This window comes from Felis catus, chromosome C1 (genome assembly GCF_018350175.1).
Source record: "Felis catus isolate Fca126 chromosome C1, F.catus_Fca126_mat1.0, whole genome shotgun sequence".
In the NCBI taxonomy this organism is placed as follows: domain Eukaryota; kingdom Metazoa; phylum Chordata; class Mammalia; order Carnivora; family Felidae; genus Felis; species Felis catus.
This window is the reverse complement of record NC_058375.1, coordinates 205,025,953-205,314,310: the sequence shown is the minus strand read 5'-3', so window position 1 is coordinate 205,314,310 and position 288,358 is coordinate 205,025,953. Positions and strand designations below refer to the sequence as shown.

The window sequence follows — 288,358 nt, the reverse complement described above, 5'->3', positions numbered from 1 at the left end:
AGACCCCTGTCTTCCCAGAATCCCTTGCCTCCTCCTGAATTTAGTTTGATGTTAAGTCATTTCTCTTCTCTGGAATCAATACCTCAACCCATTAATATTTTCATAAGCTTATTGGTCTGAGGGCAGTTGTCTTGTGTAAAGGTGACTACAATTAAAAGCATTGTCAGCATTATGAAAGGACAGTAAAGCAAATAAAATATGCTTGACCGTCAGTTGAACCTCTGTTTGGGAGAACAGTTACCAAAGTAATTTTTTTTTTTTTGGAGGGGAGAGAGAGGAGGAGGAGGAAGGAGGGAAAAGGAGAACGAGGGACATTGTAATGACTCCTGATGTCCAGATGAAAAGCGCTTTGTGAATCTTTAAAATTATTTAACAACAGGCCCCTTATGCCCCTTTCCCTTACTTAACAAAATACTTCTAAAATTCATAAAGTAAGGGAAAAAAGAAAAATCCTGGATTTCTTTCCATACTTACACATACATTAATGCCTTTTTAAAAATATTCATGGGGGTGGTGCCTGGGTGGCTAAGTCAGTTAAGCGTCCAACGCTTGATCTCGGCTCAGGTCATGATCTCACGGTTTGTGACATCGAGCCCTACGTGGGGCCCTGTGCAGATACTGAAGAGCCCATTGGGATTCTCTCTCTCCCTCTCTCTCTGGCCTCCCCCCCTCCCCGTGCTCTTTCTCTCAAAATGAATAAATAAACTTAACAAACGAAATAAAATTTCTTTTCGAAGTGGGAAAGTTTGGCTGTAAGTGGTGAAAACAGAATAAACCCAAACGAAATTTTCTACTTCTATCTGATGGGTTAGAAAGAGGCACTAAAGTGGTAAATATATATTTTATGGTTCATCATTTTAGCTAGAAACATGAGCAGGTGCTTCCTGTATTAGTTTTCCGTTGCTGTGTAACAGATTAGCACAAATTTAAAGGCTTAGAACAACATGCATGTATTATCTCAAAGTTTTTATAGGTCAGGAGTCTGGGTGCAGCTTAGCTGGGTGTTCTGCAAGCAGCAGTTGAAATGTTGGCTGGGGCTTTGTCTCATTCAAGGCTTGTCTGGGGAAGAATCCACTTCTCCACTCGTAATTTTGTTGGCAGCACTCAGTTCCTCGTGGCTGTAGGAAGGAGAGCTTCAGTTTTTTGCTGGCTATTGACTGGAGGTCACTCTCAACTTCTAGAGGCCACCCATAGTTCTGTGCCACGTGACCCTCTCCATAGGGAGTTCACAACATGGCAACTTGCTCCTTCAGAGCCACCAAAGGAGAAAATCTATCAGAACCAATCTGTTAGTGAACGTGATCGTGAGAGTAGCAACCCTTCACTTTTGGCATATACCATTCATTAAGAGCAGGGCATGGGTCCTGCCCAAACTCAAGGAGAGAGGCTTATACAAACCTAGGAGCATCAGGAACCCAGGAACCAGGAATCACAAAGAGCGGGGAGAGTTAGCTCACCGTCTGTCTATGATACCTCCTATATTATAAGGATTGATTTATTTGTATGCTTACTTCTTTTGGATTCTATAACTATACTAATATTGCCTAGTAAGTGGTTAAGAGGTTAACTCATGTCTGGGTTCAAGTTTCAGGTTAAATATCTCCAACTTTATATGAACTCAGGTCATTTTCATAAACCTTTGTGTCTCAGTTCCCTCATCATTAAAATCAATTATCTTAAGAATACCTACCTCATAGAGTTGCTGTAAGAATTAAATAATACTAATAATTTTAAAGCACTTAGTGCCTTAAATATGTTCCTGGCACATATTAACTGCTTGTAATACTTAATGAATATAAAACATAAATATATAATAGGACACCTTTAAAGGTAATTTTTTTTAATTTTTTTTTTCAACGTTTATTTATTTTTGGGACAGAGAGAGAGACAGAGCATGAACGGGGGAGGGGCAGAGAGAGAGGGAGACACAGAATCGGAAACAGGCTCCAGGCTCTGAGCCATCAGCCCAGAGCCCGACGCGGGGCCTGAACTCACGGACCGCGAGATCTTGACCTGGCTGAAGCCGGACGCCCAACCGACTGCGCCACCCAGGCGCCCCTTTAAAGGTAATTTTAAAATAAATGCAAATAAATAAAGTTCTAATGAGTTCTTCCCATATGCTGGAAATGGTTTTATATGCCTCCTATGGTCCACAGACTCCACTTTGAAACCGCTGTATAAACTACCATGTAGACTATGGAATTCTGACAATGATCCCATTCATGAAGTAGACTAGACATCCATTTACATAAAATCACAGAATTCTAAAGCTGGAAGAAAGTTTTGGAACCATTTTCCCCAGCCTCTCCTGTTTTACAGATAAAGAATCAAAAATCCAGAGAGATTAAATGCTGTGCCAGAGGTTAACATGGCTCCAGAGTACTGGAAGAAATAAAAGAAAGGCTCTCCCTTGGATCTCAAAGAAAGGAGCCATGAGATAAAAGACAGTCATGCTTTATCCAGCCGAGAGTAAAACAATCTATATACAATTCAACATTATCAGTATGTACCAGTATGTTCCTGAAAGTATCTTGCCAGTTTGGGGGATAGCCATTTCAGATACGCCGATGTCTGACTTTTGTATTAGATTTAAAAAATCTTCCTTAGAAAACGCAGAAAACAAGTTGTGTTGAGTTGGTAGTTATGAGACATATTTGCTGGGGCTAATCCCCATAAAAAAGAAGAATTAAATACTACTTAATCATAGTGGGATGATAGATAACATACTAATATTATGTGAGTCCAATGGGCATTGTCAGATGATTGGAGTCCCCCATTTAGGGTCCTACTTAATTATACTTTCTATCATGGCAGAGGCTTTGGTGCCTTTTGTTAATCAGTATCACTCTAAACCACTATGGGACATTCAGCCAATCAGACCGCTCAATTACTGTGGTTGAATGTCCTGACCTCATGAATATGAATAGTGGATGTACACAATAGCGTAGTACTTTTAATGACAATGAAACTGCCAGGAGGGATGAAAGAAAGTGTGGATTTAAAAAAAATAATTAAAATTGCAAAGAGAAAAATCATAATTAGCCGTGAGGATTACATATATTTGTTAAAATGTTTCTCACTTGCCTTTTGGACAAAGAGCCAGAGTGAGTCATTTTATACTTCATTTCCTCTCGATATGGATGTCCCAATTGCTGACAGCTGGACCGATCTGGCATTTCAATAATATAAAGATCCATGTAAATATTTGGAAAACGGAAGCAGAAGGACGAGGGTTCACACAAGCCCTTAAACCAAGTGTCATAAGGTTCAACTGTGGATATGCAACTTGAATGGTGCCTCCTCATAGGTTGAAGTTCAAAGGCAGCACAATGCAAAGGGTGTCGGTCAAATCCTAGGAAACCAAACAACATTGTGAAGGAAGAGACCGTAGAAAACGTGTAACATTTAGTTGCCCAGTCCTCTTATTCCACGCGCGCTCCATCCAAAAAGTGCTCTGCTTTTGTTTACGGAGAGACACAATATAGAGCAAAACGACACAGATTCAAATCATTTTAGAAAGGTAAAACAAAAGGAAATACAGGAAGACACGGATAAAGTCAATGTGCACACGTACACGCCGTGACATTTTCCTTGGAGGGGGCTGGTGTGATCTGAATTCATTTGCAGAGTCCCAGAAGTTACAAGGACCGCGGAAGACAGGCAAAGGCTTCAGGAAGACATTCCCTGATGACTCTGAAAATGATTTCTCTTAGCCGTGGCACCCATCCCCACCAATGAGTCTTCTATCCATCTCTCCCCGATTGTTGCACTTGTACGATGGAAAATAGGGCGTTGTACGCTGAACTTGCGCATCTTGAAAAAGATGCCGGGCGTGGGGGAAGTAGGTGCGAGTCAGGTGGAAACTGCCTGAGGCACAAGCCCTTGGCAAATGAGGATCTGGCAGTCAGGTTAGGTAACAACTAAATAAGGGAAAATGGATGAGGAAGATGCCATTGGTACATACTTCAAAAGCGAAAGATTTCAATATCAAAGGCTTAAGAAAACCCCTTGGGAGAATCAATGAAGCTCTTGAATATTTCTGCAGAAATGACCTTCTATATCTCACTATGAAAGTCAAATGTGAAAGATGTCTTACTGAGCCATTATATAATTTTATCAGAATAAAAGCACCAAATAATCAACATAAGGGCATGTTTTCTATTTGGCAGAAAGTATGTCAAATATTTGAGAAAATAAACTTTTAAAACTAAGTGTAATGTCACTGTTTTGAGATAAGATTTCTGTAATCCTCTCTACGCCTGCCAATCTTCCACCCCCACCACGACTCATCCCCCACCATGATCCTTTACTAGAGAATTCTGCTCTTTGATCTAAACACTTCTTTTTTAGCATTAATTATTGCTAATAATAAGTGCCATATATGTGCTTCTAAGAGTGGAGCCCTATCTTCCAGTAGCAAAATCCAGGCGCAAAGCGCAATCAGTTGTATGATTCATAGTGTGCCTGAGATTTTAAAAAGAGTCAGCTGCTCAGGTTTGAAAATAGACATTTACTCCTGTTACCAAGCCTGGACCCACACAAGCAGGATACCGTGAGGTGTTAAAACAAAAACAAAAACAAAAACAAAAACAAAAACAAAAACAAAAACAAAAAAAACAATTCTTTTTCTTGTAACAAGCACGACTATGATCTCCATGGGGTTATGTTTTCACTGTAGCTCATGAGATAAGTGAATGGTTTCTCACCAGAGCCGAATTATTATGTAAGCAAGTTGTGTACCAGACTGATGTAGTTTTTGCTTCAATGACCAGCATTTATATTTACATTTTTAAAATTTTTTAAAAAATATATCTTATTGTCGAGTGAGCTAACATATAGTGTATACGTTGTGCTCTTGGCTTCAGGAGTAGATTCCCATGATTCCCCCGCTCACATACCACACCCAGTGCTCATAAGGAAACCATCCAAACCTTAGAGGAGGAAACAGACAACAACCTCTTTGACCGCAGCCACAGCAACTTCTTACTTGACACGTCTCTGAAGGCAAGGGAAATAAAAGCAAAAATGAACCATTGGGACCTCAATGACCAACATTTAGATAATCTTGTTTAATCCCAGAATGGAATTTAAGAGTTTGTAAAGCAGTGTTTCCCAGAATGCGTTCCAGGAGCATTACTCCCAAAAGCTTCTCTGGGACAGAATGGGGGTGGGGGAAACGGTCCATAATCAAATGAGTCTGAAAAGAACAGATGGTATTCTTAGAGATTCCCTGAGCATGTGACACTGCTAGGAATTTGGGTAAATGGCTATAGCATGGTTTCAACACCCCAGACTCTAGAGCTCAAGTGTCTGGGCTTTCCACTGGCTTTTCCACTTACCAGCTGTGAAGCATACTCTCCCCACCTCGGTCCTCATCTGCAAAATGGGAATAAAAATAACAGTACCTTCTTCATGGGGTTGCTATTTGGCTTAATTTTTTCATGCAAGATGCCTGACACCAACAGCTGCTGCATAAGTAACAACTATAGATTTGTCCTGAAGAGTAGCTAGCTCAACATTATTGAATTCTGTATTCCATGGCATATTTGATCACAGGAGCCTCCTTTCGTCCTTATAAAAAGCTATTAACGACTTATAACAGCTACTAACATGCTGAAAATTCCCGACTCAAGTTTTCAAATAGATGTGCATATCGCAATCACTTGTAAAACTTTTTTAAAAAGAAAAGACCCACCCTCCACCACCTCAAACCGAGATGCTGATTCAATAATGTGCGATGGACATAATTATCTGAATTGGAGAAAGTTTCCTAGGTGAGCCTGAAATGGTTCTTAACCACTGTCGGGAGCAGTGGTTTTCAAGGTGTTCTTGCATCAGCATTACTGGGACTTGTTACAAATGCAAACTCATGGTCCATGCTCCAGACCTAACAAGATTAGAAACTCTGTCGTGGGGACTGACGATCACCTCTGAGTGGTTCTCTTTAAGAGCCAATGATAAGGGGGGAATGAGTAGAACTGACTGCCTTCAATCATTTTTCCATATGTTGAACTTCTTTCTGCTGATTTCAGAAAGATGTGATAAATTTCAGGTAGATTTCAGTGAGTCCTAATAGTATCCCCCTGAAAAGAAGGGTAGTTTTTCCATCTTGCCGATTAAATTCAGAGCCAATGGTTTTAGAACTCAGTTGAGCTTGGATCAAAATTAGCATCGTCCCTACAAGGAGCTGCGTCTAAACAGAAGGTCACCTGGGGTGGTTTTGCATATTGTCAGCTTAGCCAGACTGGAACCCGTTCCTGGTATGGCTCTGGGTCAGGGCAGGCCACAAGAAAAACATGCATAAGGTTGAGAAAATAGATGTGAAGTAGCAGCCATCACTCTCTGAAGGTCCACGTAGGGTGTCAGGTGCTGTTAAAGCCCCTGGATGTTGTAACGTATGTTGGCCCACCTTGCTGGCAGAGGCCAGGAGCTAGTCTCATAGCTGTTGTGTCCCAGAATCTCCTCCTAAGCTTCTCCAGGCCTGGGCCAGTCGTGTGTGTAGCTCCTTGGTGAAGGTCTCAAGCTTCTTTTACAGGTCATCCACATTGCTGGGGTTAAAGATGGAGGTTCCAGTTTATTTCCACTCTCCTCTGCTTGATGGTCACTCTTTTTCCTCTTTGCCTGCCCTGCTGACCTGTGGTCACCTGAGCCCCCTCTAATTCAATTCAGAGACGGTTGCCATTCATATACCCCTTGAGCCGTCCCTTCATGGTTGTTGGTTAGCGTCTTGTCCTTGATCCCCCAACAGCCCCATTCCAGAAAGTGTGCTTCCTGCCTGACATCAGAACTGCGATGCAGAAGTGTGTGCTGTGTGTGTACTGGTGTCCATTCTCTTGTGTAGAAGGTCCACACAACTCTAAGCAAAGAACTGTGTATCCTAAAAAGAGTTGCAACGAGATGAGCTATCTATAAACTTCCCTAAAGGCAGAAAGTTTATTCCTCCCTAGAGCAGGAGGGATAAATGGCTTCTGGCCCTATTGGTGGACTTGACAGTAACCCTGAGCTACGGTGCGTGTTTACAATATGCCAGGGCTTACGCTAAATGCTTTGCAAGGATCGCCATTTAATCCCCACAATACTATCAGACTGACACATTCATCCCCCTCATTTCACAGGTGCCGAAACTGAGGCTCAGGAAGCTTCCATTGCTGACCAGCCTCTTGCATTTTTAAGAAGTTTTTGTGAGGTTTTGTCCCAACCAGATGAGCAGAGAAGAGTTCTGACTCACAGGAAACCACACTGCCTCAACTCCGTGTTCATTAAATAAACTTACCATGATTTGCCCATTCTTAGACTTTTTTTTCCTTATGACAATAGTAAAATATTTATTGGAAGGAAATTGGACAATTCAGACAAGTGTAAAGAAGTAAATAAAATCACCCAGAGTCCCATCAATTAGGTAATTTATGTAAAAATGGCTTCCTACTTCTTCTACTTCTATGAAGATAAAATCCATTTTTATAGGTTTTCTGCTCCTACCACTTTTCATTTTAAATACATGTCTGTTCCTATTAAACATAAGATGATTTCAGCTTAAGTTTTATGTAAGAATGGACTCTGGTGTGAATAGAACTAACATTTGAAATGCAGTCGTTTTGTTAATGGTTAACATGCCGAGAAAAGAGCTTAAGACACAATAAAAAAAATGGCGGTGGTGGAATTTGCCTTTAATGGCCTCTGATCAGTTTTTACTTGCCTTCTGAAAAAAAAAATCTTTTATACTCTTTTATGGAGATGCCACGAAGTCACTGCGATCAAGATTTACTGTTGTTAATATGCCCTTCAGTAATGCTAAATTCAAGTATGAAAGGCTTATGAGGCTCCTTCTGACATAAAACTCCGTGGGTTCCTGGACTCACCATCATAAATGGTTCCTTTATGGGAGGAACTAACCAACAGGTCAGAGAGTGGCAACAAAGGGCAGGAAAAGATTTTTTTTTTTTTGGCACTTCTTTGTGTTTCCAAGTGATATAAAGATAAGTGGGTTCTAAGGGTATAGATCATCATTCATTGTGAGTTTCCACCTCTTAATATATAATCTTGCGAATGATGAACTCTGCGGTGTCATGTGGCACTGTGCAATTATCTAATAGAAAAGTGAGAGCCGTTCTGCATGTTTTGAGTAGCACTCATCGGGTCAATTAATTAAATGAGTGCAGTGCCTTCGAGTGAGAGATTCAGGTCCAAGCCAGGCTGTCTCATGACATCAGACTATAAGAAGCTAAAAAATGAAAGGAGACTGGGGGAAAGAAAAGGGAGGCCATTTTAAAGAAACTATTAAGATTATTCCACTTACATGAGGCACCTACAATTGCCAAACTCATAGAAGCAGAGAATATGATGATGGTCGCCAGGAGATGCGAGGAGGGGGAAATGGGGAGTTGTTCAATGGGTATAAAGCTATAGTTACAAAGATCAGGATGTTCTAGAGCTAAGGTCTCCAACATAAAGCCTATAGTGAACAATATGGTGCTGTGCACTTAAAAACTTAAGAGAGTAGATCTCATGCCAAATGGCCTTAACACACACACACACACACACACACACACTCACACACACACAGCAAAAGGACACCAGAAAGTTTTTTTTTTGGGGGGGGTGATGGATATGCCTATTACCTTGTTTGTGAAGATGGGATCACAGGTGTATGCATGTCCAAACTTATCAAAATATATGCATTAAATATGTGCAACTTTTTGTATATTAAGTATACCTCAATAAAGTTGAAAAAAAGACCGAGAATTCTTATTCTCTGCACCCAGAGATAAGAGTCATGTTAAGCCCGTATCGGTTTGGCCGGTATGAATCCTTGAAACCCCTTCCTCACTACCATGTAGTTACTTTTTGAGCATCTCTCCGTTCAAGCTGACTTGGATCGTAGCGTCTGTCTACAGTTGACCCTTGCACAACCCAGGGATTGGGGGTGCCGACTCCTGTACAGCCAACAATCTGCTGTAACTTTCAACTCCCCATAATCTGAACTACTGCTAATAGTCTACTGTCGACAGGAAGCCTTACCAGTAACATAAACAGTCAACTAACATACTTTGAATGTTATACGTCTTCCGTGTGGTATTCTTACCATAAAGCAAACCAGAGAAGAGAAAATGTCATTTAAAATACCATAAGAAGCAGCAAATACTACTTCAGTACTGTTCTGCACTTATTGAAAAAAGCCTGAGTATAAGTGGACCCGCACAGCTCAAACCCATGTTGTTCAAGGGTCAACTGGTACTCTGAAAATAGAGCACTGTGAATGTATATACAGTCTTCTTACCGATTTGGATTTCATGACACTGAAAGAGATACCTAGTTTTTTCTAGGTACTTCGCTCTTAGTGTAAGCTTCCTGTTTATAGGAAGTTCATCTGTGGCTATGATATTTGATGCTATAACAGGGAATCGATTTAGAGAATCCAATGCACACGTAATCTTCACCAAGCCAAGAAGCAGGAAGAGAAAACCCTGTATTAAAACAATGGGGCAAAACCCTTAAAGAGCATAATTTCAGGCCAAACACAAGAAAATATGATTCAAAGAAATTAGAAAAGCCAGATACAATTAGACATCACATATTATTAACCCACATCCACTCGGGAGGCCTTCGTACCACACGAGACCCATCAATTGAACGGACCCTAAGAGTCGGAAACCCGTACTGGTTCTGCACGTATTTGCTCCTCACCACCTCTGCCTCCAAGACTGTTTTCTTCTTGAGCTCTTCGTCTTTCTCATTATACCTTCCTCGAAGTAACATCTCGTCCCACAACCAACAGCAATAACAAAATCATTCGCGAAGACTGTTCTGTTTAGGAACTTTTACTAAACATTCGAAAGGGTAGCATGAAGGCGTTATATTTTCTGCCCCTAAACTCTGAACCTTGTTTCTTGTTCCACCTCTCCTCTTTGTCCCCTCCCCTCCCCTCCCCTCCTCCCTTCCCTTCCCTTCCCTTCCCTTCCCTTCCCTTCCCTTCCCTTCCCTTCCCTTTTCTTCCCTTCCCTTCCCTTCCCTTCCCTTCCCTTCCCTTCCCTTCCCTTTTCTTCCTTTCTCTTCTCTTCTCTTCTCTTCTCTTCTCTTCTTCCCTTCCCTTTCCTTTCCTTCCCTTCCCTTCTCTTCTTTTCTCTTCTTCTCTTCTCTTCTCTTCTCTTCTCTTCTCTTCTCTTCTCTTCTCCCCCCTTGGATGCTCAGTCTATTATGGGGAACACTTTTCCTGTCCTTTCAGAAACCTTGGCACACTGACACCAATGCCTCACATAGGGCAGCAAGTGGAAGGTAGAATAAAAGGGAAGGAAAGAGGCCCACCTTCTACCTTGTGTCCCGATCAACGCATTTTTCAAATGGGCCAGTTTTCTCTTAAAGATCATTTTTTATCGAGGCATATTTTATAGGCTATAAAATGCATCCATCTTAAGTAAACAGTGCGATGAATTTTGACGACTTTATCTGATGGTGCTTGAGTAACCATCACACGGTCACTCAGCATGTATCAGTAGCTTGTTCCTTTTTATTATTAAATAGAATTCCACGGGGTGGATATGTTATCCATTCTGCACTTGGACATTCAGGTTGTTTCCAGGGTTTTGTTCTGACGAAAAAGCTGATCTGAACCTTCTTGAACAACCCCTTTTATAGACGTGGTTTTACTTCTCTTGGGTCAACAAAGGGTGTAATTGTTAGGTTATGGGGTCAGTATAAACTTAACTTTATAAGAAACTGCCCAGCAAGGTTTTCAGAATAGTTTCAGCACTTTATGCTCACACCAGCAATCTAAGAGAGGCTAAGTGTTGCATATCCTCACGGGCACTTGGCATCACAGTCTTTTTGATTCTGGTTATTTTAGTGGTGGGTGTATAGTTGTTGCCCACTGTGGTTAGTGGAGAAATTTTGATGCTAGCTCTTCAGGTAGTCAAAATTTCTCCACCTTGTTACAAAAACCATACCTGAAGTGTTGCTAATCACTGCTTGATGTAATCCCATTATCTCCAGTTTTGTAAGCAAGTAATTCACCCCGGAATTTGCTTTTTCTCTGGAGTACATCAGTGTTTTTGTTCATGGTTCTGCAGTCACTAGTTACTTTTGAAACCAAAAGCCCCACCTATACTTTTCCCTTCATCCAACAATGTTCAGCAGCTTATTTAAAAATATATATATATATTTTTATAAAATCATTCTCTTGTAGAGACGTGTACGAAAATATTTATCAGGGACGCCTGGGTGGCGCAGTCGGTTAAGCGTCTGACTTCAGCCAGGTCACGATCTCGCGGTCCGGGAGTTCGAGCCCCGCATCAGGCTCTGGGCTGATGGCTCAGAGCCTGGAGCCTGTTTCGGATTCTGTGTCTCCCTCTCTCTCTGCCCCTCCCCCGTTCATGCTCTGTCTCTCTCTGTCCCAAAAGTAAATAAACGTTCAAAAAAAGAAAATTAAAAAAAAAAAAGAAAATATTTATCAATGAAATTGGATGATAAACGGAATTTGTTTCAAAAATAACGTAAAGTGGGAGAATGCTGTCTAGTGGTTAGGATATAGACAAAACAAAAGAAAACATAAATTCCTAATTGTGAATATGGGTTTGGGTACACGAGGTTCTCCTTTTATATATATTTGAATATGACTTCATGAAAGTTAAAACATGTCTTGAATTTTTTGTTGATCTCTGCTCCACCTTATTTCATCAGTAATTTGTGGTGGCTAATAAGCTATTGTCATAAGATGGGAAACTACAAGCAGATAAAAACCATGGATCACTAAAAACAAATAGAAGGGCAAACACAGAATTGACTGGACAACTGTGGCTGGAAGTGGCAGGAAGATGCAGTGAGGGACGATGGGCTACGTTACAAAGTAAATGAGCAAGAGGGGATACAGGTGAATAGCTTTCACAGGCTCTCTCCAGCCAGCAGGTGGGGGACATTGTCTTGGGACTTGGGAGAGAGCCCTGGAAGAGGAGGATTGAAATTGGGGTAAGGAAGGGCAGCGGGGCGTGGAATTGGAATCAGAATGCAGAAACGCAGAACCTAGAGTCTTACATCATGGATGTCGGGACACAACACGGGCTCCTATCTTCCTGGTGGATAAAGCCCAGGACGAAATATGATCAGTCACATAATTTTCCATTTCACATGAGGGAAAAATCTATCTGGTCTCTAGAGAAAGCACAGTTTTTCCTAACACACAGTACTGAATATATATATATATATATATATATATATATATATATATAGTTTTTTAACATGGGAATTGGCCTCAGGGATGCTGAGAGCTAGTTTAGCCAATGTGGAAAAACATTTTGAGCCCTCCAGCAAGGGCAGATGGAGAAAAGACAAAAACAAAACCCAGAGCTTCCCACAGCATATGCGTGCCTCTGAAACACCAGGGGCCTGGCTCCCCCAGGCCTCTGGCCAGTAATGTACCCAGGTCTCTTCACTACCCACTTGGGGTCCTGACTGGCTCTCAGTGATTAAGAAGGAGCACTTTTTCTTCTCATTACCCCTGTTCTCTCTGCAACTCTTTATTCTTATATTCTTGTCTGTGAAAACTCAAAAGAAGAAAAATAGCTGATAATTTTGTGCCTGGCTGAAAGGAATGTCTGCTCTCTCTTTGATTAATTGATCAGGCTCCTCTCCCATTAAGAATATACCTTCCCGGGGCGCCTGGGTGGCTCAGTTGGTTAAGCGTCCGACTTCGGCTCAGGTCATGATCTCAAAGCTTGTAAGTTTGAGCCCCACATCGGGCTCTGTGCTGACAGCTCAGAGCCTGGAGCCTCTTCAGATTCTGTGTCTCCTTCTCTGCTCCTCCCCTGCTCACGCTCTGTCTCTCTTTCTTTCTCAAAAAGAAATAAACCTTGAAAAACATTAAAAAAAAAAAAGAATATACCTTCCTCAGTGGCCTTTAATGATTAATTTGAGTGAATAGAGAATTTAGATCTTTCTGGGTCTTTAGAAACCTCCTGTTTAATTTCTTCACTTTGCAGATGAGGAAACTGAGGCCCAGAGAGGTTGAGTGATTTTGCCCAAAGCTTCTAGCTGGCTACGGCTGACCCAGTCTCCTGGGTCCCAGGCTCAGGCTTGTCCCTGTGAAGAGACAAGCAGCCCCTCATCATTGCTTGCGGGTTCCCTGCAGGTTTAACCCCCTTGGTCACGCAATACAGATGTTCTTTTTTTGTTGTTTTTAATTTTTTTCAACATGTATTTATTTTTGAGAGGCAGAGAGAGGCAGAGCATGAGCAGGGGAGGGGGAGAGACAGAGAGAGAGAGAGACAGAATCTGAAGCAGGCTCCAGGCTCGGAGCTGTTTGTTAGCACAGAGCCCAATGCGGGGCTCGAACTCACAAACTGCGAGACCCTGACCCCAGCCGAAGTCGGACGCTCAACCGACTGAGCCACCAGGCGCCCCCAGATGCTCTTCTTTTTAAAGAGACTTGCTGTCTTTTCACAGACCTTTACTTGCGTAAACACTTTCAAAGAGTTTGCAAAGCTCGGTAGAAAAACGATTGTAGCTCAAGCTTTGGCAGAAGCATTTGCTGTTTTCCATCTCTCCTCGGCGATTCCAGGGGCGAATTTCTTCACACAACACGTGTCTCGGACTCTCTCACCTTTTTACAAAACAAGGACACCCATCAAATTCACTGAATGGTGATGCCAAAACAGCTGGTCCCATCACAGCGTCCCAGGCTTGCGGCCCTCATCAGGACATCACCCGGGAGAGGAGAGCATCTGCCAGGAGCAGAGAGAAGGGTGGCCGTGTTCTGTGTGCTGTGTGGAAGCTGCTGCATCCAGAAGGCCTGTGTATGGACTGAAATGTCCACAGGGTCCAGCCGGAAGCTTGGTGCTCATGCAGATTTCCAGCCCCCTGCCGTAGACTTTCTAACCAAGGTGGGGAGACGCAAAGGAAGGGTTCTGGGGAGAAGTCTCTGAATTTGCGTTTCCGGGAGGCATAGGAGGAGACCCCGTTCCGGGCGTAAACCTGGCTTCACTATTCCATCTATAGAAACAGGGAGGATGAGAGTACTTTCCTCACAGGAAATAATGTGAACCTGCCCTAGTATTTCTACATCAGGCACTCTTCCAGGGGCTTTGCATGGCTTAATCAACAATCCAACGGGCTCCATATCATCTCTGCTTTACAGACAAGGAAACCGAGGCACAGAAAAGCTTTTTTAAGAAAGCTTGCTCGAGGCCATGCAGCTAGAAAGCCGCCTGGGTGGAACTGAGGGTAAGTAGTTTGAGCTGAGTCCTAGATTTAACCACCACTTTAAACCTTATCTTAATGTGTTACCAGCTATAGTTGGGTCCTGCTTTCTGCGCAAAAATGTGTGCAAAACAAAATTCAGACTCACAAATACATAGAGCTGGGTTTATTTCTTTTACTGACACAGTTTTTATGATAATCTGGAAAGGGTCAACGCAAATATTAGCAGTAAAATAACAGTCTTATTTTTATTTACTCTGATGAAGAATATATCAAATATTCATTGCTGAAATACTATAGTTAGGCTTTCACAAAAGAAATACATGGAATCGATCCCTAATAGAGGAATGACTCTTTTTTCCTCACCGGAAATTCTCACCCTAGATATTTAAAACATTCATTCGGAATCCCGTAACTTAAGATATAATCGCCAGTCACGTTATGGATAGTCCTGGGAAGCTGAATGGGTGGCCATCAACCCTTTGTATGTATAGACTTAATACCCTCTTGGTTTGGGTAATTTGGAAGACGGGTCAGAGGCCTGGAGAACTTGTCAGTTTGCTATGATAAAAATAATAGGCTTATTTAGAATAAAAATTAAAATTACAGTTGGGCGTATTTAGAACAGTGCCTCACTATTTCAACACACACTGATTGACCTACATTGTGCCAGGCCCGGAGGGTATAGCAGAGACCAAAGCAGACATAGCCTCTGCCCTCTTGGGATTTACATTTAGGGCCAGGGATTAGCATTAAACAAATAATCACAGAAATGACTCTGAATGTGGAAGTGTTAGCAAGGCAAAGTAGATGGTGCTAGAAGGTCATATGGCAGAAGCTAGTTTAAGTTGAGAAGGGATCATCATGGAAGAGGTAAGTGTTTACCAGGAGTTGCCAAGGTCAATGTTTTGTGATGTAAGGAAGGCGTGGGACACGGGAGACCCTTACTGGAAGAGTGACTCAGAAGCAAGTCCCAAAGTCCCGCAGGAAATTCTACACTTGCAAAGGTAGGGATTCAACAAGGTCTCCCGAGCATACCCTCGCGAGAAAAGGCATGTGTCTACCATATATAACCAAGTATGCACTGCGATATCAAGAACAGTCACCTGGCTTTGTGAGAAACGAATGAAGGACTGCAATTTCACTCTTTGAAGCACCTTAGGACCTGCGGTGAAGGAGCCAAATACATTTCAAAACAAATGAAGCCCGGACGCTTGAATTGAGCAGAATACCGCCCTCCAATAGCTTCAGAATTAAGACGTCCATATTCCTTCAAAGCCTCCCCCAAATGTCCCCCTTCCGATTATCATGGGAAAAAATAGCAAAATGATTTGGGGTTGGCAAGTACGCTTTCTTAGAACCGTCTGGCGTGCTCTCCTGTCCTGCTGCTTCCACCTGTCCAGGTATTACTGCTATTGACGTGTGTGGGTCCTTTCAGAATTCCTAGGTGTATGCAAGAAAATACGGAGATATTCCCGCTCACGTGTACCCACAAGAGATCCTGTTATACAAACGGTCCTGCACGTTGCTTTTTTGGCTCTTCTCAGTCTGTTTTGGAGATCGATTTCATTCTTTACCTATTTGCCCTCTTCTCCACAGCCTCAAACCAGTCCATTTTATGAATCTGTCTAATGTATTTTATCAGTACTCTCTTGATGGGCGTTCATATCGTTTCAGTTCTTTGGCTATTGCAACCATGGCACATGAATTACCTTAAAACTATCCATTAGTCTGCAGGAGTGTATCTAGAGCATAAACCCTGTGAGGCTTAGGCACTGTCTCCTTTTTCTAGATATTGCCAAATATCTCTGTGGTTCCGTTTGTTCGCCCGCAATTTTCCAACCAAGTGTTCCTTTAAACTTTTGCAATTTTGTTACCGTGATGGGTGAAAAAAAAAAAAATGGTATCCAGTATAGGTTTGCTTCGTTTTTATTTTATCTTTAGTGAATTCAGGCAACCATTCGCATGTTTAAGAACCTTTTTTATTTTTATTTTACTTTATTTTTTGGGCCAGGTCATAGAATATTCCATGTTGAATGAAATCACTGGTCTTTTTTTATAAAATCAAGGTTTTGTTTTGTAACATCTGCAAAATTAAGCAGCCTCTATGTTGTTGTTCTTATCCTTCCATAACTCTAAGCAACTGGGCTAACTTGCCTAAGCAAACTGCTTAAAATAACTCAAACTAAAAACAAGACCATTATGGAAATGAAGATAAACAATTCTCCAACTTGACATAAAATTCTTTTCGAGTTTTTAAATCAATTTGAACCGTGCCTCCTCTTTTGTGGTCACGGGCTTTTTAGAGCACAGCTTGAAGAGAGAAAAACGTATTTAACGCATTTAAAGATTTTTTTTTTTAAAACCGGAAAACTAGAAAAAGAAAGAGAGGCACTTTTGTACTCAATCTCTATTGTATAACTTGGATAACAATTGATCGTCTGAGTGTAATCAACACGTCATTTCCATCCCAGTTATGCTCAATGAAGGATTTGTTAAATGAATATGAAGTTCACACAGGATTAAATGAGTGACTGATCTTTACGGGGGTGATTATGTTGTGTACGTATCTGGACATTTGTCTATTTATTCTCTTGACTTTAATCTAGCCAGGAGTACGGATTCTTAAAGTCAATGCACTATAAAAACCAGTTAGTCCTCATTTAATATGTGATAAAAGTACAGACTTGTTCTCTTTCTTTACAGGCATGACTACTTTTTGTCTGTGATACATAAGACTTTGTTAGCAAAGTCAAGATTCTCCAGCTATTGAAAGGCTGATTTCAGCACCCCCTGGAAAGCATTCTTATTATCTCCTAACAGATTCCTCCTTTAGCCACTTTGACTTTCCCAGACATCCAATGCAAGTGCTCACAGTCTAACTTGGAAGCCCCAACTAATGGATAGATGTGTCCGTGGGGAAGCTTGGTTAACTCCCATCCATTGCCATCGACCTTGCCCGGCACAGCCCCCTGTATACACTGGAAGCACAATGGCTTTGCTTATCAGATTAATCAACAGATACTCTATCTTCAATCTTGATGCTTACAACTTTTCAGTTGTTTTATAGAATAGGTTTTCAGACTGTGGAGATTTTAGAGACAGCTATTGTAAAAATTGCTGCTACATCTGCCCTTTACCTCTCTTTAGGCTTTTCACCAGCCATCCATGAATTCTCAGAGATAATGAACTGTGGTTCTGTGCGTTCAATTCCTTAAGTGCCCCATGACGTATCGTCAAGGCTCATAGAGATGATGGCTACATCCAATTTACTTACAGAATCTCCCTATTTTATGGTGGCTTTTGATTCTCCAATCACAAGTGCCTTTTATTTTATATCATATGTGACCCTCTTTATTAAAAAAAAAAAAGTCTATTAAAAAAAGCCTCCTAAATTATTGAGAATAGTCTGTCTTCTCAATGTTGTTGATTTAGAGACATTTAAAATGGGTAAACCACACAGTCATAAATACCCTCTGATTTGTTATACAAAGATAATAGAGGACGTTAAAAAGTTCAGTTGAACCCAAGCAGCTCATTACCATGTGTTGATGATAATGTCTATGTCTATGAAGAGATCTTGGGTTTTGAAAGCACAATGACCACCAGGAAAAAGCAGTCTGCCCCCTCCCGGTCCCCTATACTCCCTTCTTTTCTTTTTATCTATTTTACACCCTATACCCAGAGAGCCCACTGCTGTTTCATTTACAGGGCCACTATAATTTTTCTTGACATGGCAATTACTTTTTAATCTGGTTAGCATAGACTGTAATGGAACCAAGTTGTAAAACATCCTTTCTTGTTATTCTTTTGTTTTGCTTTTAATTTATTGCCTTGATTTCAATCCCTTTTATAAACCCATTAAAACTCAATTACTCACTTTGAAGTCAATCACTAATCAATTCCATTTATTTTGGTATTAAGGGGAGTAGGGAGAGTAGTTACCCAGTATGTCTCAATTTCAATAAATTTTGTGATAAAAATCAGATTATTTTAGGGTTTGCTATCGAGGCAGAGGGAGAATTCTGCGCAAATAAAGAGAGAAGAGGCAAAATCCATAACCTGGTTGATGTTGTAGGAGGTAGAAAAAATGAGGTATGTGCGGTATCTGAAACGGACACTGACTTCATGAATTTAAATTGATTAGTGAAGATAAATGAGGAACTGTCACTCTCTTACTGGCTGGGGTCTCCTTTATGAAACTGAATCTAGGAGCTCAAAGCTAGGAAGAAGAACATATTTTAATAACAGTTCACAATTTTAAAAATGCTTATGCACACATGAATTTCTTCATTTTTTCTTCAGTGTGACTTTTGAGATACGTAAGGGAAGGCGTTAGTTTTTCCACTGTGTAGGTGATGGTATGAAGGCCCAGAAGAGATTCAAGCAATTTGCTTAACGTCTCATAGCTTGCAAATGGAAGACTGAGGAAAGTCCTAGATTTTGGTGCTTTGGTATATTTTACGCCATGCCATTCTGAACAGTGAAGTTTCCAGGGCTTGGAGCTATGTGTTTTACTTACAAACGGTGGCTCTCAAGATTGCTAAATGTATTTTTCCTATTAGATCGGATTCTAGGAAGGCCCATGGGAATTCTATGACTATTCGGTTGTTGACAGTGGTGTACTAGTAAATCATTCTCAAAAAACAAAACAAAAAAAGACAAAAAACAAAACAAAACCCAAACCCTGACTTGTAATATTTGCTGAGGGCACCTGCGTGGCTCAGTTGGTTAAATATCCAACTCTTGATTTCAGCTCGGGTCATCGCAGGGTTGTGGGATCGAGCCTTATGTCAGGGTTTGAACTGAGTGTGGAGCCTGCTTGAGATCTCCCCCCACCCTCCCTCACTCTGCCCCTCTACCCTGCTCATGCGCATGTGTGCGCGTGCTCTCTCGCTCTCTCTCTCTCATAAATAAATAAGTGTAATATTTGCTAGTCTCTGTGGTGTGAATACTATCACTGTGATTGGTTTCAAGCTTACCCAAAAGATGTCACTGAACTCAAAGGTGGGGAACACACCCATACCCACGTGGTTTTTCTAAACCTGTATAAGCTAGCTCAACACGACACCTTGCCATTTCACCGTTACAAACGACGCTACTCTGTCCCATAACGGCAGGTTCTACTGCTCTCAGGACAAGATGCATTATTTCACAAAATGTGGCACATATACGCAAAGTGTCAAATTTGGTCATTCGGCAAATATTTAAAGACTATCTATGACGTACAAGCTTCTATGTTGAGCACTGTGGTTGGAAAAAGGAGTAAGTAGGAACTGGTCTGCTTCCAAGAGTTGCACAGTCTAGTGAAGGTAAGAGGGATGTACACAATCAGCAGTCATTCAGGAAAAAGTCTACCACACGGGATGACGGAGTGCATCACAATAGTGCGTCAATGCCTTCTTCGGAGGAGAATTGGTGAAGAGAGAATCTATAGAAAAGTTAGTAGTTGCACTGAGAATTTAAAAATAAGCAGTTTCGCAACAAAGTTGAGAGAGTAAAGAGAATTTCCTGGCTTGAAGGGCGCGTAAAAGCAAAGGACAAGTTCTAAACATGTTCAGTTTGTACAAACGGTGGGTTAGACAAAACCACGAACAAGGAAATTAGCCTCAAGGGACCATCTTAGGATGGCGTTTCTCAGATTGTGGTCTGAGCCAACTAGCATGTCAATCACCTAGCAAATTTGTTAAACGTGTATATATCTCAGGAACACATCCCAGGTCACACTCAGAACCTCTCTGGTTCACTCTACATAGAAAAGTTTGAGGACCAGTGTATCCAGAATAAAAAAAAAAAACACAGTCAAAAGAATTTGAGTAAGAAAATGTTGCTTTAGAGAAAACAGATTCTGTGAGTGTATGGAATCTAGGTAGATGAAAGAACATACTGGAATCCGGAGGACAGGCTGGATTAGGCAAGAGGTAAAGAGGGTTGAAACTAGCATGGAGGCCAGAGAAATAAAAGGAATCATTTAGATTGGAAAACTATTTCAGAGTTGGGTTCTCAACTTGAGTCCCTAGACACCTAGAAAGTACCCATATGGGACTTATGGGGTCCGTTTATCCTAAAAATGTCCTATGAAATTTTGTACACTTGGGTGCATTATCCTATGGAGAGGGTTCATGCTTTCACAAATTCCCAAAAGGGTCTATAAATGACAGAAAGGTGGAAATCATTGTTTTAAAGGAAAAAAAAAACAGGCAGTGAAAGAGGTTTGATTAACTGGGTTGGAGGATAGGGAGGCTAAAGGATTGGGGGAAAAAAACAATAAAAAGTCCAATACGTCTCATTTTTCAGTTGGGAGATTTCAGCTGAGAGATTGATGATATTATTAATCAAAATAAGGGCAATGAGAAGAGTGAGCTTTGTTGAAAAATAAAGCAAGTTCTCTTTTATACAGAACAAACTTGGATATTTGCACTTCATCGATATAAAGATGCCCTTCAGGCTCGTAGAGATATCATAGGACACAGTGACAAATAATAATATTTTATTCAGTGCTAAATATTTATTGGGTGCTAAATATTTTATCAGGTGCTTGCCAAGCCCTTTATATACATTCTTATTTAATTCTTACAACAACCAATTAGTTATTATTATTCTAATTTTATAGAAGAATCACGGTTCAGAATATTAAGTGAATTTGCTAAGGTCATAAATCTGGTAAAAACCTTGATGGTCTCTTCCCAACTGGCTCCAGAGATGACATTCTGAGCTCTTCTCCTATGGCTGCCACCTGGGTATTCAGTAGGTGAAAATCAGGTCTATTTGAGCAAAGGGATAGTACATTTGTATGGGGATGAAGCTTAGCTACACTGTCTACAGACTGGATTGTGTCCACACATTTAAGAACACGTTTCTCCATGACTAAATAAGAAAGAGACCATTGCTATGGCAAGAGATGCTGGTGAGAATATCATTAATCTACATGGGAATTATCCTAATTCTCCCAATTCTCTTGGAATCAATCTCTGCACCAAACCCAATACTCTTTCTCTACACTATTCACTTCTGCTCATATTTTTGTTACTATTAGGAAAGTCATTAATTTGATTTGAAAGTCCATAAATTAAAACTCAACTGCAGTCAACGTATTCCTTTAAAAGGTTCTATATGAGATTGTTTGAGCCATGTGATAGACATGCGATTTGAGCATAACATTCAAAATAAGAAATTAGTAGAAGCATGTAAATATGTAAATGACCTGTGATATGTGTAAGGCAATATTTAATGCCAAAGTAATTTTTCACTGCTTTCTGTGGCGTTAGAGGTCAGAGAAGGGTGGTTCCAAGCATTTTATTCCCACTTCTTTAGTTAGATGGATTCCTTGGCTTAGAGTGAAAAGAATCAAGATAAAGCACAGTAGGACTCTGATTGTATGTTAACTTACTTTCTGGTTACCTAGCTCTGTCCTGTTGGGGTTGAGGGCAGAGAAAAGTTCTTGGTAGGAAAGGGGAGAGCTGAGAGCAGTCATTGGAAAGGAAGAGGAAGCCTGTCTGAGTTGCAGGGCACAATGCAAAAGAGTATTTCATATTAGTGGTTAGGAATGAGAAATATGTAGAAGGTGGAAGAAGGCTGTGTCAGGACAGAGCAAGGGAGAGGTCTGGGGTCCCTATACCATCAACAGTGTTATAAGAACACAGAGCAACAGGCACGGAGTTCTACATTTTCCTCTTCATTGATTTTATTTCTCAAAAAATATATACACTGACATTGCTGTGATAAAACAAAAAATGCAATAAATCAGGCCCTTTGTCAAATCAATAACTTTTCATATTTGAAAGGACTTCTTCAGAAATACCATTTAGTCTCCTACCCAGCTTGGACAGAGTGAGAGCTAGTTTTTGTTTTTGATGTTGTTTTTCCAGTCCAGATTCTCTTTAGGGAAAACCTACAGGGAGTGTCTTCTGGGGAAAAAGACAGGAGGTCCTTCCTAAATCTTTGGAAGACTTCCTTCTATGGGTTATAACTGTCCCACTTCCGGCCTTGGAATCACCTTCAACAATGCCTGCTCCCCAAATCCTCAGTCACCACGCCTTTTAAAGGGCTCCCCAAGTTGGCTTTGTCTTCCTCCCTCCTCTTCAATGACGATGAATGCAAGTCCCTGTTGCTGAGTACCTATTTCTCTAACTTTCCCCCAAACTGTGCCCTGCCTAATCAGTTTTGCACACCGAGGCTGCTTCCGTCGTGAACTCACCTCCCAAGACCCTACAAGAAACTCTATGGCTTGTGGCCGCAAGCCCAAATTCTTCTGTTGAGTTGTCAAGGTCCTTCATTCTGTTCCCATGACACTTCACCCATCTTATTTTTGACTCCCCTCTACGAACAACCTATGTTTTGTCAGAAAGACTTTCTGTCTATTCTGCCACATTCCTATCCTAATCCTACTGCGTCATGCCAACTGTTTATTTATTTGTGCTGCTCCCCACATTTAAAATTTCATCGCCTCATCGTGACACATTCACATGCTGAGGCTCAAAGTCCAGTTCAACTGTTATCTCCTCAACTGTATTCTCTGAGCGTGCCAACCTTCATTTTTCTCCTCTGAATTCTGAGAGTGCGCTTAACATCCACACCCCAGGACTCCTCTGGCTTGATCAGATGCTATTGGTTTTTCTCTCTGTCGTTGCTTTGAGTAAGTTAGCACCGCTGTCCAAACGCCCCCTTAAGCTCTTCAATTACAGTAAAACTGCACACCACACTTCAGTATAATTTTCACAGGAAAGGACACTTAACAGGAACTCAGAAAGTTCTTAATGCTTGACATACAATCCACAGATCCATAATTTAGACCTAATATAATTGATTCTCCTCAGTATGCAAAATCTGTCCTCATAGGAGGCTTTCTGAAATTTTGTATTAGAACAGAAAGAACGTTTTTCTGGAGAGAAGCCCTCATGGACAGGAATTCGGCTGTCTAGTGTTCTGGAACGTTCTTCTGATATGTGCACAAAAGCATACCTTACCTAGGGAATTTTCTCCCCACCGCAGCAATATTGAAGAACAAGTATAGGAGAGCTGAGATCTTCTGTAACTCAATGGTGATGATATTCATTGATGAACATCATCTCTTTTGCCTGTGATTATTTCCAGTTCTACCCTAAGTACTACAGAGCCAGAGCAGTGATACATGGGGTCAATACTTGCTCAATTATTAATAGATTTGGGGGAAAAAATCCTCACGAAGCCACTAACTACGCTGTGCTATGAAAACGGCCAAAGGCCTGGAAGGTCAGAGTGGCTCTGCCCCGCATTCAAGTTTTCTGGCCACTTTGCTGGAGATTCTCCCTTTGATGAGATTTTTACAGAATATCTGTGTACAGCTCTCAAAATAGCGATCCCAGGGGCAAAAGGAATATTTGGTTGGAAATGAGAGGCTAAACCTCTTGGTAGCTTTTCTGCTTTCTTTTGGAAACTTTTTCATTTAAATAAACAAATTAGACATTCCGAAATTCAAAGGCCCATACAATGAAAGCAGTCTCTGTTCATGATGGATGAGTCTGATGTTTAAAAAGAAGGCAAAAAAATGCAAAACAAGCTGCCACCCCTAGTTACAGAAGAAATAGATCACAGGTGACACTGGCTTCCCTTCCATCTGTGGGAGTTAAGGAATGCATTCAGAAAAGAATACATTTCACTCCAGGTGTAACTGGTGGGAAGCTTCTGGGCTATGTTTTGTATTATTCTTTTGAGAACATGTATACACCCCCTGAAATTCTAGCTCTTTAGAATATTTTTCAGCCCCAAACTCAAAACCAAGCTTGGATTTATTTATTACCACTAACTACCACATTTGTAATGTGTTTTCTAAATCCCCAGGCCCTAAAAGACAATGGTGGGTCACTTTGTTGGTAAAGACTCAAGTGTTTTAGGGGGAAAGAAGTCTTGCCACATTGCTTTTGAGTTCTGGAAATGGGTTAATTGTTTATTTGCCGCATGTGAGGAATGGGAAGGGGCACCTGGGTGGCTCAGTCAGTTAAGTGTCTGACTCTGGATTTCTGCTCGGGTCATGAGCTCACAGGTTTGTGAGTTGGAGCCCTGTGTTGGGCTCTGCGCTGGCCGTGCACAGCCTACTAGTGATTCTCTCTCTCTCTCCCTCTCTTTCTGCTCCTCCCCTGCTCCTCTCTCTCAAAATAAATAAATTAAAAAAAAAAAGAATATGTAGGTCTGTAGGCTGCATATGTCTAGGTTACTGGTCTGAGATAGCGGTATTTGTGGCTAGTTCAGGGTGGGGTAGCACAGACACAGAATGTATACAAAGACCTCCCTAGGGTAGTTGTTTACCCTCCCAAATACTCTGACATTATCTCAGGTGGACTGTGGCAGCTTCTAGCAAATTCTGAGTTGATGTCTTCACTTCCGGTCATCTACCCCTAGTGGTTGCAAGTAGGGCCTGGAGAACTGCCGCCATCCTTTAAATAATCTTTACTTCTCCAGCCAGCCCATCTACTGCCAGATTGAACCTTCTAAAGACAATTTCTAACCAGCTGCTGCAAGATCAACCCCCAGCCCTCCACTTCTATTAAATCTATATTGCCTACAAAAGCATTCGGGAGCCTCAACCATCTGACCCCGAGCCAATTTCACTTTGACTAGCTTAAGGGGAAATTACATTAGCATCACCTTACCACTGGCTGGCTTTCTAGATGCCCTGGGTTTTTATGTTCTTCTGTCTCTACTCTTTTTTTTTCCTGGCTATTGTGCTGGAAGTTTTAGATTCAAATTCTGCTGCCAATCTCTTAGGTACGTGAAAAACAGCATATTTGAAGGGAGACACGTGGATTTATTCGGGGATGGGAGTTTGTTCTGTTAGCAAGGGATTTCAACCTCAGCACTAATGATATTTCAGGCTGGATACTTCTTTGTGATGGAAAATTACCCTGGGCATAGTAGGGCATTTAGCAGTATCCCTGGCTTCTGCCGACTAAATGCTAGAAGCTACCCCTTCCCACAGTGTTGACAACTAAAAATGTTTCCAGACACAGCCCAGTGCTACCCCTATTTTATTTCCAAGGCAGGGAAAAAAAAATCAACCTACTAAGAATCACTATTAGAAATTTCAGAGATATGTTATGTCTGCATAACTGTCCTAATACCTTGAACACAATTTTCTAAAAGGACATAGTTCCTGCCTCAAGGGCCTTATGAACTAGGGGGCAGACAGATATGTAAGGAACTCCCTGTAAAACATGTCCAAACCAAATGAATGTTGTGAAAGAAGCATACACTCAAGGTTTGAGCCGTTAGAGGCACAGAAAGAAGGAGCCATCCAGATTTGGAGAGTGGAGGTTGCAATACATGGAAAGGACAAAGAGACATTGGCCTCAGCCATCTGTCTGGAGATCAGAAAGGCAGCCTTTGGCTCCTGGGTAGCTCACCATTGAAAGTCAATTTCAATACAGTTGTTGCTAAGGGAAGATTTTCCAGAGACCGAACAGGTGAAAGTTTTTGCAGAGGAATTGAACTCTAAAAGAAGCAAGGGCAGAGAGGAAGAATGGAAATGGAAGGGTCCAGGAGAAATGTCAGACTTTGTAGAATCGTCATATTTTAAATTCCTTAACTCGTGCGTGAAAGCAATCATCCCTGCCCATTCTGGTAGTCCCTTTTGCTTTGCTTTCCTTTTCACTATTCCTCCTTCCTACAAAATGGTTTTTATATGCTCACAGTTCAGGTTCCTGAAGCCATTGATACAATCACGCCTTCCCCCAACACGCACGTGCACACACACACACACACACACACCCCTTGATGGTATCAGAGTGAATCTAAATTACTGAAACCTTCAGGTGAGCCATAGCGGTGAACTTTCCTATTTTGTCACAGGCAAGGAGACAATCAACACTGAGTGTGCAGAGTGAGGACAGTTGGAAACTCAGTTTTAATGTGACTCCTCTATCCTTATCTATAAGAAATTAGAAAGGTAGTCAGTTTAACAATGGGGGCTAAAATACACTTGCGAGTGCATAGCAATATATCCGGTTGTCACGGTGGGGATTAAAAAACTGGAAGCTGGAGAACGTGCCATAATTGACAGGGCCCAGCCCAGGGTTTTTGAGGTCATGGCTACATGATACCAGCCTTTTATCCCACCCTGCTCAGAGAATGCAGAAAAAGCCAGGAAGGATGGAGCTAGCGTGATGCAAAACACAATCACTGTAAATATCTCAGCATGCGTCTTGCTGACAGTGGGAAGTCCAGCTCTGGAAGAAACACTGTCAGCAGTAGTATCTATTTATGTGAAGGATTAAGCTAGAAAATGCTTATTCTTGTTGATATTTTTAGTAGTTCTCTGAGAAATTTGAAACTGTTTTCTATATGCTTTTTTGCTTGTTTGGACTTTCATACTTATAACTGATTCTATCGAATGCATCCATAAGGTTTAGATTGACCAACAGACTTTTAATATCTAAATTAAATAGCAGTTGGGTGGTTAGAAATATTGGGGGGGGGCTGGAATCCTGCATCAAATGTTAGGAAACCTGAGTTTGAAACGCAGATATATCAACTATTAGGTACTTGACCTTGACAAAGTCACGAGTCTTATTTGTAATACTCAAGGATCATTCTCGTGGTCGTACTTCCTAGGATTTCTATGAAGGTAAGATAAATCGATATATGTGAAAACATTTGGGAACTTTATGGCTAGAAAGGAAGGAGCCCACACGGTTCAATATTCTATTTTAAAGGCTTGACCACCTCAAAACACTCTTTTTTTTCAGTTTTATTGAAGAATAATCAACAAATAAAGCTACAATATATTTGAAGTGTACAATGTGATGATGCAATATATCCATTGTGAAAAGGTCCTCCCCATCAAGTTAATTAACACATTGACCCATCCATCACCTACCTCACATATTTGCTTTTTTTTTTTTCTTGGTGAGAAATTTAAATTCCACTTTCTTAGCAGAATTCAATTATAAAATACGGTATTGTCAACCGTAGCCACCATGTTATACATTGGAGCCTCAGACTTTATTCATATTATAACTGGAAGTTTGTGCCCTTTTACCAGCCTCTCCCCATTCCCCCACCCCCCACCTGCCAAACACTTTTTCGTCTTTGTATCTGTGAATTCAAGTTTCTAAAAACATTCCACATTTAAGTCATAGCATGCAATATTTATCTTTCTCTATCTGGCTTATTTCACTTAGCATAATGTTCTCCAGGTTCATCCACATTGCCATAAATGACAGGATTTTCTTCTTTTTTTTAAGGCTAAATAATATTCCATTACACATATATCACATCCCCTTGACCCCGTTCATTTACTGGTGGACACTTAAATTGTTTCCATACCCTGGCTATTGTGAATAATACAGCGATGAACAGAAGAGTGCAGATACCTCTTCAGATAATGTCCACGTCAAACTAAAAATCTCCTCAGCAAAGGAAACCGTTAACAAAATGAACAGACAACCTATGGATTGGGAGAAAATATTTGTAGACCCAATATCTGATAAGGGGTTAATCTCCAAAATATATAAGGAACTCACAGCAATTGAAAGCAAAAGCAAAACAAAACAGAATCCAGTTCATAAATGGGTAAACAACTTGAATAAACATTTTTCCAAAGAAGACATACAGATGGCCAACAAGTACATAAAAAGGTGCTCAACAGCATTAATCGTCATCAAAACCACTATGAGATACCACCTCACACCTCTTGAGATGGCGGTTATCAAAAAGGCAAGCGATAACAAGTGTTCATGACGATGTGGATTAAAGGGATCCTTGTGCAGGTGGGATTGCAAATGGGTGCAGCCAATGTGGAAATCAATATGGAGGACCCTCAAGAAATTAAAAAGAGAGCTATCGTGTGAATCAGCAGTACCACTGCTGGGTATGCATCCAAAAGAATCAAAACTCTCTATAGTGAGATGAGAAGTATTTCTGACAGAGAAACTCTATCCGGGTCAATGGCCATCCCGTTACACACTGTGCATGTATTTTTAGGTTGTGGTTTTTATTCACCTTACTCTATTGTCTTCACCATATTTCTTGGAGAGAAGAGGGGGGTAAGCAACTCCCCTTTCATGTGCGAAAAGCCTGGTTAATAGCAAAAGTGTCACCTCCAACGTAGATCTACAACTTGGCTGATGGATCTTCACCGATGGGTGAAGCCAGTCTACCTAAGTGAGACCCTTTGGGGAGACTTATTGTTAGTAGATGCTCATGTTTCATGTGTTTCCTTTAAAGGGTAAACAGTAGCTACAGAGCTAGGGTAGTAACCTCATTTAATATGACTGAAAGGGTCAGTTCTGACACAGTTTTGTTAAACTGTTTGCACCCCAACTGTTTTTGAGGGTAATCTCGTAGAAAGAGCATTTAAATTTTGAATAAGCAAACTTAAAAATTATATATTATTTACTCATAATAATAGGGGGAGGAGGCACAGAGTGACAAAACTGGTTTGTAACACTTTAACAACAGATGGGTTTTTTTTTGTTTCTTTGCCTGATTGATCAAGTGTTTATATTTTCTTATGATAAGTGACTGAGGACATTTTTTTTTTTCCATTTTACTTTCCCATCAAAGGAGATTCCTACCATCAACCAACCAGATCCAGATGTAATTTCACTGATGAGCAAGACATCTCTGCCAACTGAATTCCTATTGATTAGCATCTGATTTTGTTTGTCAGCAAAAAGAAAACCTTATTCTTTAATGGCATGTTTCAGTACATAACCAGCGGGTGTACGTCAGGGGGAGGGTGCAGACGGAGGGGTGTCTTTCAAAAGCTGATGAAAATATATTAGTGTGTATAATCATTTTTGCTCGCAACCATATAAATAACATCCATAATCTTAAAGCAGCCAACATCTTGCCCTGAAAATGAAAAGAATAGTTGGCTTGATGTTCTTTGGAATTGGAAGCTATCATGGGTTGGGATGGAGGAGACACTTTGCTGGCTCTGGGATCAGTGTCACTGTCCACACACCTCATGGGTTCTGCCTCCCTGGAGGGCTCAGAGGGGTCACACACAAGCCAGTCATTCTCTCCAGATGGGAAGAATGACAACTTCTAATGACCGAGTGTATAGCTGTTTTGGGAGATAGGTTTCTCACCAGAATAGTCTGAATGGGATTTTTTTTTTTTTTTTTTTGCAAACAGAGTAGACCTAAAGTATTATAAGCACACACCAAGACAGATTACAGTTGCAGAATACTTCAGCATCTACCAAGAAGATTTTCACACGTTATTTCCTTTGATCATGACTACAATCCCATGAAGTAATTATTATTATCTGTACTTGAAAACTGGAGAAAGAAATCAAGACCTGGAGTGACTCAATGACTCATCCAATATTCTACAACTTGTAAATACAACTTGTTATAGACTTAAGGTTTGAGCCCATGCTTATGGCCCTAAGTTCAGTGTTCTGTCCAATACAACAGGCTTTCTATCTGGTTTTACTAAGGGAATATATATATATATATATATATATATATATATATATTTACTAAGGGAATATATATATATATATATTTTTTTCTTTTGGAGAGAGAGCACGCAAGCTGGGGAGAGGGGCAGAGAAAGAGAGAGAGAGAGAGAGAGAGAGAGAGAGATCTTTAGTCAGGCTCTGCACTCAGCACAGAGCCCAACAAGGGGTTGGATCCCATGACCCTAGGATCATGACCTGAGCTGAAATCAAAAGTTGGCTACTCAACTGACTGAGCCACTCAGGCACCCCAAGGGAATATATTTTCTACACTTTTCAGGAAAAACCTTAATTTCCCATGGGTAAGATTTTTTTCTCTTAATGAGGATGTTTTATCACTCATATAAAATTTCAATAATTTATGAATGCAAATAATATATTACTTAAGCATCATAAGGAAAAAGCATAAGGAATCATTGTTAATATTACAACTAACCCATACACAGCTGTTACTTAAAAAGCTTGATTTCTTTGTCAAATGGATATGCTTCTCTCATATTAACCTGTGTGTCCTTACGTGAGAGGGAAGCAAAAAGGTGCACAAAATACTTAAGTAATAGAAAAAAAATTCCAGGAGTGACTTCAACGAAATAGATGTTCTTTTTTTTTTTTAATTTTTTTTTTAACGTTTATTTAGTTTACTAGTCACGTTTATTTACCCCACTAGTCACGTGCCTAGTTTATACTTTTTCATTTTTTGACTCCTTCTTTTCATATCATTGCGTCTGCATCTAATGTTTTCTCCCTCTACTTTGCCCCTGAAGTTGATGTCTTGCTGGCTTTAAGGCAGCATAAACTTGGTGGCAAAGCACCTGTGGCAGTTTCAAAGAGGTGGCTAATTAAAATTTTCAAATGTCTTCTCTTGAGTTAAAGAATCAGCTAAGGTTCTGGGTGTAATATTGATAGCAGGGAAGTTCTTCCTAATTAGAAAACCAAGAAGTTATATATATGTATATGTTACTATATGTATGTATTTGTATAAATATAAAAATAAAAATAAATATGAAACAAAAAATATATATATACTTCTGTGTATAATTGTAATGTATACATATAATAAAGTTAGAGTGGGATACAGAGAAGGGAAAAGGGAGAGATAGAGAGAGCTACATTAGGTACCTAGGAAGGTATTAAAAAACAGAGTATAAAAAAGATCTTTCCCTAAAAGATCACTCAGTCTTACTGACTTGCACTTCAGTATTATGTTTTGAACTTTTTTCCATATAAATTTCATGTTTGTATTTCTGTGAAGCCCTCATTGAAAATGTTATTATACACCTCAAATATGTCTCCTACTAATACAATATGAAAAATATTTTTGGCATGGAGTCTTGGGAATAAAAACAAAATAAAATACAAATTTTCTTTTTTTTCTTTTTTTTTAATTTTTAATGTTTATTTTTTCGGGGGGGGGGAGGGGTAGAGAGAGAGGGAGACACAGAATCCGAAGCAGGCTCCGGGCTCTGAGCTGTCAGCACAGAGCCCGACGTGGGGCTCGAACTCACAAACTGTGAGATCATGACCTGAGCTGAAGTTGGATGCTCAACTGGCTGAGCCACCCAGGCGCCTCTAAAATAAAAATTTTCTAAAGACAACCGCCAATTTATGTAACCTGTCACGTCTCCATTTTCAACTTGGCTGTTAGGATGCATAGACCCAAATATTGTGATTAATTACAACACATATTTACACTATGGTTAGCATATGTGTGTCCTCTTTTTCACAACTGTGTTTTCCTCTTTTTTTTATTTATTTGTTTATTTTGAGAGAGAGAGAGCACGTGCACGTGCACAGCATGAGTGTGGGAGGGCAGAGAGAGAGGGGGAGAAAGAGAATTCCAAGCAGGCTCCCTGCTGTCAGCATACAGAACCCCGACTCTACTCGGGGCTCAATCTCACAAATCACGAGATCATGACTTTAGCCGAAATCAAGAACTCAGATGCTTAACCATCGGTGCTACCCAGGCACTCCTGTCTTTTTCTTTATTTCGAGCAGCTTAAAATCACTTTCAGAGGAATCGAAGTATAACTAAATTGAATAAATGGATTGAAAGTGTGCTTTCAAGGAGAAGAAAAATATCAATTAAGGGAAAGCATTTATTACAGGATGAGTATGTATATATTGAGAAAATGTAGATATAGTACATTATAAAAATGGGAGGAGAACAGAGAGAAGCAAAGCTTTTAATTGTTAACAATAATTATATTGGTGGTGATAGTATGAACATTATTACTTAGAGACCATGTATGTGACGTGGAATAAAGGTAATGAATAATTACGGAATGTTCTCTTTCTATAACCTTCAGTGTCTAAGGGAACCAGGTCGTTTGGTGTGGAAGAAGAAAAACATATATGAAGAGGTTAAGTGAAAAAATCTCTGTAGTTTTCCATTTGAACTGGAATTGAATTCAATAGAATTCCAATCCAAAATCCCGGCAGAATTTTTTTTGAGGAAATTGATAAGCTAATTCTAATGCATTTCCATTTGAACTGGAATTGAATTCAATAGAATTCCAATCCAAAATCCCAGCACAATTTTTTTTGAGGAAATTGATAAGCTAATTCTTAAATGCATATGGTAATACAAAGGAACAAAAATAGAACAATTTTGAAAAAGAGTAAAGTTGGACAACTTACATTACTTGATTTCAAGACTTACTCTGAGCTATAGTAACCAAGCCAGTGCAGTAATAGCAAAAGGAGAAAGGTGTTATATCAGAGGAGTGGAATAGAATCCAGAAATAGGCACACATATATATGGATTAATTGATCCTTTTCAAAGTTGAAAAGGTAATTCAGTGCAGAAAGGATAGTTTTTTTCAGCAGACGTTCTCAGAACAATTGGATACCCATGTACAAATACAAACCGTGATCCGTATCTTACTCCATATATAAAAAATTTACTCGTGGGCACTTCGGCAGCACATACACTAATATTGGAACGATACAGAGAAGATTAGCATGGCCTCTGTGCAAGGATGACATGCAGATTTGTGAAGCTTCCATATTTTTACAAATAATCCAGCGAAGAAATGGGCAGAAGACATGAATAGACACTTCTCCAAAGAAGACATCCAGATGGCCAACAGGTGCATGAAAAGATGCTCAACATCGCTCTTCATCAGGGAAATACAAGTCAAAACCACACTCAGATATCACCTCACGCTGGTCAGAGTGGCTAAAATGAACAAATCAGGAGACTATAGATGCTGGCGAGGATGTGGAGAAACGGGAACCCCCTTGCACTGTTGGTGGGAAAGCAAACTGGTGCAGCTGCTCTGGAAAACAGTGTGGAGGTTCCTCAAAAAATTAAAAATAGACCTACCCTATGACCCAGCAATAGCACTGCTAGGAATTGACCCAAGGGATACAGGAGTGCTGATGCAGAGGGGCACTTGTACCCCAATGTTCATAGCAGCACTTTCAACAATAGCCAAATTATGGAAAGAGCTTAAATGTCCATCAACCTGATGAATGGATAAAGAAATTGTGGTTTATATACACAAAGGAATACTACTTGGCAATGAGAAAGAATGAAATATGGCCTTTTGAAGCAACGCGGATGGGACTGGAGAGTGTTATGCTAAGTGAAATAAGTCATACAGAGAAAGACAGATACCATATGGTTTCACTCTTATGTGGATCCTGAGAAACTTAACAGAAGACCATGGGGGAGGGGAAGGGGGAAAAAAGTTACAGAGATGGAAGGAGGCAAACCATAAGAGACTCTTAAAAACTGAGAAGTAAACTGAGGGTTGATGAGGGGTGGGGGAGAGGGGAAAGTGGGTGACGGGCATTGAGGAGGGCACCCGTTGGGATGAGCCCTGGGTGTTGTATGGAAACCAATTTGACAATACATTTCATATTAAAAAAATTTACTCAAAACAGATCATAGACTCCATGTGAAATCTAAAACTGTAAAAGTTCTAGAAGGAAGCAAAGGAGAAAAATCTTGGTTCTGCGGTGTCTTTATGTCCCCTCCAGAAATGAGGGAGATTTTAGTCTATTTGTATCGTCTCCTGAAATTCGCTGGATGTCGGATCCACAGGTAGGAGGAAATGGTGTTTCTGGGGGGGACCTTGTGACTGTGGGGACCCTGTGGTCTAAAAGAGTTCCAGAGTGCTCCAGCTTTTATGACCCAGCTGCGGCAGGTGTAATATAGCCATTGATTTGGCACAGTGGAGAACATCATATATTCTCTAGCTTTTCCCATTTGTGCAAATGGCCCTACTGGGCCTAAACGGCCATTTGGATGGAGCCAGCCTACTTTTTGTCCTGTGAGTGAGAGGGAAGAGCTCCTCTTGCCCAATGGTGGAAGAAACGTGTGGCGTTCCTCGCTCCCTTTCTCGCCGATGATTTGTTTTGCAGCCTCTCCCCTGGTAGCGCCCTGCAGCATCTGTTCCTTTTCTTTGCTGTGTATATGTCTCCTTTTTATCTTGGCAGACAAGGCAATTTCTTTGAAATAAAGGCCCCTTCTCTGCAGCAAGTGACCTTGAGACATTCGGCGCTATCATTTCCCAGCTGTATTAGTGACTCCAAATTCAATTTCAAGGTTCTTGAAAGCTTTCCCGTGTCCACCTTGTGCTCACTTGCCTTCGTTTAAGTGTCCTCCAAGGCAATTGCTTTGGGATCCTTGTATCCATTTTAGCATGTGTCTAACTTAGCCAAAGAGAATGGCAGCAAGCGTGGCTTCAGTGCCTGGGGCCTGGCAGCGATCAGGGCATCACAGTTGGGGCCTCTGTCATGTCTTTGGGTGCTGTGAATAGCCAGTAATGAGAAAAGAGGGAAATGTCAGGCTAGGACCTCAGGGTCCAGATCATGCAAATCACTTAACAATATATAGTTGAGACTCAATTACTCACAGTATATGGGACTATGAGTGCTTTTCCAACAGTCAACTTGAATAATAAGCAATTATAAGCATATTTTAAAATGCAGATGCTTGCTTCTGATTGATGGGTGGGATGGTGTACATGGTGAGGCCATTGAAACATGCTATTTATGGTTGTCATCAATTATGTTGGTGTTCGTCAAGGAACAGCCTCCTGAAACTTAGCTTCCTCATTTGTAAAATTTATGTCTAAGGCATTTTTCAAATCAGGCCTGCTAGGCCACCTGCTTAGTGAGTATTCAGAAATCTATTTGATTCAGTTGTCCATGATTTCTCATCTTTTGTCCCATAAATCCTATCCAAAAACAAAAAAACAAAAAAAAACAGAGAAATGTGTTTCATCTCTAGTGCTCACGATCGTTGAGTGGTTTTGGCTGCCTGAGTTGTGAAGGATTCTGAAACTGCACTTGGGATCACCTAGGCACAGGATGGAGGTGATCCCAATTATATTCTCACTTCCCATGTCTGGTCCATTTTACTCCTCTCCTCCATCTTTCTCCCTCTTGGTAGAGTTCAGATTTCCTGAATGAAAGCTATCCCCCCACCTCCCCTCTGGTAACCAGCAGTTTGCTCTCCAAAGTTAAGAGTCTGTTTCTTGGCTTTCCTCTCTCTTCTTTTTCCTCTTTGCTCCTTTGTTTTGTTTCTTAAATTCCACACATGAGTGACATCATATGGTATTTGTCTTTCTCTGACTGACCTAAGCAGAATACTCTCTATCTCCATCCATGTCATTGCAAATGGAAGGATTTTATTTTTTAGGGCTGAATAATATCCCATTGTGTGTGTGTGTGTGTGTGTGTGTGTGTGTATGCGTACATACATACATACATACATACACCACATCTTCTTTATCCATTCACCAATCAACGGACACTTGGTCGGTTTCCATGATTTGGCTATTGTAAATAATGTTGCTATAAACATCGAGATGCATATATCCCTTTAAGTTAGTGATTTTTTATTCTTTGGGGAAAGGTCTAGTAGTGCAATTGCTGGATTGTAGGGTGGGTCTGTTTTTAACTTTTTGAGGACACTCCATACCATTTTCCACCGTGGCTGCACCAGTTTGCATTCCCATCAACCGTGCAGGAGGGTTCCTCTTTCACCACATCCTCGCCAACACCTGTTGCTTCTCGTGTTTTTGACTTTAGCCACTCTGACAGGTGTGAAGGGATACCTTATTGTGATTTTGAGTTGCATTTCCCTGACGATGAGTGATACTGAGCATCTTTTCATGTGTCTATTGGCCATCTCTGTCTTCTTTGGAAAAAGTCTGTTCATTTCGTCTGTTAGAGGGGAGGGTTTCAGTATTCCCTAGACAAATACACAGAGTGAGTGTTGGGAGGATGAAGGTGAAATGGAGCAGTGAGTCCTAATGCATCCCAGGCTGGTATAGGCTTGGCCCTACACTTCTCCGTCCCTTTGCCTTCCAGGGTTTATTCTATCCCATTCTAGTAGCTCTGCTAGAAAGGGTGGGGAAGAAACTTATTTCCATATGTCAAGATACCTCAGGGTTACGGGTAAGTTCCTAAACTTTCCTTTAAATATGGAGATGATTAAAAAATAAGGCAGACCCCATTATGAGGTTCTTTAAAGAGTCTTGTGAAACATTGATATGTGTCATGAGAAAGTATCTATATGTATTTTCACACCTAAATAAGCAATTCCCTTTAGCTGTGGCTCCAGTGCCTGAAATTAAGCAAAGTGCAGAGCAGATGGTCAATAAATGCCACTGAATGGATGCAATTATTCGATATTGGTGATATTTTTAAATGTTATTTTCTTAGAGTCATAGAATTTCAGAAATTCAAGAGGGCTTAGGGTTTATCCCGCCCAGAGCCTTTATTTTTAAGTAAAAACACTCAGAGAGCGAATCTTGTTTGTAGGTCTTGATAGCATAACACGAATTTACTGTTGACTCTGAACAACACAAGGGTTTAGGGGTGCCAATACCGTGTGCGGTCAAAAATCCATAAAAATGACTGCTTGAAGGGATATCCTAAGTATAACAATCCTATCACTTCAATATATTTGGTATATAAAAGTCAGAAGCACTGGAATGAAGGCATTAGTGAGTTATTTTTGTTTAAACTCTCTGCATTTTCCCTAGAGATTCTGCCTTCTGTCAAGATTAAGTTGCCCAGGCCTTAATATTTGTTGTGAAATAAATGGCTTTGATCTCGCAGATGCCATGGAGACAGAGGGTGGAAGAGCCCCATTACTCAGGAAGAAAACAAATTTCATGGGCTGTAGGCATACATTCTGCATGTCAAGCCAGATACAGTAGTCATTCTCAAAACAGAAATGAAGGACCTGCAGAGAAATGGCTTCCCTAAGAGGCAGTTCATCACGGAAAGCATGACAGATCAACCTCCACATGGTCAAACTGGGCTTTACTGATTCGAGGCCAATCTGTCCGGGGAACAGTTAGACGTTCATGTGTACCACCAACTTTCTTCTTAGACACATTTCTGTGCGTCAACGAGACACAGCTATCTAAGGCCAGAACCAGATTTTTCCTTTCCCCCCCCAGCCTGGGATATAGTGAGTATTTAACAGAAGAGTTCAGAATGAACCGATTTCTAACAAATAGAACCAGAGTCTCGGCCGGTGGTTCTCAACCAAGGCCCATTTGACAAGGTCTGGAGATATTTTTTCGTTGTTGCAACTCAGAGCAAGGAGGTTATGGGCTACTAGTGTCCAGTGAGAGGGGTCCGAGGATGCCACTAATATCCCACAATGTGCAGGACAGTGCCACAGCAAAAACGTATCTGGTCCAAATTGCCAGTAGGGCTGAGGTTGGGAAACTCTGGCGGGGGCCATTAGAAGGACAAAGTTGTTTCTCACCTTCTTAGCTTTTCTCTCCACTGAAGGTAGCTTCACGTGCTTAACACCCATGGCCTCGCTCCAGTTCCGCACAGAGGCGAGTGGGTGATTTCTCAGGCTGGTGAGACCTGGCTGAGGACCTGGGAATGAGAAGACCAGCCCTTCCTTACCCCTTTTGAGGATGATCAGCCCACAGGCTCCTGCTCTGTTTCTCCACACCACAAGCTTCCTAGTTCAGACCCCAAGAAAGCCTGCCCAGCCTGGGCCTGAGGGAACGAGTCTAACTTGGCATTTCAGTATTAGGGGGCCCATTGTCCTTCCTGACTTAACACACGTCATAAACCTCGCACTTGATTCAGAATTCAGACGGGAAAAAAAACCAGTGCTATTTATGGCCATCCCAGTTTCCCCACTAAGTCATGTTCGCTACTCATTAAGACGTGCGAGTTGTTCCATTAGGAATATCCGGTGCTATGCCATCCTGGAAAATTGTGGGTATTGTCTCAGCGGGCACTCCCTTCCAGGTGCAGGCCCTGCTCAGACAGGTGCAGTGAAGCACTCTCACTACCAGGAAAAGGCCCTTAAATTATTAGGAAGCACAGGGCTCAAAGGTATGTTTGAAGTCATTGCCCAGCCAGCCCTGCTGTGACGTTGTCCTCACGGACATAAGCCACAGGGAAGTGAAGGTTTCTGATTAATGACTGGATGGCTTGGGCGAAGTAGAGAGTATGGCCCTCAGGGATAAGGTGGTGATATTCTCTCAGGCTACACAGATACAGAGGCAGAGAACCAACCTTTTCTAGGACGTGGCCGCGCACGTCCTCGCTGTACTGACAGCAGAGGGTGTAACTTTTCAGGGCACAATCTAGGCCTGAGAGATTTCGTTCACGTTATCACTCTTCTATAATAATGAGACTTACCAAAAAAAAAAAAAAAAGCGTCTGAAAATGCTCTCACCAAAAAGGGCAGAGAAAAACGACTCTAGTGATTTTGAGTTCTCACAGCTCGGTTCCCCGAAGACACATTTGTTTTTGTTTTTAGTGCTTTCCCTATAGCATCATTGATTATATCTGATTCATAATTAACTTAGAAAATATGAGGGAGGCTTGCAATTTCCATTTAACACTTAGATTGAGGAAAGAGAATACCGATGATTTTGTTCGCTTATGTGAGTATATCTCAGTGAACTTGGAGCAGACATCAGTTTCACGTTACCCTTTCTACCATATGGAATGAAAACAGACGTTCGACGTGGAGCAAAACCAATTTATTCTGTAGGAAGTCTTCCCCCCAGTCATTACTATTAATTTGTTTTGCAGCTTCCATTCTTTCTTTCAGTTGGTAAGACTAAGCTAGGATTGGGGCGCCTGGGTGGCTCAGTCGGTTAAGCGTCCGACTTCGGCTCAGGTCACGATCTCGTGGTCCGCGAGTTCAAGCCCCGCGTCGGGCTCTGTGCTGATGGCTCAGAGCCTGGAGCCTGTTTCGGATTCTGTGTCTCCCTCTTTCTCTGACCTTCCCCTGTTCATGCTCTCTCTCTCTCTCTCTCTCTCTCTGTCTCAAAAATAAATAAATGTTAAAAAAAATTAAAAAAAAAGATAAAGCTAGCATCATCAACGTCCCCAGCATCATCAGGACCACGGTCACAGCTCTTATTACTTGAGCACCTACTTTGTATCCCACATTGTGTTGGGTTCTTTACATAGCATCTCTTCGAAACCTTACAGTAATCCCATGCAATGGGCATTTTATTCTAGATTTTACAGATAAGGAAATGGAATCCCAGAGACGTGGCGTTACGTAGTTCGCTCAAGGTCACATTACTATGAGGGACGGAGTCAGATTCAACTGAGGTTTGTCTGACGCTTGTATCGGGAATCCAGGCACAGGATCATCTCAGTCAGGCACAGAGGGATTCAACCAGTATCAGTTTTCGAATGCCCTGTGCCAGCCACAGCAAGGAATAATCAGATGGCAACTGCAAAGTAGCCTGGCCTCAAGGAATGCCATGAACAAGGAGGTGGAGGATGGCAGGTATGGCAGTCACTAGCGGTGTTTCTCGAAGTTTTTACCAATGGGGCAGAAAAGATGACTGAAGTACTGTGTTAAGTTCGACAACATGTATCACATTCTTCTCCGCAGTATATCCATGCTGTATTAACATAAAAATACATTTAAGAACTGCTTACCATTGACTAGGGGTGCCTTGGTGGCTCGGTCGGTTAAGCGTCTGACTTCCGCCTAGGTCATGATCCCTCGAGTTCAACCCCCACTGCGGACTGTGTGCTGACAGCTCAGAGCCTAGAGCCTGTTTCAGATTCTGTGTCTCCCTCCTTCCCTCTCTCTCTCTCTCTCTCTCTCTGCCCCTCCCCTACTTGCACCCTGTCTCTCTCTCTCTCAAATATAAATAAACACTAAAAAAAAAGTTTTTAATTACTTACCATTGACTAGAAAGGGTGGTCCCAGGAGACGGAGAATTTTCTCCTTGTGATTTCAGGTACCCTTGGCACATCGCACAGCGGTCAAGTTCTATACGGTGAGTCATCAAAATAGACACCCAGGAGAACAGATCATTTTGAAGACAGGCAGGCTTGCGACTGATATTTCAGTTCAAAGGCAGTCAGGCAGGAGTTTTCTCTCAGCATTTTTATTCTATCCCAGGTCAACTGATTAGACGAGGCCCACCCACGTTACAGAGAGCAATCTACTTTACTCAAATTTATCTTTTTTAAACGTTTATTTATTTTTGAGAGAAAGAGACAGAGCATGACTGGGAGAGGGGCAGAGAAAGAGGGAGACACAGAATTGGAAGCAGGCGCCAGGCTTTGAGCTGTCAGCACAGAGTCCAACGCGGGGCTCGAACTCATGAGCAGTGAGATCATGACCTGAGCTGAAGTCTGACATTCAACTGACTTGAGCCACCCAGGCGCCCCTGCTTTCCTCAAAATTAAATGTTAACCTCATCCAGAAACACCCTCTAGGATAAAACACCCAGAATAATATTTGACCAAATATCTGTCCACCTCATGGTCTAATCAAGTTGACACATAAAACTAACAATAACAGAGCAAAAAAAAAAAAAAAAAAAAAGCAAATTGACAATCACAAAGCAAAACAAAAAAAATGAAAATAAAAAAATGAAAAATATCTCAAAATGAAAGCCAATTAACAATCACAAAGCAAAACAAAAAAATGAAAATAAAAAATGAAAAATATCAAGATATCTTAAAATAATAAAAGCTTTCATTTTTTTTAAAGTGAAAAAAAATATCTGTAGATTAAGAGAAAGTAAATCTGGACCTGATATAGATAATAAGATCCTGGACTCGGAGCTTGATGCTATGACTGGATAAGAGTTTGGAGGTCTTGGGATGGGGGGTGGGTGTATTTTTCAAGGAGAAGGGACGTGAATAATCGTGACCATGAGTGTGGACAGTACTAGGTTAAATGATTAGCTTCAGCTTTTCACTCCGTTCTGCATCCATATTGTCATATGACTTTGTAGCTCTTTCAAGTAGACTCAAAGGACCCCCTCTGCTCCCTGTCTTTGGCCTTGACCATCGGCCTTTTCTTTAGCAATGGGATATTCACAAATATGACACAAACAGAGGCCTGAAATCTGTTCTTGCTGATGACCGGCATGCTGCCCGTACCTTGACACCAGCCCCAGCTGAACCCAGCGTCAGTCACTTGACTCAACTGATCTTCAAGGATACGAATGAGAATCATACAGAGATAGTGTCATGTCTTCAAGGCATAAGACCGAGTGCTTCTGTGGTGTGCCCTGTGCTAGCTACTGCCACGAGTAATGGCAGCTACAGCGTTCCTTCCAGATTGTTGTTAGCCATTGAATTTTGGGCCACCTAGTTTCGCAGAAAGCAAACTGATCCTACTAAGTTAAAATACTGTTCTTTTATTCCATAAATATAGGAGTACATACTCCATACCAGGAACATCTGGGAAAATGGTTGTAAATAAGATGGACATGTTACCTGCTCTCCAAGAGCTTATAGTCATGAATCTGTCGTTCTTTGTGTGAAAGAGAAAAAGAATTCTTCCACGTTGGAAATAATCGCCGTGCACTATCTACTGCTTTTAAAATTCAACTCAGGTCTTGGAAGTATTCATGGTCATAACGATTCGGGAAAAGGCTACGGTTCCAGAAACTAGACAATGTGCAGAGTTTTGGCGTTTTGGTTTTGTTTTCATTTTCTGCAAATCAGAGCAGTATAATCAGGAAATACGTTGGCTGAACGCGATAAATAGCACGGTGGGTTTCTGAGCGTATAAACCTGAGTGTGTGTGAGTGTGTGTGAGTGTGTGTGAGTGTGTGTGTGTGTGTGTGTGTGTGTGTGCATATGCATATAGAGAATCTCAGTAAGTGGCATCGTCTACTAATTTATTCAACTGGAAAACCTGTGTTACCTCTGACTCGTCTTTTCCCCCAATGTTCCTAAATGTTCCTGGAATATGTGAATGTCTCTCTCGTAGTGTCATCCTAACCAAGTCATTACCATCTGCTCCTGGATTATGAGACAATAGTGTATTACCAGGTCTCTCTGTCTTTGCTCAGTCTGCTGTCCTTGTTCATTCTGCACCAGAGAAATTTATTAAAACTGTGAATGAAACCGGCCTTTCGCTCCCTTGCATTGATGCCTTTTGATGTTTTCCTATTCCTGGAGAACGAGGTCCAAGTTTTCTAAGACACAAAACAAGACCTTTCCTTATCTCACCTTTGCTACCTCACTTCCTACTACTCTCCCCTTCAGACCCATCCACCAGGAAGTAGACACATCGTTAGGATGGGAATTGGTTGGTGCTGCCTCTTGGCATCCTGTGAGGACACGTCCGCAAATGCTGTGCCTTAGGAATCTCAGGTGCCTCACTTCCTCGAGGGATCTCCACCTTGCCCTGCATGCTGTGTGACGTGTTCTACTCCTTGGCTCCTACTATTTCCTTTGCCAGAATATCATTCTCACCTTCCTTTTCCCTTCAACACGCATTCGTATATTTTAGACTTGCCTTCACCTGGCATTTTGGGGGAAGCATTCCTTGACTCCCAGGTAGTGGGAGATTACTCATAGCCTCTATGCTCCCATAGGGGGTTTACTTCTATTTTAGCTCTTAGCTTTATTAGGTCACAACTGGTTATTTACCCCGCTCCTTGACTCGAAAATCTCTTAAGATGGAATATTTTGTCCCTCATCTTTGTAGCATAGAATGCTAGGCCAGTCATTCTTCAAACTCTCCCTCTCCCTAGTCTCCCATACGTAACCCATCACTAAATTATGTGGCTGTTACCCCCAAACATTTTTCAAGTCCAGCTACGTTTGTTCATCTCCATCCAAACCACAAAGCTAATATCATGTCTTACCTGCACCGTTATAGTAGCTTCTTACTGGCCTTCCTGTGTGCCGTAGCACACCCTTACCCCCACCGCACCCCCCTCATTCATTTTTTCATCGTAGCCAAGGTAATCATCTTTGCAAAATGCGAACGCGATCTTATGCCTCCAAACTTTAAAGGCTTCTTATTATTCTTAGGACAAGACTCATATCCTCAGATTGCCCTAAAGCCCCCCCTGCATGGTCTGGCCATGTTTGACCTCGACAGCTAATCGCACGGAACTTGTGCCATTGTTTTTTATAGTCCAGCTTTCTTTCGGTTCTAAAACATTCCGTGCAGTCCTCTAACGAATGGTCTGGACACAGGTAGGTCTCACTGCTTGGAATGTTTTACCCGCCCCATTATTTCACCAAATTAGCAGTTCCTCTTCCTCAGGTGAGTCCAGGAGTCACTAATCCAAGCCTTCTTGATGACTCAATCTAGGTCAAGCTCTCTGCTATTCATTTTCCTAGTTCTATGTTCCATTCCTTCAAAATACTCCTCTCAGTTCATATGTTTCATGTTTCCAGGCAATTGTTTTTGTTTAACGGCATCTAATTTTCTTGGTGCTCAGAAAAAAAAAAAAACATTTTATTATGGAAATTTTCAAGCACGCGCAAAGTAGAGAAAATATAATGCACCGCATTTCCTCCTCCTGCTTTAACAATTAACAACCTATGCATCTTTTATCTTTTCTGTCTTTTATACTGCCCTACTTCCTCCCCAAATATCATATCTTACCCTTAAATCCCTTAGTCTATATCTCTGGACAATAAAAAACCATTTTTTAAAAAATCCACAAAACACTTTCACACTCTCACACTGCCAAAAATTAACGAGTGTCCTACAATCATCAGCTAGCCTGTCAGTGTTCAAATACTGTATAAGATTTTGATTTAAGTTTTGACTTCCCATCATATCGGAGACAGAAACAATCAGTCTGCCACACTGCTTGCCACAGAGCAGACAGTCAAAATATAGCTGAGCAAGTGACTGACTGAATGAATTATTACTTAATGAACTGGACACCGGAGTTCAAGGAGACCTGAGGAGCAAGACCGGAAAATGGCCGGTTAAATACGATTCTACCACTTTCCTTATGGGCCAGACCTCCTCTTCAGGTGGCATTCTTGGGTCTTGGGGCAAGATGGTACACTGTCACGAGGGGTTTTCCTTTTTTCCTTCCCCTTGTTCCCTTTCCCAGTCCCAAAGAGCACTGGACATCTACAAGTGCCCACTAGTCAACGGGGCTGAACTGGGCATTGCAGGGGTTGGTGTTTGATCAGGAGGCTCTGCGTTTCTGCGCAGACACTTGATCACTGGCTGAGTGTGCTATTAAGGACCCCAAGGTTTATGTGATCTCACCACTGGGGAAGAGAGCTGTTATAGTCAGATTTGATCAAAGGGAAAGCAAACCTTTGATGCTTGTTACTTCTATTATTTTCTTTTTCTTTTTCAAATACGCAGTTGATACGGTATTTTTATACAAATAGTACTTAACCCTAGCTGCAATTTTTCACTCTTTTGTGAGAAGTTTTCTATGTTATTATAAACCCTTTGCATTATCTTTTACTCCATAATATTCCATGAAGTGAAATTTCCAAACTTGATTCAGCGAATATTTCAGTTGCTTCCAATTCTGAACTATTACAAATAATGCTTTGATAAACAACTTTGTACGCAAAGCTTTTTCTGTATCAAATTTTCTTAGGGTAGATTCCCAGAAGTAGAATGACTAGGTCAAAGAATACAAACAATTTAAAAGTTTACGTATGCACATTACCAAATTGCTTAGAAAGCATGTTGTTTGCTTATAACATTAGTTTGCCTTTAAATTTAATTTAATTTTGAAGTAACTTTTATTATTTTTCTATTGCCTGGATGGTGCATACTCATTATAGAAAAACTAGACAACACAGATATGTAGCAAGAAGGAAGCAAAGAGCATGAACCACTCCAGTACTCAGAGTTAACCGCAGTGTCTTACTGCATAGACTTCCAGATCTTTCTTTATGCATCGAAACAATGAGATTATGTTTTGCATATATATCATTCGGCTCTATAAAGTCTCAAGGAAGAAACATCATAGATGACTGTTGATAACGAGGATATGTTTCAGGGGTAACACAGGGTCCTGGATGGTGAGGGAAGTCAAATCGAGAAGCAGACCAGGGCTTTCTCTTTGTACATCTAATCCCAGTTCAGTAAATGCTTTTAGCATTTTTACTTCCTGAAAAAGAGATTCAGTTGGGCTTTTTGGTGTCCTCCAGATAGAACACTCGTTTTTCTTTCCCCAAAACTTTATTATTATTTTTTTTAAATAGACCACCCAGTGCTCACCCCAACAAGCATCTTCCTTAATGCCGTTCACGCCTTTGGCCCATCCCCCCACCCACCTCTCCTCCAGCAACCCTCAGTTTGTTCTCTGTATTTGAGAGTCCCTTATGGATTGTTTCCATCTCTGTTTTTATCTTACTTTATTTTCCCTTCCCTCCTCCTATCTTCATCTGTTCTGTTTCTTAAATCCCACATATGAGTGAAATCATATGATACTTGTCTTTCTCTGACTGATTTATTTCACTTAGCATAATACGCTCTAGTTCCATCCACGTTGTTGCAAATGGCAAGATTTCATTTTTTTGGGATCACTGAGTAATATTCCATTGTATATCTACACCACATCTCTTTCTCCACTCATCAGTTGATGGACATTTGGGCTCTTTCCATACTTTGGCTATTGTCAATAGTGCTGCTATAAACATTAGGGTACCTGTGCCCTTTCGAATCAGCATTTTTGTCTCCTTTGGATAAATACCCAGTAGTGCAACTGCTGGGTCGTAGGGTAGTTCTATTTTAACTTTTTGAGGAACCTCCATACTGTTTTCCGGAGTGGCTTCACCAGTTTGCATTCCCACCAACAGTGCAAAAGGGTTCCTCTTTCCAGATGGAACACTTCTGCCTCACTGTTGGGGAGTGCTCACCTCAAGCCATCTCTAAGCAGCTGTGTTCTCTCATACCCATATCCATTTATCTTGGGCTCTTGTATGGAGCCTTCCATCAACTGTGGAGAGAGTTGCATGACTGGTTCTTCTCCCATCAGGTAATTTATGATGCAAATAACTGAGTCAAGCCACTTTTCTGGAAGTGCAGGATCTCCGGAGGATGTCCATTTTTGAACTGTCATTCATATTGGTGTCAGTATAATATAACACTAAACGTCAACCCTGACTTCTAGCCTTCTATGGGAGGAATGTGCCAGGTATGAATTATCCAGTCCCTTGCAACTAGATACGAGGCTGCTTCCAAATTGGGGCCATAGATTTTTAATAATAGAGAATCTTTGTAAACAAATTCTTTTTGGTTTCTTTCTATCCTATAAATGTTTGTCCATCTCTTTGATTTTAACCCTTATAAGTCATTTCTTTTCTTCTGCTTTTTTTAAATTTACTTACAGAGAGAGAGAGAGAGAGAGAGAGAGAGAGAGAGAGAGAGAGGAGAGAGTGGGGAGGGGCAAAGGGAGAGGAAGAGAGAGAATCCCATGCAGGCTCCTTGCTGTCCATGCAGAGCTCAATGTGGGGCTCAATGTCACGAACATGAGATCATGACCCGAGCCCAAATCAAGAGTTCATAAATAGCAAAGTCAGCCACCCAGGCACCCTTGCTGTCATTTTTAAAAAAATGAAGTATGGTTGTACGTCATGTTATTTTAGGTGTACATCTTAAACTAATGTAAAGTTTTTGTTTTTAAATTAGAAAGTTTGGCCTATTCACATGGATTTTAATAAGCAAACATATATTATCTGTTTTCTTTTTAAAATGAATCTCTCTTTTTAAATACAGCAATTTATATAAACAAAAAAAATAAATTCACCCACTTCTCTCACCCTTACTTTCTATCTATGTGGTTTGTTGTTTCCTTGTGCATCCTTGATTACGTTGTTCTTTTTAATCTTATTTATTACGTCACTTCAGTTTTACTTGGAAATAATACAGTCTCTGATTTGGAAGAATACATTTCATTTTTCTGCTAGCTATCTTTAAAAAAAAAAATCTATGCTTCCCTAAAAAATGAGAAGTAGAATCTTCTAATGTTTCTCCTAGAGGCTCATACATTTAGAAAAAAATGGAATTCTTCTGCCTCTTGAACTTACCAACCAGATTTTTATAGGAATAAACTGATCATGATGTGTAAATAAGCACATTTCATTCCTCCTTACTCAAGAATTTCAAGAAAATGTAAAATCCCAAGAATTTTAATGTCTTCACTAAGTTTTTTTTTTTTTCAACGTTTTTTATTTATTTTTGGGACAGAGAGAGACAGAGCATGAACGGGGGAGGGGCAGAGAGAGAGGGAGACACAGAATCGGAAACAGGCTCCAGGCTCCGAGCCATCAGCCCAGAGCCTGACGCGGGGCTTGAACTCCCGGACCGCGAGATCGTGACCTGGCTGAAGTCGGACGCTTAACCGACTGCGCCACCCAGGCGCCCCTAATGTCTTCACTAAGTTTTATAGTGAATCATTACTTCTACATAAGTTATGATGTATTGACTTTATTTATCATCATCATTTTGTATATCTTCCTTATTCTTTAGTGCATTATTTTTATTAACTTATTAGTCAGCTCTAGTGTTTCTTCACTTAATTTGATGAGTAAAGCTACGTGGCTACTATATTTTCTCAAGGCTTGCTCGTCCCAGAATACGAGGATTTCTTGGTTTGATTTTATAGTATCTGAACTGTTTTTCTGTACTAGTCAGTCAGCTACCTGTGGCCCCACTTCCTTCTAGAATTAAACTTCCATGGAAACCCATCTTCTCTGGCCGTACTTCTCCCCCTTTTCATGACTCAGTGTTCGAAGGAATTATATTGATCCTATTATGTATTCGATCATTTCGAGAGATCGGTTTCTCTTTCTTATTAGTGGGCTCCACAGAGGCATGTAATCTCGTTCCTCAGGTTGGTCCTTCAGAGTCTTTTAACACCTTGTGATTTTTTTTCCTGCATTACTAATTTATGAATCTGCGTGTGGGTGCATGAGTATATATCAGCGTGGGGTGGAGGTTGTCTTTATAGATCCAATTCTAGGAGCTTAGATGGTTTCCCTCATAGAGTCTGTAAGACTCAGTTAAGGGGAAAAGGAGCATTTGCGTGTGTAGTATGTGTTTCTGTTCCTTATTGTGCCATTTTGTTTGTGTATGTGTGCAGTTATGTCTTTGAATCGGTGTTTAAGTTATGTGTACAGATGAAATGATCCTACAGTTAGAGGCAGACCTGTCAGGACCTATTATTAAGATGTAGGGTTTTTTTTCCCTCATTTTTTTTTTTTTTACGAGAGAGAGAGAGAGAGAGAGAGAGAGGAGCAGAGGGAGCGAAAAAATCCCCAAGTAAGCTCCACGCTCAGTGCAGAGCCCGACGCAGGCCTTGATCCCACGACCGTGAGATTATGACCTGAGCTGAAATCAAGAGTCAGACGTTCAACCGACTGAGCCACTCAGAGGAGCCCCTCCTCCATGCTTTTGTGGCATTCTGAGCTCTTCTGGGGGCACTCTTCTGAATCTTTTCTCTCATTCTGTCTTCTAGCTAAGCTGTTTCCACATCAACTTTATGTTGTTACAGACTTAAACTTATTTTTTTCCAATTTTTTAATGTTTATTCATTTTTGGGAGAGACAGAGAAACAGAGTGTGAGCAGGGGAGGGACAGACAGAGAGAGGGAGACACAGAATCTGAAGCAGGCTCCGGGCTCCGAGCTGTCGAGAGGTCAGCTCAGAGCCTGTCGCAGGGCTCGAACCCATGAGAAGCGAGATCATGGCCTGAGCCGAAGTTGGACGCTTAACCGACTGAGCCACCCAGGCGCCCCTAGATATAAACCTATTAATCTTCTAATAAAAACATAACTAACTTTCTTATCTTGCTTAGGAAGGTCCCCTTCACTTCAACGTTTAACAAATATTTGCCTATATTTTCCTCTGATATTTAAAAAAAAATTTTTTTTAATGTTTATTTTTGACAGAAAGAGAGACAGAGCATGAGCGGGGGAGGGGCAGACAGAGAGGGAGACACAGACTTGGAAACAGGCTCCAGGCTCTGAGCTGGCAGCACAGAGCCCAAAGCAGGGCTCGAACCCATAGACCACAAGATCATGATCTGGGCTGAAGTCAGACGCTCAATTGACTGAACCACCGAGGCGCCCCATGGGGAACTATTTACCTTTGAGAGAGAGAGAGAGAGAGAGAGAGGGAGCAGGGGAGGAACAGAGAGAGAGGGAGACACAGAATCTGAAGCAGGCTCCAGGCTCTGAGCTGTCAGCATGGAACCCGACGCAGGGCTCGAACTCACAGACTGTGAGATCATGACCTGAGCCGAAGTTGGAAGCTCAACCGACTGAGCCACCCAGGCACCCCTGCCTCTGATATTTTAAATTTACACAGATATTCAAGCCTTCTCTGAGTTATTTTCGTGTATCATATGAGATGGAAGTCCTTCATTAGTTTCTTGCAGACAGCTGGCCAGTTGTTTCTGTGCTGTATTGAATAACCCTTCACTTTTCCATTGGCCTGTAGTGTTACCTCTATCATCTACATCTCCATATGAACATGCCTTTATTTCTGTGCTTGAGATTTCAGTGAGCTCTAATAATATCTCGATTTCAATGAAATATTTTGCTGATAATATGCCCGTATCAAACTCTTTTGATTATACTTGCTTTTAATGCAGAGAATTATTAAGTTTTCTTGTAAAGTAAAGCTAGTCTTTTGGGACACCTAGGTGGCTCGGTTAAGCATCCGACTCTTGATTTTGGTGCAGGTGGTGATCCCAGGGTCGTGGGATCAAGCCCTGCCCTGGGCTCCAAGCTGAGCATGGAACCTGCTTGAGATTCTCTCTCTTGGGGCCCCTGGGTGGGTCAGTCAGTTAAGTGACTTTAAGCGACTTTGGCTCGGGTCATGATCTCATGGTGTGTGAGTTCAAACCCCGCGCTGGGCTCTGTGTTGACAGCTCAGAGCCTGGAGCCTGCTTCAGATTCTGTGTCTCCCTCTCCCTCTGCCCCTCCCCTGCTCGCACTCTGTCTCTCTCTCTCTCTCTCTCTCTCTCTCTCAAAATAAATAACCATTAAAATAAATTTAAAAAAAAAGAGATTCTCTCCCTCTCCTTCTACCCTTGCCGCTCTTCCCCACTTGTGGTAGTCTCTCTCTCTCTCTCAAATTAAAAAAAGAAAAAACTTCTCTCCCTATTTTAAAAAATAAAAAATAAAGTAAAGCTAGGGTTTTTTTTTTTTACAAAAATTCATTTTTAATATGGGATTTATTATCATTATTCGGCCAAATTTTACTCTACATACTGCATCATTTTTTCATATGTTGTCTTTCCCCATCTTAAGTTCTTGATCTGACTCATTTTTCGTGAAGCGGAAGTAATTCCTCGGTCTTTAGCAAGAGTTCTTTGATGGTATACTTTCTGAAGTTCCACCTATCTGAAAATAGTCTCCTTTCCTCCACAGGTGAAGGCCATCCTCATTGGTTACAGAAATCTTGGGATTCACAAGTTTATGCTTCCAGCTTCCAGGTTTACAAATACCTGATATGTTTACAAATCTGGCATATCTCTGATTTTCTTTTTTATGTAACCTTGTTTTCTTTCTTTCTCTCTTTCTCTTCCTTCCTTTCTCTTCCTTCCTTTCTTTCCTTCTTTCTTTCTTTCTTCCCCTTTCTGCCTACAAAGAGGGTCAGATCTGGCCAGATGCTTCTTTCTGTAAATAAAGTTTTATTGGGACCCAGCTACAGCCATCCATGTCCGCGTTGTCTAACGACCGCACAGGCAACAAGGCACAATTGAATGGTCGCAACAGGGACCGTATGGTCCACGAAACCTAAGCTATTTACAATCTGGCCCTCTACAGGAAAAATTTGCTGACTCCTTTCTTAACCCAACTCACGGAACAGACCTCGCAGAACAGATCTCCAGTGATGGCATTTCAGACCCGACCCAACAGCGATGTGATAGACTCTTTGGAGCTGGGCGATCTCAGGGCGGTGCTTCTCACCCCACGCCTTGACTGTGGCCTCCTACAAATCTGGGAGACCAAGCTTGTAAACCCTCCTCTGAAAGGGTGAACAAGCCAGACATCTGATACCCAGATGGGTCTGTACCAAGTGGAATTCCAAGCGGCCTGCAGGTGCCGATTTCATTCCCTGGGAGTGAGGTGGGCGCCAGGCAGAGAGAAGAGGATGACCTTTTTGAATGGCTTTATAAATTCCGTGGCAGATCCAGCTGTCACATTATCGAAGCTACTTATTGCCTGAGAGCAACACTTCCTTCAGGGCAGTGCAATCTTGCTAGTGGAAGACGTTTAATTTATAAGCAGTCTAATTTAATTTTCTCTGTTTGGACAATCTGTAATTTGGTGCTAGAAAGAAACCCTTCGAAGAGCTTTGTTGTATTAGCTGACAATTACATGGCTTTAAGTTGCCCCAGCTCAGAGGCCCGGTACTCACACTTACGTGGCAGGTTTATGTTCTTTTTTTCCTTCAGGTGCTATTTCAAATCAGCACTTGGGTGATAGCAATTTAGGCAGACAAGGTAGCTCGTCTAATTCTACTTATGCCAAATTAGGTTCGGTACAAGGGAGCAGAACATTTTAAATCATAGAATCCAAAATCTACAGATTCTTTTAGAGCTCCTAATTGGGGAAGGTAACATATTCAGGAACACCCTGGGACTCTGGCAGAGCTAATTCGTCTCACCAGAAGGAGCAATTATTATCAAAGACCAGTGTGCCTGGCTCACCCCACATAGGACCAGGCTCACAGAGAGGAATAAAGCTTTTTTAGAATACCGCATTATTCTAAATTTGCTTTCTGTTCCATCTACGAGAATTTAACTTTCATAAACCACTGAGCAAGCAACACAAGTTTCAAGACCGTTCTAGAGTTCACTGTGTTCATATGTGTCTAGAAATAGTCCAACAGTCTTAGCAGAGGGAAAAATCAAACCCGTCTGTTTTGGAGACTCAAAAAAGCTCCCCTTTTCCGTCACTGAGTGTTTTGAATTGAGCTCTGGAAAAGCAAGTTCCTATGGGTCAAGTCAGGCACTGCAAGGTCCTTATTTCTTTTCTGTCTAGCAAACACTGGCGTAACACTTGCTGGACTGACAGGCACTGTGGTAAGCACTTGAAAAGTTAACCTTTTAATCTTCACAATAGCCCTATTAGAACAGGTAGTATTATTAAAATCCACTTTGATGAGAACACAGAGACATGAAGCGGTTAAATAATTTGTCCGGGATCATGGAAATAGGAAGAGCCAGGATCAGGATTTATACTCAACAAGCCTGGATCGCAAAGCCCAAGCTTTCATCCACTCAACCCACACTGCCATAGTGCCCTCTCCACCGGCATCGCCAGCCACAAGAGAGAGCTACTCAAGTCTCATGGCTTCCGGGAAGCATCCTTGACTCACCCTGAGCCACCAACGGCAAGCTCTCCCACCACAGAACTCCTACAGCATTTTTCTGCTTCTCCAAACCTCCACTGAGGATACTTGTCTTGGAAATAACATTTCAGAGGTATGCTATAAATCTGACATTCTAAATTTCTTGGGGAGAGTGGGAGCTCAGCACCATGCTCACTGAATACTTAGTACTCACTTCTGCATTGATCCCTATTGTTCTTAGAATAATTGAGACCCTGTGGATATTTTATTTACTAAAAATGGAGGTGTCCTTCTAAGGTGAGTTGTACGGGAGGCGGATTGCTGGATAGCATTACAGCTATCTCCCAGCGAGATGAAGAGATCTCACTCAGTCCATGGTGATCTGAGGGCTGTGGCCCCCACCATTTTTGAGTGGACATTTGTAGTTCTTATTCTCTGTTGATAAACCAAACTCCACAGTTTATAATAATCTTTCCCCTCCCTAGCATGAACTAAAATTGCACGTGTTCAAGGTTGGTGTATGAAAAGAAAGTCACTTAGCTATAGAGAGACTTGCTCATCAACCAGTTTTCCTTTCAATGCAGCATGGAGGTCTCTCTTTTTTTTCAAAATATGACTGCATTTAACTCCCACAGCCTGTGATGTAATCATTATTGGGACCACTTTGCAGAAGAGAAAACTAAGAACACTAATTGTGTGGTGGTTATTCGCAAATGCTACTTTGAGACTCGCGAAGATCTTGGGATCCAATTCTGGAGACTACCAAGATTTTCTTGTAATTAGCAACTTATAGACTGATTCTGTCATAGACCACACCTTTTCAAACACATTTATGGCAGTGGAACTTTCTGTGAAACGAAATGTACACGGAACCAAAACATAAAGCAAAAAAAATAAAAGGGCAGAGCTCCTCAACTTGGCCTCCAGGACTTTATAGAACACAATCTGAAAACTACTGCTGTAGGTCAAGGACAGCTAAGGGTTTTCTGTGTTATTGGTTAGAAAGGATACAGACAGGAGCAGGGAGTGGGCAGACTGCATTTTTGACAGCTTTGTGAGTATGTACCTTTTGATTTTCATTGAATACTTTCACATGCAAAGATGCCAAGAGCAGAATTTGTTGAAGTTGCTTAGAATTCCAGTTAGATTGTTACTTAAACATCGATTTAGTTCCACTCAAAGCAGATTTTTTACAAAGCAGAGACATGAATTCATACTCTCTTATTTCACTGGGAGGACATTCTCAGATGAATTAATGGTAGTCTCAAGGACCTCTATCTACCAAGATGGCTCCATACGTTCATAGTTTGAAATACCTTTTCATCTCCTTGGCTCCAAACATCTCACTAAGACTGATGGAAAGCAGAAAGGGGGCAGAAGGGTAACAATGAATAGAGCTGAAATCCCAGTCCTGATGGGTTCCATTGCTGGAAGCTAACAGTAGTAGCTGAGAGTGCAACTTAGGAAGGGTAGTAGGGACTAAAATAACAAAATGGAGAATTAGAAGTCAGTGCCCAAAGATAAGAGCTGGGTTTTAACAAGGCTTGCAGACTTGTTAAAATAGACCAAGGGGGAGGGGGGGTTGAAATGCTGCCCAACTGAGTTCTGGGCTTAGGGCTTTAAAAGAAGCTGTGTAGTAGTTATTTGCAAATACTACTTTGAGACTCATGAAGATCTCAGGATCCAATTCTGGAGACTATCAAGATTTTCTTGTAGTTAGCAACTTATAGATTGATTCTGTCATAGACCACACCTTTTCGAACACATTGATGGCAGTGGAACTTGGGCGCCTAGGTGGCTCTGTCCGTTGAATGATTCGACTTTGGCTCAGGTCATGATCTCGTGGTTCATGAGTTCGAGCCCCACACCGGGCTCTGTGCTGATAGCTCAGAGCCTGGAGCCTGCTTCAGATTCTGTGTCTCCCTCTTTCTCTGCTCCTCCTCTGCTGTCTCTCTCTCTCTCTCTCAAAAATAAATAAACATTAAAAAAAGTTTAAAGGAACCTGTGTCCTGACATTTGTACAAACAACCAGCAATGAGGCAGCTCATGGCACTGGATCTGTGACATCTCGATGCCCCTGCAGAACAGGTACTCCTAATTGCATAGTAAGGCATGTTTTGAAATCGGAGACAAAGTGCCTCAGTGCAGAAAAGTCAAAATTATGAAAGTGATAAAGGCATAGAAATAGAAAAACAAAAATAAAACAGAAATCAACATTTCCCTGAAAATGAACCTGCAAAGCCGACTTTCATGCTTAAGAAGAAAACTAACGCTATGAAAGACAGTAATATTGACAGAGGTTTTCTATTCTGTTCCATGAGTTTCTCAGTCCCTCTCTTTGCCAATATCAAACGCTCTTGATTATATGTTTTACCATATGTATACATTTTACCATATAGGACAAGGTCCCAATCTCTTACTATTTTTCTTCAAAATTGTGTTGGTTTTGACCCTTATCTCGTACTTACTAGATAAGCTTGCCACATTCCATTCAAATCATGTTGGGATACTTATTGGAATTGAATGGAATTCAGAAAGCATTTATATTTTTCAAAGATTTAAATGAGATTTGCTTACATATGAAGCTGGACTATTTATGAGGCTATCCAAGTCTTTCTGTAAATGCTTTGTAATTTTCTTCAAAAAGGTCTTGGACATATAGTTTTTTTTGCTATTGTGGATTAGACTTTAAACATAACATTGTAGATTAGTTGCTACTGTTGTGTACTTTACCTTACATGAATGACCACTGAGTTGACAAAGAATTCTTGGGAGCTGTAACAGAGACCAGGAGACGATGAACTAATATCGTCATGGTGTCAAGGAGAAAAAAAAATGACCAACTTAGAATTTTATGTTCTGCTAGACTGACATTCAAAAGAGAAAAATAAAAGAGATGCTCTTCAGAGTACAAACACTATGAGAATTTACCACCTACAGATCCCTGCCAAAATACAGATTAAAAAATTATGATTTATTTTAGCAGAAAAAAAAAAACCCAGTGAAAAAGTGGAGGAAGCAAAACCATAGGAGATTGGTAGATTGTTTTTTTTTTCCTTATTGTTCTTCAGCTTCATTATCATGTTTCTAGGTGTGGATTTATCTAGATTTATCCTGCTGAATATGCAAAATATACTTTGTTCTGAGATCCTTTTTTTTTGAGAGTACCCTTGAAAATGCAAAAATGCTATATTTTTGGTGGATGTCATTCCTTTACTTCTCCTTTTAAACGTCTTTGACATGGTCACTTTAAAATTCTTTATCAGACAGTTTCTCAAAATTGGTTTAATTTGGAGTGAATCAATAAAATAAAGACAAATGACCAGATAGTGAAACGGGCAAAGGTTATATCCAAAAAATATATAAATAAATAAATAAATAATCACAGGATAAGAAATCTAAATGGCCAAATAAACATACAAATGTTTGCTCTCATTATAAAAATAACGAAAACACTCACATAGCATTTACTGATGCCAAGCACCATTCCAAACCCTTTATCTTAACTCATCAAAACATCAAAAACTCTTATTTTTTTGATGAAAAGGGAACATAGAAATGGAAAGACTAAGTAACCTGCTTAAAGATAAACATGGGGTAGTGACCTGGGATAAACCCAGGCAGAATGGTTGGCTTTGAGCTGTGCTATCCAGTATGGTAGCCATGAGCTACGTGTGGTTATCTAATTCAAATTAAAATTAGTCAACAGTAAATAAAATCAAACATTCAGGTCCTCCATTGCATTGGCTACATTTCAAGTGCTCAGTAGCCACATGTGGCTACATGCTTTACCATATTGGATGGAGCAGGTATAGACGATTTCCATGATGCAGCATCACTGAGAAGGGAAACTGAACCTCAGTTTTTCTTCCTGCCAAGTAAGACTGCTTATGGGCCTTGCTTTCTTAAATTTTTACAATGTGCAATATACATTTATATTCTTCTCTGAGCCTTCTACTCCTTTCTATTCCTCCCCATGTGGACTAATGAAATTAACTAGGCAGCCTCTGCCAGATTTGATGACAAAGTCCGTTTCTCTACAGTAGACATGAGCCCAAGGATTCAGGGGAGCTGTGTGATGCCTAAGCTTCCACTTCTGGCATCTCAGGATAAAGTCTCATCATCTGGTACCTGAGGTGTCTCTTACTTTCAACCTGAAAGAGCCTACTAAACTTAGAATACTTGGTCTTCCATTTCAAGCTGGTGCTCACACATTCACTACTCATTATTTTTAAAAATGTTAAATATATATATTTATATTAAAAGAAAATATTAAAAAACACAAACCATTGTCAATTCTGGTTATTCAGAACCTAGATGTTTGTTATATTATGTTTCGTACTGCTCTGTAATTTGTAAATTTTCCCTTCAGAAAATAAATATTATGAGAAAAATGTTGTAATACCCATTTTACAGATATGACTCACGAGCCCCCAGAGAAATCAAATAACCCACGCAAAGTCATAAAGCAAATAAGTGATTTGAGAAATGGGGTCTCACCTGGGCACCTGGGTGGCTCAGTCGGTTAAGCGTCCAACTTCAGCTCAGGTCATGATCTCACAGTCATGAGTTCGAGTCCTGCACTGGGCTCTGTGCTCACAGCTCAGAGCCTGAAGCCTCCTTTGGGTTCTGTGTCTCCCTCTCCCTCTGCCTCTCTCTCTCACCCTCTCTCAAAATAAATAAACGTTAAAAAATAAAGGGTTCTTATCTTATCTTTCTCAGAGCCAAATTAGCTAGCTACCCCACAACTAAAATCTCCTAGAGTCGGTAATTTATCTCTTCTTTGCTGCCACGTAGAAATAGCCTGGTTTTACTCTGCCTTTGGAGAGCCTGGAAAAAAGGAAATGCATGATTTTCTCTGGGACTGAAAGGTGATGGGTCTCTCAGAGGACAAGTGCCTCATGATGGGCTGGTGCATGGTAGTCACACCGTAAAGATTTGTTGGGTTGAACTAAACCGAACTAAATTCAACTGAACTGAGCTCAAAGAAGAGGGGTGGGGATTCCCCTTCCCGAACATCTTGGGTGAAACAGCAATCACTTCTCCAGGGCTGGTAGAATCCAGGCATCCACAAGCACAATGTAGCTACAGTGTTTATAGCTGAGGTGAGTTATGCCTGTTGAGTAAAGCAGTCATCTTTCTAATTTCATAAACAGCGATGGAACTCAGGAAAAAGAAAGAAAAGACAAAAGGACTCAGGACGATTTGTCACTGAAAATTTATTTTCCTGGTTTTGCTTCTGTTTTTGTTTTACTAATAACTTCTTTACATCTGGGAACAAATGTGTCAAAGCATTTATTAGAACGGATTCTTTCATTTTGTTCAAAACAACTTGAGGAAACATTTTTTAGATGTCTAGAAAAGGCATCGTAGGTAACTTTGGAATTAGCATCAGAAAATCCTTTCTTCTATTACAATCTTCCAGTATTTGCTGGTTTGTCCTTCACTCTCTATGTACATGTTGCCTTTAACATGTCACTTTTCCAGGTGACAACTGCCCTAAAGAGGCCAGGTTCCCACAGCAGTATGTCAGAAACGATAACCTTTTTTTTTTTTTTTTCGTTGCACACAGCTAAACTAGGACTTTTAAACACGAAGCTTTCTAGTCTATTACATGCTTACAAACCTTTGTTTTGCTGTCACTCGGGGGGAAAAAGTGTACAAATCAATTGGGCCAGGGCTGGTTTTTTTTCTTTGAATTAACTAGTGAAACCTTTTTCTTCTCTATTCCTTTTTACTTACACGACTTGTAGTGTCTTAATTCCTACTAATGGTTCCAGCCAACTGTACCGCGTGGTCCTCCCAGTTGCAGGAGGCACAATGCTTTGGGATCGAATCAATCATAGCTCTACAAACGAGAACAAACTACGGAACTCATGCTAAAATAGCAAAGCCAATTGTCCCTACTTTTAATAATGCAGCTTTGCACACGGAGCACATAATGGCCTTTAAATTAAGAAATTAGTTACATTTCCTTGATAGCTCACATTCTTATTAGCATGATTGGCATGCTTCCTTGGCCTCCGTCTAATTATTCATAAAATGTCATCTTATACGAGAGGTCTCATTTTCCATTTAATTTTTCAGTTTTTTTAAAAAAATATTATTATTATTACTAGCATTATTATCATCAGCAGCAATATTAAATGGCATATGCCCAGTTTTTGTGTAAAAGGAAGAAAAAGAAATGAAAAGATCTTTTCTGTGAGATGGAAACTGGTAATTACGCTCCGCTAAGCACATCACGGACGCCCAGCTGGCGCAATTAAAGAAATAGCTGATCAGTTCCAGTTATTGATTCTGCTAACATGTTTGTTCACGGTTGCTTCTTGTCTAATTAGTTTTTTCTGCTTTCTTAGTCTAAAAGCATACCTTTCCAGACAGGGCTATTTTCAAACATTAGCGAGCAAGACTTCCTTCGGTGGCCTTCTAGGGTTTGTTTGTTTGTTTGTTTCTTTGACACACACAGTTTGTGTATTCATTTGTTCATTTGGCAATGAAAACTAGACTTTTCTCTGAATTCCTTACTGAATTTCCAACCTGGATTTTACATGCTTCTCCTTTTAAATGGACATCCCTGTCGCGTTGCTACAGCCACGTTTGATGCTGTTGTCATCGCCCATGACGTGCTAGACTAGGGCCGCTGCGCAAACACTGGACAAACTGAAAATACCTCCAACATGTCGCGGGTCCTATTTGGCGAGGCTTGGGGGCAACGATTATTCTGTCTTCTGCCAAAAGGAAATCTCTAACTCACTGTGATTTCCATTTCCTTAACGTAGACTCTACCGGAACAGCGAAAATGTTTTTGCTGTTAACAAACCGCAGGCAACCTGCGTCAATTTCCAGGAACAAAAGCTCACGGTCTGGGTCCTGGAAAACCGAACGAACGCAGCGCTGCGGCAGGAGCGAGGGCGTGCGGTAGAGACGCGCTGCCTTTGTCCAAGTTGCGGAAGTAGAGCCTGAAAACACGACACCAGATGCTGGTGTGAAACGGAGGCAGAGCGTCCCTGGCCCAGCAGAGTTGTTTACCAATAAATCCCGCCCTGGCTCTGTGGTCCTGCTCTGTAGAAATGGCAGCTGTCACGAAAGCCCAGGGACGCTGGTGTGCCGTCAACGTTTTAATCACTTCACGGGCAGGAAAAAAAAAAAAAAAATGTTGCTCTTTTTTTAAGACTGCTATTTTTTTTTTTTTTTCCCAATGCAAAATTTAGGAGCAAAGGCGTTTGTTTACCTAAGCATTAAAAATGAGACAGAAAAAAAGTTGAGTCTTTCCATAAGAATTCCTGCTCTCTGGGTAAAACAGGATGGGACCCATCCATTTTCATCTGGTGTTTTTACTGGTAATTGCTGATTTAGTTGGTCCTGTTGCTATAAACCTTTCAAACCATGGAGGATGAGCCAGTTTTCCTTCTTCAACAAAAGAGCATCTTGCAGATTATAATATTCCATTAACTTTACAGTTTTACTTTTAGCACCACATCGAGGCCTTGGGACACTTTGATTCAAACGATAGAAAATTAATTTTCACTTTTTTATTACATTTGCCATGGAACACTACTGACGACATCGCTGCTGTGGCATAAAAATGACACAAGAAATTATGAATTTTATTTCCTCCAGGGAAAAGAAAGCGGACAATTAAAAGCTTTACCGTTCCCTGTATCCATTCTCAAAGTTCACAGAAGACTGACGTTTGGGGGTGGGGGGGAAAGAAAAGGAAAATGCAAGACAAGAAAAAAGAAAGAAGGAAAATACGAGAAAGGTTAAGCTTTTAACAGTTCTGTTCAAATCATTAGAGTTGGGTGTAACACATGATATCAAGTAAGAATAAGAACGAATCATAGCAACTCAAATAGAAAAAAAATCCGACCACAGAGGCAGACTTCAAACATGGTAATGAAACCCAACTATGGCTCTTGGGGCAAACCCAGCCCACTCCCTGCTTTCCTAAATAAAGTTTTATTGAAACGCAGTCGCATTCAACCTCCGTTTACATACCGGCTAGGTTGCTTTTGCATTAAAATGGCAGTCCTTAGTAGCCCGGACGGAGAAGATGGCCCTCAAAGCCTAAAATAGTTACTATTTGCTTTGTACAGAAAATGTTTGCCAACTTTGGGCATTTTATCCTTTAAAAAGAAAACAGAAATAATGTAGGAACTCCCTTGTTTGTTAGGTTTTTTTTTTTTCTGGCACAAAAATAATCAGTTTAGTTGTTGTTGTTGTAATGATTTATAATTCCAGGTCCTTTCCGAAAGGGAATCCCAAAGGAAATCCAGTGAGAATCAAAGCCTAAAGGAAAACTGGAACTTTGGAGCACTCTTCAAGAAATAAATGTGCTGCTGCAGTTCATTTACTCAGATATTTAGAAGGCACTGAGCCAAATAGGAGATCCTGTCTGCACACTTTTTATTCAGTGTATTACAAATCGGTAATCTGTGGAGCCCGCTTGGGATTCTCTCTTTCCCTCTCTCTCTCTCTCTCTGCCCCTCCCTCGCTTGCTCACTCTCTCAAAATAAATAAATAAACTTAAAAAAAAATCAAACAAAACAGAACCCGAAAAAAGAAATTGGTAATGCTTTAGCTTCCGTAATGTTGCTCAAAGTCGCTCGTTTCCCTACTAATTTCTTCCATAGCTTCTGTCACTCTCTGGCTTACCTCCTTTACATCTGTTTAACTCCATCGCCTCCACTGAGCCACAGAGTTCATGTCCCACTATTCTGTCCCTCAGGATCAGTTTACCTTTTTCGTCACCAGCCCCTATGAATCTCTGCCTCCCCGTTTCCCACCCTCATTTCTACTTCAAGCATTTAGTCGTTGGAGACTCTCTTTTTCCCATTCAAAACTCATTCAAAGGGGAGGATCCACACTGAGGTCACTAGGGTATGGGAACCGATCAGATGAAGACCACTCTCATCAGAACCACTCTCATCAGGGTGGTCAGTATGAAGACCACCCTGGGGGATATTGTTTCTAGAGGGCAGTCTGTGAAGGTTGGGGTGAGGCGTGGCCTCTGAACATGAGGCTTGGATCATCGTCTTTACTCCACTGAAGGTATGTGACCAAGCTTCTGCCCACATCTAAGACTTGTGGCCAACCATGTGCTTTCTCCGCTACGCTTGCTCTGAACCCACCATGTCCCTTCATTAGGTGGCCTCGGGGACCAAATTCTCCAATAAATTGCGAATTCCCTGAGGGCGACGGCTGTTTCACGCTCACCACTGTATCTCCAGCACGTGGCACAACATTGGGTCTGAAACCCAGGCTCACTGAATATTTGGATACGTGAGCATATTCTGCTGCACAAAATGCCCCCATAACTGTCCTCTTGGCTCAGAGTAAAAGCCAAAGTCCTCACCAGGGTCCCCAGGTCCCAACACGGTCTGGTTGTCATTTCCTTCCATTTTCTTTCTGACTCACCCTTTGCTCTGTCCTCTAGGGACTCAGTTTTTCTTGTTGCCACCTCAGGGCCTTTGTACGTCTTGTTTCTTCTGTCCAGTTATACCCATGGCTTACCACCTTCCTTTCTTTCAAGTTTCCCCTCAAATGGCATTCTTTCCCATAATCCTCCGTCCTCTTAAGCCTGCTTTGTTTTTTTTCCCCCACATACTTGTCACCTTCTAAGATGACACATAATATGCCTTCTGATTTTTCTTGCTTTGTACCTCTCTCCATTAAAAACATGAACTCCACAAAAGCGGGGGATTTATCTGTTTTCCTTGTGACTGTCTTCCCAGGATGTAGGACGGTGCCTAGGACACAGCGGGCACTCGGCAAGTCTTTTTTGAATGGATTTTTTTAAAGCATGTGAGCAAGAAGGATTCCTCCCTCCATCTTCCCACCTTGACTCTGCGTTGTAGACACGCACAATGGCTAACTTATAAAAATGTGGTTCTTTCCCTGCTCCCCACCGCCCCCCTCCCCCACACTGTGTTTTCTATTCCGTGAGCTTCATTTCACCCCCCCGCTGAAATCTTCTCAAATTAAAACAAACGAACAACACAGCACCTTATTCCACAACAACAACAACAAACACCTTATTCCTCCCATCCCCAACTCCATATGCATTAAGACCCTTGTTACCATGGACTCCTTCAAACCCACGCAGTATCACTGCCCTGCTGCTTGAAAAACCACAGGGTCTACACCCCAAGTGGTCGTCTTGGCCCGTCCCACCGGGTCCCAGATGGCACAGATTTTTCAGACAGCGAATCTAATATATGTGGAGTCGACAGGCCACGGTGTCCTATGCCTACAGAGGAGAGAACCTCTACAGAGTGATCGTCATTATGTAGCCATATGACAGTCCTTTCCCCTGACATATGGGCTGGGAATTGGGATGGCTGTCACCCCACGTAGATCCTAAATTGCTGAAGGGCAAAAGAGCATTTCTTCGGACCAGGTAAAACCTCGTCGCGGCTGGCGTGGTGCTTTTGTCTCGGTAAGCATTCGGCAGAGATGCTGATAGACAACAGAAATGAGAAAACAGAAGAGAAAGCGCGCAATGGATTAGCTATTTGTTTAGAATTATGACACCGCCATATGCAGGTAATGGCGCTAGTGGGAATGGGGCGCTGCGCACAGGGGAAGCTGTTTTGACAACATATGTGATGTGTATACGGAGAGACGCGAATGCAAAGACTATGCATACGTACAGCGAATCCAGATACGTTTATATCTGGATGACTCCGTGCTCTTTCCACGTAATATCCAGTGTGCAAAACAGATATTCACGGAAAAATTAATTCTTTTATTTCTGCAATTTTCAATGTGTAAATATTTTTTTAAACTTGTTTAATGTTATTTATTTTTGAGAGAGAGAGAGAGAGACAGAGTGCAAGCAGGGGAGGGGCAGAGAGTGAGGGAGACACAGAATCCAAAGCAGGCTCCAGGCTCCGAGCTGTCAGCACAGAGCCCGACATGGGGCTCGAACCCACAAATGGCGAGATCGTGACCTGAGCCGAAGTCAGACGTTTAACGGACTGGGCCACCCAGGCGCCCCAATTTTTAAATATTTTTTAATGTTTATTTTATTTTTGAGAGACAGAGAGACAGGGCGCGAGCAGGGGAGGGGCAGAGAGAGAGAGAGAGAGTGGGAGAGACAGAATCTGAAGCAGGCTCCAGGCTCTGAGCTGTCAGCACAGGGCCCGAAGTGGGCTTGAACTCATAAACTGTGAGATCATGACCTGAGCCGAAGTCGGAGGCTTAACCAACTGAGCCACCCAGGCAACCCAGCAATTTTTGATTTTCAAGCAAAATTACAGTATGTGCTTTTCCATAACAAAATATAAGATGTGGCGTTCCCTGAGTAAGCTTTGAGTCTCATAGTCGATAGGTAATTTTAAATTGAATTAAGCTAATTCAGCTCTTATTTATGATATCAACTGATTTATTTTTCAGTTGGGGAAAAAATATGACCACCTTACCAGGGTGGCTGATGATTAAAAAAAAAAAAAAAACAGGGGCGCCTGGGTGGCGCAGTCGGTTAAGCGTCCGACTTCAGCCAGGTCACGATCTCGCGGTCCGGGAGTTCGAGCCCCGCATCAGGCTCTGGGCTGATGGCTCGGAGCCTGGAGCCTGTTTCCGATTCTGTGTCTCCCTCTCTCTCTGCCCCTCCCCCGCTCATGCTCTGTCTCTCTCTGTCCCAAAAATAAATAAAAAACATTGAAAAAAAAATTAAAAAAAAAAACAAACCACAAAAGTATAAATGATTAAAAGGTGATGTGAGCTTCCTCTGGGGAGTGTGGGAACTGAAATCTGCATTAAGGTCCGGGGTGACAGCGCCCGCTGTCTGTCCCTTTGTCGCACTTCTGTATCTGCTTTTGTCTCCTTCTACTGCAACCTTACTGCTGTCTTTCCTTCCCTGCCCTTATATCCCTTCCGCTGCTCCAAATACCCGTCTCATCAGCTTGTCCGTGATGGCAGGACAGGTGAGGCACAATGATGAAGGCAAAGGAGGAGGACGGTTGGCCCTAATTCCACCGTCACAGCCGTGAACCCGTGTCCCCATCCCCGCCTTCCCTGCTGTCCGCCACCACAGTGCCTTCTCATCTCAGTCCTGATTCCCTCCTTTTCCCCCGTGTCTGCTCCCGGTGTCTCAGGATGCCTCTCATACTACACGCCTCATTCCAGAGTTCCTACCATGGTTCTGTATTCAGAGAGTAAGGAGCTTTTAACGCAAGCCATGGATCTCCTTTGTCTGGCCATAGGAGCCCCACCCCCAACCTCAGTAGCTTCAGACCTACAACCAACACACGCAAGCTAAATGGCGTGAGAAGAAACCTCTGCCCTCACCTCCAGGCCCGCGGGAAAGAATAGGAGCGCTCCCCATATTCACCTTGGCCCTAGTAATGCACTTCCCCCCAGGGACATTGTCATGCCCGGTGACTGGAGCGTTCAGTACCACAGAGCAGAAGAGCCTCAGTAAGTACGTGAGAATGGGGGTAGGTGGATCGTGGCCACAAACACCCAGCCACCAAGTTCAGAAGGGAAGAGAGAAACCTCGCAACCGTTGGAAGCTTTTTCTTTAGCTTTACTGAAGTATAATTGACATATAATATTGTGTTCGTTTAAGGTGTATGTGTGATAATTTGACACACGTATCTATCGTGAGATTAGTACCACCGTAGGGTTAGATATCTCCTCCATCACTCACATAACTACTGTGTGTGTGTGTGTGTGTGTGTGTGTGTTGCGATAAAAAGCATTTAAGGGGGGCTTGGGTGGTGCAGTGCCTGACTCTTGAGCTTGGCTGCGGGTCATGATCTCAGGGTTTGTGAGTTCGAGCCCCGCATTGGGTTCTGCACTGATGTGCAGAGCCCGTTTGGGATTCCGTCTCCCTTTCTCTCTGCCCCTCCCCTGCTTGTGTTCTCTCTCCAAACAAATAAATAAACATTAAAGTTTTTTTTTTAAACGTTAAGGTTTACTCTCAGCAATTTTCAAGTATATAGTACAGTATTGTTAACTATAATCACGATGCTGTGCGTTAGATCCCCAGAACTTACTCGTATTGTAACTGGAAGTTTAAGCCCTTTGACCAACATCTATTGACCAACACCTATTTGACCAACACCTATTTCCCCATTTCCCCCACCATGCGGGTGTGGCAGCTACCATTCTACTCTCTGTTTCCGTGTTTGGATTTTTAGATTCCACATATAAGTGAGATCATATAGTATTTGTCTCTCTCTGTGGTCACAAATGGTAGGATTTCCTCCTTTTTTACAGCTGAATAATATTCTTGATGGAGGTGTTATCACTGTTAGCTTCCTTCTTGGAACTGTTCTTGCTGTATCCTCTACGTTTTGATGGATTGTGTTTTCAATTTTGTGTTTCCAGATATTTTTTGGTTTCCCTTTTGATTTCTTCTTTGACTCATTCGTTGTGCAAGAGTGTATTGTTTACGTCACACCTGTTGTGAATTTTCCAGTTTCCCTGCTGTTATTGATTTCTACTTTCATACCAATGTAGTCAGAAAAGATACTTGGTATGACTTCAATTTTCTTAAATTTGTGAACACTTGTTTTGCTCGGTTTGCTAACACTCTGTTCTAGAGAATGCTCCATATGCACTTGAGAAGAATATGTATTCTGCTGCTGTTGGATGCACATGTCTTTTTGTGCACTTTCACTTTGAGCCTATGTGTGTGTCCTAGAAGCTAACATGATTGGAGAGTTTAATCCATACGTTTAGAATAATTATTGATAGGTATGGGCTTATCAGTGTGATTTTTTTAAATTAATTTATTTTTGAAAGAAAGAGAGAGAGAGAGAGAGAAAGGACAGAGGAGAGAGAGAGGGAAAGGGGCAGAGAAAGGGAGAGAGAGAATCCCAAGCAGACTATGCACTGTCAGTGCAAAGCCCAACACAGGGCTCGAACTCACCAACCATGAGATTGTAACCTGAACTGAAATCAAGAGTTGGACGCTCGACCGACTGAGCCACCCAGGCACCCTTTACCAATGTGATCTTATTAATTATTTTCTGACCCGTGTTCCTTCCTTCCTATATTGATGTCTTTCTTTGAGAATTGATATTTTCCATAGTGGTATGTTTTGATTCTCTTCTTTTTATCTTTTGTGCATCCACTATATATATATTTTTTTGCTTTGTGGTTACTATGAGGCTTGCATAAAACATCGTAACAGATATAGCTCTCTATTTTATGTTCATAACAACTTTGATCACATACGAAAGCAAAACAAAACAAAACAAAACGAAAACCACTACCCATTTACTCCATTCTTTTATGTAGTTTATGTCAAAATTTCCTTCTTTTTGTATCACACACTCATTGAAAATTATTGTTGCTATCGTTATTTTTAATACTCTTATTCTTTAATCTTTATGCTTGAGTTAAGCAGTTAGCACATCCAACATATTACAGTATTAAAGTATCCTGAATTTGATTATATACTTACCCTTACTGCTATAACGTTTCTGCTGAGAAATCTGCTGATAGCTTTCTGGGAGTTTCTTTGTAAGTTGCAAGCTTCTTTTTTCTCTTGTTTCTTTAAAGATTGCCTCTTTGTCTTTGATTGTTGACAGTTTTGTTGTACGTATCTTGGAGAAGATCTCTCTAAGTTGAGTTTTTGGTGAGCTTATGAGCCTTGTGAACTTGGACGTTGAAATCTCTCCCCAAATTTGGGAAATTCATAGCCATTTTATCTTTAAATAAGCTTTCTCCCCCTTTCTCTCTTTCTTTGTCTTCTGGGACTCCAATAATTTGCAGATTGTTTCTTTAGAAGGTTTCCTATAGACCACAGATGCTTTCTTCACTCCTTTTTCATCCTTTTCTCTTTGTTCTCTTTTTGGGTAATTTTAAAGGTCCTGTCCTCTAATTCACAGATTCTTTCTTCTGTTTGAACCACGTGGCTATTGATGCTGTCTACCGCATTTTTCTGTATTTTATTCATTGTAATCTTCAGCTCCAGAATTTCCGTTTGGTCCTTTTTCACAATTTCTTTTTGTTAAACGTCTCCTTTGGTTCATGTATTCTTTTCCTGATTTCATTTCATAGTCTTGCTGTGTTTTCTTGTAGATCATTGAGCTATTTTGAATCCTTGATGGGGTAAATCACAGATCTCCAAGTCGTTAGAGTCGGCTCCTAGAAAACTTATTGTGTCCCTCTGTATTGTTAGGTTTCCTTGACTTTTTATGGTCTTTGAAGTCTTGCCTCGCTATCTTCACTTTTGAAGTGGCACTCACCTCCTCCAGTCTTTGCTGACTGACTTCAGGAGAGACATACCTCCCATCAGCACTGCTAGGGATCCTGAGACTCTCAGACCTTCTACGGATATACCTGCTCCACATTTCTTGCTCTCTCTTATGGCAGAATTCTTATGTTTGTATGCCCTCTCTAGATCCTGCAGGGCCAAGCCATATGTCCATACCCTCAGTTTTGGTTTTCCAAGGGGATTCTCTCCCAGGCCCACAGATTCAGACTGGCTTTCTGTACATGCTTATTAGCCGCCTGCAAAATCTCACTCCCGCCGCCATCTGGAACATGCACAGGCAATCCACCACAGAGTGAAGGCAGGTGTGTGGATGAGGCACATGGAATGCTGTGGGTGCCAGTGGGCCAGGTGGGGGTATCTGTGGGCAAGACATCACCGGTGGCTCATAGACAGGCCTCCTGATTGAGTCCTGATGTACTCAGAATGATCCTTGTCCCCCACATATGTTTTGTTCTGAGTCCCAGGTGCTGTTCCTCCAGTCTGTCATGTTGCCTAGCCATGCAGCTCATGACTCAGTGCTCTGGATGTGGCAAGAGGGAAAAGGTCCTCTTTGGCAGGGTCCCACAAGGCTCAGGAAGCCAGGAACTCACTCACATGCCATCACTTTCCCCCACAGAAGAAATCAAGGCTCTCTTGTCATCAAGCTATACTTCCCTGGGGGAGGAGGAATGCAGGAAAAGTTAAACGTTTCCTCTCACCCTCTCCAAGACATCCAATCTTATTATTTTTCTTTTCTACAGTGGTATGCTAGAACTTTTTTGCTGGGCTCTGGGACTTCCACAAACCCTCTCTCCTCTGTGAGTGATTATCTCCAGGGAGTCTCAGACCATGGTTGGGAGGGGCTGGAGCCAGTCTTTGGGGCACTTTGGGTCCACAACCAAGACTGAAGTCTATATGCCTATTACCTGATGCATAGGTGGGTGAGATTCTCCCAGGTCCCTTGATGTATGGCTGCTGACAGAACTAAAGTAACATGGGGCTGTAGTCAAGTCCTTGGAGGTACAGAACTGTTTGCTGGTCTAGTGTTGGGACCATGGTTGACAAGTCAGCTACCTAAGTGCAGACCTGTCTTCTAAAAACAGCTCTCCTCATTTGTCGACTACACCGGGTTTCCCAGTCTCCTATCTGGATCCCTCAGCTCCCGCAAAAACACTTTTGCCCATGGATCAATGCCAAATTGTTGCTGTTGAGGGCAAGACACGAATGAGGGATATCTTATTTGGCCCATGCCACTCTCTGGAAACTTTAAAAGTTGTCAAAAATGTATAGCCCAGTTGAAAACTGTCAGCCTGAATTCCATGATAAAACTTCCTTTATCTTTGGTTAAGCTTCATCTGTGTGGATATTTACACTCCAACAGTTAACTAATCTACCTTCCATACCAGTTTGGCCTGAACTACGTCCTCCAAATTCTAATGTCGAAATCTTAATCCCAAGTACCTTAGAATGTGACTATATTTAGAGATAAGATCTCTAAAGGTGTCATTAAGTTAAAATGAGGTCACTAAGGTGGGGTCTAATCAGACATGACTTGTATCCTCATAACAAGAAGAGAAGGACACAGATACACATAGAGGGGAGACCACATAAAGACACACGGAGAAGATGGCCAACTACAAGCCAAGGAGGGAGGCTTCTAGATAAAAAACAAAACAAAACAAAACCAACTCTGCTGATCCCTTGATCTCTGGAATTGGGAGAAAACAAATTATTGTAGTTTAAGCCACTTAGTCCATGGTAGTTATTACAGGAGCCCTAGAAAACTAATACAACACCCTCCTATACACTGTCAGTGGTTTGCAAATGACATGGCCCTAAGTGACAATTTAAATACGTCTAACTTTGTTTCCATGTGAATATTTTGTGCAAACTCTTAATCCATTAGGGAAAAACTTTTGAAATGCTTTCTCTGTTGAGGACTGCTACCCAGAAGGGATATCAAGTACTTTTCAGATCCCATTTTTGTAATTTTAAAGACATACACTAGAGGTACCTACCTGAGAAATCTTTCTAATTTCTAAATTCAGGGATTAGAGATCTGTCAATTCTGACAGTGGCAGAGACTGCTATCGTTCTCTCTCCCCTTCTTCCACTATAATAGAGGCTTTAGAAAGGCAAAGCCAGCACCAAAGTAAGAGTATATATCCCAGTAAGGAAGGTTTGGCCATAAAGCTAAGATCTGGCTAATGAGATGTGACTTGAAGTATACATCCTCTGAGACATATCAAGAGAGTAGAAAAAAAACATGCCCTTCTTTTCTTTCCTTTTACCCTTGAGTCCAAGTGGAGAAATGGTGACGAGTGGAAATGATGACCACCTTGGGGACAAAAGCAATGCCTGCAGGATCGCAGATATTGAGATGGAAGAAGTTTGGTCCCCAACACAGCTGAGCTGCTCAACATCCCGAGCTGTTCAGACTGCTACGTGAGAAAGATATAATTTCTACCACCTTTAAACCACTGCACTTTGGAATTCTAATTATAGTAAACTAGATTGCATCTTGACTAATACAAGGGGAACTGTGAAAGAAGAAAGCAGGTAAAGATCTGGAAAAAAGTGCAAGTTCCTCACGTATATGATTTATCCCTGCATTAATAGTTAAAATCCATACTTTTCTACAAATCAATAAGGAAAAGACAGATGACCAGGTAGGAAAAAGGAGCAAGTTACTTGAAAAGGTGCTTCCCAAAGAAGCTATCCATATGGACCACAAACATGTGCAAGGGTGTTCCGTCTCATTAGTTATGAAAAACAATACTACCTTGCGACCTCTGGAATGGCTAAAATCAAAACCATTGGTGACACCAGGTGTTGGTGAAGAGGTGAAGAAACTGGAATTTCCTATGTTGTTTGCTGATGGGAAGGTAAATGGAACAGTCATTCTGAAAACCATTTGGCAGGTGTTTACCGCCAAGAGTTGATCGTGTCCCACCACTTATAACACCTAAAGAAATGTGTACGTGTATTTCCCAAAAGATATCTAGTAGAATGTTCATAACAGCATTGTTCATCCCGGCCCCAGATTGGAAACATGCAAATGTCTCCCAGTAAAAGAGTAGATGAATAAATCGTGGAATATGCATACAATGGAATAGCATACGGAAATTATACCAGACAAACCACTGCTACACAAAGCAATATGGATAAATATTACAAATGTGATGTTGAGTCACAGGAGCCCGTACGCAAAAGTAGAGAAACTCTCTGACCTAGGGCTTCCGGCCAATGAGAATCCTGGGTTCTAGTAAATCCTGGCCCGTTCTTCTCCGTTTGCTTCCTGATTCCTTCTTGACATCAACACACAAACACAACTTGAATGAGGATATTCAGGACTTAAACAAAGACATATTCTTCTTCCTAATCTAGGCTAGCCAATTAAAATAGAAGGAAAAGCTAACTGATACATGATCATAAAAGGGTAAAACTTTATAAGTAGGAATTTATAAGATGGGAACGCATGAGTTTTAGATTACAAAGCAAACAGCATAAATTTCCAGTATCTGAGTGCATTACTTGAAGCTGAGATTCATCAAGGAAGGGTTGTAATTGACTGACAAGAGATGAGATGGGCAGAGAAAAGTGTCGGTAATAGGAATAGAGAAGAAAGCACTTATTAAAAAGTAATCTGAGGGGCACCTGGGTGGATCAGTCGGTTGAGCGTCCGACTTCAGCTCAGGTCATGATCGCATGGTTTGTGCGTTTGAGCCCTGCATCTGGCTCGTTGTTGTCAGCACAGAGCCCACTTCAGATCTTCTCTTCCCCCCCAATCTCTCTGCCTCTTCCCTGCTTGCTCTCTCTCTCTCTCTCTCTCTCTCTCTCTCAAAAATAAATCTTTTTTAAAAAAAGAAGTAATCTGAATATGGAGTGCCAGGGTGGCACGTCCAACTTCGACTGAGGTCATAATTTCATGGTTCCTGAGTTCAAGCCCCACATCGGGCTCTCTGCCATCAGCACAGAGCATGCTTGGGATCTTCTGTTGCCCTCTCTTACTGTCTCTCCCCTGCTGGCACATACTTTCTCTCTCTCTCTCTCTCTCTCTCTCTCTGTCTCACAAATAAATAAACATTAAAAAAAAAGACATAATCTGAATATATGGCAGAAAGAAGCTGTGTTTAGAAAACTAGGCTTTGGAGCCAGACAGCTCTAGGTTCAAATCAGAGCAATTTCCTATGTGTGTAACTTTGGGCAGATTAGCTCTCTAAGCCCCCATTTGCAAAATGGGAGAATATTTGTTTCCACCTTCCAGTGATTTGGGGAGGATTAATGACTCCACAGAGCACCTGGCATGTACACAATGCTCAGTTAATTTAAGGTCTAATTATTTCTATAATTACTGAAATTTTACTATTATTATTAACACAGGCACAGTTTAGGAGGGGTATCGTAATTAAACTATATGATTCTTCATAATTCTGGCTTACATGGTTTATAAAGTGCTCCTATGCTCAGTATCACTGAACCTTGGGAAGACTTCATATTTAGAAGATTTACTAACCGAGAGTCGTTGTCCTTAAAACATTTTCATAGGCCATATTCTGATTGTCCTTGTCTACACATACATTGTGAGTGCCCTTTAGAGGTCCCCAGTCTTAATATGCAAATATAAAACTGAAAAATGCCATTTAGCCTTTGTTTATCATATCATATGGTCGTTTGAGGCTCCTTATGTCTCTGTGACTCTATGCCACACACACTAATTGAAAAGAAAAGCAAGGATAGTTATCCGCATCATTCAAAGAGCAAACATTTGCTGGAAATAATTAAAAGAAAAACTTTCTTGAATTACGTTTTCTGTGATACAGCTCACCAAGGAGCTGTTCAACTTAGCACTTTCTTCTATTTGTGCCCCTTTTCTATGCCTTCTAACTCTGCCTTTACTTGCTTTCATAAAATGATGTTTAGCGTTTGCATAAATGGGCCTCTAAAATATGGAAATCTTGTTTATAGACATGGCCTTGTAGAGAAATACCTGAGATAATGCTCACAGTCAACTGTTATTAGGAACAAAGAACTCTCTGGCTTGCTACAAATTGGAATTCCTCATCTTACCCCCAAAGAAAGGTGTACGTTCTTTATGGCAGTCTGAATTTATAGACTGTTTTGGATTCTCACATTTGTATAGTCATTTGCATAGAACAGAAAACATATTACATAACAAGTCAGTCAAGCTAAATTATAGGCAGTTCTTTTCAATCAGGCCACTGCAGTTCTGCGTTGCTCAGTTCAGCTCCTGTCTCCCACTGTTCAAATGTTGCCATGGTGACCAATTTTTGTCATGTATATTCCCAGATCCCGAGCGGCCTCCTTATTCATAGCACTTTGCCATCACTACAGCGACCGCTAGCTGCTGTCTTATTATCTAATCTCCCCTTAGTAATACATATCACCTTTAAACTACCTGGGTGAATTCTTGAAACCTGAGTATAAATGATATGTTACAGAAACCGGAAAATAAATTCACATTAGATAACGTTATAATGATAATAACAAATAAATAAGACTCCTTAAGCCGGCCATAAGCAGGGGCTTTGTGAATTCACTCCCTTACCATTGCCTGGCTATGTCACCATCCATGTCACTGGAGGACCCATCTGATTCTTTTACGACGAATGGAATAACAAGATTGCAGAACTGTTGAGCTGAATTTGATCAACCGTGTTGCAATTCATCTGACTGTTGAGCTTTTTGCTGTTAGGACAGCTGAAACACACAAATTATCAGCATATTGGAAGAAGAAGCCGAGAGGTGCAGAGAGAGTCTGATTTATCCACATGCCTAAAAAGACAAGGTCGTCTGGCTAAACCAAATGTCACCCCTTTTTCCTTTTTAAATATTGTAGGCTGACTGTCTTTTGAGTAAAAACACAACCTTAAAAAGAATCACAAGAAACCAGATCAAAGACATAAATAGAACAAAATATGCACAAGAGATCTCCTCCAAGATCAAAGATGTGAACGGAATTACCATGAATAAGAAGTGTAGAGCTCACCAGAACAGAATGTCTTCGGCATACATAGAATTCTACCAAAAAGAGAAAATAGAAGAAGAAGAAGAAGAAGAAGAAGAAGAAGAAGGAGGAGAAGAAGAAGAGGAGGAGGAGGGGAAGGGAGAAAAAAAGTCTCTGGGAAATCAGGCCCTCTGCAAAGCAAGTAAGATGTCTTTATTTTTCCCTTTACAGTAAGCAAAATTTCTATGTCGTTTCACTGAAATGACCGAATACAGAGCAGTGTAATCTGAAGGAGGAAACATAAGAGACCCTTTCCTTTCTGGGGGCTAAGCATCTTTCATGTTGTTTTTTTTTTCTTTTTTCTGTCAAAATCCACTCCCAAAACTTCAATCTTTAAATGTGTTTCACTGTAAATCAACCCGGTACAGAGAGTTTTCAAGAGTGTGAAATATTGAGGTAGTAACATTCGAGAGAGCAGCTTTGCTTGTGAAAATGAAGTAATTAATTTAATGCATATGGGAAAAAAGAAAAAAAAAAGTAAAGGGAGTTCCCTTTATTAAATATTTATCACTGGAGCCCCGGTGGATGCCACTCAGAAAAGCAATCATTAGAGATGGGACATTGATTGAAGTGAATATTAAGTAGCACTCTACACTAAATAACGGTTGCTGATTTCTTGGAAGAAAAGTTCTTGGGCTTCTTAGCTACTTCTCTTTGAGTGTCTTACAGCATGTGCTTAATTTTAAGTAATTCGGTCTTTTAAAAATGTGTCTCTGTCCCTGACCTTATAGAACTTTCATCTCATTCAAGTCAATGAACCCAACTCTTTTCTACCCTCTGTAGGCACAGCGTGCAGGAGAAAGAGGTACAGGGAGCTTGAAACAGTGAACGAGAGCGGCTAGTTATCAGAATGCAAACTCATGCCTGCAGAAGGAGGAAAAATAACAAATTAATAATCCATGATTCTATTTAGCCTACTAGGGGGAGGACAAATTTATGATTCAAGGTAAACTTTGATCACATATTTTAGCGCTGAAGGTAAATTTTCTGAACTTGATTCTTTAAAGCAAAAAAACATTCACGAGGCAAGATATTTCCTAATGATATTTAGTCTTAAATATGTACATTAACATATGCATTCTTTTTTACCCTTAGAAGAGAAATATAATAATTGCAAATATATTTTTTAAGTAGGCTTTCCACTCAACATGGGACTTGAACTCACGACCCTGAGATCAAGAGTCACATGCTTTACTGATGGAGCCAGCCAGGTGCCCCCCTTTTTAAAAAAACTCATGCGATTTTGGAGCAATCTCTTTCTATGAGGCTCCTGTCCCCAACAAATGTGCCTGAATTCATGTTGAGACAATTTCTTATACTGTAGTATCATTGCAAAGAGCAGGATTTTCATATTATTCTAGATCCTGAGTGTCATCGGACTTCTATTCTGACTAAAGTCTTTACATGCTTTGTACTCCTGAAGAAGTAATTCTCTTCCTGCAGTATCTGGAATTTCTAAGAGAACTTCTTCCTCCCTCCATCTATGCACGTTAACGTGACAATGGGCAGGCTGCTTTGGAGGAATTTGATTGACTCCATGGGCAGGGACGTTAGACATGCCAGGATAAGGTTTTTTAAAAAATGGACTTTGTCTCACAGCCAAAAAGTACAATGTTATATTGACAGTTTGGGGCCCTTTTCTTCACAAGCAACAAAGTGGTCTGGTAAAATGGAAGAGCATTCCTTTGAGTGATGCTCACTTTAGAGTAGTGGTTCTTAACCAGAGGCAATCTTCCCTCCCTCACCAGGGGATACCTGGCAACGCTTGGAAGCATTTTTGATGGTCACAATAGGGTGAGGTGCTCTGGTGGCATCACGGAGGTAGAGACCAGAGACAACGCTTAACGTCCCGCAATGCAGTTCCCATGACTTATCCTTGGATTCCATGGGAACATTTTTACCAAGAGGTGAAGTTTATGCTTTCCTTAAGGGCGACCAAATCACAATTTTTCTCAGGTAACCATCATGTATTCATGATCCATTTACAGCAATGGTGCTTATGATGCTTCCAATTCATGTATTGAAATTTTAAACTTTTATTAATATTCAGCTTGAGGTTTGAATTCATAATTTAGCACCCTGGCTTAAGCCTATACGTTTTGTTGGAATGAAGTGATTCTCCACCCTGTCGTTTCTCTTTTGCCTCCCTCTCGCGATTAGGGTCTGACGCCCAGAAATGGCTTGGCAGCTTTACAGACAACACTTCCACACTTTTCCATGCGTGGGAACTTTTGGGACATGATACGTGATTGCCTTGGAAATTATTTGATGTTGACGAATTAGGTCCTTTCCAAAAAAAAGAAGCGATTTTCAGCTACCTTGAGACGCCATTTTCTCCTGTTACACAAAGGTAGACTCCTGGCGATCTTCTCAGAAAGCTCAACTAGTTTTCTTGAATGAGGGACTCGCTATGGTGGGGATTCCCGAAAAAAATAATACGCTCTTTTCTAGTCTTTTTGACTCACAGAGTCCTGCTAGTTCAAGTCAGAATTCTAGATGATTTGAAGTTGATAAAGGAGGCTTAGAGCTTATCTGTGCAGCCATCCCATTAGAATGCAGCACCTTCTTGTAGATGTTTCGTACTTCGGTGAAGGAAATGGCCCTGGACGCCATTATGGTGTCAGAAACCATCACTGATCCACACACTGTGGCCGGATCCACAGCACAGTAGGTCACCAAGTCGTTTGGTGACGTGCAACGTATTCGTCACTGGTCATTGATTTCTAAGAATTCTAATTAAAAAGGATCAAGCAAGTTGGTTATTTGAAAACTTCCTTTTACCAATTGTGAGGCTGCCCTTGAGCTTTAGGCTCCCTTCCTTTAGTAATGTTCTATAATCTTCGGTTTTCATACAATTAGTCAAAGATATGTGTTGAGTATCCACCGCCAAATATATATGTAAAGTCTATATTTTTGCTAGGCTTATCTCTGGTTGTCGAAGTATTCTCTTGAAAAGCAAAAGGACAAAAAAACTACACAACTTTTTACTTTTCTCAAAGTCAGTGCTTTCCAAAATGTCCTCAGCATAAAAATGATGTGAATTGCTTATTAAAAGAAAAGACACTTAGTGCCACCCAGACCTCTCTGGGAAGACCCTAAAAATCTATATTTTTGAATAGCACCCAGGGAGCCATATGATTTGGTAATTTGGGAGACACTGCCATAGGAGAACGCACATATTTGGAGACCACAAAAGACACCATATTAAATTATAAATGGATTGAGTAGCTGCCCTTCAAAAGGTTGTGTGATGCATATGCAATACTTCGGCAAGTGTCTGTATCATTTCACAAGGTGAGCCTTCCAAAGCCATTAGCCTTTTCAGCCACTTGTATTTAGTATATCCTTTCATCTTTTTACTTCGGTGTTTGACCACATTCCTGTCTCTTTTTCACTAACTCTCCTATTTTGGCTCCTTTCTTCCCTCTCCTTTTAACTGAGTGTGCCTCCTGATACTGACTTTCCCAAGAGTCCTTTAATTCTTTATCTGTGCACACAGGAGCCCTTCCTGGGAATTCTAGCATTCCGTTGATAACTATCAAGGTACGCTCCTTGATCCTACTCTCTAGACCCAATTAACCTGGAACCTGGAGCCTGAGACTGATTATTTAAAATTTATCTACAATTTCCAGGCATCCGTGTGGCTTTCACCCCCCAGAACTAATGTCACTTCAATCCGCAAATATTTAAATGCTAGTTTGGAGTGTTCCATTTGAGTGGTCTAAACCACCCACACGTTGCACCTGCCGTGGGGGATATGTTGAACCTGAGAGCACCCAGACGACATATTGATTTCTTTCTACGATTCAGAAGGAATCTCTGTGCTCATTCGCTGGCTTATCCATAACTACAGCTTGTATTATCTTTTATAGAATGCTTGGAACAATTGTAAGAAAATAACAGGAAAGACTGTGTGCATAACCAATCTGTTCCTTTCTACATTACTCATCCTCGCAGACTCTCTTAAGTAAAAAAAAAAATATTTGCTGCATCAATGAGACATGCAGTCTATGTCACTGAGCTAAAGAAAGAAAGAAGAAGCTATTACTCTGGACTCTATCAACTCATGTACGTTTCACTTCTGCATCTAATATGAATACCGTTGGGCTGAATTTTGCACTTGAGAGATCACTCCACCTTTTGTCGGGAGTTCATGCGTGTATACAGATGGCTTTACGCACAAAGAGAATATGTTTTTCTCTCTAACGAAGACGCGAATTCTGAAGTGGGTGGAAAACACACTCGTGTGTATTTTGTCTACCGAGTCTCTCCGTTTAGACCTTAATGAATTCTATCCGCGGCACCTCTGGAAATTCCGAAATGGCCACAATCGCTACCAGTCCTCTGGTGTTAAAAGAGGTCAAAGTGCCCAAAGACATAATTTCAAGTCTTAATTGAATGCTAGCAACTGAACCATGAGCAGGATCCCTGAAGAATGGTAAAGTCCTCTGTGGGCTTCACACAATGGGAATGTGTGGGTAGATGCCATCTGTAGCTCCGGGGTGGGGAAACAAAAGGGCATTTGAGGAAGAGGGGATTGCTTACAGATATGATATAATGGGAAAGATCTGAAAGTCATCCATCATGCCCGTGACACACATCACACCCAACAACAGCCAAAAGCCACGAGATGTCACACACCGCCTGCAGCGTGTCAGGCCTTCTGGCATCAGCACTTTTGTGCACCCTGCCACCTGCCCTCCCTGGCTGCGCTGCGTGGGGAGGCCCAAGAATGCCTCTGCCCGCCCCCCACCCCAACGTTTGCTAACGCGGGCTTTAGCCTCACAGGCCCCCCCCCCCCAGGCGCTCGGGACACATTCATCCCGTGACAGGGAGTGACAATCAGAGCCGAGCAGGGATGCCAACGCTACCAGATGTTGCCGAAGCTCCTAAATTGGGTTAGCCCAACCACGCTGCTCTGAGACGGTCAGAACAATGTGGCCCAGGCGGGGACACAGGGCCGCTCGGAAGCTCCCGTGCGGACAGCGGCTCAGAGGCACGGAGATTAGGCCGAAGCTTCCCTCCTCTTCTTTCCGTTTTCCGTACAGGGCTTGCTTGAAAGTACTCATCTCGGAATATCAAATGCAGATTGGGTTAAGATGAGCAAGAAAAATATATAAGCTATGTTTTCGCATCACTGTGTGACAGCAACCTGTCACATCCAAGGGTTGCTCTTTAATTTTGAAGGAACACATGGCACACACACACACACACACACACGCACGCACACAAACATCAGAACGAGTTGTAATTAAATTTGTATTATGTTCTCTGGCTTTCGCTTCTGTGGACTCTTTTTATCTCATCTTCCCAATGAAATGGCAGGGTCTCCAAGTGCAGGGGCCGTGGGTAATGGTGCCCTTTGGCCCTCACGGGGCCTAAGTCAATATTAAACACACACTAGTTGCTTGATGACTAATCAGTCGGTTTCAAACGGGTTTGTTGTGGTTTTTGTTTGTAATATTTCCAAAGGCTAAAGAAGAACACTGAAGACAGCACGCAGCGTGAAAAAAAAAACCAAGGTGGGAAATTATTAGCTGGGACCAGGTTAAAGAAATATAAAGCCAAGCAGTTAAATTTTATCACTTGAATGGAGGATATTAGTAGCCTGAAATTCCTAGGCTTGTTCACAATGATTTTACAGGCTAATATCCTAAATATTGTGCCAACATTTCACGTTCGAGGCTTGTTTATGCCCCAGTATAAATAGCCCACTGGCGGTGCATTTAGGTGTCTCTGTTACTAATTCATAGTGACCCATAAAAACTACAATAAAGGACAGTTCTCCAGAGCAATAACTTGTTGGGGTGCAAAATAATTGGGACACTGGGACTCTTGCTGACTGAATGAGTTGTAGTGTTTGGAAACAACCCTAGGAAAATAGCAACCATACCCTGAAGCCAGCCCTTCAACTTTATCTGGGAAAATCCATATAATTTGGGCATCGCGTACTGTTTTCATCCCTATTCCAATATCTTTTGAATACGTCCAGATCTTTCTAGATCTTATCTAATCGTGTTTCTTCTAACATCTTGTGAATCTTTACCATACATGCAAGGAGAGTTCATTTATATTGAGGTCAGGTAATTGTATCCATTCCTTGAATATATTCTCTTGTTTGAGTTCCAGAACTTGGTACCATTTCAATGTTGTACTGCATCCAAAACAACTTATATTTTGGGCACTGATGCGATAAAAATATTGCATATTTATCATGTGTACTCGTTGTCAAGAGGACCTGATGGCAATGACAGATTCTTACTCTGTTTGATGGAAACTTTCCATTGAGCTCCAATTTATAAATTGTGGACGAAAATGTGGGGTGGGAGAAGTAACAGAACTAAACCAAGCACGTGATTGTCAGTAATTCTTACGAACAAGTTGATGTGTTGAACACACTGAAGATAGCGTGTCTGACCCAATTCTTAGACTACAGGTCAAACCAAAAATATGAACCTGAGCACAGAACGGATTTCCTTAATGTATATTTCCTATAAATAATGTTTCCTTGTTAGAGTTAATCTATGATTGAAGTAATTAGATTCACTGCAAACAAGAGGTTGTGGTAAAAGGAATTAATCAGTATTTTAAATATCTGTGCCTTTCTTGCTGGGATGAACACTGGGTGTTGTATGTGAGCCAATTTGACGATAAATTATATTTTTAAAAAAATCTGCGCCTTTTTGATCAGGCACCTGGAGACTGACATTCCAGGTTTTCTGCATAGAGAAAATGAATAGATTCATATATATATATATGAATATATATATTATATATACATATATATAATATATACATATATACATATGTATACATATACATATACATATATGTATATGTATACATATGTATATATGTATGCATACATATGTATGTATACATACATGCATACATATACATCTGTATATGCATACATATACAGATGTATATGCATATATATGTATACATATATATATATATATATATATATATATATATAAAACATTCATTACGCATACAACGAGAAGATATTCCATCTAGGCCTGTATCACCTTATCTGAGTGGCCTTCCCTGATATCTCATTCCTGTAGCAGCCATGGTCCCCCACTTCTGGCTGCGATTCCCCTTATCATTTATGACGTTACATGATTTGCGCATTTGCCTTGTTCTCCCCCTCCCCCCCCCACTGGTTTACCTCTAGGGCGACAGAGACTTTGCTACTTTGGTCCCTACAGGATTCCTAGCACTGCACAGTGTCAGTGCCTGACCCTCAAGAAGTACGTGCAAACGTCTGAATATGTATGAAATACACGTGTTCTTTTAGAAGCAGATGAATGAAGGACACCAAGACGGCTACGCGTGTGTGTAATTAGGATCTTAGAGTGTCAGTTGTAATATAAAATATTTCATTCAAATTGAGCGCTTCACCCGGAATGGTTTAGTAGGCATCGCACAAATAATCTTTTTCAGTAAATCATTTTCAATCAGTGCTTTTTTGGAGAGCAAATGAAAAGGGAGTGTGAAAGAAGGTTAGAGACAAAACATAGCAAAGCTTTATGATTAACATTTCTGAGATCCTTAAGGTAGTAATCCATAACTCAAGAAATGAAGGCCCAGAAAATCAGTTAAATGAAACCAAGTTCGGTATGTTGTATTCGATACTTAGATTTTCTGAATTTTAATGTTTATTTATTTTTTGAGAGAGACACAGAGCACAAGTGGGGGAGGGGGAGGGACAGAGAGAGAAGGAGACACAGGATCCGAAGCAGGCTCCAGTCTCCCAGCTGTCAGCACAGAGCCTGATGCGGGGCTTGAACTCACAAGCTGTGAGATCATGACCTGAGCCGAAGTCGGGCGCTCAACCGACTGAGCCACCCAGGCGCCCCGATTTTCTGAATTTTATATAATGTTTATGTTTGCCAGAAAGGATGCATTATTTATGCTTATGTTAGGTGTGCTGATGGTAAGTAACTACAGTGATGAATGGGGAGATTTTCCTAATCACAGAGAGTAGCATATAAACTGTTTTAAAAGTTTCCAAGAATGTGCATAATTTTAGAATAATTTATAATAAATTAAAAACAATGTACAAATCTTGTATGCGGCAAGCACCTTTAATTCTAGTTAGCTCTAAATGTGTGGATAGATGGAAATGTTAATAAAAAAAGGAAGTAAGTTCCGTAATAAAAGATTTAGGCTGTTGAAAAGTTTTTCTTCTAGGAGACTTGAGATGATACTTGGGACAAACTAGACAAAAATGGGGGGGATTCCAAAAACTTAAGAATTTACACTTCCTGCCAATTGTCTACGATATTTCCCTTCAGCTTATTACTAACCACCATGGGTGCCTGACTTCAAAAACCAAATAACTCAGACATTTGGCAGGAGACCAAATTTATCAGTACCATACCCAAGGATAATGCGTTTTGAACATTGTGTACAATGTAATTCTAGAATTCTCTCCTTGAGACAAGACCGAAAAAGCATGATATTTTTATTCTAGCTCTTGCCTTTCTGTAAGGAAAATTATTTATTTGTTTTTTGCAAAAATTAATAGACATTTACATGAGTCAAACAGCAAAAAGCCCCAAAGGTATGTTGCCAATAACCCCCTTCCCTTACAAAGTTTTTTGGAGTTGGTTCCCCAGTTTCACCAAGGAGCAAATTTGTATTGTTTTCCGTTTTACATCTTGGTCTTGGGAGTTTCGAGGAACAGGTGTTTATAGACCAATGTTCATCCCGGAAGTTAAGGATCAAACTAAGGCCCCTGATTTTTTCCCCCAATACATTGACCTTTCCATTGTATTCAATGGCACCTGCCTGCCTGGCTGATGGAAAACTTTTCTCTATGATTTCGTATCTGAAAAAGGGAAATTCTTTCATCAATCTCGCCCTTCTCCCCCACCCCAGGTACATTGGTTCTCCTGTAGTCATCAGCACCAAAGCTCTTTAAAGACTAAGCCACATTCATCACCACTATCTCTTCTACCCACTCTTTGATTTTGTGAAATCCCATTTCTACACCACGACCATCACCCCCCATACACACACACACACACACACACAGATTTCAGTGTAATTTCTCTTTCCAGAATCACTGTGACCCGCACAACATCCTAATCAACAGTGTCTATCACACTGGCAGCTCCCCAGGCTCTCCCTCCCTCCCTGCTCCCCCCCGCCCCCCGCCCCCGCCTCCAAGCAGCTCCTTCCTTGGGGATTCTCTTCTTGCTCATCCTGGCTACCTTCTCCTGGCCTTAAGATACTCCTTGTTCCCTTCATTGGTATTCTTTCTTCTTTCCTTTCTTGTTTATTCCAGAGCCTCTGCCTTTTATTTTATTTTGCATGTCTGTCTGCCTGTATTATGTATGTATTGTCTCTTTGTTTTAAACCTTCTCTTCAGATATCCTGTCCACTATTGCTTCTTTGCAAGATAATACAAACCATCTTCCCTTTGGGCTCTTATCTCTCCCTGGAATTTCAATTAAGGCACTCCCCAGGGCGCCTGGGTATTTTACCTGATTGTCCCACCACTACCTCAAAGTCCACTAACCTCGCGTTCTGTTTCCTAAATCAGTGCAGCTTCCGAACGGAGGGTGATTTCGCTGCTGCCCCCTTTCTCCCCCAGAACACTGCAGGCAACATTTAGCAATGTCTGCAGACATTGCCACACTGAGCAGGGGTGCTGCGGGCCTCTGGTGGGTAGAGACCAAGGGTGATGCTAAACATCCTGCAGGGCACAGGACAGTGCCACAGCAAAGAATTTTCTGGCCCCAAAGATGAATAGCATCCAGGCTGAAACTCTGTCCTCATTTATCACAGAAAGGAGGACTTTTCTGTCACCTACCGGCTTTGGCAGAATGAACTGGATTTAATCCTGGGTTGTCCTTCTTTTCTGCTTTCTTCATGCTGCTCACTCCATTTAATATCCAGAGTCTCACTTGGGTTTTTTCCTTGGAAATTTCTGTCCAGTGATTATTTCCTCGATTCCTACTACTGCTGTCCTTACATGCGTGCACTTGGGTAAAAATATACACGCTTCACTGGTCTCAGTAGCTCAAGTTTCTTCTCCCTCCCATCCTGACATGCTGCTGCTAAATTAAATGCCTTCAGATACTGTTTTCCTCACATCAGCCATGTTCAATGGCACCTTTCTGGAGCCTTGTTCTTTTAGGATTCTTTGGCAGTTGGACCCTTACCACACCTCCCTCCTATAGGCCATATGCGAACCTTCCATTCTGGCCAAGTTGGCCTACTCATTTCATTTCTGTCCTAAATGTCATAACCAAGTCAATAATTCCACTACATTAGTAGTTCTTTTCGATAACAAAATAGTTGATTAGTTACCCTCATTAATGAAAATTGGTTTACTGTTTAGAAGTTTCCATGGCAGACATCTTGGAATATATCTAAGGGTTCTGGAACCAAGCTAACTGGGAATCAGGTCTTGTCTCTGTCACTTGTGAGGTTGGGCCAGTAACCACATTTCCTCACCCATGTAATGGGCTAGCAAGAATGCCTGGCACATAGGGTTGCTGCATAATTTAGAATAGTCCCCAGTACCTAATAAGCACTAGATAATTATTCACTCTTATTCCAAAAGAAAAGTGTTATATTATTTCCTTCATAAACCCACATTTGAAGACTAAGCTAGACTCATCACCACTATCTCTTCACCACCATTTACCCACTCTGATTTTGTGAAATCTCATTGCTACACCGACCATCACCCCGCACACACACACACACACACACACACACACACACTTCAGTGTAATTTTCTCTTTCCATCATATTACTGTTGCAGGGTGTTAATAATATTGTCACTACTGGTGTGATAGCTAAAGCCACGCACCCTCCAATGCACTAAATTGTTTGATCAGTTGTGGAGAATTTTCCAGAAATACCACCCACCAGATATTTAAGTGTCTTGTTTTTCTGAGAGGCCCCGAAAGATTCTGGAAACATGAAAACGGCTACCAGATGCAAAACCTCAATATACTCACTATTCCCACATCCGAGACGTTCTCCTTTTTCTGAAGTTCAGTATTCAACTTGTTCACTATTAATTAATATGGGGCTCTGATCTACTTGGGGAAACTGTAAAAAGCAATTAAGAGCAAACCAGACCCAAGAATAAAGCATCGGCTTTCTTTCTCCTTTTTATCTTTTCCCAGAGTTTCAATGTTTTTCGGGGTAGCTCCCCCTGGGTGGGTTGGGAGGCAGAACAATTGGTAAGAATTTATTTTGAAATCGGTGGGGCTGACGGAATCTGCGTTCCTCCCTAAACCCTGTGCCTGCCTTGTAAAGTTGCTGTTGTCAATCCTGTTCTTTCCTCTCCTTCCCCTGGGTGGTCTCTCTCCCCTGAGTGATGGTAGGAAGCGGGGAAAGCCAAACAAATGGGGCAAAGCGGATGTGTAACCACACAACATTATTGCCTGGTGTAGAGGCTCCCGATAGCCATTCTCTTTGGCAACTGGAATCCTTCCCTCTTGCGCTCCCTTCCATGCAGTCCCGGGCTCTCCCCAACTCCTCTCTCAACCACCACCCCCTTAAGTGGAGCTCGTAGAACAAGTGAAGATCTGCCTGTAATTACTGCTTAATTCATTTGCATGTGGATGTTCTCATTATAATGTCATTAGCATGGGGAGGGAGTCTGGTTTCCAGAGCAACCAGGAGTGGGGCAGGTGCAGTTCAGCCTCAAACGGATTCTCGGTTCTGTTCGGCCAAACGCCACCTGTATTCCTGGCTCTTATCGCTCTGGTGGTTGCCAGAATGAGAACATTCCGCAGCTTTCCCCTCTTTATTTTGGCTGTGTCTCTGGAATTTCTTGGTGACCTGTTCTGCCTGGTTTTGACTGAGAACTCCCTTCATTTGAACTAGCCATGCCCCGGGACTTAAGCTCCTAGTCTTTGCTGCCCAGGGCGGTAGCCGTTCGTTCGCAGCATATCGTTTTGAGCCCTTCAAACCGGATCAATCAGAACTGAGGCGTGCTGTAGGCGTCGTATATACAAAGGTCGTCAAAGACAATACAAAAAAAAAAAAAAAAAGACTGTAAATTAGCCCCATACATTTCTTAATTTTGAGTACCTATTGAAATGGAAAGATTTCAGATACGTGGGGTTACATTAAAAATATATATAATTTGGGGCGCCTGGGTGGCCCAGTCGGTGAAGCGTCCGACTTCAGCCAGGTCATGATCTCGCGGTCCCGGAGTTCGAGCCCCGCGTCGGGCTCTGGGCTGATGGCTCGGAGCCTGGAGCCTGTTTCCGATTCTGTGTCTCCCTCTCTCTCTCTGCCCCTCCCCCGTTCATGCTCTGTCTCTCTCTGTCGCAAAAATAAAAATAAACGTTAAAAAAAATTATATATATATATATATATAATTAAAGTTCATTTCACCTAGCTCTTTTTATTTTAAAAGTTCAGCGCCAAAACATTGCAGGTAACAGAGGTGTCTCATATATATGGTCTATATTATATTTGTATGGGCAGTCCTGTCCTTGATCACACATCCCTCTTTCAGGTCTTTGACAAATACTGCTTCCTTGATCTTTACATAATTTACAATAGCAGTCATTCCATGCAAAACTTCCAGCCCGAATTCTTTCTGGATGGCCAAGCAATTTGTTTATTTTAGCTATCATTTCACGAATGCTCTTAGAGGTAAAGGAATTCTATTTTCTCAGCAGGAGCTTCCTCTTCAAGCCACGCTGATAAATGGTTAACCGGGTTCTGCAGGAGTCTTCCCTCGCAGGTCACTGCTTCACAGAACATCAGATAGAGAAAAACCCCAGTCGTAAGAAAGTTTCCTTTCTCACATTGACAAGAAATCTGTTTCCTTGTAAAAGCTACCCGCTGATCTCATTTCTGCCCTTGGAACAAAACAGAGTAAAGGTTCTCCTCTTCCACATGACAGCCCTCCATTTCCTGGAAGACAGCTGTCATGGTCTGCTAAGCCAAGCTTCTCTTTGTTAAACATGACCCACTCTCCTCAACAATTTCTCACAAGTCATGGCCTCAAGGCTCAACCATCATTGCTGCCCTCCTCCGGATTTTGGTCATTTGTCAACGTCCCTGTAAAAATGTGGAATCCAAAAAAGGACATCCAGCTCCAGATGTGGTCCACGCTACGTAGGAGACGGTAGGACCGTACCTTCCATCGCTTCATCTGGACACGGGAGCTTGGTTTATTTAGCCCCAAGATTGCGTTTGTTTATCTCCTTCATGGCGGACACGTGTTGAGCTTTCCATCCACCATACCTAACAGATCTTTTCTTCACATAAACTGGTACGAAGTCATAATTTTTTTTTTTTCACGGACTTATAAAACTGATTTTTAAAAATCTAAACCCAAGGCTTTATGTTGATCTCAGTAAATTTCACGTCGGGGCTTTATTCCACTGTTTCAGTAGACCGAGATCATTTAAAACCTGATTCCTGCTCAGTAAATTAGCTGTTCTCACTTGTGTACCAAAGACATGGTAAGCTGGCTTCTGATTTCATCTTAATCACTGATAAATGTGTTAAATTGGACAGAACCATCTTGTCCATTACGATATGAGAAATCCTGTGAACTATCTTTCTAAAATAAAGATACACTGTGGTGTTATCTGATCAAACTATTCCACCAGAAAAGAAGAGTCGTCAACACAATTTATTGTGTGCCTACTATGTGCCAGAAGTTTGTGAGGCACTGAGGTGTGACTTGAGTTTAGTGAAACAATTCTAGTTTTTAAAAGTTTTTAAAAGTTACTTATTTAGAGGGGGTGGAAGGGGAGAGAGGGAACCTCAGGCAGGCTCCACACTCTCAGTGCTGAGCCAGATGTGGGGATCAAACTCACTAACTGTGAGATCACGACCTTTGCCGAAATCAAGAGTTGGTTACAAGAGTCTGTTACAAGAGTTGGGTGCTTATCCGACTGAGCCACCCAGGCACCCCTAACGAAACAATTCTAATGCCTAGCGATCCTCTCTTCCATCCCTATATGTTCCCAAGCTGTATTTTTAACAACTTGTTAGGACTGTTAGGACATTTTGCCAGAGATCATTGTTAATCTTACTGGTTTTTCATTTTTGTAGTCTAGCCTTTTCACTTTGCAAATAGCAGAATGCCATATGTCGCTTGCCACTTTTTTCATATCCCATTCATTCTCAGGGTGTCTTAAAGATGATCAACCATGACTCCACAATCATACCTGTAAGTTATTTTGTTTTTCAGGGGAAGAAGTGAATGGCGCTTGAAGATTTCTAGTTACTTGAACTTGCTCTCTCTTTTCTTTTCCCCGTCCTGGGGAGGCTATCCGCTTTCATTATCACTGTAGCCGAGCACCTAACACAAGGCTTAATTGTTGGCTGCTTAAATTTTCAATCTTTGTTCCTTCCTTTTCCATTTTGAAAGCCTATCTCTTCATTTCAGCGAAAAAGAAGGAAAATGAAGCTAACTAGGTCTTCTGTCTTCTCTTTTGTTATGGATATTAAAACATCTTTCCTCAGGCATGACCAACAAATCTGTCTCTTATTCATTTTCCAAAGGCAAAAGGTACACCTCTTCTATTTTTAATGTTTATTTATTTATTTTTGAGAGAGAGAGAGAGAGAGAGAGAGAGAGAGAGAGAGAACGTGTGTGTGAGTGGGGGAGGGGCAGAGAGAGAGACAGACAGAGTTCCAAACAGGCTCCTCACTGTCAGGGCAGAGCCGGACGTGGGCCTGGAACCCAGGCACCTTGAGATCATGACCTGAGATGAAGTCTGACACTCAAGGACTGAGCCACCCAGACGCCCCACCTCTTTTTTTTTTTTTTAATGTGGAATTTTCCTGAAGGTAATGACACTAGATTCCAAGAGGCTCTCTTGGTTTCTATTCCTGGGTTTACTAGTGGATCGTCTAGAGGTTTTGTAAACTTCTTTTCCCCTTTTGTACTATGTTGCTAACTTACAAAGTTGTGAAAACGTAGTCAATGAAAATGAACCCTTTATCAAAATCATCATCAGATTTCTAAAGAAACAAATTTCCGATTTAGGGCTAATCCTTTATTTTTTTGTGTTTGTAGCTTCTGAAGACGCTTACAAGCTCTTGACATTAACACATTTTATTGAATGGACCGATAAAATCTAATTAAACTCATTAATGCACTTAATTCCAAGCTCAATGTTTACGTCATTACCTGTATTTTGTATATCGTACATGCCGCAGCGGTTGGCAAAAGTTGTATGGCGAGAATGGTCTAATGTCATACATGGAACTCTTGTAGAGTGACGCTACAGGGTCCCAGAGGAAAAGTTCTAACATAGGCGCTTTTGGAGAAGAGGATGATAACTTGCTACTATCTATGTTGCCAAAAGGTAAGTGATTATGTATAATTGGATGAGTCTTGAAAGGTACTGTAACCTATGAGTTCAGTGTTCTGCATCTATAAATGTTACATCCACACTTAGATTGTATCTACTCACATAATGAGAAGGCAAAGTCTGAAAGAGTAATTTGATTAATTCAGTCAAAATTATCATATCAATCATTGGGATATTTTAGAAGAAAGTTTTAAGTGCCCAAATTATGGAAATAATTACTTTATTTCTCCATTCCCTTTTACTTTGCGCATATGAAAAGATAATCTGATAGACGACTTTTTTTTTTTCTTTTCTCCTTAGAAAAAGACAGAATTTAAAATTAGGAACCACCCAATATAATCTCTGAAAACCTGGCACAATTTTGCATCTGGCTTCTTTTGATAAAGATTATCTTCTCACTTTTGTAGTAATTTTTCCAAAGCGGAGAGAATCTTTTTCCACAATTATTTGTCAGTATAATGCAAATTAAAAACTGAAGCATAATATTGTAGATTATTTCCTTCTAGCATTGCAAAAACGGCCTTGAATTGAATTGGATGATACTGGCTTACTTAACTCTGTTAAAATCAGTAAACATAAAAGAAACTAGATACTGATGTTAATTTTACTCATGTCTCAGGTTTACAATAACCTCAAATTATTTTGTTTGATTTGTTTCTCCACCAGTAATTTAGTTTAATTTATCACTATACAACATCTGAATAGGTTATCAAAGTATTGAAATATATAGTTCTCTCAGGAAACCTGTGATTCTGAGATTGTCCTTGTTTTTGTACTCAGCGGAAGATTTTGTACAACCTGCAAGAAAATTTTCTAACCAAAAGATAGCAATGGATTGACTAATTAAAAACGCATCCATCTGTTGCCTTGCTTTTTGAAACATGCAGATCTAAGTGGGCTGTTTTATTTATGAAGACCCTCTAACTCTGAGAGTTATGAATTCATAAGCTTGCATTCATAAACACAATAAAAGGTTAACACGATAACAGAAGTTAACTACACGGAGCATTTCATATATTTCTCTCACACGCTTGAGTTTTTAAATGTGTCATTTTGGAAAACGGAGCTTTTTAATGTAAAATCCAAAATAGGTTTTAAGTATTCTCCTTACAGAATTTGTACAGAAATTAAAAGGATTTACACACAGAAACATCAAGTTTCATACAACCCACTCGATGTTTGCTTTGTTCATGAATAGTAGATAATTATTTGGAAGTGATTGGATATGAAGCTTTATTCTTCCCCAAGGAAAAAGTGTGGAAGTTGCTAGAACTGGGATCATATTATTTTAGAGTTGAAAGGAACCATCTTGATTATCTAGATTGGAAACCGAGGCTCAGAGGGAGGCAACACTTCTCCAACATCCACCAGCCCAGGACTTTTGCTTTCTAATATGGCATTCCTTTTATTGTTTGACATGTGTTTGCAGTCCCTTTAGCTGAATCGTTTGATTTCCATACTCTGCTTTTTAATATCATAAACAGAATCCACATTCCACGAATTAAGAATTGGTCATCTGTGTTTGAGAAAGAGCCGTTTTGACTGATATCTATATTTCCATGTAAATTTCAGGTCTAGGAGAAAAAGTTATGGCTCACACTTTGTGACAGTCAGGCAAAAAAGCAGTTTGTACATGTGCACACACATTCTGCAATAGAAGAAGCCTAATGTACAGATTATCTAAATCTAAAAACAGATTAATATCTACAAGAGATGGGGCATGGGAGGAAGGCAATCCATTATGGACCACAGTGAGTCCAACTCTGAATTTAAGACTAGTAACAAATCAAAATATAATCATCGGCAGAGAAATAGTTGTCAGGCTCTTTAAAAACATCTCCTAAGGGCGCCTGGGTGGCTTAATCAGTTGAGCATCCAACTTCGGCTCAGATCATGATCTTAAGGTTCATAGGTTCGAGCCCCATGTCAGGCTCTCTACTGACAGCTCCGAGCCTGGAGCCTGCTTTAGATTCTGTGTCTCCCTCTCTCTCTGCTCCCCTCCCCCTGCTCATGCTCTCTCTTTCTCTCTCAGAAATAATAAACATTAAAAAATATAAAAAAATCCTCCGGACAATTACATTGTAAAAATATAGTGGAATTAAAAAAATGGCTTACCACAATTATTTAACCCCTCACTCACTGAACACCAAATTAAGATACAATACTATTAACAAAAAACAATTATTTTGCGCCTGGTCCTCTGTTTATGGCAGTAGGTGGGGTATCTCACTTATTCCCTATAACAGTCCCGAAGTAGGCACAATTATTAACCCCATTTTACAGATTAAGAAACGGAGACTCTCACTAGGGCATGTATTTCTCTACTAGAATGTGGAAAATGTAGAGAATGACTGTGTTTGAGATGAAGAGCAGAAAACATGAGAGCTGAGATGAGGTTGAATGCCAGATGGAGAGTTAGTGTCCTTCAAGTAAATGGCACCTTCTCTTGCTTTAGCTATAAAGCGCATAATTTAAATTTGAGTCTCAGTGATGTTAGAAATCACATGCCATTGTCAATCAAATGGTCAAAAACTCCCATGTCGAGTCTGTATATGGCTCTGCTACACCATACCATGAAGAAATAGATTTTTGTGCAATGCTTAATTCTGACAATATTTTCAAAAGGTCAATGAATTCTAAGTTAACTTTGACTTCTGGAAAAAAGTGAGAACAGGGGGAAATGACTTTAAAGCATCAGTTTCTCTAAATCTCATCTTAATCAGCAATTTGAATCTTCTAAACCATCTAACTTTTAAGCGTACTTGCTAACACGTAGCTAAGCTATTTGCGTTTGTTTGGGGTTTTATTCCTCTCTTTGTTGAGGGCAAATAATCAGCTAGCAAAAAAGCCGATGTCAGTGGCTTTGGGGGACAATCTTCAAGCTCCTAAAATCAAAAGTTGACTGAGGAGACAATGGGGAATGTAATTAGATACTCTGTTTACAGAAGTGGGCACATTTGTCCAATATGGTACAACATAAGGCCATTCATTTTGGTGTGGCAACAAGCAAGTAATTGTGTGAAAATCTACATTTATTCCCCAAATGGCTATAATGAATGGGCCTCATAAGGAGAATCAATGCAAATCTCACGTGGTCACACAAAAGAAGCAAACCTTCAAAAGTTTTGGGGAAGTTTTTACCATCAGCCAGCTCAATTTTATTTCATAGATTAATTATACCCTGATTTAATTATGAATACACATATAGGAAAACACCCCTCCATGCACAGTATGACTACCTACTGAAATTCATCTTTTATGGTTATTACTTCCAAATTAAATACACTGAACATAAAAGGAAAAATGTATGCTTTTCTATGGTGAAGAAAGAATTAAGGAGAAATTCAATATTAGGGACTTAAAAGAGAAAATCAATAACTTATTTTGAGGTTTAAAGAGGCAATTTTATACAGATGCCGATTTTTAAGGAGTTTATTTTTTTCCTTAACAATCCACTGTCCTTCCCCCCTTCCCCATATAAATTGCTTTTATTTTGAGTTAGAAGGTGAGATAGGATTACACGAAGGTCTGTTCTTTAGGGATGATGACCTTCGTGGAGTACCAAGAGTATTTCTGGGTTTGTGTGAGTTTGTGCACACACATGAACGTGTGTGTGTGTGTGTGTGTGTGTGTGTGTGTGTGATATTTGTACAGATAACCTCCTGGTACGCTTCATATTGAAATATACCAAATCAACCCAAACTGAATTCTAAAGACCAATATTATTTTGGGCACCATCTTACTAAGAAGACAATTTACTAAAAGCTTTCTTTCTACCTGCCACCAAGTGTAATTTATTGGGGGTTTCCAGAGCTTTAAAATATTAATTCCCAGTATTACTTCATTTGTTCTCACCGATTTCATCATTTTGAAACTTGATCAACCGTCAAAAAAGTTGAACTCTAAGTGATATTACATTTAAATTATGTATGTGTATTTTATCAGAACATGAAGAGCAAAACACATTACAGAATGATATACAGGTAAATTATCCTTGAAAAAGATCTATGTAAACTGAGAACAGTCAATAACAGGGCTTTGATTTTAAAAGTGAAAGGCTACTCTCTTTGCTACTCTTCCGCCGTGTGTGTATATAATTTCCCAGAATTCTTTACATTTAAACTGGTTTTATTTTTTATACTAAGTACCAGAGAGTCACTGATTTTGAAGATTAACTGTGTTCAGGCAAAAAAGGAAAAAAAAAAAGAAAAGAAAAAAGAAAAATCACAAAATTGTTTTCTTGGTAATTATTGGCTTTACACTTGATAGGTTTAAGGCACTGGTGAATCAAACATTTGCCGAACATTCCCCATGGATTTGCCAAGCATCTGTGTTAACATCCCAAATAAACTCCAGGGTTATAAAGTTATTGACTCAGGTTTATTGGTTATACTCTTGCCTCTGAACAACTGCGGCTTATCTTCTGCCTGCTAGAAGACAAACCCAAATGTTACAAGCAACAATGCTCCCAGACAGCAAAACAATTTATATGTAGGATGGGAAATTATAATATTCAAATTTATATCATCACACTTTTTACTTTCAGATCTTCTTACCTCCAATAAAACAAAAATAAGGACACATTAAAAGTAGAACTTGAATGTAGCTAGTACAAAAAGTGAAATGTAATACATGAGGATGTTGTACGATGTTACAGTGTATAAAATATTTTGGAAGACACACACCTTAGTGGAAACAGAGGCAACGATATTTCATTTCCCGAGACAAGGTGAAAATTAATCTGTTTACTTTTAGAGAATATCAGGGCTCCCAGTGATTTTAACATAGACCTGGAACATTTTGTTTAAAGATCCTGCAACTTCAGCGGATTGAGAAAATGATGTCAAATGTAAGAGACTCTTATAATCAGAATGCCGATGGCACCAAATAAAAACAGACTAATTAAAATAAGGCCCACATCTTAATTCAGGCTCTCTTTCTAGAGATCAAAATTTGAATTTGTGCTAATGACCTATCTGGCTTTTCAGGGAAGTAATCTGCTGTACAAATAGAAATGTCTCCAAAGTGTGGCTTCGTATTATAGGATGCGACCTCCTCCCAATATTAAGACGTTAAACGGTGCAGGATGCAATCCATACGAAGCCATATGCAGAACGTTCCTCCAGCTACTCTCCAATTAGCAAAAATAAATATACCCAGGCAATTTTTATGCAGAGATGTTAGTACTTACAAGTCGGCTAAGAATCGGTCAATCCAAGACGGGGAAGCTAGACACATGTGATCAGTCACACTAGGAGAGAAACTAGGTCTATTCTTGGATTCCGACCCCTGATAAAATTCAGCAAGGGTGCTTTATTCTTTGCATCAGCAAGCCTTGGAATGCTTGCCCTCCCAGGGTGCTTTTGCATCACGTTGGTGCTGGGCTACAGATGTGGGGGTTTGGTATATGTGTTTGCATTTTTGCGTGTGTTTGAGAAAGCCTTTTCTGAAGGGCTGTGGGCCCAAACTCCCCCACTGGTACTTTCCCACCCCCAGTTTTCCAAGAAGAATTGGTTATATATCCCCCCCCCCAACCCTTTTCTATCTAAATGTGGTGCTGGGCCTCAGGAGGCCTTGGTACACAAAGCTTCCATCGAAGACTGTCACTTGACTGACAGCAAAAAGGTTGCAGGAAGATGGACAGCTGGGTGTAGGTGGACATGGGAAAAAAAAAGACAGCCGAACAGATTAAATCGGAACACAGCAAGAGGAAGGTTCTAAATCACAGACCTGTCCGGACGGAGAAGGCTCTAGGAGTTTTAAAACCAGCTAATCTTATTTTTAATCGAAGTCAGGTTTTTGAAACAGCACCCAAGTTTATAAATAAATCTGCAACACATAAATACATATTGTAAAGGGGCACAAGGAGTAAATTGCTGAAGACAGCTGGAAGTGGAGAGGCCCAAAGCATCCTAAATTGTCTTATTACTTTTGCAGCGGTTTCTGCAATGCAAATTTAGATTCGTGTGTCGCTTAACCAGGGTGGCCTGCTAAGCAGTGTGGGTACAAGGAGGCATTTATCAAAGTGTTTTAAATGATAACAATCCGAGGGAAAACTGTAAAAGTTTCAGATTAGAGCATAATGAGAGGAAATGGGGCCCAGCTTTACTGAGCTGCAGTCAATTGATCATTTGATGCAAGAGACTTGATTGATTTCCTGCCAATGTTCAATTACCTCTATAAGTGTCCAATGTAATATAAATAGGCCGGTTGAAATTGCAGAGATAGGACCTCACTCTTAAAGTTAAAATATGTTGGAATCTCCCTCATAACCACCTGTGCATGTTTTGACTCAAAAAAAAATTCTAATGTTTACTTATTTTTGAGAGTGAGAGCGAGAGCGAGAGAGAGGGGGAACAAGCACATGAGTGGAGGAGGGGAAGAGAGAGGGAGACACAGAATCTGGAAGTGGGCTCCAGACTCTGAGCTGTCAACACAGAGCCCAAGGCGGGCCTTGAACTCCCAAGCCGCGAGATCATAACCTGAGCTGAAGTCGGTGCTTCACCAACTGAGCCACCCAGGGGCTCCTGAACTGACATACTTTAGATGTCACTTTGAGTCAAATGATCCACTACTAACTGAATTCTTTTTACCCCCCTGCTTCAAATAAAACTCATTTTTTGTCTGAATTTACCCCAGTCTATTTGCGCAGATAGAGTCAAGGTCTAAGAAAAGGCGGTCCTACCTATAACTTAGGGGCAGAGGGCTGCTTATAGTACGTTTAAAATTGTGTGATGCAGGTTTATGCATACACTCCTGAGCTGGCATTTACTTTATAGAAATTCTTCATTGTTTTCAACATTATACGTCCAGAATGCCCCCAAATAACGCTACCGGAACCGAACCCTGTTCATGAATCTCACTCTTGTATTTCTTTATATTGGGAATGTATTTGTGTTCAATTGATTTTAATAAGGTTTCATTAATTTACAGTGGAACTCCCGTAGTATGTGATACAGAAAAGAGCATATGCTATGTTTTCTCGGAGTTTTGGCTGAGTTTCCTCTTAGCCCCTTTGAATAAACAGTCAAGAGGCCTAGCCTTTTACAAAGAAAATACTTTTCCTATTTACTGTTGGGCATAAATGATTGGGTTACAAAAATGATACATAAATATAATTTCAAAAGTAACATTTCCTCTATAAATACACTTTTAAGTTTCCATTATCTAAACAAGCATTTACAGGATTTATGTTGTACATAAGGAAATGCATTATGTGTCATTTTAGACGTTGTCAGAATATTCGGAGATCTTTGGAAATTATAAAACAAATCTTTGGGACATAAAATACTCTGTAAATGCTTTAGACTATCATGGGGAAAAGAAAAGTTAGGTTTCCAAACTCACATTCTCATTATGCAGTAAATCATAAAGTATGTTCATGGTTATGTTCTTTTTCCTACAACATTTCATTGCAATTACACATTGTTTTTCGGGGGCGGGGGGGAAAGAGGGCTATTACAGGACTTCCATAAATTGGTTCTCTAACTAGATAATTATTTCTCTGGTAAAAATGGCTTTAAAAAATTGCACCAGTTTCTGTTATCCACGTATATATTATTAATATTTCATCATAAAACAACTATAATTTCAAGTTTTTTAATGATCATAAATCAATATAACTACTAAATATCGAAGTATTTAATCACTGTAACTTGAAGCCTTATGTTGGCATTTTGAGTTACACTGAGTGGACACCATTTCATAGGTGTTCTTCGAAGGTTTCCAAGTAAACAGCATTTTCTGTTTCTTTGCGAGCATGGATTTCATGCAAAATACAAAGCAAAATAGTTTCAGTGTTTAACTCCTGTTCCCAATGTAGTCAAAACCCGATGCAAATGATCTCCTCCAAATTCTCTTGAACAAAGGTTGACTTTCTCCACAAAATGTTTAGTTCTTGGGATCGAGAGCTGTCCCAGGACTGAACTGAGTGTCTTTCTCTCTCTCTCCACCACCCTTTGAGGAGTCCTGAGGATGACAGAATGTTCCTGATGGTATCCGCTCAGCCCCCACATCCCCATGTGGTAGGTATCACACATCGTCAGGGCTAAGAAACCTCTGTTGACAAATGTTTGTTAAAGCTGAATTAGACTTCGGGTCCAGTGCCAAAGTTTCAGAAAAGCCTTCTTCCTGGAGAACTCCTTGTCTGTTTCCTTCTCAGTGACTCAGAAAGGCCTCCTTCTGTGTCCCGCCCTCACTCTTCTGACTGGTCAGGACCTGAGCTCTGGGGCCATTTTTCTCACTCAGGTGTTAAGAGCTCACAAGAGTCCTGCCTTCTTATTTGCATCAGAGTTAACATCAAAGTCTCGGTATCAAAGGATGAAATCTCCAAAAGGGTTTTCTGGGAGCTTTAGGAGGCCCACAAATGTTGTTTCAGGATACCATATTTCAGGCAGTAGCTTGTGGTCAGGAGTGCCCTCTTGGCTCTGTCATCAGACAGAGCATCGGTTACTCATGATCGCAGATATTTTGATTTGGTGGTGGGTGTTGGGTTCCCCACACCTGTTTCACTTAATTGTTTTTGAAACTATTAAATTTGGAGATAAGTGTAATCCTCAGGCTCAAATCCAACTGTACCATCTAGGAACGTGGGTTGAACGTGAGCTGTAACAAATCGACAACGAAAGAAAGGAAGAATTGAGAAGTTATTTCACTCCAGGAGGTGCTGAAATACAACACTCTCCTCTCAGGGAGCCTACTGTGTAAATCACAGTGCCCACTTTCCTCATGGAAGGGAAGCTTCAAGCTGAATAAACGATTGCCCACTTAATAACATTAAATTATTAACATTAAATTGATGATATAACATGATTAATATTAAGTTATTAACTATGAAAAAGTTATTAGTAAAATATTATTTGAGAGTAATAATAACTGTCGACCGCATGTCAGATACCACACCAGGTACCCTACAAAATTCACTCCATTTTTAGAAGAATCACATAACCTAAATGCAATTCACACATGAGAAAACCATATCTCAGAGAGGCTAAATGCCTTACCCAAAGACACACAGCTACTAACAGATCAGCTAGAGGTCTGTCTTGAAAACCCTGCTTCTGGAAATGACAGGGAGTCATTGCAGTACTGGTGGGGGGTCCCTTAATAAAAAGACTGATGGCCAGGGGCCACTGGGTGGCTCACTCAGTTAAGCATCAACTCCGGATTTCAGCTCCGATCATGATCTCAGGGATCATGAGCTAAGCCCCGTGTCGGGCTCTACGCTGACAGCTCAGAGCCTGCTTGGGATTTTCTCTCTCCCTCTCTCTTTGCCCCATCCCCCTTGTGCGCTTCCTCTCTCTTTCTCTCTCTCTCTCTCCCTCCCTCTCTCAAAAATAAACATTAAAAAAAAGTGATATCCAAGGAGGTCCAACAAAACTAGCTTTAAAGAAATCTGGCAGTGTTCAGTAAAAGGCCGAGTGGATTCGTCTTCTTGGTGTTATCCTCTCTCTAGCGTTTATGTATTTTTGTCATTGCTTACTTGTCCAGAGGTCAAAGGTCCTTTTGTTACCACTTTGGTGAAATCGGCCCCTCCACTTAGAGGTGGAAACTCTGGGATACTTGGCACTTTTTTAAAAGGTCTTTGCAAATTAAAAAGTAGCTCAAGTCTTTGTGGTATAGGCACTGTACAGGAGGGGAAAAAATGTATCCAAATTTTTGAAATACTGGATCACTATATTCATTACGCTTATAACCACATACCTTTTGACATGTCTTGTAATGGGTTCAAAATACTCTCGAATTCTTTTTTATTTTTTAGATTTTTTTTTTAATTTTAGAGACAGCATGAGTGGGGAAGAGGGGCAGAGGGGGAGAGAGAGAGAGAGAGAATCTTAAACAGGTTCCATACTCAGCACTGAGCCCCATGCGAGGCTTAATCCCCCCCACCCTGGGATCACGACCTGGGCCAAAATCAAGAGTCAGATGCCGAATTGACTGAGCCACCCAGACATCCCAGTACTCTTGAATTCTTACAGCATTTAGGAGGCTTGTTTTATTCTAAAGCCTAGCGAATTTATTTTAAAAGATGGTGGTTTTAGGTACTTTTTGAGATTATGGTATTCTATTGTATGCTCCTGACCCCAGTGGATTATTGATTTGTTGAAAATTCTTGTGTCTTCCAGTAAAGTGGTTCCAGGCTGACGACAGACTGGACCATGATCTTTTATTCCACTTTTGCCCGATTTGGGGGCAGGAATCATGCCTCTTAGGTTAGAGACCTTTTCCTCTAAGTAGAGGCAGTGAACAGACACTTTCGCGGTTCATTTCTGATATTCATGCCAGAAATTCTTTACAGAGGAAGGTACAGTTCAGTTTTCCAAGATAGCATTTCCCGCCTCTTGGTCTTCCAGGTTACTGGGTCGCTTTGGGTTCTGAAAAAGGAAAATGAGAAGAAAAAAAGGGGGAGTCACTGAATGTACCCCAGCAAACGGAGCCTCGCTTTCAGGCAGTCGGGGCTGGAAAGACCATGTTCAAAATTCAGTGCACGTATCCCAGGAGGCGAAAAACGGTGCGTGTTCTAGAAATGTTACTGTTTTTAGGAAGGCAGGCAGTCCATTTTCCATTCCAACCACAGGTGCACGTAAAACGAAAACTAACTAAAACTTAAACTCTTGCGGAGAGGCAACCGGCAACTATTGTTTCAAAACGTTAATCGCTCTTTCCTCTTTCCAGTGGCTGTGCCAAATGGCCGGGACCAAATTCACCTTTCTTTTTCTATAAAACCCAGGGAAACACAACAAAGCATCTAGAAGTGAATCCCTTAAAGGGACTCCGTGTAGTTGTTTAAATAATTGATACATACACATAAGGGTACATCCTCCCGTCTGCATTCCCCCCCCCCCTTACTTGCGTGAAAACAGTAGCTACAATAACTGACATCCACGTCCTCAGACTGTGACATTGCGGGTCTTTCACCGAGAAGCCAAAATACCTGGGGCCCCGCGCAAGCTGTCCCTCTAGGCCACCCACCCGCGCAGCTGCGGCCCACGGCCTCGCCCCGAGAGCTCAAATAAAACTTGCCCATCTCATCAGCCCCCTGCGGAGTTTGCAAGGGTGCAGCTCTCCAGCCACGGAGGAGACACGATGCGCTGCGGTGGCCGACGACCCGAAACCGCAGCCGGGACCCCCTCGTTCCTCCACACCGCCCTACCCCCCCCCCCTTGTTTGATCTAGGATTCCTTTTTATGTTTTTCAGGGACAGAAGCGACTCCAGCAACCTTGGGGGTGTTGGTTATGAGTTTCTCCTTGAAACGCGTTCTGATTCCATTTTCCGTAACCCAGCTGGCCAGAAGCACGGCCCCTGGGTCCTAGGCACCCCGGCCGGCCACCACACCGCAGGAGCGGTCTGGGTGCGCCGGACGTGGGCGGGCGGTTGAAAAGACACCCCGCGGACACACCTCCACCCCGCGGGTTGCAGGTTGCGGGTCTTTGTCCGCTCGCCTTTCCGCGGGGGCCGCGCACTCCCGCGCCTGGCCGGCAGGTGGCGCGGTTGCCTCATGATGAGCCGCTGCCTGCGCGGGGAAAGGCGCTGCCACCTCCCCGCGGTCGCCCACCCGCTGGGACCCAGGCTCCGGAGAAAATCCCGGTCCTACCCTGGAGGTTGACAGAGGAGGCGCGGCCTGGGGGAGGGAAGAAGGAGGCTTCAACGGGAACCGGGGTCCCTTTAAAGGTCCGGAGGAACGCACCGAGTCGCTTCGGGGGGCCCGTCCCGGGGCCGCCCGCTGCGTTACAGTCGCCGGGCGGCGCTCGGATGGTTGCGCCCGCAGCCGGGACATCTGGGAACAGACCGAGGCCCAAGTGGGGCCTGCGTTCCCCCAAAGGTCGACAGTGACACTCGCGGGCCGGGGCAGGGGCAGCTGCGAGGATTTGCGCCGCCTCTGCAGCCCTCCACCGGCCCCCGGGCGCGGAGAGCGGTGCGGAGCAGCGGCCGGCAGCCGTCGGAGCGCAGAGCTGCAGCGGCCGCGCCAGGCAGCCTCCGCGTCCCCACCTGCGTGGTCTGGGCAGCAGCAGGCACCCCCGCTCCCGCTTGAAGCCCTTCGCTTGTGCCCCGGCGCTCCGGACTGACCAGGCCTGGTCCCAGGGACGACCCCCCGGGTAACACGCAGTCGGTTCCCTGCAGCTCAGGCCAGGCCCTCTCCGGGCGTCCTGCGGCGATGGGAAGTCCTGTCCCGGCCGGGGCGAGACCCGCTGCGTGAACGCCAGGTGCAACCAGAGGGCTCTTCTCCGTTGCTCAGAAGTCACTGGTTCCGTCTCTGGAGACGGTGACTGAGCCTTGCCTCCCGCCGGGAGCTGCCCTGGACGTTGGGGACCGATCGGGTCTCTGCTGTCCAGGCAGCTGGGGAACCAGGGAAGAGAGAGATAATCACGCCACAGAACTCCCCCAAAGAGCATTCATCTGGAGACGCGCCGTAAAGACACAAACGGGGCAGGGTAGCAGAGGGTGCCAGGGGCGGTGCGCCAGCCCGGGCGCTCGAGACGCGAACGCTCCGACCCTCAGAAAAAAGCGACAGCAAAGCGGCAGGGTCAACTTTATACTTATTTTATTGCAGTAAAAGAACCTTTTCCTCCATCTCAAACCGCCCGTGGCGGGGAGAGAGGGGGTTGCCAATCTTCATCGGATCCCCCCCAACCGCGCCCCCCACCCCCAGTCGATTCAGTCTTCGAAGCTCCTTCCACTGCTCAGGGGCTGGACCCCTGAGGCGACGTCCAGGGACCAGGCCGTCTCCCTCCGGCGGGGGCGCGAACCTGGCAGAGCTGGGCCCCCGAGGCCCCGGGAGACAGCGCGCCCCGCGGAGCCCGGAGGGGGCGGGGCCTCGGGGCGGGCTCTGCTCAGTGGGGCGGGGCCGGGCCGCCCCGTCTGCGCCACTATTGGCCGCGGGCCCCGGACTGGCGGGTGAACGTCACGGGCTGGGCCCACCCCCTTGGCAATGTCTTCAGCCTGCTGCACTCCTAACTTAAGCATTTATTCCACTGGGATAGAAGCGGCAGGAGCAGCGTTGGCACCGGCGAACCATGGCTGGGATTTTCTATTTCGTCCTCTTTTCGTTTCTCTTTGGGATTTGCGACGCTGTCACCGGTTCCAGGGTGTACCCCGCGAATGAAGGTAAGAGCGAGGCGGTCCTTCTGCGGTCCCGGGCAGAGAGGTGGATCTGCGGGCGAATGATCCCCGGGAGCGCGAGGCCGGAGGGTGTGAGGGGATCCTGGCGTGAGTGGCGCACCCCCACTTCGGAGAAGGGGACCAGGACGAGGGGATCCGCGAGGAGGAGGGGGGAAGCTGCCGGGCAGCCTGCCCCGGGAGGTGACCGTGCATTCGGCGGAGCTACCCAAGTTTGTAGCGAAAGGACAAAGTTTATCAGCATCCGCCAGCGAGGCGAGCTCCAGGCGCCCCAGGGGATACACGGGAGCTAACGCCAGGATTAAAAAAAAAAAAAAAAAAAATGGACCAACCCAGCCCCGGTCAAGGGGGGGGACGCAAGCCTGGAACCAAGTGAGTGCTTGGTGCTCCAGGGTTCTTGCGAAAGCCTTGGAGCTCAGGTTTCTGCAAAGTTTCCCGAGCCCTGGGCTTCCCAGGACCCGGCTGCGGGGCCTCAGCTGCACAGCGGTCGTGGCGCCGCTCGCAGGTCGCCAGTGACCTGATTTCTGTAGCGCCCGGCGTCAGACACCTTTCTCCCCGCTGGGCCGCGCGCACCGGGTGCGCGATCGCTGGCCTAAGGGCGCCCATGCTCTTCAGATAACCCCGCAGACCCCGGGAGCCCGCTGGCAAGTTGAACGTACTAGTTTTCGGGTTTTGCCCCCAGAACTATACACTGGGTTAGTTTGGATGGAATGTGCGAGACCGACCGGACCCGTCTGGGTGTATTTTCCGCGCGTCTCTTCGGACGTGCTGGAAAGATTGTATCCGTGTAGGAGAGGTGGAGGTTGATCATTTAGTTTCTGATAATCTCAGAGAAAGGCGAATTGAATGCGTGTGTGTGTGTGTGTGTGTGTGTGTGTGTGTGTATGCGCGCGCGCACAAATGTGTGTGTGTGGGTGCGCGGGTGCCCGCGTGGACGCGGACGATTGTGTGTGCCTATGCGTGAGTGTCCTGATTGTGTGCGCCTGTGTTCGGTGCTGCTTGTGTTCAAGTCAGCGTGCGTCTAGCCTTGCACCCGTCTCGTCGACTCTTGCACACACACCCCCGCCCCCCGCTGCCTCCCCCAGCCATCTATCCATCCATCCATCCATCCATCCATCCATCCATCTATTCATCCGTCCATCTCTCCAGAATCCGTCCACGCGTCCCTGCGCAATCTATCATTTTTCCTGTTCCGAAGGAGGGAGCCAAAAACCAACTTAGCCTTGGCTGGGCATCCGGTACCCAGGAGCTCGCCAGACGGAGGCGAGATTCGGAGAGATTCGCACACCTGCCGGCAGACACTGTTTGGAGGAAAGGGGCGCCCTCCCACCCTCTCGATCTCCTCCCTTCTTCCTTACTGGCTTCTGGTGCCATCGTGGTCGCTGAGGCCCCTCGATCCCCAGGGTCATTCCTTTTAGGGGAAGCAGGGATCTCGCTTTCTCTTGACTACTTCGCACACTTGTTAGGACGTCCCTCAAGACCTCTCTGGCACCAGACGTAACAGAGATTTTTTTTTTCTTTTTCTTTCCTCTTTTTTTTCTTTTTCTTTACCCTTTTCTTGTTTTTTCTTTTGGAGGCAAAACTTGGGAGCGCTAGACAAAAACGGTGTTGATGGAGCTGTAGACTGATGTAGAACGAAGGGGGGTGGTATCTCCCCTCCCCCCTCCGGCCGCTCCTCCCCCTTAAAAATTAATTCATTTTGTTGCTTTTTATTCCCATCACGTTTCCTTTTCTCCCTTTTACCCTCCCTTTCTACTCCCTCCCTTTTTTTGTAAATTGGGTCTTATTGTTCCCTTTGTGTCCCTAATCCACCTTACATAAATCCAAATGGATGTAGCGGGCTTTTCTCTAGGGACCCAGAAGAGGGAATGAGGAGGGGGGGGGGGCGCAACTCCGGGCGGGAGCGACCCAGGGTAGGGCTCTACATTTTAAAATAATTAAGAGACCCTAGGAATTCTAGCTCCTCGGAAAAACCGGGAGAAAGCGCTGATTTGAAGCCCTTCGACTTGGGGATGAAACGAGGGAAGGTGGGCAGAATTCAGGGGCCTGGCGGTGAGATGGTGAATCGGAGTGCCCAGGAGCAAGGTTGCGGGCTCCCTATTCCCACCCCTCCCCCAGCCTAAAGAGCCAGCCTCACTGATCAAATTAATAACCCGGGGGTTCCTTTGAGATGGGCCTTTCGACCCCCAGGCCTGCAGATCTCGGTGGGAAAGGGAATGTGGAGAGGTTAAGAATCCATTGTGTCCTTTTCAGTGTCCTCGGTGCCTAGGACAGTTCCAGCCTGGGTGGGGTGTAGCAGCTCTGTGGCCTTCCCACCCCCGCATCCCCCACCCTCTTAGGTACAGCACAAGGACACTAAACCTGTTAGACAGCACTCCCTCACCTAAAATTCAAACCGGTGATGTCCTTCTAGGCTGAGGAGAAGTCTCTGGTTGTCCTCCAAAAGACCCGGGGAAGAGAATATTCCAGTGTGTTTGCATTTTAATTCTACAGGTCTGCCATTACCCCTCTCTGAAACTTCCATATTTAAAAAAAAAGGAGCGATACCACATCCGGGGCCTCTTTCTTTGGTGGGGGAGGGAGAAAAGAAATGATAGAGAGAGCCTTTTCATGACCCTTTGAGTACTCTCTGTTAGAATTCACTTGATGATGAGTTATGTGGTCATCTGAAACTTGCAAAAACAAATAACTCTAGTAGATACCACACCGAGATGAATGCAGGTTTTGCTCTGGAGTGTAACTGCCCTACCTAGATATATTTATTTTTTTGAATTGTACTTGAGATTCTCTATTCATCCTTTTTCGAAAATGAATCAACTCAGTCCTGGGATGGAATTTTAAATGCTAAGCAAGTTAAATAAATAAGAACGTGCAGATTTAAAGAGGGGAGAAGATCAAGTAAGTAATGATTATTTACATAAGTGAGACCAAGTTTAGGTTTTGATCAGAGTTGGATATGCACACCCTCAGCACATATGGAAACGCTCAGGCAAATGGTTTTTGTAGTATTGGGTTTTTTTGCCATTGGAAATTAATCCATTTTTTTTTTCTTTGTTTTCTTGCAGTTACCTTATTGGATTCCAGGTCTGTTCAGGGAGAACTTGGGTGGATAGCGAGCCCTCTGGAAGGAGGGGTAAGTTCCGAGTTGCTCTCTGATCCAAAGGGTAAAAAGGAGTGATTAGCAACTTTCTGAGAGTCCTAATGGCTTGATTCTTGTTGATTGTGGTGAGGGGGTCAGATTTCCACCATGGCCTATGAAGTGAATTACGCTTTGTTGGAGAAATCCTATACTCCCTTTGGATGGCTCTGTCATAGAAGAAGTAGAAACCAAAAGGGCAGAAAGGGGTTTCAAAATTAGGAGATTGGTGGAGGCATAGACTTAGATGCCTATTTAAAACTAAAATACCCTCAAGAAATACAATCCAGGGACCAAATTAGAATTTGTGCCTATTAATGTGATGGCCGTGAAGTCCTGACAGGGTTCATTTTAGAGCAATTGTTCTGTTTCCAGATGAGGAAAATGCATAAGTAAAGAGACCAGGGAGAAAACATTTTCTGATTGCAGCAGGTACAGCTTTAGTTCTAGGTGTAAGCAACAGGGCGGGGGTGGGGGTGGGGGGTGATGGGGATGGTCCTTACCTTGCTATCTGCAGCTCCCTTGCGCACAAAGAGAAAGACCTATGAACCTGTGCCAGGGGCACAATATATGCAGAAACAAACAAACAAACAAATGAACGAACCAAAACAACAACAACAACAACAACAACAACAACAAGCTTTTGAATTGTTGGTGCTGAATGTGGAAAGTTTAAATATTTGGAATCTTGAATCTTTGGGAAAGGGGAAGCTAGAAGATAAAGTATGAGAGAGTTCATCACTGTTCATTTCTTCTCAAATGTGCCACCCCTGCCTCCTGAAGATTTAAGACCACGGTTAGGTCAATGGCCACATCTTCCCCCTCCGCCCTTCAGAACAGGTCAGAATGCATCAGCTTTGGAGAGAAATCCATTTAGCATGTTAACTCTGGCTTCTGCCAAATTTAAAGTAATTCTCAAATCCTTTAAAAATTAAGTAGATCATTCTACTTTTATATGCTTGATAATCTATGACAGAGTCAGTTGATTAAAAACAATGGAGGTGAACGAGAGGGAGTGTTTAGCAGGCGAAAGCCCTAAGGCCAGCTCCCGGTATGGTGCCTCACACCACCTGTCCATTGAATCAACAATAAAGGATGAAAAAAGTAAAGATTCACAGAAACTTGTAAAAGGCGGGCTTCAAAAATAAGGCGAGAAAGTAGTAAGGCAAATGGAGACTCTTAGGCGGTCTTTTTTCCAAAAGAGGTCGTGTAATCCACATGAAATAAACCGGAGGTCGCCTTGCCTTCCTGTTTATCCGCCTGAACTTGACTGCACTTGGTTGGCTCTCTGCTGAAAAATTCTAGTGGGGCCTCAAAACCATTTTTTTAAAGGGAGGGAGAGTGATTGGCAGGCCTCTGGCAGTGTAGACAGGCTGTATTCACTGCTGATTGCAGGCAATTGCCCTCATCCTTTGAATGCGAAGAAAGGTACAGCTTTATCTTGTGAGAGTCAGCCTCTTGTTAATCCTATACCCTGGAAAGGTCACTGATTCAGGGAGGCTTTCCCATGCTGTACCAGGAGGCTAGCTCTGTAGGTTGACTGTATTAGAACTGCTAGCAAAATTGAGGATGGAACGAACGCATCAGTACTTGGAAAATTTAATGAGCCTCATTTTCTTACTGGCCACTCTCAAGTTTGAAGGGAGAAGGCATCGAATATGATTTTGGACCTGCCTTGCTACACTAAATATACATGTGATCTGTTTAAAAGCAAGGAGCTCAGAGCCTGGAGCCTGTTTCCAATTCTGTGTCTCCCTCTCTCTCTCTGCCCCTCCCCCATTCATGCTCTGTCTCTCTCTGTCCCAAAAATAAATAAACGTTGAAAAAAAAAAAAAAAAAATTTAAAAAAAAAAAAAAAAAAAAAAAAAAAGGAAAAAAAAGCAAGGAATGACACATTTCTGAGTACAGCCTATGGTCTATCTAGTTTCTGGAAGCTTTTACCGCAACTTAATATGCTGTAGACATCCCACATCCTGCACCCACCCCCCAACTGCTGAAAGGACACCTGCTCACTTTTTCTAAACACAGAACTTCTTTCGGTCGTCTTGAAGTCTCTTAAAATAATACTGTGCGTATATAGCTGATTGTGTACAACCCAGAACTTTTTATGGACCTAATGTGGACTTCTGAATGCAGAATGTAGTTGTTTGTTTGTTTTTTCCCCCCTCTCCTTAAGTATTGGGGGTGCAACATTTTAGATATTGCAAGGGGCTGGAAATGACATTTTGTTTATGTATAATAGAATTAGTCATTCCAAAATATATAGTAGCCATTGAGAAATTATGTGCCGAATTATAAAGTCTCATTAATCTGTAGATCTTGTAATTTAAGAAGACTTTTTCAGGCTTAGAATGAAGGTATGAATTGGATTATCTACCAAGCATGGATGGATTGGCTTTAAAAAGTTCTTTCTAGCTAAACATAAAAGCACATTTGTATCTTTTGGTTATTCTGAAATTTCTACCTGTAGGGAGAACGGCTTATATCTTTCTTGGCTGGAAACTTGGGATCACGGTTTGGTCAATAAGTGTTGTCCTTTATTTGTTGTTATTGTTATTTTTAAAAAGGAAGGGAAAACTTAACAATACCACAGAGTCAGATATGAAATATAGTCAGAGACAACTCCCTGTTCTCTTTTTTTCTGTAAGAACAACTAAGCAGAACATAGAATAATTGAAAGGAATGGCTCCTGATGGCAACATTGTAGCAAAAACCTAATTTCTTGGCAGCGGTCCTTTAAAGGAGTATATTGAGTTTCTGATGCTGATTGTAAAATACAAAACTAAGGCGGAGATTTGTCATTGTTCTGGTGAATTGATCAATGTGTTTAGACAATTAAGGTCAGGCTGGAAAATTCACATTAGACCCAAACTATCCTGTATGAACTCTATGGAGATATCCCTGTGTGCTTCCATTTACATTGATAAATGTGTTTTTCCATATTCCCTTTGTTCTGAGATGAGAAGCATGCTGAGTAGGGTTTTTTTGAAGGTGGAGATCTATTTTTGGATTTACACGAATTTCCCCAAATAAGTAAATTACTGGTGATTTATTGCTTAGCGGATAAAAAGAAATTTTAATCACCACAGGGCACTTATCCCTCCCAGTTCCAACTTTCATAATGGTCGCAGATGAAAGGGATACAGAATTTTATGCAGTGTGGCCCTTCACAGAGTAACATTTCCATCCATTAATAGTTTTCCAATGCACAGATGGAAAACCCGTTAAAAGATACATTATGGTTGTACGTACTTCATTGGATTGAATGGAGCTTTAAGTGGAGCTATTATGGAATATGAATTTTTTTAAACTATCTTTTTTTTTCTTCTAATTATATTCATGTGTTAGATACTTAAGCTGATTTATACCAGATCTATATAAATGCATCACTGTAGATATTAGGGAAGAATTGGAGGCTTCCTGCTAGCCCTCTAGGAGCCCCCAAACAATCTTGCTGCTCTTAGGATTATTTTTAAAAGCTGTGGCAAGAGTGAAATTACTACTCTAGTCACAGTGAGTTCAGACTGTCCCACCAGTAGAATCTTTATGTGAGGAAGTCGACTGCAAAGAAAACCCTAAAAGCCTTCTTTAGTTTTCTTGGGCTTTCAATCATAGATACCACCTACTATTGTATTTTCAATGTCCACAGAATATTTGGAAGAGGCATATGTGCGTTCTTGTTTCCTTACGGGTGTGTGTTTTAAAAATAGGAAATACGTATATGAAAATCAGAATATACATAATTCATTGAATCCATTGCTGTGCAAAGGTGTCTCATTGTTATGAATGACAGTGGATTTGAGAAATCCAACCATAAAGTTTGCTCTCTGTCTTCCCAGGATTACCAAAACCAGAAGAGTGAGATTTTCTTTACCTCCTTAAAGAATAGGGACGGTGCCAAAAAAAAAAAAAAAAAAAAAAAAAAAAAAAAAATCGACTGACATTTTTTTTTTTAGGTATTAGAGAGCAAAGTTCTGACAGGAGCACCACTAATTAACTGATAATTGTCTTCCTTTGGCAAGCTTCTTTCTTCCTGCTCTTAATTTGCAGGTCTCTGCTCAGTTGTTGAAACAATACACATACTAGTTTTTCATTTAAGAGTAAATTTGAACTGTTGCCACTTGAAATTGTAGCTGTTGTAATAGGTGAATTTGAGGTTGTTAGACCACCACAAGGAGCTGCTAGTGAACTCATACGCGATAAATCTACCAATGCCTCTGGATTTTAGGCAAAAGAATGAAACCACCACACACACACACACACACACACACACACACAAACCAGAAAACAAAAAATAAAAAAAAATACTTCCCCAATAAAATGTTGTCTTGTCTCCCATAAGACGTTTCATTAGTGAGGGTTGATGCTCAGGAGTTTGCTTCCTCACTGGAACAAAAATCATCACTGTCCTGCGAGGGTAAAACGGAATGGACAAATCACTGTATGATGACATTTTGTAATTGATACATTTCCTCTGGATCTTTGCAGTGGGAGGAAGTGAGCATAATGGATGAAAAAAATACACCAATCCGAACCTACCAAGTGTGCAATGTGATGGAACCCAGTCAGAATAACTGGCTACGAACTGATTGGATCACCCGAGAAGGGGCTCAGAGGGTGTACATTGAGATCAAGTTCACCTTGAGAGACTGCAACAGTCTTCCGGGTGTCATGGGGACTTGCAAGGAGACGTTTAACCTGTACTACTACGAATCGGACAATGACAAAGAGCGTTTCATCCGAGAGAGCCAGTTTGCCAAGATTGACACCATTGCGGCCGACGAGAGCTTCACCCAAGTGGACATTGGTGACAGAATCATGAAGCTGAACACTGAGATCCGGGATGTAGGGCCACTGAGCAAAAAGGGGTTTTACCTGGCTTTTCAGGATGTGGGGGCCTGCATTGCCCTGGTATCGGTCCGCGTGTTCTATAAGAAGTGTCCGCTCACCGTTCGCAACCTGGCCCAATTTCCAGACACCATCACAGGGGCTGATACGTCTTCCCTGGTGGAAGTTCGAGGCTCCTGTGTCAACAACTCAGAAGAAAAGGATGTGCCAAAAATGTACTGTGGGGCAGATGGTGAGTGGCTGGTACCCATTGGCAACTGCCTATGCAATGCTGGGCATGAAGAGTGGAATGGAGAATGCCAAGGTGAGGAGAGCCATATTGTACTTTTCATTAGGGCTTAGTGCACGTAATTAAATCAGAGATGAGACTAAATGGAGTAAAGCCAGTAATTAGCAGCCCCTGTGGGATGTGGTGGGACAGAGGGGTCTAATGAGTAAGTGCTATAGCTCCAGGTGGCAAGGCTAAGACATTTCTAATACTGACAAAATAAATGATGCTGTGTAATCAGCAGAAGGCCAAACACATTTGCTAACAGGCACTTAGATCTGAACTGGCTTGATGTGCCCTCTGAAATGTAAATGAACAAGTGGAAGAAACAGACTCGATTGATCCTTACTTTAAGCAGGCAGACACGTTTTCAAACCATGGTTTTGCTGCCTACAGACCTGGGAAAATGGCAGCAATGGTTAAATATCTCTCGTCGCGTATGTATGTACAGGAACGACTTAACTGTGACATTAGGATCGCATTCTTGCAATTCCCTCCCACTGATTAAAATCGAGCTGTGTGAAGAAAGTCCAGTTTTTCCTGTCTCATGGGCCAGTGTAGACGAGTGGAGTGGAGACAAAATGGAGTGACAGAGTTTCAAGTACACTCTGTTCCACCGAGCACCCATTGATAGGGTCTGCAAGTGACATTAATCTTGATGAAAGACCTCTTGATTTCCCCGAGGAGGTGATAAAGAGCTAATGAGAGTCTTATTTGATCTGTATGGTCGGAAGCCATAGTGAATTGTGATCCATTTTGGTTATTGAGTTTTTGAAGAAATTGAGACTTTTTTCTATCACGTTAATTACTACTTATCATATTACCAAGATGATTTTCTTTCCTGAAGTTTAGTGTATGCAGTTCTTCCTTCCCTTATTTCTCCTTCCTGGGGAGTTTTTGTAAAAGAGTTTTCTTTGCAGCGGCTTTGTTTCTGAGCAGGGGGATGAAAAAAGTTCATATTTAGATGGATTGCTCGAGTTGTGTGTGGATTAAGGCTTAAAAAACTCAGTCATGCCTAGCGTTGTTATTTTTGCTTGATGTTTTATTTTTAGTGGTTATCAATAGTCTGCTGCCACCAATCTTATGGTTACTGCTAAACAGTGTAACTCTGGTCCCGACTATGGAACGGATCCGATTAATCTGTTCTCAGGGTGACTGTTGAGCTATAGACTGATTGCCACATGGTTCATCTGATTTGGTGATTAAAGACCCCGCAATAACTGACTGCCAAACAATTTGTCTGGCATTTCAACCATCTTAATGACAGGGTGGGATTAGCCATGGGACAATCCACTTGACTGACTGGAAATCAACAGTTATAACCTCAAGAAAGTTGCATTTGTGGTAATTTGATGTCATAGGTTATACATTTTTCTCCTTTATACTTTATGCTGTTTTAAAGTGGCACTCCTGATTTGCTAGTTATTTCTAGGAGTAGCTAACAAGGAATGTCGTAAATCCATCGTAAATAAAACAATAAACCTTTTCTGTTGACCCAGAGTGAAAAGGTAAACTTGTAAACTTGAAAACTTTTAGGTTGGTTGTTAAAGTTGTTTGTTTGTTTGTTTGTTTACAACGATTAATTTCTTGGTCACTGTGTTGGCTCTTGACTTAGCAGCTACTAGATCGGCTCTACCAAACTGAAACCCTGAAGTATATTCTGGTAGGAGTATTAGAACATATATGAGAGCATTGTTATTGGCACCTAGATTGCAATCATCATAGCAGGAACAGTGACGTGAACAGGACAATGACACTGCATCACATCTAGAGTAAATTATTCTGCCTCTTCGATTTTTGTAACACAGGACTTGCACGTCTTCCCATGTCAAGATTCTTATATGTATTTAAAAGAAAAAAAAAAAAAACACCATTGTCTTCCATTTCCTGCTCTGGCATTAGGACATCTCTGTATCTAATATCATTGATTTTCAATTGTCACAGAGCCCAGTAACTCATACATTGCTACCCTGTGAAAGTCCTTGACAGTTTTACAGCCCAAATTAGAAGAAGAAGAGAAAAAGATGGAGGGGGAAGTGAATGTAAAGGCAATTGAACATTTTAGTGGTTTGCTTTATGGAAATAATCTTGGGAATCCAGTTAATCATATGGTTCATGGAAAGGGTGGGGCTCCGTGTTTTAGGTCCAGTCCATTTCTAAGCAAACTGTTCCTAACACAAGGCCAGATATTTAATGGAAGGGGAGGTTGAGGCCTTTTTTTTTTTTTTTTTTTTTCCTTTTGAATCTTTATTGTTCTCACTCTGGTATTTTCTTTGCTGCTCATAAAACGATAACTCTTTCAAGAAGACATTTTTGACCAAAATCTTGCACGTTGTTTGTTTGTTTGTTTGTTTTTAATACTACCAGGGAGGACTTGCTGATGCATTTAGGGAGGAAGGAAAAACTTGAATGGCAAGATTCTTCAGATCCAAACTTGAGTGAAACTTTTTAAAGATGACTCAAGCCTGTAAAAATCTTAACAGTAATAAAAATAGTCGTCTCCATCCTTGACGTCATTACTGGGACACATCCAGGTAGAGCAGAGAGAGCACTGAGACAAAGAAATGTGTCTCAGTGTGGTCACTTAACTGTGTGACCTTGAGCCCGTTTCTTAAGCCCTCTGAGCTTTGTTTCTTCATCTGTAAAATGGGTTGACGATAACTCTACTTAGCTTGTAGTCATCGACGAGGACACAGTGATGTAGGAGTAGTAAAAGTCACCTTGTAGACCATAAAGCATTAAGCCCATGTTAATGCTAGCAAGTTTTTGATCACTTGCTCTTCCCAAAGCTGTGGACGTTTAAGGGTACTGAGTTGGAAAAGTAAAAGAGAAACTCAATCTCCCGGCCACTCGGGGACGTCAAGGCTAAAGATAGGAAGGAAGCAGGGCCCTTGCCTTCACCAACAATAATGTCTATTTTCACACTTCATGTTGAAAATGATATCTGGAGGGTGTCATTTGATCTCTCCCCTGCAGGAAAGAGAGCTGTCCTTTGAGTGAGAGGAAAGCGATTTGGGGGCGGGACAAGAAAGACCAGGGTTGCAAAGAGAGCTTTAGGAGGGATATAAAGGGGGAACTGGCAGTCTTCAGAACTCTGGCAACAGGTTCCTCCCCAATTGTCTTTCCAGTGGGCCTACTGTTGCAGGCCCACTAAAGCAGGTGAAAGGTCACCCGCTTCCTCATCCATCTTCCCTGGGGTCCAGGGGGTCAGAGTGAAGACGGATTCAGGTCTTACATGTTTGACAAAGGATCCTTGGACAAAAATGGCTGGGGGGGCGGTGCCCGGGGGGTGCTGTTGTTTGAATCTAAGCCTCGTCATCTGCCGGAGTCCTCAAGGGACTTTGGGGACAGAACGACACTTCCTCTTGGCGTTCTTACCCCCAAGCAGTCCATGCTCATGGAGTCCTCCAGGGACGCTGGGGACAGTTGGGGACAGAACGACACTTCCTCCTCCGGGAGAACCTACCCCTGGCTGGCTCAGGCAGTGGTGTGAACTTGCCTCGTGATTGGCCGCAGCGGACAAGTAAGTTCTAGTTTGTCTGGTGGCCGGGTCTCCTCAGGCTGTTGGAAGAAGGAAAAGAAAATATACACCTTGGACCACCCCCCACCTCCCCGCAGAGCCCCACATGTACCCCCCATTGAGGAAATGGTCCAGATGTTTTATACCTTTGTCTGCATTCCTTCAGAAACATTAAGCAGAGGAAGAGAGAGCATTCTTTATTAATATAGTCTTTGCTTAATTAAAAAGCTGAAAAATGGAAGGAAAGTCACTGATTTACTCTTTGTGAAATATTAATGAGAGATATTTTAGAGAGTATATATAAAAATAATACTAATAAAAAAAGTCTTTTTTTTTTTTTCCCTGGAGTCACTCTTAAAGTCAAAGAATCACAACTGTGACAAAGTTAAACTACATAGGAATCAAGCCTTGCTGAAATACACGGTTTTGCCGTAGATGGTTTGGGTTCATATATATCTATCTAGGACCTCTATTACCTGTTACGAAAATGTGATGCCTTCGTATCAGCAAAAGGGATCATTAAAAGCTCTTCTGAGAGAGAACAAGGTAGAAACGCTTTGACGGCCATAACGGACATATTTCAGCTTTGTGCTCTGAAAAGTGGGAGGGAGTTATGTTAAAAAAAAAAAAAAAAGACAACGAAGAAGAAATTACTTTGTTTTCTTACCATGCTGTAGAAAGAGTTTAGGAGAAAAAAGTAGCGGAAAGGAAGCATTACGAATATAGTTCAGAGAAATGTTGCTCCATATCCTCTCCACCTTTGAAATTTATCTTCTACCTTTGAATCAGGTCTTTAAGAATCAATTACTTGAATCACATGGCTGCTTTTATCTTCAGCTTTGAAGCCTGGCTGTGATCACTGAAAGACGCAATTCTTTAGATAAAAGAGCAGGGTTTAATTATTGTCCCCTTTCTGTCATAATTTTTCTTAACTCTTCCTTCTTCGTGTGACCAGGGTTCTTTTTTTTGTAAGTGTGAACTCATGGAGTGGTCTCTATTTTGGGCTCACCGGAGCATCGCAGAGGAAATTATCTCAGTTAGGGACTTTTGAATCTGCTATTTCAGATTGGATGACTTATTTGAGTCTCACCGAGCTTTCTCGTACCTTTCAAAAAATGAATTAAGACGTCGTTATTCTGTTAAGACTTGAGTCTTTGGAAAAAAAAAGACTGTGTAAATGGCTTTTCAGTTACTACTGTGTAAAGCAGAGGTGGTCCTGAGAGAAGTTTGACTTTCTTATTGAACTTTACGACTCGGGGTTTTGGGTTTGCTTTCTCGTTTTGTCATTTAATTGAAGAATTTAACATTACCAAAGAACTATATGCCTCAAACACTTCAACTTTTTATGAGTGACCGCTCTTTATAATTTGGCAGGCAGCCCAAATGTCATCTATCTTCATGTATTTACAAAATTAACAGAAATAGAATCATCCCCTTGATTATCATCTTGTTTTTTACGACGCTTGACTATTTATCATGGACATTACTCCGTGTTAGAGGATATGACTTTTCTTCATCCTTCATGATGGATAATTAATATTCTGAAGTATGAACATCCAACATTATATGTAATTTTTCCCTAATTGATAGATATTTGGGATTTGAGTTTTTCCTGGTAATATTTTTGTGGCATAAGCAGACAAGTGACACCAGTAATGAATATGGAACATAGTGGGATCTCATTAAATGTTCATTGAATGAATGAGTTCCTTAGTTCCACCCAAGGAACTGTGGCCTGCTTCATATTAAATGCTTAGTTGGTGGAGTAATGTTTCATGGGGTCAGCATGCTATATCAAAATCTTTGCATGTGACTAAATGTATTAATGAGGTCCTTGTTTATAATTCCTACTTCAGTTGGGTCTTCTCTTTTCATCGTGTTTATGAATCATCTCTATGCCTGAACATTCACAAATCTCTGCAGCTCATGGGTTAATATAATTCTTACTATAAAATGGCTAAGACCTGGTTTTGGAGTTTGAGACTTGGGTTTAGTTTCTAATGGCGCTATTTAACCAGGTGTGTGATCACGGACACTAACTTGACCTCCAGTTCACGTTTGCAAATTGGCGGCAGCGGTATGTTATTATGTACGATACACACCCATAAGCATGTTTGGAGAAAAGGGTTTCATGCAGAGTCTAGAATCATTAAGCACTTGGTCAGGGGAAGCTGTTACTGTTAATTTTATTGTTGTTAGATACAAATAGGTTGAAGGGATGGGTCATTTGACCAGTGTCTGTCCAACACTGAAAGCAATTCATTTAGGTTCCAGAGTAGAAGTTGGTTTGTTTTTGTTTCTCTTTGCTGGGGTGGGGGGGGGGGGGGGCGATGTCACATAAGCAAGGGTAGGAGGTGACATGAACTGATGCATCTCACGTGCATTGATTTAGATCCTCTGTTCCTCCCATCATTGTACCAGGGTAGTGGTTCTCAAAGTGTGTTCTAGCTGGATTCCCCAAGACCCTTTCTCGTGATCTGCAAGGTCAAAACTTTCTTAATTAATACTGAGCTATCATTTGCCTTTACCTCTTTTTCTTTCATGAGTGGAGTTTTCTAGAGGCTTTTCTATATGTGATAGATATTGAATTGAATGCAGTGGCAAATATGAGAGTCCAGCTGTCCACGTTAAAGAAATTTGCAAAACAAACAAATAAATAAATAAATGTAAAACAGTGTCACTCTCATCAGTAATTCCGTTTTGGGGAAATATAGTTACTTTTTCATTAACATGTAATTTGCGTAAAGATGGTTTAAAAACCATTTTCTTTAACTTTTTTTTTTTGTAATGCTTATTTATTCTTGAGAGAGAGGGGGCAGAGCACAAGTGAGGGAGGGGCAGAGAAAGAGGGAAACACAGAATCCTAAACAGGCTCCAGGCTCTGAGCTTTCAGCACAGAGCCTGACCGGGGCTCGAACTTACCAACCGGGAGATCATGACTGGAGCCAAAGTCAGAAGCCCAAATGACTGAGCCACCCAGGCGCCCCGGTTTTTAGAATGGATTAAGAAATAATTTTCAAGTCCCTCAATTTCAATTTCTGTTGATAGCTTTAAGTCATGCAAACAAGAGCATTTTGGCATCCTCAATATTTTTAGAAGTGTGGAGGGGTCGTGAGATGATCAGCCGTTTAGTTTCCCTGACGGTATGTAGAATGCATCCTTCCGCCTTGCTGCAGACACGTTGAAATTGAAAAGGAAATAGGAAAGTTCTGAAAGCTTCCAGAATCTGCGAGATGAAGGTAGCTTAGAAGAATGGCCTTTTATTTATTCAACCCTTTAGATGTTTCTATCAACTTAGACAGCAATTTGTAGCTTTTAGCCCTTTAAAGCTGCTTATCTGTGTCCAATAAGGTGGCTCAGCGCTCTTTAGTTTTATTGTCCTTGTGAGGAGGCACGATTAATGAAGGCCTCAGCTGTCCCCTGGACCCGGAGAGACTGTGGGGCATAAAACCTTTCTCATTGTGGGCCTTACAGCTGGTACCTCTGAGCTGTTTTGGGGGGAGGAGAGCAGGTGAGGTCACCCAGTTCCATGATCTGACGGGTAATTAATAGTCCCATGACTAAATGGACATTTTATGAATATTCAGGGTCTGTTTCGGCTTCTTGGGAAACAATCCTGTCGGAACCGCTTACAACTCCCTTTGGAGCCGCCGAGGGTTTTGTGGGTGAATGCGGGTCGTCAGCTGTCGGCCCGGGGTTGCTTTTCCAGGCTGCCCAGTCTTCATTTGCATTTTCTGTATGCGCCCTCATGCAAAACAGCACACCCATTTCCCCCCTCTCACAAAGGCGGTGAGGGCTTCCTTTGGAAACTCCAGCCGAAATCTCCTTCTGTTTATGCAGAACCCACTGATTTAGACACCATGCAAATGAATTCGGTTTTGATTTGAATGCTTCCAGAGATTGGGGGCGGGGGCAGAGAGTGCACTGTTTGCACTGGGCTCTTTCTATGCGCCCCCCCCCCCCCCCAGGGTGGCTGCTTCTCACTCCCCGGCCCCTTGCCCCTTGCAAAACAACCCGGCTCCTGCTGCTCACTTTTTTTTTTTTCTGACCTTTGGAAAGTAACCTAGTGTTGGTGAAGCCTTTAGCTTGTCTGTGTAGTGACAGCTTCAGCTGAAATCTCGCCGTTCTTTCTGAGTGCACAATTCAGATTATGCTAGGAATGTTTAGAAGTGTCCCAACAAAGGGCTGGAAAAAAAAAATTGTAAAGTAAAAAGATAAAATTCTTTGAAAAGCAATTGTCAGATCTCAGGAAGTTCCAGAAATAGGCGTTAGGTCACTGGTGGGCTGGAATCCATTCATTCCTTCAACAAATAGACACCGAAGGCATATAACCTGCAGACCACCGTTGGCATTTTCATCTGTTTCTACATAGATGAATGAGTCCGTCAGGCTTTGTACCGAGAGTCGCAATTAAAATCCCATGTCTGATTTTATCTTCAACTTGTCCCAGATAAGTTTCCTTACAAGGTGTGTTGACTGTGTTCTGTTCCGTATCTCATACGTGCATTCACGGGGGGTTGAATGTCGCCTGTCCAATTCCTGTCTTCCCATCCCACCCAGTGTCTCCAAACTGACTTAACCTTTGCTTTATTCTCCCAGAAGGGCAATGCAAGCACCCTGCGTGTATAACCCAACGAGCTTCACCCTGCTTGAAAGCAGCGCTATCTTCCGTAGGCTGTGATCATATGCATCGTATAAAGTAGAAGAAGAGGACTTTGCATGAAATGTTTTTGAAGTTCGATTAGTTGTGAGTTCGAGCTAATTTCACAGGGCAGAAAACGGGCATAGCCAGACTTCGCAGTGCAATTAAGTGGAGGCAGGGTCAGCTAAAACAACATCGAAATATGGAAGAGCTTTGGTTGAGCTCCACATGGTCTGACAAAGTTTGATGATGCTGTTCAAAGTCCATTTGGGATGGATTATTAGGATTAAAGAACAGCAGAAGGCTCTGTAGTTCGTGTGTTCTCTGGTGTCATTAGTGGATGAGAAAATTCAGCTGCTTATCTGGCTCTTGTTTCTAAGGTGGATTTAAACAGACCCACACTTCTTAAAGGTGATCTTACTAACCTCTTCTTAATAAGTTACAGATCCCAAATTGCTCAAAATCCTTAAAATACCATTTGAAGTGAGTTGATTGATAATTATCATTTCCCCTACGTGTACAGATATTTTCCGCAGCAGTACAAAGCTAAAGTACAGTTTCTTAATTACCCAGATAATCCTGTTTGCTTGTATTTTTAAACTATGAAGTGCTGGGTAATTATTCAATTCTTAATAGAAGGCAAATGGCAATGTAAACAATAATTAGGATGTTAGACAGACTAATGCGCTTCAAAGCAAATTGGATTTTTTTCATACTGTTCAGCATGATGTCCCATAAAGCTAACAATTTAGAAGCAAGACAGAAAAGGTTCCATTTTGTTCATATTTTATGGCGTTATCTCTTCACGGCTTGTTTTTGTGAATAGCGGTTTGCCCCAATGAAGCTGGCTGTGCCCACGCCAAATGTTTCCGTAACAATCGCTTCCCTGCTGTTTGACATTTGGCTGTGTGCTCCCAGGGCTCCAGATTGGTCCTTTGTCTGCTTCAGATCCCAGGGGTCAGAGGTTAACAGAATACTGATTTCCTCCCATAATACCATGGCAGGTAAATATGGGCCAACCTCATGATCAGTTAAGACACAGCTCAGTGAGGAATGCTTTTCTCATGGGCTTTTGTCCTTAAGAACTTCCCAGATTTAAGACGCCAAGTTTCCCAGCTATCGATTTCCACAGCGGATCCTTCATCAGGAGCACCGCCGCCTCTTTTATGTGGCATTTTCCATTGATAACCATTCACAACTCAACAATGTATCCCAGAAATACCTGACCTGGAAACTATGAGCAAATCATCGCGTTCAATGAATCCATTTCACAAACTTAATATGGTAACACTTTGCGGTCGTGTCTTGTCGTCTTATCTGCACTGCATGTTTCATTGATGAAATAATAAACCGATAACAAAGACTGCAGCCAAAGATACTTTAATAATGGTGCTATTATTCCCTCCGCCTTTTTCTTGTCTGGCCCTAATGGGGTGTCACCGGTTAGAGGTGTAATTAAATGAACGATCAATTTTATTTTCCATTTTTATCATGTATGGGGACGCCCAAGCATTCACCAATATAATGTTATTAATGTTTTACATCAGTTTAATGATAAAAGTCCTATTTCTTTTTCTGCCAAGGATTCGTGCGGGCTATACGATAGACTACTTCTTAACTGGTTGTGATGCACACACAGGCTTTAGAAGTTTAAAATCTGTTTTTAAACTTCCAAACTTTTTGTTACCATCAATGAGTTTTAGACCACCTTTCCATATATGACCTATCCCATTTCTTTTTTTTTTTTTTAATGTTTACTTATTTTTGACAGAGGGAGACAGAGCATGAGCGGGGGAGGGGCAGAGAAAGAGGGGAGACACAGACAGAACCCGAAGCAGGCTCGAAGCTCTGAGCTGTCAGCACAGAGCCCGACGCGGGGCTCGAACTCACAGACCTCGAGATCATGACCTGAGCGGCAGTCAGACGCTCAACGGACTGAGCCACCCAGGCGCCCCTGACCTATCCCATTTCTAATCGGCCAGCCTCCTTCATGTTGCGCTGTGAACTTGAGGCTTGGGCTCATTTGTTTTCAGTTCTAAATGTCTGAAAAAGACATCTCCACTTTGAGAAAACTGTTTCCTTTTGAAGGGTCCAGCTTGGCAATGACTGTAGCAACCCCCAGGCAAATTAGCATGTTAAAAGAATGGATCAATACCTTTCTGGCTCCTCCACCCTTCTTACTCTCCTCCAAGGGGGAAGAGTTTTGAAGAACCCTGGGAGGCCCTTGACAGATATGCCAGGGGGAGATTTCAAGAGGATCGTTCATTGCTGAGTTGGGAACATTGACAGCTTGATCTAGTGCCCAGACTGATTCTTCGCTGGTCATTTGAAAACGGATGCGGGAGGAATTGACAGCTTCAGGAAAGCTGTAGCAGTTCATGTAATTAGAAGAGAAGTGTTGGGAGAAATGAAAGAGAAGTAAGGGCACTAGTTGACCGGACTCACCTTTGGCCAACCGTTAGAGCACTGCCTTTTGTAACATGTAGCCTGCGTGTAGAGGAGCCATTGATATAGATTTGTTTTCTTTTTTTAAGGGTTGTGCAAATCTATGCATACAAAAAAAAAAAAAGCGACTGATTTTTGAGAGTGGACTGGTAGGTAATTAACAGCAGAATGCTTCCAGTACTTAAGATGCAAAGGTGGCTAATTAACTAATGGGAGAAATCGAGATGTCATTACTCTGTTTTCTAAGGAGGTGCCAACAGAGAAGTACAGCCTAAAGTAATACTTGAACGTTCAAGTTTCCATTTGAAAAGTTGTCTTTCGGAACTCCCGGTCTGTATCCTAGACTTTTTGTCTTTGTTTTTCATTTGTATGTTATTTTATTTGTTTATTTATTTATTTTAACATACGGTGTTTTATTAGTTTCAGATTTACAACGCAGTAATTCAGCAGTTCTGTATCCTAGGGTTTTAAATTAATGGTGATGCAAGACTCCAGTAAACCAATATAAAAGTGTGGTTTTATGTGAAAGGAACTCATGTTGATGGGAAAATGAGAACGTTATCTTTGCATGAATGAAAAGAAGCATTAAAAAAAAAAAAAAAGGTTGGAAACACGCCGCCAGAGAGTCGCAAACGGTCTTACATTCTGGAAGTTCTCCACAGGGCGAAAAGGGCTACTTAGCTAAAATAAACCAAGTACATAATTTTTCCTAATCTTTATGACGGACTCTGGGACTCTCATTCACAAAACATTGTAGCTATGACTATGTCAGTAGTGTGTAAATGGGTACTTGATACGGTAAGAATCTTGCACTGCGATTTCAGATTTCAGCGGTTGTTCTGGAATTGTTTTGGTTCTGTTTTTTTGGTTTTTTTTTTTAAGTTCATTGTTAGATCTTTTCTTTTTCTTCTCCTAGGGAGACATAAAGTCGTTTCTTTTGCAACTTTAAAAAATAGGTATCCTCAAAAGGAAGCCCTCCCTGAGGAAAGGGTTGTTGACTTCTGCTACGGATAATGACTGAAAAACACAAACCTATTGAGTTTTTCCAATATTTTCCATTAGGTCTTCTTGCTGGTTATCACTGATCTACAGGAAAGCTATTGATTTTTGTATGTTTATCTTCCATCCAATCTTTTTATTGAACTGTCTTGTGAATACTAATAGGTTTTCAGTTAATTCTCTAGAGTTTTCTAGAGAACTGATAGTTTTGACTGCGTGAAATTATATAGTTTTTCTTTCTTTCTAAACATAAAACCCCTTTTTTCTGACTTGTATCTTACGACATCGGTCAGAATTTTCAGGCCAGTAATAAATGATAGTATCAGTTGTGGCTGTCTTTATTTTATGCCCAATTTCAGTGAGCATCATTTACGAATGCTATGGGATATTTTTTTTCTGAATATCCTATTCCCAATATCGAAACACTTCTTAAAAAGAAGGAATTTTAAATGTGGTTAAATTACTTCAAGTATCACTTTTAGTTATGTGGCTTTTTTGACTTGTTGTGTTTATAAGATTAAATATATTCAGCTTTTCTGAAAATGGTCCATAAATACTCTTTGCATTTGTGGGGGGAAAAACCTATTAGGTGGCAGTAAATTTTGATAAAAAGCTTTTTGAATTCCATTTTTTAATTGAAAATGGTGGATAAGAGCCAAAGCTTTGGAATAAGAATTTAATTTTAATCTCAGCTTTTTTTGGGGGCGCCTGGGTGGCTCAGTCGGTTGAGCGTCCAACTTTGGCTCATGTCATGATCTCGCCGTCTCTGAGTTCGAGCCCCGCCTCAGGCTCTATGCTGATGGCTCGGAGCCTGGAGCCTGGAGCCTGCTTTAGATTCTGTGTCTCCCTCTTTCTCTGCCCCTCCCCTGCTCATGCTCTGTCCCTCTCTGTCTCAAAAATAAATAAACATTAAAAAAAATTAATCTCAGCTTTTTCACTTACATTGTGACTATGGGCTAGTTACTCTAGCTTCCGTTTTCTTCTCTGTTGTATGGGGATGATGATACCTACCCCATGGGTATACTTAGGATTAAATAATATGCATAACGTGTGGGACAATGTACATAAGTTTCACTTGGGAGATGGTATCTATTCAGTGGTCAATAAAATGTGGAAAGTTTTATTATAAGTTTATCTTGAATCTTTAGGAAATATCCAACTGCTATTAGCCTATATATTCTCTCTCCTTGTTTCTCTCTCTTTCCAACTGTATGTCATTCTTTCTCTCTCTCATCTTATTCTTTTTCATTGTTATTTTTTTTTTAAGTTTAATTTATTTATTTTGAGAGAGAGAAAGCACAAGCAGGGGAGGGGCAGAGAGAGGGGAGAGGGAGAATCCCAAACAGGTTCCACATTGTTAGCGTGGAGCCAGACTCAGGGCTCGAACTTGCGAACTGTGAAATCATGACTTGAGCTGAAACCAAGAGTCAGATGCTTAAACTGACTGAGCCGCCCAGGCGCCCCTCTCTCTTATTTTATTCTTAGCAGGTTTTGGTATTATAGTGGATTCATAAAGTTAATTTTGATAGTTTTCCATTTTTTATTGGCATCGCAGAAAGTTAATGTGTGTGAGAGTTAGCTTTTCTCGGCGAGTTTGAAAGCTTTCACCATTAAAGCTGGCTCTCGACTGTGCTGTTAGGATTTGGGCACTTTTCTGTATATTTGCTAGAGTTCAATAAAAAGTGCAACAACCCCAGAAAGGAAGCTGGCTCTGGGACTTTGTTCGATTGTCTTTCAAATCACATGGATGGCTTTTCAACCCTAACAGAATAGACATCCTCTTTGACTTTGATTCAGGCCTTTCCCAGCCTCCACGACTTTAGGAAGAAAGCGAAGACGTCACGTTGCTCTCATCCCTAATTTCATTATTGAGCTTTGGTGTTACTTGTGCGGATCTTAAATGCATAAGGTGAAGAGAATGGGATCGTGAAACCTGGAGTTAGTGCGGTGGCATGATTGAGCCGCTCATTAATCAGGAGCCTGGCTGTTAAGGAGAATCTAGCTGAGAAAATATTTAATATCCCATCGGGGAAAGCTGCCTTTCACTGCGGGTCAATGTGGATGTGGCCCCTCTGAGCTGTGCTACTTTGCTCCCCTTTTTTATTGAGAGAGAAAGACAGAACGTGACATGACAGACCCACTGTTACAGGAACATCTGGTGTCCCTCGGAGCCACAACTCTGACATAATAATTTGTAAATATCTTATATCGGTTTTGAGGAAGGCCAAGTTTCATTTTTCATTTAACCAAGCCGACAGATTATTTTGTAGGACGAAGGCCAGAGGACAGATGTTGCCTCTCTAGAAGGAAGAACTATCTAGTATTTTGAACTAGGCAAGAGTGGCGTACGATGCCTTTGGAGGCGATGAGCTCCATGTCTTCGGACGTGTTCGCACTGGCTTGATGACCCCCAAGGCATCTAACAAGTTAGAGACTAGAGACCCTGTGTTTCTCAGAAGGGACACCGTTGTCCTTCTGGGCAGGACAGTTTCTTCCTTGAGTACTCCATCCAGCGTTGCGGGTCTGTCCTGTGCCCACTGGGCAAGCATGTTACACAGCATTTAGTATCCTGAGTCGTCCCCAGGCACGAAATGCCTGTGATGTCTTCTGTCACTGTGACAGGCCCAAACCTCCCCTCATATTCCCAAATACCCTGAGCATGCATACTAATCTCAATTGGAAACTTCTGGGCCAGACTAGAAGATCTAAGATTCTAAGGCGTTGGGACATTTGGTACCCACCCTGCTTTAAATATTTCCTTTAGGGTAAGTAACCTGGGTCTAGGATCTCGTAGCGGAAAGATGGAAAAGCTTTTCAAAGAATACCTGCTATCAACCTCTCTAATTTTTCTTCAGTTTAACTGAACACCGTAAGGTCTTAAAATCACTCTAACATTTTCCCAGTAGGCACCAACTAAAAGAGATGGGGAATGTCTTTTGGAAGAAATCACTAACACTTTATAAAAGCATCCATAGCAATGACCAGCAACCAAGTGCTTTACTAGGTTTAATTTATGAAGTCCCAGAACAGCCTTAAAAGGCTATTTGTTATTGTTATTATGCCCATTTTACAGCTGGGAAAGCTGAGGCACGGGAAGGTGCCTGAGGTCATGTAGACTACCCAAGCCGGTTTGAAATCAGACAGACTGGCTGTAGCCCCCACACTTGCCAACTCTCCACCATACTTTCCCTACGTAAGGACTGTTAGAAAGAAGGGAAACTATCCCCAAGTTAACAGTATGGGATCAGCTTCTATTCTAACAAGGTAAGAAGAATATTTAAAATGCCTGGGTTACAGACTTATGTAAACAGTGCCCTGTGTTGACTCCCAAGATTTGTCAAACATTCATCTGCCAATGGGTGGCCTTTGTGTTATTCGAATGGCCCTACAAAGAGCAAATTGTGACTTTGCAATTATTAAGGCTGAAGACCTTGCCACAGAGTGTGTTACTGAGCAAATTATTCTTATTTTGACTCTGTATCACAGCAGAGAGGAGAGTTATAAGTATAGACCCAAGTTTACACAAGACAGAGCATCATCTCATCCTAACAGGAGCACAGCCCATGAAACGAGAGCTTTTTGATTTCTGAAATGGGGTATAATAAATCCAGGGAGATTTACAAGGAAAATCAACCTGAAAAGGAGGGTGAACTTTTAATTATATAGATGTTGGGCATGTGCATGCAGGTAGAGTGTTTACTTGCGAATGTGTGCAGGAAAAAAATGGGAATGAAACCATGCAGGAGGCAATACCTTTCCATAAGAAAGGGGAAAGAGGAAAAAAAGATGGGGAAACAATTGAAATGGTGGTATAGTGGTTCCCCCCCCCCACAACATCCCTTATCTTGGACACATTCCAAGACCCCCAGTGGATGCCTGAAACAGCAAATAGTACCAAACCCTATATATACTATGCTCTTTTTCCCCCTATACACACCTACCTATGATAAAGTTTACTTTATAAATTAGACTCGGCAAGAGATTAACAACATAACTAATAATAAAACAGAACAATTATAACAATATCCCGTAATGAAGGTTGGGGGAATGTGGTCGGTCTCTCAAAAATCTTAATGCACTGTACTCAGCCTTCATCGAGTGATGGTGTGAGATGATCAATGCCTACACAATGAGATGAAATGAGGCGAGTGATTGTAGGCACAGTGATGCAGCGTTAGGCTGCTACTGACCTTCTTGTGACAGAAGGGAAATCGTCGGCTTCTGGACTGTGGTTGACTATGGGTAACTGAAACCACAGAAAATGAGCGGGGGGTAAGGGGGACTCCTGGGGGAGGAGGAATTTGTCAATTCCTTTAGCCCCTGCAACATCCACTGACCCCCTACTGTGCTGCTACCTTGTGCTTTCAGTGGAAATGGCTCACCTTTCAGCACCTAAAAGCAGTTACATCCTGAATTGTTATGTAACTCACAAAAAATCTTGTTTCTTTTTCCCTTTCTTTCTTTGTTTCTTTCTCTCTTTCTCTCTCTCTCTCTTTCTCTCTCTCTCTCTTTCTTTTTTTAGATTAAGCCATTTAGAATCAGGTGTTCTCTTGCTTGCAATGCAGTCCTAATTAATAAAGGAGGTCATTACTTTAGCATGGCGATTACTTTAACATACTAGTTTTCTCTGCACCAACATCACACGTAGAAAACGTAATGTGTTTGCCCAGGCTGAGCAGTTGCTCATCCAAAAGCTTTCTTTATAGTCCTTTAAGCAACAGAAACATCTTGGATGGCTCGTGGTCCTCCCTTCTTATCCTGATGGCACGATGCACTAGGTTGGAGTCTTGCTGAGAGAGACAAAGGGAAACCATGTTCCATACAGTTGCTCAATGAGGTGGGACATCTGTCTTCCTAAGAGTGGAGAACGTTCGGGGCTCCTGGGTGGCTCAGTTGGTTAAGCGTCTGACTCTTGATTTCGGCTCAGGGCATGATCTTGCGGTTTGTGAGATCCAGCCCCACCTTGGGGGCAGCGCGGAGCCTGCTTGGGATTCTTTCTCTCCCTCTCTTTCTGCCCCTCACCCACCTCCCCTCAGATAATTAAATAAACATTAAAAAAAAAAAGAGTGGGGAATGTTCAAGCTGTAAAGACCTTAGGAATCTCGTTTTTAGATCATGCTTCTCATTTTACAGATGAAGAAACTGAGGCTCAAATTAATAAAGTATATAATAGATGAATAAGGACAGGCTCCTGAAGTCTGACATTGTAGAGTCCTGCCTTTTTGTCCCACTAAAGGGAGTATAAAACTCAGAAAAGGCGTGAGCCACCAAAGCTACTCCTCCGTTTCGAGAAAAGATCAAACTTCGTCCTGGATTGCATTCATTGGGGTTTCAGCAAACTGTTTCCCCCCATATAAAGTTGGCCTCCTTGGATATACTATTCCTCTCTCTGTCCACATCAGGACATACTGAACCCTCCATGCTTTCTACGCACTGCTTCCTTCACGAAAGAGTTCACAGTCTGAGGGAGCAGGCGGCTTTGTAAAACTGTTTATAATCTTTGATAAGTGAAAAAAGCCCGGTGAGGTCCTGGAGGAGGGAAGGCTGAATATCATTGCAGATGAGGTGTGAAGGAATGTTTTTGGAAAATTAAACAGAGTATTGAACAGCAGAGGATTTCAACTGCAAACATTTCTTAAGCATCTACTGGGACCAGGCAATGGCAGGCAAAAATGCATATGGCATGAAACCCACTCATGGATGTGGTCATGGTTTTAAAGATTTTTTTAAGTTTAGTTCTTTATTTTGAAAAAGAGAGAACGAAGGCATAAGAGGGGGAGGGGCAGATAGAGAGGAAGACAGAGAATCCCAAGCAGGCCCCGCACTGCCGGCTCAGAGCCCAACGTGGGGCTGGAACTCACGACCGTGAGTGAGATGGTGAGATCATGCCCTGAGCCAAACTCAAGAGTCAGACGCTTAACCAACTGAGCCACCCAGGCGCCCCAAGGATGTGGTAATTTTTAAGGGAGGGTGGTTTGGTGTGGCAGGATGAAGGCTTAGTTTATACTCGTGAAGGGATGAATGGATGAAAGTGTTGGTTCAAGAAAGGAGGACAATCACATTTTTCTTTGCTTTTCAAATCTGAATTTGACTTTGTAGAAAAACAGCTTTTCGGAGGCTTTTGTTTCATACCCTTTGGGAAATACCTTAGGCTGCTTGGGTTGCCGTGAGAGAATACCATCAACAAGGAGGCTTAAACAACAGAAATGGATTTTCTTACAGTGCTAGAGGCCAGAAGTCCAAGATGAAGGTACCGTCAGGGTTGATTCTCTTCCTGGCTGTAGACAGTCGCCTTTTCTTTGTGTCCTCACATGGCCTGTGTGTGTGTGTGTGTGTGTGTGTGTGTGTGTGTGTTGGGCAAGAGATTCTCTTAAAGGATACCAGTCCTGTGGGATTAGGGCCTCGCCCTTATGACCTCATTTAACCTTAATTATCTCCCTAAAGGACCTGTCTCCAAATATAGTCACACTAGGGGTTCGGGCTTCCCCATATGAATCCTTAGAGGACACTTTTCATTCCATCACAGGAGATGAAACATGTCTCTGTCCTGTTCTGTAAAACACATGTGACCATGTGGCAGTCTGTTACAATGTTTCTGTCACCTTGTCTCAGAGTTTATTTTATATATCCATCTATGCCTATGTGGATTTCTCCGGAAAACAATGCAGCTTGGTGGCCTAGAACTAGGGACCTAGTGACCAGGGTTCTATGGTTACAAATCAAGTAATCTCTCCAAGCCCTCGTATTCCTCATCCATGAAATGGAAATACTATTACTTTGAATTTTGCAGTGTAATTCATATGATCCATATATAGTATGTGTTAACGTTTATTATACATGTATTATGTCTTTGGTTAAAGAATATAGTAATTTTTAAAATTTTAGCTCATTGGCACTTCACCAGACTCTGACATAGCTTTCTCATGAATTGTGTGCTGGCTTTATTATGTGCATAGCTGCCAGGTATAGCATAGAAAACACCACTTACTGGGGTGTCTAAATATGGTTTTAAGCCATGTTCAAGGGAACTGATGAATCACAGGTTATCAAATTCGGGAAAAAAAATCGCAAGAAATCCACAAGTTGTAAAAAAGCAGTAACATAAGCAAGTAAAAAAAAAAAAAAAAAGACTGGCAACATCGTCTATAATGTCGCCACATAATGAGAATCATGCTTTTAGCATTTTAGTTCCCATGCTTTCAGACTTTTTTTTTGATATCTACAACATATACACACACTAATATTTATTGATCATGTAGCATGACCAGTACATCCTTCCAGATCAAGAAAGAAGAGTTTTCTCTTGCTTGGACATAGGACAGTTTCTTCAGCCAGCCGCCTACTTGAGTGGGACATGTGTTGCTTTCTGTTTGGTGCTTTTGGATACTATCGCCCTGAATATCATCTCAGCAAAATCTCAAAATCGAGCCTGAATTATTTTCTCATAATCGTTGGTTTGAAACACTGTGCAGTTTTGAGGGTTTTGACACCTCGTGAAAAAGGCTCAGATGTGAGATGCTGCTTACCTGAGCTTGAAACAAACAATGAGGAATGGGGCACCTCTAGGGACATTATATGTTAATTTCCAAGCAAAACTCATTATCGGAAGTGGAGATAGCTTTACTTATTCCACTTGCCTGTGAGAAAACTTTTTTTTTTTTTTTTTTTTGCCTACAAAGCCTTTCTTTTCATGCTAAAAATCAATTACTTCTGCTTGTTTTAAGCAAATGCGGGATTCTTTGTCTACCTGTCACAGCTGTTGGCAGTTACCGTTTAATGTAAAGGATAACCTTTCATATAAAGGATTATATAGTTTAGCTACCTGATGCAAATTATTGCCTATAAATCTACTGTAAGTTTTTTCTTCTCCTCGCTAAGGAGCATCATTGCTCTTAAAACCCAGAGAAATGCTGCCTTTCAAGAAGACATTGTTAAAGAGAGCTTGATGGGGCTGATTGTCTTTATGTAATCGCTTAGACGATGTTGCCTTGCAGTTTTGCAGAATGCCTTCAGGGTTTCACCGGCTGGACAGGAAAATGACTTCATGGACAGTGCGTGGACTTTAAAATACACACGTAGAAACCAGGAGTTCAAATCCCTGTAGGACTGGCTGATTTCCCCTTCTTTAGAAGTTAAATGCATTGATTGCTGTGTAATCAATTGTTTCTGTGACCTTAAAATTCATCTTGTTACACTTCGGAGCTTGAACACCTTTAAACTAGGTCATCCAAGAGCCTCTGCTAGCATTCCTGCAGTTATCTCCGGGGACCCGCTTTTTCACTATGAAATATTAATTATCCAGTTCAATTTTGCACCTTCCCCATTTTGAAACAAACGAAGCACCTTGCAAGTTATTTTTCCAGTTGCGTGGACGGAATATGGAAACTGTTTCATCGGTTCTTTCCCACCTTCTCCTAATCCTCTCGGCCTTCTCTTTCTCAGTGAGAGGCTCCTACACATGTTGGCCCTAACCTGGAGGAACTTGCCGTTTGGAAATAGCGCCGAGTCTCCACGGACAATGAAACCATGAATGCGTTTCTTCGGACCTAACACATTCATTCTGCTTTCTGCAGCTGACCTCTTAGCAATATGAAATACAGAGCCATGTTCCTATTGTTTTTTCTACCGAATGAATTAGCACATCTTATTCACGAAACCATTACTGTTCATTGTAGAGCGTTTCGAAAATGCAGAGATACATTTTCACACGCCGAGTAAACTTGAAGTCCTCTTTGGGAATATGCTGGTATCTGTCCTCTCTGGCTTCACGCTGGACGTGTCTAAAGAGAGAATGATTTTATTCTGCTTACGTGGTGGGACTTGTTTTTTCCTCTCACCTGGCAGGGCAGACCAAGGAAGTGGTTCATTGCTGACCTCAGAATCACCTACTTGCCGGGTGGGGATTCATTTTGCTGCTGCAGACTGCATTCCTGTCTTGCTTGGGGTGAATATTGGCATCGGCATGCCTGGGGTGTTACGGCTTCCCACACACTTTATTGGCCCAGAAACTCTAACTACTCCTGTCTCTTTCCAGCTCAGCATTCCAGGCCCCTACTGGGACCGGCACCTTTGGCTGTAATCCCGAAATCCTCTATGAATGAGTCGGCCGTTCCCTTCCCCTAGGCTGCTGCCACCCTGTTTCCCAATCTCACAGAATCTTACTCTGAATCATCAGGAGCTTGAATGTGGATCGCCTACCTGACTTCCAATATGATACCTTCTTGGCTCCCCCCACCCCCAGCTGCTTCTGTTCTCTACCCTCTCGATCAGAGTCCTGAGAGTTTGACATTGTCCCAAATCAAGACTTAGCTTCTGCAAGATTTGGGACACTAATTTGGCCCTACATCTGTTTCTATACGCTTAGTGCCTCTGGATTCCAGTTACCCCCTATCTCCCTCTGCCTATGTCGGTGAGGTTTCTACAAGCCTGGGCAGCCAACCCATCAAAGATAAGCCGTAAACCCTCTGCCCCAGAAAGTGTTTAAGCCGAAACTAGAGGGAGTCTTTAGGAAGAGGAGCTTCAGCGAGTATCCTTCGCTGCAAAGGAAGACTGGAATAATGAACTCTGGTCCCTTATAATTTTAAGGTTATTATAATTCAACAGGACTTGCCCCTCCCACTCACAGATTCAACAAAAACTCTCTCGCTATTTCCCCCATCCTGTGCGGAGAGGACCAGTTGGTACCCAGTTGGTGGTATGCCCACCGACTAGAAGACCAAGTTTTAAAATGGTCGGATCAACACAAAAAGAGGAAGGATAATAAGGTGACCAAACATAACCTGTTTGGTAACTTAAGTTGCGTTGGGCAAATTCAACCACGGGTCACCTTCTGTCAGAGGTGGAAAATGACTCGGTTCACTGACTACAGGTATCACTAGTTGGATGTGTATTTGCTTTGTCTTGCACGTAGAAACTTAAGTAATCCCAAGAGCGGCAGCTGGATGTTTTGCCGTGAACAGAGAGAATTTATGGAACTAATTAAGAAAAGTGTCTTGTAAAAATAGACAAGTGCTAATAAATGAGGTAGTTTTGGGGCGTGATGACAAATCTCTCCTCCTCTACCTGCTCCCCTCCTCCAGACCTACCCGGCCTTCATTATAGACGCTGGATATACAATTACCGTAGGAGATGGGTATACCGGAATTGTAAATATTACTAAACGTGAGAGCTGATCACAGATACTCGTACTTTGAAACAACTGGTCCTCACCTATGGCCCTTTAGGGAAAGGTGGTCCGAGCTCTTTCTAAACGGTTCCTCCACTGCATTCAGCTGCTGGGATTTTCCACGGTTCAACCTGCCCCGCATCCTGCCTGTCTCAGTGGAACACGTTCCTCAAGGTGCTGTCTAAGAAGCACTTTCTTCTCCCTTGGAACTGTCTTTTGGAACACCAAAATACGTTGCTGGGTGTTTTGAGTACATTACGTAACGTGACTTATTTTCTATCGACACGTTCTGACTTTTCAGGGCACAGAGTATGACTTAGTAGATGAGCTCCCTGCACCTTATTAACGGTTTGACTTCAGGCAAGTCCATTTGTTGCTCTGTGCTTAGTTCCCTCGCCTGTAAAACGTCGATAGTAACGATACCTATCCTATCACGTTGTTGTGGAGACTGGACATGTAAATACTCTCAGAGCACCCGAATCATGCCTGGAACATGTAGTCACTCAAACATAATATTAGCTATTACTACTATTTATTACTACTGGGTTGTTGTGGCCCTGTGTTCGGGGAACAACTCATATAGCTACATATAGCTGTAGATAGTTCAGTGCCAGAATCTTCGTTCTTCCAGGATAAATCTATATTCCATTTATCTTTGTGTCTTTTCTAGCGCCTGAAACAGTGTAGGTATGGAGGGTCCTATTTTGTCCAGCCACTCTGTATGTGAGTTTTGAAATGAATGAATAAATACATGGGGAAAGAAAAAAAAAATGTCATTGTGATTTTGTTTATTTATAAACAGTCCATTGATTTTTGAGGCACAGTCAGAGCATGCATCATGCGTTTTCAGTAACAAAGCACTATTTGTCGCCTTGTTACGATACTGGAGATGTCATAAATTTAAAGAGTGTAATTGAGGCTGAATTTTCTGTGGGTTTATTTACTAGATCAAAGAGTGACTTCAACTTTCAGCACTTATTTTATTTGCCAGCATAAACTCATGGGTTTCGTCAAGTGTCAAGGAAAGAAGTTAATCATCTGAATTATGTGGATTCTGGCAAATCACTCTTTCTTTCTTGGGGGGGAGGGGGAGCTTTGAGCCTTTATCTCCCTTCAGCAAATCCAACTGATTATAATAGTAAGAATAAAACTCTAGTAATTAATCTAATAGCTCCAGGCTGCTAATCATTCCGGAAAAGTGACATTACCCAGAATATACTGGTTACCCTTATTCCGTGTCGTTGATATATAATTCGATTGATTTTCACACTTTTTCCATTCCAAAATGAAATACAGCTTTTGTCATGTCACTAGATTGGAATTCTTTGACAATGCATTAACATGCCAAAAATAATATTACACACAAGAATAATGTAGAGATAAATTACAGGTAGAGCTGTATCCCTAAGGAGATTTTCATTTGTGTCTTAGAACAGAAGACTTATAACCTTACCACACATCTATTTCATGCCAGTATGTTTTAGGCTCTGGTTCAATTCAATAAATAACAAATTTTGTGCTTGCTGTATGCCCAGTACTCAGTTTTACTGAGCAGAATGCTTACACAAGTCTGTGTGAGTCTGGAGTGCAATTTTTTTTTTTTTTAAGAGCAAATACAGAGTCTTTCGTGCAAATGAATCCCTGAAAGTGGTCACCTTGATGGTTTTCTAGAATCTTTACAGTGCCACCACGACTTTGGAACCTTTTTGGAACTGCCTTTTTCAAACTGTCTAATGCCTTCTTTTCAAACGTGCTTAGCATTGGGCAATTTTGCTTTTTAAGGTGGATTTAAGTTTTGGAACTCGTAGGCAAGGTTGTCGATCAGTGAGAAGATCAAGCGTGCCGTTTAATTTTGCTTTCTTTGGAGTCAAGAACAAGGCATGATTGCAAAGTAACAAACTCTTTTCGAGAGTAACTTTTAACTTGCTTTGAACGCAGCCTCAAAAGAAGCATATTTGGAAAGTTGGTGGCATCAATGGAATCAGGATGTGGTAGGTCTGTGGCATTTTTAGATTTATCTGTCAACCACAATGCGATGTGCGTGAAGGCGGGGCCTCCTTGGTTCCCGCCGAATCCTCCCGGCCTAGAGCTGAGCCTGACACGTAGTTGCTATTGAAATGAATGACCCAGTGAATGAAAGCGTGCATGAGTGTTCACAGCAGTTCACAAATGCGTGTAAAGGTTCGTGGCGTATAGTGGTCTATCTTTTTTTACTTTCTGGCATTAACTCAAATCATTTGTTGGGCTGCCTGGGTGGCTTCATCGATTAAGCGTCCGACTTTGGCTCAGGTCATGATCTCATGGTTCGTGGGTTCAAGCCCCACGTGGGGCTCTGTGCTGACAGCTCAGAGCCTGGGGCCTCCTTCGGATTCTGTGCCTCCCTCTCTCTCTGCCCCTGCCCCATTCACGCTCTGTCTCTATCCTTCAAAAATAACTAAACATTAAAAAAATTATAAATCATTTGTGTGGAGGTCACTGTGCACCTACCTGGTGAGAACTGGGGTCTCTGCTAAGCATTTGACTTTCAGTATTTCCTTGTAGCACCACAACCTGGTGAAGGGTTGACTGTTACTATCTTCTCATCAATGAGGAAATTTAGGCTCAGACAAGGAGATTTGCCCAAAGTTACAGTTAGTAAATGGAAAGTCTGGATTCAACCGGAGAAGTCTGGCTACTGACTTCACATCTTAACCAAGATTCTTTGCTTCCTTTCAGTGTATCTTTGTTTTTCTGATTTGATACATGTTCTCACATTTCAGTCATCCTAAACTGGGGATATAATAACCCCCTTTCAGAGATAAGGGAATTAGCCAAAATATGGCTTATAGAGTGACTTCCTAATTTCAGAATTAGTGGAGATTTGGGGACATAACTTTCAAGAAAGTCACAGTTAGGGGCACCTGGGGGGCTCAGTTGGTTACGTCTCTGACTAGGGCTCAGGTCATGATCTCACGGTTTGTGGGTTCAAGCCCCACCTTGAGCTCTGTGCTGACAGGTCAGAGCCTGGAGTCTGCTTCAGATTCTGTCTCCCTCGCTCCTTGCCCTTCCTGCACTCATGCTCTGTCTCTCTCTCTCTCAAAAATTAATAAACATTAAAAAACAATTAGGGACGCCTGAGTGGCTCAGTCCATTGAGCATCCAACTTTGGCTCAGGTCATAATCTCACGGTTTGTGAGTTCGAGTCCCGCGTCAGGCTCTGTGCTGACAGCTCAGAGCCTGGAGCCTCCTTCGGATTCTGTGTCTCCCTGTCTCTCTGCCCCTCCCCCACTCATGCTCTGTCTCTCTCTCTCTCAAAAATAAATAAACATTAAAAAAATTTTTTTAATTAAAAAAAAAAGAAAGTCAAAGCTCTACTGTAAACCCTCTTACGGAAAGTACTCGGATGGTCAGACGTCAATAAAAGCGTAAGCACTAGAACATTTATTAAAAACAATTTCTCATCTGAAGTCCAAGCTCCCAGAAGGCCTACGCTCTGCCTGAGAAAGAGTCCTTCAGCGTGAAAAGACGTTGAGTTTCTAATTTCTTCTGAAAATATCCAGTTATCTGATGGTGGATAAATTCCTTAGCTTTCTCACATCAGTTTCCCCATCAAGAAAATAATTAGCTGGGATAAGTCGTCTGCAAAATACCTTTTAGCTCTTCAGTGCCCAAACGTGTGAGAGGATAGTAAATCTTGTTTCCTTAGAGATTGGAAGGAACCATCCATGTTGACTGGAGTTATCTGGGAAGGCTTCCAAGCAAGAGAGGAACTCAATAAAATGTGGGTAAATAAAGATGACGATGGAAGAGGAATGGGCGTCCCTGAGCTGGGAACAGTGCTGTCGTCCTCAGAGGCTGAGGAGACTGGATTTGGGGAAGACTTTGAAGGGGAGCAGAGGGCTTTGTTCTCTGGCTCTGGCTCATTCCTCAAATACTCATTGATTGCCTGCTCTCTTCTGGCCATTGAGAGCCATTGATCTCGGTAGAGTCTAGATATTTCATCCAACTGAAGGGAAGGTGCCACCGATAGCAAGATTTGTAATGTTTACCAAAATCTTTGTTCTGCCACTTTAGGTATGCAGAAGAAAGATAAGGAAAGCCTCAGAGTAAAGTTGACCTGAAGGTTATGGCGTCATTTAAGCAAAAGGGGAAAATAACAAATCAGCTGTTGGAAAAGTAAAAAAAAAAAAAAAAAAAAAAAAAAAAAAAAAAAAAAAATGCTCTCGGTTTGGTGTGATTGATGCTTTATTACCTTGTAGATGGGTAGTTCAGGGCACTAAGCAAATGATGATGTTTATTTAGATTTGGAATTTGGAACTGTCCTAGAAGGTCGGCCCATGGTTGTTACTTTGTGTAGTTGTAAGAAGGGCATAATACTCTGTGGAGGATGATGGCTTTTTGGACTTTCCCCCTGATGATGAACCCCGAGGGTTCTCAAAACGAACTCTTGTTTTGTACGTTAGAATCATTTGGGGTGTTTGCTATAAATACACATTTTTTTTTTAGTTTTTTTTTTTAATGTTTTTATGTATTTTTGAGACAGAGAGAGACAGAGCATGAGCAGGGGAGGGGTAGAGAGAGAGGGAGACACAGAATCCAAAGCAGGCTCCAGGCTCTGAGCTGTCAGCACAGAGACCGGCGCGGGGGCTCGAACTCACGGACTGTGAGATCATGACCTGAGCCGAAGTCGGACGCTTAACCGACTGAGCCACCCAGGCGCCCCTATAAATACACATTTTTAAGGACTCATCACAAGAGTTTTGAGTTTGTGACCTGAATTTTTAACAAGCCCCCAGGTGGTTCTGGTAGGTGGAAGAATAGAATTTGGACTCCACTGTGAGCCCCTCTGCTCCCCACACCGAGAAGCCTGGTTGACACGGAGGTGAAAGTGAGTTGCTGGCCCCCTTGCCACCAAGTACAAGATTGGAGCTTGTTTCTGTTTAACTTGGTAGGAATAGAAAGGCCTGTGGATCCAAGAAAGTGCAAGACCAGCACCCATCTAGGCCAATCAGATCAATCCCAGACAGGTAGAATTCAGCCGGTTCCACATATGTTTCGATTGGGTGCTCTGAATAATGTTCTTTCCAGTTAATTAAAAAACAAATAAAAATAAAACTCAGGTAGATGCTTAAGGGAGAAGCAGTTCTGTCTGCTGGAGCGATATGAGTGCTGCTTTTCTAAAAATTTGTTTTAATGTTTATTTAGTTTTAAGAGACAGAGAGCAAGCTGGAGGGGGGGTAGAGAGAGAGGGAGACACAGAATCCGAAGCGGGCTCCAGGCTCTGAGCTGTCAGCACAGAGTCCGAGGTGGTTCTCGAACTCACAGACCGCGAGATCAGACCCAAGTCCGACGGGGACGCTTAACTGTCTGATCCACCCAGGCGCCCCTAGGGCTTCTTTTCTATGGAAACTGTTTCTGGAGGGGAGGAGGAGTAATCTGTACAGCTCCACAGAAGTAAAAGGCTATCCACTTGGGTTATAGGCATAAAATTATTGCAAATCAACTAAACAGTTATCAACTAAGTAGCAGAAAAAAGAAGACCCAGGCAAATTATCAACTACTAAGACTTTCAGAGCGAACGCGGGGACTAGGGATTCTAGGGGGAATCACAGCTTGCGGGTTGTTTGTTCTCTTCTCTCTAAAAACTAGGGAAATCCCTCCCCCCGCCACCCCCCACATACTGTTGCCAAACCAGGCCCTCAGGCACCTGCAAGACGTAAAGGTTCCAGGGGGGAGGTCCTTCCCAGTGTTAGAATTCGGGAGCTTTTGTAGATAAAAGGTATCAGAATTTTCTTGAGTTAAGCAAGCATTTGGTTAAAAAGAAACCTTGTTGGGAGCAGGGCTGGATGTAGATTATTAGCCAAGAAGACCCAATAAATGGAAGTAGAATCCAGGCCAGCATCAGGGCTAGGAACGGAGCAATTTCCCGAATCGCTTGTGGGTGGCTGGATCACCAGTGATGTGTTTATTTCTTGGAAGTCTGTTTTGCATAAATTCATTCTGTGGTAAGCGGGATGCAGGCTCTTCTCCTTCTGGGCCGTTCTCAAATCTTCCTTTTAGTTATCCTTGTAAAGAAATTAGGTAAAATGGAGTCTGCTGCTATCCTTCAAGGGAAGCATTTGGATTGACGTTTGCCGTCGAGTCTCCGCTTTCCGGATTAGACAGACTGAATAGTCAGCAGTAGACAGCATCGGGTTGCCCTCCTTAGGACTCTTGTGAACGTACATTTTACTCACTTAGGGCGGAGACACACATGTGGTGACACAGAGGTGTGGGAAGGGCGGTCCCACCGAGGGGCTTTTGCCCTCACACCTCTGGGGTGGCTCTCACGTTGGCAGAGTCTGGAAAGTGATAGCCCTGTGGAAGGCTGTCCTGGTTTTCGTAGAGGAGAGAGTGTCCCTCCCGACACCTACCTCAAAGGCATGTTTTTGACGTAGCTGTCACAAAACTAATTGCCAGGATGTATTTGAAATCATACTGATTTTTTTTTTTTTTTTTTTGGAAGGGACACGGCCCCAGGTGCCATCGTTATTACATATATTTTGAAACGCCATAACCTGGAACTCGTTCAGTGTGCTTTCCTCTGTGTCTGGAAGCTGTGTTGACTTTAGGAGTCACAGATGGGTGTAGACCGGGGTTTCAACATTTTTCTCTCAGGGACACACCTTTGAATTTATGCTTTGAACACAGTGTCTTCCTCCCTCAACCATCAACTCCCTTTGTCATGTGCACCTCTGTATTCTTCACCGATACAGATGTGGGGGCAGGGAAAGGATTACCTCCATTTCCCCATTCCAGCGTTCTAACAAGGAGCCACAAGCAGGAAAGGAGAAACCAAGTCAAAGGCAGAGCAGACCAGGCTCATGATTGGTGGTAACCCATTTCGAGCGCAAAGATGCCAGTATTTGGAGATGTAGAGGGTTGGATCAGTAATGGGTTTATTATAATGCGTGCACATTGTTGAATGTAACTTTGTCATAGGTTCTATGCCAAGGTTGTTTGTGTGGCTCAGAGACATTTGACAACTTTGACATGACTACTTTGAGTGTTTGCTTATCCCCTGGAAGCTCACAAAATGGCTCAAAATGATTCCTGGAGCAGGAACTGGAAATTAATATTCTACCCTTATAATAATGAGGGATTTAGTTCATTCATGTGCCTACTTAACAAACTAAAGTGGCCAATAACTAGATTGTTAAATCTTTTTTTTTTAATTTTTGTTTTTTAACGTTTATTTATTTTTGAGACAGGGAGAGACAGAGCATGAATGGGGGAGGGTCAGAGAGAGAGGGAGACACAGAATCGGAAACAGGCTCCAGGCTCTGAGCTGTCAGCACAGAGCCCGACGCGGGGCTCGAACTCACGGACCACGAGATCGTGACCTGAGCCGAAGTCGGACGCTTCACCGACTGAGCCACCCAAGCGCCCCAAGATTGTTAAATCTTAACTGTTCAGCTTTTCTTATCTTGCAATAGGATAAATAAATAAATAAGAGACTTCGTATATTATAATAAATAATCAAATAATTAATTTTTTTTGGAGAGAAACAGAACACATGTTGGGGGAGGGGCGGGAGAGAGAGAGAGAGAGAGAGAGAGAGAGAGAGAGAGAGAGAGAATCCATACTAAGCGAGCCGGACTCAGGGCTCCATCCCTAGAGTTTGAGATCAGAAGAGCTCGAATCAAGAGTCTGAGGATCAACCTACTAAGCCACCCAGGTGCCCCACAATAGGATAAATTTAAATATCTGTGTGACAGTTGATCCATGGTTGAAATTAACTTTGCAAGCATCCCAGTGTATTTGCTTTGTCTCAGTCAGCCCCCTTCGAAAGAGCGCCGGTCACTCCCTTGATGAAGGAAAAGGGTCAGTGATGCATTTAGAATTTCTCGCTGCTGACGCGTTTTCATTGGGAAATTCGGCACGTGGTATCTCTTCATTCGTTCCTCCGTTCTTTCAAGCAAACATTTGTATTTGAAGTCTCTGAAAATCCAGCCATGACCTTTACCCAAAGAAAAATTCTGACTGGGTTTGAGTAGCTGTAATGTAAAAAATAAAATAGACATTTAGATAAAATATTTTTTCCTGTATCTAGAAACACAGCAATTGTTTAGTCCAGATTTGGCATGATACAGATAGATGGATGTAACTTATCCTATTTATATTACCTTTGTTCTTAAAACAAAACAAAAATAGCTTTTCGTGCACATCAAAGAAGGAAAGGGATATCATCCAGAATCAGCCCTGAGTTGGAAGGCAAAAGGACTTATTTGTATAGGAAGTAAATTTGCATATTTTTCCTTTCTCTCATGGTTCAGTCTTGAATTAGAATATCTTTTTGTTTTTCTACTTCCATTTGTGATCGCTGTGAAATCCTTGCCTGAGGAGTGCCAGGAATTTTGTAAAAATTATAGAATGCAAAAGTTAATTGAAAGAGGATTTTGAGTCCCAGGCAAGTTGACTCTCAGCTCAAAAAGTACGTATGGCTTCTGCAAGCAGAAACAGGTCTAATGCTTTGAAGAATGTGAGAAATGATCAGTATTTTGGAGGCATGGAAGTGGTTAATCTATTAATCTATACTGGAGTAATAAATCTGCCCGTGTAAACATTTTCCAACTGGATTTTCGTGTTTAGTTTATTTCAGAGAGAAAGTTTAAAAGTGTTTCTAATTTTGCAGTTTCAATACTAAGCATGGTTAGAAGCCCTTCTTGGACTTTTCCGGTAATTCTTCTTGCCTGACCTTGCTTTCTCGAGTGGTCTTAGGACATTGATTTGCTGCAATTGAAATAGTAGTATTCTTTTCTCTTTTTTTAAATGCTTCTTTTTATTGAGGTGTAAGTGACAACATTACATTAGTTTCAGGTATACAAAATAGTGGTTCGATATTTGAATTTTTTTCTAATATTTATTTATTACTGAGAGACAGAGAGAGACAGAGCGTGAGCAGGCGAGGGGCAGAGGGAGGAGGAGACACAGAATTGGAAGCCGGCTCCAGGCTCTGAGCTGTGAGCACAGAGCCCGACGTGGGGCTCGAACTCGTCACCTGCAAGATCATGACCTGAGTCGAAGTCGGATGCTCAACCAAGTGTTGCAAAATGTGTTGCAAAAAGATCACCGCAATGAGTCCAGTTAACATCTGATTCTTTTCTCAACCTGACTCTAGCTGGGTGCACTGGGATGAACGAGTGACTGCAAATTAGCCTTAGTAAATTAATCCCCAGGCCCTTGAGGTGTCAACGTGTCTTCAGCCACTTCCAGCCGGTATTTGAAGGACTTCCAGGGTACTTGGCACTGGGGGGGGCGGGGGGCAGCGCTTAAAGAATCAGATTTACCCACCCTACAGGGGAGTCGTGGAATCTGGGCAGAGGGGAGGATGTGCTGCCTTTTTCTCAAGTTCATTTATTTATTTTGAGACAGAGAGCGAGCAGGCGGGGGAGGGGCAGAGAGAGAACCCCAAGCAGGCTCTGCACTGACAGGTATGGGGCTCGAACCCACGAAACGCGGGATCATGACCTGAGCCCAAGTCAAGAGTGGACGCCTAACCGACTGAGCCACCCAGGCGCCCCAGGACGTGCTGCTTTTTGACAACAAAAGGAACTGCCTTCCTGCAGACCGCAATGTCCTGTGGCGATTCTTCCCTTCCTGGCTCCCCGGGGCTGTGGACACACCCCGTGGGGCTGGAAAACAGAATTTCCTGTGTGTCCCTTTCCCGCATCATACACACCAAGCCGTCAGCCCACATATTCAAGGATTCCTAGCATAGCAGCCTTTCCTGCTGGTTGCGCTGTTCCACCGAGGGATGTGCAGGGTCCTCGTGTCCCCAGGCACCCCCGCAGGGCTCTTCTGCTGGTGGCAGAATCACTCTAGTGCCATACCGGGCACAGGTAGGTGCCCAAACCTGAGTTTGCGAGCCCACCCTGGTAACCTGCTGCTACATTGTTCCATTCTAGAATTTGCTTCCCGATGGGCTCAAACGCTTCACGTTAGGACGTTAGGGAATGTCGACTGCCGTCTCTTCTGTAATGGACAATGCTAACACGAAGGCGGTTGAAAGTAACAGTGTGATCACATCCTTTCTCTTCCTGTTCTGATGGGTGAGTCAGTCTCCTGGCCTTCGTGTTTACACAGATCCTCAATAACAAATACCAGCTGATGGCAACTTGCTGTGGCATGTACAGTAAGGAAAGGAATTATATTACGTCTTAAAAGACGTGGCCTTGGTCCCAATTTTTTTTTTTTAAAGAGGAAGAAGAAAAGGGAGGGAGGTAGCGAGGGCCTTGTGCTAACAACCGGTTTGGGCAACACTGGTCCCTCTTTCAAGCCTAATGAGGTCCCATTCCCCCAAGGATTTTGATTTATTACCTGTTCCTTCCGGCCTGTGTGCCTTTGGTGTTTATTATTTTGATATTCAGTTAGCATAACACTGGACATCATTTCACTTCCTGAATCCGTTTTTCTCCCCTTTCACGAGCTTGGTTTTGCGGTAGGTCGGATTTCCTCGTGTGAAAACAACACTCACATTAAAACACCTTTTCTGTTTCCAGGGCTCTGTCTTCACGTTGAGGAAAATATACTCGAGGGTTTGCCCAACTGAAGGAAAAAAAAAAAAAAAGAAAAAAAGGGCGCTCGATTTGGGTGTCAAAGCTCCAAGTGTCACGCCTACAAACCTTTACCGTTCATGCCACATTCAGGGACGTTACCGCAGAGCTATGATACATTAAAATTTGCTCTAAGACTAGGCTTAAAGATAGCGTGTGATGATCTTGGGGATGAATTTGAGTCAGAGATTTGATACGGGGGGGCAGGGGATCTCTGAGCGTTAGGTCAAAAAAACTAGCTCTGCCTATAGGATAATCAACTCCTCATCCCAGATCCAGACCGTCTGCAAACTTGTCTTAAAAGATAGGCATTCTCTGGTTGGCACAAGTCAGGGTGTTCAGAGGCGGAAAGGATTGCCGGCCCTCAGGGAGGGGTGGCTGTTTCCCAGAAGTCACGGTCCCCGTGTGGAGAGAGGGAGCCTTCTGGTCAGTTTCCCCTGTGCTCTGTGGATGGTGGTGACCGCCTTCACCCCCAGCTCCCTGTGGCTCCCTCGGACCCGGCAAAAGTGACCCTCGGTGACCTCTGTCCCTTTCTGTCCTTCCTCAAGAGACTCCTCATTTTAGTGTTTGCTTAGCAATTTTTTAGATGATTTTCTCCTGCCAGGGCAGCATAACATATACTAATTACAGAAAATTTAGAAAGCATAAAGAAAGTACTGGAGTGGAGTGAACAAAATGACCCATGAGCCTATCACTCAGACAGAACCATTGTTAATATACTGTGTATATTCTTGAGGTATCTCTTTTTCCTTTCTTTTTTTTTTTTTTTTTTTTTTTTTTGGGGGGCAAATGAATAGAATGTTTTTAAACTCTTTTTGTTTTTTGCTTTTTAAAAAAAAATTTTTTTAATGCTTATTCATTTTTTGAGAGACAGAGCGTGAGTGGGGGTGGAGCAGAGAGAGAGGGAGACACAGAATCCGATGCAGGCTCCAGGCTCTGAGCTGTCAGCACAGAGCCCGACACGGGGCTCGAACTCACGGACTGTGAGATCATGACCTGAGTTGAAGTCAGATGGATACTTAACCGACTGAGCCACCCAGGCGCCCCTGTTTGTGTTTTTGCTTTTTTAAAGAGAAAAGAGGGAGTGTGAGAGCTGGGGAGAGGGGCAGAGAGGGAAGGAGAGAGAGAATCAATCCCAAGCAGACTCTATGTTCAGCACAGAGCACCACTCGGGGCTCGATCTCTTGACCCTGGGATCGTGACCTGAGCCGAAATCAAGAGTTGGGCGCTCAGCCGACCGGGCCACCCCGGCACCCCTGTACTCTCTCTCTCTCTCTGCTTTTAATTTATTTGAAACTGCATGTTCTTCTTTATTATTGATTTATTGATTTATCTGTGTGAGAGAGAGAGCATGTGCATGAGTGGGGTGTGCGGAGAGGGTCAGAGGCAGAGAGAGAGAGAGAGAGAGAAAGAGAATCTTATGCAGGTTCCATGCTCGGCATGGAGCCCAACACGGGCTCGATCCCACGACTCTGGGATCATGACCTGAGCCGAAATCAAGAGCTGGACGCTCAACCGACTGAGCCACCCAGGCGTCCCCAAGACTGGACATTCTAATTTGATTCTCTGTTTATTTCGGAGGGCTGTATCTGACAGAGGCTAAGAGCATGCCTTTAGTTGCATGACTACTTAAAACTATTTTATTTTATTTATTTATTTATTTTTTAATTTATTTTATTTTTCAACGTTTATTTTTTTTGGGGGGACAGAGAGAGACAGAGCATGAACGGGAGAGGGGCAGAGAGAGAGGGAGACACAGAATTGGAAACAGGCTCCAGGCTCTGAGCCATCAGCCCAGAGCCCGACGCGGGGCTCGAACTCCCGGACCGTGAGATCGTGACCTGGCTGAAGTCGGACGCTCAACCGACTGCGCCACCCAGGCGCCCCTTAAAACTATTTTAAATTCCGGGGTCTAGCACATATGGGGATGGCACCAAAGAGCATAGGAGCAGCAAGCTAGATAGAAAAGGAAAGCCGTGAGAGGTGTGGCCGCCAGCTCGGAGGGGGTGACACAGGAGCAGCCCTGGATTTCTTCTAATCAGATCAGGTTCCTGCTCTGCTGGCTGGACAACCTCGCTGAAGCTGTTTCCTAATCCAGGAAATGGGAGAACTCCTACTTTTCTGCGTTGTGTTGACGATTCAGTTTATTAAATGAGGTACTGTTTATGAAAGTGATCTGTCGATCAGCCCTGCAAGAAGCAGCTTAATCACATTATAATTGAAAAAGGTGTTCGGCCTTGACCTTGTGGGCTCGGGGGTGGGGGGGGGGATATGGACAGAGTGAGCAAAGGTGGCTGGAAGCTGCAGATGGGCAGGCAGGGAAAAACAAAGATCGTCTGTTTGATTTTTGTTGTTGCTGTTGTTAATGCATCCGTGTAGTGGATGCGTGCCTTCTGTTAAGGTGGTCATCCAGCCTGAAATTGGGATTATTTTATTTGCTGTTTCATGCTGGGCGCTCTCTCTTCTTTAGCCTGTTTATTTTTAACTGGATGGGTACATTCTCCTCTAAAGCTAATATGTTTACTCTCTCACCTAAGAGACTCTTATCAGACATTTACTAGGGATTACAGGCTTCTATATCAGGAATCTTGCTGGATTTACACAAGAGTGAACAGGACAGGCATAGCTCTGTGTTTTAAACAACAGATAAGGTTTTGGAGAAGGGAGGGGAGGAGAAATGGGGAGTCCTGTTGGGTGGAGATGAGGCCTGGGCAAGATACATAAACAACTTTAATATGCGAAAGAATTTCTTTGTCTCTGCTCATGAGCCTCAGAAACGGGAGGACTATTAAAAGGAAGGGTTGGGGCGCCTGGGTGGCTCGGTCGGTTAAGCGGCCGACTTCAGTTCAAGTCATGATCTCACGGTCCGTGAGTTCGAGCCCCGCGTCGGGCTCTGTGCTGACAGCTCAGAGCCTGGAGCCTGTTTCAGATTCTGTGTCTCCCTCTTTCTCTGCCCCTCCCCTGTCCATGCTCTGTCTCTCTGTCTCAAAAATAAATAAACGTTAAAAAAAAAAATTAAAAAAAAATAAGAGGAAGGGTTGGCAGGGCAGCACCGAGAACTCTGAAGTCAGACAGCCTCAGTGTAAACCCTGCCATACCCATTCCTTAGCCAGATGCCGGGCACCTCAACTTCACCTTTTTTGTGCTCCCATGTTCCTCTTTGGTAAAAAGGTTAATGAAAATAGTACCTGCCTCATAGGGCCGTTGTGGGGGAAATATAAGCCATTAATATCTGCGGGACTGGGCACCGGGGTGGTGCATTCAGGTAAGCGTCCGACTCCTGATCTTGGCTCAAGAGTTCGAGCCCCCAGTCGGGCTCTGCGCTGATGGTATGGAGCCTGCTTGGGATCCTGTCTCTCCTTTTCTCTGCCCCTCCCCTGCTTGTATGTGCACGCGCGCGCGCGCTCTCTCTCCGAATAAATAAATAAACTTAAAAAAACCATCTGCAGGACTGATCCGTGCCTACTTTGAGCGGAATCCTTATGTAGGGTTTGTGAAGGTGGTCCTGAGAAAGAATGGGCTTCTAGATATTATGGCTCTGAGCAGACCCATGAGGATCTCTTGTCTGGGCTGGGGGCCACCACACCTGGCTGTAAATATCTAGGTGGGAATGAGGGTGGAGTGATATGGCTTCACATCATGCTATGACCCCTCCATCCCATGGGGCTGAGTCATTGTTCTAAATCTGGAGATTGTGAAGGTCTGTCCAGGGCAACTTTGGAAGAATGTGTCTATTCATTTCCGCTACCTCTTTCCAGGGTCATATTTTGCATTTCTCCCTTTCTCTCTCTGTTTTCCCATGAGGCACTGGGCAGGTGCACATGGACGTTAGTCAGAGATGCTTGTCATGGAGGAATAGAACATATTTATTAATATAAATCCTTTGAACCAAGAGTAGTGGGCGGTGGTGAATTTACTGGACTTCCACACATTTCTAGTTTATTCTTTTGTGTTGTTCTAAGACAGATTAGTAGACTGGACTTGAAGACCGCTTCTCAATTTAAACGTGTGTGTGTGTGTGTGTGTGTGTGTGAATTTTTCTTGACCGTGGACCCTAGTTCCTGAGCACCTAGAGGAGAGACAGATACTCGGGAGGCATGCTTGCGTTTTACGCCCTGGTTCTGGAATTATACTGCTTTGTCCAGACACTGATTCCAAAACCCAGTAGCCATGTGCTCTCAACCAGCTGATTGACCCTTCTTGCCTCAGTTTCCTTAGTTTATTTATTTATTTTTTCTTTTTTTCTTTTTTTTTTTTTTTTCATTTTTTTTTCAACGTTTTTTATTTATTTTTGGGACAGAGAGAGACAGAGCACGAACGGGGGAGGGGCAGAGAGAGAGGGAGACACAGAATCGGAAACAGGCTCCAGGCTCTGAGCCATCAGCCCAGAGCCTGACGCGGGGCTCGAACTCACGGACCGCGAGATCGTGACCTGGCTGAAGTCGGACGCTTAACCGACTGCGCCACCCAGGCGCCCCAGTTTCCTTAGTTTAAAATAGAGGTAATGTATTTCCTCATGTGTAAGATCATCTGAAGTATTTATAAGATAATGTTAAGCGCTGAGCTCTAACCACCCGATCAACATGAGCTGTAATTATTTTGGGGATATGGTAAAGCTCACTTTGCCTCCTGCTTTGGCCACTTAACTGGTTGGCACCTTCGCTGGACCTTTGTTTTGTCGTGGTGAAAATCAAATAGGAAAAAGCAGGATCTAATTCAGAGTTGCAGATGGGATCGTAGGCAATAGCCCGCCCTACTGGGGACACAGAGCCTGAAACTACTCAATAGATTTTTCTTCCTTGCCCACCCCGAGCCTCTTTGCTTGGCAACACCTTTTCAGGGGAATCCCCATGTCAGGAGGAACCCGTTCTATGTGGAGGGTGTAGGATCCACATTTACATTTCCCGGGGAGGACCTCAGGGCCACCTAATGGCAGTACATTTTGAGTGCTAGGCCAGGTCCTGTGTGGCCCGTTTCTCATTGGTCTTCACATAACGTCCCCATTTCCCCGAGGAGACACAACTGAGGGTTGAGTCCCCCACGTCACTGTACAGGGCAGCTCCCTCATGCCATTCCAGCCTGACGTCGGCCGCTGGCCTCACCGCCCCCGATGGAAGGCGGCTCAGGTGTCCCCAGTGAGCATCCCCATAGCTGGAACTAATGGAACTACACAGAAGACATATCCCTTCCTCCCTCCCTCCTCCCCACCCCCCCACCCCCGGGGTCTTGTTTCACTTGAAAGCTCATTTAGGGAGCATATGATGATTCGTTTTCCTTCACAGCTCTAATATCCAGACCACGAGTCAGAAAATTAACCTTTTAACTTAATATATACGTGGTACATTGAGGCCGGTGCCGGTTTGCATCCGCCTAAGTGGTAAGTTTCAGGGGGCTTAATGGACGTCAGGGGGAGGGGGACCGATGTCGGCAAGCTTTGCCCTGAGGCCTCGGTGAATGCCGCCTCGCTTGACCGATCGGTCTAGTTGCCGTCATCAATGTTTATCACATTCTTTTATGAGATAGAAATTTCTATCATGGGCATGTAATTTGGTGACTATTGAGAATCGTCAACTCTTTCAGAAGGTTATCAAATTATATATTTATGGATGTAGGAAATTTGCCCTCTTTTTTTTTTTTTTCCCCTCTCCCTCGCATTTATCCCAGGTAAATGAGACAAGAGATAAGCACCCTTTGGGGAACTTAAAGCGTTATAAAAATAAATAAGGTTGTTATTTTAAAAACGGCATTCTCAATCTCTGACTTGAGCCAACACATACCTTAAATGTGAGCGTGTTTATTTTTAATTTATTGGCAGTCGCCATAAAATGCGATCTCATCAAATCTGGATTTTTGGATGCGAGGGAAGATCTCTTATGTGGTGACTGATCCAGGTGGTAGTAATCTGAATTGATACTTGAGATGTTGCAAGTATTCCGAAGTTTAAGTACAAATTTCTTTTTTTTTTAATTTTTAAAGTTTATTTATTTATTTTGAGAAAGAGAGAGAGAGAGAGTGCAGGCAAAAAGAGAGGGAGAGGAAGAATCCCAAACAGACTCTACACCATCAGTACAACGCTGGATCAGGGGCTCGATCCCCATGCTGTGAGATCACGATCTGAACTGAAATCAAGAGTCAGACGCTTAACCCCGTGAGCCACCCAGACACCCCACAAATTTCTTATATGTTGTGTCTTCTTGTCTTAAGTCAAGCCATTAGGATATACAGCTGGTCTTCAGCCAAATGGTTTTGAATTGCGTGGGTCCACTTACATGTGGAGTTTTTTCAATAGATACAGTACAGTGCTGTAAATATGTTTTCTCTTCCTTACGATTTTCTTGATTTATTTTTAATTTTTCAAAAATTTCAAATTTAGTTTGGAGAGAGAGAATGCATATGCGAGCAGGGGACTGGTAGAGGGTGAGGGAGAGAGAATCTTAAGCGGACTTCACGCCCAGCATGGAGCCCAACGTGAGGCTTGATCCCACGACCCTGGGATTCTCATGTGAGCTGAAATCAAGCCACCCAGGAGCTCCCCTTGTGATTTTCTTAATAACATTTTCTTCTCTCTAGCTTCTTTTATTGTAAGAATCCATAATACATATAACATACACCATATGTGTTAATTGAACTTTATGTTATTGGTAAGGTTACCAGTCAACAGTAGGATATCAGAAGTTACATTTTTAGGGGAGGGGGAGCGGTGCCCCCCCCCAACCCTCACGTTGTTCAGGGGTCAACTGTATTTAAAGTTTATGTAGATAATTGAGCCTTTGGGAAATTCTGAAAGGTCAGCATCTAGGACCATATTTCCTTATCTTTTCTAGTTTTCCTTTCCATTTAACACAGGCAATGACAATTGTACTTCCCAGGTAAGGTTCATTCTCATATAAGACTGGTTATAAGACTAACGTGGTGGGTCATAATGACTTCTAGATATACCAGGAGTCAGCATGGACTAAACGTTGCCCTGCACTTTCATTCTCGATTTGGCAAAAATACCTGCAAAGATATGGAGGAAAGATCATTTAATTTACCACTTGCCTTATGGAGTATAGTGCACAGGTGATCATACGTTCTCTAGTTTCTCAGGGTTTGCTTTTCTTTCTTTTAGCCAGAAGCCTACCGTTGAAGTCCACTCGGGCAGAATCTGATGGGTTTCATGCTCCCCTGTGGATTGTGGAGTATGGATACTAAGGAGTGAGGGTGGTAACTGTCAGGAGGCAGAACACAGGAATGTCCAGAAGCGTCTTGCTCTAGAGTCATTCTCTTTGCCTCTGGCCTCCAGTCTACCACGTAGTAAACATTTCACTGCCCTCTACAAGCCAAGCATTGTTTGGGTGTCTCGTTTTTCTCAATTGAAATACATCTTATTTTTTATTGCCCCTTCAAAACACTTCTAACCACCTACCATTGTTTCCATACTTTGAGTATTTTATTTTATTTTATTTTATTTTATTTTATTGTATGTATGTCTGTGTTATTCTCTTTCCCCACCAAATTGACAAGGAATTTTTATTTATTCCTAGCACATAGAACACTCACTGATACACGCTAGATGTGTAAAAGTATTTATTCAATAAGTTGGTTAATCCGTAAATTCACTGATTCAACTCACACTTCTTCGAGTTTGACCTCTCAAACTCTAAGTTAAAGTAGCAAAAGTGTGTTTCCGAGCCCCAGTAACTTTGCTGCTCATATTACTCAGGCTATTAACCAGCTTCTCAAATTCTAGATGGTCCTAGACAGTTTTTTTTTTAAATAATTGTTAGGATTTAATTTTTATTATCACTTTTAATTTATAGCAAGGGGGGTAGTGGCTTCTAAGTAAAGATATTAAGAATGCGATTGAACTCTCAGAAGGGAAGATGCGAGGAAAATGGAACCCAAGTAAATGAAGTGGGGAAAGACCCTGTTTGAACCATGTTCTTGGGTGGGTGTTTATTGGATATTTTGGGGGGAGGGGGCGGGGTTAATTCCAGTAGCTTCCCTGAGCTTTATTGTAATAGCAATCTTTCGTCTTTATATAATGTCTAGGTTAGTCATTGCCTAGGGGTTGTTAGCTAACTTTTTGATTCATTGTGGTGGATCAGCTGAACCATTCCTGCAGTAAGCTTCTACCTGCGCCACGTGTTCTCAAAGGTTACAAACACCTCTGACATTGACAATCCCAGCCTCTTGCTAGACCTCATCCTCCTTGACAGCTTCCTTGACTGTTTGAAATTCTAATTTTGTACTTCCTTCATGTTTCCTCCATGATGAATATATATAGCCTTTGGCCATTGGCATTGGACACTGAAATTCTCAGGTGCTTTGCATGCACGGTGGGTACAACTGACAGTGGCCGTGTCGAGAGCACACGGGGAGGGTTAAATGAGGTCCCATGTTTAAAGGGCAAGTTGGAGGTGAAGTTGGCTGCTTGAAGTTAGGCAAGTTTCTGGTGGTGCTCAGGAAATTCTAGTGTCCTTCTGACTCTTCGGTCTCCTGTATGCCTTGCCTTTGCAATTCCTTTTTCTCCAATTGCCTTTGAAATCTGGCATTTCTAATTCTTTCCTGAACTCTTTCTGAACCTGCGGCTCTTCCACTCCTGTGAGTTTTGTGTGCTTCCCAGATGTTTGTCACATCTCTGTCTCCAGTCGCACTGACCTCCACACCTGTCTTTCCAGTTGCTTCCTCGACATCTCAACGCAAACATCTCAGAGTCAGTGACCGCCTAACTGACTCCGCGCCCCTCCTTCCAAACCTGACTCCTCTTCTCTAGGCCCTGTTTTGGTTATAAATATCTCTACTCTCTCAGGCATTTGGCCTAGAGACCTTCAAACCAATTTCAGTCCCATTTTTTATATATTCTAAGACATCTAATGGGAAGGGAGATACTGCTGTTGGTTTGGTGTTGGAGAGGACTTTCTTCCTTTCCCCATTCAAGGGCAAGTTGGAGGTGAAGTTGGCTGCTTGAAGTTAGGCAATAGCTGCTTGATTGACATTCACAGTAGGAGGTCACGGTCTGGGGGGATGAGAATAGGGAAGGAATTATTGCAAGATGTCCCTGGGTTAACACTGGGGACCAAGCCACACCTCACTGTGTGTGGAAGAGCCAGACTCTCACAGTCTCTACTTTTCAACCACCTGCAGATACCATTAGGGCTCGTAAAATGCAAATAGATTTTTAAAGAGTCATTGAATACGTAGTAACCTTTTTCATTGTATAATATGTCAGATAATGCATACTGAAAGTGCAACTCTCAGAATGTTAGGATGTCATATTATGAAACGTGGATGCAAGGGTGATTGGCTTTCTTCCTTTCGTTTGGGCACCAGCACATAGGAAAAAAAAAAAAAATCAGAGCTTACAGGAACTTTCAAACGTAAGATTTGGGGGAGAGAAATTGAAATTGGAAACCTTGAAGGGCGCCTGGGTGGCTCAGTCGGTTGGGGGTCCGACATCGGCTCAGGTCATGATTTCATGGTTCGTGGGTTCGAGCCCAGTGTTGGGCTCTGTGCTGACAGCTCAGAGCCTGGAGCCTGCTTTGGATTCTGTGTGTGTCTCTCTCTCTGCCCCTCCCCCACTCATGCTCTGTCTCTCTTCCTCTCAAAAATGAATAATAAAACATTAAAAAATTTAAAAAAAAAAGAAACTGAAAACCTTGAAACACTTGAATAGTGAGTTTTGGATTCGTACTTCCTGAAAACACATCTGTTATATTCAGGATAAGATACTAAGCTCCGTGTGTGTGTGTGTGTGTGTGTGTGTGTGTGTGTGTGATGTGACTATGTCTAGGATAAGTCTTATCCTCTGAGTTTATCAGTTGCTTGCTGGATCATAAGGGGAATAAATGTGCAAATCAGCATAAAGGTGCTGTGTACACAAAAATAAACTTGAGTTCTGATTCCTGAAAGCAGCAATGCTTGATAGAAGAGGCGATGGTTGGTTTTAGGCTTTGAAGAGAGGTTAAGATTTTCTTATTTGTAAGTGAGTGGGACTGTGTGGACCATTCAAGTAACATCAGACGGTCCGCAGTCTGGTTTGATTGCATGTAGGATATTTGAGGGACAAATTAGGGCAGGATGTTGGGGCTCTTGGGTTTCTGTACTCCTCTGTTTGACTTTCATGGTATGTACAATGGGGCGCATGAAAGATTTTAAACAGGCTTGTCACCATGAGCGTGAACATTATATTTTAGTTACTTTGTGAAAGGAGTATTGAAAAATTAGCCTTGGGTGCCTGGGTTGCTCGGTTGAGTGTCCGACTCTTGATGTCCACTTAGGTCATGATCGCATGGGTCGTGGGTTCGAGCCCCACTGTCGGTCTACGTGCTGACAGTGCAGAACCTGCTTAGGATTCTCTCTCTCCCTCTCTCTCTCTGCCCCTTCCCCATGTGCTCCCTCTCTCTCTCTCTCTCTCTCTCTCTCTCCTTCTCTCTTTCAAAATAAATAAACTTAAAAAAATATATAAAAGTTAAGTCAAACTAATGGCCAGTAAAGGCAAGAGGAGACAAAACAAAAGAAGTGAGGATAGAGAGAAAAACTGAGAAACTACAGAGGAAGAAACATAATCCTCCAAGAAATGGAAGAGGCATGGCTGGGACTCTAGATTGGGCTGGAGGTAACCTGCTTTTGTTTATTCGGACTGTGAGTTTAAAACGTTCCCTTTGCCTTACATTTGAGAGGTTGATTTGGTGGTTCCCCCACTACGCACAGGTCTCTCAATGTTCTGTTAGCCATAAAACTTGACAAGGCTCCCTTCCTCAGGGACAGTTGTAGGACTAGCTTTGAGTGCCAGCAGGGGTAATACCTCCGGGAACCAGAGTCTCCAGGGGAGGATGCGTTCATAGCCGAACAGAAGAGAGAAGTTCTTTCGGATTAGCCTGAAGAACTGCAGAAAAGGGAATGAGTTTTCTCCGTGTCAATTGTCCCTTCCTCTTCTCCTCTTCTCTCTTTCCCTCAGTCTTGCTTTCAGCCACCAGCTGTTTTCCACCTTCTAGTGCCCTGGGATTAACATCAGCTCTGCTGCCCGTGACTCAAGGTCCAAACACCCCTTTCCAGAAACAATGCCTTACTTACAGTTACAGTGAGGAAATCTGTGTTACCTCTGTGGCCACAGGACCCGGAGAATCTTAGTATTTACTAGTCTCAAAGCACAGATCTTGTTTTGTTATTTTCTACCCCTTTGATGCTTTCACAAATTTATGTAAATCTACATTTACAGGCGCCCTAGCTGTTATACTGCACTATGATTTGTTGAAAACATGTGGCTGCTTTGTTAGTAAAGGAACCTTTGCCAAGAGCATTGTGTGTGGGAGGGTGTGACTAACTAGGCAAAGGGACTTATCTCTTATCCTATCTGTCTCAGCTCTCCGGGCTGCCTTTGATATGACTTATTTCTTCCCCCACCAGCCCCAACCCCTCCAGCCTTTCCTGCTATCGTTCCTCCCCAAGTTATTCATATCTAAATATTTTCGCTTTTCAGGACTAATCTGTTCTCTGGATTCATTTTCTGTTGGGTGACCTGAACCACGCTTTTCCTCCTTCCCTGAGTGACGGGTACTCACAAACAGAGAGCATTAAAATCCCGCCTCCCCTGCTCCTCTGCCCTCTAAATATTAGCAGCAGTCCTTCTTGCCTTCTCGTGTTAGGATCCTCTTTTCCCCTTTTGGCAACTTTTCAACGGAGCCTGTGATGCTGCGAGGCTGTTTGAGGGGAAATCTCGGTCCCAATGGCCAAGAAACACAGAAACAGGAAAGCGAACCCGAAAGGAGCTCTGTAAAGTCACGGCCAAGAGTTGGCCTGGGCTGCCTTCTTTCTGGGTCCAAACTTCTGGAGGTGGTCATCAAAGTTCAGATGCTAACGAAGCCATTTATTCATCCATCTATTCACTCCATAAACATATACCGAGCGGCTAGCATTACAAGCTACTGTCCTCAGTATTAGAGCTCTCATAGTAAACAGGATGGGCATATTGGCTGCCGTTGAGCTTCAGGGGAAGATGTGTTCCATGGGGGAAATGGACAGTAAACCTCTAAATACACAGTTCATTACTTAATTACAGTTGTGCCGAAGGAGGGGGTATAAAGAGGGTCTGTAAGAGAGAGACATTCTCATGGGAAGTTTCCTCATTTCTTTTTTTTTTTTTAACTTTTTTAAATTTTATTTTTGAGACAGAGAGAGACAGAGCCTGAACGGGGGAGGGGCAGAGAGAGGGAGACACAGAATCCGAACCAGGCTCCAGGCTCCGAGCGGTCAGCACAGAGCCCGACGCGGGGCTCGAACTCACGGAGCGCGAGATCGTGACCTGAGCCGAAGTCGGCCGCTTAACCGACTGAGCCACCCAGGCGCCCCATCCTCATTTCTTACAAGCTGGAGATACGGACCATTTTTACACTGAAGAATAAGGACTGAGTTCCATGACCGTAGGGGCAATCAAGGGAAATGGGCATGAATGGTACTGGATCTGAACAAATCTACTTTGATTTTTCAGCCTTCCTGGTAACCAGCCAGCTAGTCTCCCAATTAGGTCACCAGCAGTTCTGTGCGGAAACAGGAAAGCGAGGTCCTCACTTGCAAAACACGAGCTCACGGCCCACACCAAGAGCTACCGAATGTCAGCTGGGAACCTCATAAACTTCATCTACTTCTGCTGCTGTTGACAGGGTCTTGTCAGCTGCACTCTTGCTTCCGGTTTGAATCACGCTCAGGAATCTGGCCCCTAGGCCGGCGGCTGTCAGTGGATGCGGTCCTGTGGCCGCCATCCGGGTGTGGCCTGCCGTAAGCGGCCTGAACCCCGGGTCTGGCGACCAGCTCCTAAAGGCTGTTGTGTTAGCAAATGCACGAGGTGCTTGGTAATGAACGGTGGAAGTGATGGCCCGGTCTGCTCAGGTGCATCTAGACATGACTCATATGGAAGGACGGAGCCACGGGGAAACTCCAAAGTTCCTTCTTAGGTCATTTGTTTGGTGTCTTAAGTCCACTGCAAGGAACACCTTGTGACCGTGGGGAGAGCGAACTGAGCACCTCCGTGGCTTACTCGGAAGCCAGCTATTAAGCCCAGCTCCACTGTCTCCCCCTCCCCTAGGTGACCATCACGTCTCTCTGGCCCCCGTAGCCTCCCTCTGGTCCCTGTTCCACCAGCAGTCGAACGATCTTTTGAACGTTCGCAGCAAACCGCATTGCCGTGTTGAGAACAACCTTGAAACTGTGCGCCGAGTTTATGTCTTATAGTGCGGACCCCCCTGGACTCGGAACTTGGTCTCAGCGCTCTTGAAGCATTGCCCAGAGACGGTGCTAGTCTTTCCATCCCTCTAATACCCACTCAGCACAGGGCCACCGCAACGTTTTCTTTTTCCTTGAATGCTTCTCCATGTAAAGTTTCACATGCGTTGACCCCCGTTTAGCTCAGCGCCCAACTCACTGGTCCCCTATGAAGGGCGGTTCCTCAACACCTGTTCTCAGCCCCTCCCCACCTCACGCTTCCACATCACACGTGTCATTCTCCTGTTAAGTGACACCCTGCCACTCGAATGTCCGCAACTGGAAGCACAGACCTTCTCAGTCCTCCTCCTGAGCCAGGCGCGTGTAAGTGATCGACAATATATGGAGACTGAGTGAACCCTGACACCAGAAAGAAAAGACATTTCTTTCCTCCATTCTCTTTTCTTTGACTTTAATAAGTGGCGAAAAGAACACAAGAGACACTCAGAAATCTCTGCCAAGACAGGTAAAGAGAAAGTTCGCTAAAGAGTTGAGAGTTAGGGGGCGCCTGGGTGGCTCAGTCGATCGAGCATGCGATTCTTGACTTTGGCTCAGGTCGTGATCTCCAGGGGCGTGAGATCGAGCCCCGTGTTGGGCTCCACGCTGAGCTTCGAGCCTGCTTGGGATTTTTTCTCTCTCTCTCTCCCTGTGCTTATCTCCTCTGTGCTCTCTCTCTCTCTCTAAAACGAAACAAAACAAAACAAAACAAAACAAAAAATTAATGGAAAAAAAAGTTCAATGTTATGAATTTATTGGAGGAAAAAAAAAGGTTGTTTCTGTGAGGCAGTAAATCAGACCCTCCTGGTTCCACAGCTGGTAAGTGGCAGAGCTTAGATCCTGAGTTCCATGGATGAGCCTGTACCAGTCCCAAAAGGGAGAAGTCTGGTGTCCTTACAAGAAACCAAGGCCCGGGGGTGCCTGGGTGGCTCAGTCGGTTGAGCGTCCGACTTCCGCTCAGGTCATGATCTCGCGGTTCGTGAGTTCGAGCCCTGCGTCGGGTCCTGGGCTGACAGCTCAGAGCCTGGAGCCCGTTTCGGATTCTGTGAATCCCTCTCTCTCTGCCCCTCCCCCACTCATGTTCTGTCTCTCTCGCTCCCAAAAATGAATAAGTGTTAAAAATAAATAAATTTTAAGAAACCGAGGCCTGGAGATCTTAAGCTGGTAAATGTTGGGACCGGGATCCAGGTCTGCTGTCTCCAGAGCCTGGCCTCCTGGCAGGCGTGCTGTCTGAATTCACTTCCTGCACTTCTACGTAAGCGTGGAGTGCATTCTTGGTTGTGTTTTTGACATACCATGTGTAACCTTGACATAGCCTTGAGGAAAAAGAGCTTCATTTTGTTCATGCAAATGATCATTCACCTGCCAATTTTTTTTAATGCCTTCCTCCCTCCCCCCCCCTCCCCCGCCAGGCTGGGGAAGTATTTATGACTTCATCATTCTTTCTTTCTTTTTCTTTTTCTTTTTTTTTTTTTTTTCACCTCCCTTCGAATCCAAGCCTCCTTCAGAATGACTCAGCCTCAGGGCTAGGAAAAAAATGTTTCATATCCTAATACGTAAAATGCAGGTCCTCTCTTGGTCACAGCTTTCTAGACACAAAAGTGATCTACTTTTGACGGCTGCTTGGAAGGACTTGCTAATGATTTTCCATTGCTTTGTGCTATATAGGAAGGAAGAGTTATTAGCAAAGAGATTAAACCATTTCCGTATACCTAGATGGAGGTCTTGTAAATCGAATCCTAGAAAAAGTTTTCAATTTCCTATGCTGTACGTAATCATGTTTGAAGGTTGGTCTAGAAGTTTGTTTTGGATGAGTAAAGGTTTTTGTGCATCTGAGATGAGTTTAGTTTATGTTAGTGACAGACACGCGGTTCGTTCGTGTTTGATACTCAGCGTGATTTGTCCTCCATATTTCTTCAGATGGGTCACCATTCACTTTCCTCCCATCTATATCTTACAAAGGAGGGGGAGTTCTACTTTTTCTTCCTTCATGACCCAACCCTGTGGGAACATGTCAGCATCATGGTCTCATTTTTGTTTGTATTAATTGTATTAATATCAATTTTCATCACGGTTGCTCATGTTTGATATCTGGGAGGAGACACAGACGCGCGAGCCGATTATGACTCGGTATTTCCCCTGACATCCCTCTTTGTGATTTATAATTTATAACTGGGAAAGATTTACCGACCAAACTGATAATCCTTCCCAGCAAAAGATAAACACACTTGTTAAATCATCAGTGTAAGTCAGATGCACTTGAAAGGGACGAAGAATTCACCTGCAAGCACTTTTGGCATCTTGCTCTTTCCCACGGATCCAGACTGATGACAGAGAAAGCTGAGGCTGCCAAAGCACTTTCCCCGGGAGCACCTCCCAGAGCCCCTGGGGGGTGGGACCAGCCCGACCTGCCCTGCCATCCTGAGGATCTAGAGATCAGCCCTTTTGCTTTACCACAGGAGATCAAGTGAAGGCACGGATGCGTGTGTTCTAGCGCTGTGGATCTGTGGAGTCCAGATCCGTGAATGCACAGGTCCCCTGACCCCATCTTGTTCCTGTGGTTCTTTAGGAAGCTCACCTGTAAGCCCCCAACAAGGTACCAGGCCATCCTTGTCCAGGCAGGTGCATGTGGGCTCTCCAAGTCCCCCTGCACATTCCTGCTAGCAATTGAAAGTGATTTCTCAGGACGCGGGTCTGTCGACCGGATGTCTTCAGAAGGCATTGAATAAATGATCAAATGCTCCCCGCCTGCATGAGTGTAACTGAGTCAGTGGGAGAGAATGCGTGGGTTATACGCTATCTTGTATAGTAGCAAATGCATCACTGTTATCTCCCGTCTGATTCTCTGGTTCTCCCTCTCATCTCTTAGATTGCTACTCTACTGCACCAAAAACAGACGGTGCAGATTCCCCATAAATTTCACTTGGTCTAGACTAGCACTCTTCTGGGAGCTCCTTGGGAATTTTTATTTTGTTCTCCTCAGACATAAGCAGTGTCGGAATGGTCAGACACATAGAATATTAAATGTTGGCCGATAGTTCTGAGAAATCATTAATCCACTACCTGCAGTGCCAAAAGCAGACGTTTAACCTGATCGCATCCGTTACACATGAATCACTCTCTTTTTATTAGGAGTACTCAGAATTTGAAAATTCTCTTTAAAACATTCCCAATCGTGTTCAAAAGGCAAACAGCACAGGAACTCACGATCAAAACCCTCAGCAGAGCATCGTGAGTGCGTTGCTAATAACTGACATGGGGGAAGTCAGTCTTTTAAAGCTATTTTTTGTTGTTGCTGTTTTTGAGATCCTCAGGCCCCATCAACATAACAAAAAGGAAAAAGGGGCGCCAAGCAGTTATTACTGTGCTGTTATTCCCGCGGCGTAAATCATGATTTGTGACAACCCGGGCTGTAAAGTCGTTGCGGTGACAATGACGAGCAACGCTGCTGGAGTTAATCAAATAATTATTTAACACGTGTTTCTCTTGATCTGGCCCTGCCTTCAGACCATATTTCATTCTTTCCCAGTCTTCTTTACCACCTTGACTTTTAAATGGAGCAAATGGGCACCTATAGGATGTACGTGGAGTTAATGAGGAAACCACTTCTGTCTCCAGTCGGGCTGTGAGCTCCCTAAAAAGAGAGTCCTTGTCGCAGTCAGCTTACTGGATGCCGGGAGCACCCGCTGCGGTTGGCAGTCACTGTCCTTTTTGAACTTCCCGGGTAGCTTCCTGGCTTAAACTCTTTCGGAGTATTCCACACAGGGGTCGCTTACTCTTTCAGATGCATTTTTCTACTCCATTCCTTCCACAAGCAGATGGCCCGGGTTAGGTGCATAGGGAAGGACCCCATAGTAGTCTGCAGGCACTTCTGCCAGAGAACATTCCTTAAGATGGGAAGGTGAGCAGGGGTGCCTGGGCGGCTCAGTCGGTTGAGCGAACGACTTTGGCTCAGGTCGTGATCTCAGGGTCGGTGGGTTCGAGCCCCGCGTCGGGCTCTGTGCTGGCAGCTCAGAGCCTGGAGCCTGTTTCTGGTTCTGTGTCTCCCCCTCTCTCTGCCCCTCCCCCATGCACACTCTGTCTCTCTCTGTCTCTTGCAAATAAATAAATGTTAAAAAAAAAAAGAGAGAGAGATGTGAGGGTCTGTTCTGTTCCTGAAGGCAACAGCTTCACATTTCTCTCAACTTTTATTTTTTAATTTTTTATGAAATACATCTTATTTTCTTTTATTTGTGCTTTAGTATTTTTTTTTTACTGTTTCTTTATTTTTGAGAGAGAGAGAGAGAAAAAAAAAACAGCACGAGTGGGGGAGAGGCAGAGAAAGAGAGAGGCACAGAATCTGAAGCAGGCTCCAGGCTCTGAGAGCCCGACGCGGGGCTGGAACTCACAGACCGCGAGATCATGACCTGAGCCGCAGTCAGACGCTTAACTGACGGAGCCACCCAGGTGCCCCTTCTGTCACCTTTTAGAGCCTAGTACGTGTTCCATAAATATTCACTATCGTTATTACAGTTACTGTTACTATGTAAAGGTTTAATAAATGTTTGCTAAAACATGAGTGGCCAAGTGAACAAATAAATGCACATGCCTCCTAGTGGGGTAGCTTTCTACATGCCGATGCTAATCACACAGACTCAGTATTAAACTCAGATGTGGTAGCGTTAGCTGTGGAAGATAAGACAGCTGCTTCCTTTATTCAGTGCCTTGACCTGGTATTTGTAATCAGTGGATATGTAATGAGCCACCACCAGTCTTTATGGACCCAAATACCAAAGGGTGAAAGAGACAATAGCAACTCATCAAAAAACCTGGCCCTCTCTGAAATGTCACGGGTAATCAAGTTCCATGTTAATGGCTTTAGATACGGATAGTACATCACTCAGAGTGATGTACTATCCACGGTGAGGATTGATAGTTTATATGGCAGGACTTAATCGAAATCTTTCCGAAGTATTCCCTTCAATTTTCAGTAATTTATGTTCAAATTCAAGGCAGAGATTAGGTGTTTTTAAAAACATGATTAAACGCTTTCTGCCTTTAGCTCATCTTAAAGTATTGTTTGTTCTTGATCGTCTTTCTTTATAGGGTGGTCATTTGTGTTTTTAGTAACCATCTGTTTCCTTTCTTCATACAGATTTTCACATATTAGAAAAGCCGATGAGCTTACATTTTGTCATAATCTTAAAATATTGTTTAAGTCATTCAATTAAGTTCTGCTCCATATACGTGAACATTATGTCTTCAAATAGAATACATAAATCGAAAACAAATATCAAATTAACATTTCTTCAGTCTTGAAGTTTACTTACGAAAGTCATGGTCGTGGATATGTGAAATTTAGGTATGAGATAAAGGGAAAAAATACAAAATTTGGAGAGTTTAGGGATTAGATTGTTTCCCTGAGTTAATTGTTTTTCAAGTCAATGTTAAAATCCCTTACTTTTTTTTTCACATAGAAAATTTTCAGCGCCCCATGCGGAAGAAGAAGAACAAGGCTTAGAGTAAGTGTAGGGAATCTTTTATCTAACAAACTACACATTAAAAAAGAAATTGTTCGGGGTGCCTGGGTAGCTCAGTTGGTTAAGCATCCGACTTCAGCTCAGGTCATGATCTCATGGTTGGTGGGTTTGAGCCCCGCGTTGGGCTTTGTGCTGAGCCTGGAGCCTGGAGCCTGCTTCGGATTCTGTGCGTGTCTCTCTCTCTGCCCCTCCCCCACTCATGCTCTGTGTCTGTCTCAAAAATAAATAAACATAAAACAAAAGAAATTATTGCAATTCCAGTAATAATCACAAATAGTAATTTGCTGTGCTGCCTTCTACTTTGAAATTGTCATCCCTTATCAAGCCGATGTAATTTGTTTCTAACAGTGCTCTATCGTGATCCATTACAAATTCATAGTAACTCTATCTTAGAATTGTCCTGATTCAATAAATAAAAGTTTCTAAAGACACTGTAATCAAACCTGGTAGCAACCTCGGGGTTTTTAGAACAAACGGAATAGATTATGTCTTTTTCAAAAGTCCCAAAGCCGCCCTTCACTTTATCTATCAGTCAAGTAACTTACATCTGTATTTGGAAGCCTGATTGCCTTTGTTGGAGCCCTTAAAAATTCCCCCACGAGGGAGAGCCCCAGGCGTACCAGCCAAAAGTTGCAGGTACAGAGATGACAGCCAGAAATCTTCATTCCCATCACTAACTTTACACAGTAAGGAGGAGGGCTGTGTAGAGTTTCTGACAATGCAATGAGGTTTTGTCAACGTGCGGAGTCTGCTAATTAATTCCATGTTTAATTGAACTTTGTCTACTTCGGACCTTCTGCTGTTCAAGTTGACTCCCTCCAAATTCACCAAAAGAGAAATAGCTCCTTCCATAATTAGATTGTCTGTTTCCCAGGCAAGCAGGGGAAATAATAAGTTATTTCTCCACTGCATTCTTCTTGTTTGTGTTCAATAATTTTTTATGGAGTTAATTTAAATTGAGCAAGCTTTATGTGAACTTCCTTCCAGAGGATTTACTGCATCTTATGTGAAAACCGTCTACATCTGACATTTTAGAATTACCCACCTATTTATGAGATTATACTGCATTCTCTTCTTGAAAGAGCAACTCAATTTTCAGCATAGATTTTTCGTTCATTGTTTTTTCCCTCCATCTGTTTTTATGAAAGCTAGCTCCCAAGTCAGAGTGGAAACAATAGAGGGAGACGGAATGGAGAGAATGGACAGGATTGTGGCTAGCTAGAAGAGAAGGTCTGGATCATAAACTATCAGTGGAAAGAAGAAACCTTGAATCCCCTCCCCCACCCCCCACCAGTAATCTATTTCATTCTACAAATGTGTTTACATATTTTTAATAAAAAAGAAATTTTTACCTGATACCTGCGGTCACTAAATAAGCTGCAGATGCTATGAACTGGAACTCACTCTAAAGTTTTCTCTCTCACGTTAGCAGGGGAAATGAAACAATTACGAGTAAGTTATCTTGCGATGATTTAGAAACTGTGTCCAGTACTATGTAAAATACGTGGGTTATCCACACTCTCCTCAGTTGCAGGCCACCCACATGACACTGCAGCCCTAACAAATCACCCTTTTAATGAGTAGCTACTACAGGCCAGACACCAAACTTCGCCCCTATCCGTTGTCTCATTTCATCATGACATCAGCCCCGCGCAGGAGAAAGTCGAAGTCCGAGGACTTAGTTTGTTCTAGTTCACATATCAAATAGATGGCGGGACTAAGAAGCAAATACGGGTCTAGAGGACTCTAGACCGAAGTGCTGGCCTTTCTCATTCTGTCCCCTGCTGCCCCTGCTGTAGACGCTTTTGAGGTCTAAAAAGAAGTCAGACAATGAGTAGAAATGTTAGAGAAAAAAGTAACCAGTGATTTATTTCTGCACTACTTTTTCCTTTGGTCATTTTTTACTTTTATTTACAATCTTTTTGTTGATGATTATGAAGCATCTCTGCCCTAAATATCTTAAGTTCCTGAAACGGAGGTCCAGTCTATTCCTTTATAAACTTGATTGAGATAACCAAAATGAAATCTTTTCCTTTTATCTGAAACCTTCTGTTTTCACCACCTCCCCTAAAGCCATCTCAAAATAATACCCTGGGGGTGGTGAGGACCCAAAGTCACTAAAATCAGGTCAGAGCCTTTACGATTCGTACAGCTTTTATGTATTATTCAGGTGTTCGGTACAGGCTTGTACCTCGACATGGATGGGACAGACTTGATTCCCATCTGGCCTTTCAGAACGAGAACCACTGTCTTTCAGAAAGTATTTTTCTCCAGTGTATATTAAAAAAATCTCTATATAATTGTTCCATTATTTAATCACTTAAAAAACAAAACACAACACTGGGTTTTGCCATCCTGAATGTAGTATCCAGATAACAGAAGAGTGTTCTGAAATCAAATAAACAGGAATTAAACATGCCATTTAATAGTGTTGAAGCACAATGTCAAAAGAAAGAGGGGCAATTCATAGTACCGGTATTAGGGGACAATTACTTATTGGAGACAGTGCTAGTTTAGTAAGTGTCCTTTAGATTTTTGGATTAATCCATTTTTTTTTTAAGATTTAAAAAAATTTTAAGTCATCGCTACACCCAGCGTGGGGCTGGCACTCACCACCCTGAGATCAAGAGTCCCATGCTCTACTGACTGAGCCATCCAGGCGTGTCGGATTAATCCATTTTTTATGAAAACATTCTACAACAGGATCTGTTCTATAATGTTGGGGTTTATTACAAAGTGCAATTATACTGGTTTGAAGAATAATTTCGATTTCCTATGGAAGTCTTTCATTCTTTCAGTTTCAAAAAATGTCACATTTCTGGCACGTTCTCTCCCACCCCCCAAACCCAATTACTCTCCCCCTGATAATAATGAGGCCCAGTTGTCATTCCCTGTAGCATTTGGGTCCTAGAAAAAGGATGAGATGGTTTTACCTAACTTGAGATGAACTGTCCTTTGACATTGTTACTGAGAGATGGGTCTGTTTGTTTACTGTTGGGCAGTGGTTTTCTTTTTTTTCTTTTTTAATTTTTTTTAATGTTTATTTATTTTTGAGACAGAGAGAGACACAGCATGAGCAGGGAAGGGGCAAAGAGAGAGGGAGACACAGAATCTGAAGCAGGCTCCAGGCTCCAAGCTGTCAGCCCAGAGCCCGACGCGGGGCTCGAACTCACGAACTGTGAGATCGTGACCTGAGCCGAAGTCGGACGCTTAACGACTGAGCCACCCAGGCGCCCCTGGGCAGTGGTTTTCAAACTGTGGTGCCCGGACCACATTGTCATCAACCTGGAAATTTGTAGGAAATGCAAATTCTCGGGCCCCATCAAACAATCCAAAACTTGGACTGGAGTCCAGCAATTAATCTTTATACGAGACCTGCAAATAATTCTGGTGGATGTTAAAGTCTGAGAGTGACCGCTCCCGGGAATAGAAGCTAGGCATCCTTGCCAAATTTGGCCTATTTTAGTTTTATTTGTTCTATGATTTTAGCGGCACAAAGAGCAAAGGCGAGTGTCATTCTTTTATTGTGTAGAAGAAAACAATTTGCGCTCAGGATTCCCAGGAAATAAAACCTTAACACAATAGAAAGTGAAAGTCAATCAGAATGTCTAATTGCCAGAATGTATAGCATCTAAGAGATACTGTCCCCCAAATCAGGTTAAACGTCATTTAACCAAGAGAATCATTTTAAAAGTGGATTTAGTTAATACTAGTACTGAGTCAGGTCAGTCTTCCAGTAAGGGGGTTGATGGAAAGTTTATTCTTCTTCTGCAGCAGTAGTAACAAAGGGTTTTTTATTAAGCTTCACCATTCAGAACTAACGGAGGCCCTGTAGGGTAACAGAGACCACAGAACCTTGGATTCCAGACCTAGTCCTGGAATGCTCTAGAAGGAACTACCATCGAAGATGAGTATGTTGGACTAGATCAAGTGTCAGCAAAGTAGTACCCTCAGGCCTACCACCTGTTTTTGTATGGTCTGAGAGCCAAAAATGTTTTTTACAGATGACATTTGCAATCAATTCCATAATAGGGGACACTGTCTTTGATACCTAAGTAAGTGAAATGTTATCTTTCCAGATAAGAATTTCATTCTTGGGACGCCTGGGTGGCTCAGGCCGCTAAGCATCCCACTTTGGCTCAGGTCACGATCTTAAGAGTTCATGAGTTCGAGCCCCGCATCGGGCTCTGTGCTGACAGCTCAGAGCCTGGAGCCTGCTTTTGATTCTCTGTCTTCTTCTCTCTCTGCCTCTACCCTGCTCACACTCTGTCGCTCTCTCAAAAAGAAACCTTAAAAAAAAAAGAATTTCATCCTTACCAACAGTAAATCTGTATTTTTTAAAAAAATGACTTAATTATTACTATTTTATTTTGAATCCCATTAATAAAAAAATAAAGAAAATGTGTTAGAATTTTATCTTGCAATAGAAATACCTTCTTAATATTCTTAATCTTCCCCTTGGCCTGCAAAACCTAAATTATGTGCCGTTTGGCTTTTTTTTTTTTTAAATTTTTTTTAACGTTTTTATTTTTTTATTTTTGGGACAGAGAGAGACAGAGCATGAACGGGGGAGGGGCAGAGAGAGAGGGAGACACAGAATCGCAAACAGGCTCCAGGCTCCGAGCCATCAGCCCAGAGCCCGACGCGGGGCTCAAACTCACGGACCTCGAGATCGTGACCTGGCTGAAGTCGGACGCTTAACCGACTGCGCCACCCAGGCGCCCCGCCGTTTGGCTCTTTACAGAAATGTTTGCCAATCCCTGGACTAGTTGATTTTTAAGGTTCCTTCAAAAAACTCAAATGTTCAGTTACTCTCAGTGCCTATCCGTAAAACCAGTGTTGAGCCGTGTTTTCCTCTTCGGGAGTGAAATCTGATCAGATGGGCCCCCAAACAGAGCCCCATTTCTCTCGCCGTCCTCCCCCATGAGTGCATTAATTCAGTCCACACCGCCTAGGTTAGAAAATCAACCCTGCTTGGGACAAATCCTTAACTTTGTTTGCCTCAGTTTTCCCATCTATGCAGTGGGAAAACAGTTTATGCTCAGGGCTTCCCCGAAGATGGCTGGGGCTTGCGTTGTTATAAACACCGCAAAGCAGACACCTTATTTGACAGATTGTTTTCCTTTCCCATCAGTTTTTCTTACATCATTCATATAATAGTCTAGCCAGTAAACAGTTAATCAGAGAACTGAGTTGGATAATGCCCTTTAAAAGTGACTCTGAGATTTCTCAAGTAGATTTCCTAAACCTACCAGACCTACTGTGGAGCCAGTCCACAGTGTCTTCATAAAACCTATTTGGAAGTGTGTGCGGAATAGCATGCCTACACGAAGAGGCTGGAGGGACCCATGGGCTCTCCCCAGCGCCATCTGTTCCCTGGAGACGAGTTTGCATATAAGGTTCAAATTTCCTGGGCGCCTTGGCTCAGTGGGTTGGCTGGGGTCGTGATCTCCCTGTTAGTAAAGTTCCAGCCCTTGGTGAGTTCGCCTCTGCCTTGGGCTCTCCGCTCTCAGTGCAGAACCCACTGGGGATCCTCTTTCTCCCTCTCTCTCTCTCTCCCTCTCACTCTCCCTCTCTCTCTGTCTCTCTCTCTCCCAAAAATGAATGAACTTAAAACAAAACAAGACAAAACAAAACAAAAAACCAAGGTTCAAATTTCCCCCAGAGAGCCACTACTAAAATTTCAGCCTTGACCTTCAGGACACTCTGTATTAAAATGCAAATTTGTTACCTAGGAAGGTAATTTTTAACCCTTTTGTGCCTATTTATGAGTACTTGGGCCAAAATTAGGTTTTTCAAATTAGCTAGGTGCCTGAGAGCAGCGCTTAAATAGAAACTGACCCGATTCTCTGATTCTCTGAGGTGGGCTTAGGCTAAACCTTATAAAGGTGCTGGGGTGACTGTGACCCGTGTCCCAGCACTTTCTGCGCTCCGCCTTTACGAGAGTCCCTGTGCACATGCGTGCAGCCACAGGCGCCTTACTATGAGGGACTTTGAGAGTAGCACTGTCCAACAGACACAGATTGCAAGCCTCTTAGATAATTCAAGTTTCGTAGCCACATGAAAAAAAAAAAAAAGGTGAGATCTACCATGCGAAATTAATTTTAATGGTACATTTTTCTGACTTGCTATACCCCCCTGCATTATTGCTTCAATATGTAATCAATATAAAAACTATTAATAAGAGACTTTGCTTTTGCGGCCCTAAGCCTTTGGAATCCAGCTTGTATTTAACGCTTATAGCCTGCTTTGGACCAGATCAGTAGCTGCCTATGGCCTAAAGCCGTCGCACCGGCCAGTGCAGCTCTGAGAGCCTTTAGAAACTGCTTCGCAGGTTGCAGAGCATAGCACTGGTTGTGAAAACAACGCCAGGATGGTCTGGGGGCACAAGTGGAAGCCGGGACCAACCTCAGTTCTTTTGTACTCTGTTCCATCTGTGTCGGATTTTTGCTGGCGGTCAGTGCGTAAAAACTTTCATCAGCACATGAGCCGGGGTTAGATACTGACTTCCACTTAATTGTGTGACCTCAGGCAAGTTACTTGCAACCCTCAGTTTCTTCACTTGCAAAACGCGCATAGTGATAAAGTCTCAAGCTCAAGGGATCCTTGTGAAGATGAAGTGAAATGATGCCTATGAACACCTTAAGTGCTTGATCTATCATCACAGGTGCTGTTATTGTTAGATATTCTTGCAACCAGAAAGGTTTCAAAACGAACTGTAAAGACAGTCTTTATTTCTCTAAGAAGGGGGAAAACGACCACACCATCTATATGCAATGTTTTTAAAGAGTGGGTTTAACTAGCTCCTTGAATTTGGCATTGCACCTCGTGTCAATCATCTGTGCACCGAGAAATCCTGGAGGTACTACATCATCTTAAGAACATTTTGGTTTTGTGTTTCACCGGAAATTACGATGTGTAAGTATTCCACAGGGAAACTTCTGTAGAAGACTATCCTTAAAATGCAACCCGTTATGGCACTGGGTGAGCCAATGAAAGAAAAGAGTTTTGCTTTCTCTTCTTGTCCTCACTTGTCTTCTCCTTTTGTTAGAGTCAGCAGAAAGAGCTCTTTACCGCAAAACTAAAGGAAGTGAATTCAGAGTTTTCACTGCACACGTGAACTCATCCTCCCACAATGACGTATCTGAAAGGCCAAATAAGGCTCTCCTTCCTACTGTACTCCAGCGAGGGGGCAGAAGGAATTACACACGCTCTTGGGTGTAGAGTGTACAATTTGACTCACTCCTAACTTGCTTCCCAAGCCCCGGCCATAAAAAAAAAAATACAGTGGAATAGTTCTCACCTCTGGGAGAATGAAGGAAAATCACAACACATGTCAATGCTTGTTAGACCACATACACCTTTCGTGGGGATTTTGTTTGGAATGAAAGATGTAGTGACATTTTAAAAATGCAAATAGGTGGTGAATAAATATGGGATCTACTTCCACATTCATGCACCGAATGCTAGACGACTGTGAACCACAAGAGCAAGGAAACGTACCTAACCATCAATTTACTAGGTCATTTTGAACGTAGGCAGCACAATGGCCGCGTGCATGAAAAACCACTCCTGTCTTTTGAGAGAGCCTTTCTAAGAATGCTGAAATATTAATAACGTGGTCTTAATGTAGTTGAAGACAAAGGAATGTGTTAAGGGCGGCAAGGGTGGCCGAGAATAGCACAATGACAGTGTGGTATTTTTCCTTGCGCTTGTAAAAGCAAGAGGAAAAGAGAGTAAAAATAGTCAGTGCGTTTAAAAAACAACAGCCTTCAGGGGTGCCTGGGTGGCGCAGTCGGTTAAGCGTCCGACTTCAGCCAGGTCACGATCTCACAGTCCGTGAGTTCGAGCCCCGCGTCGGGCTCTGGGCTGATGGCTCAGAGCCTGGAGCCTGTTTCTGATTCTGTGTCTCCCTTTCTCTCTGCCCCTCCCCCGTTCATGCTCTGTCTCTCTCTCTGTCCCAAAAATAAATAAAAAACGTTGAAAAAAAAAAAACACAACAACAAAAAAAAAACAGCCTTCAATTTTCCAAATGGGTATAAAACTCCGTATTCCACAAATGAATTCACATACACCTAACTCTTGCTAACACATTCCTACCAGCTTCAAGGAAACGTAGACAAACTATAAACTTGCAATCTCATTTTTCCCCGAAATTAACATAAAGATACAACTAATTTTTGAACTTTAGGAAATTCAGGACATCCTCTCATTTGACTTCTGTGAGCCCTGAATTTAATTTTTTAACTGGAAGTAGTCTGATCAGAATAGAAGTTGACGAAATAGCAATAGTCTGTTTTTCTCTTCCTTACACCTTTCTCGACGTGCTCTGTTTTCGTGTTGCGGTGAATAAATCGTAGGCCAATTTTTCTTGTCACTCTTCCACTTCCGTTGTGAGTTTTTAGGTTTTGCTGCCTGGTGAAATGGAGGTGCATAAGGATCATCAAGAACATGGAGAATTAAAAAAAAATTGTTTTAAATGTTTATTTAGTTTTGGGAGAGAGAGAGGGAGAAAGAGAGAGAGAGAGAGAGACAGAGACAGAGACAGAGACAGAGAGAAAACAACCAGGGGAGGGGCAGAGAGAGTGGGAGACAGAGAATCAGAAACAGGCTCTGGGCTCTGAAGCTGTCAGCACAGAACCTGGTGCAGGGCTCGAACTCACGAAACCACGAGATCATGACCCGAGCCCAAGTCCCACCCTTAACTGACTGCCCCACCCAGGTGCGCCGGGAACCTGGGGGATTTCAATCCACTATCCAGATGCGGAAAAAGAAAGCAATTTATGCCTTCTCCTCAGTCCTAGCTCTACCAGACCTGGCAGCACGCTTCCACAACTTGCCTTTGTTGGCTGTGACTCAGTAACCCCCCAGGACCCAGTGGATTTGTTTCTGAGTTCAGGGACTCGCTGTGTTTGATGTGGGAAGGACAAGCTTGACCCTCAGTGCATCTTTCTCCCCAAGCTGGTGTTTCTGATTTTAGTCGAAACCCTAGGGCCATCTTAAGCATGACCAAAAAGCACCTTGCATATTGAACCATCCCTAATTAGGTGATGGGTATAAACTTGAGACACATAAATCTCAGTCATTGGAGCAACCTGTTTTTCTAAGATTCTCCGGTCCAGTGAAAGACGAAAGCAAATAAGGGAGAGATTGATCTCCTAGCACTTTTATTGTCGGTGCTCCACACATCATAAAGTTTTGGCTCGTTAAAGGAAATTCCATAAACAACTTTAGTTAATAATAGTGAAAGAACCGTGTGCCTTTCTAGAGCTTCTGCTAAACTCCCTTTCCGCTTGCCATTACCAGAGCCTGATTAAGAAAATACCAACAGGCTGTTCAAAGGGGAGGAATAGACTCCAACTGGGAGCCGTACAGATGCTTGAGGGATGAGTAATGAGACAAGGGAACGTGGCCATATCTCCTCAGAGAATCACGGCAGTTTTGCGGATCTCTTTTGTTGTCTCCTCATTCGAGTGAAACCCGCTGGGTTTCTGGCGTGGTCGGTCTCCTTTCGTGGTCAGGCTGATGGCAAATGCCTAATGGGTTCTTCTCCCAGCTGGTATTTTTGATAGTTAGGAACATCTTTCTTTTTTTTTTTTTTTTTAATTTTTTTTTTCAACGTTTATTTATTTTTGGGACAGAGAGAGACAGAGCATGAACGGGGGAGGGGCAGAGAGAGAGGGAGACACAGAATCGGAAACAGGCTCCAGGCTCTGAGCCATCAGCCCAGAGCCCGACGCGGGGCTCGAACTCACGGACCGGGAGATCGTGACCTGGCTGAAGTCGGACGCTTAACCGACCGCGCCACCCAGGCGCCCCGATAGTTAGGAACATCTTAAGGACGAGATAAATGGACAACATTGAAAGTGAATCGTACTGGAAAGGTGGTGGGTATCTGTCACCTTTTTTTTTTTAAACCTCTGGTTGCCAGAAACAACTTTATTTTTCATGGCCTTGTCGCTGTGGGTTTACTACTGATGGTGTTGGTCAATTTTTATTTCAAGTGGAGACAGATTTGGGAGGTGATGGTGAAGGGCAGAGGGGAGAAACGGGGTGGGGGGGGAGCAAGGCCCTATTAATTATTTTTTATTGTGAGGTTTCCCAGAATTATTGAGATTTTCCACATTAGGAAAAGCTGCCATTGGTGTCAGCGTGATGTTTGCGAAGATGAAGTCATGGAAAGCATGTCAGGTGCATAAAGAACTATATGGCCCATGTTCTCGGCAGCAGCCACATAGGGTGTGTGAGCATAGGGAGGCAGGGGGGTGTTGAAAAAATAGAGACAGGGGAAAACAAGAGGGTTTTATTAATCTGAAAATGAACATAAAATATTGGCTGATCTTAAAAAAAAAAATCTTAGTATGTTATAGTCCAGAATCTACGGTCGGTACTTTATATTACTTTCCCTTGAAACCGTGACCCGTGTCTTACCAACTCTTTTCTTTCATGCCTCGTTGCCTTTGTTGGCCTTTTGCTTTGGTTCCCTCTGTACCGGTAATTAGGAAATAATCACCGATAACTTTTCTGGGAGCGTTTGGATACGCTTCCGGCTGTTGGTTCAAGACCACGCTCTCAGATTCCGTAGCATGTAGCCAAGAGCGTAGGTTTGGGGGAGAGAACACTTGGCATCCAAGCTGGTCCCTGACCTTTACCTGTCGCGTGGTCTGCCACCAAGAATGGACTTTTCAAAGCCAGCATCCCAAATTTCCAAGGGAGGGCTGATAACAGTACGTGTGCGCAAGCTGTTCATCGGGATTGGACACCATCCTGCATGTAAGCAGTGTACCTGCACGCAAGAAGCCCTCGGGAAACGTAGCTGCAATTTGACCGATACCGCTGGTTTTAAGAAAATGTCTCCCGTCGGGCTCCTTGCCACCTGACCGGGAATGTAATGACCTTTGAAGAATGACTGTAACCGATTAATGTTTTTCGTTGCTTTACCTGCGTCTCAAGCCAGGTGATCACTAGCGATTCACAGAAACGTCCCCCTTCTGCTGGGTCAAGGAGGTGACGTTTTGCTCTGCTCTGTTAGTGGTGGCTTATGTTGGTGTGTGTTTCCTTCTTTCCCGTAGCCTGCAAAATTGGCTATTACAAGGCCCTCTCCACGGATGCCACCTGTGCCAAGTGCCCGCCCCACAGCTACTCTGTCTGGGAAGGAGCCACATCGTGCACCTGTGACCGAGGCTTTTTCAGAGCCGACAACGACGCGGCCTCTATGCCCTGCACCCGTAAGTTGTGTGCTTCTGTCTCGTTTCTTCGATGCCAACGGCTGTCGTTCCCGCCTGGCTGGGTCTTCTCCCAAGATGACCAGGCAGGGGGCAAGTTAGATCGACTGTGAAATCTTTTGTTACTCAAAGCAGGAGGAATGCTTATGAAAAGGAAGGATCCGTCTCGCTGTCCGGGTCGCCTTCAAAACGCACAGCTGACCACAGGCCACTTTCTGGAGCAGTGATGGAGCTCTCAGGGGTTGCCCGGCAGTGCGATTAGAGCTGAGATTGGAATTTATACATGGCTCTACCGTCTCCTTCGGGAGTCTTGGGGAAGCCTGACAGCTGCGGGGGAGACAGGTCCCGGGCAAGGTTCCGGGGACGGGATCACGTGTGGGCTGTGGTTTCAGTTTGGGCACTGAGGTCATGGCTTGCGTTGTCATTACCCTTCTTCCCTCTTTCCTCATAGTTTTGTGTTCATAACATTTAGGCCCGGGTCCTAATAAACGCCTGTTTAATGATAGGCACTCAGTACATGCCGGGCTAATGAATGGATGGGGTTGGCCCCTTGGTATGCAGAGGAGCAGGGAAGTCTGTTCTCCCACTTTCTGCAGACCAAGCTGCTAGTGTTGCCATTGCTTCCACCAGCACTGTGGGCTTCGCAGACCCTGCCGTGGCTGTGACCTTGACCAGAATAGGCAGCGGGGAGGGGGGGTGCCCAGGCGTTCCACTCATGGTGCTTCCATCGCGTGAGTCAGTGTGTCGAGGGACAGAGCCAGGCACGCAGGGTTCGCACATGTTCTGTCTTTGTTTCCAACATCCCTCCCTCCCCACAGTTAAGAGCAGGTTGGCAGTTTAGTCTCCTAAGTTTCGTCTCCGGTTCCTCATCTGTAGAATGGAGTTAAAAATAGTACCTCCGTCATCGTTGTTGGTATTTAGCACCGTCCTGTGGGCCCTGTTAGCGTAGAAATGCAAAAAGTGACGCTACTCAGTATATTTTAGCGTTTACTGTGCTTATGGCTGTTACTGTTTTGTTCCCTATTACAAATTCCATCTTGGCTGGCCTGGAGCCAACATCCCTCCAGATAGAAGTATTTTCTGGCTGTGAGGCCATTGTCTGGTTAAGGCAAGTATCAGCCTTAAAAGGAGTGGGAAGAGATTCCAGATCCATCCTAAATTTGGACTGAGATTACCGGACCCTCCAGAGTTTCTTTTATAAACGACGACAACAGTAAGAACCATTTCACAGAGGCGCCTGAGTGGCTCAGTCAGTTGAACGTCTGACTTGCTTTCGGCTTAGGTCATGATCCAGTGTCGGGCTCTGGGCTGAACGTGGAGCCTGCTTGAGATTCTATCTCTCCTTCTCCCTCTGCCCCTCCCCTGCTCACACACGTGAGCTTCCTCTCTCTCTCTCTCAAAAAAAAAAAAAAAGAAGAAGAAGAACGGGGTGCCTGGGTGGTTCAGTCGGTTAAGCATCTGACTCTGGATTTCAGCTCTGGTTATGATCTTATGGTTCTGTGTGTTCAAGCCCTACACTGAGCTCTGCGCTGGCAGTGTGGACCCTCCTTGGGTTCTGTCTCTCTTTCCCTCTCTCTCTGCCCCTCCCCAGCTTGCCCTCGCTTCTCTCTCTCAAAGTAAATAAATAAACTTAAAAAACAAAACAAAAACACAAGAAGAATCATTTTATGATACCCAGGTAATGTATCAGACACTTTCAATACACCTCATCACAGGGCTCATAGTAAACCAAATCTATAAAATAGGCATTATTTTCCGTTTATACACGACGTAATTGCCAGCTCAGAGATGTTAAGCAGGAGCCCAGGACCCCACCCCAGCTTGGGGATAGAGCCGCACAAGCAGAAGGCTCACATTTTTCTTATCACAGGCACGCTCTCTTGCCCACTCCCCTCCCCGGGTCGAACTCAAACTCCCTCCTGACGGAAGGAGAATACGAGGGCCGGCCTTGGGTGTAAGCGTAAATGGGCAAAGACTTCCTCGTTTTCTTTTTGTGTTCCTTCCCTAGACTAAGTACTTTCTCTAGATGGCCATGATGTTTGATAAGCTCAAGTCCCAGGCTTTTAGTTTTCCAACCCGAGTATCCTCATCCCGTGTTCCACTCTGTGGGATCAGGTAAACTCTCCTCCTCTGACCACACCGGCTGCCAACAGTTCCCTGGGTGTGGGATTTTAGGGCACCAGAACACTCAAAGGGCAGTATCGGGGCCAGACCGTGTGATGGCTGCCTTCACCTTGCCTCAGGCAGTCTGTCTTTCCACACAGATAGAACCTTCCCCAGACTGCAGCCCGACTGTGTTAAGAACCTCATAAGATTCACCTTTGATGGCAAGATGGTCTGGCTCTTGCCTCCAGGCATTTTCAGTCTCATGATTCCGGTCTGTCACCAGCACTCTAGGACCACGGGCCCATCACGTAACTACTGCACCTTGCTACGTGGGAGCAGTTTAGGGAGACCCCAGAGGTCACCACCTGCCTGAGTTACTGGAATGCTTTGCCGCGTGTGTCAGTGTGGTAGCCGAGCCCTTGGAATTTAATGTTTGCGTAGGCATAAATTGCTGGCCGTATCTTGAGGGTCCAAAGGAGAAAAAGAAAATAGGGGTTTTAGCAACTGGGGGGCATCAAAAAGTTTCGGAGCTAAAGTAACTTTTGCATTTGTCGGCGATTGCTTTCAATAACGTGAAGGAAGGAAAAGCGGCAGCTTTTTGTGTCCCTGATAAAAGACCCATGAAAATAGCGACGCAATATGTGATCTTTTTCCCTCCGGTCCATCCTCTTAGTACTCCGCCTACACTTGACTGACTCAAGCTCTTTGTGTTATTCTAAGTTTATTGCGTCCCTCTGACTCGAGCCAGGAGGAAGCACGGTGCTGTTAACACCACAAAGTTCTGAGGTTGTTCAACCCCTCGACGCCGCTTACCCATCGGTCAGCTGGGATTCTCATGATCTGCCTGTCGGGTGGTTTTGAGAATGAAACAAGAAAATATTTGTAAAGGTCTGGCCCACGGTAGGGATCTGGCAAATGTTTGGTCCCTTCTCGTGTCCCCAGCTGGTCACTTCCTCCCCCAAACCACGTCCACACCACACTGCCAGCGCGTCTGACTGCCTCTCTATGGTGCTTTTCTCACTTGACCGTGCAATTGAATTGCCCAGTGGCTGCACTAGACTCCAGAATCTCTGGGGATAAGATTCAGGCATCAGCATTTTCCAATGCTGCCCCCGTAATTGCATTGTAAACACAAAGTTGAGCCCACTTCTCTACAGAGTTTATTTTTAAGCGTTTTTTTTTTAATTTAATAAACATTAACGACATAAGACTCTTAAGACCTCCTTGGAGACAAGGATAATTGGGGGGGGGGTGACCATATTTTGCTAATAGGTTTACTAGTAAATTAAGCAGCAGAATTATAGTCTCTTCTACTTTACAGCTCACTTTAGGTTTTTCCCTTCCTGCACTGTCCCATACTGTAGCCACTAGGCACATATGACTCTTTAAATTTAAAATTCAGTTTCCAATTTATGCTGTGCCGTATTTCAAGGGCTCCCTAGCCGCATGGGGCCAGTGGTGACCATACTGGACAGCTCCTCTGTGGAGTATTTTTGCCATCGCAGAAAGTCCTGGACGGCACTTAGTAGGCATTTCAATAGAGAAGACAGTGGGAGTTTCTCCAAGAACCTCCTGTTCAAATAACCCACAGAATGAAGCCCTTCCCCCTTGCCTCGCCCCCCCCCACCCCGCCCCAGCTTTATCGGATTCTTTTGACAAGATGTGGGGGAGAGAAAGGAACATAAACATCAGGGATCCTTTCAAACCGACTCCAGCCTTTAATCAGTTCTTACCAGTTGGTTAAGCCAGGTGACAAAGCCAATTCCCTTGTGCTGACAGCCATGATAATCAGGCACCTTCTTTGTTCATTATGCTATCTTTAACTCCAGCATTCTCATGCAGCCCTGCATTTAGTGATCGCTCACTGTGACGGCACGCTAATGAAGAAATAAAACACACTATCTGAGCCTCATTCTTCTAGCCAAAGAGAGACTGCTCCACTGGTTTGTAAAATCAGGTTTTTGTTCACTCGGAGAACGATTAGACCAGGTGAACACAAGCAGCATCGGCTAATTTAGAAGGAAACACCTAAGAAGGTCTTCATACCATGCACGCTGCTTGAGAACTTCAAAGGATTAAATGGCCAATAAACACTATCTTTAGGAGTGCCTCTCTTGGCGCTTCTGGTTAAGGTTAGCATAAATGGCCGCCCGTGGGATAGGCTGTATTTCCGTGGAAGCATCACGAATATTTTCGAGAAAATAATCCGCACCCCGGTTAGAATAGAGAGTTAGAAGAAATGCTTCTTAAATATCAATGCACGTAGGAAGCACCCGGAAGTCACCTAGGGGTTAGCAGGAGAAGTTGGGCCTGATAGGCCGCATTTGTGACAAATTCCCAGCTATTGCTGATTCTGCTGGTCGGTGGACCATCTTCGGGTGGTGAGGATTTAGATCCTTCCTGATGGATGGCAGGAGACAGTTGGCCCTCTTTTCCGTGGCTGTAACTGTCAGACCTATTCTCCAGCTCAGTGGTGACCCTAGGAAGATATTTCAAGGGTGGGGGACGTTCCCCCTTGATGGAAACTGAATCCTTCCTTTGTCTCCCAGAAGAAAACCCAACCTGGTTTGGAGTTACATCATCAAATACACTCACCATGGAGCTTTGTTTGTTTGTTTGTTTGTTTGTATTTTCTTCCACAGTCCCCACCAGGTTACTGCCTCAGCGTGGAAATGTCAATGTTCACCTCAGACACGGGTATCAGTCAAGAAAGGTGACAGGGTTTTTGTGACTGCCAGCAACACAGACTCCCATACCTGTCTACACACAAGGATGCCGTTCAAGCTGATGAAGAAATTTTGATCTCGTGAATCATTTCTCAGGGGGAATTTGAATGTGATTTTTATTAAAGAGATTCATGTCATTTAACTCTACTGATAACCAGCCCCTCCCCTCCAGATCTCTTTCACCTCCCTCTTAACCTTTCTCTGTAGTCAGGAATGTGGTCTGACAGTCAGCAGTGGTGGGAGAAGCCAACTACATGCCTGTGCAGGAAGCCTTTTGATTACCTTAGTTATTTAGTTGCTTGTTCAGTGACGATAGTGAGAAAGGTCTTTCCCTCCCCGGGAGACCGAACCTATATCATATTTAAGGTGACTTGCCAACCCCTTACTGTGTTGCAAAATGTCCTAGACAAAAATGCCTTCTAGAAGAAGTAAATTGGCTTCGGATATCTGGGAAGGAAAAGCTAATGTGTTATTTTGCCACCTTGACTTCTGAACACCATTACCAGAATGGTTTTCTGTACGTTTCAGTTGGAAATCTGTCCTTGTGCTTTGGGGTGCTCTTTGTTTCCCTTGTTGGATGAAACTTATTAGAGCCTCCTGATTGGAGCACTCTGTGAAATAAGAGATTATGATTTTGGATTGCCAACTTGAGGGGTCTTCACAAATCTGTCTCCAAGTCAACGGCCTTGAATGATTCAGTCAGCTGTGCCAAACAAACAAAGAGTGATTGATTGATCCTCAGACGTGGCCTAAAATACTCCAAATTTGCAGCTTTTAAGACAATTTATACTGGAGGAGCTTAGAGCTAATGAGGGCAAATTTCCCAAGGTCTATGACGAAACGTCCTGATTTGAAAACGCTGGTCTGCAGGCCTAGGTTATTGAGAAACTGAAATAGCTTAGCTCCAAACAGCGAACATCACTTACTTTGTTTCTACATTTGCCTTTTCTAATTGAATGTAGTGCACCACTGTTATTTCCTCCAGAAAGTGTATTGTTTTAAAATTACCATTTCAGGTCTATTACTCAAAGCCCTCGCTTCTAATGCCTTCTGACAGTTATCAACATAATGAACCATAATGAAATGATGAGCAATTTTCAGTGGAAACCCAATGTGGATCCCAGTGGTGCTGTGTGACTGTGTTGTTAAAACTTGAATGCAAATTAAAATAACATCGTCCTTACTTGTTTCCAAGGTCAGGAGAAGAGAGACCCTTTTTTTTTTTTTTTTTTTTAAGCGCTTTAATTTTGGAAATCTCACATCCATTTTCAAACAAGCCCTTGAAGGTGCCACTGATGTTCGGTTCAGTTCTCTGCCCCAAAGATTTACATGCTTAACAGTCTGGCTAAGGGATTTGGGGAGGGATGTCTAGCATGAGTCTTTGATGTATAAACCATAGCATAAAAGGCAGCCTTCGGTTTTAAGTAAGCTACATTTTTTTCCCCCACCCAAAAGCATATATCTTTTTGCTCTAGGGCTTCCAATAACTAACAATATAATGGTGGAAGGCAGGACATTCTATGAAATTGATCAATGAGAGTGTAGTCAGCGGTCGTGAAAGACCCGTTGGTGTAGGAGTGAAAACAAAAGCCAAAGATTCCTACAGTTTCGTTGATAAGTGTTGCAGGAGATCCGTTCGTTGATCTCTGACCATATCCCAGTTTACCGGCCATGTAATCAATCCTTTTTGTGAACCTATTTTTACGGAAATTCTTGGATCTGAAATTTACAGGGGAATTTGTTGCTTCATGTCATTTATCGAATTTGTGAAATGAGAGTACAACTTCATGCTACATTCCGTTTGTCGCGGGATAAAAACTCAGATTGAGACACCAACTCTCCCGCTGCCAGATTCTGTGACAGGGATTTTAGTTCGTAACGTATGGTCATGCCGCCCGGTAATCAGTTGTTAAGCCGATTAATATGCCTGTCCTCGGACCATACCCAACAGATAAGAACAATCAAAGAGATTTTGATGATTCGGATGCAGTCTTCAACAGGTAAATGAACCTGTTGGCTTATTTGGGTAGATCTCAGTGGTTCAGAGTCTGGTATCGGTAATGAGTAACCCACGTCCTTGCCTCTCCCTTTCTGATTGCATTTTGACTACATTTTGACTACATTTTGACTACATTAGAGTCATTTTGACATTTTGACTACAATAGAGAAAAAAAGCACCTCTGGAGAGGCCAAGAGTGTGATTCTTGTCCAAAAACGATTAGGGCTACAGGGGGAAAGATCACCAAGTAGTGCTTATTGGAAGAGAATGGATGGATCCCAGTCTGACCACTTGCCATTGGGCTGTTTATAAAATTTGAAAAAGCTTCAGGATATTTAATAAGGATCAAGTGTCCTCTCCTCGAACTGTGTGTTTTAAAACAATGCTATTTTAGCCTTCTCTTTCCCCTCCAGCCTACTTCTCATTTTATACAGATCAGCAGTCCGATGTGGACATTGTATAGGGATTACTAGTACAACGTGGATTCAACTGGAGCGTGCATAGGTTTGAGGAACACTGATGTGATATATGCCCAAGTGAAAGACTTGAATAATCTCTGCCAACGCCATTTAGCCAGCTTATTGCAATTTTTCCACCACCATGAATGAGTCAGAGTGGCTTGTTATCAATCGAGCCCTGTCATTTCTGGATCGCATTTTTGACACTAGTCATGGAAGTCATACAGTGGTTGTGCCCAGCATGCTTCTATGAAACAGGGTCAATTATACATTGTGCTGAGGTCCCCTGGGGTGAGAACTGGATACTTTCTTTGCTCTCAGTATTTTGATTTTCCTCCCATAGTTGACTCTTATTCTACACGTGATCTACAGCTCAACAGAAGACGAACTCAGAGAAGAGTTTCATTGCATCGATGTGATTGCCCCCCGCCCCTCGTGTGACCTTCTCCCTGCGCCCCCGCCCCCCTCACCCCAGGGGAAAAGCCTTTAACAGAAACTCCTAATCGCCCTCTTGAGTGGAAGTTAGGACCAGAGAGAGAGGTTAACTCAACTAAGACAAGAGCACCATCTAGGAAGTCATGGCAACGCATTTCAGCCTTAAGGACAGGCAACTAGAAGAAACGTGATTCTGGGAGGAAGTGAGAAAGTGAGGAATCCACACGGTCCACAAAAAGCTCAGAGTTGTGCTTTCTTTTTTCTTTTTTTTTTCTCCTCCCCCCCCCCCCCCTGGATTGCTTGTATCTTTGTAACAGGGGCCATTATAGCCCCAGAATCAGACTTTCTGATCACAGTACCTTTGCGCATTTGGATCGTATTCATTTGGGCGACTTGCGAAACTTTTCTTATCTTCGGTTTGGTCATCAGATTGCCGAGGCTGATTGATGCCCTTTGTCAGATTTTACTATGAGGATGAAATAAGATAAGGTATGAAAAACCAGCTTGCAAGAAATGTAAATTAATTCACAGCCTGGCTACTTTTAAAGCGAACTGCTCAAAATTTCGAAGAAACGGAACAAAGCGCCCTGCTCTGTCTTTCCCACTGTGGCCTCCTCATGACTAATGGGGAGTTTCCTTTTAAAGCACTTGAGCCATAAACTAGTCGTCCTCAAATAAATAAACCGAAACCTCCGTGAGCCCAGTAAAGACGAAGGTGTCTGGAGAGGACGATGTGAGAATAGATACGCCAGAAAAAGAGGCAGGGACAGAATTGCAGCCAAGAATGTTTCACGGAGCAACAAGTGGTTGGTGCATCCAAATGGTTCTATTTGTTAATGACGGGCAGTTACGCTTTGGCTCTACTCATCGTTGAAACACAGAAACTGCACTGTTCATCTATCTCAGAAGAGGTGTCCCCGAACAGCAGTCTTTGTGTAAACTGACCCACAGCCGCAGGGACTGAGAGAAAGCGATTAACAGTGGCAACATACACAACTGTCGGGGGGAGGAAGCCTGGGCTTCGTTTCAGGCAAAACTTACACACCCCAACTGTTGACTCTGTGTTCTAGCCTGTCTTTCAGCCGGAGAGAGATTAACACAGGCTTATCTGAAGGGGTGGAAGGTTTTACGGCTAAGGCACTGAAGTATCACTGACAGTCCAAAAGTTGGACATGATTAATGAAGCCTTATGAAGTGGAACTCGAGACCCACGGCCCCTCTTCCTCAGAAGAGACGTCTTTTACTTGTTGCCTTGGCATTTTTGTAGGGTGACAGTCGCAGCATTTGAAGACATTGATCATTTAAGAGTCAGGCTTCTGCCCACGCTCCCGGGGGATGTTTCTTTCCACGTCCAGAATTAATTTCGTGGCTCGGGCGTGGAATTTTAAAATGGTGATTAAAAATCCGTTAAGTATTAGATGTCTGTGAGGGTTCTGGAAACCACTCTTGACGTGAGCCCAGCTACTTTGTTCTCCTATCAACTATCTCATTGCTTTGGTTGCAGGCTTGCATTTTTTCAAACTTCTAGCCTGTGATTGCCTTTTTTTTTTTTTTTTTGGAATATCCTATTTTATTTTATTTATTTTAAGCAATGTGGTATTTTATTTATTTTTTTAATTTTTTTTATAGAGAAAATGAGAGCAGAGGAGGAGGGCAGAGGGAGAGAGAGAATCTTAAATAGACTTCACGCTCAGTGCAGAGGGTGATGTGGGCTCGATCCCCTGACCCTGGGATCGTGACCTGAGCTTAAATCAAGAGTCAGACAGTCAACTGACTGAGCCAACCAGGTGCCCCTATTTTTTTTTTTTTTAATTTTAGAGGGGAAGGGTGAGAAGTGCAGAGGGAGAAAGAGAATTTTAAGCAGGCTCCACACTCAGTGCAGAGCCCAATGTGGGGCTCGATCCCACGACCACACCGTGGGATCATGACCTGAACGAAAATCAAGAGTCGACGCTCAACCAACGGAGCCATCCATACACCCCTGGAATATGCTTTTACAACATACACCAGTGCTGTAGTGGTGACACCTTTGATGAGTGAGCTGGACTGGGTTCAGGAATCGTCATTAATTCGTTTATTTATTCAGTAGATACTTAATGAATATCTATTAATAAATTTGGCACCTTCCTAAGGGCCGGGGATACTCTCATGAACCAGAAAAAAATATTTCTGTTCTAATTGGAATATGAATAATAAATAGGATGATCAAAAATTCTCACAAGAAGGAAAAAGATGATGTGATAGAGTACAATGGAGGAAACGGAGCGTTTCATTTTGCGTGGAGGGAGGAGGGAGGAGGGAGGAGGGAGGACCTGAGCTGGGACCCCCTGAGGGACAAGGAGGCAGCTATTGGAAAAGCCAGGGGAGAGAATTGCAGGTGGAACTACCAAGTCTAAAACATATGAGCTGCGTGTCTCGAGTTGTGCTAATAGTGGGAATTTTCAACTTGACTTTTCCCCCTAGCCTTACAATCTGTTAGCATTTTAACAATTGTTATAAGACATTGCGAATTTTGGGTTTATATAGCATATTATACCTTGCATCCATATAGATTTATAAACCTTCGGCAGAACCCACTTCTAGCTGCAGTGATCACAGTATCCGTCTTTTTGGTTTCCAACTTTTTCTGAAGTACCAATTGCTACCTCTAACATTGAAAAAGAAAAGCATTTTATCTGGCTTGTGGGTTGGGGGTGGGGTACGTAGAGAGCCCTTAGCTTGACATTGACTTTCCTTGGAATGGTTTACACCAAGCTCCTCCTTCGCATCGGAGGCATTTATGACTTTAGGTTAGGTGTTGGCTGATCCCTTTTCAATGACTTATTAATAAGTAAGGCTCATACAGATTTCATGTGGATATGTTAACATTGGGTTCTCCTACATGGGGCTGCTTTAAATCCTGACATAAACCAGTGTGTTCTCTAAACTACTCAGGAATTAGACTTTTGCCTAATGCACAGGAGAGAAGAACTAAGATTTGTAGAGTTACTAGAATGTTCTTTTATACTTGGAATGTTGCCCTTCTTAAATGTCACATTCACTCAACTTCTCTAGATAGAGTATGCTTTATTTCTGGAAGGTTGTCTTTTCCCAGAAGAGAGTACATGATGGGTTAAGGGAGATCAAGATCCCTTTTATGATATAATATGATATGATATTTTATTATATGATATGATAGTCCTTTGCTTTTGCTATAATTTGGCTAAGGTTTCTTTGGGACTTCATATTGTCAAACTCCTGTCAACCAAATGCAACCTGACATCCCACTAGAAAATAATAATTACCCATTGTAGCACCTTTCACAAGTACCTGCTGTGCAATCGAGAAAGTACTTCACACCAGTGAAGCAAATGGATGTTCATTCCATTTATTCACAGTGGCAGGAAATACGGTGCCCATTGCTTTCAGAGCACCGAGAAACTCAAGAAATAGGCCATAATATTGCACATATTTTATTTCTTCCTGAGTCCGTGAAGGTAGATGTAACTTCAACCTTAGAAGCCAGGGCTGTCGCAAGATATAAATCAGGGGTTCTCGGACTGAGCTCCCTAGATAGTTTCAGGGTATGCTTGAAGTCCCTAGAATTAATGTGCCAAATTGTGAGGATTCTAACGAGCATCTTTTTGAAGGGAGGGTGCACTTCTCCCAACAATTTCTTTGTAGCCGGGGCTGGTAAACTACGGCCCGAAGGCCGAATTCGACTGCCCCGGTCTTTGAAAATAAAATTTTCTTGAGATGCAGTCACAGCCATTTGTTTAGGTGATGTCTATGGCTGGTTTTGAGGTACAGTGAAAACTTGAGTAGTAGCTACAGAGAACGAGTGGCCCATAAAACCTGAAATACTGACTAGCTATCTGGTCCTTTACAGAGAAAGTTTTGTGGAATACTGTTGTAAAGGATTTGTAACTTAAAGATTATTGCATTTGACCTTTGGCCCTGGTAGCAGAGTTATTATCTATGCCACTAACTTATATTTCAAACACGAAGGACACTCTAAACATGAGACGTTTAAAAGAGTTTAACATTCTACCTCCATTCGTGGAGGGACTCATATACATGAATTCCAAAGAAGTTTAAAAAAATGTAAAGGAAGTACATTTATTTCCCCTTACCGACACTCCAGCATTTGATTGATTTGTATTTAAAAATGTCTTAATGTTGGGGCGCCTGGGTGGCGCAGTCGGTTGAGCGTCCGACTTCATCCAGGTCACGATCTCGCAGTCTGTGAGTTCGAGCCCCGCGTCAGGCTCTGGGCTGATGGCTCAGAGCCTGGAGCCTGTTTCCGATTCTGTGTCTCCCTCTCTCTCTGCCCCTCCCCCGTTCATGCTCTGTCTCTCTCTGTCCCAAAAGTAAATAAACGTTGAAAAAAAAAAATAAAAAAAAAAATGTCTTAGGGGCGCCTGGGTGGCGCAGTCGGTTAAGCGTCCGACTTCAGCCAGGTCACGATCTCGCGGTCCGTGAGTTTGAGCCCCGCGTCGGGCTCTGGGCTGATGGCTCGGAGCCTGGAGCCTGTTTCCGATTCTGTGTCTCCCTCTCTCTCTGCCCCTCCCCCATTCATGCTCTGTCTCTCTCTGTCCCAAAAATAAATAAAAACATTGAAAAAAAAATTAAAAAAAAAATGTCTTAATGTTGATGGTAAACATAAAATGTACAGGAAACTGTGGTTCTACAAAGGCTACTAAGGAAAATGCCAGCCTACCTTTGAAAATGTAAAACTTAACTTTCTTCAGGTATAAAATTGCCCACAGCTTCTGAACCAAATAAACCATCGGCTGGAACCAAGATGGAGAAAGAAAGCCGTAATAACCAGTCGTAAATTAACAAAACTTTGATTGAGGGAGCTCACATATTTTTTTTTAATTTATCTTTTTAAGATTTTGTTTTTAGGGGCGCCTGGGTGGCACAGTCGGTTAAGCATCCGACTTCAGCCAGGTCACGATCTCGCGGTCCATGAGTTCGAGCCCCGCGTCAGGCTCTGGGCTGATGGCTCAGAGCCTGGAGCCTGCTTCCGATTCTGTGTCTCCCTCTCTCTCTGCCCCTCATGCTCTGTCTCTCTCTGTCCCCAAAATAAATAAACGTTGAAAAAAAAATTTAAAAAAAAGATTTTGTTTTTAAGTGATCTCTACACTCAACGTGGGGTTCGAACTTACAACCCCTGAGATCAAGAGTTGCATGATCTACCGGGCCAGCCAGGCACCCCATGGAGTCCACATTTTAAGCTCCCAGCCATGCTGGGCTGGTAATGGAGATATAAAAAATGAGAGTGAGTCCAGGGCCTGCACTATACCTCCTCCTGCTCACATCATCCATATTTAGCTTCCTTTAGTCTTTTCCTTCCCCCTGATTTCCTGCCCTTTCCTTCTTCAGGTATCCAGGAAAGCATCAAAATGGGTCTGATTTGTCTTTCCCTTTGTCTTCTAGAGCAGGCAACAAACAATAAGCATGTGAATGAGTCCACAATCCCTCCCAACGGAAGTGATCACTAAGATATGATGTACAGCCCTACTTCCTTTTTGCAAAGTATTTTTAAAGTGTAGAACAGGGGGACTTGAATCAAACGAGGTATATTGAGATACCCCTCTCCAGGGCTTAATGCTAATGAGTCTGTAAGAACTGACTCCCAGCTTTAGCTCAGGGAGGGCTGTATTAATTCACACACTGTAGGTAGGGGGCCTCAGGTGCATTGCAGGACTTTGTTAGTTTGCCATCCAGCCATTCATTCATTTGTCAACTCCTCAAACGTTTACTGTGCTTATTCTGAAGTGGGAATCAGGGTAGACACTGGGAAACGATGACGACATCAGCTCTCTTGGGGAGTACATAGACCGGTGACAGAAACAGATAACGCAGCGTATGTCTGAACAGCAAGACCCCGTCACATGGTCCAAAGTTAGACAGAGAAATAAATGTGACCTGTACGGTGGGACGATGCCATAAGCAGGATTGCTGACGGTACTACATAAGGGCTAGTAGTGGGTAGTTTTGGAAAGGATAAAAGGACAAGACCCTGTAACGTATAATGACCTATAAGCTACCTGAGGCTAGGTACTTAGTAGGTGCGATCTCAATAGGGAGACTAGAAAATTTAAACAAAGCGTATGATTACCGTGTTTTGTTACAGATCTCATATTTGTAATTGGAGACTTGCTTGCAAGTTGACCTGTTTCTGGTGAGACAGGCAAAATCCCTTGTCAGAGACTTAATGGTTCCCAAATATCCAGATACACGACTTACTTCACGTAAACAGAAGACAAGATGATCTGAGTTACGTTTTTTTCTTTTTTTCCTCCTGGATGCCTTGTATTTACAGAGACAGCCCATGTTACTCAGAATGCTATTTTCTTTTCATTACAGCCATCTCTACAGGTAATGGTGTTAAGGTGCTGCTATCAATATTAGGTATTACTGTTGGATCTGGATGGAGTTTTGGGTTGTATTAAAGCGTATGCTTTCTTGAGAATACTTTCTTTTCTGAGGAAAAGAGGGCACCTCCTTATAAATGGAAATATACTTACCATCTTTCAATGGACATGAGTTTAAAAACAAAGAAAGAAAGAAAACCACGATCCTGCAAACAAAATACAACCACCGTTATGATTTTAATTTATAAAGCACGCACTCTTTCCCAGGCCTTTGCAGAACACCGTGATTATCGTCCTGGGTGGGCATTTTTCTATCTGCTACCCCCCACCCCCTAGAAAAACCCACAAAATAAAACTCTACCATAGTCCAATTTTTAAGCCCATATAACATCACTCCCTATGGCAGCAAAACAAAACATATGCAGTACAATTCACCAAACCATTCATGGAGGCATCATTGAACTTGAACTTGCCTAGTCCTCTGTCTTCCCGTTAGCATCCACCGCAGGGTCTTCTTTAAGAATCGGTGCCCAGAGAAGCCTGTTCCAGGCCACCACTTGTTTGGGGCCCAGCCCTCCATTTTGAAATCCTGCAGCATCTTTTTGTTTTGTTTTGTTTTCCTTTCTTTCCCATGGGGCAGTGTTATATCTCTGAGTCCTGTGACCAGTTAGTTTTCTGCTCCATTTCTTCTCTGTTTAGACACTGCCATGCCCCGTCCTACATACTAATTACTGACTTTTTGCTTCTGCATTGCTTGATTCATTGTGTCACATTTTCCCATGTGAAAGTGGATCAGGAACCTTGGCAAGGAGGTTAATGGATTTAAGAGTCACTCGTATTTAACCCTGGAAGTCATAGCAAAGTAAGAGCCAGTGGCTGACCCATTTTATAAACCGAGCCGCGGTAAGTTTTAGCTGCAGACTACTTGTGGATTTCACCGTGGTGGCAAGCATCCATAAAATTTGAACAGGATTGAAGATACACCCTCCCTTTTTACCTTTACCTCTTAAACTTTGGCCGAAACTACTGCTTTTGTTGTTATTACACCTGTATGGGGAGCCACATAACGGAGTGGAAATAACCCCGGAGTGGGAGTCAGGACTTTTGGATTTTAGTCCGACTCTGTCACTAATGAAGTTGCATGGAATTTCAGTATTATCAGGTCCACTTACTGGATCTCAATTCCCTCGTCTTTTTAAAATGAGGTTATTTGTTTGGCCAAATCATCTTTAACTTCCTGTCTGTCTCCAGGACACTGTGATTTTAAATAACTGTTCACGTATTCAAAAACCACTTATTTACCTTTATTATATTCCAGTCACTAAGCTAAGGACCATAGCTATAAATATGAAACCTCAGCAAGAAAGAAATTCGTATTTTCTTTCTGCAGACTTCTGTGGGGGTACTCTTACTTTTAAGAACAAATTGTACGACACTGGACGGGGCCTAGATCTCAAAATTAAGAGAGGCTGTTGATAATTGGTCTCGAGGGGAGATCGGGAAGCCCTGGATTAACCCTTTTTCAGCATTACCACCAAGATCCTTTAGCAGTCCAACAGCATGAGCTGAGTAATAAATATCGGGTATGACTCCTTATTAGTAGGTTGCCTCGTTCGATTTTGTCCCCGTGGTTACTTTGGAACAACGCAGTCCGTTGTGGTTGACGAGATAAAGCTTCTTCCCGGTTCACACAGGCCTCCAGTTAACTTCCTTTTCCTGAGGAACATGGTCACATTCCCCTTAAAGCAGTTCAGTGCAAATACATTAGAATAGATAGAGTGAGGCAGAAACCTGAAATTTCCATTAAAACTCACTGTGGTTCTTTTCTTGGAAGACCAAAATGGGGAAGAGAAAGGAAGAGAGGACTTTCCACATGTCCCTTTGAAGGAGGTATTTGGCATCAGAGTGGGGCAGATACCTTTCCAGCCTTTGGGACTGGCTCAGTCCAGGAATATCCCCTCCCTTCTCCCACCCAGATTCTTCTCCTTGAAGGCAGTTTGCGTTGCAACTCTTTGGCACGTAAAGACTAATCTCCGGCAAGAAACAAGGGGGTTCGTCATGGCTCTCTAGTCTTCTTCTTCTTCTTCTTCTTCTTCTTCTTCTTATTATTTTTATTGCTATCTTTAAAACCAACCACTATGTTGTTTGCGGTCAGTTGTTCTGTTTCCAAACAGCCACCACCACCGTTCACGTTTCACAAACTCTTTGATGTCAGCGGGAATGAGTAAGCTCAAAAGGGCCTGGTCCAGCCTTGGCTAGCTGAAGGGCAGGACGTGGGGCCTGAGAGCCTTGGCACGATCCCTGCCCCAAGCTGGGATCTCCCAACGACTCTACCTTTGACGTCGCTGCAACCAGGTTACACGAGTTCCTACTAATTACCTATGACGAGCTTAACTCCCAACTGCCGTGCGGGGCTGAAGAGGCGTGTCTATACGATTCGGTTAATTTTATTCCGCCTTGAGGACGCGCTGTCCTTAGGAATCCCGACTTATCTTCAGAAGTGGCACATAACTCTTACTCTACCAGGGTCCCACACTAGCCCTGGGAACTTGAATCGGGCTCATCTGTGCCTGTTTGCAGATGGTGAGATAAAAACCAGATAAGTTCTATCTTCTGTTTCTGCTGCTTCAAAGAGAAGCCTGGACTTGGAACGTGTTTGATGTGGATGTCGAGATGCACGCCATCTCAGGATGGCAGTCAGTGTTACCGATGTAGCAGCCTTCTTTCACGGTGTGCTTTTTTTAAAAGATTTTTCTTTTTTTTTTTCTCCTCGCTGGCTTGATTGGCTTTCTGCTTTCTTTGCCACCTGGGCCCACCTTACTTCCCATCGCTGCAGAGAATAATAGAAACTCGGAGAGATTCCAAAAGGATAGCTTAAGTTCTTGGTGTGATAATGTATGTGTGTGTGTGTGTTTTTTTTTTCCTTCTCCAGGCCCACCATCTGCTCCCCTCAACTTGATCTCAAACGTCAATGAGACGTCCGTGAACTTGGAATGGAGCAGCCCTCAGAACACAGGTGGTCGCCAGGACATCTCCTACAACGTGGTGTGCAAGAGATGTGGGGCTGGTGATTCCAGCAAGTGCCGACCCTGTGGAAGTGGGGTCCACTATACCCCCCAGCAGAATGGCCTGAAGACCACCAAAGTTTCCATCACTGACCTCCTGGCTCACACCAATTACACATTCGAAATCTGGGCCGTGAATGGGGTGTCCAAGTATAACCCCAGCCCGGACCAGTCGGTGTCTGTCACCGTGACAACCAACCAAGCAGGTAGGAATCCGATCTACTTTACTGTATGATATAAATAGAGAGAGGGGGCGCTCGGCTGGCTCAGTCGGTTGAGTGTCTGACTCTGGCTCGGATTGTGATATCATAGTCCATGGGTTTGAGCCCCTCATTGGGCTGTGTGCTGACACCTCAGAGCCTGGAGCCTGCTTCAGATTCTGTGTCTCCCTCTCTCTCTGCCCGTCCCCCATTCTCTCTCTCTCCCTCTCTGTCAAAAATTAAAAAAAAAAATTTCAAAAGTTTAAAAAATAAAAAATAAATGTACAGAGATAAAGGGCTTATGTAGGTATCCATGAATTAACTTAGACTTACTTCTACAATTAAAGTGGAACCCCATGGATCTGATTATAATCCTGCGAGCTGCCTTGTAGTACAAAAGATTCTTAGAAGAATGATCATTTGTTCACCAATACTGTCTTGAACACCCAACTGCATAGCATGCCCTATGCTAAGTGGTGACGATCACATGAGATTAAAAGATGCTGTCTGATTGAAAGGGGATGACAGTCGGTGAGATGGGTCACTCCATGCTGGACTTCTCTTGTCAGGGATTCATATCAGCCATTTTGATCACAAGGCCCATGGTTGGACATCAGAGCATTTAACACATTATTTTGGCTTATAAAATTCTTTTTACCAATGCAGAGCACCATATTGGCATGTGCTGTCTTTTCCAACAAAAGCATCAGTGGCTATGTTTTGATCTTGTTTGAATTAAAAAAAAAAAAATGTATACCTGCCTCTACTAGAGTCATCAGGTAAATCTGTGGATGGTGAAGAGATTAATGGGCAGCTCTCTCTGTAGTTTGGCAGAATTTTCCTCAAAACACATAGTAGGTTTGCAGCCCCTTTGCTAGGTGAATCCATAATTGACACGTGGGGGGAGAGTGCACTTACCCCATTTTCCGCATCCCTTTCCTCTTCTAATTCAGCGGACTTGAAGACATTCTCTGTTCATGAAGTTTCTGCCGCGTTCATTGCAGAACTGTTACAAAGTCTCGAATATCTATAAAATGTTTCAAAGAGCAAAGCCGAACCTGGGTTTGTAAATTGCAGCTCCTGAGCCACTGGTTCCCGCTCATCCCTTGCAAACGTTTTCACACTTTCTCCGGCTAATTTTCCAACCTGGGTCTCTGCCACCTGCTTCACATTGCTGGCTCCCTGTTATTTATTTCTGGCGAGTTAAAGGGGAATAGGAAAAAAAAAAAAAGAGCGATAGCTTATCCTTTCATGAGGCCCTTAAGAACAACAAACTTCGCCCGAAAAGGATTGTAAATTGCCAAGCAGTCCTATCACCTCTTACTGTACTTCCCTTTCAAATGAATGTTTCAGTAAGTGCACTCAATAGTTAAGTAAAATATATCTGTATTAATTGATCCTGTAGTGAAAAGTATTCCAGAGTCCCACTGCAAAGCCATTATTTTTCCCCTTGCCCTGAACTCTCTAGAATAAATACAAAGTTACGGCTCGGGTGGGGGTTTGAAACTGGGGCTCGAGTGGCGAATCTTACCGGAAAGTAGCTTCAAGTGTACAGATGTGACCCGTCTTGTAAAATACGTGGTGTGAACAGATCGTCTGCTTTTGCTCTGGTCTTTTATTTCTGCGCTTTCGGGTGTTGAACACGGTTAGCGGTGATCGGCTTTACTTTTCTACAAAGACTGGTGTGATTTAGGAGGTTTTGATAGCATCGCAAGTACTCTGTCTTTGCCAGCTTTTTATTGGTTCTTTTTTGGAAATATTGCCCGTGGATCCCGGGGAACACATTGGTGCTACTGCTGTCTCTGAGTTAGACGGGGCCAGCCTCTCTGCGCCCGCTGGGGAATCTGGTTTATGATTCAATCAATATTCTTATGTTCCGCCGTCGCCGTATCCTCAGACACATCGCTACTTTGTGTTCTTAACTGATTTAAAAGTAGGAAGGGACTTTTTGAGGCCTCAGCTGTACAAGGTGAAGTCATTCTCTTTGGCCGAGAATAGCCATTGGGAGACATGCTGAGGACAGGCTTGGCTCCCACAGATTTTGTGGGGGGACCCCTATGACTCTCTGTATACGTAAGAATGCGGGCCAAGGGATTATGTCAGCTCCGACCAGGCCAGAAGGCCCAAGGAGTGCAAAGAAGGCAGGCTAAAAAGCCTCCGAAAGAAGAAAACGTGCAAAAACAATACGAGAGAGGGAGGGGAAGAAAGTCTAAGTTTTATTAAAAATGTAGGTGTAATTCTTTTCGATCTAGCAGAAGGGGGGGGACGGGGGATTCCTCTGACACGGTGAGGTTTTCTCTGCCGTGGTGAGCAGACCCGCCGGGCGGTTTGCTGAACGGGACAAACTTCCAGCTCCCTCTTTTAATTTTCATGAAGGGTAATGCTGGGAAGCTGTTCAAAATTAAAAATAAATCTTTCAATAAGGAGACCTCCTATGTGGCCAGCCAGAAAGCTTTCGCTTAGCAGAGAGTTGTGTATGTGCGCAGCACTGCCTCATTACAGGATCTGGAGTTCCCTAATTCGATATCAGTGGAATAGTTTATCTTTGATTAACAAACCCTTTCTTCATAGTAGGGCAAATTAATAACGCAGGCCAAAATTCTGGGTGAATGTGGCAACCGTAAACTCTATCAAAGCTCCCCTAAGCGTATTTACGTACACACAATTATATTCTAATTGCAGTCATTCCTATCATTTCATTAAACTCAATTCCTTAGGGACCCCTGTAGGCAATGATGGCTCATTCTGTAAGGAATCCATAGAATAAATGCGTATTAGCATTTACCACCTGAAAGCCCCGGTTTAGGGGCTCGCCTGTTCTGCCTTGTTTTCACAGGCTTCTTTCTCTCATCAGTCACTTATTTAACGACCACAACAAACACTACGGGCCTTCCTTAGATACCTGGTTTTGTCAACAGGACCTCTGAGACGGTCAGAGCTGAACAGGTTCAGGAAGGTGGCCTGACTCACCCGAGCTAACGTCAGGGCCAGTACCTGAAACCAGCGAGCACCCTCCCTGCTCCTGAAAGGACAAAGTTGCTTTCTTTTACCATTATTGGATAATTAATAGCATCCCTGTATTCAGCCTGGCATTCTCCCCTTTTAGGCGACCAGTATCTGGGCACCAGAAAGGTAGGTCTGACGGGCCTTTCATCCTTTAGTTGTGGAATGTGGTGTGAATGGGCTGGTGTTCTCACATGGTTATTTAAATCATTCTCACCCAGGTCCTATTGTTGAGGTCTTAAGAAGTAACTAACAAGATGCTCTTCCTCCCCTCCTGAATTCAAACCCAATTGACACTGGGGACCAGACCCCGGGAGCTCTGGATGTCAGCTTTATTGCCGACCATCTGATTGAAGGATGGGAGCTTTATTTCCGGGGCCAAAAGGGCTGGCTCTTAAAGACACTTGCCCAGTGTCACCCAGACGGGCTGGCTCAGCTGGCTGACGGCAGGCTCCCTGAAGGATCAAGCCTGTGCCCCCGAGGTTGTCCGCTCTGTGCAGGTGGGAGGGTGTCAGACAGCAGATTTCCGTGAGAGAATTCATCCCCACCCCCACCCCACGCCAAGAGTGGGAAGGAGAGGCCGGGAAGAGGGTGAGGGTGGGAAGCTCCCGCGGAAGTCCCCCGGTAGAAGAACAGACCAGGAAAAGGCAACTCCTCCCTCCCGACACTTCCCTGCATTACAGTCCAAAAGGAACAAAGTGAGATACCCCGGGAAAACTGAACCTGTCCCTTCCTCCATCAAACATCCTGTGGCAACTGTTGCGTGTTTTGTTTGGGAGAAGATGGTTCTGGTGTTTATGAAAAGGGAATACGGAGACGGCCGGGTGATTTGTTTTCCAAATGGCTTTCCTTTGGTTTACTTTTACTCAAGTGGACCATCTCGGGCAAATGAATACAGGATGTGTCGCCAGGAGAGAGAGAGGCTGTATAAAGGAAACAAGGATTTTTCCTTTTCCTGGCCAAGCAACCGAGCTGTGAACCTTTTTGCAAAAAATAACATGCTGAGATGGCAGCCAGCAGTAGATCTGAAGATCTCAGAGTCAGCTTGCACCCTTTCACACCCCCTCCAAGCCCCCCACCCCTGTCTTTCAGTTCTGCGGCCGAATCGTACTCAAGGTTGTTTTCGTCTGTGTTACATCGTTACGAACTGCTATGGGTAGTATTCATTCCCTCCTAACCCCCAGTTGCACCTGGGACAGCGAGCTGTGGCACATTTATTTATTTGATTGTTTCTTTGTTTCTTTAAGTAAACTCTACACCCAACACGGGGCTCAAACTCACGACGCCCCGACCGAGGTCAAGAGTCATTATGCTCTACAGACTGAGCCGGCCAGGCGCCCCAGTGATCACAACTCTGATTTCTCCTTTGCATGTGATACTCTTCCAAATCCTTGACGATGAAATGGCATCTGGTAACCTCTTGTCAGCACAGCTGCAGTGTCCCAGTGACAAACATCTTTAACGCACTGAGTTTGGAGGAGTTCAGATATTTGGTGGATTGCATAATTATTTGAACCTAGCTGATCTCTAAGATCTTTTCTAATTCCAAAAGTCTGTGATTCCGAGAATATAGCCATGAGTTATGGGCATGAAGAAGTCGGGCTTATTCCCACAGGATGTTCGGGAATGGGCTCCCAAGGCAACTCCAAGGATGGGGGAAATTCCAAAAAATGCTTCCGCAGAATCAGCAGGGTGCACCTGAATCCTGCCTTCTCTCTACCCCTCCAAACTCACACCTACCAAGGTATTTCCTTGGAAGGGCAACACAGTAAGCTAGCTGCCTCTCGAGTATGGTTCTTCCATACGCCGCCCTGGACATTTGGCGATGCCTGGAGATCTTTCTGGCTGTCGCAGGTGGGAGCGCCATTACAGTTCGTGGGTGAAAGCCGGGGATGCTGCTAAGCACCCCATCATGCGTAGGACCGCCCCCACAATGAAGAATTATCTGGTTCGAAATGCCCATGGTGCCAAGACAGAGAAACTCTAGTGATATACATTGGAAAAGGAGATTTCATGACTTCATAGAAATTCCGACTTTCCAAGGGTTCCATCACCAGCCTGTCTCCACTTGGTTCCACTGCTCCATGCCAGGAACATAATCCTTCCAACGCTGCTCTTAGAGGGTTATAAACAGCCCTTTGGGGGCCCTTGTGAAAGAATCCCAGTTGCCTTGCCATTGCATGAACTGGTGCTCCTTGTCATACTAGCCTTGTTCTCTAGGATGGACAATCAAGAAGACTGAAAAAGCAAAACAGAAACAAAAACAAAACCCACCACATCACCAATAAAATGACAGGACACCTCGACGTTAATGCCACCGCACAGTCCATAGCAGATACTCAAGTCCTGTTTGTCACTTAACTCGTTTATTTATAGCCAAAAACAATCAATGAATTCTTTCTCAAGTAGTGATAAATTTTTTTTTTCAACGTTTATTTATTTTTGGGACAGAGAGAGACAGAGCATGAACGGGGGAGGGGCAGAGAGAGAGGGAGACACAGAATCGGAAACAGGCTCCAGGCTCTGAGCCATCAGGCCAGAGCCCGACGCGGGCCTCGAACTCCTGGACCGCGAGATCGTGACCTGGCTGAAGTCGGACGCTTAACCGACTGCGCCACCCAGGCGCCCCAACAAGTAGTGATAAATTTAATGAAACCAAAATAATGAGTAGAGAAAAGAAAATAACTGAGTACAAGAGGCATACTGTCTTTTATTACTCAACTGGCAAGTTCCCATTCTTTCTTTCTCTGTCATCTTTTAATTAGACAGATTATGTTATTTGAGTAGGATAATGGAGAACAGTGGGAATTCTCATCCCCACTGGGTATAATTGCTACCTGTCTTCTACATGGTAAGGGGAAGGCTTCAAGGAGCCGGTGGGAGAAACAGAAACATCTTAGAGCAATTGAGCTAGGAAATGTGCTCCAGGAATGGTGGCACCAGACTTTGTGGGGTCTGAGGCTTAGACAATTTTTGTGCGACTTCAAACATATCCTACAAAAGTGCAAATATCAAATGAAGAACAGAGCTTTGGAAAGGACCGTGCAAACTTCTTTCGCTTCAGTGTGTATAATTCTGCCCCCTGACTAGGGTGAAATGAACACAGATGTCAGGTAATGGGGCCATTGTGTGATGGCAACCAAGAGTAGGAAGGAATAGGAAGAAGGGAGAGAGATCAGGAAGGCCAGTTTGGCCCGGTGTGAAAAGGCCTTGGAGAGCAAAGTCGTTCTGGAATGGTGCTGGCCACAGTTAGGCGTGAGGGGCAGCATGGGAGTGGCCTCAAGTGTGGTTCGCAATCAAAGTAACAGGCAGAAAGCACACCCCTGGCGACTTGGAGAATGGTGATGGAATATTAAGCCAAATAGGACGTGACCAGAATTGACGCTTTTCTGTAAGTTTGAGAAGTGAGAGGAGCAAGGGGGAAGTTCTGTTGATATTTTTGAAGCACAGATGTCTGACTTTTCGGTTAGTGCCCTTGAGGTTGGCAAACCAAAAGCCAGGGGCCAAATCTCCATCGTCTCCCAGGTGGTGTATATAACCCACTAAAAATGGTTTTTCTATTTCAAAAGGGTTGAAAATAACCAAAAGAACAAGAATATTTTGCAACACTGGGAAATTATATAAAATTCAATTTTCTGTGTTCGTAAAGAAGTTTTGCAGGAACGAAGCCCCACTCATTCGTTGGCGGACTGCCTGAGACGGCTTTCACGGGGCAAGAGCAGAGCTGGGTAGTTTCAAGAGAGGGAGTGGCCCATACCGCGTGTATATATTAACCATCTCACTCTTTGTGGGAAAAGGTTTGCCGATCCCTGCTCTGGAGTACTAAATCGAGAAAGAGGACCAGTCAGGAAGGAGGTTGGGAAGGTGTTGACATGCTGGTATCATTTGTCAGAAACCACCCTGGTCAAGGTTGTGGTGGATTAACATTGAGATTAATCTCACATTCGAGACAATTTTCCTAATTGGCAAGACCGCTTCCATTGCAGAGGTTTGGGCTACATAAACAAGATCTCAGGGAATCAGGTAGAATTTCAAGCATACCTTCACTCTCCTGTACCACAGACCTTTTTCCCAGTGACCCTCAGGTTTAAATGTATAATGTAGAACCTGCTTGAGTGTTCTGATCAGGCGATGTTCAGTTTTCTCGAAAATATGCATTCCGAGCACTGTTGGGTTGCTAGATGCTGACAGCGATTTCCTTCTTAAATAGTCATAGACGCTCTCTTATACCTTGGCCCTTCGTGGAGATGATCTCTCATTTGCCTTTGATCTCTTGTAAATCATGTTCTATTTTTCTTACTCCTAAGAAAGTTAGAGGAAAAACACACGATGAAACTAGTTGAATGTTAAGTCGGAAATCTTTCTCAAGACCCATTTTTAAAATTCTTTAAACAAGCTGTAGAGCAATTCTGTTGAGAGATTTTGCTGGGAAGTTGTTTGCGCGTCCTCGGTGGTTGGTATGTAATCCTTAGGACTTTTGAGTGGAAGCTGGTTAGAGTCCTTTCTGTGCATGAGTAATTACAGGCCCGAACCAGGCACACAGTGGGCTTCAGAGAAGCCAGGCTATGGTTTTCTCATTAACAGCCCAGATCCTCCTATGGGCTCCTGGTTTACATCACAATGCCTAGGAAATGTACATTTTATTTTTTTATTAAAAAAAAAATTTTTTTAATGCTTGTTTGTTTTTGAGACAGAGAGGGACAGAGCATGAACGGGGGAGGGTCAGAGAGGGGGAGACACAGAATCTGAAATAGGCTCCAGGCTCTGAGCTGCCAGCACAGAGCCCGACGCGGGGCTGGAACTCACGGGCTGTGAGATCATGACCTGAGCCGAAGTGGGATGCTTAACTGACTGAGCCACCCAGGCGCCCAGGAAACGTACATTTTAAAACATGCAGCACATTTTTATTTTTTTAAGAAAGGGAACAGTCGCTTGATTCTAATGTTATACATAAAATAATTTCATGTCTATTGAATATTGTTGCCGCCTTTATAATTATTAAACATACTCACTAATTGTGATCATAATTAACAATAAAACAAACTTGGGGCGCCTGGGTGGCTCAGTCGGTTGGGCATCCGGCTTCGGCTCAGGACATGATCTCACAGTTCGTGAGTTCGAGCCCCGTGTCGGGCTCTGGGCTGACAGCTCAGAGCCTGGAGCCTGCTTCGGATCTGTGTCTCCCTTTCTCTCTCGTACCTCTGTCTCTGTCTCTTAAAAAAATGAATAAATGTTAAAAAAAAAATTAAAAAAAAGAGAATAAAACAATCCAGGAGATGTATAGTGGTACACAGCTTCTTTTGTGTGGCACCAGGGTCCATGAATTTATACTCAGGGTGGGTGCCACAAGTCCTGATGGGGAGAAAGAAAAATAAAAGAACCTACTAAATTATCCAGCTTCAAGGCTGACTGAACAGCATAGACAAATAGTGTGTATTGAGCCTACTCGTAATTACTGTATATATAAAAATTGCGTTGCATTTTAAAAAAGGTGTTGGTACAGTTGACCCTCAGACACTGCAGGGGTGAAGGACATCAACCCCTATACTGTCAAACGTCCACATACAACTTTTGACTCCCCAAAAGTTAACTACTAATAGCCTGCTGGTGGCCGGAAGCCTTCCAATAACATACACAAGTGATTAACATTTATTTTGTCTGTTATGTATCTTATATGCTATACTCTTACGATAAAGTAAGCTAGGGAAAAGTAAATGTTATTAAGGAATTCATAAGGAAGGGAAGATACATTTATAGGACAGTCTTGTATGGAAAACAATCCACATATAAGTGAACCTTCTCAGTTCAAACCCATGCTGTTCAACAGTCAACTGGTTTCCCTCTAAGAAAATGGAAGTGTTATTTACACCCAAGACTGAGGACACCTTTTTTCCCACTCCCATCCCTTCACTCTTACATAAATGTCCATATTCACATACGTGTGTGTGTGTGTGTGTGTGTGTGTGTGTGTGTGAAGGCAAATCCATTCTCCGGCATTCACCCTAAACACTTGACATCCTCATTCTGATTCGTTTTTCATTTCTCAGTGCTGCGCTTATTACTTCGAACACGAACACCGCCTTTGCACCCTCTGGAGAAGCCATCAAGAGATTTGAAAAATAAGTGCCTGGCTGAGATGAGAAATGAACAGCACAGGACTAGCAAAGGTTTTAGGTGGGCTTCTACATTGATGAGGTATCACTCCAACTGGCTCAATTAATGACTACCTCCTCCGAGGAGCTAGGAGAGACCCTAGAGTCTAGTTTGCATTGAACATTAATAAAAAGATCCAGAGAAACTTTATCAAACCTCCCATTAGCCCCCTACTAATATCTTTAAAGGGTTTTTTCCTTTAAACACCAGGAAAACCAAGAGCTGTGCTGCAGGACTAATCTTGCATGGAGAGATCTTAGATCTACAGGGACTCATTAAAATGTGTGTCCAGATTACCCCCACCGTACAGAGCCTTCTCCGCACGTCAGCGTCTGCGTGCTGTTTTCACGTGGGTGTACAGCAAGAGAGTATTCCAGATGTTGTCTTCAGGTGAAGACTTGGGAAGATTTTCTTTTTCTTTCTTTCTTTTTTTAGGTTTTACATTTTAATCTGTCAAGATAAGCAAGCCTTAACTCTATCCATCAGTGTTAAAAATAGCTTCAAAAAAATTCATTTATTTTGAGAGAGAGACAGAGAGAGCACAAGTGGGGAAGGGGCAGAGAGAGAGAATCCCGAGCAGGCTCTGCACTGCCAGCACAAAGCCCGAAGTGGGGCTCAAACCCATGAAGCTGTGAGATCGTGACCCGGGCCGAAACCGAGAGTCAGACGCTTAACTGTCTGAGCCACCCAGGCACCCTAAAAATAGCTCTTTTTAAGAAGGTCTTCCCCCAGCATCCACCTTTTGCGCCCAACACACACAGGCGTACTTCTTCCTCCTTGGCCTGTGCCGGAAGAATGAAAAAGATTCCATAGGCTGCCCCAGAACTACAGTGACAGAAAAGAGAGGTATGTCACACATCAGTGTGGCCACTTCCCTGGGGACCACCCTGGCTTCGTTGGAAAATGTCACTAATGATTGGATCTCACGTGTGAAGGCTGGTACCCGGAGCGCTGTGGGAATTTGGCTGATCGGTCAGCAAAATGGCCATCAATACAGGCACAGAACTGAAGAAACAGAACCTTGCATTAAATTCCTTCTTCCTCTATTCTGATAAGTTGGCCAGCTCGTGCTAAAGGAACTCTTTGTGGCTCTCCTGACCCATCTGGGGTTTTTTTTTTTGTTTTTGTTTCTGTGTTTTTGTTTTTTGGTTTTTTGGTTTTTTTTTTTTAATTACAAGGCACGAGGACTACCTTTCTAAAACCCAATCTACCCAAAATATCTTCTGGGTAAATGACAATGATTTGAAATATTTGTTTTATTTTGTGATCCCTCTTGGAAGGAGAGGGAGAGGGAGGGAGGAGAGGGTGGGCCACTTCTTTTTGCCTGGCATCTTCCAGATGATAAGCTCGGTGTATGAATTTCTCAGGCAGTGGGATGCTCACTGTCAAAAAAAAAAAAAGCCTCTTTAATGAAGGCTCTGGGGTGGATGATTTTTAAAAACTTCTTATCTAGGAACCTTTTGATGGTGATGTGTGCATCCCAACAAGACAAAAATGTGACTGCGACTTCTCAGTGGGTATTAAATAGGGACTGCCACCAATGAGCTCACTTGGGTGAGATCCATCGATTAGCACAAGCACTGAATGGGGCAAGCTCACAATGGCTCCCCGGAGGGTTGCTATTTTCTAGATAACATACTGCAAGCTGTCAATCTGCCTCTTGAATCAACCCTAATTTATTTTTTTAGCATACTAAGGGTGTATTTTGAGCATAGAAAGTGTCCAGGTGGGCAGAGAGCACAGCTTCTTCCACGTTCCTGCATCAAAGCCAGAGGCACACATATAAACAGGCTAGCGATTTTGAATATGCAACTAGCCGAAAGCTTATTCAAGTGTTCCCTCCACTTTCCAAGATGATCAACGACCATTTTTTTTTTTTTTCCATCCGCAAAATTGAGATGATCTGAAGAGTTGTTGGTGTAGCCCTTATTTGCACGGAAACTCACTGAATCCTACAGGGCTCTAGCAGAGCCTGATTTGGGGAATCTTCCCAGGAGGACGCTTTAGGAGACTTGAGGATTCGCGAAACTAACATCAGCTCGTCTCTCCCCATTTTAACATCGGGGTGGTGATTATCATTACAGTATGTAATTGGGATTCTTGTTGCTTTGTTTTCCACCGGAAGCAGGGAGTACAAACATGGCAGAAGAGCAGCCTGGGAAAATTAGTGGCATAGAACTTAAAAAGCATAAATTGTGTTCGCAGCCCTCATCGCAGACACCAATGGCGAGTAGCCATCTAATTCAGGTGTGGCTCCAAGAGGCTGGTGACATATGTAAAGAATCTCTGTGTAATATAAGAGGGTATTGTCTGGGGAAGAATGACAGACGAGAAGCCCTTTAAATCTCACTGTAAACTCTTCAAGAGTATAACCTTCATTGTACGCGTGCTTTCGGATGATGGCTTTTTCTCTTTCTCTCCATCCTCTCTCTTCCCTTCCTGTTTCAGAAGGACATGAAATAGTTTCGGGAAAGTGCCTGTAGTGTGCTGGCGCCCTGCTCCACTGTCTTTCTTGGAGACCATGCTGTGGGACTCTTTCTAGGTGATGTGTTGTTCTAATGAGGTCCTTTTGGGATTTACAGAGTGACTCCTGGGTGGGGCCAAGTAATACTGAATTTCACACCTCAGCAAGTTCTGTTAAAGAGGGGTCCCGGTGAGATGCTGTGAAACCTCCTAGTTAAAAAAGAAAAAGAGAAGAAAGAAAACAAAATTCGAGCCCGAAAACAATGAGAGATTTCCTAATTCATTCTTTGTTATTCTTTAAGACTACACAAGTTATCTTGAATTCTCAGACACAGATCCAGTTGGAGACATCTATTGGCCTTAATCACATTTTAAAATTTAATAGGTCCGCTATTTCAGCTTCGGTCTTATAATGCCTGTAGGAGTTTAAACTATCTGGCACATACAATTTAGTTTCTGGCTGATACCCCAATATTAAAAAAAAAAACATTAATTCTATGGTTGCAAATTCCCAAGCTTAAAATTCCTTCTCATAAATTATGCTCCTTTCTCTAACCTCGATCATAGCTTTTATGACAATTGCCAAAAAGATAGGGTTTCAAATATGAGGGCTGTAAGAATATCGTTTCGTGGCCCTAGTTTTGAGAGCATAGCATGTGGTGGCCATTTGTGTATGAAGCATTTTCCAAATGTGCTGGTTGTAATTTAACCCAAAGGTCTCTGTCGCTTCTCTCCACTTACCAGTCACTTTGTGCTTGTCTCTGTAGCGACCGAGAAACTGGGCAAGAAAGATCTGGCTACAAGGAAACAAAGGTTTCCCTAAGTAGTACTAAAAACCAGCTCCTCAGCATTCATTCTATGGCTTATGGATATTGGCCCCTGAATGTTTGATTTCCCTGTATTCAGACCTTTCCCAGACTTCCGTGTATGAAGCCAACTGGGAATAAAATGGAGAGTCTCAGGGTTGGATTTCTTCCCGTTTCTCTCTCCCTCCCTCCCTCTCAATCTCTGTCTCTCAGTCTCTCTCTCTCTGTCTCTTCCACCTGCAACACTCTACTTTATCACCCATGGCCATCATTTCTCATCATTTAGCCCTCGTGGTTTAAGCCAAGCAACATTTGGACTTGGAAAAATTCCAAGTAGTACAGAACACATAGATTCGCGACCAAAATTGTATTGAAATGTACCCTCTGCCTATCTATCTTACCCTGTCAGTGATAATCTGTAGCTTATAATTTCATGCTCCACTTTATTCTTTGTCAAATATTTTTCATTTGTGTGTGTGTGTGTGTGTGTGTGTGTGTGTGTGTGTGTTCCTGCTCTGTCCATGTGTTTTGAACTGCAATTAGAGAAAAGGATATTGAGTTATTACCCAGTAGTTTTGGATTTTAAAATGACCATGGTTGGCGAGGATGCTTATTATTTAAGGAGCTAATATCCTCAATTTTAGGTTACCCTAGCTTGTGTTTTTTTTTTTTTTAGCAGCTCATGTGGTCTTTTTAAATGACCATTAGGAAAAATAGGTATCCTATTCCAATTGTATATGTGCTGGGGAATTGGATGGCTCAGGAGATGACTAATGGGACTCTAGACCTTTCTGTCTTTAGGTCACCTCCTTGAATCTGGACTACATCATAAGTGGTCCAAGTCCTGACCATCTGGCAGCCATTGAGTGGCTGTGGTAATGAAATTGGTCTCGGTCCAGGTCTTAGTCGACAGGTGTTCACATCGTAAGTGACACTAATTGACTTCCTACTCTTTCAATTTGGAAGATGGTGGACTGTCACTGAGCCGGTGATGGGGAAGGAGTTATTCATGATGTATTCAGAGTCCAGCGAAAGCCAAGGAATTCAGGGCCTTGAGCTGGCACCAACCTGGCACCTCACAAATATTGTACTTGTCTCTTATGGGTTCCATTAGCCTCAGAAATAAAAAAAAAAGTAGCAATCTAATTTCAAAAGATTTACAATAACTCAGAATGGCTAATGCTGCTTTTCTGTAGGTCTAGGACCCTCGTGTGTTGAGGTTTTTCTCTTCCTCTCGTATTATGGTATTTGGATGCCTCCTATGAAGATTCTATGTAAGGAAGAAAGAAAGAAAATTGCATTCTGGGCCTCTATGATAATATCAGGCAGACTCTTTGTTTCTATTCTTTCAATTTCTTCTTTGTTTTGGGGTTGATCACCAGGTCACCCAGTCGTAACACATGCTATGGAGAATGTGGTAAGTCTGTCTTCAATGCTCTTGAGAAATGAAGACCAAGGTGGAGAAGTAACTTTGAGACCTTTTATTAACAATAAATTTCAGTACACAGGGTTCCGAGGCTTCATCCAGCACATACTCTTGACATTGTTCCAGGCGTCTGAGTCCAGAATAAGCTACCATTTATTCACTCTCACTCGGAGCCTTGACCTGAGGGTAATTTGGCCTGGCTTGGAGGCCAGGTATTATTCGTATTATTAGGAGCACTAGCATGAGTAGTAGTGATGCTAATTAGTACTGGTAGTACTAGGAGGAGTAAAATTTTGTTCCCTGAAGTTTATCGAAAACTCTTTTTTTTTTTTTTTAACTACACACATTATTTGGATGTCCCCGTAGCAAGGGGCAAAGAAAGCCACACTCCTGAATCAGTTATCGCACTTACAAAGTCAAGATGACAACAGTCACAATGGATCTATTTATTGAAACAGACGACTCTTTTAGCAGAATGATCAATGTCTTACCTCTTTCTGAAAGGCTTTTCAGGGGTAGGAAATCATCGGGCATCTGATATAAAGTAATGAACAAGGCCTTTTATTGGTCAGTTTCTGGAGCAGGCTTTTAAGCATGTCTGCCTGTAAATGTAGAAACCTGAGTGTGGAAAGTAAAAGGCGAGAGCAAAAGATTTACTGGGCGCATCTATCTTCCTGGCTTTTAGAGTCTTTGTGATTAATACATCTTTAATAGGGGACTGATCTAGATGCTTCGCATGTCAGAAAGCTAAATGTTACAGCATTGTCTCCTTGCTTCCAAACACAGCAGGACGATTAGCAGCTGTCTGAGTAACAAAGACAACCTGAAGCCCACAGCACAGCTTTTATTTTCCAGATTTGGAAGGCTCCAAGCTCTCCAAGAGCCGAGTTGACAGCTCGAGGAATAGAAGCCTTGATTCAGAGCAGCTAACCCTTTGCTACTCTCTATGCTGTATTTCTGCTCAGCAGAACAGAACCTTTCCTTTCCACCATCCTCCGGATTCCAGAATAAGTTTGGCAGACAGACGTTGTTGGGCATGGAGGGGCTCACGTTGCCCAAGGCTCGTCCTCCTGTCCCATCAAGACACATGCAAACTCATTGCAACTAAGAGCTTTTCCTTGATACTTTTCAACCTCCTGAGAAGCAGTGAGAAGGTTCATCTTCCTAGCGGCATTCAGAGAAAACAAAATATCTAATTTTTTATTCTTGCTAAACTTTGCCCATTCCCTTATCTTAAAACGGTTGCCTTGCTCAGGCAAATTCTTACAAATTGCCTTCCAGTAGCAAGACTTGTTTTCCTATTTGCCTCAAACTGGCATTCGTACTTAACAGGAAATACACACTGAATCCTGCCATGTTTCTGTTGGCAAATGTTGGGCTACCCTGATTGGAACCTGCCAACAAGTTTCTTAGTAAGCAAATAGAAAGTAAAACAAGCCGCTCTCAGAGGAAACAGAATACACACTTGAACTACAGCAGAGACACTCGGTGCCCCTAAGCCACCCCGTTATTCTGGGGGATACGTGCCTCGGTTCCAAGTTGAGCTGTTACTCACTTGTGATTCTACAACTGACGGTATGGCTATACAGGTAGTAATGCTAATTTAAGATGGTAATTGTTATTTTATTTTATTTTTTTATGTTTTTAATGTTTATTTCCTTTTGAGAGGGAGAGAGACAGAGCGCGAGCAGGGGAGGGGAAGACAGAGAGGGAGACACAGAATCCGAAGCAGCCTCCAGGCTCTAAGCTGCCAGCGCAGGGCCCGACCCGGGGCTCGAACTTGGGAACCACGAGATCAGGCGCCACTAAGATAATAATTTTTAAAAAGTAAGGGGTGCCTGGGTGGCTCAGTCGGTTAGGCATCCGACTTCAGCTCAGGTCATGATCCCGTGGTTGGTGAGTTCCAGGCTCACGTCGGGCTCTGTGCTGACAGCTGATCTTCTGTCTCCCTCTCTCTCTGCCCCGTGTGCATGTGCAGGCAGGCTTTCTCTCTCTCTCTCTCTCTCAAAAATAAACCTTAAAAAATAGTAAAACAAGCATTTAATTAATACCTTTTCTTTACTACAGAGAGCAGGGATTGCTGTACGGCTCAAATGTGAAACAGAACGATTAACTGGTTAGAAAAGTCCTAAGTTGTTGGGGCGCCTGGGTGGCGCAGTCGGTTGAGCGTCCGACTTCAGCCAGGTCACGATCTCGCGGTCCAGGAGTTCGAGCCCCGCGTCGGGCTCTGGGCTGATGGCTCAGAGCCTGGAGCCTGTTTCCGATTCTGTGTCTCCCTCTCTCTCTGCTCCTCCCCCGTTCATGCTCTGTCTCTCTCTGTCCCAAAAATAAATAAACGTTGAAAAAAAAATTAAAAAAAAAAAAAGTCCTAAGTTGCAAAAACTTAGATCTTTCGTGACACCTTTAGACCTTTACCCAAAAGATTAAACATTTTGGATGGGTCTAATATTAATTTTCGTATTCCATCCCTAATACCCTTAGTTTACGCTTTTCTTTGTCTTTTATAGCCTTTTGATTATGAAATGTACACACATACAGAAGAGTGGATGAGACATAAACATATAGTCAATGAATTATCCCAAAGCGAACACCTGTGCCGCCATAAACCAGGGCAAAGACTAGAACGTCGCCAACCTTCCACAGGCTTGCCCCGTACTCCCTCCACCTTCCCTAGCTTCACATGCTGTTGTTTTATTTTGCAGTTGAATTTTTCCATTTTAGACAATTCTTCCCTTAGCCCTCTAAGTAGTTCTCTCATGAGGTGATCCATCTGTAAAAGCTTTAAGCTTTGTCTAGACACAGAGGTCACGTCTAAATTACCTCTGGATTTCTGGCAAGCAGGAATGCACATAGGTGGCCCTGCACCTGACTGACGTAGAGCAGACCTAAGATTTGCTCTGTTGCTAACGCTGCTGCAGGAGAGCAAGCCATTTAACGTTCAGATCTCTCATTTCTTACCAGTGCAAGGAGGGGAGAGACCAGAGGCCTTTTGTGGCTCAGGGGTTGAAAACTGTGGGCTCCGGGACCGGACTTGAGAATTCTCTGTTTATATGCTGTCACTCGGGGCAAGCTCTTCAAACCCTCTGTGCCTTCGTTTCCTGATCTGTAAAAGGAGAACAATAATAATACCTGCCTCATAGGGTTTTCGTGAGGGCGATAGGATTAATTTATTCAAGGCCTTTGAAACAGTGCTGGGCACGTAGTAGTTACTCAATAAATGCTCACTTGTTGAGTGTGTGTTTACAGGCACGTGATACGGTAGGAGGATTGTATGCTTTTGAGGCAGGCACTCTTGGGCTTAAAAATTTCATTTTATAGCGCCGGTCCGATCACTGAACTTCCGTGTCTTACCTAAGTTTGCAGATATGAATTCAAAGGGGATAATTATAAGCGCTTCAGAGGAGATGCAAGGATGAAGCGATGTTACCTGTGTGCCCAAGGGCCTCACCGAGGAGACCAGTATTTGCTCATTTGCCCATTCTTCTCTGTTTTCCTCCAATTCACGTGGCCCAGGCCACGCCAGCTGGTAACTAGGCAACGAAGAGGAACCCTTTTCTGAAAAGAAAACTCAACCGAGCCATCTGGAGAACACCACTGTCTTTTCCCGTTTAACGTTAAGACGAGCTCAGCGGAATCTTTGAGCCCAGGAATGTGGGACTCTGCTGAATCCACTCACGGGTAAAAGACCCGTGGCCAATCGTGTCCCTGCAAACCCGCATCTTCTATTCCGGGTAGGGCCGACCTCAGGGCCGCGCTCGCCAGAGGAGTGCGTCCATATCTGCTCACGGTGCATGGTCATAGGTGCATCCCCAAGAGGGGACCTGAAGGCCATTCAGGCAGCTTTAGACCACCGCTCAATCTTCTGTAGCCACAATACACTACACTTTAGTTAGTTATTATGTGAAAATGGTATTCGAAAAATGCCTTTTTTTCTTTTTGCCAAATGGCTACACTTTACCTGAATGAATATCTGCTGTAACCCCAAATGTCAGTGAGTAGGCTAACTGACATTTAAAATTATTTCTTAGGGGCGCCTGGGTGGCTCTGTCGGTTAAGCGTCCGACTTTGGCTCAGGTCACGATCTCGCGGTCCGTGAGTTCGAGCCCCGCGTCGGGCTCTGTGCTGACAGCTCGCAGCCTGGAGCCTGCTTTTCGATTCTGTGTCTCCGTGTCTCTCTGACCCTCCCCCGTTCATGCTCTGTCCCTGTCTCAACAATAAATAAACATTAAAATTATTTCTTGGGGCACCTGGGTGGCGCAGTTGGTTAAGCGTCCGACTTCAGCCAGGTCACGATCTTGCGGTCCGTGAGTTCGAGCCCCGCGTCGGGCTCTGGGCTGATGGCTCGGAGCCTGGAGCCTGTTTCCGATTCTGTGTCTCCCTCTCTCTCTGCCCCTCCCCCGTTCATGCTCTGTCTCTCTCTGTCCCAAAAATAAATAAACGTTAAAAAAAAAAATTATTTCTTGCCCAAGTTACAGCCAGCGCGTGGTGATGAGGGAGGGGTTGGTGGGAGAGCTTTCAAGACGGACGTGGGCATCAACATCCAGCGGGCAGACTGTAAGTTAGAGAGGATGGAGGAACCCAAAGACGCGGGCCTAGAAGAGGAATAGTCACTTAAACCCACATTCCCTTGCTGAAATTCAGTCACATGAACCATCTGACATGTAAGGGAAATGTAGTCCCTGTCTGAGCAGCTCCATCCCAGAACAGTTATTTATTCTTTCTTTAAAAGTTTTTGAAGTTTATTTATTTTGAGAGACAGGGAGAGTGAGCAGGGGAAGGAGAGAGAGAGAGAGGGAGGGAGGGAGGGAGGGAGAGAGAGAGAATCCCAACCAGGCACTATCAGTGCAGAGCCTGATGCAGGGGTTGAACTCACGAACCGTGAGATCATGACCTGAGCTGAAACCAAGAGTCTGACGCTTAACCGACTGAGCCCCCCAGGCGCCCCCAGAAACAGTTATTTAGGGGAGGGGGCTCTCATCTTCTGGGCAGTTAGCCACAGAGGTTAATCCCAACACCTTCACCTTTCTTCTGCAGATACTTAACACGAAAGGGAAGAATATCACATTCCATCATTTAAAATATGGTTAATAGCTCCCTATAAAAGGTTTTTCTAAGATCACCTGCCACCCATTCCTCTGGAAAACTAAGTAAATTAAGAGTCTGAGCTTAATGTTTTGTAAAGTCTTACTCTTGGATCACTTACTGAAAGCACCAGGAGTCTCCCAAAATGAGATTCTGAAAATCGTTGTAAGCATGGGTCTGTTGTATCTTTTGGTAAGTGTTATGGTGCCCTGCTTTACTTTATATAGTATTTGTTTAAAATAGACTCTTTGTACTGACCTTGAAAAGAAATCACCTTCTGGAAAAAAAATGCATCCCTCCTATATTTTAAGAGTATGCTTAATTAATATTAATACATCCATATTTAAATATAAATGAGCTTCATTTAATCCAGAGTCTTCTAAAGGCTTCAATCGAGAATTTGGTTCTAGATCTTTTGTTGAATAGGAAAATAATTCAGTATCGATTTTGGAATCATCAACTTTTTCGGTACCTTTTTTTTTTTAATTTCTTTGATATTTATTTATTTCTGAGACAGAGAGAGACAGAGAGAGACAGTGGGGGAGGCGCAGAGAGAGAGAGGGAGACACAGAATCCGAAGCAGGCTCCAGGCTCTGAGCTGTCAGCACAGAGCCTGACGCGGGGCTTGAACTCACAAACCGTGAGATCGTGACCTGAAACGAAGTCGGTCGCTCAACCGACTGAGCCACCCAGGCGCCCCTCGGTACCTTAAAAAAAAAAAAAAATTTACAGATTTATTTCTTGACTATGATAGAATGTGCTTAGGTGCTTATTAATGGTACAGCAGCTAAAAGCTGTGGGGTGCAGAGTGGCGTTCTTACATTGGTGATTATCGAGGAGGGTGGACAGGAATGCAGTCTTAATGACTTTTACCTAAAAAATAACGGAGGGCTAACCCAGCTGATTGAGTGTATTGCAAACGAAATCATGTGTATATGAAAACACTGCGGGCGCCTGGGTGGCTCAGGACCATTCCATTCTTGCATGATCTCAAGTTCCTGAGTTCGAGCCCCACATAGGGCTGTACGCTGAGGGCACTGGATTCTGAGTCTCCTCTCTGCTCCTCCCCGGCTTGTGCTCTCTCTCTCTCTATCTCTTTCAAAGGAAATGAATAAACTTAAAACAAAATAAAATAAAATGAAACACGGCACACTGTTGAGTACTCTAAAAGACCGCAGTGATAATAGTAAAAAAAAAACAAAACAAAATTACAGTGTTGTTCAATGCCGTTGGTCATACAAAGCTCAGAGGAGAAATCCTTCCCTCCCTTTGGTGGGATGTGAAGAAAGCAATTAATATTAGCACGAGAGTTCTTAGCATTGCTGTGACGACAAAACCCTTAATCACAAGGATATCATTAGTGTTCTGGAGCATTTAATTTTGATGCCTGACAGCGTTTTAAAATGCACAAACCTTTGATAAAGAGCAAATCAGAGCTGCGGTGTTGAAATGAGAAAGAAAGGGGGGAACAAAAACCACCTTAAGCTCCAAGTAATTAAATTTAAATATGCCATTTGCATTAAGCAGAGATATGTATAAACTTCGGGTTTATTTTTCCTATCCGTGAAAGACCCCTTAAGTAAACATCATCCCTTTACATTCAGATCCTGGGGAGGGGGAACCCCGCTGTGGTTAAGAAGTCCTTTTCCCTCTAAGCACTGGGCATTGTTGTACCACTGACATCCTAGGCTTTTGGTTTCTTGACTTTCATAAAAGGCTGTTTTCACTCTTCCTTGCCTGCAGGCTGGAGACCTTTCACTGCATCTGTTTATTTCCTGCCTTCCTCCCTCCGCCCTCCTAATTTGGGCCAGTAGTGAAATGCAGTCGGTCTGTTTCAGTGCTTTCCCCCTCCGCCCCCCCCAAGTCCTCCGAACTGTTTTTAATTCATGGCTCCTGATACTGGACCCAAGCAAACAGTTTGATGGCCCGCGGTGATTCACAGCAACTCCTTCCTGCCTTTCTTTGCTCCTTATCTTTTTTTTTTTTTTCTCCTCTCCATCCTATTTGGGTGTCAGAAGTACCAAACTGCTGCAGTAAAATGACTTGTAGGTGTTTAATGGCAAGTCATTGAGGAAGCGAATAAAAGAAAATTGTAGCACTCGCGTCGGTGGGGAGCAAGGAGAACTGCTGAGCTTTGAACCAAAGAAAGTTAAATTTACCATTTGCTTAAAAGGAGCCTCCTCTGTTTGACATCAAAGCATCTCCTGTAATTCTTCCTTGTGAAATGTACCACCGTTAGAGAGTCATGATAGAGCCCCCGAATCTGTGCTGTTTCTGTCTATCAAAAACACACAAGGAGATAAAACCCACATGTGCTTTCTGCGTGCATGGGGCCAGGTCTCCCACCAAGCGTAACCACAGGTACGTAGCAAATGGGGATTCTATTCAGAAAGCATTCTCAGTTTCCCAGGGATGTGTGGAATTCTGAATACAGAATTATTTGAAGGGGGGGGGATAATTTATGTTGGCTTTCTAGTAGAAAGCTCAGATCATTCAACCTTCAAACTTTGGTGAGTTTTCTTTTTCCTTTCATCCTCAATGGTTTTTGGTCCATCTTTAAAAAAATGATATTTCATTACCATTGTATTTGTTTTCCATTTTACTTGTTTTCAATGAGTGTGCAGAAAGATATCTGTTCCACATGCTTAATCTTGCTGCCCTTAACCTGATTACATAGGGTTCTGTACTCTATTACCCTGACACTTCATCAGTGATGTCCTTTCAGTGGGATTTCGGGGATCCACGTGGTACCTAATGGCTTCTTCTTTGTTCACATTAGCGCATCTTTGGAGATCACTCTGGTCTTACAAAACAAGACAGATGCTTAGGGCCCTTTCTGGATTCAGGATTATGACTTGGTGGGAGAGATTTCACCACCACGGTACCTTTGTGGTTAGGAGAACTATTTACATACCCTCCGGATATAGAGGTGAAATCCAGAGAGGACTGTCAACACCTCCGTCAACCAAAAGAACAAATCCCTCAAAATGCTGTCTGTAACAGGTGCAGTGAAAACTAGTTTTAATGTCAACTCCCATTTGAATGACATTTTACAACCTGTGTGCTGGAAAGAAGTTCAGAAGCATCTCATGTCTCTTAGAAAACAGAGACTCCGTTTATAATTAGAATTGTCCTTTGCTTTAGTCCTAATTGTCAATAGCTTAGTTAACTTAAATAGCAGAACCAGACCCACAAAAGGTCATCTGAAACAGGTGCAGATAAAAAGTTGTTGTAGGGATGACTTACTTCTGGTACTTTATATTTAGAAAACATTTCAGTGTCCACAAAGATTTTTTTAAGCTCTGTTTTCACATTTAGTTCACTTTTATCCATTTGACAAATTTATAGAGCACTCACTGTGTGCCAGACACGGTCCTGAATAGTTTGGATATAGATATGAACAAGGGAAAGCTCCACTTTTGTGGAGTGTACATTCTCGTAACTCACACGCTTGTATCTGAGAGGAAGGTGGTTCAGAAATGGGAGAATGGAGTGAAGTTTGAGCGACTTGCCCAAGACGGCAGCTGGTAAATTTCAAACCCAGCATTTTGCCCCCAATCCTTCTAGAAGTCATTGGTCTTCCCACCAAATTACTAAAGCAAAGAATACTTGTAAGTATATGAATCAAATATATTTTCATCTTTATCTCATTTCACATGTCCTAGATGAGCCCTCCGTGCTCACAGAGTCAGAGTGCTAAGTGTTTTCTTGAAATTTCCAGTCATACGTGGAGCAGGTACACCTCTTTTCAGCCATCTTTCACCTTTCTGCCTCTTGTTTGTCCCTCCTAATCTTGACCGTGTTTCACCGACTGTACTCCAAATCCTTCTAGAGTTCTTTCTGCAATTTGCGATGCCCTCCTGCCTATTCTGACTTCTCATCTCAGCCACTATCTTTATTTAGCCAGATAGCGCTTAACTGTCTAAACATAAATGCCTCCTTAGCTCTTTGGATTTTAAGTTCTTCGAGCAGAGGCTTAAAGGGCATTTGTCGAATGACTGAACGGTTATGTCAGCGCGATTTGTAAGCGAAAAGGAAAGGAAATAGAGAATATGGTTTGGATTAAAAACTGCCGAACACCCTTGAGATTAATGGGATGTGGTCTCAGATGACAGACAGCATCTCGGGACAGGAAAGTGGACATCTGTCGGTCATTGGAAATACTGCTCCTAACACTTGAAAATTAAGGACTTAATTGAATTAAGTCACAAACCTTTCTTTCAAACTACCCCAGAGTAGTTCTTGCCTTTGTGATTTTCACATCCATCAGTCACCTTTCTCAACCATGTTACTGTTGACTAGCATGACCAGCTGTCCTAGTTGTGTGTTATTCCAAAATTCTAGCCACGGAAGAATTCTTCCTTATGTCCGGGGGCACAAAACTTTCCTTAAAGCAAACATCTGTTTTATGAGGGAAGTCTGTGGGTAGGTAGGAATGCTTCCAACCTAAGACGTGTCTTTTTCTTCAACTGAGGATACTTTCATCAGCCTTCCGCTTCCTCCCGACTTTTCCTCTGACTCTTCAGCAGGTGTATTGCGTGTCTAAAACCACAGTGGGGTAAGGAAGCGCCCACCTCACCTCGTACTTCTGTCCGTCACTATGGGAGAATCTGGAAAAGAAGAGGTTACCAGGAACTGTCTCCTCTTGAGTTCTGGAAAATGGGTGTCTTTTTTGTGAGACTATCATAAAAATTTCCTTTGGCTCCTGGGTGGCTCAGTCAGCTGGGCATCGGAATTCGGCTCAGGTCATGATCTGCGGTCCACGAGTTCGAGCCCCGCACTGGGCTCTGTGCTGACAGCTCAGAGCCTGGAGCCTGCTTCGGATTCTGGGTCTTCCTGTCTCTCTGCCCCTCCCTCTCTCTCTTTCTCTCTCTCTCTCTCTCTCTCAAAATAAATAAACTTAAAAAACAAGCTGATGGATACGATGGGTCTTAATTTGATACCAAGGACTGGATTTGATTCCGATTTGTCTGCCTCTTCTTAACTTTTCCTTGTTCTCTTGGTGCTCACTAAGTATGTGCTTAGTGGATGAGTTAGTCAGTACTGAGGAAAAACTATGTGTCCACGGTTTTCAGAATGTAAGCCAGAGAACTGAGAGGCAAGCAGGACCTTTTTTCTGCTTGGTGTTTTATTTTATTTTTTTAAGTTTTTTTTTTTTTTAATTTATTTTAAGAGAGAAAGAGAAAGAATGAGGGAGGGAGGGGGAGAGAGAGAGAGAGATAATCCCAACCAGGCTCTGCACTGACAGCACGGAGCCTGACATGGAGCTCAAATGGACGAACCTTGAGATCGTGACCCGAGCTGACACCAACAGTGGACACTCAACCGACTTGAGTCACCCAGCCACCCCCTGCTTGGTGTTTTTATGTTGACCCAAATTTCCCCTATGGTGAGGGGCCCTCTTTGGAACTAAGGCACCGATTTGTTATCTTTGAGGGAGGAGAGTGTTCAATCTGTTATTCTATCAGTAGATCGTCTTGCAAATTTGTTAGCAGAGGACAGAGCCCTGGGGTGTCTGGACCCGGGATCCGAAACCTTTCTAATTTGCAAGGACTCGACAGGATTTACCAAAATGTGGAAACATCCCAATGGTGGCGTCAGAGATCATGTTAGTGAAAGCCCACGTGGACCGTTCTGTAATACTGAGTTACCCTGTGTGAAAGTTTGTTTCTTCCCGGTTCTCTCTCAGTGACTCCAGAATCTCAACCTGGCGCGGGGATTATCCTTAATGCGGCTCTCACCCGGGGCTAATCTCTATTTTTGGTAAGGCACGGAGAGGAGGCAAGAATGTCCAGCAAACCTTGATAGCATTGTTTACTTCCATATTCATTTTTATGGCTACCCGCTATTAACTGCCAGGGATAGCAAGATTTCATGTATATCAGGAATGGGGCTTTCTTTTTAAGTACAACTCGAGTCAATAGAGGGTGTTGGCTCAAGAAAAATATCGCTGAAAGCACGGTACCCGTTGCAGAGGGATGCGGCAGCAGCTACACGGACGGCTTGAGAAAACGAGCTCGGGGACCATTGGGGTAGGAGAACGATCGAGAAGTGCCATTGCCAGCTACCTCATCTGGGGAAGCGAGCTGCAGCCGGGCCCACGTGGCAGGCGATGGCTTCCAGATGTGGAGTTGGAGGCTGGATTGGAAGCAGGGTAGGAAGGGCGAGGGGAGAACCCCCTACGTGGCTTACGATGTGGCGCGGAGCCAGATTGCCTCTTTCCTCCAGAGTGGCAGTGCGGTGAAGCCCAGAGTTTTCCAGACTGGTGTTCTTTGTGCCAGCGAAGGTAAGACGCTCTCCTCCGGGGAAGGAAGGGCTGCCCTGTTAGACTGCTGTGCAGTTGGTATATTTCCTCAATCTCACTTGGCCACGGAATGCCTTTGTCCCTGTGGCCTGGTACCCAGGCTTTCCTGAACACGTCCGTTCAGAAAGACTTCAGACATGACAGCCACACGGCATAATACCTTTCGGGAATTAGAAGGCCGCTGCATTTCTCTTTCTGTCTCGTTTTCTCCCGTTTTTACGACAGCCGAGCCAGAGCGCGCACTGTTGGTTTATTTGCACATCTGTGCGCACGGATTCTCCGCCTCGAGCCGCATTAGGGATAGTCTATTAGTGCGCGTGGTTGTGTTGTGAACTCCCTGCCTGCGATATTGTGAGCACTTCGGTTGCATTCATCTTCCCCTTCAGTGGGCCCGGACACCCTGCCGCCCCACCTTCTAAAATGGCAATCAGGTTCATGGCCCACGTGCAGCAGTTTAGCGGTAACCCAACCAGAGAGAAACCCAGCTCAGTTCGTCAGTGCGCCCCAAGGGCAGCCGGGCAATTCTTTCCCGAGGAATCTGCCACTTATCAGGATCTGACCCAGGCCGTTTCTGAGAGAAAGTCCATTTTATAACTTTATGATCCACCCCCCCACCCCATCCCCCCACCCCCACCCCCACCCCCACCGCTTTCTTTCTAAAGCCCTTGCTTTTCTGTTTCCCTTTCCAATCCCGAACATCGGAGTTTAAAGAGCCCCTTTTTATGGAGTGTATGCTAAAGTGCTCTGTTAGGCAATGTATCTATTACCTGGAGTGAACTAGCTTTTCACAGCCGGGCAGCTTTCTTAGCCTTCTTGCGATCTCCGTATTTCAGGAAGTCACTGCTGGCATTTTGCTGGACAATGGTTCCGTGTCAACCGGGAAGGAGAGAGAGAGAGAGAGAGAGGGAAAACGTGCGTGTGCGTCTGTGTGTGTTGGGGGAGGGAAGCCTAATGCCGCTAATGAGCACATTTCCGGTTTTCATTTTCTTCAGATGTTCAGTGGCTTCCATATGGCTGCGGCACACAGCTCTCTGTGCATCCAGTTGGGTACTGTTACTAACCCTGGGGTTGCCTTTGATGGAGGACATGTGTATCCACTGTATCTTTCACTTGTGTTTGTGCCTGAGATTCAGTCTGGAATAACTTCTGGGGAGAAGGAGAGGGAGAGAGAAATAGGGCAGGGTGGGGGCGTGTGCCCGCGCGTGGGGACGCGCACGCGCCCTCTTGAAGCACCCCTAGGGGAGATGCCAGGCTGCCCAATCCAGGCCTCCGGGAGGTGCTCCCTGCTGGATCAACTTGAGCTGGAAGGTTCCCCTGTGGGATGATGGCATCTCTGGTTGCTTTCCTTAACATCAAGATACCTGTCAGATATGGTCAAGCGTGTTTGAAGTTAGCCCCAGCTCATTTTTAGTGACAATTAATTTTCACGTGTTCTCTTGTTTCCTCTGAGTTAGGGTTTGGCTGTCGTGTGTGTGCTGGGAAAGAGCAGGACACTATGATGTTGCTCCCCAGGGGCCATTGTTTGATGTCTGTTTCCGCGTTTTCCCCCGATTTGGTAACAAACAAGAATACGCATTCAATTTAGGAAGAGCCCCCTAATCTCTGGTTGTACAGACCAGCTTTGTTAGGTAAGATTACAGATTTCATGAATGCCCCTCTCCTCCCTGTAATGGCACATTTGTGTCATTGTCAGTCACAGCAGAGCTCGACAACAGTGGGCTGGAGATGTGACCGTCACAGGGAAGAAGAGGGCAGTCTGGTTTTAAAGATCTCAAAATACCCCCCTCCCCCCCGACAACACACCCGGTAGAGGACCGTTTCTGTGTCTGTTTTCGGGGAATGAAGAAAGTTTGCTCCTCAAGAGGCAAAAGCAAGATCTCAGCTTCTGTAAAAATAGCTGCAAAACGTCACACATGTGCAGAGGGAACATCGTCGCTTTATTTGGCTTCATCATAATTTGCATCATCGTGCCACACGGCAGACGTAGCTACAATGGAACAGTACTTTTATCTATGTTGGAAAGGATGTAGATTCTTTGCATGTCCTACAGTACTCCGGGAAGAGTTGCAAATTCCCCTGCTGGTATAAAATTAAAGATCTGTAAGATGACTCTGGAGGTGGGGTGAGGTGCAGTTTTACTCAGCTCAAGAGGAGCTCTTCCAGTGCCTTTCCTGGCTTGCCAAAATAAAGAAGCAGGCGGTGTTCTCTGTACCTCCAGCCTTTTGTGAGACATGGCTGCAAGCTCTTTGGAGGTGACGCCACAGGCCTGTGGACCGACCAGGCTCTTACTTCAGAGGTTATCTTTCTAAGACAAACCATATGCCACAGTATTGAAGAGAACCATACGACTGGTACGCCTCTGTCCTGGGAAGGAGTGAAATGGGGACCGGCGGGGGGGACGACAAGACAATCCTTGACACTCTTCTTAAGTAGAATGAAATTATTGACTGAGACCGCCATTTTCTTCCCCGTTAAAGCAAGATGTCTTTTGTTTTCGTTTGTTTGTTTGTTTGTTTTCCCAATAGCACCATCGTCCATTGCTTTGGTCCAGGCTAAAGAAGTCACAAGGTACAGTGTTGCTCTGGCTTGGCTGGAACCAGATAGACCCAATGGGGTGATCTTGGAGTATGAAGTCAAGTATTACGAGAAGGTATTACTTGGATGAGCAAGCTTCCTTCCTTCCTTCTTTCTGTTCCTTCCCTCCCTCCCTCCCTCCCTCCCTCCCTCCCTCCCTTTCTCCCTTCCCTCCTTTCTTCCTTTGTCTCTCTAGTTCTTAGCCAGTTGTAAATCCAGAGTACCAGTGAATTTCAAAACCAAATGCATTTTGTTCCCCGATCGAATCCAATTATGAATTTTATGTATTAAATCAGTTATCTTGAAAAATAGGAAAAATACATTGTGTTCTAATATAACCATTTTTTTTTCTTTCGAGTAATGGGAATCAAGATAGCAAAGAAGTTCTTATGTATAAGCCTTCTATCAGTGAGAGTGACTCATAAAAGTCGAAATAATGATCTGTTTAAGTAGATCACTGCTATTCAGAATCAAGGTGTGGGTTTTGATGACTTTTAATAGAAAATCGGGGAAGGAAAATTACATTTTTCAGCCTCTTAAAGTTATAGAAAGACATTATTTTTACAAATAACTTGTCTCTCATAAAGGACAGGATTCTGAAGAGAGCTATTTGCATTCGAGATTGTCTAGAAAATGAACAATTGACTTCTCTTTCTTTTTAAAGATAATCACTTATTGGCTTCCTTATTAAAAGCAGAAAAGGGACAGGATTTATTTTTCACTGAAACCAGATTACAACATTTTTGACATTTTCTAGACAGAAAATAGAAAAAGACAAGAGAACTTCTTACAGCTATTTCTCTTAAATTGTCAACTGTGGAGTGAGAAAAGCCACCAACCATCGTCTGATGTTCTTTTCAAAAAAGATTATAAGTAAAGGTCTGGATATGGTCAGCGTCAACGGTGATCATACCTGAACTCCACGTGTCTTTCCACATCCAACATGTAACAGTGGTACTTCCCACATCAAAGAGACTATAAGGTTTAGAGAGTTTAGCAATCTCTACTTACTTTCAACTTCTGAGCGCCCTAGCCTGGTTCCTTTAAAATTGGGCCTAGAATAGGTGAGGGATTTATTTACCACCTTCCCCCATTTTGTCATCCCCACGATGCAGGATCAGAATGAGCGAAGCTACCGGATCGTCCGGACGGCTGCCAGAAACACGGATATCAAAGGCCTGAATCCTCTGACTTCCTACGTGTTCCATGTGCGAGCCAGGACAGCAGCCGGCTATGGAGACTTCAGTGAGCCCCTAGAGGTCACGACCAACACAGGTATCAGCTGCTGAGGCCCTTTTTTACAGTCTAGGTGAAATCACATTACAGTGAAATCCAAGGGGCCGTACCTCATTTTTGGTCAGGCAAACATTCTGTGGCAACGAACACTGCGTGGAAATAAGATGTCTGTAACTTGGAAAATCCCACGCTATTTGGAAAAGAGCATTTTTCGTATTATCTAACCTGTCTTTTTGTATGATTGAAAATGTTTTCTTCTTCTTCTTTATTTTTTTATCTTTTTATTTTGAGTCTTCTATAAACAATGAAAGACGGGGCTGCCAAGTGGACCGATTGAGCCTTGCATAGCTCTCTTACATTAAGATAGGAAGTTTTCTCCCTGGGAAGAGTAAAGAAGGGGCCCCTTTTCCCCCCCTTTTATTTCTTTCTAGGAATCTGTTTTAACCAAGTCAGATCGGTTTTTTTTTTTAAAGCCTCTTTGGACCAATATATCAAATCTTTCAACATTGTGAGTTGGCCCAACTAATTGATTGAATGGCAAATGTTAACAAAGGACATGCCCGATGAATAAGCAGTTTCCATACGATGGCTCCCCCTGTGTAATTAACCAACCAAAGTTGAGCTTACTTGAGAAGGAGACGGTAGAGAAGAATTTTCAACGTCAGTTCTAGAAAGTAATTTTATTCACAAGTTGTGAAATAAAATATGAATATAAAAACAGAAGAGGAAGTACTCTAGAATTGAATCTGAAGGGGGTTGACATTTTGGGGGGATATTCCTGGAGGGCTTCAAAGAGGACGTGGCTTTTGAGCTGGGCAATAGTTAGCAGGGTTTTGATAGATTTGGGGTGAGGGGTGGGTAAGTATTCAAACCTGCTTGTCGTTTTTGAAATTTCCAAGTGTGCTTCTCACTAAGGAACGCACCAGATCATTAAATAAGCGTTAGGGCTGAAACTAGAAACGGAAAGAAGAAAAAACAATGGGCGGTAATGTTTACCAGGGGATTTAAGAAGAATCTTGTGGTTGAAGTTCTTCATGCAGTTATACAGAGAACGTCTTCATCCCATTGAAGCTCTCCTAGAAATCCCATTGTGTAAGCACTTACCGAAGGGCAAGAGAGGCTCTGAGCGGTCCACATGGCTTCAGCACTTTGGAACTTGTGCCCCAGGCAGACAGACGTTCTAGCTCCTGGGACCTTCCCAGAAGTGATTGTTGTGTCACTGTCTTTGCCAGTGCCCTCCCGGATCATCGGAGATGGGGCTAACTCCACAGTCCTCCTGGTCTCCGTCTCAGGCAGTGTGGTGCTGGTGGTCATTCTCATTGCGGCTTTTGTCATCAGCAGGAGGTAAGCACTTAAGCCACTCACTGCCCACCCCACCCCCCATCTCGGGTTTTTATGAGGGAGCTTTTTGTCTCCTCCCCACAAAGCCCAGGCTTTTGATTAACATCATAAACAGGGCATGTGCGGTGGCCAGCTCCTTGCTCTTGGCTTTGATCTCCCCACGTCCCTGCTGGAGCTGTTGGCTGTGACTGGTGGCAGCTGAGAGTCCTGGAAAGACCCAGCTAATTCCTGGAAACCCAGCCGAAAAGCAAGCCAATGAGAGATTTCTAGATACTCTGAGCTGGAAGGTGTTACATTTATACCTCTCTTAAGCTCGGACTTACTGCCAAAGCAAAAAAGAAGCCATATAAAACGTGGGTCCAAAATTTGAGCCCTACCATTGGTCAGCTCTATTACTTAAACTCTTTCCGTCTTTTTTCCCCTTTTATAAAGTAGGGATAGAGGATCTTAGAAGATCTGCCCGTAAGAGTTACTGACAGAATTTTGATGGGTAAAGTAGAGAAGTCAGCACACAGTAGGTGCTTCAACGTGAGTTCGGTGAATAATAATTGCAACCAAAGCAAATAATTGGGCTCCGCGCTCAATCTTCTTTCAGGAAAGGCCATCAACAAGGAGAACCGTTAAGCATGCTGTGGGCATCGCACTGTTCTTGGAGATGAATCTAAAACAGCAGATTACTTGTTCTTCTGTGAAAGTCTACAAACTAACTTGATACTTGAAAAACAATCTAGAAAAGAGAGGGAGAAATGAAAATGACCAGGCAGCCCATGTTTTTGATTATTGCCCTCCCCAGAGGCTCCCGAGGAAATGGGCGGGGGAAGCGGGGGGGGGGGGGCGGGGGGACGGCCACTTAGCTCCAATATGTGCCCACTTCTAGGCTTCTCCAACCTTCACTCCCCTATGCTGTCCACTATTTCACAAGGTGGAGCTTTTGGCAAAACAAATTTAAAAAATTAAAAAAAAAAAAGCAGAACCTGGGGATGTCAAAAACGATCATCTTAAACATAACCGCTTGCATGTAATAGAAGAGGAAAATGATCTCAGAAAGGCGCAGGACTGGTCTAGGATCATTGCGTTGCCTTGATAGGAGACCCACTGTTGGCTTACCCAGTAGCCATGCTTGGCTCCCTGGCTAGGGTCCGTTGTATCCTGTCTCTCTCTGCCTCTGCTGTTGGTGACCTAACTCGGTGATATCACGACAATGCCATGAGCAAGCCATTGCCACTGGCCTGAGCAAGCCATGGTGCTTTTTCCTCACTTTGTGATACTTTATAATTAGGGTGATGACTGTATATCCTGATTTGCCCGGATGGTCTCAGTTGTCACATGTATTTATTAATATCATGCCTCCTCTCCCACTGTCCCGAATGTCCGGTATTGTAGAAATCAATCACGGTCACTCTCCTACAGTATGGAACAAGAACTCATCGTGAGCAGGCACCACCTACATTTGTCATTGTGTTTGTTCTTTTCGGTGCAAAGTCCATAGCAGCATGTTTGGTTAGAGCCGTGAGTTCCATTCCGAAGAACCTCGAACGGCTTATTCCTTTTGCTCTGTTACACACATGAAACATACATAGACGTGCCTGTCGCACCCATATATTGCTATATCTCAGTCTTTGGAAATTTCAATTTGGCCTAAACAGAATTTGACTTTTTTTCTTTAAGATTTTTTTAAAAAATGTTTATTTTTGAGAGAGAGAGAGAGAGAGAGAGAGAGAGAGAGAGCATGCAAGCAGGGGAAGGGGGATATGAAGCAGGCTCTGCACTGGGCAGCAGCCAGTCCAACGCGGGGCTCTAACTCACAGACCGCGCGAACATGACCTGAGCCAAAGTCGGACGCTCAACCGACTGAGCCACCCGGGCGCCCCCAGAATTTGAATTCCAGACGGACTTACCTTTCCTGGCATTTGATTGTGGAAGTCAGTCAGGATGAACCTCTTGCTTGTCCATTGCCTTTGGGTCTTGCGTATGTCCACATGGCGGGCACACAAACACACCGGCAACTGTGTGCAATAATCTATATCCATTTCTGATGGTGGGATGGGGGGGGGGTTATGAAAATCACATGGGCTCTTGCTTTCATTATCACACATTTCCGCCTCTGAAAATTTGACGGTGCATCGCAATAATTTTTAGCAGAAAGGAAAGACATTTAAAAGTCTCAAACTACGAAAAAAATTCTTAATTTCCTCCACCTCAAAATAACATTTGGCTAAAATTCAGCACCATGTGATGCTCGGAACCATCTGAGAGGATACTCGTTTGCAGAAAGTGGGTCTCGTCTTGTGTCTCAACCTCCTCTTTGATGTTGATGGGAGCCTTCGTCTATGCGACCAGCGTTTCTTTAGCGTTACCTTTGTCTTTTCAAGTTACCTTAACGATACCAACGCAACGGGAATAATTAGGAAGAAGTCACCCCATCCTAAGTTTCTTCCGGATGTTCTGCTTTGACAAAAAGAAAGGAAAAGCGCATGAAAATGTCATGCAGGAAGACAGGCTTATTAAAAGCTTGGAGCTATAGAACATAGAATCGCAAACTTGATGACTTGATTTCCGTGCTGCCTTTATTGATCACTTTATTCTTTAGGACAGAATGGATAGGAGGATGCATCGGATTTCCAATTATGAGTCCCCACCTTCGAGAATTGAGCCTGTCGAGTTACCCAGCGATGATTCTTGTCCCTTCTCCCCCATTAAAAAAAAAATGTCACTTCCCAAGGCTGATAAACACCGCTTGGTGATTGGTCCTCAATGGATCACTTTTTAGAAAATGAAATGTCAACCCCTTGCCCTCCTATTGATTCTTCTTTAGTGTCGGCCATAAAGCTGTCACGGGAAAGCCGCCTGGAGCCAGGTAGCTGACAGGCTTTGCACCCGCGGATGCACACTCAGCTGCTTGTCCTCCGCACGCAGGCTGTGTGTTCTGTCACGCCGCAGTACAGATGTTTCAATGCGACAAGAAGAGGTGAAGAGGGAGGAGACGGGTAGTGCGGACAGAAGTCTGGTCCGTGCTTTCAGTGCGAAAGGTAGTAAGCGGCGCCCCCAAATGATCTCGCCGACCAGTCTGGAAACCAACCCGTGGAATATCCTGGCTGGAAAATGATTGGGCTGCTGCTTAACGTTTTAGAGCCACAGAATGTTGATGGCGGAGTCGGTGCTAGAGACGGAGAGACCCCCTTTTTTTTTTCCTTTATTTATTTTTGGGACAGAGAGAGACAGAGCATGAACGGGGGAGGGGCAGAGAGAGGGGGAGACAACAGAATCGGAAACAGGCTCCAGGCTCCGAGCCATCAGCCCAGAGCCCGACGCGGGGCTCGAACTCCCGGACCGCGAGATCGTGACCTGGCTGAAGTCGGACGCTTAACCGACTGCGCCACCCAGGCGCCCCCGGAGAGACCCCCTTTTAAGGTGATCCCCCTCCAATGGAGGCCCACATGATGCCATGTGAGATTTTTTTTTTTAAGAAGTAGATGGCAGGGACCCACACAGCGAGAAAAGTTTCAGCCCTTCTGATCACCTCAAAGAAAAATCTGTCTGGTGCTAATTTGTCATTGAGGAAAGAGGAAACGGCCTCAGGCTCACAGCTGGTAACTTGCTAGAATTTTTTTTTTTTTCCTTGATAGCAATTGTTTCATTTACTATATTTCCTTTCTACTGAGAAGCCTGAGCTGTAGGCGAGCCAGGGTAATCTCCATTCCTTTCTCAATGAGAAGATCCCCTTTTTCCTTTCGGCCAACTTGCGTGTATAAACCATTCAGGGAGCTCAGGGAAATCATCAAACCCCCGCATTTATAAACTTTATTTACGTATTTGAAATGATACGCTGAGTACGTTGGCTTAAGACGTATTGTATGTTTTTACCACCCACGTGATCTTAAGCTAATTACCTTACATTTTTTAGAAGCGTCTACGGTCCGTGTGTCCTCCGGCCCTTGAGTTGTAATTAGAAGACCGTGTCAGCTTTGTGGGCACACGGTGTCCTCGCTGCGGGGCCGTTTACGTGCTGTTCGCCTTGTATCTATGCGATGCTGTCCCTAGAAAGTTTCTCCCAAACCACGCGTGTGCGTTCTCTCAGAAGCATGACACCGTGTCCCCATACTGCTGCAGGTATTTCTTTGTGGTCTCCGCAGTGGAACCACTTTATTGCTAGCTAAAGTGATTTTTGAAAGGACTGTTCACAATGACATCATAAAATGCAGCGAGAAGGTCGTCACCTCCGGGACTGATGATCGAATGTGTTACAATGTGTTACGTTTCTCTGATCCCTGCTCCTTTATTCGTGATTTCATCAGGTTATCCCAAATACTCTTAATCTGGGTTGCTTTAGGCCAGTGTGCCCTTCCCCCAAATAATATTTGATTATTCGAGAAAAACTTCTAAGAAGAGGCTAGAATACAAGATGAGTCTCTCCTCTCTCTTTTGGTGATCAGAGACAAGTAGTGCCTGATAACCAGGCATGGAGGTTTTTATACTGACTTTCTTTTTTTTTTTTTTTTTCAACGTTTTTTATTTTTGGGACAGAAAGAGACAGAGCATGAACGGGGGAGGGGCAGAGAGAGAGGGAGACACAGAATCGGAAACAGGCTCCAGGCTCTGAGCCATCAGCCCAGAGCCCGACCCGGGGCTCGAACTCCTGCCCGCGAGATCGTGACCTGGCTGAAGTCGGACGCTTAACCGACTGCGCCACCCAGGCGCCCCTATACTGACTTTCTAATGATGGCTGGTTCTACTGGGTTATTGTTATGTCCATTCATGTTGGGGTATGCTGACTGTCCCCTTTTTATTAGAATTAAAGAAAAAAACAAGTGAATTGATTCTAAGACAATAAATGAGGTGGTTGCCGCAAGATTTCTGAAAACATATATACCCGTGGCTCTGGTGTAGGAAACTACTTAATTCTAACACTGGGATCTTCTGCATTAGGATCTCGAGGCCTGGCGAGGAGGTTAAACAATTAACTAAACCGAGGTCCCACAGCTACTTAGTCGCCTGATCAGGACAGGAATCCATCGTCCCTGGCTGCCGATACTGACATAGATTATTTTCATGTCTTCCGAACTGAAAAAAACTGACCTACGTCAAAAGCCCACGCGGACGGTCCGAGCGGACCCCGATTTCAGGAGTCTCAGGGCTGGTGGGAGCAGTCGCAGTCTGTGAATTCATGTGCACGCCTAACGCACACCATAAAGTCAGACTTGGCGCGTTGATTTTGTCTTCGAATGAAGGCTACGATTTTCCTCTTTGGAGCTAAGTGTTCGCGTAACGCTGAGCCAGTTCCCATTCAGTCTGTATCTATCTTGCCTGGTGTCCTAATTGGAATATTATGATCACATAAGAATGAATGCACTCAAATGTTAGCCTCAATTGGCTCTGATGGAGTCATGTAAATTCATACAATGAGGGGGCAGATGGTACTCTGGGAACATTTCTAAACAACTTGCGTGCAATTGTACGGTTCAATTCCAACCGTTTCAAAATGTTGCTCGTGAAGAACATTTAGACATCATTTGGTGCAAGAACAATGACAGCTTAAGGAAGGGGAAAAAGAAGGATGGCCTCTATGAATCTTCATGGGTGATGCCATTAAATGCTGCAAAGGGTCCTCCTGGAGCTGTGCTGGTTATTACATTGCTTTATCTTCTTTAATCTGCACTTTAGCTGAATAAATTACTTACCTTTTGCTAATTAGTTTTGGAACAGTGAACCACATCAATCAAATCCATCCACTTCATCAGGGAAGTTAGTATTTTAATAAAAGCAGGGTTTTCCTGTGCTGGGCCCCTGCCACGCTCCCCCTCCAAGGTTTTGTTTGTTTTATTGAATAGTCAAGGTGCCAGAGGGACACATGGGTCGGGAGGGCAGTGCTCGGGGCTCACGCTGTTCCTCAACAATGCCTGCTAATACCCTGATTCCGCCCCCCTTTTGATGGAGGGCTGGGGAGGGCTCAGCTCTGCCTCCCAGCTCCACCTGAAGGGGAGGCTTTCCTCTCCCTCCTGCAGATGAAAGGTCCCGGCTTCCTTCTGGAGCATTCACTAACAAACCCCTCCCCCACCCCACCCCACCCTGTTACAATCAGATTGCCCAAATCCCAGGAATTAGAAGATCTTCAGCAACAAAGGATTCCTTCTGCCATTCAGGTGATCGGCCTTGGATGTCAGTTTAGAGTTAGCACTTCTTTAGGCTGTGTGGTTTCCTCCAGCCTGGCCAACCCAACTTCAGTGGGCTTTTCTGGAACGCTGACGTACACTTTGTCCAACCCTGAGCCAAGGAAAAAGAGTCATCAGGTGACACAGATGGATCCTGACTTGGGCATTTCCGTTTCCAGTGTATCATGGAAAAGCTAATCAGGCTACCATTCGTCTTTGAACAGTAATTTCTTGTGTTTCTTTCCCAGCATTTTCTGGACTCCTGGAGGGTCCTCTCCGCCAAGGAACACTGCAAGTCAAGAAGTTTCTTTAAAACTACACCTTCCCCTCTAATTTACTTCCTCCTTCTATGTTTAGAAGTCTGAGGAGGGGGTGGGCGTGGCCACCTTATAATTAATGATCCCTGCCATTTTGCATTTCCTCTGGCTTTGCACATATTTAATGGAGGTGCTTGATGTAAAACAGATAACTGCACTCCTGGACAGCTGGGGGCCCTTGTTTCTATTGGGATATTTCAGGGTCTTTTTGACCGACTCGCTGGCCATTTAAAGTTGGTACCAAAGCTCTCCTCTGCTCTATGCATTGTTTTGCTTCTTTAAAGGAAAGACATTCAAATCAGTATTGGAAATCTTAAGTGGTTCGAGAGATATACTTGTAATTTTAGATCATGCTTTTAGGAACGCTGATAAGATACAATCGCACAGACTGGCAGGACCCTATCACACCCCCGGGACCTCGCCACGCGTTTCCCTGACATAAAATCTTGTTTTCATAGTCCCTGACCTAACACTTCTATTTCCTTTAAAAGGGGAAGGGGGCGGGGAGGGGCCGACTACATCTTCCATCCAGACGCTTGGTTTCGGGACGTTTCGACGTGTTGCGTTTCCTTGACGAAGCAATGGCTTTTCAAAGCGGTGGAATCCAACTTAAGTGGATATACTGATATAAAATACGGTATTCCTTACAATAACTCTCATCAGATATCTTGATATAACTTCATCTCCACTACGAGGGGCATGTGAAATAGTGAGCAGATCAGGGGAGACGCACTCCTGTCCTTGCTAAGAGGCTCGTGGGTGAATCACTTGCCCCGTGTGCTGTGGAACTGAGCGTGTCTGTCTGGCTGCCTACTTCCCTGGGGTTGTCGCGAAGATAGGATTCAAAAATAGACACGATGGCTCTTTAAAAAGTTGAAAGCAAAGTAAAAATGCAAGAATTCTACACGCTTGTGTAAGAATGAGTGACTGAGGTCTCTGTTTACCAAGCTGCTTCCTGCTTTGTAAACAGTTAGCGGAGGGGATGATAATGTGTCCGGAACACTCTGAAAAGTGAAATGCGGTGTACAAGTGGAAGGTGGTATTACTTGCAGGGAAATGACAACGCACAGAGAGACATCTGCAGGCCCTGAGGGCCCGATCGCAGAGCTGGATCCTGCACCGAGGACAATCAGGAGCTGATGGGGGACCGTGATGGGACTGTATCTCCGGTTGTCCAGTTCGGCCCCGTTAGGTTCTCTGCTGTTCTCTCTTTTACACGATCGTCCCACCCTTCTCTACTTGCTCAAAGTTCAGGGGTTCAGGGGTCCAGACTCTGATAGGACCACACTGCCGAGATGCTTTATGGCCTCAGTTTCCTCATTGTGAGAAATCTGGACTTAACTTGTCTGTAAAGTTCCTAGAAACTAGGAGATGATTATAAACTCCAGTGAACTCCAGTGAACTTTACATTTGGGACAGAAACACAAACGTACACATCTTATTCACTTATTTGACCTCATCGTCCCCCAAACTTTAGAAATCCGTTGTACCAACTGAGTTGAGCTTTTGATTCATTTCAGTGATATACACACATGCACATATATATACACACAGGCATGCATATATAACGTATCAAAATTATTGATTTAAGATTTATACATATTCAAGATTTCTGACTCCCAAGACTTTTGTAACACCCAAAGCTCATTTCTTTAGGACATTTAGAGCAGAATACCAAATGTGAGACCATACGCCATTTTTTGGAAAGAGATTTCGGCTACAAATGGAAACTTCTCATTTTTACTCTTTCAAGTTTTCTACAAACTCTTAAGGAACGTGATCAAGTAGAAAGCGCAAATATTTACCTTTTAAATTTTCATGAATAATTTAGGAGTTTGTAAGCAGCAGCTGAAACCAATAACCACAAAAGTATTGTTTTAAGAATATCGTATAATATGATAATGAGTTTTTTTCTGGTAGTGGTTTTTGTGGTTGTAGCAACAGGACTTACTATTACTTATCACATACTGAACATTATCGTCATTTGATTTATCCATAATTCACCCATGGAATTATGGGAATATGTATGGGAAAACTAGCCAATAAACTTATAATCTATCTTCAATAAGAGAAATTGATTCTGGAGATTTGAAATTATATTATAAAATACTTGCTTTATCACCTTAGTTTCTAACATTGTGGGTAAGAGCAGAGACTCTGGGGCACCTGTTTAGTACAGTTGGTTAAACGTCCAGCTCTTGATTTTGGTTCAGGTCATATTCTCACATTGGTGAAATCAAGTTCTGCTGAGGGCTCCACGGCCCTCAGCTTAAGATTGTCTCTCTCCCCTCCCCCACTAATGATTTCTCTCTCTCTCTCAAAAAAAAAAGGCAGAGACACAATCAGTTCTGATTGTGTTTGAAACCATTATTCACCAGCAAACTTTCCATAAACCTCGGTTTACTTGCCTGTGAAATGTGCACAGTATTTTTATTTGCCTGACTTATATATAGTATGGTAGCAAAGAACTTATCTTGTGGCTTACTACTTTTGAAAATAATTGTGTGTTTTTTTTTTTTAATTTTTAATAGACGGAGTAAATACAGTAAAGCTAAACAAGAAGCAGATGAAGAGAAACATTTGAATCAAGGTACAACAATTGGATTAAGAATACATTTTATTTTTAGACTCTGTCTCGTGTTTTCAGTTTAGAAATGCCTGCATTAAATTCATGTGGCTATCAGTATTATAGTTCTTTCATAGAATTATCTAAGTAATGTGCTTATTTCCCACTGAAATAAGTGATTTGGGATTGTTTCGAGGGAGGTTAAAGATGGGGGTTGGGGAAACTTCCTTTCGATTCTTCTTATTCCTTATTTTAGTGTCGACCCTGAAAAAGTATCGGTCTTGCTGGTCATTTGTGTAGCTGGGTGACAAGGCTTAACAGGTGACAGTTTTTCTCATCTGTGTAAGATACAGTTTTTGGAGAGGAAAAGAACAAGGAACGAACAGTAATTGCTCTACCCCCAACAATATGTGCTGTGGCATTCAGGACTACTAATATCTCTTTAGTGGGTTCTGCTTATTCGGGGGTCGAAGAATAAATTCAAAGGACTGGCCCTAGAATGACTTGACGAGGTAGAAGATTCTTAAGATCCAATAGAACGTTCTGAGATGATGGCGTTGTCCTCTACCTGCCCTGTCCAACACATTAGCCAGTAGCCACGTGCACTATTGAATACTTGAAAAGTAGCAAGTGTGAATGAGGAAGCACATTTTTAATTTCTTTGATTTTTAAGTAATTTACACGTAAATAGCAAGGTGTGGCTAATAAGTGCCCTATTGGACAGCAGCACAGGGAGGTGGAAGGAAGAGAGAAACTAGGGGTAGGAAGAATCATCTTGAGAAAGATTTTCTTGGCTACAGCGTATAAAGCAATAAAGGCTATGGAATGTCTGGCAACCTTCCATTTAGTCACCTTATTTTCTTTCTAAAACCATATTTTTAAAATTTGCATGTGGTATATATATTTTTAAAAACAAACGTGACTTTTTTTTTGTTTTTTAATTTAAATGAGATGATGAGGACAAGACTGATAGTTCCGGAAAATCAAGGAGATTAGGCCAACCAGTGCCCTACACCCTTTCTGTGCCCCAAAGCCCTAGGAGCTCCGGCAGGGAAAGGAGAGGTCCCAGTAATTACTGATGCTTCTTGTCCCAGCAGCCCTGGGGCATTCTGAATTTCGGCTGCGAGTTGTCTGTGGGGTTTGGCTGAATGCCACTTCCCGATATCCCAACCATTCACAACTAGGCTATAACATTTTCTCCAACTGCAGCTTTCGGATGACCTTCAGTGTCTTATAACACCTTCTTTCCAAAGCAGAATAAATGTGGAAGCCCAATACAGAATGTATATTCTCCAGTCAGCTAGCTAGCATTGTCCCTCTTATCTATTTTAACCTAGCTTTCATCTTCATTTGTTAATTATCGGTCACGTGCTTAATTGGTCCCGATATTGGGCACCGTGTAAACATGGCCGATTAAGAAAGGAAGTTCCCATTATCTTCCCTGAGCGAATATAGCTGCAGATGGTGGGTGGGACACGAGCAACCGACTTGCACAAAGGTATTCAGCTTAACACATTCCAAATTTTCTTGTCGAGACTCTCTTTTCCTCCATGGGATGGGTTGTTTTTAAAATTTCCTCCTTGAAGGGTGAAGACATTCCAGGAAGTCAGTAGAGCTGTGGCCTCTTAAGTAGCTAACAATTCTTTGTTTACCCACTAATGAAAACCAGAGCAAGAGTTTAAACATTTCTGTATGTCTATTGCTAAGTATGTTTGTCATGCTAAGAAAACTTCCTCTGCTAAATATTTTTAGACGTGGACGACTTAAGTTCGTTAGCGGTTTCTGAGAAGTAGTCTGCCAACCTGTCACGTGTTTATTACTTAGGTGTTAGAACTTACGTGGACCCCTTTACCTATGAAGATCCCAACCAAGCAGTTCGAGAATTTGCCAAAGAGATCGACGCATCCTGCATTAAGATTGAAAAAGTCATAGGAGTTGGTAGGTGTTTGAGTGTCTCTCCAACAAGCAAGCCTATTTTCTTTGTGGACATTAAATATTCCTATGCGGATTATACAAACGTGTACGAACATATCGCGTGTACAGGTATATATGTGAATATCTGCGTACGTGAAATTCCCTTGATCTATGTAAAACATTAGCAGAGTGCCTGGCATGTAGGTAGCACGCAACAAATGTTAGCTCTTACTTTCATCTTGAATGTGTTTCTGGCCCATCGTTGATTCGTTTTCTCTCCCAAAGGTGAATTTGGTGAAGTATGCAGTGGGCGTCTCAAAGTGCCTGGCAAGAGAGAGATCTGTGTGGCCATCAAGACCCTGAAAGCTGGTTATACAGATAAACAGAGGAGAGACTTCCTGAGTGAGGCCAGCATCATGGGACAGTTTGACCACCCGAACATAATTCACTTGGAAGGCGTCGTCACCAAATGTACGTGGGGCGCTCCTTTTACAAAGCCAAGTTAGAAGTTCCTGGCAAATTAAACACACATTTTCTTTCCAGGGAAATGACAGATGGAGCAGACCCACTGATTGCTAATGGGAGGAAATCAGTGCAGGACAAGTCATTAATCTTGCAGTCAGCTCTCAATGGGTCTATGGTTTAGGCTGATACCCTATTTCCAAGGCAGCTTGTGTGAGATTTTAGGGAAATTAATATTGCAGATTTTTGGTATGCCTCGCCATCTTTCAAACCTTTGCTAGACCAAACTGATTGTCACAGGGTAGGCGCAAGCAGATGGCAAGCAAAATAAAATTTAAGTACTTTTCGTATGAAACACAACAAAAGCTCGCCACGCCTCGTGCTCGAACCTTCAGCTCCAGATGCAGGGAGTGAATCTTGGAAGTCTGTTTACCGTAACACCTGGTTGAACCTTCCTTTTTTAGCCCATTAGCATTCGCGGAGCCTGCGAACCACGCTTCAGTTAAAATACGACACAGCTCAGCAGATGCATTTTGTGAAGCAAACCCTGAATACATCTGTAAGGCTGGCTAGGACCCATTTTTAAGGCACCACATGGACAGTGAGCTGAAGCGGTTACTACTGAAGGGTGGCTCTGTTCCAGGAGCCGCAGTACCTACTACGTCACTACCCGGCAAAGATCTTATAAGCCCCGGGGCCGCGTCTGCAGGAAGGCCGAGGTTCCTCACACTTGATTCAAGGTGCCTGTGAAAAGCACCCTCAGTGAACACGTGCAGAGTGGGTAAAAGGGAGCCGTGGGGAGAGAAGAGTAGGTTAAAAGAGTAAAACTTTGGCCATTAGCTCTGGGGTAGAGCAGAAAGTAAGACCCAAGAGCACATCATCTTTTAAGAAGAGACAATAAGGAGGTTCCTGAAAAGTGAGAGAAAGTGTGCCTTCATTCAGAGGTCCTCCTCAAGCTTAAACGTCCATCAGAATTCTGGAAAACGTGTTCAAACAGTTTCCTGGAGCAGGTTTTATTCCTCAGGTGGGGTGGGGCCCATGCGTTCACATTTCTAAAGATCTGGAAGGTGAGGCAAAGGCTTCAGGGCACCGGACTTGGAGACTCCCGTGTCCACGCCACTGCTAGGAAAGCATGTGGTCGTGAGCAGTTAGTTGCTCAGGATTTCAGTTTCGTCATCTACAAAATAGAGATGAAAATAGCACTTGCCCAAGAAGGTTATTTTGGATGAAAGACTTCCCGTGTTTAGCATAATGCTTGGCGAATTTAAACAACAGAAAACTTCCCTCAGTGTTAAATGGTAACGCTATGTCTTAAGAAGTACACCTTTCCCCATCATCAGAATCCCTCAAAAACGGAACCTTGGTGCTAAGGGTATATGATTTCCCACCTAAGGCGAAGGCTATGATTAGCACAGAATACCTCTCTTTGCTTTTTAAGATTAGTTTTGCAGACAGGATATTTTTCTCTTGCCCGTTGGCCTTCGGAGCTGCCCAGAGCCCTTCACTACCTTAATTGAAAGATAACATTCTGTTTAAATACTTCTGCAGGGGTCCAGTTTCTCAAAAGGAGGCTCTGTTCAGCTTGGGGTGTTTTTTCCTGCTGCAGACAGTGATTTTCGTAGCACCTCTGCAGAAGAGAGAAGAACCAGGGGATCTCTGTATTAAAGTCCCACCGCGCCTCTAAAACCCATAGCTATTACAGCTGTAACTGTTATAAACGACTGGATGCATTTGCATAATGCAGTTGTCACTGAGTTAAAAATGATTTAAAATTTCCACCAGAGGAATTGGCCCCTTCCCCCACTCCACCCCCCCACCCCCACCCCCATGTCCCTGCCTGTTTCAGGGGAGGAACCACCTTCCCTCCGTGAGCCCAGCTGAGCCCCATTTTATAAGCCCCTCTGCTTACGGAGACATTCGTCTTTATTTCTCTTGGAGAGCTCATAAAGATTCTGACAAATGGATACTTTTAATAAACAGAAGAAGGAATGTAGAAAAATCGTGAAGACCTGCCAACAGTCAGAGGAGGGAGGCGCGAGGGCACAAAGGTGATGTGGGAGCGTGTGAATTCGTTACCAGCAGTTACTTGAAGAACTCTTTAAACTGATGGGGAGATGATACATTCCCTCCACCACCCCTCCCCCCGCAACTCTCTTCTGGGGCTTCTACTCTCTTGTCCACACCTCCAGAGGGATCTGGTGAGGTAGAAGTAGGTGTTAATGCAGGAGAGTCCATCTCACTCATTGGTTGACGAAGTATCTTTTGATTGAGTTGGGTTCATTACAACTCACTTGGATGCATTTGGTCTGTCCGTGGCCGCAGATGTAGAGGGTAAATGAATCTAAGACAGAGAGCTTCGGGGCACCTGGGTGGCTCAGTGGGTTAAGCATCGACTCTTGATTTCGGCTCAGGTCATGACCTCAGGGTTGGTGGGATCGAGTCCCCCACCGGGCTCAAGCACCGAGCCTGCCTAGGAGTCTCTCTCTCTCTGCCTCTCCCCACACCCTCCGTACTTTCTCTCTCTCTCTCTCTCTCTCTCTCTCTCTCTGTCAGAATAAATTAATAAAATTAACTTATTACAAATGTATTTAATAATTTATAAAATAAGTAAAGCAAAGAGCTTCCTATTTATTATATTGAGGGAGGACAGAAAAGGGTTCAGAGACGACTCCCTCCAGCTGAGGGGAAAGACCGGAAGTGGTTTTCCTCACCCTTTGATCGAAGCCACGACTTCCCCTTTTTCTGCCGGCTTTCTTTCATTCATCACTGAAAATAAACTCTCCGTGGTATCATTTCCTCATCCAAAAGTTTTACCTCGGAAAGATTGCTTAGACATGATACCAAAAACACAATAAAAAAAAAAATGATTGGGGTTCCTGGATGGCTCATTTTCATCTCAGGTCATGATCTCAGGGTTGGTGAGTTTGAGCCTCCCGTCAGGCTCTATCCTGTCTGTGAGGGGCCTGCTTGGGATTCTCTGTCTCCCTCTCACCCCGCCCCTCCTCCCTTCTCTCTCTTATAAGTTTAATAAGTAAATAAACTTTAAGGTAAAGACATTAAAAATAAACAAGTGATTTTAAAAAATGATAACTTGGACTGTTTTGAGGTTGAAAATTTCTGTTCTTCCTAATTGTTGCCTCTGAAATAAAGACATTTCCCCCCTCCGTACATCAGAACAGAGTCTATTCTGGGTGGGAAAGGTATTAAGTTAGGATGGTTACAGGAACTTTCCAGCAGTGACCTACCCCAGTCCATTTTCCCTGACTGAATGTCTAAGTCCAAACCGTCCACAAGTATAGCAATGAAAGTGAATATTTTTGATTTATCAAACGAGCATTTTATTTTCCTCCCGGGGCATCTTTTATGTTCTCTTTGCTTTAACCTTTCCCTTAGTACAATATTGAGGATTTACGTCCCCACCCCAATTCCCTCCCACAAACACTATTTAAAAAGAAGGAGTTTCAGATCTTGAGTCAATTGCCAGCCACGAAGAAACTAAAGAACGATTCCTATTTCCTAAGTTCCTCAGAAAGAAAACTAAAGTAAAATAGAAGTATTGTTCCCCCCCCACTTCTCCCAAACCTTAAATTCATTTTATTCTCTTTGCTAAAAACACACACACACACACACACACACACACACACACAAACAGGTGAAGGGGGAGCAAGGATATCCTAGTGCTGAATTAACTTGTCTCAGTTGAAATAATTTCCTGCAACTTTTCTCTGATTTTTGTTTTTTTTTGTTGTTGTTGCTGTTGTCGCTGCTGCTGAAGTTGTCCGCTTAAAGGACCAAATAGGATAACTTTTTTTATAGATAGGAAAGGGAAAAGAAAGGAGATATCTCCCGATCTGAGTAAGGTGGCGTGGGGGGGCGGGGGAGGGGAGGAGAGGGGTTAATATTGTGCATGCTTGAGCTTTAAGATGTGTCTGAGTAATGAAGTATCCTGCGTAGTTACTGCTCTTAGAAACTTGAGTTTCTCTAAATAAGTAAAAAAGTTTCTCTGTCCATTGATTCCTTTAGCATCACACAAGTGGCTCTTCTGGGGACAAAATAAATTAATTATCCTAAAGATTTTTTCGCCTTTAAACAGGCCGGCCCATTTATCTTCCTCCCCTTTTGCTTGAGAGAGCAATTATCCATTCATGTGCTCCCTGGATACCGGAGGCCACTTTAGTTAAAGACCTTGTCAACAGGCCACCCAAAGGGTTAACCTTCCAGATGGAATTTAAACCTACCCGTCCTTTTAATATTTCATTCCTAGCTCCCCACAGCTGAGGCATAAGCTTGGCTTGTTTTAATTAAATTAGATCGCACAAGACAGGTGTCTTGGCAGTAAAATTGTGCACAGCCCATTTTTATCTCATTAACTGCAGTGCTCATCAAGGGTTTGTGTTTTTCTTTCTGAAAACTCTAGGTAAACCAGTAATGATCATAACAGAGTACATGGAGAATGGCTCCTTGGATGCATTCCTCAGGGTACGTGACTACTTTATATTAAACCCAAGAATGTCGGTATTTAGAAAACTCTAACAGACTCCTTGCGTCCATTCTGTTTAGTTGTATTCATGGAATTTTTTAACGGGGCAAGGGAAGAAGAGGAGAAATAGAGAATGATGTGATTTTTAAAGGCTATTAAATAATCCATGTTCAATGAGGGTGGTATTTGATTTATTCTTGCCTTGTGGGGCTATGTGAGCCGTAGATTCATTACAGTTGGATAATTTCCATCCACCACAGGAAGCAAACCCAGTTCTTAGGATACACTCTACTAGTGAATTAGTGACTTCGGTCAGAAAGGTCCGGAAATAGTGTGGCATTTCGTTGCAGGCTTGATACAGAAATCAAAAAAGATCTAAGTAATAGTAAATGCTTTGGTGAAAATTAATTTGGCCTAATGCTAATGAGATTTTTCCTTATTCCTTTCCTATGCAGAAGAATGATGGCAGATTTACTGTCATTCAGCTGGTGGGCATGCTTCGTGGCATTGGGTCCGGGATGAAGTATTTATCGGATATGAGCTATGTGCATCGAGATCTGGCTGCACGGAATATTCTGGTAAATAGCAACTTGGTCTGCAAAGTGTCTGATTTTGGCATGTCCCGAGTACTTGAGGATGATCCGGAAGCAGCTTACACCACCAGGGTAAGGAGGATTTGCGACCTCTGGGTTTTGACTCTGATGAAACTGTCCCTCTTTTCTCACTTTGATGTTTAAGCCCTTTGTGATTTTGTAAGTTTCCTCATCCTTCCGAGCCTCTTCATATCCAGGCATTCATTTTCAAGTTGTATTTCTGAGAGGGATTTTGAAATGGCCTTAAGATGTGTGACTGCTTTAAAAACTGCAAACTAGAGCTTTGAGTAATTATTGTATTTATTACACTTAATTTTTCTTCTTTTCCTTCCTTCCTTCCCTCCTTCCCTCCTTCCTTCCTTCCTTCCTTCCTTCCTTCCTTCCTTCCTTCCTTCCTGTTTTAGATTTTCCATTTGATTCTTTTCTATTATTAAAAAGTCTTCTTATTTTAAACAAGGTAGAGCAATGTTTCTAGTTGGTTGGCCACTGAGTCTGAGGATGTGTATACAGGATTTATAAATCATTTACACTGTGCAAGGAGTTTTCAACTTTAATGGCCTTTGTTTTACTCCTGGTAGATAGGCCGGATTAGGGCACAGTTAAGAGTTATCAGTATGCAGTTAATGGCTATCCTGTCTTAGCTGGACAATCTGAATATAAGATACTAATGGAATAAACAGAATCCTAAAAGTGTTTGGCCATTAGGGCTGGGCACTGCTGAAATCAACGGAAAGCAGACATTTTCCTCCTTTGATGCTCACTTTGCATTTACAATCCTAAGCATTGTTTTTGTTTATTTGGTGGGTGGGTGGGTGGGTGGGTTTCTTTTCTTTCCCTGGTAGTGTTCTATGGCCGTGGCTCTAGCTTTGAATCTTAAACATATATCCACTTTTGAATTCTAAGTCCATTCATGTAAGAAAGAATGCATCTTTGTGAATACTGAAGATCTTGTATTTTTACCAGTTATTTGGAGAGGAAGATTAAAGGAGGCTTTGAGAATGATACATTTACGTAGATTAAACCTTAGCCAACTAGTTAAGGAAGGTGGAAGGCAGCGCAAGTGTCCTTCTGTATAGAACAAGTAGAAATGTAACACGCTGGGTTTTCAGTGTTTCAGTCACACTGCAGTGAATCAGTGTAATTTCTAGGACTGTTTAGTGTCTTGTTTAGCAGCCTCAGTAAAGCAAGCTTTCAAATGATATTCTCTGGAAACGCTGGAGTCTCAAGTTAAGTTGTATTAATTTCCCCAGATGGAACCTGAGGAAATTTGAAACTTGATTCAAAACCCCTTTCACCTAAGTGTAATAACCAAACAATAGACATTTGGGGCAAAGAAAAAAAAAATCAAGCACCGATTTTAAACTTTTTCTGGGTAATAGTCAGTTCCTTTGCCACGTTTGCAGGTGCCCTCCCTCCATTAAAGTCAGTAATGACATTAGCATCTGCTACTTGTCTTCCTCTAAGAGCCTGCGTCATGTGTTATCTTCTAACCATGTTAAGCATCTTTCTCATGCTATGTAAAAGTAGGATGGCAGTGTAGAGGATAGAAAATTTCATATTTAACTTCCTTAGTTCACGACTCCAGAAGCAATATTAAATATCGCCATTGTGCTGCTGGGTGAGAGAATTCAGCAAGAAGTCAAAGTGAGCGTCAGCTACGCATCCACTGATACACCGTCATAACATATGCATGTTGTAAATCCTGCGATTTCCTTTCTCCTACAATATCGCCTGAAGCAGAACTCAAATAGGTAGGCTCTTTAAAAAATAATTAAACAGACTACTTGTTCACTTCCCTGTGACCAAAGAAAACACATGAGAAGTGTCCCAACTTAGAAGACTAGTTAAAATAAACAAGTCTCTTATTATTGTTTGGAGAGCTATCTCAGGAATGCTGTTGTCCTGCTTGGCAAACAGTAAGAACATTCAGGGACTAAAATGGCACATCGGTGATGTACTTAGGGAATAACTTATGGCTCGAATGTTCACAGGGTGGCAAGATTCCTATCCGGTGGACCGCGCCAGAAGCAATTGCCTATCGTAAATTCACATCAGCGAGTGATGTATGGAGCTATGGAATCGTTATGTGGGAAGTTATGTCATATGGAGAGAGACCCTACTGGGATATGTCCAATCAAGACGTGAGTCTTTATGTTCTGAAATATATGTCTCTGCATTGAGATTCAGGAAGGATCGCATCAGTGTATGATGGAGTAGGCTTGAGCTTGAAACTCAAGATTCTCAATACAAATGTGTGTAATAATCTCGTGAAACCTCACAGTCGTGGATTTCAAGGACCAAAATTACGTCGCCTAAATGGGGGTAGCATGAGAGACCAACTCAGTAGATTTATATTTTTATCTATAAATTTATAGATTTATAGTCGATAGATTTATCTTCTGCGTGATTAATGCTCCAATCCACAGTGGCATACAATTCAACTTTGATTTCTAGGAAAATACAAGGATATATGAAAAACGCAAATTTCACACGTGAAAAAATGGACACCAAGGGTTTATCTGAAGAGAACTAGTGAATATTTTAGAGCTGGCATAGTTGTAATTAGAGCTTGCCCCTTGAGGACTCTAAAATAAAGCTCCACTAAATGACCCTTTGTAAATTATGCACATCCCTTTAAATGTACCATCTGGACTACTTCGTAAGGGAGTATCCACAATGCCTGCAATTTCAGAAAAGCATTCAATAATGACACTAATAAGATTCCAGGGTAATAGAATTTAATTACAAACATCTCCAGTGAAAAAGAAGGAAAAACACAGAAAAACAAAAAACTTGGACCAAGGGGTCTTCCCAGAACACTTGTTAGTTGTATGTGTGAAGTAAAATATTAGCACACAGGGCTTCCAAAGGCGTGGCCTTCAATTTCTCAGTAAAAATTACAGCTTAGAAAAAAAATCTCCTTTTCAAAAATTTTCTCTGATGTGGAATGCTACCTGACCATCTGCTTTGTCCTGAAACAGCAAGAGGTTGCACAGCCTTGGCTATTAGATGAAGAACTCGAGAAATCGGATGCTGGTTGCCTTACCAATAAAATAATGTTCAGAGCGATAGAGAAACTAATGCACTCCACGGCGAGGGGCGCAAAAAAGAATTCGCTAGCCAGATTAAGAGGAATGATGGTGTTGACATTGTGTTATCTGTTAAGTTATACAGAAAAGTTCATAGCGGATAGGAAGAAGACCAGCAGCTAGCGTAACTAGTAGGTAATTGCAGGCTGGAAAAAAAACTATAGAAGTGAGGGGTGTGTAATGCGTTGTTTGATGTGATGGTGCTACAGACACCTTCCAGTACCTACCTTGTAACAACATTTGTTTTCGGATAAGAGACTTGACGGAGGGGCGCCTGGGTGGCGCAGTCGGTTAAGCGTCCGACTTCAGCCAGGTCACGATCTCGCGGTCCGGGAGTTCGAGCCCCGCGTCGGGCTCTGGGCTGATGGCTCGGAGCCTGGAGCCTGTTTCCGATTCTGTGTCTCCCTCTCTCTCTGCCCCTCCCCCGTTCATGCTCTGTCTCTCTCTGTCCCAAAAATAAATAAACGTTGAAAAAAAAATTAAAAAGAAAAAAAAAAAGAAAAAAAAAAAGAGACTTGATGGAAGGACAAAAACAACCTAAATGAGCAAGTAATGCATACCTTGACTCCTTTAACGATGTGATACTTAAACTCTCTTTCAGTTGGCGGTCGTGACCAAATGCTCAGAAGAGCAGCGACTCTCAAGATCCTGTCCGTTTCCCTGCCCTGAGTATTTTCAGACCCATGGTTTTGGCAGTTTCTATATTACGTTAAAACAATTTTTATTGTTTTAAACTTTCCAGTTGTCTGGTTTTCTCCGTGAGGAGCATTTGAAGCCATTTCTCTCCCACAGATCATGTCGATCTGTCGTTCCCGCGTGTTTGTCTCCGTTGGGTTCTGTGTAGGACAGGAATCAATAGGAAATGTAACTGGGAAATCACTTTCATGAGTAGAATTCATTTGGCATATGGTGAATGGACTCAAAATAACTGTCGCAAATATGGCAAACTTACCAAGTTTTTTGTTTGTTTTACTCTTCAGCCCCCCAAAAGCATTCAGCAGTAAACTGAGAAAATATGCTTTGTTAACCCACAAGCCATCTTCCAAGCTGGCAGTGGAGAGGAAGCTAATGAAAGAGTATTAAGCAGTCTGAGGGTTCGTAACAAATTGTGTTATCCTGGCGTTAGCCCAATATTTCTCTCATTCTCATCAATTCAATGTAAAATGTTGTCATCAAGTCTAGAGTCAACACCATGCACCTGGGAAGATAAAAGAAAGTCAGAAGATCAAACTGACTTCATGTAATTGCCAGAAATAAAGAGACCAATGTTTAGTGAGATCGCGTGTAGAAGTCTACTTCTAGAAGGAGTAGTAAATAATACGAATACAACAGGATGTTGGCAAAAATACACGGGAGAAAAAGGATCAGGGGGCTTAATAAATCACAAGAGGACTGTCAAACTGTGTGCCAGCTGAAAAGACAATAATCATACTGATACATAGAAACTGGACCCAGCTGAATTAACTGTTTGCTGGAAGGCCAGTTGTTGAACAGGAAATATAAACCCCACTGCGGGGTGAATCCAGCGTGGCCACTGAGATGGCTAGAGCTCTGGTTGTTTCATTAGCAGCTACCCATTTTGATAGAAACCAAACGAAACTGATTTAAAATGAATAAAACTTTTTAAAAAAATCTCCAGACCAAAAAAAAAAAAAAAAAAAAGGACTTAGAATTTCATCGGATTCCCATAAATGACGCTAATGTGTAGCCAAGAAATTATGAAATACTCCCCCTCCTTAAATTTGGCATGAGTCCTACGATATTACATTACTGGGATTCATACCCTAAAGATGGGGGGCTTTGCAAAAGGCCAATAAGAAAACTACTGTAATACCTGTGAAGACAGATGCAAAAATTTTGAATTAGAAGAAAGACTGTTAGAGAGTTAACTCACGTCTTATTAAGCAGGGAGAACTCTGGGCAATGAGACAACCGTCTACCATTATAACTTCTTTCCTTAGATGTGGAGAGGTCCCCTTCAGAATGTGAATGCTCGAAAAGAATTTTTTTCTTTTTTAATTTTCTTTGCTACTACTTTTTTTTTTTTAATCCACTTACTAACACCTTTTAACAGGGCCAACTGTCAGACAACTGAGACCCAAGAGTGTGATGTAGCGTTGGTATATTGGTGTATTTTGGTCTTCCAAAAGGAAAAATGGTTGGCCATGTGGAGGGTTTGAGGAGAGTGCTATTTTAGAGAGAGGGAGTGTCTTCTGGATTGGGAGGTCTGGAAGGAGGGCTCCTGTACTGACCCATGAGCTGTCTGTGCAAGAGGATACAGACTTAAAAGGATACAACGAGACGTTCATCTTGGACGCAACTATGAATGCTTCTGAAGGAAGATCTGTAATGCGAGGCTAGAGTGTCTTTTTTTTTTTTTAATTTTTTTTTTCAACGTTTATTTATTTTTGGGACAGAGAGAGACAGAGCATGAACGGGGGAGGGGCAGAGAGAGAGGGAGACACAGAATCGGAAACAGGCTCCAGGCTCCGAGCCATCAGCCCAGAGCCCGACGCGGGGCTCAAACTCCTGGACCGCGAGATCGTGACCTGGCTGAAGTCGGACGCTTAACCGACTGCGCCACCCAGGCGCCCCTAGAGTGTCTTTTGTTACGAGGGCTCAGAGCATGCTGGATAGCAGGAGGAGGAGGGCGGTCACCATGTGATCTCCGAGAGCCAGCCCAACACCAGGCTGTTGATCTGATTGTGTTCTAACCACTTCGGAACACTGATGCGTTCTTCACTTTAGAATTTCAGATTGGCATTGCCTGTCATCTGAGAGCAGCTCATAGCAACAGCTGGCTTCCCTGTCCCGTTGCCAGCAACACGCAGGTCCAGCTTTGGCTTCTGCGAAGAAATTGGTGCTGTTCCCCTGCTCGAGCTTGCCGGCAGCTGAACGTCCAGGGGAACTTGCGGGTCAGGAGGATGGACCTCTGACAGCAGCTTCCCCTGGCCGCTTAATACATAGCGTTCTGTTTTCTCTGATAGGTGATTAAAGCCATCGAGGAAGGCTACCGGCTACCTCCTCCAATGGACTGCCCCATTGCACTCCATCAACTGATGCTAGACTGCTGGCAGAAGGAGAGAAGTGATAGGCCGAAATTTGGGCAGATTGTCAACATGTTGGACAAACTCATCCGCAACCCCAACAGCTTGAAGAGGACGGGGACCGAGAGCTCCAGGTCGGCCATGCCTTCTTAATAGTGATGCATGAAATGATACATTAGAGGTGGCAGGCGAGCGGTGGCTCACTTTTAATTCCTGCCTTTTAGTCAGAGGCCACTGCACAGCTCTCTGCAGCCTGGGTGGCTTCTGTCTCAGTTAATGGAGTATTTATGGTGGTTTTGTTCACTATTTCGTAGAGCCTAACACCTGTCGGGCCTCAAAAAGTAGTACGAAAACAAACATAAAAAAAAAAATTAAAAAACCCAGCAACAAATAGCTAAAGTGCTTACTTTATTATGCTGGACCTGAACATTTAGGAAGAAAGATAAAATGTACTTTGGGAAGACATTCAGGTCACTAGATGCTATACTTGGGGAAGGGAAAGGAACGCTGGATTAGTAAAAAATGAGGAGTAGAGGACAGCTTTTCATGCACTGTTTTTAAATTTTTTGTTTAACATTTATTTATTTTTGAGAGACAGAGAGAGATAGAGCATGAGCGGGGGAGGGGCAGAGAGAGAGAAGGAGACACAGAATCTGAAGCAGGCTCCAGGCTCCGAGCTGTCAGCACAGAACCCGATATGGGGCTCGAACCCACAAACTGGGGGATCGTGACCTGAGCCGAAGTCGGATGCTCAACCGACTGAGCCACCCAGGCGCCCCTCTTCAGGCACTGTTTTAGGTTGACTTCTAAAGGGTTATAGGCGCCTACAAGCTTACAAAGCACAAAATTCATTCGGTTTCAGTTCCTAACATCTCTCTTTACTGAGTCTTTCAAGAGTAGAAGGAAGCAGGACCAAAATAGAAACTGATCAAGTTGCAAAGCATATGGCTGAATGTTTGAGAAGGGTTTTAAAAATGAATATAATTGAACCATCTGTAAAATAGGTAGTTGTTTCATTGGAAAGGGCAAAAGGAAGAAGCGTGATCAGTCCAGAAAGAAGATCCCAGATACTCCCGTGTGCTCTTAATTCAATAGGAACTTTTCAACCTGGTGTAAGATTCCGGATACCTTGATACCGGTCCCACCCCAAAGAGTATAGACCGCCCCTGGTAGTTAAATGATTTAAATGAAGACTAGCATAAGATAATCAGCTGCTTCGAGCCTGCAAGAAGTAAGGTATCTACTCACCTCCAAATCTGCAATTCTCCAAGGGTCCTCTTTCATCATGACGCAGAGTTAAAAATTGGAGGATTTTTTTTTCCCCCCACGATGTCCAAGACCTTCCAGTCTCGGTCAGTGCAGGGAGCTCCCCCTCCAGTCTTCTGCAGACTTAGCCTAATGGTTGCGGAAGAGAAGGTATATACGCTGATTATTTCAGTGCACGAAGAATCTGGAACAAGCAGCAGAGACACCCTCTGTTCTCTTCTGGGCTTTCAGATCCCTTGGCATTTGCCACAGCCCAAGAGCTTAACGATCAAGCTCTTCTGAAAGAACACTTGGGATGGGCTAAGTTCACATCTTATTTCTGCCACTTGATAGCCAAGTGACCTAAAAAAAAAAATTTTTTTTTTCCCTTAGCATCTCCAGGCTACTTTTTGTTCTTTAATTCTCCGATATCCAGTTCAATTCTGGCCTCTTCTATTCCAAGGTGAATTTCCTCCAGCTTTTAGGTCTCCAGCTCCGGATCCCATGAATTTTGTCTGAAGGTCCTAAGGCTGGTTCATTGGTATTTGGTGCTTCCCCTGCTGGTATAAACTCTTCAGCCACTGATATTGCATCATGTGTGCTTCGTACAATTATGCAGAACAAATTGAGAACAAACTGAGTTATTGGATATACTTTTTAGAATTCTAAATTCTTCTCGCTGATGGTACTTCGGTAGCTTTGATGCTGATTACTGCTTGCTGATAATGGGATGTAGTATAACATTGTATGTGATTCAGCACAAAATTAGGCAGATGTCATGGTGTTCCACGGAGAGCACAAAGACTTCCAGAGCAAGCTTGCAAATAATCCTTGGAGTTCATTGATAGTGAATGAGGTTATTTTCATCCTAAGGTCATTTTGACCTTGTCGGGTACCTAGAGCCTACATGTTGCCCTATTCATGCTCTTGGCTTAAAGTTAGAAATGCAAACTATTGGTCTTGTCTAATGATGAATATTATTGATAAACATGAACACTAATGTCTAAAATTCTATGTGATGTTACTTGTTATTGGGGGAAGAGCTAAATCTTGATTATTCTTGTCATAAAAATTCACACAATTTTACTCAGAAAATTGGACTTAATTGAAATAACGGACATAAAAATTCACAGTGGCAAGCTACGATTTGGACACAAAACTGATTGATAAAACAAGTCTTGTTTGAAATAGTTACATAAGAAAGAATTTGTGCAAACCAAAATAACAGGTGAAAATTATAAAATAAACAATGGAATTAGATTAATTTTGCCATGCAGAGAATTAATCAAGGCATTATACCGACTTAATTTTGTTTTCACAAGAGAATATATTCTTTTTGGCTAAAAATTCAGTAATGATGATATTCCTATTTAAACATTTCTATTTAAGCAGCGCAGCCTCAGGAGGAAAACTAGGTCAGAATGTGAAGATCAACCCCATTCTATAATGTCTAGGGAAACAGGAGCTCCAGGAAATATAATAAACAAGTAGCCGTGTTGCTCTACAGGTGATGAAAGTAAAGGTGGCATAAAATACCTGGTGAAGGTCTACCCAATAATTATTAAGTAGTTTGATGATAAAGAGGACTACGTTTCTCTTGATAATAATTATTGTATTATCAGTATCACGAGGAATGGCAAAATTCCCGCCTTGAACTGTAGTCACTCTTGACAATGACCTAATGTAAGACACCTGGCCTGAGAAATGCCTAAACTAAGAAATAAGTTCAGAAAAAGTGCCTAGAGTTCATTGAAATGATTATTTAAGAGCCCCAGCAAGGGAAGACGAGAAGCGCATTCCGTAATCCACGCGGTGATCAAAGTGGCCATTCTTCCTTCCCGTCTTGGCACACGTGCTGGTCAGGCATGGGCTGATTAAAGAGGGCATTAACTCCCTGCTGTCCCCAAGTTTGTTTGAATGCACTGAGCCTGCCTTGCAGACCTGGCTGGGAGCACGCTGGACTTGAACTCTTGCTGTTTTCTCCGCTCCATCGAGTCTGGCGAGTTGCAAGCTCACAGGTTTTGTTTTGTTTTTTTGTTTTTTTTTGTTTTACTCCTACTTCACTAGGGTTTCCATAGCTGCTGTCCTGAGGTATGTAATAGTGCTGGCAGGAATTTCCCTCCTCCTGCAAAGACTCAACGGGTATCAGCCACAAGGTCTCCCCCAATCTTTCCCCCCAGGCTGAGATGTGAAAAGACTGGGATGATCCTTAGTATACCAAGAGGTCCCCAAGAAACAAATGTGGGAAGTGGAATCAAGGGCAGAGAAGGCGATTGATACATGTTTTAGCGACTTGGTGCGATGAGGGGCAAAAAAAAAAAAAAAAAAAAAAACATCACACGATGACATTTGACAACAGGCAGTCCTCTAAAAAGCCCGTCCTTGGCATTTCAATGCCTATCTTAGGCAATCTGACCTCTGAGTCTCGCTGTCTCACTGATGGTTCTCGTCTGTCCACACTTTCTCGTTCCACCGCCAGACCTAACACCGCCTTGTTGGATCCGAGCTCTCCCGAGTTCTCCGCCGTGGTATCCGTTGGCGACTGGCTCCAGGCCATTAAAATGGACCGGTATAAGGATAACTTCACGGCTGCCGGCTATACCACACTAGAGGCTATAGTACACATGAACCAGGAGTAAGTACTCAGCGATGTAACACCAAAGGGTAAATCTAGATTTAATAGTATTTGCCGTTCTTGCTTTGAGCTGCATTATCATCCTACTCATTAAAAAAAAAAAAAAAGAAAGAAAGAAAGAAAGAAAAAGAAAACCGGAATGCCTTTCATTTTGATCGCGTTTAATTTTTGCACAGCCTCCCGAGCACCTACGTTGTTGCATTAAGTTGCTTAATTAGACATTAGAACATACCTGCCTTGTTGTGCCGTATGAGCTGTGGCTGATTCAAATGTGTGTCTGCATGAAGCCCCGAAACGAGATTTCTCGGCCCTCATGCCTTTTTCTCTCCCTCTCACTTCTCCCCCTACATCCAGTGACCTGGCCAGAATCGGCATCACAGCCGTCACACATCAGAATAAGATTCTGAGCAGCGTCCAGGCGATGAGAACCCAAATGCAGCAGATACACGGCCGAATGGTTCCTGTCTGAGCCAGTGCTGTTGAATAAACTCAGAACTCTTGAAATTAGTTTACCTCATCCATGCACTTTAATTGAAGAACTGCACTTTTTTTAACTCCGTCTTCGCCCTCTGAAATGAAAGAAAGAATAAAATGACCTGCAGCGTCGCCCGGTGTACAGATTTTGCTGAGATCGCGGGGCTTACGGAAGTGACAGACCGTCGCTCGAATCGAGACCTGGAACCCATTGTGTCTCAGAAGTACTCCGTCCGTCACCAGTTTGTAAAATACACGTACCTGTATAAATAGAACACCACCTCCGGGTTTTGATGAGTATTTGCTGACAGACACTGAGCTTCTCGGAGACATCCTTGATCCTCTCTCCATTTGGAATTACAGCTACAGTATTTTGTTTGTGGTGTAAATGACCGTCCTCTTGCTCTCACCGGAATGAATACCATGCCCAGGAACATTTGGGAAGGACTCAGTCGTAGCTTCTAAGGCTTGGTTCTTACCACGGAAAACAACCTAGGTGAAAACCGCGTAGCTCATCGGGCCACCTGGTGGCTTATGGTGACCTGAAAGTCATCATAAGGGGCTGGAAAGAAAAGAAAAGTGGATTTTAAAAAATAAAAATAATAAGAATGATAATAATAAAACCCAAACACCCCCCCCTCACTGGACAAACAACGTCTGTTTCTTTGGGCCCGAGGCTGTGCCATATAAAGTCGTATTTTGGGACTCTACAAACTTCTTGTAACTACCTTATGGATAGTGGGCCGTGACAATCTTGAATAGGGAACTTTCACACGTCCCTCCTTTAAAGAAGCAAACCCAGACCTACAAGGTAAGGCAAAAGAATCCGCAATGGATCTTTCTCCAGTGAAAACTCTTTTTTTTTTCTGGTTTTCTTTTTAGCTCGATCCAACTTGAAACACCAACCAATAAATATTCTTTCATGACTGTCAGGCAGTTAGGGGTTCTTTCAGGATGTTAGTCCTCTCTTGACTGTGGGAGTAGAGACCGGTATGGAAGCCAGTAGGTTCTTCCCTGTTGTTCCTTCGGGAAGAAGTGAAATAGGAACTATACGAAGTCAGGTTTGGGAACATGGCACCTAGACCCCCCACTGGCTCTCTCTCACACTGAGTTCCTTTTACCCTTTGGTGCCCGTCATTCAGGCCGCAAATACTTCCTATCTTTGGGGTACCAAGTAATCCCCTCTAATCTGGGATCATGCCTCATTCTTTGGAGACTTTGCTGCAGTTGAGAAATCCTGGAAGGTCCGTCCATTATTCTTAGTTTCTGCTCTGCTCCTGTAGCCCCAGCACCAGACAGGGTCAGCCAGGGAGGATTTACCTCGAAGTCAGGAGTGAGACTTGGAGCTTACCTTGATGTCCTCGCTATTAGAATGTGACTTACCGGAAAACATGGCTTCTCATCCGTAAAGGCCGCGAGCCTTAGATCCTTCTATTTTAATCCCAGAATTTTCCTCGTGAAACGTGAATTAAATGGCTTTGTATATATTGTCAGAAACAAACGACCTAACTCTTTTTGCCTGGACAGATTTTAACTTCTTAAACGCTTCCATTTGCGCTTTTAAACAAAAACTTGGTTGATTTTAATGACCTTCCTCCCCCCGCCCCCCTACCCTTGGTTTTATGCTGAAAGCTATTTCTTATAGAGCAAAAGGCATGTTCAATCTGATGCTGTCAAATCATGACAGTTTAGTAAAAACCTTTTTGCCACGCTGGTTGTAAAAGCTTTTCTCTTCAGAAGGAATGTGAAATTTCTTTCTTTCTTTCTTTTTTTTTTTTAAACTACTCCAACAATTTCTGTTTCATCACCACTTTTGCTGAACCCTAAGAGTTCCGGATATTCATGTTCAAAGTTGACAATGTAGGTGGGGTTTTTTGCTTGCTGGAAAAAAAATAAAAAATGTATATGTTTATTTTTTTCCTTCAGGGAATCTGTGGAGTGTTTTGTTTTCAGTCTCCACGGTGCAATTCAAATAAGGTGGCGTTATGACATTATCTTGTAAGTCAAAAGAGTGTTTCCTTGCATACACCGAGTAATTAGAAGTCTTGCTTTCTTTGAGGCAGCAGCTTAAGACTTGAGCTATTTTTCTAAACGCTGAACATACTCAGAGCAGAACGTTTCTAAAAAGAGAACGTGTCAGCTCTCAGATACCCTAACGAGTTAATGCTGGACACTGTGCGGCCGTCGTTGTGTTGTTTTCTCAGCACGTATCTGTGTACGTGAACTCATCAGGCAAGGATTGCAAGGTGGGACGTGAAATCTTACGACGTTCAAAGGTTGCCTTCCGAATCTTCATTGTAACACAGCGTAGGAGGTAGAGTCCAGGCCAGTGGAAAGGCCAACAGAGGGCCTTCCGAGTGCCCACGATAATATCCGGTAGCTGTAAAAGTGAAACCTCACTGCTTCTGCGAAGTTACACATTCTAGAAGAGAAACAGGAGGACAGTGGGAAGGTTGCGTTGTTTCCCAGGGCACGGAGCCAGGCTCTGGCGTCCAGACAGCTATGGATTCGAAAGCCAGCTGAGATGTTGACACTGGGAAATTCACTCCATGTTTCTTTATAACTCAGATCCTCCACCTGTAAATTAGAGATGGTGATAACTTCAATAATAACACCTTTCCTAACACACGGCGTTGTCGTAAGCGTACGTGACACGCTCTTATGTAGAACGCGCTGGACTTCACGGAAGGAGGGTGCGCTCTTCCTCCTCCAAGGTTTTCCGAGTGCTGCTCATCCCTCTTTCACTCGCGAACCCAAATGTTGCATTGCGACATGCTGGAGTGAGGTGAAATGAAGTTCAGTGGTAGGAGCCATGCCCGCGAAGCCGCTTCACCTTAAATGGATTCGTGAGGATGTGATTTAAACGTGTGTCTGTACAAAAGGTACACCTACCTTTGTAGACCTACCAAATACTCCTTTGTCGCTTAGCCTTGAAATTCGTGACATTGTTTTATAATTGAAAAAAAAAATGAAATGCACAAGTCAGATCCCGTTGTAACGAATGGAACTGGATGGTAAAGACACTTTGATGCCTTCATAACGGATTCAGAGGAACAATGCTTTGTTTATTTAGATGCAGTGAAAGTCACATCTTTCCCTCATGATGCCACATAGACCACATGCTTTGGTCTTTGTCCAAACACTTCCCCATGATAAAGAGGTTGTCTCCATTCAAAGGAGCTAATGTTTATTTTTCTCCACCCTAGAATATTCTGGCAGCAGCTAGATACAATCCTTCATATTTCCTACCCTTGTCACTTCAAACATCCAACCCTTTTCACATACACAGTGAGTCCCCAAATAGCCCACTTCCTATTACAAACTATTTTCATAACATGTATTTATATCCAGGCATTTAGTGAAGAAGAGGGTTGGGGAACTGAAAGGCAACAAAAGTGTTTTGGGACTCCGTTTTCTCCTCTAAGAGTGGGATTTCTAGCAGTACAACAAAATCACCTTCCAAAAGTGTGCCTATCCCTATGGCGTTGGTTGTGTTCCAACAGTCTTAAGGTCATACTCCTGTTCTCCTTGTCCTGCATGTAAATACATGCCTGCCTGATTAAGTCTCTGCACAGTCAGGTTTCAGGAACTACATTTGATAGACGTACTAATTTCCAGAGAAGACACAGCTGGAAAAGTAGATCCAAATCCTTCTCTTTCTTTCTTCCCCCCCCCATAATTGTCAAAATGAATGATGTTGACAAGAGGCTTCTTGCAGGGAGGGCTTGCTAGTTATAACCGTACCCATATGTATAGTTTTAAGTTGCTTAAGAAGTAATCTCTGAGTATTTTATAAGAAAACTTTATTTCTCTCTCTCCAAATAGACTAAAGTGTTCTCTACAAGACCAAATCATGGTTATTGACCTCAAAGAAACTAACCTGGATTTATATCTCACACACGACAAACACACATAGATACAAAACCAGCATGTAAACGATTGGTTTAATAAAACAAGCTAAACTGTCTTTGAAGATACGTTCCGGCCTTAATCCTTGCTCTCTCGATACCTGAGGTCATTCGCTGCCAAACACGGCCGTTGTGGTGGAAGACACAGTCCCCAAAGCTACCTTGATTGTCAGTTGTCACAAGAGAAAGAAGAGGAACTGCTTATTCGGGTTTGCGTTGATAATTGTGAGGACAGTGGAGAGCCACGATGATTCCATTGCATCGCGCTGATCTGCCCAGTGCTAGACTGATGGGGCAGTCGTGACTGATTAGTTCTTGGTGGGCTTGAGCCCCCAAAACCTTTCTCACTGGCACTCCAAATGTTTCCCCGTGCCACGGCCCAAAGGGTCCCTCTCGGTGCCTGGTCCATGCAACTCGTATGACTCCTTTACCAGATACTCTCCTTCATTAGAAGTTCCTTTGTAAGAAAAACGTTCAGTGATTTTTATTTCTTCGTTTGCATTTTTGCCGATCATGTCGTTGAATAATGGCGGATCGTGGCGTTTCCAGATCTGTTCCCACGACACACAATTTCCCTTTTTGGAAATGCTGGGAGCTAGTATCCGGGGCTTTACCTGTAACACAGTTTGCCTTTCACATCATTTTACCTTTCTCCTCTTACACAAATGAATCATCACAAGTCAGAATTTTCATCTCACAGAGGCTGTTTGCACAGTGGATCAGGCACGGCTATAGACTCAGACTGTGTGGGTTCGAATCCCCGCTTTGCTCCTTCGCCATGTGTGACATGACCGTGAGCAGACTGCTCGGCTCTGCTGAGATTCAACGGCCTCATCCGTGTGATAGGAGGAAGACGAGTCCCTTCCCCAAGTTGTTATAATTAAGCTACTAATAAACACTTTTGTTGTTGTTGTTGTTGTTACTATAGTGGTCCTGTTTCAGAGGAGGAAAGCAGAATTCATGCTCTCCCTCCTGAGCTGCTTCTTACTGAGCCCCACCGACCCTTACGTGCTTTGTTCTTGCCCGTAACGTTGGCCCTTACGTGCTTTGTTCTTGCCCGTAACGTTGGCCCTTACGTGCTTTGTTCTTGCCCGTAACGTTGGCTGACAACTGGCTGGCCGTATTGGTCGATGTTTTGTCTAAAATCTTGCTCCTTTCTCTACAGGGAGTAGATTCTGCTATCTTGGCCTCACAGCCCTTCCTGTCGATCACAAAGCCCACAGAAGAAAACAGAACACACCCTCCTCCGTCCCTTCGAGATGTGTTTCTTCTGCTTCCCCTCTGCCAGTTCTGGAGCAAAGACCCTGATGAAACAACACCCGTACCTGAAAAGAACAAATGGCTGACGTTCCAATCTCCTTTCCCAGTGAAAGAAACAGCAAACGTGCGAGGCTCAGCACCTGTTCTCCCATTGCACTGAGGAACGGACTGCCTCGCAGCACCAACTCCGCAGAGCCCTTGTTCCTAAACTCCTTGTGGTTTTATTTATATGTATTTCCGTATCTCATTCCTGTGCGTCACTGCTGCATTGGTGCGGCAGCAAGTGACCCAAGGCTACAGGTCTTACGACGGACACCAGGTCAGGTGCCACTACGCAGAACAAAGCCAGTTCCCTTGAGCTGCCTATGATATGCATTGCTGAAGTCACATTTTACCCAGGGTGTGCCATTGCAGTGATATAAATATATTTTTTTCCTAGACTAAATATGAGCTGACTATCTCTTTTGATGTGTGTACATAGGTGTGAGTGTGCGAGTGCGCGGGTGTGTGTGTGCGCGTGAGCGTCTAACCTCATGCTTAGACCTGCCTGCGAATGTTGTGGAATGCTACACCCGGAGAGTGCTGGTTTTTCCACCGGTCCTGAGATTACGAGCCGCGTGCGACAGTGGGCCTGGAGACCGCACCCGTCCCCTTAGAAAGACAGCCCGGAAGTGTTCAATGCCCTGTATCTAGAAGTGTGTTTCGTAACTGCCACACTGACCTTAATAAGTAATTCGACAGCTTTGGATGGAGGCATTTTCACCTTAGCAGGGGGGTAATTTTAGAATATAAATCCATGCGGGTGACGACCCATCGTCGAGATCATTAATGCGGACTGAACTTCCCATCTGAATCACCAATTTCTTGATGGAGAGAGAGAGAAGGGGATGGAATTTGTCTGGTGACCCCAAGTGGAATAGAAGTAGCCTTTGTTTTCCTGCATAAATGGACTCGTTGAATGCGAACAAATATATGCAACCCATGCGCTTTCGGAGATGAACGTAGACGCGTGTGTCAGCTTTGAGATGATGTGTCCCGGATTAATACTTTGTCTCTCAATGTCACAGAAAAATACATGCCAGTGACTCTTGAGGTTGGCATAGTTGGGATTAAATGTCCTCAAGTGATTTCAGGTTCCCAGTTTAGAGGATGAGTTCTACAATTAATTCATATGCAGCTAACTCCTATGGCCCTTAGCCTTCTAGAATCTGAGGTCCAGTGTGTGAAGATTCAGTTCTGATAGGACACGTGTACCAAACTCCAGCCAACATACTGCCATTTTTTCATAATCTGAGTGGCTGCCTTGCGTATTCTCAGCTACGGTTGCAGAAACTGTGGCCATTTACATAAGCTATAACATCAAATCAGGGAAAAATGGGAAAAAAAAAAAAAGATTCCGAACCCTATGCTGTTGAAGAAGTAGAGAAAATCATCAATAAATATTTATTACATTCTGACAGGGTGTGTGGCATTGTATTCTCATAGCTATGCCAGAGTGACAAAGTGAATTCACCCCTTTTTGGGGACTTTACTATATTTTTAAAGGGATGTGCCTATGCATTGATGCCTGAAAAATATGTATAAAGAAATGAGGTTGAATCTCTGAGCTGGTCATCTTTCCCCAGAGGTCAGGGCAGGAGGCCAACTTCAGGGACTGGATTAGCCCCATAAGCGAGTGCTGGCCTAGTGAGTTCAGATGCTGAATCTTACTCAGATCTTCCATTAGGGCAGCATTAAGCTGTTCCCCTGCACCAAATCGAGTAGCTTCACCATGTGTCTGCCGGCCCCAAATTATTTTTAACAGTCATGGATGAAACGTTCTGGTGTGTTCAAAGAGTTATTTTGGAGACAGGTTGTGTTCACGACACTACTGGTGTGTATGTTTTGAGAACTCTTGTATTCGATCTGTGAAGGATATGTGTATTAATCCATACACGCTTATAGCCTCAATGTTGGTCCGAAGACACGCAAATTCTGACCAGTCAAGGAAAGTTCTAGAAGCAATATTTTCACTTAACATTCTCCAAACATCAAGCGTTGATACACACTGAAGAGTGCATTTATTTTTTGTATCACTCCAAGTATGTTGGAATATGCAAGGACTGTGGTTAAAATTAGAATGTACAAGGCCTATTATAATTTAGTTCATACCATAAAGGAAATTAACAGAACACTGCTTGGTTCGTACATGTTCCAAAATTTGAGCGCTCTCTTGAGTTAGACATAGATTTTTCTATTTTGTTTTATTTTGTCAAGGTATTTTTCTTCCCTTCATGAACTTTAGGTACACATAACTTATGTCATTTATTTATGGTCTTTTATACCTAGTTTGTAAAATTGTAAAATAGCAAACTAAATGCAAAGAGTTTGCATTTGAAAATAATAAAGTAGTTGCCGTATACAGACCTGGAATCTAGTTGTCTCTTTTCACTAATTTGTCAACATGCATGCTGTTTCTAAATCCATGAATTCTTGGTTGTCCTTTGGTTAGCCCACAAGATCTTGAATTCAGTTGAGTGTGCTTAGAGGATAAAAAACGTTGACTTCCAAACGGCCCTGGCCCTTGAGAACCACACATTAGCAAATCGGACTTAGGTTCTATGAGTTTTGCACCTATCCCAATGTAATTAAGACAATGAACTTCGGTTGGAATTTAGTGTCCCCTCCTACTATGCAACCTAGGGTGAATTTCTTAACTTCCTGGGCCCATTTTCTGGTTTGTAGAGTGGCAATTATAATACCACAAACTTTTATAAAGACTAAATATATTAGAACGTTAGCACAGTGTCTAACCAGATGATCTAGCCAGAACTCAGCAAATGGTAATTACAGTAGTCCTCCTTTCATCTGTGGTCTCAGTGACCAACAGTCCACCATGGCCTGGGCGCAGATGACCCAACTTCTGGTGTAGCATCAGGAGGTCAATAGTAACTTAATATTATGTCAGTGCTTATGTCATTCAGCTCACTTCGTCACCTAGGTATTTTATAATCGCAACATCATCACAAGAAGAAGGGTGAGTGTACTACAATAAGATACTTCGAGAGAGGGCGCCTGGGTGGCTCAGCTGGTTGAGCGGCTGACTTCGGCTCAGGTCATGATCTCACAGTTCGTGGGTTCGAGCCCCTCGTCGGGCTCTGTGCTGACGGCTCGGAGCCTGGAGCCTGCTTCGGATTCTGTGTCTCCCTCGCTCTCTGCCCCTCCCCCGCTCATGTTCTGTCTCTCTCTCCCCAAAATAAACAAACACTAAAAGAAAAATTTTTATTAGAAAACAAGATATTTTGAGAGAATGAGAGACCATACCCATATAACTCTTGTTACTGTATATATAATGTCATTCTATTTTATTATTAGTGTTAATATCTTACTGTGCCTTATTTATAAATTAAACTTTTAGGGACACCTGGGTGGCTCAGTCAGTTGAGCGTCCAACTTTTGATGTCAGCTGAGGTCACGATCTCACGGTTGGTGAGACTGAGCCTCGTGTTAAGCTCTGCACTGACAGCATGAAGCCTGCTAGGGATTCGCTCGCTCTCTCTCTCACTCTCTCCCTCCCTCTCCCTCTGTCTCTCCCCCGCTTGTTCGTGTTCTCTCGCTCTCAAAATAAATAAATAAACATTTGAAAAACTTTCTCATAGGCCTGTATGCATCAGAAAGAAAAACATCATAGATACGGAGCTTGACGTTATCTATGGTTTCAGATGTCCACTGGGGGTTCTCAGAATGTATCTCCCGTGGATAAGAGGGGACTACAGTAGTCTCAAGAGCATTTTTAGTGATATAACCTGTCTTCTGTAACATCCTCAGTTCTATACCCTCTCTAACATCTTTGCTACTGATCCAAGTGACCAGCTACCCATCCTTACCACAAGCTTTTATTCCTGGATCCTTGAGAGTGCATTGGGGTCCAAGAGTATCCCTAAAAGATGGCCCCAATGATGGGGCGCCTGGGTGGCACAGTCGGTTAAGCGTCCGACTTCAGCCAGGTCACGATCTCGCGGTCCGTGCGTTCGAGCCCCGCGTCAGGCTCTGGGCTGATGGCTCGGAGCCTGGAGCCTGTTTCCGATTCTGTGTCTCCCTCTCTCTCTGCCCCTCCCCCGTTCATGCTCTGTCTCTCTCTGTCCCCAAAATAAATAAACGTTGAAAAAAAAAAAAAAAGATGGTCCCAATGTTAATAGTGACATGTCTATGTGTGTTTTCATGGGGAGAAAGCCCATCAATTTCATCAACTTCTACATGAATGTGGCATACAAAAATAATAAGGGCCATGGTTTTTGAGGGTGAATGCTCTCCTCATTACACCATTTCATTAAACAAACTATCAATTGGCTGAGCCCCTGTTAATTGAAAATCAGTCCCAAGACTTATTACAATGTATTAATGAAAGCCCTTAAGAGCAGCTGGCTTCAGAGAACGCGAGCATGCTGTTTAGTGTTATCAGAGACATTTTAAAACAGATCTTGACATAAAAAGAATCTGGGGTATGTAAAACAGGTTATTTTGTGTTTCTTTCTCAGTTAAGTCTCTCTCGAGATTCAGCTATATTAACATGTAGGCAATAAGATATTTGTGAGACTGACTGGGCTTGGTATTTTCTGTCCCACTTGTTTAACAAGACAGAAAGTCAACTGTATTAGAAATATATCTATATCCATAAATATATGGAGAGAGACGTTTTACGGGGACTCGGCTCATGGATTCGTGAAAGCTGAGAAGTTCCATGATCTGCAAACTGGAGACCCAGGGAATTCAGTGGGGTAGTTCCGTTCAACTCCCAACAGCCTAAGCACCAGCCACACCAAAGGCGTAAATCCCAATCCGCGGGCAGGAAAAGACGAGATGTTCTATCTCAGAGAGTTAAGGCAGAAAACAAGAGGGGAATGCTGCCTTTCTCTGCCTATCATTCTATCCAGTCCCTCAACATATTGGATGATGCCCACCCACACCGGAGAGGGCATTCTATTGAATCTACCAATTTAAGTGCTATCCCCATCCAGAAACACCCTCACAGACACATCCAGAAATAATGTTTAATTTGGACCCCCCCCACGACCAGTCAGGTTGACGCGTAATTAGCCATCTCAGCGACCAATATTCTCCCCTAGGTTTTCTAGAATGAGCTGGCAGAATGGTATCAAAATTGCCACATGTCATCTGAAAAACAATTTTGAGATTGATTTCAGTGCAGTGTCATATGAGACGTTTGTATTATTTAGGGTCGTGAATGCTAGCTTCTGTAATAAATGGCCCCAGGTTTTCAGGGCTTAACACGCTGAAGTGTTGTTTCTAGCAAACATCATCATAGCCTGATGAGGATCCAGAGGATCTTTCTGGCAACTTTGCAAACAGTGACGTGGATCCAAGCTCCTTTCCTCCTGTGAGGCTGCTATTTCAATCTGTGGCATCTAAGGACACCACCTAAGAGAATGTAGATGATTGTTTTATGGCCAGGCTTGGAAAGGGCTTGTGTTTCTACTTCTCTTATCTTATTGGCCAAAACATCACATGGGCCTAAGCTACTGTTTGGAGGCCGGAAATAAGAATCTTGTGTGCACAGGAAGAGGAATTAAATCAGTTGAGCAGCTAGCCAGTCTCTACCACAAGTACAAAGGAGCACCGTGCACCAACGGGAGGTCAGGGAAGGCTTCCTGGGGAAGTCAAGTGCATCTATAAGCGTTGTTTGATTTTCTCCCATAAATGTGTCTAATGCTCATTTCCCCAGAAATGCAGAGAAGCATGAGCAATGTTCAGACTTGCTATCACATTTGCATTCTTGTCCTCGTCTACCCAGATACTTCAGCGATAACATTTTTCTTTCTATAACACAGATCTCTATGCTTTCTCCAGTCACAGCTTTCTGTTTATATACAAAAGTTTCTGCCTTTTCAGGTTTTTTAATTGCCTTAGCCACTCAGTGCTCCTAGGATGAGGCAAGGGAGTGGGGAACATAGAAAAACCCCTAATCCTGGGCAAGCGATTTGAAGCATTATTTTTCCTCCGAATAACGATACAACTAGATACAACTAGAATGTGCAAAACCCTAACACCTTAACCCCTGGACATCGATCGGATGGGCAAGACCTTAATTAAAGTTCTTCCTGAAGCATCCTAAGAACTGGCGCTAAAGCTCAGGCTTACAGGGTTCCATCCCCTTTAGTATTTTTGAACACTTACCCACATGCCAGACATGGATTACGCTCTGTTTGTTTAAATGCAACTGCCTGTGTCTGAGATGTAAGGCCTCATGCGTTCATTTCATGGTTGAGAATACTAACGTCCAGATCGGTCAGTTAGTTCAAGGCCACCTTGCTGATAGGGCTGGAATTTGGGATTTAAACCCAACTAGTTGGACTCCAGCAATCTGCTTGTAACTTCTACATCACCCTGACCCATGTATGATAAACTCAATCCGATTGAGCAGCTTTCCAGGCGGGTATGTTCCAGCTTGATACTGATGCCACAAGCCATTGTTAGCAGGTAAGCGTGCCTTCTTCTTTTAAAATATTTATTTATTTTGAGAGAGGGAGAGCGAGTGAGAGAGGGAGAGAGATAATGCAAGTAGAAGAGGGGCAGAGAGAGGGGGGAAGACAATCCCGAGCAGGCTTCACGCTGTTAGCACAGAGCTTGACCCAGAGCTCGAACTCACAAACCATGAAATCATGACCTGAGCTGAAACCAAGCGTCCGGTGCTTAACCGACTGAGCCACTCAGGCGCGCCCCTTGGTGCCAGTACATTCTTTCTTAAGCACTGTTTTCCCCTTCTGTTGCCAGGTGGCTTATTTTTGATCGGTTTGTCATGTTGATTTTTTTTTTTTCTTTTGGTAAGCTCTAGTTGAAAGAAACTGTAACTGAAATACAGTGTTCACCTTACGCACTGTGTTTTGTAAGAATTGATCTCCAAAGTCTACTGTTCACTTAAAAACAGAGTGTCGTCTATTATCACTAAAATACGACTATCTGATACGGAGTGGGGGAGGAAGTAGTGATTTTCTGTAATAATCACGTTTGTGTTCCAGGCATAAAAATCACGGATGGTGGCACTTCTCAAGAGCCATTCTTCACTTTGATGACAGCGTGTGACAGAGAGGCTGACCATTAACCAAACAGAAACAAAAGACGGCCCCACGCGCAAGAGAAAAATGAACGAAAGTGGAGCCTGAGCATCATGTAATCACAAAGTACGCAGATTTAACGTGAACTCTACCTTGGCTGCCCACTCCCTCTGGCGACCTTGAGCAAATCACTTCATCTCCCCGAAACTAAGTTTACTCACCTTTGAAACGAGAGGAAGAATTCTCTACTTGGTCAGGGTCTTGCAAGAATTCAATGTCATCAATTCCGTAAGAAGCAGGAGCCGCAAACATGGGTGTCTACGCAAGCCAGTTAGGTCATGTGAATGTCGGTGCGGTCCAAATGTACCACGAGAGTATATGTGTTTTTTTTTTTTTTTTTTTTTTTTAATGTTTGTTTATTTTTGAGCAAGAAAGAGAGACAGAGCACGAGCCGGGGAGGGGCAGAGAGAGAGGGAGACACAGAATGCGAAACAGGCTCCAGGCTCCGAGCGGTCAGCACAGAGCCCAATGCGGGGCTCGAACTCACGGACCGTGAGATCATGACCTGAGCCGAAATGGGACGCTTTACCCACTGAGCCACCCAGGTGCCCTGAGAAAATGGATATTTTGATAAAACATTAGACGGGTAAGACGTTCACGAATATTATCCAGTGGATGGTACAAGTTGGGGCAAGAAGGGTTCTACAGCCAATTAAGATGGGAAAACCGTGATGCATCCCATCACCCTCTTTTGGAGATTCATAAAGCACATTGGTACATTGAGGGCTTTGAGAAGTCCTGCTGTGAAGAAACTGGTTTTGCCAATTTAACGTAGCATTTTCCAAACACATTTGAAAACGAAACCCTCCTCGTGTCTCGTTGGAACGAAAGTCCTCTGTCTATCCTTTGGGATTTCAGATGAGGACTGAAGGAGAGAAAAGCGAAGGGATGCACCCCCTGAAGTACAGATTTTAGCTCAAGTTTCCTGATCCCCAACCCACCACACGCATTCTACCTTCACCACCCAAGGCATACTCCAAGTACCTATTTGCACCGGACTCATGACCAGGGCTAAGATGTCTGACTTCTTCTAGTCCTAGTAAAGAACCAAAGAGATTTTGGCAAAGCAAAACTGCACGACACGCTTCAAGCACCAACCTAAGACGTGTAGCTACACCGTGGGCTCTGGCCTCAGTTAGTTCACCCTTCCCTTTAGAGGAAGTGCCTTCAGCCATGGACGGCTCCCCGTTCAATGGGTAATAGACCCCTGACATATCTTGTGTCTGGCGATCGCCCTGAACATAATTCTTTGTTTACAGTGCCGTTGTAGAAAACTTGATGAATACTTAGGAGAAAATAGAATTAGGACCTAAGGACCCAGTTAAAATCAACTTAGTAGAACATAGTCATTGCTTTGTGTAGAGCTGGAAAAGATAGCCATGAGAGAAAGTGGCTTAAACATACACCAGAGAAACTATATATTATACACATAATATGTAAGAGGCAATTATGGCCTAGTAATCTGCAGTATGTCACTACCTAGCAATCAGATTGACGGATTCTAATGAGACCCATGTTGTTTGTAATCAGACTGGCATTGCTTATTCAGAGCTCTATTCCGTAAGATGCACTTTTAAATGGCTCAGATTGCACCAGATGCTATAAGAAATAGCGTTCCGTTTTATTCCATTACCAGCATTTTTCCCTCTTCCAATTAGCATAATTTAAAATCAGCCCGAGGCAAAATGTGCCGGGCTGAAAAGTTGCGAAGAAGTTCAAGAAATACTTGAAAAGAAAAAGGCAAAAAGACACACATGCACAACAATTTTTTTTTTTTTTAAATTTGGGCAAAAGAACATTACAATGAATAGACCTCTTATTCTTTCAATTGCTCAGAATTTATTTCTGTGACTTCTTGAAATACTAGAATCTCTCAGGGGGCTAATTGCCCTGGAGGTCGCTCTTGCTTATGCATTATCTTGTGGATGACATAATAGAATCACCACCTCATTTACCATTCAGTCAAGGTTTAATTGAGTTCATTTTTTTTCCCCCTCCTCAAAATGGCCAGGAACTTAGAGAATCAAAACAAATTTTCATTTGCAAAATGAGAAGATCCTTGTAAATTGCCTCTTTATAAGTTAGGTCCCGACTGTTTATAAAATATATGAAGTTAAAACTTAGGCTAACGCACTACACAATTTTCCCTGATGTCATCTGCCGCGATAGTAAAAGTAAAAGTAGGGCTAGCTTGTTAAATAAGGATAGGCATCTGATGTTAAAAGACTCATTTTTCAATGATTTGCCTCCCCGGGGGCAACTTCCTCATAATGAGGTATAAACTCCCCAGGTATAAACTCCGGTAGCTCGCGTGGCATTCACTCCCCCTGGGGTCTCCCCCTGATAGCACCCAACAGACACCTGTTGAGGATCCAGGTTTTCTCTTGATGTCATTAGGGTGGGACTGACCCATCCCTAGCTATATTATCCTCGTGGGTCTGACCCAGAGTAGACCTCTGAACCAATGGCTGCTCCAGAGAGGTCCACTCAGGGTGAAACTTGAGACTTCTTATCCATAGTATGGGAAGCAATCCTTCTTGAACTCCCACCCCGCCCCCCCGCGTGAACAAAAAAGGGCAACTTTTGCTCTGGCAGCCATTTTGGAATCATGAGAGAAGTCAGCCTCCGGATGAAGATGGCAGACACATAGATGAAGAGAATCTCAAAGAAACAGAGCCGTATCCAAGGGTGTACTGGAGCCGGTTTGTACCGACCAGCTCCCGAGAGCTGATTGTTAAAGTTGTAGGATGCGTGTGAGGCGCCTGGCCGGCTCAGTCAGTAGAGCATGTGAGCTCAAGCCTCCTGTTGGGCATAGAGCTTGCAACTGGCCACTGTGGTAGTGTTTACACCATAATCGTGGGCAAACACTGAAAGTGAGGGCTGCTGTTTCTTTTTCTCCTTCTCTCTTTCCTCCTCTTTCTTCCTCCTCCTCCTCCTTCCTTTCTCCCCTGGAGCTGGTTGTCAAACATTTCCCAGCTTTCCACTAGCTGTGCCTCTGAACAGTGCCTGAGGCTTGGCCTGCTTCTGAGCCATGGAAGCCCAGAAATCTCCTCCATTGTTTGCGTCAGTTTGACCCAGAGGACTTCTGTGACTGTTAACCCAAACCATAATCCACCATTGTCTGCAACCTTCTCCGTAACAAAAGCTCACATTAATGAAGACTTTGCCAAGGACCAAGAACTCTGCTAGGTGTGAATCTGCTTCGCTCAAACAAACCATCCACTTGCACAGAGAAGATACCTTGATGGTTTCTAACACACCCGTGAAGAGACTAAACCTTAGAGTACAAGTGTCACTTATCCAAGTTTCAAAGAGACCTATTTACGATTTTCCAGATACACCAAGGCTTGCCACACTTCAGTGCCTTACCTATGCTGTTTCCTCTCCTTATATACCTTGTCAACCTAGTTAATGCCTACTCGTTTTTCAGGATCCTGAGTCAGCGCCTAATGGAGTACTTCTTTATCCTATGAGTCTGAGTCACTAAGTCACTTCTCCTATCACCCCTTGCCTACCTTGTCTAGAGTGCTTTTAGCAATGCAGAGTGCTTATTGATTTTCTTGTCGGTTCCCCTACCAGACTATACGATCAACAGAATCTTGGAAATAATAGAAAAAAATCTTTAATTTTCTTGTCTGTATCTTCATGCATATAGGCATGCCTGCCACATTATAGGTTCTCAATCACTGCTGCCCGGGTTACTTGCATGGGTGAATTAACAAAGCCTCATGATTTGTTTTCACTGCATTGAAATGCAAGGAAAGAAGAAATACTCTGTCATTACCCTTAGTACATATCCTCATGCTAAATATGTGAATCATCCAAAAGCTATTAAAACTCCTTGACCTCTTGGTTTTCTTCATTTTTTCTCATCTTTAGTATTGCCATCTTTATCACCATGTATCGTCTGCCCGGGTGTCAGGCAAATGGAAGAGCGTGTTGAGGGCTATTAGAAAGATCATTGGGTTTGTGGGGCGCCTGGGTGGTGCAGTCGGTTAAGCGTCCGACTTCAGCCAGGTCACGATCTTGCGGTCCGTGAGTTCGAGCCCCGCGTCAGGCTCTAGGCTGATGGCTCGGAGCCTGGAGCCTGTTTCCAATTCTGTGTCTCCCTCTCTCTCTGCCCCTCCCTCGTTCATGCTCTGTCTCTCTCTGTCCCCCCCAAAAAAAAAAAATTAAAAAAAATTAAAAAAAAAAGAAAGATCATTGGGTTTTGTATCAAATAGACAGGATACGAATTCCAGTTCCGCTCTTTACTGCCTAAGTCTTAAGCAAATTACATGCTTTCCTCATATGTAAAATAGGAATGGTCTAACATTTAAGGTTGCCACGTGGAAGTAAATCATTGGTACAGGGCCAGATGCACAGTAATAGGCACTTAAGAAATGGTAGCTCTTTACCTTCATGTCCTACAAGCTTAGCCGTATTTTGCTTTATTTTTTTCCTAAGAACTATCACTTGAGATTTAGTATCTGATGTCCGTTTACTTCGTTTGGATGTTTCAAACTACTGTTTCATCCTACTAATCCAACTGTGATTAACAATAGCCACAAACACTGCTCTATACCCCCATGAGGACTGGAGGCAAAAACAGTTTTTTCAAGCTGAAACCCTATCACTTACAGGTTTCTAAGAAGTTTCTTATTTTCAGGGTCAGGCTATGATTTGTCTTTGGATCCCTTCAATTTGTTTCCCTTTTTATTAGATCCATGCATACCCACACACACCCACACACACACACACACACAGAGCACCGAAACTTGCTCACAGGAAATCAGAACGTGAGGCCAGACCATGACAGAAATGATATACAAATTGCCATATTTTCGTATTTTAATTTGGAAGACATACTTTGGGGAAGGAAAAAAAAAACTGGGCTAGTCTTAGCAACTGGGAATCAGTGACTCTTGTCCTACATGTGGTGTTGAAATTGAATATGCCAGACTTTGGGAAATACCTTTTTGACTCTCGTGAATGCCACGTCTGAACTATGACACCAGGTCACATGCATCGGGTGGCAACTTTGCCCTGGATGGAAGGTTGATCACTGTCAGTCCTCCTGAAAGGAGGAAGTTCCAGGGCTGGACAGAAGCTCCCCCTGGGACTAGCAGAGAGGACATTTTCTTCCCTAAGGCCTTAAGTGGTGAAATAAAGTTGAGCCATGGGAGTGTTTAGAGTATTTGAGTGGTGAGAAGGATTGGGTCGCTGCACAAAGAAACAAGCTGGAGACAGGCAGAGTGTTAACCGAATTAAGGAGATCTAATGAGAAATCTGGGAACGGGGATGGTTGCGGTTGGGAGTTATTCCCTGTCACCCTAAACTTCAATTCATTTGGGGTAAACCACATCTTCCCTAATCCTTTCCCAACTGTGATATGGGGGATTGGGTGAGCCGTAAGTTCACTGTTAGACCAGGGAGGAGGCAGTAGGGTTTGTTGTGAAAAGTACCTGCCCAGAAGAGGTGTGCTATCATGAGTATTTCAGCAGCACAGGAAAACCAAAAGGAACCTGGAAGATTTGTTCTGGACGACACGGGAGACAGGATGCTGGGAAACACTTAGAAAACGTCGAGAAGGCTATTAGCCAGGAGTAGGCTGGGAAGAGATGAGATCCACCCGCCTCCAAAGATGATGCTCTTCCTAAAATACTATCGTGCTTCTTGAAGAACAGAGCTGGAGAGGGATGCGGTTCACTGGTTGACTTCCTACAGCATTTCCACAAAGCAGACCTGTGAAAACATTGCCTTTTCTTCGTTTCTGAGCTCTTTGGTATAAGATGCCCATCGTTATTGTTATCTGTCTAACCGCCTTGATGGAGGAGTGGGACGTAAGGGAAATTTGTGTTTTCATGAGAACCAGTAACATTTCACACCTTAAGTAAGACTTTTAACTCTCTGATCGATGACCTGAAATTGATTTTCCCCCAGCTATTCACCGACATGATAGGAAATCTACTTAGTGTAATAGGTACTCTCTGCTTGATGTTGTTGGAAAATAATACCATGCAGTTTAGAAGATACTAGATCTAGCCTGAACTCTGCTACGAAGAGCTATGTAAGTGGGAATATGTCACTCCTGACTCTTTGTTCTAAAACCAGGACTTGGGCTTCCCAATCTTTACTACCTTCCAGCTCAAAAATGCAGTATATGTTTTAAATGTCTTGGTTCCTAGATATGAGTTTCTGAAGGCAAGAGGGTTTATATACAGTCACAGAAAAGAAGGGCAGCACTGATATTTAGCAGATTCCCTGGTACTGCTGTAGCAGCTGTTATGATATTTAAGTACTTTCAGGTTATCTGGTGCATGGTTCGTGTTCTACGACACGCTGACTGGTCCCTGTTGCCTGAGCTGTCCCAATTATCACCCATGCAGCCCTGCAATCACTGAATGCATGTATTTCATAGAAATTTATTTTTTGAAAGGTTTAAAAATATCTTCACACATATAAAGCAATAAAAATTGTGAATAGAGACTTGGACCATAAAAAACAAAACAAACCAAACAAACAAACAAATCACTGATGATAGAAAGAGAGAGAGCAAGACAGAGAGAGAAAAGAAAGACCACCCAACCAACCCGAAGGTTGACCAGAAAACTTAACACCGTACTAGTCGTGGATGGTCTCTTATGTCATTCTGTGTCTTTTCTTTCCTTTTTCTCCCCCCTTCCTTATTCCTTCTTCTTTTTTTTTTCATCGGAGAGTCCAAGGGAAGAAATTTTTATTTTTAGATTTTTCCTGAACCTGTTACCTAGGATCGTCAATAGAACAGAGCTTTGACTAGTTAGATATCTTTTATCAAGAAATTAGATTTCCAGTGCTTTGAGAATGGAAACACACGGAAAGAAGAAAAAACATTTCTTGTGCCATTAAGTGAACTCAAAGTGCTTCTTTTATTCTTTCCTCCATGCTAAAATGAACAAAATATTCTGTGGTATTTTGGATGGGAGAGAGAGTGGGACACTCACAATGCAAGGTCTTTTACTGATCCATAGCCAGTGCTCCTTGCAAAAGGTAATCTAATAATCCTCTATTCCATTTAAGGCCTATAGGAGCTCATACCTTTCTAGACATTTTAAATGATTTGTCCAATGACCCTGCAAGACCTTCTGATCCAAGCACTGTTATCACTCGTGCTCGATGGAAATTTTGGTGGGCCGAAGTCGACGGAGATCTTGGATGCTAACGTATGCCCTGCTGGTGTGTGATTTTCTTTTTTATCTGCCAGCCACCTTGTCCAAAAGGGTCCCCCCAAGTCACAAGCCCATGTCTGTGAGGGTTTGTTCTTCCGATTGACGCAAGTAACTTTCAGAAAGCTCTCGGAGGTTCTTTGAGGATCTATTGCTATTCTTGACAGAGTTTTGTAGTTGATTGCTTTGAAGCCCACTTATCTTGCTTAGCTGATTGAAGATGTTGCTGATGTGCTTTTTTAATTAGTTCGTGAAGTGGGTGGAGTTGGAGCAAAGTCAATTTCATCTTGCTAAAATCCAATCAATGCTAGTTGACTGAATGACTTTAGTTTATTTAGCTGATTGACCCTGGACTTCTTCAGAAGTTGTTTTCTCTTATTTTCAATTTTGATGATTAAAAAAATGATTTAATTACAGAAGTCACTTCTATGTCACTTAATATGTTGGCATGATATTTACCCCCCCCTTCCACCTTACGTATAACTCATAAGGCGTACCGTGAAGTCCTGCCGAATTCAATAATATTTGCTGTTCCCCACTATAAAAGAAACGACACGCTTTCGTCTGTGGATTTTTCATTTCTTTACTGTGCAGACAACTATTTATTGAAGGAAAAGATTGCTCAGTCCTTTGCAAAATATTTACAATGTGCTAACTTTTGTTGAGATTCACTTTAGGGTTTTTGTAAGGCCGTGTTTTGCAAATCCTTTCACTGGTTAAACTTTTCTTCTTGAAGGAATGAATAGAAAAACAGTGGTTCCCATTTATTTGGAGAAGAATTATTGTGACTGCCTGCCTGGGCATCAAGCTGAAATGCTTACAAAACCACTTCACATCCCAGACAACAACCAACCAAATTTTGTTTCTGTCAAAATAATAGAAACAAATGGTTCCAAAGCAGAGATGCTGCTAGTAAACATTTTCATCAGAATCAAGCCCTGTGGCTGTTAAAATTCATCTAAATTAAATGTGTGTTTCTGAAACAAATGCCTTCTTTGTGAAAGATTTGCCAGCAAAGATACCTCTGACCCTGCAGGGTGAGGTCACGTATATGAAAATCCTATGATTCATGAGAGCCTAATTAAATAGAGAAAACTCTAGTAAACTTCTCTCTATAGGAAAGGTGCTTTTTGAAGGTGGTAGTGAAAAGTTGTTCTGAAGTTTTACTTCCAAATGTCATTTTAAAGAAATGCTACAAGCTGATTCACAAAGAGCAAGGACAGCTAAGTATCAAAGGTACCAAGATACCTGAGTTGAGTCCCAAACTGGACTTAGGTCCTTCTTTCATTTTGATTACTTTGGTCCTGGAGTGTCTGAAGGGGACAGAGTGTGTGCCAAAACATTGGAAGGGACAGATTAGTGTCTCCCCACCCCCCTGGCACCCCTGAGAGACTAACTTTCAGATCACAGAAGAAGTTATAAATTGGCTATTGCCACATAAGATCTGCATACGTGCCACTCGAAAATGCCGCTCACATTTCAAGCTTCCGTGATGTCATACACACTAACAACCTTTTAACAAAAACACGTTACATGACTGAGCTCAAGAGCCAGAGGTAGGGAAGTACCTTCCATCCACCATGAGGTCAAAGCAAGGCACATGGCGGAGACAAACATCAATGGGTGGGGGGCATATTCTCCTGTCATGAGGGAGGGGGAAGTGCATAAATATTTCCTGGACAGTATTATCACCTACCGCAGGTGGTAAAGCCAGAAAGTAAAGGACACGTGTTCGTGAAATATTTATGAGTTTCAGGGTCCAAACAGTGCCATAGATCATAGTGCAGCTTTGGTACTCCCAGCGTTTAGAGAAGCCATCAGTGGAGACCTGATGTGTGGTGAAGCAGTATTTCTCTTGGGGCCTCTTGCCTATAGTCAGGGACCAGTTACTTCGGTACAATGCTGGAGCAGGGGAGCAGGAGAGCACTTAATGCTGAGGACACATGAGATGTTACTACCCCTGGGGAATCTGAAAAACACCTGGGTAGGGGAGAGCTTCAGGGGTGCTCAGTGCCTGAACAAGCAGGATAATTGGTACAGATTAATTTGTATTCGTTGCCTTTGAACGTTGTGTTCCACAGATCACGTGGGAGATTGGATCCATTTTCTAGGTGGTTCTAAAATAGAGCCCCAAATAAGTCATATCCATATTGTGAAGATGAAAAGAACATGTTTGGCCTGAAACTACATGTTTAGATCTAGGACAGACTAGAAAGCTTATTTTTAGACACATAATGAAATGGGTATGTGCATCCACTGGTGGTTTTAGTCAACAAACAATTGAACAATTTTAAACAATGGAAGCAGTTTGAAAGTATGCAATATAGTTTTGTCATCTTATCCTAAAAAGATACACAGCTTCTATTTGTAAAAGGAACTCATGATCCTACCTGCTCCTTCACCTGCCACCCTCTCCCTACGAACACATAACATACGCACATTGTCGCATCACAGTATGTAAAAATATGAACATGGGATCTTAGCTATTCTCCCTTCAAAAGGTGGAGTATAATTTTCCTCCTTTTCAGCGTACAATGGAGTTAGTGACTTGTTTTCTAACAATATAGTAGAAGTAGCAGTGTGTGTCTTCTGAGACTCAGTCATAAAAGGTATTGCGGCTTCCTCTTCTTCTCACCATTGGATTCTTTCCTTTGGACAAAGTCAGTTGCCCTTGGTGAAGACAAACAGCATATGAAGAGGTCTACGTGGTGAGGAACTGAAGACTCTTGCCGGCAGCCATGTGGTTGAGCCAACTTAGAAGCAGATCCTATAGCCCCAGTCAAGCCTTCAGATGACCACGGTCTTGACTACAGTTTCATCAGAGACTCCGAGGCAGAAATACCCACCTCTCTCTGATTGTGATCCATAGAACCTGTGTGATCCAAAGAATCTAACTGGGTAAAAAAGAATGTAAGCCCATTACATTAGGGGGACTGATAGGTGTGTTAAAGTCAATAGAGTGGAAGTCCCAATAAAGATCAAAGAATTGTTGGAATGGGAAGGTGTTAGAATATGTGAAGTAGAAAGACAGAGCAGATGTTCAGAGAGTACAATGCTTCAAGTCAAGATAGTGGAAGTAATATAATTATGGAGATGGAGATTATGAGATCTAAGTTGTTAAGATCATGAGAGTTGATGGCTAAGGTGAAGTGAAGGAAAGATTGTTGGAAATGAGAAGCTAAAGTGATGAATGGATTATCTTGTTAGATGTTGAAGCTGCCAAGAGTGATGACAGGGGCAGGATTAATTTTGGCAAGAAAGGCAGTGAGCTGGGTGCTAATATTTTCAATATATGTGGAGGCCTAATTGGATACGTATTACACGAGTAAAACAAGCAGGGATAGTTGATGGTGCTACCTGATAGATGTGGCTCAAAGGAGTCTGTGTGTTTGAAGAAGAAGGGATGAGAAATTATGTGGAAATAACCAAGAGGAGCAAGTTAAATAACACCACATGTCCAGGCCCTAGGGTAGTAGGGAGCCATAGAAAAACATTGTTGTTGGTAGTGAGGGCTGTTGGAGAAGTAGTGCTGTTAGACAATGGCCAGATTCCATCAGAGAGAGAAGGAAAAAGAACCTCTGCCCTTGGAGTAAATGTTGTGATGAAAGGAATTTGGCTCATAACAGCCTCTAAGTTCCAGATGTAAGAGTGGAAGGGTTTGAGAGGCAGAGAAGTGGTGGCAGACTGGGTCAGATGTGGAGATTATGAGGCTACAGAGACATAAAAGCCCAAGTAACAATGGAATCCAGAAGTCCTAACCTTCTGGAAGTGGCTGAGGTAAGCAGAAATTTAAAGCATGATTGGATGAGCTGTGGTGGCTTTTTCTATGAAGGTGATTAACAAACTCTGCTTGTAGCCTTTTCTTAAAATTGTTCTTGGTCAAGTTGGACTTAACAGATATATTCAGAACATTTCACCCTGAAACAGCAGAATATACATTCTCTCCAGTCCACATGGAAGGTTCTCCAGAATCGATCACATACTGGGACACAAATCAGCCCTCAACGAGTACAAAAAGATCGAGATCACACTGTGCGTATTTTCAGACAACAGCACTATGAAACTCGAAATCAACAACGAGAAAAGATTTGGAAAGATAACAAACACTTGGAGACTAAAGAACTCCCTACTAAAGAATGAATGGGCTAACCAAGAAGTTAAAGGGGAAATTAAAAAGTGCAGGGAAGCCAAGGAAACTCTGGGACAGAGCAAACACAGTCATAAGAGGGAAGTATATAGCAATCCAGGCCTTCTTAAAGAAGGAAGCAAGGTCTCAGATACACAACCTAACCTTACACCTTGAAGAGCTAGAAAAAGAACAGCAAATAAAACCCCAAACAAGCAGAAGACAGGAAATAATAAAGATCAGAGCAGAAATCAATGCTATCGAAACAAACAACAACAAAACCACAATAGAACAGATCAATGAAACCAGAAGCTGGTTCTTTGAAAGAATTAACAAAATTGATAAAGCACTAGCCAGTTTGATCAAAAAGAAAAAGGAAAGGACCCACATAAATAAAATCAAGAATGAAAGAGGAGAGATCACAACCAACACAGCAGAAACAAAAACAATAATAAGAGAAGAGTATGAGCAATTATACACCAATAAAATGGGCAATCTGGGAGAAATGGACAAATTCCTAGAAATATATAAACTACCAAAACTGAAACAGGAAGAAATAGAAAATTTGAACAGACCCATAACCAGTAGAGAAATTGAATTAATAATTAAAAAACTCCCCCAAAACAAGAGTCCAGGGCCAGATGGCTTTCCAGGGGAATTCTACCAAACATTTAAGGAAGAATTAACACCTATCCTCTTGAAGCTGTTCCAAAAAATGGAAATGGAAGGAAAACTTCCAAACTCTTTCTATGAAGCCAGCATTACCTTGGTTCTAAACCCAGACCAAGACCCCACTGAAAAAGAGAACTATAGACCAATTTCCCTGATGATTATGGATACAAAAATCCTCAGCAAGATATTAGCCAACCGGATCCAACAATACATTAAAAAAATTATTCACCATGACCAAGTGGGATTTATACCTGGGATGCAGGGGCTGGTTCAATATCCGCAGAACAATCAATGTGATTCATCACATCAATAAAAGAAAGGACAAGAACCACATGATCCTCTCAAGAGATGTAGAGAAAGCATTTGACAAAATACAGCATCCTTTCTTGATAAAATCCCTCAAGGAAGTAGGGGTAGAAGGAGCATACCTCAAGATCATAAAAACCATATATGAATGACCCAACGCTAATATCATCCTCAATGGGGAAAAACTGAGAGCTTTCCCCCTAAGGTCAGGAACAAGACAGGGATGTCCACTCTCGCCACTGTTATTCAACATAGTATTGGAAGTCTTAACCTCAGCAATCGGACAACACAAAGAAATAAAAGGTATCCAGATTGGCCAAGAAGAGGTCAAACTTTCACTCTTCGCAGATGACATGATACTGTATACGGAAAACCCAAAAGATTCCACCAAAAAACTTCTAGAACTGATTCATGAATTCAGCAGTAGCAGGATATAAAGTCAATGCACAGAAATTGGCTGCATTCTTATACACCAATAATGAAGCAACAGAAAGAGAAATCAAGGAATCGATCCCATTTACAATTGCACCAAAAGCCATAAAATGCCTAAGAATAAATCTAACCAAAGAGGTGAAAAATCTATACACTGAAAACTATAGAAAGCTTATGAAAGAAATTGAAGAAGACACACACACACACAAATGGAAAAAGATTCCATGCTCCTGGATAGGAAGAACAAATATTGTTAAAATGTCAATACTACCCAAAGCAATCTACATATTCAATGCAATCCCTATCAAAAACCACCAGCATTCTTCACAGAACTAGAATAAACAATCCTACAATTTGTATGGAACCAGAAAAGACCCTAACTAGCCAAAGCAATCTTGAAAAAGAAAACCAAAGCAGGAGGCATCAAAATCCAGGACTTCAAGTTGTATTGCAAAGCCGTAATCATCAAGACTGTATGGTACTGGCACAAGAACAGACACTCAGATCAATGGAACAGAATAGAGAACCCGGAAATGGACCCACAAACATATGGCCAACTAATCTTTGACAAAACAGGAAACAATATCCAATGGAATCAAGACAGTCTCTTCAGCAAGTGGTGCTGGGAAAACTGCACAGCAACATGTAGAAAAATGAACCTGGACCACTTTCTTACACCATAGACAAAAATAAACTCAAAATGGATGAAAGACCTCAATGTAAGACAGGAAACCATCAAAATCCACGAGGAGAAAGCAGGCAAGAACCTGTTTGACCTCGGCCGCAGCAACTTCTTACCAACATGTTTCCGGAGGAAAGGGAAACAAAAGCAAAACTGAACTATTGGGACCTCATCAAAATAAAAAGCTTCTGCACAGCTAAAGAAACAATCAGCAAAACTAAAAGGCAACCAACAGAATGGGAGAAGATATTTGCAAACGACATATCAGATAAAGGATTAGTATTCAAAATCTATAAAGAACTTGTCAAACTTAACACCCCAAAAACAAATAATCCAGTGAAGAAATGGGCAAAAGACATGAATAGACACTTCTCCAAAGAAGACCTTCAGATGGCCAACCGACACATGAAAAACTGCTCAACACCATTCATCATCAGGGAAATACAAATCAAAACCACAATCAGATGCCACCTCACACCTGTCAGAATGGCTAACATGAACAACTCAGTCAACAACAGATGTTGGAGAGGATGCGGAGAAAGAGGATCCCTTTTGCACTGTTGGTGGCAATGCAAGCTGGTGCAGCCACTCTGGAAAATAGTATGGAGGTTCCTCAAAAAACTAAAAATAGAACTAGCCTCCAACCCAGCAATTGCACTGCTAGGCATTTACCCAAGGGATACAGGTGTGCTGTTTCGAAGGGGCACATTCACCCCAATGTTTATAGCAGCACTACCGACAATAGCCATAGTATGGAAAGAGCCCCAATGTCTATTGATGGATGAATGGATAAAGAAGATGTGATACATCTATATCTATATATAGCTATATAGCTATATAGATATATATAGATATATATATGCATAATGGAATATTACTTGGCAAGCAAAAAGAATGAAATCTTGCCATTTGCAACTATGTGGATGGAACTAGAGGGTATTATGTTAAGAAAATTAGTCAGTCAGAGAAAGACAAATATCATATGACTTCACTCATACGAGGACTTTAAGAGACAAAACAGAGGAACATAAGGGAAGCGAAGCAAAAATAATATAAGAACAGGGAGGGGGGACAAACCATAAGAGACTCTGAAATATAGAGAACAGAGGGTTCCTGGAGGGGTTGGGGGGGAGGGTGGAAGGGGGAGGGGCTAAATGGATCAGGGGCACTAAGGAATCTATTCCTGAAATTAGTGTTGCACTATTTGCTAACTAACTTGGATGTTAATTAAAGAAACAAATTAAATAGAAATAAAAAAAAAAGTTCTTGGTCAGTTTCTAGGAGGTGGATGGTGATATGTTTGCAGGAAAGGCCATCTTACTAGGAGCACGTGGAGCTTCATGGGCCTCCCTGAGTCCTGCTTAGAGTGGTCCAAGGGGTTACAGAAGACACTCTAGAGGAATGGATGATGCCACAGCCCAAATGACAGAACATCCATCCACTTTTGGAGATGTCCAGAACACTCTGGAAGTCCTGCTGAAATTCTAGCTTGCTGAGTACTAACTCCCTGCCCTGTTGATAGATCAAAATACCACCTATCCTCAGGGCTCAAAATAGCACGGTCCATAAAATCTTGCTTCACCCCTGCTCACTACTTGATAAGGAAAGAAAAACTGAGTCAAAGCTCAATATTTTATATATAACTCCTTCTTTTCCCTCATAATTAGTTTCCTTTTAAATTAATTTTGGGATGCCTAGGTGGTTCAGTCAGTTGATCGTCCAACTCGGGTCATGATCCCAGGGTCATGGGCTCGAACCCCACGTCGGGCTCCGTGCGGAGCACGTAGTCTGCTTGAGATTCTTCCTGTCTCCCTCTTCCCCTCTCCTCCGCTTGCACACATGCTCTCGGAGAAAGAAATTAAAAATAAACAAAAATAAATGAGTTTCAAAAGCTAAAGTCATTTTCCTACAAGTCTTCAATTATGATGAAACACAGTGAGTGGATTCAATGTTTGAATGGCTTCTGGAGGCCAGGCTGCGCTTTTTCACCTGTGGTTGAAAAGGCTGGTGGAAGGGCCTTGGGGATCTGAGCACAGGAGTGGAAATCCTGAGGCAGTCATCCTCACTGTCTCTGAAGTGCCCCGTAGGCCTGGCATGGCACTCGATCTTCCTCTGCATGTTTCCTAGTTTATAATCTCTCTGGAGTGCCTCGCGGAATAAATAATTAATGGTTGCAAAGCGTGAAACCTAAAGTGCTATGGAAACAGAAAAGCAACAAGAAAGGGACTCTCCTTGTTGGTTGCTCAACTCCAGCACTTGGCAGAGGAGTTCTTGAAACATGACCCCACGCAGGCTCCAACCTGGCCAGGCTGGAAGTGAGCTAAACTACCCCAATGCCTAGCATTAGGCTGGGCCCTTCACCTAACTCCCTGACACCCACCCAGCCTCCCTTCCCTTTCCCCATCCAGCCAAGAGAAAAATAGCTCTGATTCAGTGGGATCATGTTGATGTGGTTTAATTTCATGCACTTCATTCTTTCATTTATCCATTTGACATTTATCGTACACCTGCTCTGTCTGGGCTGTATACTTACCTAAGCTGGTGACAAAGGTGGAGGGGTCCCAGTCTGAGGCTAAGCTGAATGATTGGCCTTGTGCCCACATATCCGAGCACCTGGGAGAACGAGTGGGGCAGGAGACTTTGCCAAAAAAAGCCCAAGAAACTTTGGAAGTGGAGGAAGACCAGGAGAAGGACAAGCCTGACCTAGAAACAAAGGTTTTGACCTCTGTCTCCAGCTCAGACTTTGTTGCATCTGGTCTAGATTTTAGTAATATCGTACATCCAGTATGATATGTTTCAGTAATATGTGTGTTCAGTGACATGATCTCTCTTTCTGTTCTGTAATGTGGATTTCTGGTTTTCAGTAATATCTGAAAGATCATTCTTTGTAAAATATCGTGGCCTGGGCAGCACAACTTTTTATGACATCCCCAACATACCTGATACCTGGAGCGCATTACTTCTTTGTTCTCCCCGGTTCAAAAAAATATTTTCTGTAATAACGAATGCGTTATTTTCTTGATTTGTTCTTTTTGCTTGAAAAGCAATGGAAAAGAAACGTCACCTTAGTGCTAATATTAAAATTCGACAAATTACTTAATGTACGAACTAAAATTTGTATCCACGAGGCAAAGCTTGCTATTTGCACTATATTTCCTTGCTTTTAGGTACCAGACACAAAAAAATCTAAGCGATCAGATAGAATGACAGAGTTGAAGCAGCTCAAATTCTATCTCTGCATCTTTCCAAGCACGATGTGGTCATTAATTTGAACCTACTGGTTAAATGCAGACATATTTAGTATTTAGGAAATCGCAGACACAAACCGCACCCAACGTGAACTGGACCGATTTCAAAGGATTCTCAGCTCTTCAAATGAAATTGTACGGTTGAGTGTGTGTTTTTGGAGGGCGATTTTACAGCTGGGAGTTCTCTGAATTAACTTTCACGTAGAGTACTATGTTTATTAAAATATAAGTAACAACACTTGCTAATTTTTAAGCCTATGTGATTATCGCTCTTGTGGCCGAATTTCGATTTAGGCTCCGGTCATGATCTCGTGGTTGTGAGACTGAGCCCCCCCTCGGGGTTTGTGCTGATAGTATGGAGCCTGCTTGGGACTCTCTCTCCCTCTCTGTCTGTCTCTCACCCCCTCTCTCTCTTTCTCTCGCTTTTTTTCTCTCTCTAAAAATAAATAAATAATCTTAAAAAAAAAAAAAAAAAAAAAGAACTGCCAGGGCACAGTGATACTAAAGTACAGATCGACCTTTTAGATAGCTTTATTTTTAATTCTCCACCGGCAATGCATCCCCGTACTGCCTTTACCTAAGGTGAACCACTGCCATTTCCTACCATTCCTGCCCCACTACTATTCTGGAATATTTTAGGACATGGCAAAATGCAGACAGAGGGAGGAAGATTCCCGTTTGTTCACAGGCAACTCCTTAGATGCTGCTTAGATGATTCCAGCAGGTGCCTTGACAGGTGGTGACTGTGGTGGGCAGAGGAGATGGTACCCAGAGGGAGGGCCGGGTTGTCCACAGACATTAGTAAGGCCATGGTGCTTGCCAGAAAAAGTGACATTGGTAGTGATTCACAGAGGTGCTTTGCATGCACCAGAGGGAGTGGTTTGCAGAGGTAAGAGTCTATGTCAGCAGATTAGGGCAAGAGTCAGCACTCATAGATACACCCGCGGGTGGGTAAGAGAGAAAGATGATGTGCCCTCAACGACCACACAGTCTCATAGGGCAAAAATCTAGTTCTAGTCGCACCCTATCTAGTATGATAGCATACATCATAATACAGAATAATATAGTTTTCTTTAATACGGTGTATAATCTGATAAGCTAGACAAATGAGTATGGTATGTTTGCGAAAGTTTCCCGGGAGAAAGAAAGAAACAAACAAAGATCTGAACTGATTGTTGAAGTAGGAGGAGGGGTTAGTGACCTCTAAGACTAAATTTGTCCTGTCAGGACTTCAGATGTGACTCTTGGGCAGGTAAGATATTTGGGAGTGGGTGTGCTCCCAAGGGTCTCCTTAAACTGAGCAGCCTCGCAACGCTCAAGATTTGTTGAACATTCACAACGTGCCAAGTACAATACTCACCGAGTTCTACTCATTACCTATTTGTACCCTCAATGCAGTCCCAAGGTGTGGGTGCTGTTACCATTCCCATTCTAACAAGGGGGGTGACTGAGGCCTTTGGCAGCCAAGTAACTTGCCAAAGGTCATAAACCAAGTTACAGAGATAGGATTTGAACGCAAACAGTCTGACCTCAGAGTCTAGGATTGAATTTTTCTTTTTTTCTTTATTTTTTAATTTTTGTTTGTTTATTACTTTTGAGAGAGAGAGAGAGAGAGAGGAGGGTAGGGGCAGAGAGAGGAAGACACAGAATCCCCAGCAGGCTCCAGGCTCTGAGCTGTCAGCGCAGAGCCCGGCATGGGGCTCGAACTCACAAACCGCAAGATCACGAGCTGAGCTGAAGTCGGACGCTTAACCGGCTGAGCCACCCTGGCGCCCTAGGATTTAATTTCTCAATTGCCCCCTGAAAATACATACAACGAGGCATTTGGACACCATTCACTCGAAGCCCACCGTCTCCCCTCCCCTAAGCTGCATGTAAGACTGGCATTGCTCTGTGGTGGTGACTCCTGCGGACATTCAGCTGACCTGTGGTCGGCAAAGACGAGGGTGATCGTCGGCGAGCACCCCTCTGGGTAAGACTCAGGCTTTGTGTGTGAATTCCATCTCTGTCGCTTCTTGATGGTACGATCTTGGCTAAGTCGTTTGTCCTTTCCGAGCCCAGCTTTCTCCTCCATAACATGGGACGGTTAAGACCTAGGTCTCAGAATTGTTCGGAAGAAGTCAGCACGTAGGTGAAACAGCAGGTGAAACATAGTAGGCATTTCACCTGCTAGCCTGATACGTGTCAACTGAGTTAAGGAAGCAGGGCACCCCACAACTTGTTGCCGAAGAAAACTTGGCATCCCATTTTCTTCTTCTACAGTGGCCTATTTTGAATCCTAAGTAAAAGACCCCAGGATCACTATTCATTTTAAACAACAAACACCTGTCATTGCCCAAATTAGAAACACTTGCAGAATCGTGCTGCAAAATATTTATAAATTCATAAGTGTGTTTTCATTGGTGCTAAGCAAAATGAATTCAGCTGTAGTTTTTCACTTTCAGGGAAAGATGTCTTCATTCTTTTCTCCCTAATTGTAACTGCTGAATATTGGATTTGTGGAAGGAAATGTACAGGATTTGTGATAAAGAGAAGTTTGGGGGTGAGAAGGCAAGGCAGGTCGAGGTGTGGGGGAGAGATGGCTTAATGTTAGGCTTTTCACATTTCAGATGAAACTGAGACAAAGACAATGTATCTTTATTTTCCCTTGGGACTCCTACCCGCAGTGGGACACTCACTGTCTACTTTGTGAGGTGTGTTTTCCTTTTAATTTGATAATGTAAGTCTGAAGGTATTCCACGCATTTACTCATCATGCTTTTTTTTTTTTTCTTCTGGAGTCTGAGGGAAAATCACGGCATAACGGCAGTTTTATCTAAAAAAATAAATAATACAGTTCTACTTCCACTAGTTCTGGCTGGCTTTTTAAAAATTGTATCCCTGACCCAATTTCCTACCAGACTTTTTATTTTTTTATGTTTATTTATTTATTTAAAAAAATTTTTTTTTAATGTTTATGTATTTTTGACACAGAGACAGAGCATGAACGGGGAAGGGTCAGAAAGAGAGGGAGACACAGAATCAGAAGTAGGCTCCAGGCTCTGAGCTGTCAGCACAGAGCCTGATGCGGGGCTCGAACTCACGGACCGCGAGATCATGACCTGAGCCGAAGTCGGATGCTTAACCGACCGAACCACCCAGGCGCCCCTATGTTTATTTATTTTTGAAAGAGAGACAGAGTGAGAGTGGGGAAGGGACGGAGAGAGAGGAAGACACAGAATTGGAAGCAGGCTCCAGGCTCTGAGATGTCAACGCAGAGCCGGACATGGGGCTCGAACTCACAAACCGTGAGATCATGGCCTGAGCCCACGTCAGACGCTGAACTGACTGAGCCAACCAGGAGCCCCAGTTTCCTACCAGACTTTTAAACATTACGGCTTTGAGTGCTATTTCCGTCTAATCTAACAAAATTTCTTAGTGGGAGCGTTGTAAACCAACAACAGTCAGGCCGACTTCAACCTGTAAACGTTTTGCTCGGTGTTTAATAACTTTCAAGAATTTTTTTTTTTTAACTGGAATATTTCATATAAAATCTGGATTTTTGTGTTTTTCTGACAAAAACGGAACACCAGGCCAACTGGTCTTGCTGTGCCCGGGGCAGGGTTCTCAGTTCCGGCTTGCCACCCACCCCATGGTGGAAATAATATGCGGACACATACTCACTTGCCCCCGACCTCCTAGGGGACAATCTCCTAGCCAGTTCCTAGGGCCAGCCAGCTTCATGAGTGGGTGACCTGTGCAGTCACATGGTCCGACTCCCAGGACAGGCTTGAGTTGGGATGAATGCTTTGCTATTCTGTCTTGAAATTGGTCATAATTTGGGGCGCCTGGGTGGCTCAGTCAGTTAAGCGTCCGACTTTGGCTCAGGTCACGATCTCGCAGCTCGTGAGACGCAGCCCGCGTCTGGCTCTGTGCTGACAGCTCGGAGCCTGGAGCCTGCTTCACATTCTGTGTCTCCCTCTCTCTCTGCCCCTTCCCTGCTCATGCTGTGTTTCTCTCTGTCTCAAAAATGAATAAACATTAAAAAAAAAAAGAACTTGGTCATAATTTTACCTTTGAATTTGTGCTTTGTAAGTGAATGCAATTGGGCGTGTGGGTGAGCAGAGAGAGAAGGGCCATGTGACCTCACAGGTCACACACCCATGGGTGTGAGCAGAGGAAATACACCAGTTGGGGGCATGTATGGGCTCAGGTGGATGGGCGGGGAAGGTAGCAGGTGACACGCACGCTGAGCAGTTGGCTCGGCCACCCGGTGCACACGTGCATGCCCGGGGCGGTCCAGGGCACCATGGGTCCCCAAGGAGGCAACAGAATGCGTCAACAGCCAACTTGATTATATATAACCAGCACAGGACTACTGGCATGCATTCAGCCAACTTTGTCAGTAACTTAAGACAAAATAGGAGCACATGCGTGGACATTGCAATAAAGCATATCAAGGAGTCATTCTTAAAAGAGTTTAGAACCTGCGGGTTTGAAAAACCGCTGTGCCATTGCAAAGCAAATAGCCACAGGCTTAGAAACTGAAACTAAACTTAAAAACTATCACCTTCGATAAAAAAGAGCACTCTTTTCATATGAAGCTTTGGATTAACCAAAGAAAACAATTTCAAGATGAGTATTTCCTTTTAATGGAAGATACAGTGATATAATGCATAAATAGGCACTTGAACTACATACAAACCGTGAAGCCGCTCTTGGTTTCTCGTACGACCTCCGCACGTTATATAAAATGGCAGAGGAAACATCAGAATGCCTTTGTATGAGTTCACACTTACAGCTAAGTTTAAACTTACGTAAAACCTATTTGTATGAAGAGTTACATCTTTTTGGAAGAATTGTTTCTCAAGAATCATTAGCTCTAAATGTACAAAAATTTGTATTTCAAAATAACTTATCAAAAATTTCGCCCAATATTGTCACAGTCTATAAAATGATGCCCTTAACAGTGATTGGTAACACATCACCGTAAGATCCTCCTCAGGGTTAAAAATGATCAAAAATCAGTTGCTGTCTTTCATCTGGCAAGACTGATTACTTTCAATTCTATTGACTGAAAGTGAATTTGCTAAAAGTATAAATTTGACTGATCTAATACAATGAATCAATGAAGACAGCCAGAAAAATTTTTAGGATCACTCCAGATATCATGTTAACATTTCATAAAGTTCTGACTTTTTTCGGATTATTATTTATTATATAATATGATACCAATTATTTTGCATTTTGCAAATTGATACTGTTATTCATGTATTAATGCTACCACTCATTATGTTTCATAGGAGTAAAATAATTTTAAGGATAAAAACGTAATTGTTTTCCTCTCTTAAACAGCATTTCCCCTCCTGCTTTATGAACAAGAGCCCCGCATTTTCATTTTGCACAGGTCCCAGAAATAACGTAGTCGGTCTTGCCCATGACATTTGACGTACCGCCCTCAGGAGTAGAAACAAAACAAGCACAACAAGGCAAAACAGTCGGAAGACCCAGTTTCAGAGCCCGGTCTGGGACATCCTGTAAGACATATTGTTTGTGTTTTCAATATACCGAAGGCAAAAATGGTGGCGAGGCTGTTACAGAATAAAGATGACTAACGCTAACACGACAAACAGAAGTAACACAGAAACACGGATTGAATCTTGGATGGGAAGAAAAGTCTAACGAAAATTTGGGGAACGAATTTGCATATGGACTTGACAATAGGTGATGCCACTTAATTGACGTGTCATTTATTGCGATAATGGTATTGTGGCCATTCGGGGGATGTCCTGCCATTGGGGAATACATCGATTTTTAGGAGTCAGGTGTTATGACGATTCTCAAATGGTTAAGTGGATCTAGCTAAGCCACGTGCTTGTGTGTTTTGTCTTATTTCATTTTTTTTCTGAAGGTTTGAAGTTTTTCACGTAGAAAAAAAAAACTGGAGAAAATAAACAAATGACAGAGCACAAAAGAGCTTTCTAGGAAGTCGGGAATGTCATATATTTCGACATGGGGGATTGTTGCAAAGATGTCTTTAATTTCTAAGATTCCGGCCAGCTCTTCACTTATAATCTCTGTACCCTTTGGTATGTATGCCGTTTGTCAGTCCAAATGATTTAAAACTCTGCTTTATAATTGAGCAAGAAAACACCCAAATGTGATGCATTGGGTGTGAAACACCCAAATATACTGCTGAGTGAACATATGCCAGTGCTCAGGGTGTTTTGAGGGTGAGGGTTTTGCCAATTAATCAGATGATCACTTGCCTTTTGTTTGTTTTGCACGTCAGTTTCCAAACTTTGCGTTCACATTTTACATCAAAAGCTCAGTAGGGAAGAGGAGCAGGAATTCTAGGAGGAAAATTAATCAGAGACAACGTCAGCAGGGTGGAGCCGGGTGTCCTGCCGCTTGACGGTGTTACAATTCTGAGCGTCTTCCTTGAGGAAAAGAATGCAAAGTTAGGCCTGAAAATAGATGATTGAGGAAGGGTCTAGGAAGCGAGGGCTCAGGAATTGAGCTTCTTGGTCTTCATGAGAAATCCGCTTCTGTTTTTTCCCATTGTTTTAAGTTGCGACAAAGGAAAGACTCAGTTAGTCTTGTTTTGATTATTCCTGTTTCAAAGATTGCTGTATTTACTATATTCTCCAAGGCACCTCCAATGACAGGTCTTATTTTTTTCGTGACTCGCGGAGTAAGTTTGCTTGGTATTCTAAACAATAGCGGGGCGCCTGGGTGGCTCGGTCAGTTGGGCGACCGACTTCGGCTCAGGTCATGATCTCGCAGTCCGTGAGTTCGAGCCCCGCGTCGGGCTCTCTGCTGACAACTCAGAGCCTGGAGCCTGCTTGGGCTTCTGCGTCTCCCTCTCTCTCCACTCCTCCCCCGCTTGCGCTCTGTCTCTCTCTGTCTCTCAAAAATGAATACACGTTAAAAAAAAAAATAAAAAATCAGGATTTTGTGCTTCTGAGGCCTACGCACTAACCATCATACTGTACTGGCCAACTGGTGTAACTCATTTCACAAGAAGGGACAGACACGTGATTGCTGTCTTAAGTTCAGAGGTCTGGTGTCAGGGTCTCATTCCTCTCGTAAGAGACGAAAGACAGAATAGTTGAATTTCAAAGCAGAGAACGTAGAGCAGCGAGGCAAAAAAAAATCAGCTCAACCCAGCTACAGGACTGAGGTTCCTACGGGACTGAGGCTCCCGCTCCTACCAAGGTCAGTCCTTCCCACTCAGCTCCTGTAACTCTCCGAAACGCCCAAACAAGAAAATGGTATATTTCATGAATAGGAAAAATGCGTCTGGCTGATGCACGTTTGGGTTTGTTTTTTTTTTCTTACCTTCATTTTCATCCTTGAGTCATGAAATTCATGCCATTTCTTAGTTCCTTTTCCTAATTAAATTATTTTTCTCTTACTCCAGCCAACCAGGACAGTTTAGCGACAGAAACATTTTGGCTTTTGGAAACAGCACGTTTCGCTCCGTTTTAGAGAGTCTCTGCGAAATTCCTGTTGCGAAGGCAATCAGCTTCTCTCCCTTTCTTTTCAAAGAACTGACAAACATGCATAAATAAATAAAAAAAATCTCAAGACGTCGCTTATAAATTAACATATCCAGGGTCAGATGTTTTTCTGTAAAAAAAAAAAAAATCATATGGAAAGCGTATGCACTCTTCCTGCTTTGTATAAACTCCAAATCAGCGTCAATCAGCCTGTCTTGATTTGGTATCAGTCCCCAGGATTGTGGCTGGCAAAGCTGAGACAAGTTTCAAGACCAGTTAAAAAGGGAAAATCACTGGTATATTTAAAAAAAAAAAAAAAAAAAGTTCCTCTTTTGAAGGCAACAGCTGAGAGCATTTGGTACAATCAGGCAACCCTCCCATGGCCAAGGGCCTTGATATTCATTAGGCCTCTCTTTGTGGCATGAAAACCTTCTGCCTTCATTTAGTGACACTGTCCATGGACCGGTTTTCTGCGGTACACAAAACAGATATGTTTTTCTTACAGGTCTGGGAAAACAAGTCTTGTCTTTCATTATAAAGACAAGTTTATTGATGTTGAGACAAATGGAGTCCACTTCCACTTGTGTTTGAATTCCTAGCTCGGGGCTGAGGCTATCTGGGCAGAAGTGTGGATTCACTATTGGCTGCTAGTTCAGACCTGATTCTCTGGAGTTGAGACTTCTAATAACTCAAAGCATAGAGCAAATAAGAAGTCCTTCCATTTTTGGTAAATGGTTTTAAAATTCTGAGAGGAGTGGGTGGAGGGCAGCTATTCAGTCACCAATTGAAAAAAAAAATGTAGTGTTGGAAATAAACGTAGTATTTATTCTCTCTCCCACTCTCTCCTTTTGGGAGGATTCCAGCTCCGTGTTTGGTGAGAGCGGAGAACAAAATCCTTTTGGATTACCACTTTGAGCCACATTATGACGGGCAGAAATGAAGTTTCTTGAGAATCATCCTTCCGTGTGCCTCTCGGAGGATACCTCAACCAACCTATTCTTGGGAACCTGGACAAGGCACTCCCCCATCCAGGATGCAGCCAAGATGCCTCATAGGCCAGGCAAGAGTTCTTCGGAGGGGGGTGGGATGTGTGTCTTGTCCCAGGATAGAAATCTTTTGAGGGTCAATTTCACAGGTTTCTCTCAGGTTTATGAAGGCCCCTTGCAGATGCCAAGGTAAAAGGGCCCGGCGATTCAGTAGTCATTCGCTGCAGCTGACAGAAAAAGAACTCTGTAATACTGTGTTGTCTTTCTTTACAACTATTATGCCAATGCAACGGTAGTGACTAACATAAACACAGAAAATTTACACTCCATTTAGTAGAAACCACGGCCTCAACATGAGCCTATGGTTTCTCCCTAACCAAATCCAGTCATTATTCCACAAATATTTGTTCGATGTGCCAACGTGAAGAAAACTGACTTAAAGTTTGGCTTGAAACTTGGCCCCCGTGACCAACCGGCTTCATCAGAGGTAACGATGAGCCATGATAGATGCTAAACATTGAGTACAAGAAGCAGATGTTGGGAGCAGAGAGGACCGACGCTTACAAATAAACAGTGACTAATTAACCCTCGGTGATTTAGAGTCGGCCACCTGGCTAGTTTCAAGGTTATGAAATGGAGGCAGAGGGGGACGTAAAAGCATGAGTTCAACAACCTGAAAGAGCTAAGCACGGGATTTCATCGGGGGAGCCATCTTGCGGTTGACAAACGACCCTTGGAAATGATGCAGAGACACCAGGGGCTGGCGCGTAAGCGTAAAAATGGTGCCATGAAGCTGTGCGTGTCGCTGTCTTGGCTTGTCTGCTGCGCAGGTAAACGATTACAGGTAATTAATTACCAGTCAGTAATTATTACCGATTAAAGGGTAATAATTACCAATCGGTCGACCACAGAAAGAGACCTGTCTTTGGAGTTTCAGAAGAGAGCTGGCGGAAGGAGCCTTGAAGACCCCTTCGTAGAACTATCTCCCACCCACCTCCACGTTTATACATAGAAACTGGGATTCAGGAAGTATTTGCCTATAGTCACTCAGAATCCTTGTCTGTTTAATTCTTCTTTTAGAATCTGATAATACAGACCTACTACAACTTGGCACGAATGAAAAGGGGAAACGTCTGTGCGCAAAGCCTCCGGCATAAATCCCATAAATATTTGTGGAAGTGTACTTATCCTGGATTTTCCCAGGGTTATATTTGGTAATCTTTTTGATAGATTATATTCAGGTATACAATTATATGACATAAATGGGATAAAGAAACAGGGGAAATGCATGGGGGAGTAGTTCTTTGCAAAGCTTCTAAAATTTCCAACTCAGATTCTGACCATGGAAATGTAAGAGAAACGCTGTGATTTTCCAAAAAGGAGCCTTAAAAAAAAAAAAAAAAAAAGAAAAAAGAAAATTGTAGTCATAACACTGAAAATGATAGAACGGGTCCTGCAGAAGTTTTTAACGATGTGGCCAATTAAAAACGCACTCTCGGGGCACCTGGGTGGCTCAGTCAGTTGGGCGTCCGACTTCACCTCAGGTCGTGATCTCGCAGTTGGGAGTTCGAGCCCCGCGTCGGGCTCTGTGCTGACCGAGCCTGGAGCCTGCTTTGGATTCTGTGCCTCCTTCTCACTCTACCCCTCCCCGACTTGTGCTCTGTCTCTGTCAAAAATAAATAAATGTAAAAAAAAAAAAAAAAAAAAACGCACTCTCTAGTAATTAGGAAAACTAGATACCATTTACCGATGTGGGTTGTTCGGCGCAGTATGGTAGCGGGTTAGGTTATCTTGTAGGAATGCCGGCATATGATATCCGCCCCAGATAGAGAGATAAACCGCGGATCTAGTTCACTCATCTTACGTCATTTTATTACAAAAATAATAATAAAGAAGGTATAGAAAAGCAAAGCCTCTTACCTCCAAAGCGAGATTAGGTCTGATTCCACATATTTTCTAAAGACCATGCCAACACCTTTCTTCCCGGATGTTAATACATTGATTTATGTTTTCCGGTTTTCAATCAGTTAGATGGACAGATTCATTCAGAAAAATGTAGAAGGATTAAGTCATGGATTGAAGGAATCGTTGAACGGGTGAAGGTTAGTGCTTACAGCCAAGTAATACTTACAGAGTAGCATTAACATTAGCTGACTTTCCAGTAGTTTTATTTAATGAACTGTTGACCAAGTGTATGTAATTAAGGATGGTCTAATGAAGATAGGCTGATCCAAGATTTGTTCCCAAATGTGTCTTTCTGATGTATTGCCTCTAGCTACTGAGAGGTGGAAAATACGAGTGAATGAATAACTGACAGTGGCAGCCCATCAGAAGACTTTCTAATGGAAAATTTCCCTCTGAACTCTAAATCAAAGTACATTTCATTGTGTATCACCAAACTTCACACCTGGGAATTGTATACACATATCATAAAGTGCGTCATCATCTGGGTCCATGACAGTTGTGTCTCCACAAGCCAAGAGTTTTATAATAATTTTAAATTTGTACATGTAGTTGGTTAGTATTTTTCTCTTTCAGAAACCTTTCCCTCTAATTACTCTTATCACCAGGAAGAAATAGAGCAAAGTGTTACATCAAATAAAGTGGTGAGATCCAATTCAATTAAGTACACATTAAGTAACGACTATGTACAAGGCCCTGTGCCAAATTTCCAAATGTACCAGGAATTTTGAGTCTGGTCGTTTTCACGGACTTTGTTTATACAGCTCTTGGGATCCTGATCCTGGGAGTGTCCAAGTCTAGTCCAGCTTTCTCTCTTAAAATTCATCAAGAAAAAAGTAGCCCTGGGGCGCCTGGGTGGCTCAGTCGGTTGAGTGTCCGACTTCGGCTCAGGTCACGATCTCGCGGTTTGCGGGTTCGAGCCCCGTGTCAGGCTCTGTGCCGACAGCTCGGAGCCTGGAGCCTGCTTCGGATTCTGTGTCTCCCCCTCTCTCTGCCCTTCCATTTGTCATGCTCTGTCTCTGTCTCTGTCTCTCTCTCAAAAATAAATAAACATAAAAAAATTTAAAAAAGAAAGAGAGAGAAAAAGAAGAAAGAAAGAAAGAAAGAAAGAAAGAAAGAAAGAAAAAGTACACACTGAGAAAAGTGTGTAGTGTATTCCAAGGATTCTGGGGGACCTGTAGGGAATCAAGGCAGCATCAGCAGCCTGCTGCCCCAGTAGACAGGAGTGGTTGAAGGGCTTGGCAGACACACGTCACACTGAACTTGAATCTCTCTTTTACTGGGAAACAACAAAGTATAAAACAAAAAGTTTACACTCAAGATCCTGAGAAAACTTTTTAAGCCACTGCCCCTTCACCATCTAAATGTAATCCATATGTATGCTGTCTACGTGAGATAATTGTTCCAAACATTCTCCAGGAGACAATAACAGACAAAATATGGAACCATTAGTAACCCAAGATTGAAGCATCGTGGTGCTAGGTGAGGTGGGATTGATGTGAATATAAAAGAAGAGAATAGAGAGGAATTTGACACTGACGGGAGAGCAGAGAAAAAGCCGAGTCTCTATTAAGAGTTTGGGACCAAGGTTATTTTAAGAGTCTCCCAGCTAGTTTCCTTTCTTTCTGTTTTATGCTCTCCAAGCCATCCTAGCTGCCGAGTTGTCCCTCTCTGAAACTATTTTTTAATTGTGTGTTATCTGCAGGCTTGACAACCTCCAACGGGTGCAGTGAACACACTTTCTCTACAACACCCCACGTGTGTCCTCATCACCAAACTTCTGCAAAGCTCACCTCTTCCCCAGGGCTCTTGGTCCATTTCTAGGCTACCCCAAGCCCACTTTAAAAGACTGCATAACCAAGGAACTGGATC

The 288,358-nt window shown here is 42.9% G+C and overlaps 2 protein-coding genes, 1 long non-coding RNA gene and 1 other non-coding gene across 8 annotated transcripts; 2 read left to right on the top strand and 2 right to left on the bottom strand.

The window, feature by feature from the left end:
- Nucleotides 1–32,534: 32,534 nt before the first annotated feature.
- LOC111562032 lies at nucleotides 32,535–32,639 on the top strand. The gene has a single exon (XR_002745093.2). It is a non-coding gene; the product is annotated as a U6 spliceosomal RNA (small nuclear RNA).
- A 65,915-nt stretch (nucleotides 32,640–98,554) lies between these two features.
- Nucleotides 98,555–101,114, bottom strand: LOC109502886. Its single transcript, XM_019838729.3, has 2 exons — nucleotides 100,316–101,114; nucleotides 98,555–99,094 (listed from the first exon to the last, which is right to left on the bottom strand). The coding sequence occupies exons 1-2, from the start codon at nucleotides 101,112–101,114 to the stop codon at nucleotides 99,075–99,077; spliced, it is 819 nt and encodes a 272-aa protein (XP_019694288.2). The 3' UTR covers nucleotides 98,555–99,074.
- Nucleotides 101,115–101,672: 558 nt separating this feature from the next.
- On the top strand, nucleotides 101,673–254,708 carry EPHA4 (EPH receptor A4). 5 transcript variants are annotated; one of them, XR_002161778.2, is made up of 18 exons: nucleotides 101,674–101,826; nucleotides 104,904–104,971; nucleotides 109,463–110,126; nucleotides 172,266–172,421; nucleotides 189,437–189,775; nucleotides 217,532–217,656; nucleotides 218,696–218,855; nucleotides 220,049–220,160; nucleotides 229,155–229,213; nucleotides 231,014–231,127; nucleotides 231,389–231,574; nucleotides 235,983–236,044; nucleotides 236,501–236,710; nucleotides 238,630–238,779; nucleotides 242,715–242,908; nucleotides 246,499–246,654; nucleotides 247,009–247,939; nucleotides 252,202–254,708. XR_002161778.2 is itself a non-coding variant. In XM_019838727.2 (17 exons), exons 1-17 carry the CDS (start codon nucleotides 101,736–101,738, stop codon nucleotides 252,206–252,208), a joined length of 2,853 nt encoding a protein of 950 aa, XP_019694286.1. In that variant the 5' UTR covers nucleotides 101,673–101,735; the 3' UTR covers nucleotides 252,209–254,708. The 5 variants fall into 5 exon arrangements, 2 of the variants coding, with proteins under 2 accessions (XP_019694286.1, XP_019694287.1); XM_019838727.2 differs by lacking the exon at nucleotides 247,009–247,939 and having other exon boundaries at nucleotides 101,673–101,826; XM_019838728.2 differs by lacking the exon at nucleotides 252,202–254,708 and having other exon boundaries at nucleotides 101,673–101,826; nucleotides 246,499–246,683; nucleotides 247,009–247,090.
- Nucleotides 219,482–220,059, bottom strand: LOC109502885. The gene is made up of 2 exons (XR_002161780.3): nucleotides 219,921–220,059; nucleotides 219,482–219,769 (listed from the first exon to the last, which is right to left on the bottom strand). It is a non-coding gene; the product is annotated as an uncharacterized LOC109502885 (long non-coding RNA).
- Nucleotides 254,709–288,358: the final 33,650 nt, after the last annotated feature.

Excerpts from the sequence above, each read along its gene's own strand:
- LOC109502886 (XM_019838729.3), bottom strand. The coding sequence starts at position 101,114 with ATGCTCTTTGGGGGAGTTCTGTGGCGTGATTATCTCTCTCTTCCCTGG. Across the intron at positions 99,095-100,315 it reads CTCCTCTGTCAACCTCCAGG|AACCCAAAGCGACCCAGTAA; the intron begins GTAGGACCGGGA and ends TTCCTTTTTCAG.
- EPHA4 (XM_019838727.2), top strand. The coding sequence starts at position 101,736 with ATGGCTGGGATTTTCTATTTCGTCCTCTTTTCGTTTCTCTTTGGGATT. Across the intron at positions 101,827-104,903 it reads GGTGTACCCCGCGAATGAAG|TTACCTTATTGGATTCCAGG; the intron begins GTAAGAGCGAGG and ends GTTTTCTTGCAG. Across the intron at positions 229,214-231,013 it reads AGAGAAACATTTGAATCAAG|GTGTTAGAACTTACGTGGAC; the intron begins GTACAACAATTG and ends TTTATTACTTAG.